Source organism: Hyperolius riggenbachi, chromosome 10 (assembly GCF_040937935.1).
Source record: "Hyperolius riggenbachi isolate aHypRig1 chromosome 10, aHypRig1.pri, whole genome shotgun sequence".
In the NCBI taxonomy this organism is placed as follows: Eukaryota; Metazoa; Chordata; class Amphibia; order Anura; family Hyperoliidae; genus Hyperolius; species Hyperolius riggenbachi.
The window spans coordinates 85,608,312-85,896,669 of NC_090655.1; the positions used below are offsets into that span (position 1 = coordinate 85,608,312).

Consider the following 288,358-nt stretch of genomic DNA (forward strand, 5'->3'; position numbering starts at 1 on the left):
TAGGTATACAGGGGTGTGGGGGTCAGGGTGGTGTGTTTAGCTAGGTATACAGGGATGAGGTGTTGTGGGGGTGAGGGTGGGGTGTTTAGGGATGGTGGGGGTTGGTGTATTTAGGCCTAGATACTTACAGGGGAATAGACATCCGAGTGTAGCTGTAGAACTTCTGTGGGTGTCGTCTGAGGTCCCGGTAGAGGGCCTGGAACTCTCCCTTCCTCTGCCTCCTGGCTAGTAGAGGGTGCACCCACCATCTCCTGCGAGGAGCACGCCTTCTCCCCACATAGTAGTAGGTAAACAACAGGAAGGAGAGAATTCCCAGGTAATAAGCGTAAAAAATGACTGGATCCATGGTCCCAACTGCTGTCTCTGTATCCAAGGATGGTCTCCACACGTCCAGCTGTCTCCAACAATGACCCCAGAGCTTCTGCTGACCTCCCAGAACCCCAGGTATTTATACAGGTTGTTATCTCTTTAAGAATCCGGAACCGGACCTCAACCGTGTTCATACCGCACGGAAACCGTATGCAACCGGACCGGATCCGGACCGGATCCGGACAGGAACCGTACGGTTCAGGTCCGATCCGGCTCCGGTGCGGTCCGGACATCCGGTGCGGTTTTTGCAAAACCGCAAGTGTGAACGGGGCCTAAGTATCTGGCCACAATAATATTTCTATAAAATTTATTTTAAAATACGTGTGTGAGTGGGGGGGGATTTATTGTGTGCGTGTGGGAGGGGGGGGGGGGGCATGAAAAAAAATTGCTATGGGTCCCAGAGATTTGTAGCTACGCCCCCAGACTGACCTCACACAGTCACACCCCCCCCCCCTCCCCCCACCACCACCACTATTGGTCAGTAAATCATGATGTCACAAAGTCATTGTATACATACAAAAAAACTGTATATGGCTGTGTGGCGTGAACAAGGACTATGGTGGTCTAAAACGGTGGACCTTAGCTACTGTACAGCTTTTTACATGTATGCTTTGTAAGATCCAATAAAGCAAGAGCTGTGCCGAATCGTTTTGGAAGAAATAATTAGTTCCACACTTATATTTAAAATTAACTCCTTCCCTCCCACACTCTCACATAGTATAATTTTAAAGCTATATTGGCTGAAAACTGAGAAATAATTGCCCAGAGCAACTGCAGCTCTGGGCTGCCTATCAGGCTAGATGCTATTTGATACAATACACAACAGACGTAGTCGGTAACAGGCTTGGGTCATACACGTTAATTCAGATGTCAGTCGTATTGGAAGGATTAGGCAGATTCGTAGTCGAGAGGCAAGCAAAGGTCGGTACACAATACAATATTACAATAATACAATACTGACTGACTAGAGTACACATATATCGTGCTGATGCGCAAAATATGAAATTTAGCTTTCAAACAACTCACTAGCTAAAGCACAAGCAGGGCCGGCCCGCTCATGAGGCGGGGTGAAACTTTTGCCTCAGGCGGCACATTTCTAGGGGCGGCATCCGCCCGTCGGTGGGTGCGGGGAACCAGCCGCCGAGCTGGAGGGGTAGCGGGCAGGACCCCCCCCCCCCTACCTTGCCTGGGTCCCCCGATCTGCGCTCCCCTCCGGGCAGGACGGGGGTATTGGGCCTAGCGGACGGGGGTATTGGGCCCTCCGATCTGCGCTCCCCTCCAGCCTTAAATAGATCAGAAGCAGCCGCTACTCGTAAGAGGCACGGGCGGGGAGGACTCACCTCTTCCTCGCTCGATCCAGCGTGCGCTCCACTGACGTCCTGCAACGCCGCCCACTGTATTGTAAGTGGACGGCCGCGGCGTTGCAGGAAGTGACGTCAGTGGAGTGCACGCTGGATTGAGCGAGGAAGAGGTGAGTCCTCCCCGCCTGTGCCTCTTACGAGTAGCGGCTGCTTTTGATCTATTTAAGGCTGGAGGGGAGCGCAGATCGGGGGACCCAGGCGAGGGAGGGCCCAATACCCCCGTCCGCTAGGCCCAATACCCCCGTCCTGCCCGCTACTCCTCCAGCTCGGCGGCGGCGGCCCCGCGGGAGGGGGGGATAGCGGCAGCAGCAATCATTTTTTCAAAATTTGTCTCAGGCGGCAAAAAGTCTAGGGCCGGCCCTGAGCACAAGTAATGACAATTAACAAGACAGACAACAGACAGACGGAATGTTCAGCCAATCTAGTCACTGTTTCAGCAACGGCAACATTTACACTGAGATAGACAAGACTAACAGGTAGGAGCGAAACTAATGGCAACCGCTGCTATAGTTTGTCCTCAAGAACAAGGCAAGAACAAGGCAAGAAGGAATACTACCAGTCACCAACGTGGTGCTGGCAGAATCCAAACTATCAGGATCAGAAGGACTTCACCGACCCCCGCAGGTCAGCAAACGTCCAGCAGACATGAAAATACAGAGCAAGGCATTATACATTTTTACAATAACAACTTTCACAGCATAGACCCAACAACAACTCAGAGAGCTGAGTGCTATGTCTATGAAATGGGAGGCAGACTTTTATGCTGGCATCAGCCAATGGATGCAGGTATGCAAATTCCCACACAGCTGGGAATGGTAATCCTTCAATCCTGAGCTGGCTTGATTACCATTTGCTAGCTGAAAGACTAACATAACAAATGCATGCAGTACTATGCAACAACATGCATGCAGGAAATCCAGAGCTGTCTGGCTGCAGTTAAAGGGGAACTGAAGAGAGAGGTATATGGAGGCTGTCATGTTTATTTCCTTTTAATCAATACCAGTTGCCTGGCAGCCCTGTTGGTCTATTTCTCTGCAGTAGTATCTGATTAAAACCAGAAACAAGCATGCAGCTAGTCTTGTCAGATCAGACTTATAAGTCTGAACCACTGAAACACCTGATCTGCTGCATGCTTGTTCAGGGGCTATGGCTAATAGTATTAGAGGCAGAGGATCAGCAGGGCTGCCAGGCAACTGGTATTGTCTAAAAGGAAATAAACATGTCAGCCTCCATATACCTCTCTCTTCAGTTCCCCTTTAAACTGCAGCAAACCATAGGAGTAATCCTGACATCATCCTGAACTGCTCTGAACTGCAGAGCAAATGCAAGCAGACAAGTCAGAACTGCCCAGTTGCAGCTCCACTGCAATCGACAGAACATGTTACAGGAGAGATCCTGACAGATTCTTTGGTCAATAGAAAAAGGAAAAATTATTGATCTGAAAGTAGGAATTTATGATCAAATGGGAATGTAAAACATCCTTAAAGAGACACTGAAGCGAGAATAAATCTCGCTTCAGTGCTTATATTCAGCAGGGGCACGTGCGGGAAATCACCGTCGATCGCCGCGGGCGGCGTACGGCCGACGCAGGTATACATTACCTGAAGCTGGCTCCCGGCATCTTCTCCGCATTACCTCCCGGGTCCCGGCGGGCATCTTCTCCGCATCTTCTCCGCATCAGCTTCCGCATCCCGGCATCTGGCATAACTTCCTATGTCACTGCAGTGACAGTGGAAGTACAAATAGAGGGTGCTCTATTTGAACTTCCGCTGTCACTGGAGTGACAGAAAGTTATGCCGGGTTGCGGAAGCTGATGCGGAGAAGATGCCCGCCGGGAGCCGATGCGGAGAAGATGCCCGGAACCAGGCTTCAGGTAATGTATGCGGGGGCCCGGAGGGCGACAGCGGCAGCTCAGCAGATTGTGATCGGTTTCAGGCTAAAATCGATTCACAATCTGTTTGCAGTAAAGGCAGCCATACGATCCCTCTCTGATCAGATTCGATCAGAGAGGGATCTATCTGTTGGTCGAATCTGATGGCAAATCGACCAGTGTATGGCTACCTTAAGGTTAGACGTTATCTTAGGAGGGATAGAGAAAGGCAATATTAGGGTTAGGAGTTTAGCGTTAGGTATTTTGGAAATACAGTAGGTTAAGTGGGAGATTAGGGTTAAGGTGCCCATTAACGGTACAATTTTTTCATCAAATACAATCTTTCGACGCAATTTGAATGATCATAACTAATCAGGAGGCAAATATCGATTGTTCACATTTACTAAACAATTTTTACTAAACAATGTTTAGCCTTATTTCTTCTATCCTATAAGTTCCTATATCTGTTCTAATGTGGTCTTGATTACTGCAGCCTTTTCTAGTTACACTGTCTCTGTAATATATCTAATCTTCTTCTCTTTATCAAGCTTTGTGGACCCAGGGAGGAATGGGCTGCCTCTGTTGTAATGAATACACATTATGCACGCCCCTGCAGGCTCTGTGTGCTTTGTTTACTCCTCACTATCTGCTCTCATTTTCAGCTTGTCTGTGGTGCAGTTTGTGAGGCTGAGGGGGGAGGGAGCTGACTGGAGTGCAGATAATTAACTAAGTAATAAAAACTTGTATACTGTAACATGAGATATATATATATATACACACACACACACACACACACACACACACACATATACATACACACATATTAGTGTGTGTGTGTGTGTGTGTGTGTGTATATTTATATATATATATATATATATATATATATATATATATATATATATATATATATATATATATATATATATATACACACAAACATCACTTCCTGGTTAACACCCATGTATTTTGTTTGTAAACACTGCCTAAAACTGGCGATTAAAAGCCAGGATCACGGTGGGGAGCGGCGGAAACGGCAAAGAGGGATACAGGAGATCACAGTGACTCGATTGGTATGTTTTTTATTGTACAAATCGGACAGTACAGATTCTCTTTAAATTTTATCATTTCTCGCTACAGTGGTCCTTTGAAGGAGATTAAAAGTAAGAAGAAAAAAAATCAGTTTAACTTACCTGGGGCTTCTTGCAGCCGCCCGCAGTCATCCTATGCCTGCGCCATCCTTTCGAGACCCCCGGCCAGCAGTGGCGACACCCTCAAAGCTGGCCAGCCATGCGCGGCCCCCTGCATGGCAGTGTTCTGAACATGTGCAGTACGGGAAAATCGCTACTGCACATGATCAGACCGCTCATGGCAACGGGAGCACAATCGGTAGCCTCTGATTGCCCATGACCGGCCAGCTTTAAGGGGGTCACCGCTGCTGACTGGAGGGCCGCGGAAGGATGGCGCAGACACAGGATCACTTTGAGGTAGGGCTGCAAGAAGCGCCAAGTAAGTTAATTTGCTTTTTTTCATTTATAGTGTACCTGAGCTGACCTAAAAATAAGATTTGATACTCACCTGCGGTTTTCTCCTGCAGCAAAACCCATCTGAGTCTCACGCCATCCTCCCACGGTCTGCCGTTCGGCCACGATCAGCCCCGGTAATAAGCTCAGTCAGGTCCAGTCTGGGTCATCTGCGAATGCGTGGACCTCTCGCGCATGCGCAGTAGACCCAGATTGACGCCACTGAGCCTATTACTGGGGCTGATTGCGGCTGAGGATGGCTTAGGACTCAGAGGGGTTTATTCTGCAGGAGGAAGCCGTGGATGAGTTTCAAATCTTTTTAGGTCAGCTCTGGTTTTCTTTAAGTAACCCTTCAACACTCATTGATTAAGGCACACCTAAAATTAGGCATTAGATCAGTGGTGTAGCTAAGGATCTGTGGGCCCCGATGCAAGTTTTACATGGGGCCCCCCCAAACACTCTATATGTAACAATTGATATGGTGCACCAAAACCTGCCAAGGACAACCACAGCGTCAGTGGTGCAAGAAGGGGATGGGGAACAGTTTGTTAATAATTACCACTATTCAAAGTATCGATAGAAGTCATTATTATGAGCACAGGACCAATAGAGTGCTAATACTGCAGTTGAGGGAGGGCCCTTCGGGGCCCCTCTGGCCCAAGGGCCCCGATGCGGTCAAAACCTCTGCCACCCCTATTGCTATGCCTCTGCATTAGATCTTCTCTAAGGCAGCCTGCATAATATGTGAATAAGCTCTGTTTGACAAGATCATGTATAGAGAAATATTTTGTTACACTTAAACACTATTATGGCAGAAGATGAATGGGGGAATTGAATGCAAATTTTCGCTAGGGTCGCCCAATTTATAGCATTGCCTGTGGACACAAGCAGAAGATAGCAGTCTAACAGAATAGTTGAAAATAGCAACAATCTGTGCAGACAGAGTGACATGTTTCTGAGATGTTGGCTCATTACAATAAATCTCCATATTTATATTTTTCTACATCATTCCCTAGGGAGAGGCAATTGTTGTCGAGTCTTTTCAGGTGCTACTTAAATATTTGATTTATTGATCTCTCCATGATTGTGTGTATCGTCAGGGCGCTGTGACTGAGTGGAATTACATGGCTTGTAGTTCTGTATTTAAGGGATTTATGTAACAACCATAAAGAAAATTCAGCTTTTATAAATATGGAAAGATCCTTATCTAGAATATAATGAAAACTGAGTTCTCCATCCCCCAATATCATCATCGATGGCAGCTGCAGGCCCACCTGCAGGTATCTGAAAGTGACACCCTTTTAAATGGAACCGGAGCTGAGAATGACATGGAGGCTGCCATATTTATTTCAAATTAAAGTGGACCTGAACTCAGAACTTCTTCTCTGCTCTTAAAGATAAGCAACAGCATAATAACCATTAAAGAGAACTCGAGGCGTATTTGTCAAATCATATTAGGACACAGAGGCATGTTTTGTGTAGAACAATTTGAAAAAAGGTCTGCACAGAACACACAGTGTAGCATGCTGTATTATTTTGGGAACTCAAGTTGTCTGACTATTGGAGAAACACGGTAAATAATTGTGTTACTTGGGGAACCCATGCTATTTGTGTTTTTGGGGGATACATATAGACATGCGAAAAACGGATGGTGTTCATTTAGGTGCCGCCATGGAGTCCAATGCTGCAAAGCAGCTAAATACTACTAGTTGCTGAAAGGTATTTAGTCGGAGCACCAAGGAAGAGAATAGAGCGGAGGCTACAGCCTGTCACTGAGTCTGTGTGCGTATGTGTATATGTGCGTGTGTGTGTGTATATGTGTGTGTGCGTATGTGTATGTGTGTGTGTGTGTATTTGTGTGTGTGTGTATTTGTGTGTATGTGTGTATGAGAGTGTGTGTGTGTATATGTGTGTGTGTGTGTGTGTGTGCGTGTGTGTATATGTGTGTGTGTTTGTGTATATGTGTGTGTGTGTCTGGGTGTGTGGTTGTGTGTATGAGAGTGTATATGTGCGTGTGTATGTATGAGTGAGTGAGTGAGTGAGTGAGTGAGTTAGTGAGTGAGTGAGTGAGTGTGTGTGTGTGTGTGTGTGTGTGAGTGCGAGTGTGTGTGTGTGTGTTAGAGATGGCCCGAACGGCTCGCCGGTGAACGGTTCCCGGCGAACTTCCGGGGTTCACGATCGCGGAGAACCGTGAATTTTTCCGGAAGTTCGGTTCGCCCCCATAATGCACCATTAGGGTCAACTTTGACCCTCTACATCACAGTCAACAGGCACATTGTAGCCAATTAGGCTACACTCCCTCCTGGAGCCACCCCCCCCCCCCCCTTATAAAAGGCAGACAGTGCCGGCCATTTTTCTTACTCGTGTGCCTGCAGTAAATAGAGAAGGGACAGCTGCTGCATACATGCTCTTGTAGGCTTGTTAGCTTGCTCCTTGCTTATTCTTATTGCTAAAATAGCACCCCACAACAGCTCTTTTGAGAGCTAATCTTGTTCTTGTGATCTAATTTTTTTTTTACTGTGTGTCTCACACTTGTGTTGCATAGACAGCCTTGATAATTCATACTGTGTGTGTGCCACTGCCAGCCAGGCCCAGCACATTCAGTGGCTACCTGTGTGTGTGACAGGCAGCTGCACTTTGTAATACCCAGTAATGCATATGCCTACCTACCTGTTGTTCACAGTGCACCCACCTACCTACGTGAGTTGAGCGAATGCAGTGTCACTGTGCCTGTCCGCTACCTGTCTGTGTGTGACAGGTGCACATTGTAATACCTATTACTGCATATACCTACCTACCTGTTGTTCACAGTGCACCCACCTACCTATGTGAGCGCACGCAGTGTCACTGTGCCTGTCCGCTACCTGTGTGTGTGTGTGTGTGTGTGTGTGTGTGAGACAGGTGCACATTGTAATACCCAGTACTGCATATACCTACCTACCTGTTGTTCACAGTGCACCCACCTACCTACGTGAGGGCACGCAGTGTCACTGTGCCTGTCTGCAACCTGTCTGTGTGTGTTTGACAGGTGCACATTGTAATACCCATTACTGCATATACCTTCCTACCTTCCTACCTGTTGTTCACAGTGCACCCTCCTACCTACGTGAGCGCACGCAGTGTCACTGTGCCTGTCCGCTACCTGTCTGTGTGTGTGTGTGTGAGACAGGTGCACATTTTAATACCCATTACTGCATATATCTACCTACCTGTTGTTCACAATGCACCCACCTACCTACGTGAGTTGAGCGCACGCAGTGTCATTGTGCCTGTCCGCTACCTGTCTTTGTGTGACAGATGCACATTGTAATACCCAGTACTGCATATACCTACCTACCTGTTGTTCACAGTGCACCCACCTACCTACGTGAGTTGAGCGCATGCAGTGTCATTGTGCCTGTCCACTACCTGTCTGTGTGTGACAGGTGCACATTGTAATACCCATTACTGCATATACCTACCTATTGTGTTCAGTGCACCCACCTCATCACTGCATATACCTACCTGTTGTGTTCAGTGCACCCACCTACCTACGTGAGTGCACACAGTGTGATATACCACTCCGTGTATACCTGTTAACTGCACCTGTGTGACTACACATTGTATTAGTCAAGTCAGTGCATACCTTTCACTTAATCCCCCCGATATGGACACAATGGACAAGACAGGCAGAGGTAGAGGCAGACCCAGAGGAAGGCCACCCGGCAGGTCTGTGCGAGGTCGTGTTGATGTGATTTTGTGCGGCCCTCGACCAAATTACAGTGCACAGAAGAAGGCACGTCCCATTCCATTGCATTTGACACTTCGCAGGAGTTAATTGGTGGGGAATTAACTGATTCACAGCCATTATTGTTACAACCAGATGAAGACGGTAAGCAAGTTACACCACCTCATATGTCTGAGTTAGGCGGCGACACTATGGACGTAACATGTTAAAACGATGAAGTACCTGCTGTTGGTGCAGTTTTGGAGGTGTCTGAGGCAAGCGAAGCTGGGCAGGATGATTATGATGATAATGATGATACGGGTCCCACGTATGTTCCCAATAGAGGAGATGAACAGGAGGACAGTTCAGAGGGGGAGTCAGAGAGGAGTAGGAAGAGACGAGTTGCTGAAAGAAGCAGGGGGAGCTCGTCGTCAGAAACAGCTGGTGGCAGTGTCCGGCGCCATGTATCGCCACCTATGTACAGCCAGCCAACATGCCCTTCAACGTCAGCTGTTGATGCCACCATAGTGCCATCACCCCAGGGGGGCTCAGCGGTTTGGACATTTTTTCATGTGTCTGCCTCAGATCTGAGCAATGCCATCTGATATCTCTGTTGTCTCTGCAAGGACAGGACGCTCCAGCGATCTCATGGTGATGTCGGACATGCGGACATTCTTTAGTCCAACTTAGCGCTTAACGACTTAGCGCTTCTGGATCCACCCTCCACCAACGCCTGGACCAGCAGGTAGCCGACTACCTGGCCTTAAGTGTGGATGTAGACACAGCAAGCAGCGATGAACCCTTGGACTACTGGGTGAGCAGGCTTGACCTGTGGCCAGAGCTGTCCCAATTTGCCATCCAAATTCTGTCTTGCCCTGCCTCATGCGTCCTGTCAGAAAGGCCCTTTAGCGCAGCTGGAGGCATTGTCACTGAGAAGAGAAGTCACCTGAGTCGCAAAAGTGTTCAGTACCTCACCTTTATCAAAATGAATGAGGCATGGATCCCGGAGGGCTACTGCCCGCCCGAAGACTAAGTCAGTCCCCACACACAGCATCTCTGACTGCACGCCGTGTGACTGGCTGCCTGCCCCAAGACTAAGTCACTCCCCACATAGCACCTCTGCCCGCAGGCCGCTTGACTGCCTTCTCCGCCACCACCAACAGGGTCCAGGACCCCAGGTGGATTCCTGAATTTTTAAGGCCGCTGCTAGTAGCGTCCGCTATAATAATTTTTCTGGTGCATGTACATGCCTGCCTAATTTTTCTGGCTGCACTGCAGCTGCAACAACAAAACAAAAGGCATGTACATGTGCCCATTCCCCTTCGTGATCATTACCTTGCCGCGGTGAAGGTGCTTGCGTATCACAATGAAGCAATGACCGCTGGCTATATGACTGTCTCGGGGGGTGGCACACCAAAGATAATAAGGTTGTTGCTTCATTGTGGACAGAGCAAATTTGATCAGCTGGACAGTCACTGTTGTTCTATCATTGAGCTACCACAGCCCGGCGACCATATGGGCTTGAAAACCGCCACGGCCTGCACTCTGGCTATGGTGAAAACATATTTTCCATCACTGTTGTGGCCAGCATACATTTTTCTAGTTTTCCAAGTTCGCCTCCCCATTGAAGTCTATTGCGGTTTGCGGAAGTTCGCGCAAACCAAACTTTTTGCGGAAGTTCGTGAAACCGAAAATCGGAGGTTCTGGCCTTCTCTAGTGTGTGTGTGTGTGTGTGTGTGTGTGTGTGTGTGTGTGTGTGTGTGTGTGTGTGTGTGTGTGTGTGTGTGTGTGTGTGTGTGTGTGTGTGTGTGTGTGTGTGTGTGTGTGTGTGTGTGTGTGTGTGTGTGTGTGTGTGTGTGTGTGTGTGTGTGTGTGTGTGTGTGTCTGTGTTTTGGAGTATGAATGCAAAATCACCATAAAGGCCAATGTTAATAGCACTCTGTTTGGCTGCCGAGAAACAATAAAGATCCATCAAAGGTCTAATATCTCTGCAAGGTTTAAAGAGAAATTGTAACCAAGGATTAAACTTTATCCCAGTCAGTAGCTGATACCCCCTTTCCCATGAGAAATCTTAACCTTTTCTCAAACGGATCATCAGGGGGGTCTGTATGGCAGATATTGTGGTGAAATCCCTCCCACAGTGTGATGTCAGGACCAGGCAAACACTGACTAAATCATTTAAAAATAATTACTGTAAAAATTAAGCCCTTTTTTTAATTTTTTTAATTACGTTACGAATAAAGTTTTTCTTTAAATTTTGGTCAGTAGCCTACTAAGTTACTAGTACAAGATTTGTAGGTAACTAGAACAAGCTGAGACAATCCACAGAAATATGAGAAGAGAACATACAATCTCCAAGCCCTTGGTTAGGGATACTCATTCAGATTCCATGTATATTACATTTCTGCATTTCCAGTCGCTATTCGGAAAAATGAAATCGGTTTTCTGTGGAAATACCACATTACTGCAACTTGATCATTTTAGCCCAATAACAGAACCCGGAAGCATTGAACCAATCGGAGAACGCAGAGTCAACTCGGAAGTACAGTGGTTTGCAAAAGTATTCGTCCCCCTTGAAGTTTTCCACATTTTGTCATATTACTGCCACAAACATAAATCAATTTTATTGGAATTCCACGTGATAGACCAATACAAAGTGATGTACACGTGAGAAGTGGAACGAAAATCATACATGATTCCAAACATTTTTTACAAATAAATAACTGCAAAGTGGGGTGTGCATAATTATTCAGCTCCCTTTGGTCTGAGTGCAGTCAGTTGCCCATAGACATTGCCTAATGAGTGCTAATGACTAAATAGAGTGCACAGGTGTGTAATCTAATGTCAGTACAAATACAGCTGCTCTGTGACGGCCTCAGAGGTTGTCTAAGAAAATATTGGGAGCAACAACACCATGAAGTCCAAAGAACACACCAGACAGGTCAGGGATAAAGTTATTGAGAAATTTAAAGCAGGCTTTGGCTACAAAAAGATTTCCAAAGCCTTGAACATCCCACGGAGCACTGTTCAAGCTATAATTCAGAAATGGAAGGCGTATGGCACAACTGTAAACCTACCAAGACAAGCTCGTCCACCTAAACTCACAGGCCAAACAAGGAGAGCGCTGATAAGAAATGTAGTCAAGAGGCCCATGGTGACTCTGGACGAGCTGCAGAGATCTACAGCTCAGGTGGGGGAATCTGTCCATAGGACAACTATTAGTCGTGCACTGCACAAAGTTGGCCTTTATGGAAGAGTGGCAAGAAGAAAGCCATTGTTAACAGAAAAGCATAAGAAGTCCTGTTTGCAGTTTGACACAAGCCATGTGGTTGACACAGCAAACATGTGGAAGAAGGTGCTCTGGTCAGATAAGACCAAAATTGAACTTTTTGGCCAAAATGCAAAACGCTATGTGTTGCGGAACACTGCACATCAAAAAAAAAACTGCAGATCACTCTGAACACACCATCCCCACTGTCAAATATGGTGGTGGCAGCATCATGCTCTGGGGGTGCTTCTCTTCAGCAGGGACAGGGAAGCTGGTCAGAGTTGATGGGAAGATAGATGGAGCCAAATACAGGGCAATCTTGGAAGAACACCTCTTGGAGTCTGCAAAAGACTTGAGACTGGGGCGGAGGTTCACCTTCCAGCAGGACAATGACCTTAAACATAAAGCCAGGGCAACAATGGCATGGTTTAAAACAAAACATATCCATGTGTTAGAATGGCCAAGTCAAAGTCCAGATCTAAATCTGTCACGGACGATTGCGGGGACGCAGGCGCGTCCTGGAACCGCCCGTGAAGAAAAGAACGATCGCACTCGATTCCTGCATCAAGTGCGCCTCAGATCAATAGAACCAAGATCTGATGTGCAGTATCCCTCTGCTTAGGAACAGCTGGGAAATCTGTCTTAGCTGAAATGACAGCCTGGGGGGAAGGTGTTAATTAGCTTGGACATATTCCCTGTGGAAGGCACAATTTCCCTTTTGGCTCTGGGAACCAGGTGACACTTAGCTGATCTCATGGAGATGTTAATTAACCAAAGGATGCCTAGGTGCAGCCAAGCAGGCTACGAATCCACGGGAGGTCTGGACACTCTGCTCTCTGCTAAAGATCAAAGGAAAGTCAGCTGTTAGCAGCTAGAACATCCTGGCATAATCCATAACTTCCCAGATCTGTAATATTTCTGGGGTTCCTGAGATGGCCGCTTCACCAAACATGGGGGAAGTGTAGCATAAATCCCGGTGCTGGTTCTGAGGAAGTTTCAGAACCTTCGGAGGTAAGGACTGCCAGCTAGGCAGTTTCAAAGTGCCCTGATGATACCACAGGGGTCCCACCCCTCATGTCTGGTATCAGGGCGCTGGGTAAATCGAGACCGACCTGAAAATGTTAATAAATCTGCCCTGACCTGTACGGTTCTGTGAGTTAGAGCCCATATATGGGTAGATATGATTTCTAGCCCCAGGATAAGGGGAGGGCTCATCTCATCTTTGAAGGGGGTGTATGGCTCCCCGCCCTCACTCCCTCCTACTGAAGCAGGGGCATAAGAATGGCTGAGGACCCAAACTCAGTGTCCTCCACACTGAACCATCTTGCACTCATCAGATGCCAGCTTGAGGATATGCTGGCATCCACCTGGTCTGAACTCTGAACTCTGAACTCTGGACTTTGAAACCAAGAACTTTATGATTCTTCCCACAATAAGGACATCTTTCCAGGAACTAAGTATTTTTCTCCCTTCTTTTATTTTTCATACTGGCTATTACTGTTTTAGTAATTGTTGATTTTCATAATTGTCTGTATATATTAATTATTTATATTGCGTGAATAAACGACTTTCCCCAAGTCATTCACTGTTTCACTACCCTGCTTATCAGCACACACAGAAATGATCCCGGGTCTCTGAAGATACGCTACTGTTTGTTTGTTGTTGGCTAGACAGAATATCGTGTGTTTAACCGTTTTATTCGCAGGATTAGTCAGTCAGTTAGTGGGCCCCACGGTCCCATGATAACCGCGGTGGTGGCAGTTTACTCTGAACCAGTGGGTGAAGTGGTAATCACCCGTGTCTCACAGGCTTCCTTCTGAGTTGTCTGCGGCTAATTCTTAACGGTTCCTGCGCATTGACTGCGACCAGAGTTCGCACGATCTGTGCGCTGGCACCGTTTAGAAGGCTAAGCGCGGTCAGCCACGAGGGCTCCTGTGACAGTGTTAGGCAGCGGTTGGGATCTGTGTTGTGCTGAAAGTATCTGCGATAGCGCTAGCGCTATCGAGAAACGAACTAATTCGTTGGTGTAGCTGGAAGGCAATATATTTTTTATATATACAGAGAGACTGTGTAGCCAGTACCCCTCCCCAAAAGTTTTATTTTATTTGGCATGGAAATGTCCGGGAACTACAAGCTCATGGCCGTATCCGACCTGGAAAATCTTTGTCAGCTGCGGGGCATTGACACCCTCCGCAGGAACAAACAGGACATGGTAAATGACTTGTTTCAATGGGATACCCAGCAACTGCGGGAGCTGGATGTGTCTGCTGAGGTAGACGCTGACCCATCTGACTCAAGGCAAGGGGAACCAGAGACTGAGACTCCTGACCGTACAGAGGTTGTGCATCCTGAGGGCCCTGCATCAACAGTTACGCCGGAGAATGTCAGTGTGGACCCCAATCCCAGAGTTTCTGACAGTACTCGCCCGGAACTGGCCAGTACTGGACTGTCCGTTTGTACTGATCCGCTAATGCAGCAGGCGTTACAAAAGCTGATGGACACTGACCTAGACAAGTACCTGCAGTACATGCGTGAGGAACGCCAAGCTGCAGAACGCCACGCGGAGAGGGATGCCGCTGAGCGAGAACGGGAGCGCCAACGACAGCATGAGCTAAACATGGCAAAAGTGCAACAGGCCAGCCGGAGTTCACCGCCCAGCCTCCCTGCTGAAGGAGCTGCAGCACCCGTAAGTGCAAAATTTAAATTTGCTAATATTGAAAAAGACACAGACATTGACTTGTTTTTGCGGTCTTTTGAAAAAGCATGCCGTCAGTATCGTCTGTCCCAAGACCAGTGGGCCAGACATCTGACACCTTTGCTGCGCTACAAAGCGCTTGATGCCTTCGCAGAATTGCCTGCGGAGAAGGATAATGATTATGCTGCTATAAAAGACGCTATCATTACTAAGTACCAGCTGACGCCAGAAGCCTATCGGAAAAAGTTTAGGGCCTGGCAGAAAAAGTCTTCTGATTCGTACCGAGATGTGGCCAGCAGCTTGCTCACCACACTCCGCCAGTGGACGCTAGGCCTCACCAAAGGGTCTTATGGCGTCCTGGAGGACTTGATAGTCCTCGAACAATTTCTGAACATTTGCCCTGCTGATGTACGACAGTTTGTGTTAGAACGCAGGCCGGCTTCAGCCACTGTCGCTGCAGACCTTGCTGAGACTTTTGCAACTACCCGGGTGGCTGATACCCGCAGAACTGTCCCATCCAGCTGGAGAGGAGGTCAGCCCAATACCTCGGCAGACCCTCCTGCCCCTGTGAGACGTCCGCCACAGAGGCCACCCAGCGCAGCTGCTGCACCCAGGCCTGCAGCGCCTGGAGAGGTCACCTGTCACTACTGCCGCCAGCCCGGACACATGAAATTCGACTGTCCAGAGCGGAGACAGACACCACCAGCACCTGGATCATCTGCATCACCTGCACCTCACCCACAGCAGAGGCAACCCGCCAGCGAACCACAGCCTGGATCATCAGATTTTGTCCTGTTTGCCCGCGGAAAGGAAATCCGCGACCGAACCGACCAGCAGCAACTTGTTAGAGTGAACGGCAAAGTTGTCACCGGATTCCGAGACACCGGAGCTGACATCACGTTAGTTCACTCACACCTTGTACCAAAGGAGAGCATCAGCTCCAGCCGATCCCTTGCCCTTACTGGAGTAGAGGGCACCCTTTTCCACATAGCCCACGCAAAAGTGAAGCTGGATTGGGGAGTGGGAGGAGTCCAAGAACGGGTTGTTGGGGTTATGAAGGATCTCCCAGTCCCTGTGTTGCTGGGGACTGATTTGGGCAAGCTTGTGTCCTACTATGAACCTGCCACGACCGCCTTGTCGCTCACGGAAGGAGACGGACTCTCCACCCACCACCAGGTACTTTATACACTTGGGGGAGCACCAGGGGGAGGTGGGTTGAATGTGCCCAGTTCAAGGGTACCAGGTTCAATAGTGCCTGCTTCAAAGGCACCTGAGTTTGATGTACAGACTGTCTGTTGTGATGATGCTGTAACTGTACCTGAGTTTACTGTACAACCTGTCTGTAATGAAAAAATGTCTATACCTGTCAATGTCATTACTGCATGCAATGATGATTTGAGTAATGCCCGTCTGTGCCATTCTGACAGTGTACCTGTGCTAGCAGTACCGCACAGCTGCACTGCTCAGAACCCGAGCTCAGAACAGGTGGAGGGGGTTCCGGCCTCCTCCCCCTCCTCTGACCGCAGGGATGAGACCTTTCAGCCGCTGGCCTCGTGTGACATGAGCCAGTTGGCTGAAACTGACAGCGCCATATTCTCAGCCGCACTACAAAGTGACCCAAGCCTGGAGGTGCTCAGGCAGCAAGCCGCTGAGCCCCTCGCAGACGGGGCCGCTTTCAAGGTGTACTGGGAAGGTGGGAGACTGTACAGTGAGTCTGTACAGCCCCCTACAGGTAGATCCCACGCGAATACCAAGTGGCTTGTGGTCCCGAGTGCGTTCAGGGGACATGTGCTGAAATCCGCACATGGTAATCCTCTGACAGGGCACTCGGGTGTCCGCAAGACACTCGCCGGTATTCGGAACCAGTTTTATTGGCCCCGGATGAACAGGGATGTAGCAAACTACTGCAGGGCATGTGCCGTCTGTCAGGAGCTGGGAAGGTCCAGGGATTCCCGCGGGGTTCCCTTAGGTCCACAGCCACTCAGCAGGGGAACCCTGCGTGGGCTGGCTGTTGACCTAACCAACCCACTGCCCGTTGTCAGCAGTCCCGGCAGACACCACGTCCGACTGCAGTGGCGCAAACGCCCTGTCCAGAACTGTCCATGTTGGGTCAACCCTGAGGGTAGCAGACCGCGACCGGTCCAGGGGAACCGAGCCACAGGCTCCAATAGGTTTTCCCGCCGTACCGGCAACTCGAGGCCCGTCAGCCAGGTTAGCGGCGCCGCCACACATCTTGCGGATGAGTGGCTAAGCCACGGACAAGGGGGAGGGCTGTCACGGACGATTGCGGGGACGCAGGCGCGTCCTGGAACCGCCCGTGAAGAAAAGAACGATCGCACTCGATTCCTGCATCAAGTGCGCCTCAGATCAATAGAACCAAGATCTGATGTGCAGTATCCCTCTGCTTAGGAACAGCTGGGAAATCTGTCTTAGCTGAAATGACAGCCTGGGGGGAAGGTGTTAATTAGCTTGGACATATTCCCTGTGGAAGGCACAATTTCCCTTTTGGCTCTGGGAACCAGGTGACACTTAGCTGATCTCATGGAGATGTTAATTAACCAAAGGATGCCTAGGTGCAGCCAAGCAGGCTACGAATCCACGGGAGGTCTGGACACTCTGCTCTCTGCTAAAGATCAAAGGAAAGTCAGCTGTTAGCAGCTAGAACATCCTGGCATAATCCATAACTTCCCAGATCTGTAATATTTCTGGGGTTCCTGAGATGGCCGCTTCACCAAACATGGGGGAAGTGTAGCATGAGCCCCGGTGCTGGTTCTGAGGAAGTTTCAGAACCTTCGGAGGTAAGGACTGCCAGCTAGGCAGTTTCAAAGTGCCCTGATGATACCACAGGGGTCCCACCCCTCATGTCTGGTATCAGGGCGCTGGGTAAATCGAGACCGACCTGAAAATGTTAATAAATCTGCCCTGACCTGTACGGTTCTGTGAGTTAGAGCCCATATATGGGTAGATATGATTTCTAGCCCCAGGATAAGGGGAGGGCTCATCTCATCTTTGAAGGGGGTGTATGGCTCCCCGCCCTCACTCCCTCCTACTGAAGCAGGGGCATAAGAATGGCTGAGGACCCAAACTCAGTGTCCTCCACACTGAACCATCTTGCACTCATCAGATGCCAGCTTGAGGATATGCTGGCATCCACCTGGTCTGAACTCTGAACTCTGAACTCTGGACTTTGAAACCAAGAACTTTATGATTCTTCCCACAATAAGGACATCTTTCCAGGAACTAAGTATTTTTCTCCCTTCTTTTATTTTTCATACTGGCTATTACTGTTTTAGTAATTGTTGATTTTCATAATTGTCTGTATATATTAATTATTTATATTGCGTGAATAAACGACTTTCCCCAAGTCATTCACTGTTTCGCTACCCTGCTTATCAGCACACACAGAAATGATCCCGGGTCTCTGAAGATACGCTACTGTTTGTTTGTTGTTGGCTAGACAGAATATCGTGTGTTTAACCGTTTTATTCGCAGGATTAGTCAGTCAGTTAGTGGGCCCCACGGTCCCATGATAACCGCGGTGGTGGCAGTTTACTCTGAACCAGTGGGTGAAGTGGTAATCACCCGTGTCTCACAGGCTTCCTTCTAAATTGTCTGCGGCTAATTTGACTGCGACCAGAGTTCGCACGATCTGTGCGCTGGCACCGTTTAGAAGGCTAAGCGCGGTCAGCCACGAGGGCTCCTGTGACAAATCCAATCGAGAATCTGTGGCAAGATCTGAAAACTGCTGTTCACAAACGCTGTCCATCTAATCTGACTGAGCTGGAGCTGTTTTGCAAAGAAGAATGGGCAAGGATTTCAGTCTTTACATGTGCAAAGCTGGTAGAGACATACCGTAAAAGACTGGCAGCTGTAATTGCAGCAAAAGGTGATTCTACAAAGTATTGACTCAGGGGGCTGAATAATTACGCACACCCCACTTTGCAGTTATTTTTTTTTTTTAAATGTTTGGAATCATGTATGATTTTCGTTCCACTTCTCACGTGTACACCACTTTGTATTGGTCTTTCACTGGAATTCCAATAAAATTGATTCATGTTTGTGGCAGTTATATGACAAAATGTGGAGAACTTCAAGGGGGCCGCATACTTTTGCAAACCACTGTATTTGGCCAATCAAAGAATGCAAGAAATGACCAAGAAAAAAAAAAGACTACTCGGAAATCAGAAATCTGCAGAATCAGTAATCGTCGGAAATCAGCATTTTCGACCCTCCCGACCCTTGGTGGTATTTGAGCCCAGGACCCTACAGCTAGGAAAGTGACGGCTACTTAGAGAGCAAAATTTGAACAGAGATCACTCTCCCCAACATAGGAGAGGAAAGGGAGGAATCAGTTTGCAAATTCAATACGTTGAATGACCTCATCGGAGACAAAGTTCACATTAGGCACTATTCCGATATATCCATCATAAATGACATGTTTGACTACTAAAACGGGCAAACATTGAAAGCTTCACAAGATCAGGGTAAATATGGCTATCTTTATAAACACAGCTTAGATTATTTTTTCAGTGTGGCAGTTCTGAAGAGTAACTAAACCTGCAGATACATTCTTGAGATCATTGTGTAAACGTTAAACATGTATTCAGTATTGAACACGAGAGGGTAATTGGGGTAAATGGGAAACTGAGAGCCTGCTATAGTGTAGTTTGTGCGTTTGTTATGGCACACAATAATTATAGCGGCTGCTTAAGTAATACTTACAAATATTGGTTACCACTCAGGCAACCACTGTAAATGTAAGTGGGGAAATTAGACCCGTCTCCCCTCGGATTAACAGATAAGTATAGCGCAACATAAAATTAAAAACGGGGTGCAGGCATATTTACTGGGCTCTCCTCATGACCACCACTCGCCCCATTATCCTCCGTCCCCCACCGGTACAGCCTGCCGCCCCCCGAACTTACTTCCTGGTCAGGGTGGTTGGGGCTGACTGTGCAGGCGCCGCCCGGCGATGCGCATTCTTTTTCACGCGCCCTACTTATTTGCGAACAAGGGCACGCCATGCCGGGAAGAGCCTGCGCAGTCAGCCCCGACCAGGAAGTACATTTGCAGGGTTGGTAGGCTGTACCAGAGGGGAGCAGAGGAGAATGGGGGGAGCGGTGGGCATGAGGAGAGCTCACTAAATATGCCTGCTCTCCCGTTTTTAATTTTATGTTGCGCTAAGGTATCCTTTTTTAAAACACTAGAAACACTTATGCTGGCCGCAACAGTGATGGAAAAGATGTTTCAAGGGGTTTAACACCTGGAGGGGTGCATGGATGAGTGGAATAGACATGAAAAGTCCCGGGGAAAAATCTGGATTTGACGCAAAGCAGCGTTTTAAGGGCAGAAATCACATTGAATGCTAAATTGCAGGACTAAAGTGCTTTCAAACATCTTGCATGTGTATACATCAATCAGGGAGTGTAATTAGAGTACTGCTTCACACTGACACACCAAACTCACTGTGTAACGCACCGCAAACAGCTGTTTGCGTAGTGACGGCCATGATGGACTGGTGCGCACCATGGTGAGAGTGCAGGCCGTGGCGGTGTTCAAGCCCATATGGTTGCTGGGCTGTGGTAGCTCAATGATAGAACAACAGTGACTGTCCAGTTGATCAAATTTGGTCTGTCCACAATGAAGCAACGACCTAATTATCTTCTTGTATGTAGGTAGGCATAGGTAGGTGCCCCAGTAGTTAGCTAGGCATAGGTAGGAGTCCCAGTATAGGTAGGTAGGCATAGGTAGGTGTCCCAGTATAGGTAGATAGGCATAGGTAGGAGTCCCAGTAGTCAGCTAGGCATAGGTAGGAGACCCAGTATAGGTAGGCAGGCATAGGTAGGTGCCCTAGTATAGGTAGGTAGGTAGGCATAGGTAGGTGTCCCCGTATAGGTAAGTAGGTGCCCCAGTAGTTAGGTAGGCATAGGTAGGTGTCCCAGTATAGATAGTTAGGCAGGGCCTGCCTGGCACAGTAATAACAATTACCAAGGTCCAGCTGCAACAGATAGGGCTGTATAATGTCAGTGTCAGTGGGCAACACACAAAAAAACACATCAGGAGAACATTAGTTCTCAAAAGAGCTGTTGAGGGGTGCTATTTTAGCAATAACAATCAGCCAGGAACAAGCTAACAAGCCTACAAGAGCCTAACTAATCTTTCACTATGAGAGTCTGCCAGCAGCTGTCCCTTCACTAAGTAATGCAGGCACACGAGTGAGTGTAAAGCCCGGGGCTGCCAGCCTTATATAAGGGGGGAGTGGCTCCAGGAGAGAGTGTAGCCTAATTGGCTACAATGTGCCTGCTGACTGTGATGTAGAGGGTCAAAGTTGACACTAATGGCGCACTATGGGGGCGAACCGAACTTCCGCAAAAGTTCCACCGAACCACCGAAAGTTCGCCTGGAACCGTTTGCATGCGAACCATTCGGGCCATCTCTACTTCTTTGTAGTAGTAAGAGATGTAGTATTAATTACGTATTTATTTATTACTAATTATTAATTATTAAGTACAGTCTAATTACTATTTGATACTCTTTCTGTTGTGGTCACTGTATAGAATATTGCCTCCTGTATCATACACCATGTAGATAATATTATGTATTTTAAACAGATATAATCCCCCGTTTTATGGTGTCCACAGTCCACTCACTGTATATTCCCTCCTGCATGGTGTCCTCTGAATAGTGCCTCCTGTATAGGATATATACAAGGGGAGAGGAGGCACCCCAATGTGGACACATTATATATGGGATAATAAAGAACAGTCTTACCTCAATATGGAGGTTTAAGAAAATGTTTATTGGACAACAAATTGGAGCACTTCCTCCCACCGCGTATAGCTAACCTCCCCTATTAGCTAAACCTGTGATTTGCATCCAGTGGTTCCAATTCTCTTATTTTTTTGGAATGAGACCCACCAAGTCCAAAAGAAGACCTTGGCCCGTATGCAATTCAGTTTTTTTTTCTGATTTATCGCCTAGGAAAAAAATTCACATCCTCTTTAAAATGACTGTTAAGCATTTTACAATTGAAAAAGTACCTAAACGATGGTGAAAAAGTATTTCCTTGCTTGCTGGTGGCTTTAAAAACATTTTATTGACAGGTTTGAAAATCTCTCCTCTGTGAAAACTGAGGAGAAAAAGTGAATTGCATATGGGCCCTTATATCTGAGTGTAAACGATATTCTCCACATGTCTGAAACTGTGGTTGCCTAATAGCAGCCCATGTTTGTAAAGTAATATTTGGTTGATTAATTATCTCCAAATCTAAAAAATACTACACAATATTGGTGCTCCTCTTGTTTTCTGTTTGTCCTTTTCTTCCCAGTTCCTGGAGTTCAGCATCTGAATTTCACCCTTTGGACACCCCCACATCCTGTATAGTGTCTCCTGAAAAAATAATAACAAATAATAACAAAGCCGAGATCTCTTTCCTGTCATATTATGTCATTGGTTTATCCACCGTTAGGCACCTCTTTCACACTTATTGTGCTTCGCACCCTCCTTTGGAGGGACAATGGTACCCATCCATATTTGTTGCCTTATTTTATACAAGAGAGCGACCAAATTCAGAAGAATCCAATTTCATCCAAGTGGAGAAGGGCCTAAAATCCCCACCTGCATTATTGGATGGTTGCTCCCATTAGCAACCCCTTATTATGGGTACACTTCCTTCTCTTCCTCCAATTTTCATTTTTTTTTACTGCACCATTTGGGCTCCTGTTGTCTCTGTTTTGTTTGTTTGTTTGTTTGTTTGTTTAAGATGACATGTCATTTTGTTTCTGCCCTGTACAATAGCTGACAATACTTTGTAAAATGTTATGTGACATTCCTGAATCTTACAAACTTTTGAATTTTTTTTTTTTTATTATCAACTACATGCGATTCCGATTTTTTGATCCGATCCGATTTTTTATTCAGATTAAAAAGAAATACTGCATACTGCTACATGTAGTATGCAAGAGGCCTGTGCCAGCTAGTCCAACTGGGTGTAGCATCTTCTGTGGATTCATCAAAACGGCATGGAAATGCCATCAGCCTAAAAACTGTGTTGATTGTTTTTTTAAATTTGTATATAAAGTCCACTTCAAATAAGAATCCAGTGTGAATCTCGTATAGTATGGAGCCCCCCAAAGCCACTTAAAGATCTGGCATAGCCTGCAGGCTAGCTACATGTCTGTACAGTCTCAGCGCTGACTTATCACCTGAAGGATTTAGTCCCAATCCCTGCCGATAAAATACTAAAACAGTGCAGTAGCAATAGAGAGTCAAAAGAACATGAGGCCTGGGACCCACTAACAGCACTTTTGTAAGCTATGGTGATTTGTAAAGCTCTTGCTAAAGTAATGCTATGGGTGACTTTTAGAAAATCACATCCCTCAAGTGGGACCACACACATAGTATTACATTAGCAAGAGATTTTCAAATTACAAGCACTCAGAAAAGCGCTGCTAGTGGGTCCCAGGCCTTAAAGTGTACCTGAGGCAGTGCAGGAGGGGCAGATGGGACACAGAGGTATGTTCTCTGCAGGATGACAAGCCTCTGTGTGTGTTTCCCCATGCCACACTCTGCCCCCCCCCCCCCCCCCAAATTGGCGTTATGCAGCTTGTTCCAAACTAGAGGGGAAGGGAGGAGTGTTATTCCCTGTTGAAACGCCCACTGGGGGCATTCCTGAAGCACTTTTTCAGCTGCCATTGGGCAGCTCTGCCACTCCCTGGCAGCTCCTCCTGCACTCCACTTTGTGAGAGACACAGAGAGCGGAGCTTCCAGCGTCGTGACCCCAGCGGTCACGCAAGCAAAAGTCAGCCATACTGTATTGAGGAATATACTGCGCTCAGGATTACAGTCGCAATATAATAGTGGAGCGCAATGTAAAAAAGTCACTTAAAACTTCAAAGGATAATAAAATTGCATAAATCGCGCTACAAGCTCACAGTCCCAATGGATATGGAGAGTTTCAGATAAGGATCACCGAAATATTCCGTCCACGACCACTGTGTCAAACACTTAAAAAAGAGAAAAAAATTCCATAGAGTAGTACTGTAAACACTCGATTACACCCTCCACCGTATCCACCAATGCAAATTCCGCAACCCTTCTCCAAGCACCAAGTGAGTGACAGGCACTACCCCTGATAGCCCGCACTCACCCAGTTACCCACTTAAACAAGAGGTATGTATAAGTGCTCAGGGGACCAGTGCATCAGTGGCATCAAACTATACGATCAGCCTTGTCTTTAGAGGGGGGGGGGGGGGGTCCGTTACAGACCTCAGCCAGATCCAAACACTAAAACTCAAACAGGGTGCATATAGTGAAGCACAGTTTTAATGTATTAAAAACAAGCGGTATTGCACTTACAAACAAACATCGGAATTAATGCGCGTGTAACAAGAGGTGTTCCCGGGACACCGCTCTCACTGCATCCACCTCCTCCAGTTCAAATTGAGCCAAACCGCGCTGCCCTAGACCAGTCCTTCTCCTTGCACCTCTCTCGGCTCTCTTACCCTGAAAGCTGGCATTGCATTTTATTCTTTTTCTATTATAACTTTTTTTTTATTATATATTAAAATCTTCTAATGAGCTATTCTGAACACTGTGTGTGCCTGAAGCAGAGACAGTTTCTCAGAGAGTGTTTGTTTACATTCCAGTGTTGACTCATTTGTGTTTAACAAATAAAAAAGATACTGTTATCTCCTGTTTGGATGCGGATTTGAAGCTGAATAGCAGTTATTTAACCATTTCAGTTATGTTCTGCTAGAATTTTTCCTGCTTTCAAGCTGTGAGGAATCTTTTAGAGCAAAGTAGAAATGCTGACTTTCAGAAGACTTTAAATAGGGCTTGGATGATTTCCTTGCCCTAAAGGACATCCACGATTACTAGGTACTTATGAGTTGTGTTAATCAAGAGAGTTTATCTGACAGCTGGACTTAGGAAGGAATTTATCCTTTTTAAGACAAATTTGGCCAAAGCTTTGTAAGACTGGGTTCACATTGGTCAGTTGCATAACATACGCGTTTTAATGTATGTGAACTGCTATGGACACTGGACATAGACTTTAATACAAAGTCTGCATACAGTGAGTTCGAGTAACATGATCAGTTACAGCGCCGTACTGTGAACAGGCCCATAGAATTGTATGGACAGTGAGTTGACATGCAGAATTATTATGCAACACAACTGTGCGGTGGGAATCGCCACGGAAAAAATTTGCAAGCGGGTACGAATTTCGCATGCGGTTGTATGCAAATTTTCATGCGAATTCACATACGATTTTGCATGAATGACTGTATGCGAATTTAACCGTGGCAGTGCCTGTGTGCTTTTCCATTGTTTCCATGCGAATTCGTATGCGAATTCGCATGAAAATTCGCATAACAAAATCGCATGCGAATTTCCTATTAAATACGTTGTATGCGAATCGCATAGCGGTATGCGGTATGTGAATTCTGATGGCTCTGCCGTGCAGATTTTTCTGCACAGAAAAACGCTCAGAAATCCTGACAAGTGGTAACAGTCCCATCCACTTGTATTGTCTATGCGAATCTGCATGCAGGAAACGCATGCAGATTCGCTCTAGTGGTAACGGGCCCTTAGGGTTTTCCTACCTTCCTCTGGATCAACTGGGAAATGTGCAGGTGCAGGACAGTATTTTACTAATTGTCCCGTCTTCCTGCATTTGCCTCCTTAGAAGCCTAGTTTAGACAACAAATATTTATGAGTGCCCTTCCAACTGTGTAGAAGTATCTTCCAATGCCTGCTGACAGCTTGCTAGCAATTGGGCACACTAGAAAACCACGCTCAACTGCTGTTTTGTACCACCCTAGGTGCAGGCACTTAGCTCCCGCCCATCTTCCCTGTCCATAAAGAAGAACACACTGATTGGTGGATCGCTGAATAATGTTTGCTCAAAGAAACCCCACAGAAAATGATCAAGAGGAAATATTTTTGACAACCAGCCTTGTAAGCGTGCAGTTCAGCCATCCGTGTGAATGAGACCTCAGATACGTTGGAGGCAGGACTGAAGATTAATGTAACACTTTCATTCACAGGAGAGTACTAAACATAAAACCTTTTTTCTGCATGACTTACTTTCATCTTTATTATTGTATTCTTGCTCTTGATAGCTTATTGTGAAAAGTATTTATGGCAAAACAGGCAGATCATGCAAACAGAAGTTGTTCTTTGCCCTTTTTGCATAATGCCTGAAATTGAATCTTCATTTTTCAGCCTAGTCACCGTCCATACGTAAGTATACATTTCGTTGACATTTTAAAGTCTAGCTCAGTATACCCTTATCACAGACAGTATCCGGAGTGATTTATTCTGCAAGCTAAGAGCTATAGTTTAGGCAGCCTTGTTATTTTTTTTTTATATTCCTGGAAACATGATTGCCATAGATTATAGTATGGAAGCCAGGGGTTAATGCACTCTCTTGTGCTGTAGATGAATACATCAAGAAGCATGTGACCTTTTAATAGTTTTTAATGTTTTTAAAACAATTTAGGAGATTATGTGATGTATAGTTTGCTAGGGATGAACACTGATATGCAAATTTATGTATTTTTTTATGCAAATATACGCAGCTTGAAATGGGACCAATCAATTTAAACCTGAGTTGTACTTGATTGGTCCATTTTCAAGCTGCATATATTTGCATAAATACTTACATACATTTGCATAAACTCGGAAGTATTTGCATATCATCGATCATCCCTATAGTTTGCTTGATAGAAAAGATCTTGTGCTAAACTGCAGAGCACAGTAAATTCACTGAACTACATCACACAGATATGTGGTATTTTTCTCTCCTAGCAATGACACTCTTTTTTACACAAGGGCGCACGTACAATTATAACCAAAGTTCAGTATTTTTCCCCACTCCTATCTCCACTTCCCACTTAAAACTAAGAATGGACCCCCCAAATCCTTAGCATACTCACCTACAAGTGTCCCAAGTTTCAGGGATGACATCACACTTTCCTTAGAACATACTGCACTGTTCCTCCCCATTCCAGTCATATTTTAGTTGTCCTGAAAAGGACTGCCTGTATATCAGGCTACACCTACATCGAAACACTAGATGAAGCTTGAGTGGCAGGCCAGCATTGCCCCCTCTGATTACCACCACTACTGCATGCCAGAATTCCAAGCAGCTCATCTCCCAATGCCATGCTTTTGCTCACTTCTGCCTCAAACCATAACTGTGTAACCTCCATAGGAGAGAATTGTAAAGAAGGACAGCCCAAACCAATAAAACAAAGAGGAGAGGGTGAGTGAATGTGCCACAGCCCCATCCCAAAGGTGCTGCAGGACCCTGCAAACAGTGGACGGAAATGGATAGAAGATTACAATCTGACAGCCACATTGTAGCATTGTTCTCTGGGAGATCGAATTTGATCAAATTTGCCAGAGAGCGATACCACAAATTGAGTAATATATGGTCACCTTAAAGGATACATGAGTGAAAAAATAATAAATGCTGGGGCTTCCTCCAGCCCCTTGAAGTCAGAGGGAATCCTAGAAGAGTGGCTGCCAGCGAAGATGTGACGAGAGACACAGAGACTTTAGGGGGCTGGAGTAAGCCCCAGGTAAGTAGATCAGCATTTATTATTTTTCAGTCATGTATCCTTTAAAGAGGAACTCCAGTGAAAATAGTGTAGTAAAAAAAAGTGCTTAATTTTTTACCATAATTATGTAAAAATGATTTAGTCAGTGTTTGCTCATTGTAAAATCTTTCCTCTCCCCGATTTACATTCTGACATTTATTACATTGTGACATTTTTACTGTGGGCAGGTTATGTAGCTGCTCCTAGCTGTTTTGGCTGTTAGAGACAGCTGTAAACAGCTAATTCCTGTCTGTGAACCTTGTTACATTGTGGCAGTTTGCCCAGAGTATCGCGGTCCCAGAGCTTCTTGTGGGAGGGGTTTCAGCACAAAATCAGTTATACAGCGCCCACTGATGGTCTGTTTGTGAAAAGCATTATATTTCTCATGTAAAAGGGGGTATCAGCTATTAATTGGTATAAAGTTCAATTCTTGGATGGAGTTTCTCTTTAAGCCTGATATTTTCCCTAATTTACCAGCATATTAGGTTTATCAACATCAAAAGTATTATTAGTAGAAGAACGGGGTGTGGAAGTGCCGATAAAGGCAACAGACAGAGCCAAGATTAACGGCTTCAGACGGATGTGAGCTGTGTACACAGTCATTTCAAATGTTAATGATTTAACTGACGAGGAAAACGGATCTCGCCAGCTCACCTCTCTGTGTCTTTGCAAAGTGTCTCATCTAAAAAAGCAGAAGAAAAATAGATATATCCCCCAATGATAACTATTTCAGTATAATGTCTATCAATAAATCAAAGGACATACAACATTTTGGCCTCGATTCACAAAGCGGTGATAACCCAGTTATCACGCCTAAAAGACTTTAGGCGTGATGACCTTTTCACCACTGAGTTATCACCGATTTTTCCTGCTCTTCGCGCGAAGTTACCGCGCGTAAGCGTGAGAGCGCGCGCAAAGTCCCATAGGGCTTAATGGGAGCTTCGCGCGAAGCGTCGGGTGTTGCGCGCGCACTTACGCGCGTACGCGCGCGCGGCAACTTCGCGCGAGTTTCTTCTTATCATGCCTAAAGTGACTTTAGGCGTGATAAGGGCCTTTTCACCATGGTGCTAATACTTTGCACCGCTTTGTGAATCGAGCCCTTTGTATATTCAAAAACATAAACAAACCTTTTTATCTAAAAAATCCAGTACAGTGGGATGCGAAAGTTTGAGCAACCTTGTTAATCGTCATGATTTTCCTGTATAAATCCTTGATTGTTACGATAAAAAATGTCAGTTAAATATATCATATAGGAGACACACACAGTGATATCTGAGAATAGAAATGAAGTTTATTGGATTTACAGAAAGTGTGAAATAATTGTTTAAACAAAATTAGGCAGGTGCATAAATTCGGGCACATCAAAAAAGAAATGAAATCAATATTTAGTAGATCCTCCTTTTGCAGAGATTACAGCCTCTAAACGCTTCATGTAGGTTCCAATGAGAGTCTGGATGCTGGTTGAAGGTATTTTGGATCATTCCTCTTTACAAAACATCTCTAGTTCATTCAGGTTTGATGGCTTCCGAGCATGGACAGCTCCCTTTAACTCAAACCACAGATTTTCAATTATATCCAGGTCTGGGGACTGAGATGGCCATTCCAGAACATTGTACTTGTTCCTCTGCATGATTGCCTTAGTGGATTTTGAGCAGTGTTTAGGGTTGTTGTCTTGTTGAAAGATCCAGCCCCGGCGCAGCTTCAGCTTTGTCACTGATTCCTAGACATTGGTCTCCAGAATCTGCTGATACTGAGTGGAATCCATGCGTCCCTCAACTTTGACAAGATTCCCAGTCCCTGCACTGGCCATACAGCCCCACAGCATGATGAAACCACCACCATATTTTACTGTATGTAGCAGGTGTTTTTCTTGGAATGATGTGTAGTTTTTCCTCCATGCATAACTCCCCTTGTTATGCCCAAATAACTCAATTTTAGTTTCAACAGTCCACAAAACAGTCCACAAAATGAAGCTGGCTTGTCCAAATGTGCTTTAGCATACCTCAAGCGGCTCTGTTTGTGCTGTGGGTGGAGAAAGGCTTCCTCTGCATCACTCTCGCATACAGCATCTCCTTGTGTAAAGTGTGCTGAATGGTTTAATGATGCACAGGGACTCCATCTGCAGCAAGATTATGTTGTAGGTCTTTGGTGCAGGACTTTGGGTTGACTATGACTGTTCTCACCATTCGTCGCTTCTGTTTATCCGAGATTTCTCTTGGTCGGCCACTTCGAGCCTTAACTTGAACTGAACCCGTGGTCTTCCATGTTCTCAATATGTTCCTAACTGTGGTAACAGACAGCTGAAATCTCTAAGACAGCTTTCTGTATCCTTACCCTAAACCATGATGGTGAACAATCTTTGTCTTCAGGTCATTTGAGAGTTGTTTTGAGACCCCCATGTTGCTACTGTTAGCGTGGATCGGGGAGGGAGGCCCTAGAGCTGCGCAGCCGCACTCGCATCGGTGCGGACTGCGCAGCTGCGGCCTCCTCCGGCGGCCATATTTGAGGAGGAAGGAGCGCCCGACCCGGGCTGTGGGGTCGGGGTCCGGCCGGGGGGAGCAAAAGCAGCGGGGACCCGGTGGAGCTGCACGGAGGGCGCGGATGGCGTCCTCCGTGCGTTACAAATTCATACAGGTAAAGACATTTTTTTCCTGTTTTGGGCTCGTAAGTCCTTTAAATGAAATTAAAAGGGGAGGGAAACTTACAAATGACCCCCTTAAATACTCTTTCTCATTAGGTTTCACCTGTGTATGTAGATCAGGGGTCACTGAGCTTACCAAGCCAAATTGAGTTCCAATAGTTAGTTCTAAAGGTTTTGAAATCAATAAAATGACAAATGCTTAATTTTATTTAAAAGGAAAATCATGATGATTAACAAGGTTGCTGTAACGATTGGTGTAGCAACACAGACGTCTGATTATGTGTGATCTGCAGAATCACTGATAATACAGACGCTATACCTGATTATGTGGTGATCTGCAGAATCACCAATAATACAAGTATAGCTAGCAGGATAGCAAGGTGTATAGTGCTTGGTGCAACAGTAACCGAATAGTTTAACTAGACCTCACCAGAGGAGCTGGTGAGCACTATAGGTACACGGTAATAGAATAGTTAGACTAGAGCTCACCAGGGGAGCTGATGAGTACTAGACAAGAACACCCCACCAGACAGGCTAGGATCAGTAACAGGCGGGCAGGTACAGTACAAAATCGACAGGCAAGAGAGTAGGTAGATGTCAGGCAGAGTTCAGCAACAGAGTCAGATGGGCAGAAGTACAGAATCGATTTGCAAGAGCAGAGTCAGAGGATAGCCAGAGTCATACACAGAATATCAAATATACAATAAACAATAATTCTAGTCTTGTGTGAAATCCCTGGTTCCCTCCCAGATCAAAACACACCGGATACTATCTAAGGTCTGAGCACTAACACGTGAGTATTCGCAACAGCAGACAGGTTGCGGGTGAAGACTGAAGGCTTTTGCAGCAGAGGAGACCCCACGGCTGCACCCACCACCAATCAGCCAATCCGGAGCACCGTGAGTCTCCTCTGACATCAGCCGACCGGCTGATCAGCTGACGCGCCTCCTCCCCGAATAAAGGTCCTGTCTCCACGCGCCCCCGCGCGATACAGCAACCCTATGAGCAATAGATAACCCCGTCCTCGGCGTACTAGACGCCAGAGGAACGGGAGAAGTCCCAGAGCAGGCAAGCAAGGAGGCTGCGGAGACACCCTGCGTGCCCGCAGCCGCTGCTTCCATGGGTGTCACAGTACCCCCCCCCCCCCTTGAGGCGTGAACTCCGGACACGGTCCACCTGGTCTGTCAGGATGCAACCTATGAAACTCTTCCCTAAGTTCCTCTGCATGCATGCGACAACCCGGCACCCAAGATCTCTACTCCGGCCCATACCCCCTCCGGTGAACTAGATACTGTATGGAGTTTTGCACCAGCCGCGAATCCAATATCTGCTCTGTCTCCTACTCGCGTTCCCCATCAATTACCACAGGGGGGGGGGGGGAGAGGAATCCACATGCACAGCAGGCTTCAGGAGGGACACATTGAAAGATTTAACACCTCTCATAGTGGTCGGAAGTGAAATGACATAAGTAACATCATTGATAATTTTGGATACCGAATATGGGCCTATGAATCTGGGACCCAGTTTTGCAGAGGGCTGCTTTAAAGCTAAATGCCGAGTAGACACCCACACCATATCACCTGGTGCAAAGGCCCACTCTACAGATCGTCTCTTATCTGCCTGCTTCTTTTGGGTCGCAAAGGCTTTCTTAAGATTTCTCTTGACCATACCCCAGATCTCTTTCAATGTTCCCTGCCACTCTTCCAGAGCCGGGAAAGGAGATGATACCACGGGCAGTGGGGAAAATTTAGGTGATCTCCCCGTTACAACCTGAAACGGGGAGAACCCCGAGGAAGCACTCTTCAGATTATTATGGGCAAATTCTGCAAAGGGTAGAAATTTGACCCAATCCACCTGAGCATCTGCCCCGTAGCACCTAAGAAACTGTTCCAAGGACTGGTTAATCCTTTCGGTCTGCCCATTAGTCTGTGGGTGGTAGCCGGAGGAAAACGATAGATTCATACCCAGATGATGACAAAAGGCCCTCCAGAACTTGGAAACAAACTGGACTCCCCTATCTGACACCACATTCTCAGGAATACCATGCAATCTGAAAATGTGGTGAATGAAGAGCTCCGCCAGTTCCTGTGCAGAGGGGAGTCCGTCCAAGGGAACGAAATGGGCCATTTTACTAAACCTATCGACTACTACTCATATGACTGTTTTCCCATCTGATCTGGGCAGTTCACCCACAAAGTCCATGGACAGGTGAGTCCATGGCTGCTCAGGCACCGGTAGTGACTGTAGTGTACCCACAGGAGCTCGCCTAGATGACTTACTCCTGGCACAGACAGAACAGGTTCCAACAAAATCTTTACAGTCGGAAACAATTGAGGGCCACCAGACACATCTGTCTAGCAACTCCTGGGTGCGGGCAACCCCTGGGTGACCTGCATTCTTATGGGCATGAAAAACATGTAGAATCTTGAGTCTGAATTGGAGTGGCACAAAGAGAACCCCGACTGGTTTCCCTTCGGGAACCTCCTACTGAAAGGGGCTCAGAACCGATGCCCAATCCCTCCAGGTCTCAATATCAGAGGTGTCAGAGGACTGAGAAGACACCCCCTCTACTTGAATCTCAGTAGCGCCTATAGTGACTTTCTCCAAACAATGATGACGACAGTAGGAGGACCAACTTAATAATTGTCTGGAACTCCAGTCGATCTGAGGGGAGTGTTTCTTTACAATACAATACAATAGAATAACATTTGTAAAGCGCTTTTCTCCCATAGGACTCAAAGCGCATCTTTAGCCACGGCATACCCAGAATTACAGTGGAGGTGGACATCGTGAGAACCAGGAACTGTATTTGTTCTTTATGCAACACTCCTAACTGACATACTAACACAGGAGTCTGAGTGAGTGGTTGTTTCCCCTGAAATGGTGAATCATCCATTGCGGTAACCACCACCTGGCGTCCCACAGAAAGGAGAGGAAAAACAAATTTAACGGCAAAATCATAGGCCATCACATTAACTGCGGAACCCGAGTCTATAAAGGCCTGGGTGGAATGAACTTGACCCTCCCAGGCAATAGAACACGGGAGAAGTAAACGATTGCTTTTTAGAGGTAAGAGTGGATCGCCTAGGGTAGTACCTCCAGCTACACCTAGGCGATAGAGTTTTCCGCCTTTCTGGGACAACTTGACACTATATGCCCTTTCTCTGCGCAATAAAGACAGAGTCTCTCAGTACGTCTCCTGTTTTTTCCACCTCAGTGAGTTTGGCCTGTCCAATCTGCATAGGTTCATCCAGAGGAGGAGGGGAAGGAACAGGAGGCGAGAAAGTACCAGGAGCAATTCTCCCTGGGACTTTACCCCGAGTCTGCTTTTGATAGCGAACTCGCCGATCAATCTTGATTGCCATGGATATAGCCTCATCCAAGGACTTAGGCTCAGGATGACCCAACATTAAATCGGCTACAACATCAGACAATCCCGTCAAAAAACAATCTAGAAGAGCATACTGCCCCATCTGGCTGACACCGCCCACCTTCTAAATTCAGCAGCGTAAGTTTCTACAGAGCTATGCCCCTGTCTGAGGGTCTTAAGTTTCCTCTCTGATATCGTAGCCAAATCGGGATCATCATATATAACTGCCATCGCTTTGAAAAAATCCTGATCAGAAGCCAAAGCCTCATTACCCTCGGGGAGACTATAGGCCCGTGACTGGGAATCCCCAGTTAATAAGGTCTTTATAAATGTAACTCTTTGACTCTCTGTACCTGAAGATACTGGCCGTAACTCAAAATATGATAAGCACCGGTGTTTGAAATTTCGAAAGTCAGATCGATGCCCCGAGAATCTTTCGCGAGGGGGCATCATGGGCTCAATAACTGGAGGGAAGGACACTTGTGCATTAGGACCTTTAAGATGGTTAATTGTCTCAGCCAGCTGGTCAATCTGAGTCTGCTGTATGTTAACCGTCTTGATGAGATCGTTAACGGTCTGTAACGATTGGTGTCAGCACGCAGAGAGAATCTGATTCTTGGCGATCTGCAGTACCACCAAGAATGCAGATATACGCCTGATTATCGATGATCTGCAGAATCAGCGATAATACAGATGTATTGCTAACCTCTGGACACCAGAATAGTGAGAGTGTTTGGTGCAACAGTAACAACTTTGAGTGGAGACCACCAGAGGAGCTGGCGGCCTAAGACTCCTGAGGAATTCACCCCTGACTGTGGGTGATATTCCTGTAGCCTGTGGACCCCTGAGCGAGGAACTGAGGCTGGGTTGCAGGAAGCCCTGCAGCTAATATGAAAGGTATTGCCCTGGACTGGGCTAATGTAATACAGTAATAGCACAATCCTAGTCTGGGTGTGAGGTCCGTAGTCACAACACCCTGGAACTAGTCTGGAACATAACATAAATAATAACACAATTCCCTAGTCTTGGGTGTGAGGTCCGTGATCGTCAACACCCTGGAACTAGTCTGGTATATAACATAAATGATAATACAATTCCCTAGTCTTGGGTGTGAGGTCCGTGATCACTGTGAGAAAACGCGGAAAAGCCGCCGTGTCTGCTGACCACGGTCGTGGTCAAAATTTCAACCCGATTGCACAGTGTCTCCATAATATTTTGGTCTGCTGTTCTGTAACGATTGGTGTAGCAACACAGACGTCTGATTATGTGTGATCTGCAGAATCACCGATAATACAGACGCTATACCTGATTATGTGGTGATCTGCAGAATCACCAATAATACAAGTATAGCTAGCAGGATAGCAAGGTGCTTGGTGCAACAGTAACTGAATAGTTTAACTAGACCTCACCAGAGTAGCTGGTGAGCACTATAGGTACACAGTAATAGAATAGTTAGACTAGACCTCACCAGGGGAGCTGATGAGTACTAGACAAGAGCACCTCACCAGTGACAAGGGCTCACTGGTGAGTAGAGTGGTCAGACAGGCTAGGATCAGTAACAGACGGGCAGGTACAGTACAAAATCGACAGGCAAGAGAGTAGTTAGATGTCAGGCAGAGTTCAGCAACAGAGTCAGATGGGCAGAAGTACAGAATCGATTTGCAAGAGCAGAGTCAGAGGATAGCCAGAGTCGTACACAGAATATCAAATATACAATAAACAATAATCCTAGTCTTGTGTGAAATCCCTGGTTTCCTCCCAGATCAAAACACACCGGATACTATCTAAGGTCTGAGCGCTAACACGTGAGTATTCGCAACAGCAGACAGGTTGCGAGTGAAGACTGAAGGCTTTTGAAGCAGAGGAGACCCCACGGCCGCGCCCACCACCAATCAGCCAATCCGGAGCGCCGTGAGTCTCCTCTGACCCCGCATAAAGGTTCCGTCTCCGCGCGCGCCCGCGCGATACAGCAACCCTATGAGCAATAGACAACCTCGTCCTCGGCGTACTAGATGCCAGAGGAACGGGAGAAGTCCCAGAGCAGGCAAGCGAGGCGGCTGCGGAGACACCCTGCGTGCCCGCAGCCGCTGCTTCCATGGGTGTCACAGTTGCCCAAACTTTCGCATCCCACTGTATATACAGTATTGTTTCATGCAGAACAAGGCCCAATTTCTACACTGAAGATATGCTGACACATCTGATATAAACTCCAGAGATTGACATATCGTAGCAGGTTGTTTCATTTTTTTGGCCACAGGTGCCAAGCACCTGAGCAATTATAGCACTAATCAGGCCTGGATTTACACCACAGGAGCCTATAGGCACAGAGGTCCTGGCTCTCTAGACTTCACCCTCCATGAACCTACAAACACCTGCCGAACTGCACCACAGGTGTGCTGGCTGGCCCAGCTTTCACTCCTCCCTTACTTCCCTTCTCTGTCATAGGTAGCTACAGGTGCCCATTAGTATTAGGTAGTCAGAGCTATCCTCAGTGTTTGATAGCTAGAGGTGCCCCCAAGTATTAGGACGCTAGAGGTGCCCCGACTGAAGGGAGATAAGGTCTGTGAAGAACACGATCCGGATGTGTAACCTCTCAATTACACTCCGCTCAGGACCCTGCATAGGGAAGGAAGAAGGAAGGCACCTGGGGAGGGGAGTGAGCCACCTTTCCATCATCAGGCGCCTGTAGGCATGTGCCTACAGTGCCTTATGGTAAATCCAGCCCTGGCACTAATGCTATAGAACGCTATAGAAGAGGGTAATTCTGTGTTTCCGGTTCAGGGTAAGCTGTCATTCTGCTCATCCTGCGCCCAACTCACCAGCGGCGTACCAATATGTATGCTGTGTGATATTCTGGGGGATGTTCTGGTGTTTAGCTCAACTTGGTAGAGGAGATCATAGCATCAAGGGTCACCATACACCAGTCAGTGAGTATTTTTAGGGTTAAAATAAAACAATAGAGCTTTATTGCCAGTCAAAATGTCCAAAACAGAAACAATCCACCACACTGGGTATTCAGCAATCACACCGCAGGCACAGCACTGGGTATTCAGCAATCACACCGCAGGCACAGCACTGGGTATTCAGCAATTACACTGCAGGCACAATCACACTGCAGGCACCACACTCTGTTTCTGTGCCAACCCTGACTTTGGGTTATCTGCGGGGTTACTGCATACCACCCCTGTGTACTCTCAACAGCCACACTGGCTCTTCAGTGACACCCTGCCACGGGCCTAATGGCAGTCCTGGGCCACTCACCTTTTCCAGGCTTCTCCTGGATTAAAAGTACTGGAGTCCAACTCCCTCCAGCACTTTACAGCAGCTTCCCTGCTTCAACGGGCCTGGCAGGCATCTCGGCTGCAAAGCCTTTCAGGAGCGCCTTGCTCCACACACAGCTCACTGCATTCTGAGGGATGCAGGCTTTTATGCAAATCATTCAATTCATGCAGGTGAGACAATTAACCCCCTCTCTGCCAGACTCAGGCCCACCCTTCTCCCAATACATGCCAGTCTTGGATCCAAAACAAATCTGCATGATATTGTAGTTGCTAACGGGCAACAACTGACACTATCCAGGACCTTTTCATCCAAATTCAAACCAGAAACAGGCAGACATTTGCTCTGCACCTCACAGCTGATATATAACAGTCCTAATTATGTAATCTACTGTGTCTACCCATTTATGTAACACACTAATGTCCACGCAAGCCCATCTCCTGATGACCATTTTTACTACATATTGCTACATCTTTATATGTGCCAGGATTATGAGTAGACTGCTAGTATGACTTTGACAATTATTTATAACAGAAACGTGACACCACACACTATTGTGTTACATGAATTGGAACAGCAGAGTTACTGTAAGATATTATTTGGGCAGTTATATATGATATGAAGAACTCCATGAAGAAATAGTACTGTACAATTTAAAAGTTATCTACTGCATATATGTTAAACACTTACAATAGCCAGATGTCCAGTTCACCTATTTGAATGAGTCAGGAGATAACTAGAGAGACAGATTATTAGTATTACAGCTGCAAGAACAAGAGTGAAGGCATGCAGGAACCAGGTGAGTGGAATTGACAAGGCCCTCAGACAGCCATTGATGGGCTGAATTAAAAGTTGTAAAACAAAATTATACACACACAACCCTTTACAGTTCCCTGGTGCCTATTGCTTCCCCCTCCCTCCCCCATATAGCTCCCTGGTGCCTAGTCCTTACTCCTTCCCTCTTAAATATTGCTTTCCTGGTGGTGTTAAGTGGCCCCTTCCTTCCCCAATACAGCTTCCCTGGTGGTGTTAGTGGCTCCCTCCCTACTATAACTTCCCTGGTGGTGTTAGATTCCCCCTCCCAAATAAAGCTTCCCTATTGGTATTTAGTTGCCCCACTCCCTTTTGCTCCAATATAGCTTCACTGGTAGTATTAGTGACCCCCCACTCTCAGTATCACTTCCCTGATGGTGTTACTGGCCCCTCCCTCCCCAAAAAGCTTCCCTGATGGTGTTAGTGCCTCCCTCCCCTGTGGCTGCCACCATACTTCCCAACCTAGGACAGCCGTGGGCAGGTCAAGACGGTTGGTAGGTATTTGTTGGTTTAAATAACCCAATCTTGATTGGACAAAATAAGTTTACCTCTAGATTTCACTTCACCAAAGTCAGTTCATAAAATACGTTGCGACGCGTTCCCTGAGGTTGCTGTGCTGTACAGCAGATGGAGGCATTAACCACTTGAGGACCCACCCTTTACCCCCCCTTAAGGACCAGCGCTGGTTTGATTGATCTGTGCTGGGTGGGCTTTGCAGCCCCCAGCACAGATCAGGGTGCAGGCAGGGAGATCAGATTGCCCCCCTTTTTTCCCCCCTATGGGGATGATGTGCTGGGGGGGGTCTGATCTCTCCTGCCTGCTGTGGGTGGCGGGGGGGGCACCTCAAAGCCCCCCTCCGCGGCGAAATTCCCCCCTCCCTCTCCTACCTGCTGCCTCCCCCGGTGATCGGGGCTGCACAGGACGGCTATCCGTCCTGTGCAGCCAGTGACAGGACGTCCCCTGTCACATGGCAGCGATCCCCGGCCGCTGATTGGCCGGGGATCGCCGATCTGCCTTACGGCGCTGCTGCGCAGCAGCGCCGTACAAATGTAAACAAAGCGGATTATTTCCGCTTGTGTTTACATCTAGCCTGCGAGCCGCCATCGGCGGCCCGCAGGCTATTCACGGAGCCCCCCGCCGTGATTTGACAGGAAGCAGCCGCTCGTACGAGCGGCTGCTTCCTGATTAATTAGGCTGCAGCTGGCGACGCAGTACTGCGTCGCTGGTCCTGCAGCTGCCACTTTGCCGACGCACGTTATGAGTGTGCGGTCGGCAAGTGGTTAAAGAGATTACTTTACTTCATACGTCTTGAATTCAAGCAAGAATTGCTCAGCATTTGAAAGTCAGCTTTCTTTACATCAAATTACTGTTTCCTTTTCTGCTAAAAACTCTAAAAATCTGTTTTTCTTCAGTATTCATGAAGCTCATTACTTGCACCACAGGCCAAGGAAAACATGTTTTCCGAGTCTGTGATTTCTCTCACACACAGGCTCTAGGAATGCTTGTAGTGCTTTCTGTGATACTCAATGACAGGCTTTTCAATGAGTCAAATGCAAATGAATGCTGAGTCATGTTGAGCTCCTTTCAAATTCATATATTGCTGATCTACAGAGTTAGATTGTTTCTTTTTTCCTCGTTGAAGCTCATAGTTGGATACCCCCACCCCTAGAAAGCACTTAACCTCCCTGGCGGTTTAATTATTTTGCCAGGGAGGCTGCAGGAGGGTTTTTTTTAAATTAAAAAAAAAATATTTCATGCAGCCAACTGAAAGTTGGCTGCATGAAAGCCCACTAGAGGGCGCTCCGGAAGCGTACTTTCGATCGCCTCCGGCAATCGAAAGTAACAAGATAGGCCGCAATGAGCGGCCTATCTTGTTTCGCTTTCCTCGTCGCCATGGCGACGAGCGGAGTGACGTCATGGACGTCAGTCGACGTCCTGACGTCAGAGCCGCCCGATCCAGCCCCTAGCGCCGGCCGGAACTGTTTGTTCCGGCTGCGCTGGGCTCGGGCGGCTGGGGGGACCCTCTTTCGCCGCTGCACGCGGCGGATCGCCGCTGGCGATCGGGCAGCACACGCGGCTGGCAAAGTGCCGGCTGCGTGTGCTGCTTTTTTCAGAACTCAAATCGGCCCAGCAGGGCCTGAGCGGCATCCTCCAGGCGGCATACCCCGAGCTCAGCTCGGGATTACCGCCAAGGAGGTTAAAGACAATTTGTCAAGGTTTGAAATTTTTGGAACTTAAAGGATCACTGAAGCGAGAGGAACATGGATGCTGCCACATTTATTTCCTTTTAAGCAATACCAGTTTCCTGGCTATCCTGCTGGTCCTCTGCCTCTAATACGTTTTGTCCATAGACCCTACAAAACAAGCATGTAGCAGATCAGGTGTATCTGACATTATTATGAGATCTGACAAGATTAGCTGCATGCTTGTTTCTGGTGCGATTCAGGCACTACTGCAGCCAAATAGATCAGCAGGTCTGCCAGGAAACTAGTATTGTTTAAAAGGGAATAAATATGGCAGCCTCCATATCCCTCTCACTTCAATTGTCCTTTAAAGGGACTCCGAACATTGCAGAAACTATGGAAAGATGCATATCATTTTAACCACTTGCCGACTGCCTTAAGCTGATGGGCGGCGGCAAGGGCTGGGCCCAAACGACCGCAATACGCCCATCGGCGGAGGCGGCGGCGGACATGGTTATGCGGCGATCGCGTCATTCGTGACGCGATCAGCCGCCGGCGACTGGCTCCGCCCCCCTCGCGCTGTAACCCGCCGGCCGTTCGGAAGCACCGGTGGGTTACTAGCACCCGGATCGCCGCATGTAAAGTGTATAATAGGCTTTGTAATGTATACAAAGCCTATTATACAGGCTGCCTCCTGCCCTGGTGGTCCCAGTGTCCGAGGGACCACCAGGGCAGGCTGCAGCCACCCTAGTCTGCACCCAAGCACACTGATTTCCCCCCCCCCTGCCCCCTGATCGCCCACAGCAACACTCAGACCCCCCTGCCCACCCCCCAGACCACTGTTTGCACCCAGTCACCCCCCTAATCACCCATCAATCACTCCCTGTCACTATCTGCCAACGCTATTTTTTTAACCCTAAACTGCCCCCCTGCTCCCTCCTGATCACCCCCCCATCCCTCAGATTCTCCCCAGACCCCCCCCCCTGTGTACTGTATGCCTCTATCCCCCCCTGTAATAACCCACTGATCACCTGTCAATCACCCGTCAATCACCCATCAATCACCCCCTGTCACTGCCACCCATCAATCAGCCCCTAACCTGCCCCTTGTGGGCAATCTGATCACCCACCCACATCAATAGATCGCCCCCAGATCCGACATCAGATCACCTCCCAAGTGCAGTGTTTACATCTGTTCTCTCCTCTAAACACCCACTAATTACCCATCAATCACCCCCTATCACCACCTGTCACTGTTACCCATCAGATTAGACCCTAATCTGCCCCTTGTGGGCACCCAATCACCCACCCACATGCTCAGATTGCCCTCAGACCCCGCCTTATCAATTCGCCAGTGCATTATTTACATCTGTTCTTCCCGGTAATAACCCACTGATCACCTGTCAATCACCCATCAATCACCCCCTGTCACTGCCACCCATCAATCAGCCCCTAACCTGCCCCTTGCGGGCAATCTGATCACCCACCCACACCAATAGATCGCCCGCAGATCCGACGTCAGATCACCTCCCAAGTGCAGTGTTTACATTTGTTCTCTCCTCTAAACACCCACTAATTACCCATCAATCACCCATCAATCACCCCCTGTCACTGCTACCCATCAGATTAGACCCCTATCTGCCCCTAGGGCACCCAATCACCCACCCACACCCTCAGAACGACCTCAGACCCCCCCAGACCTCCCCCCCCCCGTGTACTGTATACATCTATTCTCCCCTGTAATCACCTGTCATTCACCCGTCAATCACCCGTCAATCACCCGTCAATCACCCATCAATCACCACCTGTCACTGCCACTTATCAGATCAGACCCTAACCTGCCTCTTACGGGCATCTGATCACCCTCCCACACCATCAGATTGCCCCAGACCTACCCTCAGATCACCTCCAAAGTGCATTGTTTACATCTGTTCTGCCATCCTATCACCCACTGATCACCCATCAATCAGCCCCTGTCACTGATACCCATCAGATTAGTCCCCTATCTGCCCCTAGGGCACCCAATCACCCGCCCACACCCTCAGAACGCCCTCAGACCCCAGCCCTGATCACCTCGCCAGTGCATTGCTTGCATCTATTTCCCCCTCTAATCACACCTTGAGACACCCATCAATCACCTCATGTCACCACCTGTCACCCCCTAGCACACCTACCCATCAGATCAGGCCCTAATTTGCCCCGTGTGGGCTCCTGATCACTCGGCCAAACCCTCAGATCCCCCTCAGACCTTCTTCCGATCACCTCCCCAGTGCATTGATTGCATCTATTTTCCCCTCTAACCACCCCCTGAGACACCCATCAATCACCTCCTGTCACCCCCCTAGCACTCCTATCCATCAGATCAGGCCCAATACAACCTGTCATCTAAGAGGCCACCCTGCTTATGACCGGTTCCACAAAATTTGCCCCCCCCTCATAGACCACCTGTCATCAAAATTTGCAGATGCTTATACCCCTGAACAGTCATTTAGAGAAATTTGGTTTCCAGACTACTCACGGTTTAGGGCCCGTAAAATGCCAGGGCAGTATAGGAACCCCACAAGTGACCCCATTTTAGAAAAAAGACACCCCAAGGTATTCTGTTAGGTGTATGACGAGTTCATAGAAGATTTTATTTTTTGTCAAAAGTTGGCGGAAATTGATTTTTATTGTTTTTTTCACAAAGTGTCATTTTTCACTAACTTGTGACAAAAAATAAAATCTTCTATGAACTCACCATACACCTAACGGAATACCTTGGGGTGTCTTCTTTCTAAAATGGGGTCATTTGTGGGGTTCCTATACTGCCCTGCCATTTTAGGGGCCCTAAACCGTGAGGAGTAGTCTTGAAACCAAATGTCGCAAAATGACCTGTGAAATCCTAAAGGTACTCATTGGACTTTGTGCCCCTTAGCGCAGTTAGGGTGCAAAAAAGTGTCACACATGTGGTATCGCCGTACTCAGGAGAAGTAGTATAATGTGTTTTGGGGTGTATTTTTACACATACCCATGCTGAGTGGGAGAAATATCTCTGTAAATAGACAACTGTGTGTAAAAAAAATAAAAAAATTGTCATTTATGGAGATATTTCTCCCACCCAGCATGGGTATGTGTAAAAATACACCCCAAAACACATTATACTACTTCTCCTGAGTACGGCAATACCACATGTGTGGCACTTTTTTGCAGCCTAACTGCGCTAAGGGGCCCAAAGTTCAATGAGCATCTTTAGGCTTTACAGGGGTGCTTACAATTAGGCACCCCTCAAAATGCCAGGACAGTGAACACACCCCACAAATGACCCCATTTTGGAAAGTAGACACTTCAAGGTATTCAGAGAGGAGCATAGTGAGTCCGTGGCAGATTTCATTTTTTTTTTTGTCGCAAGTTAGAAGAAATGGAAACTTTTTTTTTTTGTCACAAAGTGTCATTTTCCGCTAACTTGTGACAAAAAATAAAATCTTCTATGAACTCACCATGCCTCTCAGTGAATACTTTGGGGTGTCTTCTTTCCAAAATGGGGTCATTTGGGGGGTATTTATACTATCCTGGAATTTTAGCACCTCATGAAACATGACAGGTGGTCAGAAAAGTCAGAGATGCTTTAAAATGGGAAAATTCACTTTTGGCACCATAGTTTGTAAACGCTATAACTTTTACCCAATCCAATAAATATACACTGAATGGGTTTTTTTTTATCAAAGACATGTAGCAGAATAACTTTCGCGCTCAAATGTATAGGAAATTTTACTTTATTTGAAAAATGTCAGCACAGAAAGTTAAAAAAAGTCATTTTTTTGACAAAATTCATGTCTTTTTTGATGAATATAATAAAAACTAAAACTCGCAGCAGCAATCAAATAGCACCAAAAGAAAGCTGTATTAGTGACAAGAAAAGGAGGTAAAATTCATTTAGGTGGTAGGTTGTATGAGCAATAAACCGTGAAAGCTGCAGTGGTATGAATGGAAAAAAAGGCTCTGGTTCTTAAGGGGCGAAAAGACTGTGGTCCTCAAGTGGTTAAAGCTCTCTTTCTCCTCTTTCCAATGATATATAAACCGCCACCCTCCACCTTTTAGTTTTCGCTATTTTCGCGATCGAAATAGCTGCGGCCGCCATTTCGATCGCAAAAATAGAGAAAACTAAAAGGCGTAGGGCCGTGGTTTATGTGTCGTCAAAAAGAGGAGAAAGAGAGCTTTAAAATGATATCCATCTTTCCATAGTTACATTGTATTGCACAGGGCGACTTTTTCTCAAAAAGTCAGTAGCTCCATTCAGCAGAATGGAGCTGCTGACTTTAGGAAAAAGTCGCCCTGTGTAATACAATGTAACTATGGAAAGATGAATATCATTTTAAAGCTCTCTTTCTGACGACACATAAATCGCCGCCCTACGCCTTTTAGTTTTCTCTATTATTGCGATCGAAATTGCGGCCGCGGCAAATTCGATCGCGAAAATAGAGAAAACTAAAAGGCGTAGGGCAGCGGTTTATATATCATTGGAAAGAGGAGAAAGAGAGCTTTAAAATTATATGCATCTTTCCATAGTTTCTGCACTGCTCGGAGTCCCTTTAACCACTTCAGCCTTCAGTCATTTTCACTTTATGAATCCGAGCAATGTTCACCTCCCATTCATTAGCCTATAACTTTATCTTTACTTATCACAATGAACTGATCTATATCTTGTTTTTTTCCGCCACCAATTAGGCTTTCTTTGGGTGGTACATTTTGCTTAGAGCCACTTTACTGTAAATGCATTTTAACAGGAAGAATAAGAAAAAAATTGAAAAAATTCATTAGTTCTCAGGTTTCAGCCATTATAGTTTTAAAATAATACATGTCTCCATAAATAAAACTAACGTATTGTATTTGCCCATTTGTCCCGGTTATTACACTGTTTAAATTATGTCCCTATCACAATGTATGGCGACAATATTTTATTTGGAAATAAAGGTGCATTTTTTCCGTTTTGCATGCATCACTATTTACAAGCTTATAATTAAAAAAAAAATAGAAATATTTCATCTTTAAATTGATATTTAAAAGGTTTAGACCCTTAGGTAAATATTTACGCGTTTTCTTTTTTTTATTATTGAAATGGTTTTTTTTTTTATTAAACATTTTATTTGGGTATTTTTGGGAGGGTGGGATGTAAATAATATTTTTTTTAGATAAATATGTGGTTTTTTGTTTTTTTTATATGTGGATGTAGTTTTACTTTTTGGCCACAAGATGGCAGCCATGAGTTTGTTTACATGATGTCACTCTAAGCGTAACATGTACGCTTAGAGGGACGTAGGGAGGCGTAGGAAGCAGAAAAAGCGAAACTTCCGAGAGAAGCTATCGCTTTTTCTGCGGGGTACAGACTAACCAGCAAGCTCATGGTGACCCAGAACTCATTGGAGTGTGTAAGGGACTACAATGGTCCTAAAAGCCCCCTTACTAAGATGTTAAGAAAAACAAAAATTTGCTTTCCTAAAACAGAAAGAATTTGCGATTATTCAGGTTGGAGTGATCTCGAGATGTCTCCCAGAGCACCACTGCTGAATATATGCAAATTGCAAATTAACCATTGTACCCTTAGAAGCTAAACACACCTCCAGAACCGCTGGAATGCAATGATGTGTCAGCTTGTTAAATTGTACAGAGCCATAATAATCCAACATGCATACAGACTGTTTCGGATTGTTTTGTCGCTTTTTCTGCGGGGGAGAGGAATCAGTGATCGGGGCACCATAGCCCGTTTCACTGATTGCCTATCTAACAAACCGCGGGCCGGGAGCACGCGTGCACGCCCGCGATCCGCCGCGGGAGTGCACATGGCCTCCTGGACGTAGCTGCTACGTCCAGGAGGCATAAATGGTTAAAGTGAACCCGAGGTGAAAATGAACTGATGAGATAATCAATTGTAATTATCATCCTGCTTCCCCAAAAAAACTCAGACTTTTTTAGATATCACATTGTTTTAGTTTATATTTAAATATTTACAAAGTAGATTTAATGTTTTATTGCCTCTGCTCAGTAGTAGCCTAACAAGTGTCCCAGAGTTAGAAAAAGGTCACTAGTTCTGTATTTTGTCTCCCACTGCCCTCAGAAGTTTATGGTTGTAATTAGCTTATCATATCAGTTAAATTTACTATGTTCCCGACAAGCAAGTAAAACAGCCTGGTTATTAATATGTTTTGCACTGTACATACACATGTTTATATCATTATGTCACACATCGTTTTGGGTACACTTTAAGGTCAATTTTGGGGGGAATCGATTTACTTATAATCAGTATATATATATATATATATATATATATATATATATATATATACACATACTGTATATATATATATATATATATATATATATATATATACTATACTATATATATATATATATATATATATATATATATATATATATATATATATATATATAATCAGTATGTTTTTGAAAAAAAAGGAGGATACTGGAATACCTGAAGGAAACCCACAGAAAATATATAAAAATTAAATGCAGATTGTCCTGGCCCAGATCGGAACCTGGAATCCTAAAACTCCAAGGCAAGAATGCTGTCACTATGTCATCTGTCAACTGTCATCAAAGTGTCTGAAATGCAAAAACTATCAGGGCTGGATTTAAGACAAGGCCACATAGGCCATGGGCTAGGGCACCACAAGATGAAGGCCGGGTGGACAGCAGGCTGTACTGGGGGGGGAAGGGTCACCTGGCTACCTATGCTGGAGGGAGGGGAGAGGGTCATCTAGATTCTTATACGAAAGGCAAGGAGGGTCATCAAGCTGCTTATACTTAAGGAAAGGGCTATCTAAACTGGAGGGGGAGGGAGGGTTATGTGGCTACCTATACTGGAGGTGGTGGGGGATGAAGGGTTATCTGGCTGCCTATACTGAAGGGTGGTTGCTGCTGACAGTGGCCTTGAGCGGTAAAGAGTACAAATCTGGCCCTGAAAACTATTGTGTTGATACTAGGGATGATCAATGAGATGCAAATCATTTTGAGTTGATACAGCATTATGCAAATTTTGTATGCACATTTATGCAGCTTGAAAATTAACCAATCAAATCCTGCTTAGGTAAAATTTGATTGGTGCATTTTCAAGCCACATACATTTGCATACAAAATTTGCATAATCCTGCAGCAACGCAACATTATTTGCATCTCATTGGCCATCCCTAGTTGACACTGCTAATCCTCTTTGCTAATAAAACAATGACCTTGGACCTTCCATCCATAGAAAACGCAGCAGAATACCAAGCGGATTAGCTCTGCATTCTAGTGAATGAAAGCCTCAGTTTCCATCTCTGCACTGCGCCCCCTAGAGGCTGTAAGCCTGGAAACCATTATCTATCAACAAGGAAGCCAGCCCAGGGCTGCAACTGCAGGCCTGGCAGACAAAACATATGACTTGCTGCATGAAAAGTAAATATTATCATGTACCTCTTTTCCAGGAGCTCAGGGTAATTTGAGAAGAGTAAGTGCATTCATCATTTAATCTCCCTTCTGATGAGAGGATACCTGCTGACAAGAGAATGGTTAAAGGTTACAAATGGAGAGAAGCCTTTATCTTTTCTTCCCGTTTTCCCAGAAAAGCAAGAGTCATCACTCTCAAATAATGAGTCATGCTGCTGCCTACGTCGCTAAACTGTGTTGTTCCTCAAATATTTGTATAGCAAGGTTCACGTTTTGCAGAGGTGGACAGATTTCATGGCAAAGCAGCATAGAGCGCATGGGGCAGTGAGGTCAACGATGTCCACTTTGCAGCTGAAGCCTGGGAACTAATGTTATAGTAACCAAACACAACCAAAAGTGAGCAAATGATGCAAGCATTGTGAGCCTCGCATGTAATTACAGGGCCTGTGTTGTATGAAGTTGTACGGAAGTAGTAACTTGATGAAAGTGCAGAATTTTGCTCAGAATTCCAAACAAATGCTGAAGTTTGTGGATTCCAAGTTTGCATTGAAAAATAGCAAATTTGAAGACTTGTAAAGATCCCCGCTCTCAAAGTTTACTTTCTTTGCAGTAATCGGCCTCAGGGGCATAACTAGAAATCACTGACCCCCCCACCCCCCTTGCGGATGCAAGGGCTGCAGCCCCTATTGTTACGCCACTGATCGGCCTCTTATACTGTATGCTTCTGGCATGCAGCACTGGCCACGTATAATGGCAAAATTGTAATTAATTTAAAAAAAAAATTGCACTAACCATAGGGATGGTCGGAAATGCCAATTTCCAAATCCTACGAATTTACTCTTTCTGATAAGTGTCTTCCAATTTCCCCGGAATTCTGCAGGAAATCTGAATTTCTGCTTTCAACTTTACGCAGAATGTTATTTTTTTGTCAATCAAGTTAGTTAATTGTAAAAATTAAAATTAAACATTTGCGGAATCCACTACTTTTTGCAGAATGTACACGATGATGTGCAAACCACATTTCCAATCGGCACCCGCAGTAAACTTCTGCATTCTCTGATTTGCTTATTACTTCAGAAGTCTTCTGATTGACTTAATACAGTATTTCCATGGTAATCCGATTTCCACTGAAAAATTCTGCATTCTCTGATTGGTCCAATGCTTCCAAGTCTCCTGATTGTCTTAAAATTTCCAAGTCGTGGAAGTGTGGTATTCCACGGATTTCCAATGTCCGTATACTGATTTCTATTACGGAAAATGATTTCTATGGGATTTGGAAGCTCATCCTTAACCATAATTAAGATTAATTATCCCTGGCTACAACAGGATGTTCTCTAGGTACCTGCAGGGGGGTTCTCTGGCTATCTACAGGGGGCTCTCTGGCTACAACAGGGTGGGCTCTCTGGCTACCTAACGGGAGGCTCTCTGGCTACCTAAATAGGGGGCTCTCTGGCTACCTAAATAGGGGGCTCTCTGGCTACCTACAGGGGGTTATCTGGCTACCTACAGGGGGCTCTCTGGCTACAACAGGGGGGGCTCTCTGACTACCTAAATAGGGGGCTCTCTGGCTACCTAAATAGGGGGCTCTCTGGCTACCTAAATAGGGGGCTCTCTAGCTACCTAAATAGGGGGCTCTCTGGCTACCTAAATAGGGGGCTCTCTGGCTACCTAAATAGGGGGCTCTCTAGCTACCTAAATAGGGTGCTCTCTAGCTACCTACAGGGGGCTCTCTAGCTACCTACAGGGGGCTCTCTAGCTACCTACAGGGGGGCTCTCTGGCTACCTACATGGAGGCTCTCTGGGGGCTCTCTGGATACCTAAACAGGGGTCTCTCTAGCTACCTAAACAAGGGTCTCTCTGGCTATAACAGGGGGCTCTCTAGCTACCTACATGGGGGCTCTCTGGCTACCTGCAGGGGGGCTCTCTGGCTACCTGCAGGGGGGTTCTCTGGCTACCTGCAGGGGGGCACTCTAGCTACCTACATTGGGGCTCTCTGGCTACCTACAAGGGGGCTCTCTGGCTACAACTGGGGGCTCTCTAGCTACCTACATGGGGACTCTCTGGCTACCTACAGGGGGGGCTCTCTGGCTACCTAAACAGTGGACTCTCTAGCTACCTACATGGGGTCTTTCTGGCTACCTACAGAGGGCTTTCTGGCTACCTACAGGGGGCTCTCTGGATATACATATACTGGAAGGCTGCTGCATCTGGCTATCTAATACGGAGGGCTCTTGTGGCTACCTATACTGGGGAAGGGGGGCCACTCGTCTACCTAGTATTCGAGGCTCCCCTGGCTAACTGATACTGGGGGCACCTCTGGCTAGCTACATTGGGGGCTACCTAATAATGGGGGAGCACATCTGGCTATCACATAGCAATAGTGTGGACGAGTCTATTGGGGGGGGAGGCAATTTATACATAATCACCCTGGGAGCTCTATAGCCTAGAAACTGCATTTCCCCTCCTTTGTGTTTACATCTCTGTTTTTAAGCAATACCCTAGTGTGGACCTAGCCTTTTATATGTAAATGTACACAGCTCTGCCATGCACGCATATGTTTTAATCTGAAAAACTATGCCAGAATGGTGGTTCGTGTCAGAGATCATGTTGGAGAACAAGTTCAACCACTAAGCAGTGTCTCTGGCCAGTACATTAGCTTTGGGATGCAGGCTATAAACTGAGCGCTCTATACTAATTCTGCCTGAGGGTATCACCAGTTATGCTGTGGTCACTTGCTGCAACCTACATAGCTACATAACTGCATGATGAAGCCCTAGTGTCCCACTTACACGTGTGTATAGAGGATAAGTCAGTTAGGAAAGGTCCAAACACGACTGACTAGCCAGCCTCTTTTGTGAAAAAAAGAAGAATGACCCATAGCAACCAATTCTGTTTTACTTTGTTTTTCGTGCAGCAGAGGTAAACACTGATTGGTTGCTCTGGGGCCGTCTCTCAGATAATTTGTCCCTGATCACTTCATGATTCACACCCCTTGTTGCCCTTTCTGGAAAATTACTTATCATTAGGATAAACCTACGACAATCTATTTTTATCAGTACAAAAGTCATGCTTCAGAAATGTATAAATCAGACAATGCAATTCATAAAAAACATTGACACAAAAAATGTAAATCTTTTAGACACTAAAATCAGGAAAAAATCATAACGCCAGGGGGGGTTAAAAATTACAATCCCAGTCAATCAATTTTGGGCAAATTATCAGTCGTAAGTTGATCAGGAAAGGTGGTAATTTTAGTAAATTTTAGTCAATTATACACAGGGGGGGGGGGGGGGGGAACAATAATACTAGCAGCGCATCCCAATGCAGAAACCAGCCTTCATATGACAGTGCGCCACCGTGCAGTGACAGAGGCATATAGTGGGCAGGAAGTACTTCACTGGGATTCCTGTCGGTCCACGCATGTGCTCCAAGCTGCACCACACTTCTGTCAATTACACTACTGCATCGCCCATTGACTTGCACTGCTACGTAACACGCGCGGTAGGCATGGATCATGCGGAAACGCACGGCAGCCTTTGCATCGGCATTGCAGCAGTTTGGATACTTCCGACACACCACGTTGCATTGCCTCTCCATAGATTTGCATGGCTCTAGCTGCGGGGATGTGGTGGGGAAACATAATGTGCTGCTCCGCAGCGCGCTAGTGTAAAAGGGGCGGGAGGATCCAACAGACGCATAGCCTTGTAATACACTTGTGTTTCTGGCACTTACATTTAATAAAGGCTTCCTGGTAAAAAGGGCACAAGGTAAAGCCAATAGGAGAATATCAGTAATTATACCAATATTGTGCTATACACTTCCGTAAACTAATTCTCACATTAACCCTTCCATATGTATGCGTAACTTCCCTACACATACCCCTACCACCAACATCCCTCCTATATATGCTTAGCACTAACCCCCTTACTAATGCTTAAAGGACAACCGAGGTGACATGTGACACGATGAGATAGACGTGTATGTACAGTGCCAAGCACACAAATAACTAGGCTGTGTTTCTTTCTTTCTTTCTCTGCCTTTAAGAATTAAACATCAGCTATACAAGTGACAGTTTCTATCTGGGTCGGGACCGGGTCGGACTGGGTCAGACTATAGCATAACCCTCACTGATAAGTAATTGCAGCCATAAAACAGTTTATTTTCAGTAAATGGCTTCCTGGAGCAAGAAAGAGATAAAAAGGGTCAATAATTCATATATTTGAGCTCTACCATACGTCAATGAAGGTGTCATTGAGCAGAGACAATGAAACAGTAAAACCTTAAAAACTAGAGTTAAATATAAAATAAAACTGTGGGATATCTAAAAAAGGGTCATTTTTAGGAGAAGGAGGATAGATACAATTGTTTTTCTCAACAGTTTATTTTCACCTCTGATATCCTTTAACTCCCCTTGTTTATACCTAAGGGCTCATTTCCACAAGGGGTGTTTAGCTGCATTTCCTCAAATGTGAATTCAAACAGGGAAACGTAGCCTATTGTAAACAATAGGCTGCCATCTGATTTGCATGAAAAAAAATGGATGGCATGCAGCATTTCAATGCAATGCACAACTGAATCCCTATAGCCGCGCATGGCTCAGACAGTCTCTGCTCTGGCTGGAATTGGTACACAATCTCTTGGACGACAGATCCCCAGAAGATTCCTCCCGTGTGTACAGTGCTTGACATGCAGCCTCAGGGTCACTTCACAAAAACAAAGGCAAAGGTGGAATGTTGAACACGTGCAAGAAGTCAGAGTTCAGCCATAAAAGGAAACAAGAATGGTGACTTGTTGCTGTTACACATTGACTCCACTTTTATTTGGATTCAATTCAACACTTAATTAGATGAGGGTTACAAGTAGTAAATAAATATTATTAACTGTCCTTAATTTAACAGCAACAATTAGCTTAACTAACTTTATCAACAGACTATCTTGAAGATAGTCAAGGAGAATTGCAGGTTTACCAAACAGGCTTATCTATATTGTTTTTGATTGTTTTGGCAATTAGCTTCAATCTGTTTGACAACAGAGAAAAACCTTGCTAAAAGCCGGTACACATGCTCAATCAATCCACCTGATTGCTGTCTGCATGAAGGCCCATACACACGCTCAACCAAACTGCCTGATTATCATCTGACTTTAGACTGTTGGACAACAATCAGGCATGTGTACGCGTGCAAATGACTTGACAAGCGACTGATAACAGGCGTTGCGAACGATCCAACTGTCGGATCTATTCACACGACTGTTGGTCTGATATCGTGCAGTTGATGCCTGTGTACAAGACGTTTGAATGACTTGTAAATGACCTGTACTTGTTTTCAATGTGCAGTCCGTCATTCCGCTTGTGTGCGCATTATGTAAATGAGTTGGACGTTTATCTGTCTGGGCGTGTGGACATTCAGGTCTTGCGGTATGTGAGGTCGTGCAGGTGATCGTGTGCACGTTGTGCGCTTGTTGAACCTGTGTATGTAGCTTTAGATCTGTTGGACAACAATCAGGCATGTGTACACGTGGCAAAGACTAGACTGATAACAGGTGGTTTGACTGATTCATCTGGCGTATCAACTTAAAGTGGCCATACATCAGGCGACTTGGTGGCCGATCGACCATCTGATTAGATTATTATAATTGGATGAAAAGCAGTGCCGCCAAGTGCATACCCAATCAACAATGTGATTTCGAGTCGAAATTGGTCGCATTAATCGATTGGACATACTGTAAGATGTAGGGACGACTTGCTTGATCGTGTGCATGGCGGTAATGGCGAGCGATATTGGGTCGAGTGACGAATGCGACAAGACCCTCGACGCTGTCCCACCTCTCATGTTTAATCTGCCCTTCCATGCCCAGTGCACTATACATTACCTGTCCCTGTCCGTCGCTTGTTCTCCGCTGGCTTCGGGGCACTCCTTGCTCCATACACACGGCCCACGTGGTAACGGGGGCACGTGTGTGACATCACACACACACCCACGTGTATGCGGGAGCCACGTGGGGTGTGTATTGAGCAAGGAGTGCGCCCGGAGCCAGAGGAGGACAAGTAGTGGACAGGTAATGTATATAGCACTGGGAACGAGGGGGGTTCATTACACATTAGAGGGGACGGCAAGCGAGGCGGCAGATACGCACAAGGTCGATTCTTGAACAAATTGATTGGGAATTGGCCTGCGATGTATGGGCAGCCAACAGATCTCTCTAATCAGATTCGATTAGAGAGAGATTTGTCTCCCGGTCGAATCTGCCAATCATTGCTAGATGTATGGATACCTTTGCACTTACACTGTTGGGCTGATATCATGCAGCTGGCCATGTGTGTACAATGTCGTTTGAACAACGTACTTGTTTTTAATGCGCCCATGTCGTGCAGTCCATCGTTTTGCTTTGCTGGATGTGTGTACGTATCTTAACAAAAGTTCTGAGAAAATGCTCGGTTTGCCTGGCACTTGAAAGCCTTGTACATATGTATGAGGCATGTTACCCAGTGGAGATTAGTACTCGATCCCTTGGACAACTTTGTAGGGCCGAGACTGTACAGAATTGTTGTTACTGTGCAGAGGGAGAAGGGCAAAAGGAGCGGCATGGGAATGAGGTCACACGGCGTGTGGGGTGAATGAGAACAATGCTCTCCGCCAATGATTGGCCAGCCAAATCAATCCACCAAGCTGATCGCTGGCCAAGTCACTGGGTGGCTTTGGGGGCTGCTGTACACACGGTAGATTCTCAGCAAAGGCGGTCGCTGTAGGCTTCATCTGCGAGTGGACCGGGCTAAAGGCAGAACATACACTTGTTCCTGCAACTTTTGGGTTTTTTTTCCAGCGCCCATAAAAAATATAAAATATATTAAAAATACACACATAAAAAAAATGCTAAAACATAACACGGACAAAGCAAAACATTTGTCTGGGTCATATCAGGAATTGCGGAATAGTGAGTGGAACGGCAGGCCTATGATGAATGCTGTGGTGTACATGCATCTGTACTGCAGTGAGAATTATTTGTAATGCAACCGGGACAAACTGTATTTATCCTGGAAATACATCACTGCAGGCATAACTGCACAACGGCCGACGCCATTATTTTGCCTCTGAAGAAGCAGTTATGCTGGGAATACACGGGTCGATTCTGGTGCTTGATTCTGTGCCTGATTGTTTTGCCCGCTCCATTCTCTTATCTTCCGCTACTTTTTCTTAGCTTTTTTCAATTCACTTCAATGACAAATTGAGCGGCAAAACGATCGAACGGTGATCGGACATGTCGGAAATGATCTATCTAACCATCTTATCAGCTCAGAATAGAGCCATGTATTCCCAGCATTATACCTTGAAACGGCTGTTAAGGTGGGCATACACGGTTCGTTTTTTTAACTCGACCCTCCGCTCGATCGATTTTGCCGCTCGATTCTCCGCTTGATTCTCTTATCTTCCACTCCTTTTTCTTATCTTTTTCCATTCACTTCTATCAGGAATTGAGGGCAAAACAATCGAATGGGAGATTGGACATGTCGGAAATTATCTATCTAACCATCTAATCAGCTACAAAATGAACCGTGTATTCCCAACATTATGCTGGGAATACACCATACAATATACCATACAATACACCATACAATATTCTGTTAAGGTAGCCATACACTGGTCGATTTGCCTTCAGATTCGACCAACAGATATATCCCTCTCTGATCGAATCTGATCAGAGAGGGATCGTATGACTGCCTTTACTGCAAACAGATTGTGGAACGATTTCAGCATGAAACTGATCACAATCTGTGAAGCTGCCGCCCCCTCCCCCCCTCCCCTGCATACATTACCTGCTCCGCCGGCGCGACTCCCCCGGTCTCCGCTGTCTTCCTCTCCGCGCTGGTCTCCGGTCCGGCTGCAGTTTCACTGAACTTCCTGTCCAGGTGAAGTTTAAACAGTAGAGGGCACTCTACTGTTTAAACTTCCTGCCGGGACAGGAAGTTCAACGAGGCTGCAGCCCTGGAGCCCAGCGGAGAAGAAGACATCGGAGACCGGGGAAGTCGCGCCAGCCGGAACAGGTAATGTATCTCTGCTGTATTGCGTCGGTCATCGGGCATTCCAATGCCGCTATCGACGCACTCCCGACCCGCTGGCGATCGAGAAAAATCTTCCGTACGGACGGATTGACGGGAATCGAAAGGAACGATTGATTTCGGACGGAAATCGATCGTTCTGTCAGCGTTTGCGCGACGATTTCACAGCAGATTCGATCACAGTGATCGAATCTGCTGTATATCGGCGGGAAAATCGTTAGGTGTATGGGCCCCTTTATATTTACCTGCCAGATAGATAATTTCCAACATGTTGGAAATGTATCTATCTTACCATCTATCTGCCGAGCAACTAGGCATTGTTCTACTCAGCAGGAGATAACCAGAAGACAATGCACCAGAGATAATGACTAGTGTCTAAAAAAAAAGAATCTAATGCTGGGCATAAACGGCTCGATTTTTCAGCTCGATTCTCCCGCTTGATCGATTACCCGCTCATTTCCATAGGCGATTATCTTATCTTCCACTCGTTTTCCTTATCTTTTTCCATTGTACTCAATGTGGAATCGAGCGGAAAAACGATCGGGCTGGAGATCGGACGTGTCGGAAATTATCTATCGAGCCATCTAAATGGCTCAGAATCAAGCCGTGTATTCCCAGCATAACAGAAAAGCTAACAGAAAAATCTAACAGAAAAATCTAATAGAAAATTGTATGGTGTATTCCCAGCATTATGCTGGGAACACACGTTTTGTTTTCGTGGGAGAATCATTCTGATAGATGCCTTCGATTGATAAAATTCCGATTCTCCGCTCGATTGTTTTCCGCTCAATCTCTCATAGAAGTGAATGGAAAAAAGATAAGAAAAATGAGCGAAAGATAAGAGAATCGAGCCGAGAATCGAATAGTAAATCGTTCGCGTGGAGAATCGACCGCAAAAAGCGTATCGTGTGTTCCCAGCATTGGACTTTCACCTCCACTATCCCCCTCTGAATTTTGTATTATGTTACTCCCCATGGAATACATTTTGAACTGCAATTGCTAACCTATGTGCCTAGCTACTTTCTAGACTATTGGATTGATGATTGTGTGAGCATGTTAGTGAAAAGGTCATCAACCTCCTTGGCGGTTATCACGAGTCAGGCTTTGGGTGCAAAACACAAGCCAGGAGCGGTAACCCCGACTCGTGGTAGCCGCCAGGAGCCTTGTACAGAGCATTGCACGCAGCGGGCATTTTAACCCACCTCCCCTGGGATCCAGACGCCAGCAGCCATTCTCCTTCCTGTCCTCAGAGTAATTCTCCTTCCTGTCCTCAGAGATCTGTCTTTGTCGTAGTGACAACAGACGGCAATCTCACTACATGGTTACAGCGCCATGCGGAGGAAGGAGGGAGAACTGCAGTGCGGGATCCCAGGGAAGTGAGTGCGTGCTGGGGCCACTGCAGATCTCTCTGTGGTATGATTTTTTCCCCCCAGTTTTAGGGTCTAAAAGCCTGCAAAAAAATGTGCCACTTTTAGACCCTAAAATCTGGAAAGAATCATACCGCCAGGGGGGGTTAAAGGACAACTTATTTCCTGTCAAACAATACCAGTTGCCTGGCTGTCCTACTGATCCTCTGCCTCTAGTGCTAACTTCTTCTATCTTTCTTGGTATTTAGTATCTGACAATGTGTCTGTGGACTGTGGAAAGCACTTGAGAACTTCATGTGCCTACTCAAGAGGGAACCTCATTTACATCAATACAAACCTTTTCTCTATCGGCACTAACTGTGTATAAAGAGCGCCGCATAAAAAACAATATTCCTTTTAATATGGGCACTGCGTTAATATAAACAAACAATATCTATCGCTTTTTATCATTAACATTTTCAAACAGGCTATATGGTTTTCAATAACCAGTTATCAATAATACATGTGCGTTATGACCCTTATGTTACAAACTGTCGTTTCTAAAAGGTTGACCTAAACTTACTCTCAAAAAAAGTTGTTTATATTATATGTTGTGACTCCACAGCGGTCACCTCTTTCAATTGTGAACTAAGTTAATGCGCAAATGTTAATATGCTCATCTATAGAACACAAACAAATAATCGTTTTTTTAAATAGTTTTTTTCCATTTTTTTTATTGATTTTCATAGAACTGAATCGATTAAAAAAAGATCAAAAAAACGATTTCATAAATACCTGGAAAATCGAAAAATCTAAATCGAATCGAAATCGAACATGATGGAAATAATCGATCTGGCACGTAAATCTGACAGAAAGTTGTATGGTGTGTACCTAGCATTAGTGTCTGCCAGATATGGTTTATTTCATACAACCTTTGTTTTCATCATGTTTAACCACTTCGGGACCGACCGCCTAAGCCCCCTAAAGGACCAGGGCATTTTGCAGTGGAGGGGGGTGCGTTCATTTGGGGGGGGGGGGGGGGGGGCGGCAGCCGGATCCTGTCTGTGGCTGGCTGGGAAGTGTCTCTGCCCATGGTGGTAAGTGTCCCCCCTTACGCCAGCAGCAATCACTCACCTTCCAGGCTCCATCGATGAGCTGCAGTAGCCCCCTTCTTCTCCAGCCGGCATCTCCTCTCCAAATGACACTCAGGTCGGTTCAGCGGCTTGATGACGTCATTAAACCAGGACCCGGCGCTGACGTCAGATGGAGCAAAGATGCCGGCCAGAGCAGAGGGGGGCGCCGATCGTCGCTGGAACAGCAGGGAGGTGAGTGGATCCTCTTGTTTTGCCCCCTGCCGCCGCCACTGTCAAAGTGATCACTACGATCCGACGGCGATCGTAGTGATCACGTGATGAGAAGCCATATGCGATGGCTGCTGATCACTGAGGGGAGATGCCAGCTGTCATATGACAGCTTAATCTCCCCTCTCGTGTGCGCACGATCGCGTCGGGACGGCTCGTTAGCGCGGACGTTGAATCAACGTCCGGTCAGGACTGTACCACCACCTGCTGGACGTTGATTCAACCTACGTCGGTCCCCAACAGGTTGAACGATGTTAGGATAAAGGGTGAAATCTCATGCTCACACAGGCGCAGTGCAGCCGCGCTCATGCTTGAAGAAGAGCATGGTTTTCACTTAAGCGGAGATGCACGTGCATCCGCACTTGTGATCCCCGCTAATCTCCGGGGATCACAAGGCGGTCGGTAAAGAGGTTATATCGATCCTGGACTCAAAACTTCCTTTCGCTCTATAAGATGTTCAACAGGATAATAAAAAAAACATTTCTTTGTTACAGCTGATGCAAATCCAGCAATACATCTGTAGTGTTTCTGCTTCCTGTTTTCATGGAAGAAGACACGGTTAGCATCCTGTGTTTACCACTTAGCTCTCTGCTGTGGCAGCTAGCTGACACAGCTGAGGGAACAAATTACAACTTGTGCTAGGTCACAGATGAGGGGGAATTAGACAGGCTAAACTCTCTAAATGCATTTCTATGATTCCCTTCTGTCCTGTGCAAGAGTTCAGGTCCATTTCAAGCAATTACATCCTATCAAGGCTATAACTGGGAAACAGACTGAAAACGCTTATTTTAAAATTGTTACTATTATTATCTAAGTTTCTACTCTACAAACACAAGCTATACTGTCTACATGAGAATGATGGCAGGCCAGGAGGTGATATCATGAAAATGTACAGTAAATAATTCATAGAAATATGGGACGTAGCACCATAAAGTAATAAATGGGTGACTTATTTGACCAGCCTGGGAGGCATGCAGGATGTTGGAGAAATACAAATTATTATGGTGAAAATGTCAGCAAAGCGTGGTCAAGGTCAAGAGCCAAAGAAATACAGCTCATCTTCTTTTTAAACAGCTACATTTGGGTTTGGTTTTACTAGACAAATAAAATACATATTTATAATGGCTTCACTGAACTTCTTCCTCCTCTTGGCCTCAATGCATTAATGTCAATGCTCCCTATTGGGAAACAATGACATTGGTTGTTCTCCCTACTGATAAATATACTCACCTCTTGCAGTGTCCTCAGCAGCACACACATACCTCATGTTTAGCTGCTCTGATGTATTAAATAGTTGCCAGCCACTGCTCCAGTCCTTACATGGACTAGTAGTCACGTACCTTCATGGATCTCCACCTTGCAAAGTCAGGGATGGCTTCAACTCTTGATATTGTTTCAAGCGAGAGTGTCTGTATTATCCAGCTATATTGTCTATAATGTCTTTTAAATGTGGCATTAATATTAAAGTCAATGGGAATCTATAAAAAAAAATCAGCTGGATACTTACCTAAGGAGAGGGAAGGCTCTGGGTCCTATAGAGCTTCTCCCAGTGCCCTCGTTGTAGCGGCAACTCCCCAGTTTGAATCCCCCACCGTGGACTTTGGAAGTCTTCGGGAGCCAAGTCCTCCTGATAGACAGGCGGCTCCATACTGCACACACACGAGTACACAAGAGAGTGCGAGTGCACTCGGGCTCCCAAAAACTTTCAAAGCCTCCATTCATCGGTGGAGATAGCAGTATTTGACCAAATTGGTAAAATACTGCTACCGGGGATCCTGCGCTGGAACGGGGACCGAGAGAGGAGCGGGAAGGCTTTGTAGGACCCATGTAGTATCTGGCTGATTTTTTTTTTTTTTTTAAGATTCCCAATGACTTTAAATGAGTGTGTAGAAGATAATACAGAACATTTTTAAAATCACTTTTATTAAAGGAAACAGCAGGTGTCATAATCCAGGTGCACATACAGTATGTCACAGTATTGTAGCAGAGGGAGTAGTACAAAACATTGTTAGAATAACACTAATTAACACAAACAACATGTTATTTTATAATCATGGTTTAAACATGAACAGATGTTTGTCAGTCAGTTCTGCGGTTACAGTTAGTTGAATCGTGGAATCGGCTTACAAAACAAACCTCCCCAAAGGGAAATTTTTTGATGAACATTTAACCAAAATAAAAAAAAGAAAATCAGCTAGTATTGAATATACAAATAGGGCTGGGAAAACAGTACTAATAATTAGTCTGGTACCTACAGTATATAAAAAAGACCACTATAAATTACATAACATTAACTACATAACGTTCACATTTTTGAACTGTCACCTACCTGCTGGTTTTGCCACTAGGTTTACAATTGTTTATCCAACTCTTACAATTGTTCACAGTGGCCGATGTATTTCCTGTGATCGAACTGCGGTGCACACATTATCCTTGCATTGCATCAGGTACAGTAAAGCACACAGTCAATGAAAGTATGCTTCACCATGACTGTAAACGTGCGGGTTTTCCGGTAACATTCTGCATGCATACCATACTGCTACCCGTTTGTAACATATGCGGCTGCGGGCACGCAGGGTGTCTCTGCCGCCGCTTCGGTTCCCTATTCAGAGTCTTTTTCCGTTCCCTCGGCGTCTAGTACGCCGAGGACGGAATTGTCATTTGCACATAAGGTTTCTGTATCGCGTGGCCGCGCGCGTAGACAGGACGTTTATGCGTGGAGGAGGCGCGTCAGCTGACCCGCTGGTCGGCTGAAGTCAGAGCGGACGTTCGCCGCTCAGGATTGGCTGATTGGAGTGGGCACGGCTAGGAGGTGTCCTCTGCTTCTTAAGCCGTCGCTGCTCACTTGCAACTTGTCTGCGGTTGCGATTACTTATGTGCTAGCGCTCAGACCTTAAACTAGTATCCGGTGTGCTTTGATCTGGGAGGAAACCAGGGATTTCACACAAGACTAGGCGATTGTTTACTGTATATTATTGATATTCTGTGTATGATTCTGGCTAACCTCTGACTCTGCTATTGGTACTCGTCTTTGTACTTCTGCCTATCTGCCTCTTAGTTGCCGAACCTAGCCTGTCTGACGCTCCGACTCACCAGTGGGCTCTCGCCACTGGTGAGGCATTCTCAATAGAGCCTACCAGCTCCTCTGGTGTGGCTCAGCTAAACTAAACAGTAAGGCCTGGTGCACACCAAAACCCGCTAGCAGATCCGCAAAATGCTAGCAGATTTTGAAACGCTTTTTCTTATTCTTCTATGGCGTTTTGCTAGCGTTTTGCGGATTGATGCAGCGGATTTCAGTATAGTACATTTCATATATTGTTACAGTAAAGCTGTTACTGAACAGCTTCTGTAACAAAAACGCCGGCAAAACCGCTCTGAACAGGCGTTTTTCAGAGCGGTTTGCGTTTTTCCTATACTTAACATTGAGGCAGAAACGCATCCGAAATCCAAAAAATGCCTCAGCCCAGCATTTTTCGTTTCTGCAAAACGCCTCCCGCTCTGGTGTGCACCACCCCATTGAGATACATTGACCAAGCGGATCCGCAGCCGCAAGCGGCTGCAGAAACGCTGAAAAAGCCGCTCGGTGTGCACCAGCCCTCACTGTACTCTAATAGTGCCCACCAGCTCCTCTGGTGAGGCTCAGCTAAACTATCAGTTACTGTATTCTATAAGTACCCACCAGCTCCTCTGGTGAGGTCTTGCTAAACTTATTGTTACTGTGTTCTATAAGTACCCACCAGCTCCTCTGGTGAGGTTTTGCTAAACTTATTCTTACTGTACAGTTCTAATAAGTCACCACCAGCTCCTCTGGTGAGGTCTTGCTAACCTTATTGTTGCTGATTTCTTATAGTGCTTACCAGCTCCTCTGGTAAGGCCCAGTCTATTGTTGCACTAAGCACTACACTACCTTGTATCTTGCCGGCTATATTATTGGTGATACTGCAGATCCCCACATAATCAGGTATAGCGTCTGTATTATTGGTGTTTCTGCAGATCACACATAATCAGACGTCTGTGTTGCTACACGAATCGTTACACCGTTATACCACACAGCATCTGCCACACTATGGACATCAGCTAGGCGTTGAATTGTAATGCAGTAAGCTGTATCATAAAACAGCTGTTAGACCACACCACATTGACTCCCTGTCCTAAACTTGGCTGTTTGGGGCCATCTTGGGCTAGGATTGGGCGCAGGTAAAGGTGTAAGCGAGCTGGTTTAAAGATCTGACGGGTTGGATCTTTAAACGATACTGGTTCCAAAGCACATTGTTCCCCTCCTTAGCTCTCTATCTGGAAGCTGCTTCATTGTCGTCCCTACTCATAGCAACAGTATATGTTTTTCGGTAACTTACCTATATACTGGAAACTTAAGAGGAGGAGCCAAAAATACATAAAATAGTTAGAATAGTTAAAAAAAAGTTTAAAAATAAGATAAGTCTTGGCTTACCTTCACAGATGACAACTGCTCAATATTCACAGTTTTTATTAAATAGCACAACGGACAATGCGTTTCGTGGTGTATACACTGTTTTTTCAGCTCAGTGGGTGTGCCTTTTACACAGGCGCTCTGAACTCTCTAAAGATGTGTAAATGGCACACCCACTGACCCGAAGAAGCATTGTATATACCGTGAAATGCATTGTCTGTTGTTGCTATTTAATAAAAACTGTGAAAATTGATCAGTTGTCATCTGTGATGGTAAGACTTACCTTCTTTTTAAACAGTTATTAAAGAGAAACTCCGACCAAGAATTGAACTTTATCCCAATCAGTAGCTGATACCCCCTTTTACACGAGAAATCTATTCCTTTTCACAGTGACAAGCAGACCATCAAGGGGCGCTGTATGACTGATATTGTGGTGAAACCCCTCCCACAAGAAGCTCTGAGTACCATGGTACTTCTGGCAATTTCCTGTCTGTAAACCTTGTTGCATTGTGGGAAATAGCTGTTTACAGCTGTTTCCAACTGCCAAAAAAAGCATGCAGTAGCTACATCACCTGCCAACAGTAAAAATGTCATAATGTGAATCAGGGATTTAAAAGATTTTACAATGGGCAAACACTGACTAAATCATGTATACATAATTATTGTAAAAATGAAGCACTTTTTTTATTACATTATTTTCACTGGAGTTCCTCTTTAAATATTTTATATAGTTTTAGGTACCTCCTCTTAACAGTTTCCAGTATACAGATACGTTACACAACAACGGATACTGTTGCTATGAGGAGGGACAACAATGAGGCACACAATGAAGCAGCTTCCAGTAGGAGCGGGGGCCAGTTCTTCAAACAAGCTTGGTTACACCTTTACTAGCGCCCAATCCTAGGCCAAGATGGCCCTGAACAGCTGTCTTGGTTGAGTTTAGTACAGGGACACACGTCTGTGTAGTTTTATTCTTAAGTGTTGGCAGTTGGCACACCTTATCAACACTTCAGTAGAAGGATGATTATGGGTGTAAAGAGTCATTTGATAACTGTAGAAGCAGTAGGGCACTCACACAAACTTTGCCATTAGTACAAGCAAGCATGGTGTGGAAGCTTATACTCTACATGCCTTAAAAGAGGGTAAATTAAAGTGTACCTGAGAGGAACACAAAAGCAGCATTTATACTTACCTGGGGCCTTCTTTAGCCTTGTGTGCTCCCTGGAACCCCCTCACTTTCATCCCGGGTGGCTCCTTTGTCCTGCAAACCTCGCCAGTAACAGAGGGGGGCGTGTATGCATGGCAGGGCCATCACATGCACAGTGCAGCCCAGCTGACACGACTGGTACTCAGTTACCGGCGAAGATTGCAGGACAATGGAGTCACCCAGGAGGGTGGCAAGGGAGCCCACAGAGCACATGGGGCTAGAGGAAGACCCAGGTAAGTATACATGCTGCTTATATGTGTCTCTTAGATTTCCTTTAGATAGTGCCAGTATGTTGCAGCAGGGTCTATTTGAAAACATCTGAAGCACACAATTATAAGTACACTAACACTTTAAGCTCGGTGAATCAAATTATTTGTCTTCCTTTCTTTTGTCCATGTAAATGCCAAATGGAAAAAAGCATAGAAAATACAAATATTCAATCACACATCTTGGTATTCCTCTGGAGAGGAATCGCTCCCCGCAGCAGATGTTGTAAAATGACATGGCATGAGCCCAATAAAACACAGCGGAAATCAACTTCCGCTGCAGCCAAAATGTAATATTCTTCATGCTGAATCCTGTATTTGGCCTAGATAACCCTTGTCAGGGTCTTAACATGTATATTGAGGCTACTTGTTTCCTGCCATCTGGACGGCTAACGTGCGCAAATGGATTTTCAGAATTTCTTTTCAGAATAACTTTGTTCCTGTTATGGTTCACGTTTATTTGTACTACTATAAGAAAAATGTGTGTGTGTGTGTGTGTGTGTGTGTGTGCGCACAGCCCCAGGCCGCCCATGAGCTGGGGAGAGGCAGGTTCCTCAGGCGGCACTCGTGGGGTGGGGGGGGCGGCGCCTGCCTTGCCATGGGTGGGGGGCTGGACAGTTGAGCTGGAGGGAGTAGCAGCCAGGAAGGGAGGCAGTGGGCCCCCGTCTGTTCTACCCCTCCAGCTATTAGCTCTGTGTAAAAGCATTAGGCAGCGTCGGGGAAGCGATGACTCACTTACCTCCTTACGTTCGTTCCAGCGTTGCGTTCCACCGCTTGTCACTTCCTGCAAAGCCGTCCACTGCAGAAAGTGACAAGTGGTGGAACGCACGCTGGAACGTAAGGCTTCCCCGCCGCTGCCTAATGCTTTTAAACAGAGCTAATAGCTGGAGGGGGAGAACGGACGGGGGGACCCAGGTGAGGGGTCACTGTGCCTGCTGCCCCCCTTTCTGGCTGCTACCCCCTCCAGCTACCTATACTGGGAGAAATCATACTACGGGGAAGGGGGGAGGGCAACGGCATCCTCACCGTCTGCCTCAGGCGGCAAAAAGTCTAGAACCGTCCATGCATGGGCGTGACATCACAACTAAGTTGTACGCAAAGAGATAAAAGGGTCAATAGTTCATAGATTTTAGCTCTAGCATACTTCAATGAATGTGTCATTGAGAAGAGACAATGATGCAGTAAGAAATTAAAAAGTAGATTTAAAAATAAAATAAAACTGTGAGAGATCTAAAAAAAAGTCATTTTTTTTAGGAGAAGGAGGATAGTGAATCTCATTAGTTTATTTTCACCTCGTGCTCCCTTTAAGTTGCAATGGTTTGTGTGTCAAGCATGATTCAGAGGGAGGAATGTATTGGCCGGACAAGTGAGAACGCTCCCCTGTGTGCACTCTGCAACCAGAGGGGACCACCATTAGCTTGAGCAGTGTTGCCAACCGTCAGTAAATTTACTGACAGTCAGTAAAAAAAGTCAACAAATCTGGGCTGTCAGTAAAGTCCATGAAAAAAATTTGTGGTGTCAGTAAAAAACCCTCTCTCTTTCCCTGAAGATCACAGCACTTACTGCTTATCAGTTCACATATCACTCTGGAATGTACACTGCTCTAGCTAAAGGTGGCCATACATCTGTAGACTTGTCCAATCAACCCCCATATAAAACAATTATTATTGATATTCTAAAAATCGGTGCCACCAAGAGCATGCCTAGTTGACAATCAAACCAATTTCGGGCCGAAATTGGTTGCATGTATCGATAGCATGTATCAACCCAAATGTAAATGTATCAAAGTCCACCGCTCCCCCTCCCCCACCCCCCCTACCCCTACCCCCCCCCCCCCCCTTCCCCCGATGCCGTGCATTAATACTTCACCTTTCCGGTGTCCGCCACTGCACTTTTCTTCCTCATTCGTGCTCCACGTGGTTGCCGGTGTATTGCACGCAGGGCGCATGTGTGATCTCTTTCATTTCATTTCAATAAATGTCAGTAAAAAAGGTGTTCTGTCAGTAAATTTTTTGTGTTTTGTCAGTAAAAATGTATTTCCGAGGTTAATAACACTGAGCTTGAGCTGCACACCTATAGTGATTCCCTTAAAGTGGACCTGAACTCTTGCACAGGACTGAAGCAAAACAGAGAGAAATACCTTGTATGTACTTAGAGAGTTTATCCCATCTAATTCCCCCTCATCTGTGACTAATCACAAGTTGTAATTTTATCTCTTCAGCCCTGTCAGCTCCTGCCACAGCAGAAAGGTAATTGGTAAACGCAGGATGTTAAAAATCTGTCTGCTTCCCTGAATGCAGGAAGTAGTTACACTGCAGATTTATTGCAGGATTTGTATCAGCTGTAACAAAGAAATGTTGTTCTTTATAAGGTTATTATGCTGTTGCATATGTTTTAGAGCAAAAAGGAAGTTCTGAGTTCAGATCCGCTTTAATCGGTAGACTAAGGCTGCTTTCACAGTGGGACGTTACAGGCGCACGTCAGAGCAGCCTGTAACGCAGCCCAACTCACAGTAATGAAAGCTCAATGGGCTGTTCACAGTGCCCACGTTGCATTACATTGTAACGCTGCACGTTATTTGAAGGTGCAGCATGCTGTGCGTTCTACGTTAGACTGTTTGCACATGCTCAGTATTGTGTTTTTTTTTTTATTTTGAGGAGGAGGGGAGAGTCCGCTATTGTTAGCCACATGGCTAATTAATATTCACTGCACTGCAGTGTAGTGATGGGAAGTTCTGCTCGATTCATTGAATCGATTCATTGAAAAGAGACAGACTTCCTATCTCTACTGTTCAGAATCGTTTCATTGAAAAGACCCGGACTTCCCATCACTAGGTTCAGTCCTGCTGCTCTGCCTCTGAATAGATTCTGAACAGTAGAGATAGGAAGTCCGGCTCTTTTCAATGAATCGAGCCGAACTTCCCATCACTACTGCAGTGTTTACTTCCTGCAGCGGCCGCTGATTGGCTGGCGGGACCACGTGATGCGGAGTGTTCCGATCACGTGGTCCCCGCAGAGTATCAGACAAAAAAGGTGCACCAACAGTCGCTCAACGCGGCTCACTCTGGCGTCCTCCTCTAACACCACCAGGCGTTGCGTTAGCGGCACGTTATGCGACCTATAACGTCCCCTAAAACAAAACTTCCTGGTGGGAAAGAACCTGGTGGGTCAGCCCTGGTGCCCTGGGTAACCAGCTCTGATTGAAACCAACTTGTATAGGCACATGATAACCAACCCGCTTGCCTGCTTCATTTTAAGGTGCATTCTGTGAGCAATAGCTCCAGCTTCGCTAGACTTATCCTAAGCAATAAAACAGTTGTTTTTTTCCATTTCTAAAACAAATACTTATCAATATATAGTAATAATGTATTTTGTTAGCATTTATTTCAGGAATAAGAAAAACATTGTCTGAAGGCAAGCATGCAATAAATATATGATGTAATACCAATAACATAAAGGTTTTATCTGTGTTGCATAACAATGCTATTCATTACTATTGCAGAGAAATATGGATTTATAGTCACAGGCACAGGGTGTAACATAATGTCCCTTAGAAAAAGGACATCCTGCCCCGGGCCATTGGAGATGGAATAGCTTCCTGGATGTCTAAACAAAGAAAAATGGGTTTTTATTAATAACGAAGAGGTTTTATTATGTTATTTTGGTCAGATGACTCTGGGCTATTTCTGTCTGATATTGGAGGCTGCAAAGTGTGTATACATCCACATGTGAACCAGTTCCTCTGAGTATTCAGCTCTGTAGGTATAAGAAAGATCAAGCTATATTTTAACTTTACAAGGGCTATCAAGGTAAATAAGAGGAAATTACTGTAATACTGTTACATACCTTTCAAGTTTATGTCGCTGCCAGCAGTCTGACATCATCTATTTAGCTGTGGTAGTGGCCAGAAACAAGCAGGCAGCTAATCTTATCAGATCTGACAAAATTGTCAGAAACACCTGAACTGCATATGCTTGTTTAGGGTCTATGGCTGAAAGTATTAGAGGCAGAGGATCAGCAGGATAGCCAGGCAACTGGTATTTTAAAGCTGACCTGAACTCAGAACTTCCTCTCTGCTCTATAAAGCCCCATCTACACGATACGATTCTTTGTGCGATTCGATTACGATTCTATTTACGATCCAATTAAATTTGACATGTTCGATCGGGATTCGATTCGATTCAATTAGATTTGCCATTGTTTTGCAATGGCAAATCGAATTGAATCGAATCTAATCCTGATCGGACATGTCAGATTTAATCGGATCGTAAATAGAATTGTAATCGAATTGCACAAAGAATCGTATCGTGTAGATTGGGCTTAAGATACGCAATAGCATGATAACATTTACAGAGAAAAAATCTTTTGTTACAGCTGATACAATTTCTGCAATATATCTGCAGTGTTTATACTTCCTGCTTTCATGGAAGCAGACATATTGTTAACATCCTGTGTTTACTAATTAGCTCTCTGCTGTAGCAGCCAGCTGACACAACTGAGGGTTCAAATTACAACTTGTGATTTGTCACAGATGAGGGGGAATTAGACAGGCTAAACTCTCTAAATACATACAGGGTGCATTTCTATATGTTTTCCTACTGTCCTGTGCAGGAGTTCAGGTCCACTTTAAAAGGAAATAAATATGGCAGCTTCCATATCAATCTCACCTTGGGTTCACTTTAAGTCTTTTGTGTGCTGGGACAGTGCAATTAGAGGAAATCTATTGTATGGTACCCATACATGGTACAATTTTTTTCATCCAATCTTACCATTTCGTTGTAGTATAAGGGTAAATTACGGTAAGTAAATATACTGAAAGGATAATTTAGGCAGTTCCCTTATATTACATAGAAATGGTAAGATTGGATGAAAAAAAGTGTACCATGTATGGGCACCATTAGATTGATGAAACCAGTAGGCAGCCTTACGCCTGATACACACCATGCAACTTCCCATCAGATCGACAGGTCATATCAATAATTTCTGACAGGTCCAATCAGGTTTCTGATCAGTTTTCCAATCGTTTTTGTACAGAAGTGATAGAAAAATTGATTAAGAAAAAATATAGGAAACCTAATCGGATCTGTTGGAAATTATTGGTTTGACCCATCGATCTGATGGGAAATTGCGTAGTGTACACTGGGCATAGTGGCAGGTCAAGACATCCTTGGAGGTTGATCCAGCTCAATAGGATGGTGGAGTACATTTGTGAATATGTGTAGAGTCGGCACAGTAGGTTTGGGCATTGGCTTCTGATAAGCAGAGTTTTATCAAAGTAATTGCAGATTAGCCATGGTGTTTCAGTCTTCCTTGTTACTTGCCTAACCCTAAACTTTTCTGATGCCCAATAGAGGCTGAAGTGAAAGAAAGCTCTTGGTCCCATGAAAAGTATTGAGCCTGGAAAAGTTACAGGATTGTATGGATTATTATTCTCCCTTGTTATTGTAGTTAATCGTAAATCTATGGAGTGGCACAGAAGCTCCTACAGTGAGCCCCTGCTAGTCTCAGCTGTCAAAGTCATGTTAGGTTGTTCAGACAGACTTCCTCCACAGTGAATGAGATTGAGAACTGTTATACTGACATTCCCAAGGTGCCTTGCTGCACTGCACCTGATGGCAATAGGACAGGATTCCTCCACTCCAAAGCTAAGGGTGAGTGCTTAGAGTATAAAGTTATAATTATTTCCGATAGTTACATAATATCAACACACTACAAAGTACTTTACAGAATACAATTATCTTCACACTGCCTCCTCCCTCACAGTCTAATGCTGGATACACACGCTGAGCTTTCCCGTTCGATTCCCGGGATCGAACGGATCGAATCGATTATTTCCAACATGCTCGATTCGGATTTCGATTGTTTCTGCCGCCGATTTGGCATACTTAACATGCAAATCGACGGCAGAAACTATCGAAATCCACTAAGGTGCTTTCAGTAGTATGGGAGTGAGACCAAAGCAGTGATGCCAAATTTGCCAAAGCAGAACAGAAGTTGACCCGAAACTCACCTCTCTTCTACTTCTCTCTCGACTTTCCCACCAGTGCCACAAGCCCACCACAGATACTGAATGGCACATTGTACATTTATATAGCAGAGAGAGACACCTTATGCCTGCCCTGACGTCTCTCTCTGCTATATCATGTGTCACATGTCCAGGTCTGGCTGCACATGGCTATACTGAGCGAGGAGGAGGAAAGAGGGGAGGGAGCAAAGAGCACTCGTAGCCATGCGAATGACACTGACACAAGTGTAAACTGCTGCTGGATTGTGGCGGGATGCTATTAAAACTTTTGGTGGTGCTGCAGCACCGGAAAGTTTCCCCATCCCCCCTCCCTGCCGCCATCCCTGGTGATTGCTAAAATGAATTGGAAAGGGTTAAGGTTGAACATCTTGAAAAGGTTACTTTATTTCACAATAGCCAACAACAAGATGCATAGAAAAAAATATAATCCTGCTTATTTGGGGACATCATTAAATATCCATATTATGCACTATAACAGGGGTCAGGAACCTTTTTGGCTGAGAGAGCCATAAACGCCACATATTTTAAAATGTAATTCCGTGAGAGCCATACAATATGTTTCAAACTGGGACAGTAGGGCTCATGTCCCTGTTGCCATAGTGATGTGTATACATTTGATCTGCCAGGAAACGGAAGTGTCAGACATGTCTTCAGCTTCTCTTGGGTTTCTGTAACATCAGCAATTTCCCCGAGAGCCAGACAGGAGAAATACAGACTAACAGCTTGTACAATTAGCTAGTTGACTTGGGGGGTTGATTCACTTTGTAGGATGAGATACCCTCACTTTGATTGGCCCAACAGGCTGCCTGTCACTTGGCAGGCAGCCTATTGGGCCAATCAAAGTACAGGGATCTTGTCCTACAAAGTCACTGGACCTGATAAGGTCCAGGGTGAGACAATTGGAACAGCTGTTTGTTTTGGGGTAGCGTGAGTAAGTTAGTAGTGCATGCTACAGCAGTAGCGTGCCTACTTTGAACATTTTATTTGCGCTGTCACACTAAGCAGTGTAGCTTAGTGAATCAACCCCTACTGATTTCTATGTGAGCCAGATGTAGCCATCCAAAGAGCCACATCTGGCTCCTGGGCCATAGGTTCCCTACCCCTGCACTATAATATGTCTCCCAGAAACTGTCAGAAACTGGAGACTATGTTGAAACTTCTATATAGGCAATATATTATAGTGTAAACAAAATGTTGTAGAGGAATTTCTAATTTTTACCACATTTTTTTCTAAATAACCTACTTAATTTATCACAATCATTTAGTGTCTGTGACCAAAATAAAATTGTCTTCTATGTCTCCAAAACAGTGCGACTTTTGCATTAATACAGAAAGTACTTAAAAATGTATTACTAGTTCAATGCAAACACTGCAAAATAACAAAATTTGTTGTCGTGAGGTTGAAGATATTAACTGCTCTCAATCACGAGGGGGTTAAAGAGAATTTCTTTCTGCTGTAAGCTTCTACTGTCACGTAACTAGAGTCTGTCTTTATTTTCTGCTAAAAAATGGGTCAGTATTTTTCACCAAATCAATGTCATACTCAAAACAGTCTTTTTTTTTCGTCCCTTAAAGCTTCACAGAAATGTGTTTTTCCAAAAGCATTATTACTTGTGGACCTGTCAGTGCACAGAAAGCCCTCAGGGTGGTTGAATTGCCTGAATATATGACTGGCCTTGCATGTTTGTAGTCTGCTTAAGTTTTATCCCTGTGTTAGGATCATTCTGTACAAGTGTCTACGTTATTAGGAGTGTGTGCATATACAAACATACCTTTGCTCTGCAGTCCTTGGGACAGCAAGGTCTTCTCGGGCATGGCCTGATGATGTCATCTTAAGTGGGATTTCAGTCAGTTTATCTCTTTAAGTCATTTTCTGGAAACCCCTGGCACTCTCACCTTATTTGTTTAAGTATAGACTAAACATGCTAACACACACACACACACACATTTTATGTATGTAACATATAAACAACATTCCCTTCTTGCCCCTACGAGTGGTATGTATCTTCCTCTACAAGAGTCCTGGAAGTTTGAGGGTATCTTATTTGCAGAGGTGAAATTAGACGGGAGCAGCCACTGTGATCACAGGGGTGACCAGAGCTGGGGGGGGGGGGGCAACTACTAACCTTCCCTTCCTCCGATACAGGGACTATACTTCAGATGTGTTCAGGTGTTCTTGTGGCTACTCTTGATATGGGTGTGAAGATCATGATGGCCACTCTTGCTTTATGACACTTGTGAGATGGACCCCAAAGCCGTGAAGGGCACCAATGGGAGGAAAGGGAAGAGGTGTGAACACTGGGGGATGGGGAGCATGAACGTTTCGTTGGGCCCCATGAATTGTAGTTATGCCCCTGCTTATTTGTTCCTAGCCCTGGACTTTTCTAGATTTTCAACACAGGAGTCCACCCATCCTCCACATTAGGTGTTGTTGTGGCTCCCCTTGTTCTAAGTGGGGGGGATCATGATATCCACAATTCATACATAATGCCTGGCAAATAAGTCTGTAGGCTGTGGGAATTTTCCAAAGAAGGTTCAAAGACAGTAAGCCACGAACCATCAATTTATTGTTCCTTCACCATACAGTGGCATAGCAAAGGAGCTGTGGGCCGCGATGCAAATTTTACAATGGGGCCCCCCAAGCACTCTATACATAGCAATTGATACGGTGCACCAAAAACCTGCCGATGGCAACTACAGTTTCAAAGGAATGGGGAAGAGCTTGTTAATGATTACCACTATTCAAAGTATCTATAGAAGTGATTATTATGAGCACAGGACCAATAGAGAGCATATTCTGCAGTTGAGGGAGGGCCCCTCTGGCCCAAGCACCCCAATGCGGTCGCAACCTCTGCAACCCCTATTGCTACTCCCCTGTCACCACATACAGTATACCGTGATCTGGACAATCAGCCAAAAAGAAAAAACAGTGCCCTGATAAAGGTAAGCTCTTCTCCAAGTCAGGTAACCACTCTGTGCTGTGTTGACCTGGCTTTGGTAAAATAAGTTGCAGGTTTACTGTAAACCCTTAAACAAGTAATAACCAAAAATAATACCTTGCATCATTATGCCATCTCCAAAATTGATAGAACACCAACTCGTTGTACAGTACACATTCACAGTTCATCCCGTATCTGTGCCTTTTCCATGATATTGCTAATGGCACGATATTACGTGATGTGACTAGAGAAAACATGTACACGTGACAGTATGTAAACATTTCACCTCTCTAGTAAGAAAAGCAAAATATTTTCTTTGGAACCAGTTCATGATTGATGAAATACTACATCTTGGCACGAAGTCTCCCTTCTGGAGACTGGAAACCACAAGGAAATCTGCAAGTTGCCAAGATTTGGGGGAGGGAGGGAGGAAGACAGATCATAACAGCAGCATCCATTTCCTTTCGCCCTATCTATGCGCACACACTCAGTGGCCACTTTATTAGGTACATCTATTTCAATTCCTTGTTAACGCAAATAGCTAATCAGCCAATCACATGACAGCGAGTGCATTTAGGCATCTACTAATTGTGAAGACAAGTTGCTGAAATTCAAACAGAGCATCAGAATTATGAAATAAGGAGATTTAAAGGACAACTGTACTGAAAGGGATATGGAGCCTGACATATTTATTTCCTTTTAAACAATACAATACCCGTTGCCTGGCTATCTTGCTGATCCTCTGCCTCTAATACTTTTAGTCATACACCCTGAACAAGCATGCAGCAGATCAGGTGTTTCTGACATTACTGCAAGCTTGTTTCTGGTGTTATTCAGGCACTACTGCAGCCAAATAGACCAGCACGGCTGCCAGGCAACTGGTATAGTCTAAAAGAAAATAAATATGGCAGCCACCATATTCTTCTCACTACAGTTGTGACTTGGAATGTGACATGGTTTTTGGTGCCAGAGGTCTGGCCTGAGTATTTTAGAAACTGCTGATCTACTGAGATATTCCCATACAATCATCATTAGGATTCACAAAGAATGGTCCAAAAAAAAGAAAATGGCACTTGCCACGTGTCACTTGCCACATGCCATGTGTCACTTGGCACGTGTCACCTGGCACGTGTCACATGGCACTTGCCACATGTCACATGTCACTTGCCACATGTTACATAGTTACATAGTTATTTTGGTTGAAAAAAGACATACGTCCATCGAGTTCAACCAGTATAAAGTACAACACCAGCCTGCTCCCTCACATATCCCTGTTGATCCAGAGGAAGGCGAAAAAACCCTTACAAGGCATGGTCCAATTAGCCCCTAAAGGGAAAAATTCCTTCCCGACTCCAGATGGCAATCAGATAAAATCCCTGGATCAACATCATTAGGCATTACCTAGTAATTGTAGCCATGGATGTCTTTCAACGCAAGGAAAGCATCTAAGCCCCCTTTAAATGCAGGTATAGAGTTTGCCATAACGACTTCCTGTGGCAATGCATTCCACATCTTAATCACTCTAACTGTAAAGAACCCTTTCCTAAATAAATGGCTAAAACGTTTTTCCTCCATGCGCAGATCATGTCCTCTAGTCCTTTGAGAAGTCCTAGGGACAAAAAGCTCATCCGCCAAGGTATTATATTGCCCTCTGATGTATTTATACATGTTAATTAGATCCCCTCTAAGGCGTCTTTTCTCTAGACTAAATAAACCCAGTTTATCTAACCTTTCTCGATAAGTGAGACCTTCCATCCCACGGATCAATTTTGTTGCTCGTCTCTGCACCTGCTCTAAAACTGCAATATCTTTTTTGTAATGTGGTGCCCAGAACTGAATTCCATATTCCAGATGTGGCCTTACTAGAGAGTTAAACAGGGGCCTAGAGAGCACGTGTCACTTGGCACGTGTCACATGGCACTTGGCACATGTCACATGTCACTTGCCACATGTCACTTGCCACATGGCAAGTGCCACGTGACATGTGCCAAGTGCCACATGACATGTGGCAAGTGCCACGTGACACGTGCCAATTCCACGTCCGGCATGCTCCTGGCACACGTTACACCTGTTGCTTCTGCCTTGCCCTGCTCCTGCTGCCTGTGCCTGTAATTTTTTGGAGGTGTCTTGGCTGAAAACTGTCATGTCCCAGTTGTGCGGTTGGACTTTAGACACAATGTGGGCTGCATGACCGCTGTCTGGAACCTAGGCCTAATGTTAATTGACAGCCATTTTTTTCTTTGGGGGGGGGGGGGGGATTTTAAGTCCCCATATCAGCAATTAGTGTTCCCCTTTAAAGAATAATGATGCTACATGCCTCATTTACCCCCAAAAAAAGTTTTTAAAGCAATTTAAAGGGCACTTCCGTTTTTTTCTATTCGGATATCCGAATCCACACGAATAGCCCGGATAATGCGTTCGGATATCCGCATGAACGCGGATATCTGAAAGTTCGGATTCGGATATCCGATCCGGATATCTGGGTATCCGGATCAATTCGGATTTTGAAAAGGGGTATCCGAGCACCCCTGGTTACTTTATTGTGGACAGACCAAATTCAATCAGCTGGACACTCAGTCACTGTTGTTCTGTCATTCAGCTACCTCAGCTCAACCATATGGGCTTGAAAACCGCCATTGCCTGTACTCTGGCCATGGTGCGCACCAGTCCAGCACGGCCGACCCAACACAAACAGCTGTTAGCGGTGTGTTACACAGTGAGTTTGGTGTGTCAGTGTGAAGCAGTACTCTAATTACACTCCCTGATTGATGTATACACATGCAAGATGTTTAAAAGCACTTTAGGCCTCCAATTTAGCAATAAAATATGATTTCTGCCCTTAAAACGCTGCTGTGCGTCAAATCCTGATTTTTTCCAGGGAGTTTTGGCATGTATCCCACTCCGCCATGCAGAGCCGGGACAAGGTCCTCCAGCACCCAAGGCTGAGACACCAAAGTGCGCCCCTCCACCCCTCCCACACCAGCCATCACACACTGATTGCTATTAGACTAAGAGGCGCCACAGGGCCCACAACCTCCCCAACACCTTAATATCTAGGTATATGGCTTGCAGTCACTGACATGTATCCCCTTTTCTTATTTCTTTCTGCTTCAAACACAATTAGGAATGACAGCTGAATGAATTCTGCGCCCCCTCCTACACTGCGCCCTGAGGCTGGAGCCTCTCCAGCCTATGCCTCGGCCCGGCCCTGCCGCCATGCCCCCCTCCAGGTGTTAGACTCCTTGAAACATCTTTTCCATCACTTTTGTGGCCAGCATAAATGTTTCTAGTTTTCAAAGTTCGCCTCCCCATTGAAGTCTATTGCGGTTCGCTGAAGTTTGCGCAAACCGAACTTTTGCGGAAGTTCGCGTTTGCGGTTCGCGAACCGAAAATCGGAGGTTTGAGCCATCTTTAATAACCACTCATTTAAACCAAGAATACCATCTCTGAACACACAACAAACACATTATACCTGAAGCAGTTGGGCTACAGCAGCAATAGACCTAAGGCCAGTTCTACACTTTCTGCTGCCTGAAGCAAACATTGGAGGAAATAATGGCACTTTATAAACAGGCCTCAAAGCTGAAATAGGAAACAGGACTGTCCTCTGGCTGTTTGTGTAATATATTATGCCCTAATATAATACAAAGAGAAAAAGCAGCCACTCTGGGCTGGTATAGTATCCGATAAGTTCACTTAGAACGTGACAGATTTCTGAGCATTTGCTATGAAGTGCAAGTTGATGGAGATGAGCGCTCAGGATTCAATAATTCTACTTTCAATTAACAGTTCTAGTATCTGGCACTGCATATACATCTATTTATTAAATTACAGTCACTGGTTAATGTCAGAATAAAGTGTTCAGCTTATAATAATGTAAAAAATAAAAAATTAAGTACCATGTTGCCTAGGATGCACATCCTGCCAACCAATGACAACTTGCATGCACATTTTGGCCTTGGAAGGAAGAAGGTTTGTAAATCAGTCATCAGACTGTGCATCCTATGCACCTACCTGCTGCTGAATGTGGGCTGCTGCTAGGGCTTACATTTGGGGGATGTCTTATATTTCAAGCATGCTAAGAATTCCTGCTATGGCTTTTTCTTAGGGGATGTCTTACTCTAGGGGAAACACAGTATTAGTTTGGAGAGAGTTCTTGCAGATATGGTTTGTGTTTTATCACTTTATTATATACTGAGCACTTTTTTTCTTACATTATTCAGTGGTTGTAATTTAATAAAGAAATGATATATGCAGTGCAGGTTGATAGAACTGTTAAATGATAATACTCTATATGAATGCTGTGTAAACTAAAGACTGTGTAAAGTCTATTTGCACAAAGTTTAGCCTGGTATACACCTTCAATTTTGTTTGGCCAACCACTGACCAATTTTACCACTTCTATGTAGTATGAAAGTTTACTTACACAATTCTTATATTATGCAAAATCTGTTCACCCTGATACCACATTGGACGTGGCAATTATTGGCCAATCAAAACTGAATGTGTGCAGCTGGTGTATGAATCTGTTTTAAGGAGAACCAAACACAAACATAAACTTGTCATTTAAATTTACACAAAGTGATCTAATAAGGACATTTATCAGTCTGGATATAGTTTCTGTTCTATTATTTCAATCTTTTTTTTCCTGAAAAAATTCAGCTTCTGGGAGTCTAGAATGGCCCTAGTCGGTCTTTTGCAGAGCTCCCTCCTTCTTAAAGAGTAACTGTCGGGCATAAAATCAAAAATCAATTCTTTATTTGTATCTGGTAAACAAGTAATAAGGATGCTAACCAGGCATTCCAAAAGTTAAAATCCCTATTACTTTTCTTGTTGATATCATTCCCCAGTTTACATGACTTATTTGGTACACAGAAAATTTGGTACACAAAAGAGAAGTTGCAGGGCATGCTGGGTTGTCTTTTTTTGCTTCCCTACTTCCCCTCAGACTTAACCAATGCAGCCCGATTGGCTGAAGCCTCTTTCCCTCCTGTTTTCCTCTCCCACACCTCTGTTCCTCTCTGATTGGTCATAATTTCTCAGGCTGAAACAATGCACTTTCTTTAGTGAAGGGCGGGCAAATCAGGCAGAGGAGACTAAGGGCGGATATTACATCACGACTGGCTTCAAAATAGCCACAGCAAATATGGAAACTGTTTAGAATAGGATTCTCTACTTTTCCTTTATAAAATTCAAAGGAATCATAACGTGGACAGTGCAAAACATTTGTCATGTAAGTAAAGCAAGTATTTATCTACTTATATATTTGGGTTTTTTTTTCCTGAGATAGTATGGCTGACAGCTCCTCTTTAAAGAAGAACTATCACCAAGGATTTAACTTTATTCAAATCAATAGCTCCCCAGAGGGGTCTGTAAGGCTGATATTGTGGTGAAACCCCTCCCACAGTGTGATGTCATGACCAAAGTCCTGACAGTCTGCTGTCTGTGAACCTCATTGCATTGTGGGAAATAATGACCGTTTCCAACTGCCACGCTAGCAGTATCTCCCTCTGAGCATAGAACTCTCAGTAACTCTCAGTAACTGACATTCTGCACAGATCACCTGACAGAACTAAAGATGCTACTACCAGTGATCAAATTTTATGTAAATCAGGGATAGGAAAGTGTTTACAGTGGGTAAACACTGACTTAATAATCTTTAAACTAATATTGTAAACAATAAGCAATTTTATTCATGGCTATTTTCACTACAGTTCCTCTTTACGTTGCGTGTGTACATACAACAGTTCTTGGCTGAGAATCTAGCTTGTGCCTGGTGCCCCCTGAACCCCCATGATTAGTGACAGATATTATAAATGATTGCCGATAAGCAATCACCTGCATTATAACAACCCACCCCATAGTTGTGCTTCAATTATGAAATGCCACTTTGATTCAGATTTTCAGGATGGCTGCACTTGACCTGCTCCCAACACATCTATGATAATGAATAACTCTCCAGTGAGGCAGCCCATCACAGTGATGGGCCCATTGCAAGGCTAAGAAAGGAATTGGAATCTGTCACATGCAGCAGTCAAGGCTACAGCTGTCGATCACGTGATGCAGTGCTTGTTTGGAACACGGCACATTTCTGCAGCATTACACTAGGTACTATATCAGCCAAAACAAGCATGCAGAAGTCAGGCAATGGTACCCTGCAGTCTTCCTCTAAGATGGGAAAAGGAACATGTTTTAGGATGAAAAAAATGTTTGCGACCGTTGCGGTGATTGCAGCAATAGACATACCAGTCAGCACTGCGTAATATATTGGCACTTTATTAATACATAAATAAATACAATAGTAGAGGCTATGGAGAAAAAAGACTGCTGCTATGTTTTGTAATCACAACAGCAACACTGGTATCCAGGGCCGGCGCTTCCATTAAGGCAAGAGGGGCATTTGCCCTAGGGCCCCGAGCACTGCTAGGGCCCCAGCCTCCCCCTGCCTCAACATTGTGGTCGCGCTGCCGCCCCCTTTCCCCACGTGGGCAGAACCCCGACCTCCCTCCTAATTAATCCGCGCTAACAAATGTATCCTCTAGCGGGGCCCCAGCACGAGAGCAGCATTTGTACTTTACCTGTCTTGGCTGCTGTGCTGGAGCCGCTTGCCTGTCTTCAATCTACTTCCTGTACCCGGAGCATCATATCATTTGTAACATGCGCCGGGTACAGGAAGTAGAATGAAGACAGGCAAGCGGCTCCAGCACAGCAGCCGAGACAGATAAAGTACAAGCGCTGCTCTCGTGCTGGGGCCCCGCTAGAGGATACATTTGTTAGCGCGGATTAATTAGGAGGGAGATCGGGGTTCTGCCCGCAAAAGGGGGACGGGGGTCTCGGCATCTGGCCAGTGCCTGTCATTTTTCTGCGGGATGGGAGCCCCAGCATTAGCTTTGCCCTGGGGCCCCAACGGAGGTTAAACCGGCCCTGCTGTTGTTAAAATGGGAATGATCAGGACAATAAAGTATACACATCAGTGGCGTAGCTAGAGATTATGGGGCCCCATAGCAAAACTTTCATGGGGCCCTCTAATGTAGGCACTCTTTAGCTATGCCACCTGCCCCTACCCTATGGATGTGTGTTAATTGCCTATTTACTTTCTCGTGCAATCTACACTGCATATAGTCCATGGGCAGTGAGAGGGTGGAGGAACATCAGAAAGTTAATAGTGAAAACCACCTGGGCCCCCTCTGCTTGGGGTCCCCATAGTGGCTGCTATGGCTATTGCTCCGCCCCCTGATACACATCCCCTGCATACTCACAGACATGCATTATCTCTTCCTGTGTGTGTAGTCAATGAGTCCCAATAATCAGTTCCATTAAATCTTAATAAACTAGTTCAGTGATCTGCAAACTTGGCTCTCCAGCTGTTAAGGAATTACAAGTCCTGCAATGCATTGCAGGAGTCTGACAGCCACAGTCATGATTCATAAAGGCAAATGCATTTTGGAACTTGTAGTTCTTTAACAGCTGGAGAGCCAAGTTTGCAGATCACTGGACTAGGTGGATGAGTGCATGACATTTTACGTCCTGGTTTGTGCGGATTTTTTAACCAATCGCACTAATACAGTGATGTGAACATTAGGTAATGCTTCACGCCCTATTTTATACTGTTGCTATGGTTTCTAGCAAGGTTTAGTAGAAAATTATAGTGGCTGCAGTCTGAAACCGAAAACAATTTTTTAAAAAACATTCAGTTGCAAAATTGCTTGCAACTAGCTGAAGCTCAGGGCAAAAAGGAAATACTTACCTAAGAAGAGAGAAGGCTCTAGGTCCTACAGTGGCTTCCTGGGTCCTCCTTCTGCCGCCGGCCGAGACCTTCCAGAAGATCTGGGTTTGCTCCTCTTCAAGATTGAGCATGGTGGTACCCAAGCAGTGCCACGTAGCCACTTGTGCACCCGCCCTATTGTGCACGGCCATACTCGGGCATGCACAGTACGGCCTCCCTCGTGCTTGAAGCGGAGTGTGGCCCTGATCAGATTTCCAGCATGACAAGCCCTTGTTTTCGAGCAACCGGAGGACCCTTCGGAAAGCCTCTACAGGACCCAGAGACTTCCCTCTTCGTAGGGGTTTTCTTTTTGACCCCAGCTGAGGCTCAGGTGCACTTTAAGAGAAAGGGTGCATTGCTATTGCTGTAGTTGCACTAGGGCTGTGGTAAATTAGCGAGGTGGCTGGTTCATTAATGACAGTCTGCCACTTATGTAGGATTTTACAGATAACATCACTTTAAAATTGAATTCCCTGCAAAGAAACTGAATATTTGGATGAAATACTTCCGTAGTATATTTTAAATATGTTGCCTCCCCAAAGAGTTGTAATTCTGTTCATCCAGCCCTGTGATTCAGAAAATTGAACAACACATGACATGCAGAAAGCCAGCACTTGTTTTTTCAGGCCAGAGTGATAGCAATTGAGCGTAAGCCTCTTGGGACTTCGGTGGATATGTTACGGCCAGAACCCGAAGTTTGGCCACTTCTAGTTCTGGCTGGCCACTTCGGGTTCTGGCCGGCCAATGCGCGAAGTGGCCGCTGCGCTGCGGCCAATGTTGAAAATGGAATGATTCCTCTGACATTAATGTATCTTCTGGCCGCAGCGCAGCGGGCAAACGTAGAACAACTTAGTTCATTTAATGCAATTCAGCCGGCGACAATGTAACAATTCAAGCCGCCGGCTTTTTCTCTGCCTCTCTCTCCTCCTCTTATGGGCAGCAGGCGGGGACACGCGTCTCCCCCGGAGTCGTTCGTCGCACCAGGAAAGCAGAGCGGGGAGGCTGCAGACATCGCTTCTGCCAGCACCCGCTCTGCAAGAACGCCAGGATTCCCCTGCCGCGACGAACGACTCCGGGGGACACTCGTGTCCCCGCCCGGCTGTGCCCATAGGAGAGAGCGAGAGAGGCGGGAGGGGGGGGAGAAGGAGAGAGAGAGATGCAGAGAAAAAGCCGGCGGCTTGAATTGTTACATTGCGGCCGGCTGAATTGCATTAAATGAACTAAGTTGTTCTACGTTTGGCCGCTGCGCTGCGGCCAGAAGATACATTAATGTCAGAGGAATCATTCCATTTCTAACATTGGGCGCAGCGGCCACTTCGCGCATTGGCCGGCCAGAACCCGAAGTGGCCGGCCAGAACTAGAAGTGGCCAAACTTCGGGTTCTGGCCGTAACATATATACAAACTCGGTTGTCTATGGTTAACTGGTAGGTATTCCTCAGTTCAGTTTCTGTGTGTGTGTTGTGAGGCCCAGTGGCGTAGCTAAGGAGCTGTGGGCCCCGATGCAAGTTTTACATGGGGCCCCCCAAGCACTCTATACATAACAATTGATACGGCATGCCAAAACCTGCCAATGGCAACTACAGTGTCAGAGGTACAAGAAGAGGCTGGGAAACAGTTTGTTAGTGAATACTACTATTCACAGCATCTATAGAAATGATTATTATGAGCACAGGACCAATAGAGAGGTAATAATGTAGATGAGGGAGAGCCCTTCGGGGCCCCTCTGGCCCAAGGGCCCTGATGCGGTCGCTACCTCTGCACCCCCTATTGCTACGCCCCTGGTGAGGCCTGTGGTACTGCTTTTTCCTCCCTCTCTTTCAGGTGGCCGTCTCTGGGAAGGCTAATGAGGTTGCCGTTACTATGCAGAGGTGAAGGAACCCTTACCTGTGATTGGCAGCTGTCAGAGGGAGCGGGGTTATCTGGTGATGTCAGGTGATGCTGTGGGTTTTCTCCCACTTTCTGTCAGGACAAGCTGCTATCCCCCTCCCTTTGATTTTTGGACTGGCATTTAATTTTGGACTGTCGTAGACTATTGTCTTTATTGGTGGTAAAAGTTGCCCACGAGGGCAGGCTAAGTAAGTTTAATATTATAGATTTGAATAATAAAATTGATTTATGGTTTGATGAATAAAGTTTATATTTGACGATATTTATAGAATAAAGTTATCATTCAACTTATTTAAAAAATATGATTTTCTTAAAATTGCAATAACTATTGCCTACGGCCTATTTTATCCAACACTGGTGTTTGTCGTTTTTTTTTATAAGTATATGCATACATTTTGTATTTATACCACATAAAGTCCCATGTGCAAGTCCCATCAGTACCTAACAAATGCCGGCTGCTCATTGGTAGAGCCCATCTCTTACTAAGCTCACACCATTGTCTGCACAGTTCACCATTGCTTGCTTATGTCAGTCTGAATGCAGCAGTGATGGAGAATTCAGGAAGCGGATGTCAGGTCAGGTTTTGGGAGGGTTTTTTTTACAATGGCAGGTACATTGTACTGTTGCAGTTTGGGAGGATCAGGCAAACCAAATGACTCAACATTCTAAGGTTGTTAAAAATAAGCATTGGAAGCCACCAGCTCTGTTAATGTTGGTATAAATATTTTAAATAGTGCTGTGCCCTGCTAAGGGCTCTTTCACATTAGGGCAGATTTTCTGCGTTTCAACGCAAAGGGTAAAGTTTGCGTTACCCAAGGTGAAATGAAAGTCCATAGACTTTCATTTTAGCTTTCACTTAGGGCTCTTTCACATCAGAGCTTGCGTTGGAGAACGCTCAAAGCATACGTTTTGTTGTATGCGTTTTAATGCGTTTTGATATGCGTTGCACTGCAGTGAGTGTGCGTTTTTAATCCGTTTTCAATCCGTTACTGCACATAGAAAAACGCAGGTAATTTTTTTTTCTTTTAGTTTTCAACTTTCTACATTGTTCCTCTGTTGCATTCTGGGACTGATTGCCTGCGTTAACGGATTAAAAACGCGCATAGTGTGCGTTTTACATTGACTAACATTGTAACGCATAAAGCTAGCGTCGGCCGAAAAACTGCGCCTGGGTGCAGTGTAACGCAACGCACAAAAAGGCTGCGTTATATGTGAAAGCTAAAATGAAAGTCTATGGACTTTCATTTCACCTTGGGTAACGCAAACTTTACCCTTTGCGTTGAAACGCAGAAAATCTGCCCTAATGTGAAAGAGCCCATATAACGCAGCCTTTTTGTGCGTTGCGTTACACTGCACCCAGGCGCAGTTTTTCGGCCGACGCTAGCTTTATGCGTTACAATGTTAGTCAATGTAAAACGCACACTATGCGCGTTTTTAATCCGTTAACGCAGGCAATCAGTCCCAGAATGCAACAGAGGAACAATGTAGAAAGTTGAAAACTAAAAGAAAAAAAAATTACCTGCGTTTTTCTATGTGCAGTAACGGATTGAAAACGGATTAAAAACGCACACTCACTGCAGTGCAACGCATATCAAAACGCATTAAAACGCATACAACAAAACGTATGCTTTGAGCGTTCTCCAACGCAAGCTCTGATGTGAAAGAGCCCTAATTAAGTCTGCCTCAGCGCTGCTTTGTCTAAACTGTAGAGAAAATTGTAGTAAATGTAACTTAATTATTTGAAGCCCTGTAATAGAGAGGGTTTTTTTCCCCTCTTTGATAAGCTCCTCCAGTTATCTGCTGAGTAATTATATTACAGCTGCAAGCAGAACGAACGGAGCCTCTTCAATAGCTTTAGGCCACAAGAAAGATTTACATAACATTTTTATAACTCCGTATTAAAAATCCTCATGTAGCAAAACTGATATTTAAAATGTAACAACACAACAAATTTCACATTTTGCAATAAGAAGACTAATCTAATATCTGTAGACTATGGAATTTGCCATATTATGTTGTGACAATTCAGCCCGTAACATGGAGACACAGATAATACGAAGTTGTGGTCAGAATAATCAGTCAGCAAGCTGCAAAATCTCTGTAATCTTAGAGGACAACTGACCTGAGAGGGATATGGAGACTACTATATTTATTTCCTTTTGACCACTTGAGCACTCCAGGTTGTGTTCCCCTTATGGACCAGAGCAATTTTCACCTGTCAGCTCTCCTTCCATTCATTTGCCAATAACATAATCACTCCTTATCACACAGAAATGATCTATATCTTGTTTTTTTCGCCACCAACTAGGTTTTCTTTGGGTGGTACTTTTTGCTTAGAATTATTTTATTCTAAATACATTTTAATGAGAATAATAAGAAAAAAAATGGAAAAAAATCATTATTTCTCTGTTTTCAGCCATAATAATTATAAAATAAAATGTGCTACTGTGGATAAAACCCACACATTTTATCTGCCCATTTGTCCTTCTCATTACAAAGTTTAAACTATGTCCCTTGTACAATGTATGGCGACAATATTTGTGTTCGTTTATACTATACCATTATTTATAAGTCTTTATTTGCAAAAATAATAGTAATATACCCTCAGGACATACAAAAGTTGAGTCTCTAAGGCCTCGTTCACATTACAAGTGTTTCTGTCTGTATTTTGGCAATGCGTGCAGGATGCAGACATCAGAAGTGCATATTGCGCAAAAGGTGGATCAGCGCAACACCAGGCCGCCTCCGAATGGCCTCCATCAGAGATGCGCTGAGCCCCCCCAGGAACTACAAACGCACCTTGAACTCAAACAGAAGCTCTGCATATACACCAAAAGCATGGCTGTTAAGTGGGAGCAGCTGAGCAAAAACGAATTACATTAGTACATAGCAAGGAAATGAGCAGCGCTACTTAAAAACAGACTAGTGCCTACCTGCAAAAGAGTGCAAGCCCCACTTGTGGGGTCGAATACACACCGAGCATACACATGACCTGTCTACCACTAGAGGAGGATGTTGGTTTCCATTAACAGTTTGCATGCAACCTATTAAGTACTCGTCCCTCCCACTGCGAAGAAGTCAATCCTCATCAAATAGCAGAAAAATGTCTTAACAGTACTCCACAGACCTCTCCAAAATGAAGGTTGCTCTCATACAGCTTCCGATAGAATAACTTCCCCCACACCCTCTGTACAGGACTCACCGTTCACTTAGACCCACTAGTGGGTCAAATGCAGCCTTGAGACAGTTATCTGGTCGTCCCCCACCTCTCTGACCTACTCTTTACTGCTTCAATGAAGGTCAGCCACTTTCTCGCAGACAGCATAAACTACCTCAATAAAAAGGCCTTACATAGTGTAAAACTGTTTCACATTTATTGGTTATAAACACATATTGCACTAACGTTCTGCAGACTTGGTCATTAGGCATAGAGTTTTGCTTGGAAAGGGCTCTACCCTGTCTTGTTGGCCATAGGCAGGCTTGGCCTTGTAGCCCCACAGTGGATTCCACCGTTGCCGCTTACTGACCACCGTGTACTAGTCTTGCTTCCGTGTTCAGGATCCACCCAACATGTTTCGTCATTCCATGACTCATCGGGGGCATGGCTCCCAGGGACCCAGGAGAAGATCATTGGTGAGGGACACAAATGACTTCTGGAAGAAGCTAAGGGAAAGTAAAGCTACATTTAATATTTCACTTCAAAAAATGCTTTAAAGGAATTCCGAGCTGAAGTAATGCTATAAAAGTTGGGCTATACCACTGCAAGTACTGCCGGAAATTTGTGCTGGATGGTTGAGACTGTCATTTAGTTGCGTTCAAAATAGCTGGGACTCTACTGTACTTTGCGTTATTGATAGCGCCTCATTTCAAATTATTTTAAGTACACTAATACTGTGTGGGTATACACTAACACTTAGAACACAGGTTCTAAGCTGTGTTCAGGCTACTAAGGCGGTTGAGCAAAAATAATATCTCTGGCGCAGCACCAAAATAAGCTCCAGCAGGCAGCATCTTGTAAAACATGTGGCAGTTCTGGTGCTGGCTCTGCTGAAGCTGCAAAAAAAAAAAAAAAAAACACAGACAATAGTAAATGCAAGGCCAAAGAGCATACAGTATATATGTGATGCAGAACAGACAATGGCAACCAGCATGCTAGGACGAACAAAAGTGCTGTTGGCTTGGTCAACCAACACTGGAAAACGTCATGAAGCAGCTGAAGGCACATACAGACTTTAAACGTGGCCATTTCACACTATGGTGTTGCAGTAAGCAATTTTACCGCAAGAGGCCGCTAAGTCACTGAAAGTCTATGGAGACTTCCATACTTACGGAAGTCGTTAAATTGACGCATACCCACCGTCAACCGTGCGTTATCACATGATCCCTGCCTGCTGCACAGATTGTGCAGTAATGCAAGTCTACAGCAACGCAGTAAGTGTAACTGACAGGGCATGGTGCGATGCACCGCGCATGCACAGACCAACTGGAATCTTGGTGGCGTAAATCCTGTTGAGCAGGGAGTATGTCACTGAGCAAGGGTGAGACTATGCATATTACCCTGGGGGCACTGCCTGCCATAGGGCAATATGAAAGGGGCTGTGGTGCGGTGCATTTCTCCTGCAGGTCACTTTTCTGTCAACAGCTTGTTGGCCATATTCAGTTCATTGTAGAGATGAGAAAGTTATTATTTTTGATCTCCAGAATGGGAATTAGCAGACAGAACTGGAATTTACCCTGGTACTTATTAGATATGGGGCGGTCATTAGTTATTAGCTTTCTAGATTTGATTAACCCTGTGCCAAGTTTTGGTTCAGTTTCCACTTATTCCAGTAACTAGAATAAAGGTGGCCATACATAGGTGGCACCAAAAATCGGTGGTCAAAATTGTTGCTGCCTAAAGCATGCCCGATCAACAATTCGAATAATTTCGGGCCGAATTTGGTTGCATGTATAGATCGGACATGCTGGAAAATCTCTGTCCGACAAGCTCAATTGGGTGTGTGGTAGCAACAGGGTGTGTGGCAGTAACATGGTGCGATAATCGAGGACAAACGCAAGGGAAACCTCCGCCCAGTGTGCTCCCTAATGTTTTATGTCCCCCACCCATCACCTGTGTAGTTTTACTTTACCTGTTCGCCAAGCACGCGGAGTGTTCATGTCCTAACTTTCGCATTCGGGCCCCACATGACTACCGGCATATAGCACGTGAGGCGCATGTGTGACACGTGCTATAACGCCGTCAACCACGTGGGGCTGCAAATGCAGAAGTACATTGAGAACACAGATGGATGGCGTACAGGTAAAGAATAACTGCACGGGCACCGGGTAGGGGGGGGGGTGGGGGTTGGTATTGGAGGGTAACGGCATAAAATATAAAATATAGTGGGGCCACGGCCAGAGGAGGCATGGCCAATGCCTGTAAGATTTCATGCTGAAATAGATCGGCCTGCGGTTTATGGTGGCCAACAGATCTCTCTCTGATCAGATTCGATTAGAGAGAGATCGTTCTCTTGGTCGATCAGCCGCCAGAGTCGCTAGATGTATGGTCACCATGGGCGTAACAATAGGGGCTGCAGCCCATGAGCCCACGCAGGGGGCCCGGGCCGTTTTGGGGGGCTGGAGGGATCGCAGCATGAGGGGAAAGCTATGGCCACACTCAGCGGGGAGGGGGGACGGTCCTGTGCGCTGCCATTATCCTTCCCCAAAGTTCTGTGCGGGGAAGAATGATAATGCAGCGGCGGCGGGCGGCAGAAGGGCAGAAGGTGGGGCGCAGACATCACACTGGAGGAGGGGGGCAGAGGACAGTGAGAGGAGATAGCCTCTGGCCCCCCTCCGTGCACTCTTACAGCGGCTACACTGCCGCAGACAAGGGGAGAGCAGGCGGCCAATCGCAGAGCAGAGCGGTGATTGACAGAGGCTTTAGCCAATCAGCCTGCCTGTCATTTCTGTTCTGCGGCCTTGCGTCCTGCATGAGGAGAGAAAAACCTCTTAGGCAAAAAAGTAAGAAGGATTTTAACTTTTTGCATTGCCTTATTACAATCCTTTTTGTGTATATAATAGGCTAAAATAGAAAATAGAGTTAACATATTATGCCTAACAGTTACTCTTTAAAGGACCATTCCAGCCAAAAAAGTAAGCAGTTAAAATCTGATAGAACTGACTCATGGGTGGTTCTCAGGGTTTCCTTTGTTTTCAAAAGCATTTCCTCAACGCCAGTTGCTAAGTCTAAGGACTCGTTGCCACTATGCAGCGCAGGAGCTCTGCGTTGCATTTGATGCCCCCGGGAGCGGCGATTGTGATCCCATTCATTACAATGAATGGGATTGCAGATGCAATCTACCCAAAATGCGTGCAACTGTGCGCTATAATTCAGGGGTGAATCGCAGCGCATGTATGGAAACATCATCAGTCTATGCACTCTCTGATGTCCCTGCGATCGCGTTTCCATAAGTGTGGCTAAAAGCGCACATATGGAAACGAGCCCTAAGTGACAAGATAGTGTGCAAGTGAGTAAGGAGGCTGGCTGGAATCTTACTATTACACTGCTATTGAGGAAATGCTGTTGATAACAAAGAAAACCCTGAGAACTCCCATGAGGAGATGAACTAGTCCAAAACCTGTTGGTTCTGTCAGATTTTGACTGCTTACTTTTTTTGCTGGAGTGGTCCTTTAATAAATGTCCCTTACTCTGTCCTTGTTTCGCAAATATCAAGCGGCGCATTTCCCTCCAAAAAAAAAAACTGCATATTGCGTTTTCTGCCCAGCATCAGCTGATGTCTGACAGCTGTGCCCATCTCTGTGCTTTAATCATCAGGGGGGAAAAGCCACACAGGTTAGCAGAAGACATCAGGCGCCTGGATAAAATTGCAGTCAGGCAGTGAACTAATTACACACCTTGGAATAAAGTCTACTGTGTCAGCTCTTCAGATAAGGCACACTGAGGCGCTTGTGTTTACACATTGTGTTGCAATAGAGATGGTAGGTGTGTTTCTGGGAGGTGAGCTGTGCAGAGGGGTGGCCTGTGCACAGTAAAACTATGTCCAGGTGAGACGCAGTAAACACATGAGACAAGTGACTGAGCGTTACATCAGGCTGCTCTCTGACTTCCTACACCAGGTATGGATTATTGCTGAGCTTTCCTCTGCAGGCGTTCTGTATGTGTACACAGGACAGATTTCCTAATAAATCAGATCTGGGGAAAGCTGCTGTACCTCTCCAAGATCAAGAAATCTACCATCCCCTGCTAGCCTGGAACTACTGATTCTGCAGCAGCTGGAGGGACACCTCTCATCTGGCAGAGATGATCAATAAGATGATATAATCATTTGAGCTTGCATGCAAATATAATGCAAACAGTATTTAAGAAGTGCATTTGAATGGCGCAATTACAAGCTGGGTACAATTTGCATTGAGTTTGCATGCAAGCTGGAATTTTTTGCATGTTATTGACCATCTGTAATTGTCTTTTGCAGTAAAACATTGGATTTATTACTGGCCATTGTAACCAAGGATTGAACCTCTTCCCAATCAGTAGCTGATACCCCCTTTCCCATGAGAAATATTTACCTTTTCTCGAATAGATAATCAGTGGGGGGGTGGGGGGTATTGCTGATATAGTGGTGAAACCCCTCCTACAGTGTGATGTCAAGACCAAGGTCCTGACAGGTTGCTGTCTGTGACACTCGTTGCATTGTGGGAAATAACGGCTTTTTCCAACTGCAAAGCAAGCAGTATCTCCCTCTGTGCATAGAACTCTCAGTAATACACATTCCGTACAGATCACCTGGCAAACCTAAAGATGTCACCACATGTGATACATTTCAGAATGTAAATCAGGGAGAGGAAAGATTTTACAATGGGCAAACACTGACTAAATAATGTATTAAAAAAAATAATAAGTAATTGTATTCATTTTCACTACAGTTCCTTTTTAGAGTGGAACTCCAGTGATGTTAGATAAATAATTGAAGCATGCAGTACTGCAGTGCAAAATGTTCATAAATATGTATTTGTTTAATAGAGGCAGAACTGTTATTTTATTGTTTTAGCTGTCATTGACATGACTAAACCATGGACAGTACTGATGTCTGGTGATGGGCAGAAATTTGGTTGCGGTGAGCCATTGTGAAAGTCCATAGAGAGGAGTTCTCCAATCACAGCACCATCCACAACTTGAAGCATTCTAATTGGCCGAATAGTGTGTGTGTGTATTATTACTACAACCTATCTGAAACCTAGCAGGGTGCTGTCCACCCAATCAGGTTAGCTCAATTTCTCTGTGGAGTTTCACGCTGGCTTGCCTCAACCATTCTAGTGCCAAAATTTCAATTGTAATGCGCTCAAGAGCAGAAATTAAGCAGGAGTTGAACCAAAACTTTGACAGAGCTCATCAGATCAGGGACCGTTAAACCCTTCCAAAGTCCTGTCCTGGTTTAGAACTTTAAAAATGGTTCAATCCTAGCACTTTTTAAAGCAAACAGGAAGCTGAAAATATAGTTATGAAATAGCTAATTGTATGAGTAGTAGTAATGGTAAATAGACCTTTGCCTTCTATTTACTTTTCAGGAGAGGCATGGCTAAATTGGACTGCCTCATTTGCATAGATAAAAAAAACTGGTATATTAGCTCTTGCAATGCAAAAAAATAAGTAAATAAGTCAATAAATAAGCAGAAAGTGAACACAAGCAAGCGCTTAGTAAGATTGGTAATACATGTACCCATGTTAATCTCCTCATGTCACATGTCAGTACAGGTACGAGTCAGCCTGATTGGCCACTGGATTGTGAAACCTGTGTGGTGTGGTCTGGGAACTGCTGGAGCTTGTAGTTTGAGTGGTTACATAATTTGCAGTGACCAGAATATGTGTGCCCATTGGTCATGGCACAGGTTGTATTAAGCCAGTAAGTGGCAAAGAGGGCTGTAAGAATGTGAGTGATGGTTATGGAGGTGGCCGGGGAGAGTGTGGAATAGTGCAATGAAAATTAGTATATGTGCTAAATTTACTTTGGAACATCGAACATCTATGAGGATGACCTGTCTCAGCGCGGGAACCAGATAATATATAGGCTCCGCTTCCGCTGCTCTGCTGCATTTAACACTTATCCTCTGGGCCCCTGAAGAAGGAGGGCTGAAAGACGGGCATTGGGGGGCCTTTTCATGGGACCGGTCACATGAATACATACTTGTAATATAAGCGATAGGTCTGCTTTAAGACCTCAATAATGTTTTCACATTTATGGTTTCTAAGAAAACAATGAGCTGAGTTGTAAGCAGTTATACATATGTATTAACAAGATGCAAACCATATAGGAAGCAGGAAGGACAGCAATGGTAACTATCAGCTCTGGTTGGACTTTCAAGATCCTACTTTAATGTAAACCGGGTCTTAGCAACTGATCTGTTTTTTGTTTTTTTTATATAAGTAGTATTTATTGACATAGAAGCTCAAAGATCAAACAAATACATTCAAAAATATTATATATCAGTACAAATAAATCTTTAACAAAACAAATTAAAACTAAACAAAACACCCCCAATAATACCCCATACCTTCAAGGAACATGCCCACCAGAGAAAACGATCTCATTCTATTCATCCGAGTTCATAAACTCGATCCATCCCAATCATTTTGTTCATAAACTTTCCCACCTATCCAACTGCAAAGCAATCTGTTCTTCCCCATCTTTTAACATAAGTACCCTTTTAAACCAATCAGAGTGATGGACGATCCGGGCGCTTCCAGTAAACTGATATTAAACTTTTAGATGCAATAAGCAACTGGGGCAAAATTGACTTTTTATATCTAGAGATAGACATAGAGGAACAATGCAAAAGCACCTCTAAGGCTCCCTGCACACTGCAAATCCGTTTTCCGATTCCGATTCCGTTTCCGATTCCGTTTCCGATTTTCCTTGAATACATTCAACAGAAAAACGGATCAAAAAACGCAGCATGCAGTTAAGATTAAAAATCGGAATCGGAATCGGATGTAAAAACAGATTAAAAATCTGAATCTGAATCTGATTTGCTTGCAGTGTGCAAGAGGCCTAAAGGTGGCCATACATCAGGCGACTTGGCAGCCAATCGACCATCCAATTAGATTATTATAATCAAACTGGATGAAAATCTTTGCTGCCAAGTGCATGCCCGACCAACAAAGCGACCAATTTCAGGTCGGAAATTGGTCGCATTGTCGATCGCGCATGCTGCAAGATGTCGGGCCGAAGTTGGTCGGTCGGGTGTGCGGCAGTATGGTGGCCGATTTTGGAGCGATCAACCCCAGCCGCTGCTGCCACAATGTATAAATGTAAACCCCCCCGTGTATTTATACATGGCCTGTCCTGTAGCAGCCTCCACACAGTGTCTGTCTATCTGACGTCAGACTCTATGCGCCGATAGCGTGTACACATGTATGCGGCTGTTAGAACCCGTCAAGATGAACAGTCACCGCGCAGAGGCTGCTACAGGACAGGTAATGTATAAATGCACACACTGGGGCGGCACATTTACAGTATACATTGGGGCTCAGCTGATTCCTTGAAGATTTCATGCTGAAGTCGGACAGAAATCGGACGGTAGTATATGGGCAACTTCGACAATAGAAAAATGTATCTCTAATCAGATTCGATTTGAGAATACGTTTATCTCTTTGTCGAATCTGCCTATAATCATCAGGTCTATGGCTACCTTTAGGGATCATTTTTAATCTGATGGATAACAATCTTATTAATCTTTAAAAGCACTCCATCCCAAAAAGACCTCAGCCAAGGACAGCCCCCAAAAATATGCAATAACGTACTCTTAAAGCCACAACCCCTCCAACACCTATTGTCAACTCAAGGGTGCATTAGGGCCAGCCTAGCAGGAGTCCTATACCATCTAGTCAAAACCTTAAAATTACTTTCCTTTGCTCTGGAGCTAACAGAAGTCACATAGGATAGAATACACATTTTTTCTCTTTGTTGAGCACTAATTGAAACCCATAAATCCTTTTCCCACCTCTGAAAATACACAGGATAACCATTACTCATATCGTTCAACAATACTTTATAAAATAAGGAAATTCTATGGTTGGGAATCTCATTCATCAGTCATCACAAAAGTTTTAGCAACTGATCTGTTAGTATGGTGGAGAGGTAGCTGACAGCAGTCAATTACCTATGATTGATTCACGCTAATGAATGTTTATCTCTGCACCTTAATGATGGTGATTTTGTATATCTGGGACAATGTCAACAGTGGCCCTAAAAATTCTTGCAGAAAGAACAATGGAGGAAATTAAAGTGACGTTCCTCCTTTGTAAAAACAGAAAAAATAATAATTTTTTAATTTACTGTAATTAAAAATATATTTCGGTTTCAGCTATGAAATATTAACCACTTCAGCCTACAGCTTCAAACATCTTATGCATCCGAGCAATGTTCACCTCCCATTCATTCGCTAATAACTTTATCGCTACTTATCAAAATTAATTGATCTATATCTCGTTTTTTCCGCCACTAATTAGGCTTTCTTTAGGTAGTACATTTTGCTAAGAGCCACTTTACTGTAAATACATTTTAACATCAAGATTAAGATAGAAATGGAAAAAAATCATTATTTCTCAGTTTTTGGCCATTATAGTTTAAAATTAATACATGCTACAGTAATTAAAACCCATGCATTTTATGTGCCCATTTGTCCCGCTTATTACACCATTTAAATTACGTCCCTATCACAATTTATGGCGCCGATATTTTATTTAGAAATAAAGGTGCATTTTTTCAATTTGCGTCCATCACTATTTACAAGCTTATAATTTTAAAAAATTTAATAAGATACTCTCTTGACATGTATATTTAAAAAGTTCAGACCCTTAGGTAACTATTTATGTAGTTTTTTTTTTTTTAATTGTAATTTTTTTTATTTTTTTTTAATACAAAAATGTATTTGGGTAATTTTAGTTTGGGAGGTAAATAGCCAATTTTAGATGTAATATAATGTATTTTTTTATTTAATACAGGTATGTGGGTGCAGTTTACTATTTGGCCACAAGATGGCCACATTCAAAAAATTCCTGGATGCGAACGATGTCGCATCTAGGAACTAAAATGAAGAGAAGAAGTTTCCTGGGGGCAGAAATACCACGCTCTCTGATGAGAAAGCGTCGGTATTTCTGCCGGGGACTTAGATCGGTGAATGGGAATTCTATTCCCATTCACTGATCGGGGGGGCAGCGGGAGGCAGCGGGAGCGCGCGCGGGCGCGCGCCCGATCGCGCGCACCACACGGCTGCAGCACCACTGCCTATCTGGACGGATATATGCGTCCAGATATGGCGAAGTGGTTAAAAGTACATCTAAACTTAAAGTGAACCTCCAGACTAAAAATCTACTGAAAAGGCTTGGGGTTTCTTTAACAGTTTCACAGCATCAGAACTTTGTTTTTCTTACCAACGCCTAATTTTTAGCTGCACAGAAGGTAAGCTCCGCCCCATGAAAGAAAACTGCCCGGGCATTTTTCCCCTGATGCTGTGCAAAGCATGATGGGATTTCTGATGTTGTTGTTCTCATTGCCTATCAACTGGGAGGGGTAATCAGGACACTGGACAGTTGGAACTGTGTCTCATGCTCCCTGTCACCTCCTTTGAACCAAAAAGGATGGCTGCCTTCATGAAATCACAAACATTTTCCTGTTCTTTTAAAACAGGGTGGGTATTGTAAGAGATTACCTATCTATTCTAATTAACATAACTAATGTAACTTAATGACAGAGGGCTTGATTTACTAAGACAAATAGCATGCCTTATCAGAAATGATAAGAAAAAAGGATGGCTGCCCTCATGAAATCACAAACATTTTCCTGTTCTTTTAAAACAGGGTGGGTATTGTAAGAGATTACCTATCTATTCTAATTAACATAACTAATGTAACTTAATGACAGAGGGCTTGATTTACTAAGACAAATAGCATGCCTTATCAGAAATAACACGTCTTATCAAAGTTAACACGCCTTATTAGAGTAGCATAGCGAGCGCTACGAACCCGCAGGGGCTCAGGGCAGGACGAGTGTAGCGCTCAGTATGCTACTCTGATAAGGCATGTTAACTTTGATAAGGCGTGTTAACTTTGATAAGGCATGCTATTTGTCTTAGTGAATCAAGCCCAGTGTGTTTGTTTAGGCTGAAGTTCCCCTTTAAACTCACTCATGCATAAACCATGCTGGTCCCACGCTGCTGTCACTCTCCCTCCCTCTGCCACAGCATATGCTGTTGCCACGCCCCCCCCAGCAATTTATAGACTGGGGAAGGCCAGATTCTGTGACAGCCATTCCCCTTTCCAAATGGCATTGAAGGAGGTGGGTGAATGGTGAAATTGCCACAACAAGACCCCCTCTTTTAAAAGTGGCATTGGTAGGTTAAGCCACTGGTGTGATCTTATGGCCTACCTCTGATACAGAACTGTATAGAGGTTCCAGTATGACATCTCTGAAACTTCGGGGATCCAAGTTCATATAACAGGGTTGTTTTGTGGGAGGGGTCCCTTGTTAGTGTTTGGGAGGTGGAAGGGAGTGAAGACAGGCTTCAAAGCATACCCTAAATAAATGTAACTGTATTTGCATCTTGAAGTACCAGAGACATTTACATGCATATGCTTCTACTAATGCTGCTATCCTATAGCTGATGTCTGCTGTTCGCTTTTCTGCCTGCATGGAAACTACAATTTTGCTGGTGATATTAAAGTGGGATGACACTCTATATTAACTGAAAAAAAAATCATCCAAAATTACTTATTTAGCTTACCTATGCTGTGTTTTTTGGTGTTCACTGTCAGATTTAGTAGAATGTGATATGAAAAAAGAAACAAATATTTCTGCTGGTTTCCATTTTTCTCTGTGATGCCGGTGACATCACTTCTGCCCTTTTCTTTTTTTCTGTTTTTTTTTTCAACCCAGCTCAGTGTTAGGCCTCTTGCCCACTACATGCGATTCCGATTTTTAATAGCTTTTCACATGCAATTCCGATTTCTGATTTTTAATCGGTACTGCATGCTTCATAAAGGCCTGGTGCACACCAAAAACCGCTAGCAGATCCGCAAAATGCTAGCAGATTTTGAAACGCTTTTTCTTATTTTTCTGTAGCGTTTCAGCTAGCATTTTGCGGTTTTGGGAAGCGTTTTTGGTGTAGTAGATTTCATATATTGTTACAGTAAAGCTGTTACTGAACAGCTTCTGTAACAAAAACGCCTGCAAAACCGCTCTGAACTGCTGTTTTTCAGAACGGTTTGCGTTTTTCCTATACTTTACATCGGAGGCAAAAACGCATCCGCAATCCAAAATCTGCAGCAGCCCGGGAGTATGCGTTTCTGCAAAATGCCTCCCGCTCTGGTGTGCACCAGCCCATTGAAATACATTACCCTAGCGGATCCGCACCCGCAAGCTGATCGAAACACGCTGCCGAACCGCTCTGGTGTGCACTAGGCCTTATTCTGCATTTTACTTTTGATAGCATCTAGGGAGAATTGGAATCGCAAATCTGAATTGCAAATCGGATTTGTAGTGTGCAGGGAGCCTCAAATTAATTTTCCCTTCCTGCTGCCACATCTTACCTCCCACAGCAAGCATCACATAGACAACAGGCTTACATCTTTATCTCATCCAAAGTAGGAAGCTCTCTGTTATTTGCATACTGAAATAAGTTTGTTACTGTAGCTATGGAAAACTGCAGTTCCTGCAGTTAGGCAAAGGCACCCAGACCAGGTGAAAGGAAAAAAATTGGGTGACATATAGGGACCTAGTTTAGAAAAAAAGGAGATGTTATATATATTTTTGGGGTACTATTTTTGGCAATGTTTTGGTTTTGGATGTTACAACCCCCTTTAATATAGTGTCTTTGGAAACCACACTGTATTCTGATTTGACCAAGGCAGGGCTCAATAACTTTTTTGTTTTGCTAAGAGCAGGAAATTTTAGCAGGCCTTATGTTAAGCAGGGTTCTCCAACCTTAGCAAGTCAATTTCACTGTGGTATGTGTTTTTGGAGATTCTTTTTTATTGGCAAGATGAAAAATATTTAGTTCTTAAGTCTTTAATAAGAGTATTTGATGGTAAGACCATTATCTCTGTGTGCCTTGTCAGCAGTGGTGTAGCAATAGGGTGTACAGAGGCTGCAACAGCACCAGAGCCCAAGGACCTATGGGGCCACGCCCACATGAGGTCCTCCTCCAATCACTACGCTAGCTATTTATTGGTGCGGTAGTAGTAATGATCACCAATATATGTGCTATGAATATTATTAACAAACCATTCATTTTTATCAGCTTTCTCCTCTCCCACACAGTGGCTGCCCGCAGAAAGTCAGTATTGGTGGTCAGTATCAAGTGATTATTATAAAGTGCACTGAGCAGGGTGTGGGGCTGCCAAGTGTGTATAATTTGGTCTGGGGCCTATGGCTCATAGCTACACCACTGCTTGTCAGCTCTTTTGTACTTAGTTCTTAAGTCCATTTTTGGGCACATAATGTGATGAGAGAATGTACCATGGTGAAAGCACTGTAATCACAAGTGCAATGAAGTACAGCAATCTTGCTCTGTAGTCATCACTGTAGTTACACTGTGTAATGATAGCTTTGCGTTCTCAAGAGCAAATATCTGCTTGGTACTGAGAGTTGTTTTAAGACTTGCCAGTGTGCGTCATGTTGAAAGTGAAACACGAAAGAGCTCTTTTTAATAACACCTTTCATCATATGTGTCTTAAACCAATATATTTCAAGTAGACAAAGAACATTTATATTGGGCTTCTCTCCTGGTGGACTCAAAGCGTTTAGTAGGCAGTAGCAGTGTTAGAAAGTCTTGCCCAAGGTCTCCCCACTGAATAGACCACTACTCAAGTACACAGGTATCTGGTGTGTGACACAAATATGTCTGAATATGTCCAAATTACTATAACTGTTTTTTCCTCAATATTTAGAAGCAGGGCCCAGGGTTTAGAAAGTAAGGGGCCAGGTAAAATGATTTAGAAAGAAAATCTTTGATACATTAGTCCACAGTGTCATGGACCTCCTTGTTTCTTTCCTGGTCACTGGTGTTCCTCCTGGGAACAGAAAGTGAGAGACAGAAAGGAAAATGGGAAAAGGGGATTTAATTGTTTCCCACTCGCAGGGGAGTGCGAGGACAATGGTCTCGGCCGTTGCTGGGGGTAAGTTGATCCACCAGTGGCTTGTAGGTTGGGGATCACATGCCTGTGTAGAAAAGGCCGGCGCTAGATGCGGCTGCTGGAATGTACGCTAGATAATCCTTTATCAGCCCTTCAGATGCATGTACTCAACAGAAGACAGACATTCAATACAGCATATTAGAAGAAGCATGCGCTTCCTCAGAGGCTAGTGCAGTACACTTCACTAGCCTCTGAGGAAACGCGTGCTTGCGCGAAACAGCTGTCAGGCTCTATCACTCCCACTGCTGACCACTATGTCTGTATCGTGCTGTGATTAAAAGGTACCCTAATTGCAAAAAAGACACAGAACCTCGCTTGCTTTTTCTAATAAGCTGGAAAAAAATACAGGTTTGCTGTTGGCTTTTAATAGAAGCAGTTTGTAATTTGATTGTATAGGCCCCTAGGTCAAACTTTTCTGTTGCCCCCTATCCATGTGCAGCCCCATCTTCTGTGTGTAACTTCAAGCAGTACCTCTCATTCATGTACAACTACCCTAAGCAGCATATAGTATGTCCTCTACCATACGTTGCTCCCATTACCATTTTCAGACTCTTTTATGCGTAGCAATCCATATCTATCCACCCCCTTTTGGGCAGCAATCGCCGAAGCCCGGGCAATTGTGGCCTTTCCAGAATAGTGGCCCCGCTGAGGGCTTAAATGTTTTTTAGTAACAGGTTGTGAAAACCTCTCCCGTAAGAAAACTCAGGAGTAATTCTAATTGAATATGGGGCATTGTGTCAGGACTGAAAATTAACTTTTTCCAGATGTGGTGATAGTTAGTAATAAAGGGCTACCTGGAGCTGAGATTAAAAGTAAAAAAACATCACAGAGGGACACATAGCAAAGACATGAAAAATATGAGCAGCAAAAAATGAGCAAAAATGTGAACAAACCTATTGAATAATGGGCAGTGCACTCTGATGTGATAACATGCGTGGTGTGAATGGAGGTTGCTCCATTAACACATGTACATATATGACTAGTTCTGACACGTATGTATTCTTGGTCACCTAGGAACTGTCCTTCAAATGTGAGCATCCACATGGGCTCCTAGGGGTGCTGCTTATTGTCAGTGATTCGATTATTGTAGCGCCGCTGTATCAGTTGGAAATCAGATGGTGCTGCTAATTTAAATTACCAATATTTCACTAGGCATCTATTCTAACCTTAACACTAAGCTCTTGCGCTGTGCCTACCTTTAGCCACCCCACCTCATGCCTAACCTCCCCTCCCCCATAGGTGCTTAAACCTAACCCCCACTTAATGTCTAACCCTAACCTTGTAAGTGCCTAAAGAATAGACCTCTGCCCCACCTAATCCCTTAGCTCACCACCTCACTTAATGCCTTACCTTAACTCCCCCGTAAGTGTCTAACACTAACCTAAAACCGGGAGAGCAAATGACCAATAGTTGTAGCCGATTATCTACAACCATTCAATTTTATGAATTAGCCGATCCCTAGCTGCATCAGGTGCCCAAATGACTGTTCGTGCCACTCCCCCAATTATCACACATTTGCCGCTTGCCGCCCCAACCCCCCCTCCCCCCGCTGCCCCTGCATAGCAACACAGTGCATCGTCAGCTACACAGCTGGTGTGTGTGAAGCCTGGCCCAACGACGTCGTCCAAGGAGATCAACTGCTTAACTACCTGCAGACCGAGCGAGTATGAATCTACGGTGGGCAAGGGGGGCTGCGGTCCTGACCGGACGTAAACTCTACGTCCCATTGACCGCGCGCCCTTGCCCGTCCCTGTCGTTCGGTCCGCTCTGCCCCTGCCGCAATGTGCTGCCCTGCCGCCTCTATGACAGCAGAGCACTGTGAGCTGGGCAGGAGCCGGTTTCATTGGCTCCTGGCCCTGTCATTCATGTAAGCCGCTCTCATTGGCTTACATGTAGTGACAGGGTCAGGAGCCAATGAAAGCGGCTCCTGACCGGCGCACAGCGCTCTGCCGTCATAGCGACGGCAGAGAGAGCAGCCTGCGGCGGGGACAGAGCGGCGTGTCCGGTGGGAGCGACAGTAACTTGCGGCGATTCGTCGGGAAGCGGCGGTTTGCTGGACCAGCACCCTCTGGTCCTTAGGGGGGCAGACGGTGCTGGTCCAGAAAGGGTTAAAAAAGGAACTTCAGCCTAAACAAACATACTGTCATTAAGTTACATTAGTTATGTTCATTAAAATAGATAGGTAATATTGTCCTCAATTCACTAAGCTTTATCAAACACGTAACAAACGTTTGATAATTTACCTCATGAGTAAAATCTAACTTTGAATTCACTAGGTTTTTATAGAGTTATTGAACATTTTATCGATAAAACATTCAATAAATCTATAACACCTTAATGAATTCAAAATTAGATTTTACGCATGAGGTAAATTATCAAACGTTAGATAAAGTGTTCAATAAAGCTTAGTGAACTGAGGCCATAATCTCTTACCGACCCTGTTTTAAAAGAACAGGCAAATGTTTGTGATTTCATGAGGGCAGACATCTTTTTGGTTGAAAGGAGGTGACAGGGAGCATGAGACACAGTTCCAACTGTCCTGTGTCCTGATCACTCCCTCCAAGTTGCTAGGCAACGAAAACAACATCAGAAATCCTATCATACTTTGCACAGCATCAGGGGCAAATGCCTGGGCAGTTTTCTTTGATGAGGCGGAGCTTAGCTTCTGTGTAGCTAAAAATTAGGCTTTGGTAAGAAAAACAAAGTTCTGATGCTGTGAAACAGTTAAAGAAACCCCAAGCCTTTTCAGCGCAGCTGGGTAGATTTGTAGTCTGGAGGTTCATTTTAAGTAACTGCCATACTAACTCCAGCCACCCGGGATCCTCACACACCTGGGAGCAGCTGAGAGGTGGTGAATCAAACGCAGTCAGCCCTTCATGTGAACTGCCAAAGAAAACACAGAAACAATGGTTTAAGGTATTAACACCCATTGATAAGTTCAGTTATATTAAGATGATCTATTTCACATGCATATCAAGTAATAAAAGAATTAGTTCTGCTTCAGCGCCTCTGAAAACATAATAGAATTGGTTCTGCTTCAACATAAGTATTTTGCACCTTACTATTGTTAGACATTCTGTCTTTAGCTCTTAATAAATAATGAACAAAACTTCTAGGAAAATGACTGCAGCTGCAGAGAGTCAGTCTGGCATATAAGGCATAATGCAGTCTTCAGTAATACATTGGTGTTACTAATACAATGCATTGCAGAGGAGAGAGAAAAGCTGAGTGCTGATAAGGAAATCAGAAGTCAGCAAATCCGATGCACAACATGTTTTCTTAGCTGTATTATCTACTGTGTACTGCAGGATACTACAGCACATTAGCATTGTATCTTGTGTGGGCTCTCCAAGGACTATGCAGAGTAGAGATGGCCAGAACCTCCGATTTTCGGTTCGAGAACCGCGTTCGCGAACCTACGCAAACGTTCGCGAACTTTCACAAACCGCAATAGACTTCAAGGGGGAGGCGAACTTTGAAAACTAGAAACATTTATGCTGGCCAGTGTGGCCACAAAAGTGATGGAAAAGATGTTTCAAGGGGTCTAACATCTGAGTTTTTGCTTTTTTTGGATTTGACGCAAAGCAGCGTTTTAAGGGCAGAAATCACATTGCATGCTAAATTGGAGGCCTAAAGTGCTTTAAAACATCTTGCATGTGTATACATCAATCAGGGAGTGTAATTAGAGTACTGCTTCACACTGACAGACCAAACTCACGGCCGTGCTTGACTGGTGCGCACCATGGCGAGAGTGCAGGCGATAGCAGTTTTCAAGCCCATATGGTCGCCAGGCTGAGGTAGCTCAATGACAGAACAACAGTGACTGTCCAGCTGATCGAATTTGGTCTGTCCACAATAAAGCAACGACCTTATTATCTTTGGTGTGCCCCCCCCCCCCCCAAGACACTCATATAGCCGTCGGTCATTGCTTCATTGTGATACGCAAGCCCCGAAGGGGAATTGACACATGTACATGCCTTTGGTTTTGTTGTTGCAGCCACAGTGCAGCCAGAAAAATGAGGCAGGCATGTACATGCACCAGAAAAATCATTATAGCGGTCTTAAAAATTCAGGAATCCATCTGGAGTCCTGGACCCTGTTGGTGGTGGCAGAGAAGGCAGTCAAGCGGCCTGCAGGCAGAGATGCTGTGTGGGGAGCGACTTAGTCATGGGGCAGGCAGTCACACGGCGTGCAGGCAGAGATGCTGTGTGCGGGGACTGACTTAGTCTTTGGGCGGGCAGTAGCCCTCCGGGATCCATGCCTCATTCATTTTGATAAAGGTGAGGTACTGAACCCTTTTTTACTTAGGTGACTTCTTTTCTCGGTGACAATGCCTCCAGCTGCGCTGCAGGTCCAGGCGTTGGTGGAGGGTGGATCCGGAAGCGCTAAGGCGAGGCGTTGGACTAAAGAATGACTCCTCTTCCCCACACGACTCTTCCTCCTCCTCCTCCTCCCCCCTCTGTGCTGCAGGTGTTGAGGAATTATCTGCTTCTGCTGAGAATTGATCCCACAACTCTTCCTCCCGTTCCTGTTCACGCTCCTCCACAGCTTGATCCACCACTCTATGCATGGCACACTCCAGGAAGAAGGCATATAGGATCAAGTCGCTGATGGCGCCTTCACTGCGACTCACCAGGATTGTCACCTCCTCAAACGGCCGCATGAGCCTGCAGGTATTTCGCAATGCAGGTATGTCCAGTACTTCGGTCAGAACATCCCCATCTCCCCAGACTGTGTCCTTTGACTGTAATTGTAGAGATACTGTTTGACACCTTTCTCCTGTTGTAGCGGGTGGTCAAACATCAGGAGGGTCGAATTCCAGCGAGTCGGGCTATCGCAAATCAACCGTCTCCCCGGCAAGTTGTTTCTCCGCTGAATATCGGCAAAGCGTGCCATGGCCCTGTATGACCGCCTGAAATGCCCACACACCTTCCTGGGCTGCTTTAGGACGTCCTGTAAGCCTGGGTACTTAGACACAAATCTCTGAATTACGAGATTGAGCACATGTGCCATGCAGTGTACATGTGTCAACTTTCCCAAATTCAAAGCCGAAATGAGATTGCTGCTGTTGTCACACACCACGTTGCCGATCTCCAGTTGGTGCAGGGTCAGCCACTGATCCACCTGTTTGTTAAGAGCAGCCAGGAGAGCTGCTCCAGTGTGACACTCCGCTTTGAGGCAAGACATGTCTAAGATGGCGTGACACCATCGTACTTGGCATGCAGCATAGGCCCAGGAGAGCTGGGGCTGTGTAGCTGGAGAGGAGATCGCAGCACCAGTAGAGTTGAACTGCCACTCAGCCAAGGAGGAGGACGACAGCGAAGAGGATGTAGCAGGAGAGGAGGAGGTGGCAGGAGGCATGCCTGCAAGCCGTGGAGGTGTCACTAGGTCCGCTGCACAGCAACGTACTCCCTGCTTGCCAGCGGTCACCAGGTTGACCCAATGGGCCGTGTAAGTAATGTACCTACCCTGACCATGCTTGGCAGACCAGGCATCCGTGGTCAGATGGACCCTTGACCCAACGCTGTGTGCCAGAGATGACACCACTTGCCTCTCAACTTCATGTTACAGTTTGGATATCGCCTTTTTGGATAAATAATTGTGGTCTGGTATCTTCCACTGCAGAGTCCCAATGGCCACAAATTTTCAGAAGGCCTCATAGCCCACCAGCTGGTATGGTAACAGCTGGGTAACAGTTCCGCAAAGCCAGCTGTGAGACGCTGGGCAAAGGGGTGACTGGACACCTGGCTGCTGCTGTGGGCAGAGAAGCAGGAACCACTCAAGGTGATAGGCAGAGTGGAGGAGGTTGGCTGTGATTGTGAAGGTGCAAGGGAGAAAGTGGCTGAAGAAGATGATGCACCTGAAGGAGGAAGAGAAGAAGGAGGGTGGCTTTGATTTTGTGTGCTGCTTTTGCTCAGGTGGTCTTCCCATTGCAGTTTGTGCCTTTTCAGCATGTGCCTTCGTAAGGCAGTTGTCCCTACATGGGTGTTGGCCTTTCCATGGCTCAATTTTTGGTGGCAGAGAGTACAGATGGCATTGCTCTGATCTTTGGCATACACACTAAAAAATGTCCACATCGCTGAGCCACCCTGGGGGGTGGGCACTATGGTGGCGTCAGCAGCTGACGTTGAATGGCATGTTGGCTGGCTGTCCATAGGTGGCGATACATGGCGCCGGACACTGCCACCAGCTGTTTCTGATGATGAGCTCCCCCTGCTTCTTTCAGCAACTCATCTCCTCCTACTCCTCTCTGACTCCCCCTCTGAACTTTCCCCTTGGTCATCGTGTCTCTTAGGATCCCACGTGGCATCCATGGCAGTATCATCATCATAATCATCCTCCAAAGCTTCGCTTGTATCAGACACCTCCAAAACTGCACCAACAGCAGGTACTTCATCATCATCCTCCTCACACCTTACATCCGTAGTGTCACCTAACTCAGACATATGAGGTGGTGTAACTTGCTTAGCGCCTTCATTTTGTTGTAACAATAATGGCTGTGAATCAGTGATTTCCCCACAAAATAACTCCTGCGAAGTGTCAAATGTAGCGGATGTGGTATTTAGAGTAGCGCTGGTGGATGCGGAAGATGAGGTGTTCTGTGTTAAATAGTCAACCACATCCTGACAATCTTGGGAGTTGATGGGACGTGCCTTCTTCTGAGCACTGTACTTTGGGCTAGGGCCGCACAAAATCACGTCAAGCACGACCTCCAACATACCTGCCGGGTGGCCTGCCTCTGGGTCTGCCTCTGCCTCTTCCTGTTGTTTTGTCCATAGCGGCGGGGATGAAGTGAAAAGTATGCACTGACTTGACTAATACAATGTGCAGTCACACAGGTGCAGTGAACAGGTAGCAGTGACTGGTATTACAATACAATGTGCAGCTGTCACACAGGTGCAGTTAACAGGTATGCACGGACTGGTATACTAAACAGCGTGGGTTCACACAGGATTGGTATTACAAATGTGCAGCTGTCACACACAGGTATCGTGAACAGGTGCAATGACTGGTGGTATATTACACTGCTTGTGCTCACGTAGATGCACTGAAGAGGTTACAGGTATGCACTGCAGTGATTGGAATTACAAATGTGCACCTGTCACACACACACACACGTACCCTGAACAGGTGCAATGACTGGTGGTATTAACAATGTGTGCGCTCACGTAGGTATAGGTAGGTAGGTGCATTGAACAGTGAACAGGTGCAGTGATTGGGATTACAAATGTGCAGCTGCCTGTCACACACACAGGTAGTCACTGAATGTACTGGGCCTGGCAGTGGCACAGTAGGAATTACCAAGGCTGTCTATGCAACACAAGTGTCTGTGGGACACACACACAAAAAAATAGATCACAAGATTAGCTCTCAAAAGAGCTGTTGAGGGGTGCTTTTTTAGCAATAAGAATCAGCAAGGAGCAAGCTAACAAGCCTACAAGTGCCTAACTAAGCTTTCCCTATAGCTCTCTCTGCAGCAGTAGCAGCAGCTCTCCCTTCTCTAATTACTGCAGGCACATGAGTGAGTCCAATGCCTGACGCTGCCTGCTTTTTATAAGGGGGGGGGGGGCTCCAGGAGGGAGTGTAGCCTGATTGGCTACAATGTGCCTGCTGACTGTGATGTAGAGGGTCACAGTTGACCCTAATGATGCACTATGGGGGCAAATCGAACTTCCGGAAAAGTTCGTGGTTCTCCGCGATCGTGAACCCCAGAAGTTCGCCGGTTCCCGTTCGCCTGTGAACAGTTCGGGCCATCTCTAATGCAGAGCTCTATATCTCTGTGCAGTGCTTGGCCTGGAATTTAAAGTAAACCTCTCACCTAGGAAGCTAGAAATTTGTGGGCACCTCAGATCAAAGGTGTCCATACAGTATGCACATTGTTAGAAGGCAGTGTGTATTGAGGAAGCGGGCTATTACCTGTGAAACGCGTTTGAACTATTTTTTGGGTTTTTTTTTTTATCTTCCAGAGGGGTAAGAGAAACCTTCTTTTTTATCCATTTTATTATGCCAATAGAAAACTATAATTTTAATACTCTGGGTGCCTCCATCTCCACAAATTTCTAGTCAGACCTCCTTTAGAGGTAATAATTTTACCCAAAACGACATCTAGGGGAGCAACCATCCAGTACTATCCGGCAGTACCTGGAAAACCGAGCTGGGACGTTTCATTCCCCGCAGGCTTATACGGTGGTTGCAGGGATCTGCAACCCACCATTGTGAGTAAAAAACATGAATACTTATACAATAATGCTGGGAATACACAGTTCGTTTTGTAGCTGATTAGATGGTTCGATAGATCATTTCCGACATGTCCAATTTCCCTTTTGATTATTTTGCCACTCGATTTCTTATAGAAGTGAATGGAAAAAGATAAGAAAAACAAGAGGAAGATAAGAATCTAGAGCTGAATCGAGAGCTGAAATCGAGCGGCAAAAATGATTGAGAGCAGAAACACACGGCAGAAACGAACCGTGTATTCCCAGCATAACATTTCTAAAGCGCTTTTCTCCTATAGGACTCAAAGCACTTTTATATACTTACCCCCTAAACTAATGGTACTACACCACTGGGCTTCTAGCCACTCTCTGTGTACCACCTAGGTGTTCCAAGAGTACAAGGTTTAGTACGTGAAACACTAAAATCTTCCTATGCTATAGGAAATGACCATGGAAAACAAAAACGTCAGTGTCTAACATGCATCTATATCAATTCTACATTATAATTGGGGAGACCACTATAATGAAAGGCACTATAAAGTAGTAGGCACTAAAATGAGGGGCACTACACTGAAAAAAAGCACAATAAGAGGAGATGAGCCGTATATTGGCACAAATATTGTCACTAAGGAGCAGGGAACAAATTGCAGAAGCAGGAATATTGTGGATAGACTAATTTCTGTATCTGTGGTTGCACAGTCTATGAGAGTCACTCCTCCACCATAACATTACTGGTCCATTGCTTGAAAAAGGATCCTGTTGCATCTGAAACAAAATTAGGTGCCAAAATTAGGTGCCCAAATGTCCTTGTTCCCCTTTTTCATGCACACCTAGTACGCCCTCCACAGTATCCCTTCTTCTGCAAATTGTTACATCAGTGACTGTTAGTACTCCAGGGTTTACCAAATTATTTGGTCAAAAAGTAGGTGTAGTAATGTGTATAGCAGCTTTCAGGAGCGCTCACAGTATATCCACTGTATATCCAATCACAGTTTGTCCAATCATCGTACTGCGCCCTCTCCCCGCCAGTATCCCTGCTTCTGCAACTTGTTACCTGATGATTTCAGTTGATGCTCTAAGCTGCACCAGATCATTTAATTGGTCAACATGTTGTGGGATCACCTTGGTTTAAACCCCTGTTGTTGTCCTCCACCACTTTCATTGAAATACATCCACCTTTTGGACAGAGGTGCCTCGAAAGAAAAGGTTTCTGCGAACTGGAAGAGTTTGGAAAGCGATACTTTATGCTTTGATTTAATCCTTGAAGGCTTCTTGTATGTTCTCTGCAGAGTTTCTTTGAAAAGCTATTATTCAACTAAATCTTTCTCTGTCAGGATCAAATTTTTGCTCATATTGAATTGTGCTGTAATTTTATATGAAAGGATATATATGTTACGGCCAGAACCCGAAGTTTGGCCAGAACTAGAAGTGGCCGGCCACTTCGGGTTCTGGCCGGCCAATGCGCGAACTGGCCGCTGCGCTGCGGCCAATGTGAGAAATGAAACAATTCCTGTAAGGTTTAATGTGATGTTGTGGCCGCAGCGCAGCGGGGCAAAATGTATCACGCATCTTTACTTTATTCAATGGCATTAAGCCGCCCGGCTTTTTCCTCTGCCTCTCTCTCCTCCCCCCCGCCTCTCTCTCTCCTTCTCTTTATGGGCACAGCCGGGCGGGGACACGCGTGTCCCTCCGGAGTCGTTCGTCGCGGCAGGGGAATCCTGCCGTTCTTGCAGAGCGGGTGCTGGCAGAAGCGATGTCTGCAGCCTCCCCGCTCTGCTCTCCTGCCGCGAGGAACGACTCTCCTGGACACGCGTGTCCCCGCCCGGCTGTGCCCATAAAGAGAAGGAGAGAGAGAGGCGGGGGGGAGGAGAGAGAGGCAGAGGAAAAAGCCGGGCGGCTTAATGCCATTGAACAAAGTAAAGATGTGATACATTTGCCCTGCTGCGCTGCGGTCACAACATCACATTAAACCTTACAGGAATTGTTTCATTTCTCACATTGGCCGCAGCGCAGCGGCCAGTTCGCGCATTGGCCGGCCAGAACCCGAAGTGGCCGGCCACTTCTAGTTCTGGCCAAACTTCGGGTTCTGGCCGTAACATATATACGAAACCTAAGATTTCATTGATTTCCAGGAACATCTGCAGATTACATAAGGTTTACCGATTCCTCTTTGCTTTCTTACATTCTTTGTTGACTTGCTTTTGTCTCATGTGAATGTTTGCTTTGCGTAATATTTTTTTTCCTCTTCACGTTCTGCTTGTGCTTCTGTTCTAGCCAGTAACCACTACAAGGAAGAAGACTGCATGAGAAAGATTCCTTCAGTCAACCCTGCGGAAATTCTTCAAGATGGCTTTTGTTTCATTCTCTTTTGTGGTAAGAGAACATCGTTCAAAGCATTCCTTTTACCTTCCCATTAACACTTTGTTTGCAAACCTAAGCTGTAAAATAAAAGTTTTAACCTGTGTAGCTAATCCAATGGAATGCCTTGCAGGCTTGCTGGGGGCAACCATGGAACAATTGCCCACAGCAACCAAACATGATTTTCTGTAACTCTTCAACAGCTGAAACTTTGTTGGAGCAATTGCCCAGAACAACCAAACATCATTTTCTGTAGCTATTCAACAGAAAAAAACCTGATTGGCTGCTCTGATCCTCCACATTTACTCTGATTGTCTTTGAGTGTATGATAAATTGGCCTTACAGTATTTACACTGCTGTGTTTTGGGATATAACATGATGGGTTTTCTCTGTGAACATGACTCATCCGTGTGTGCTTAGCATGTACCGTAGCGTTCAGTTCTTTTGTTGTAGCAAAATGTAATGATACCACATGCTCTTGTAAATACTTTTAAATATTTTTAAAATGTTCTAATCACTTCAACACCTGAGCAATTTTATCCGCCCATTCATTTCTCATTAACTTGCATAGACGAATATTTACGCCCCTTGGAGGTGAAGTGGTTTAAAGTCAAATAAAGTAGACCAGCCAAACTTCAAAATCTTATATTTTAAAATAACACCTTTTTCATAGATATTGTCTGTTGAATTCTGGAACATTTATGGACCACACAGTCTCCAGAAGCACAGTATGGGGTGTACAATGTAAATGCAAGCACACTGCAAGACACATGGCCTGATTTACTACAGTATCCCTAGAGATCTGCTTGTGTGATTTCAGTTGCATACAGCCTATTTAGCACAATTGTTCTCTCTGTGGGTGCCTGCATAAGGCTGCAATCATACAGCATACAATGTTTCAGCAATTCCAATATCTTTCAATATGATCCAGATGAGGGCAGGGGTCTAGTCCTGGAAAAAGAAGTGAGTGGACTCACCCGGAAAACCTCTCGCGGCGCGCTGAAAAGTGGGCGTGGTCAAGCATAATATGGGCGTGGTCATGGGTGGGGCCAAATATACATGACCTTAGCAGTGATGTAAAAGGTCTGCCAGGGAAGTTTGAGCTCTGCCGTAGTGTATCCCCCCAAAATAGATGTAATCTGACAGCATTTCACCAAAAAGACACATAATCTGGTAGAAGTTCCTCCAAAATACAGATAATATGGAAGTGGTTCCCCCAAAATAGACAGTGTGGCAGCAGCAGTTCCCCCAACATACACATAATTTGGAAGCAGTTCCCCAAAATACGCGAAACCTGGCAGCGGATCACCCAAAATACACGTAACACCCAAAATACATATAATCTGGCAGCAGTGGTCCCCCAAACATACACAATCTGGCAGCAGTTCCCCAAAATACGCATAATCTGGCAGCAGTCGTTTCCCTAACATACACATAATCTGGCAGCTGTTCCCCAAAATACACGTAATCTGGCAGCAGCTGTTCCTCTAACATACACATAATCTGGCAGCTGTTCCCCAAAATACATAACAGCAGATAATCTGACAGCAGTTCCCCCAAAATAGGTACCCCCAGCATAGGTAGCCAGGTCTATAGGTGTCCCCAGTATAAGTAGCCATGAGTATAGTAGTCCCCAGTATATGTAGCCAGAGGTATATGTGCCTAGTATATGTAGCCAGGGGTATATATCCCTAGTATATGTAGCCAGGGGTATACGTGCCCAGTATATGTATCCAGGGGTATACGTACCCAGTATATGTAGCCAGGGGTATACGTGCCCAGTATATGTAGCCAGGGGTATACGTGCCCACTATATGTAGTCAGGGGGGTATATGTGCCCAGTATATGTAGCCAGGGGTATATATGCCCAGTATTCGTAGTCAGGGGGTATATATGCCCAGTATATGTAGCCAGGGGTATATATCAGGGGTATATATGCCCAGTATATGTAGCCAGGTGTATATATGCCCAGTATATGTAGCCAGGGGTATATATGCCCAGTATATGTAGCCAGGGGTATATATGCCCAGTATATGCAGCCAGGGGGTATATGTGCCCAGTATATGTAGCCAGGGGTATATATGCCCAGTATATGTAGGCAGGGGTATATGTGCCCATATGTAGCCAGGGGTATATGTGCCCATATGTAGCCAGGGGTATATGTGCCCATATGTAGCCAGGGGTATATGTGCCCAGTATATGTAGGCAGGGGTATATGTGCCTAGTATATGTAGGCAGGGGTATATGTGCCTAGTATATGTAGGCAGGGGTATATGTGCCCATATGTAGCCAGGGGTATATGTGCCCATATGTAGAAAGGGGTATATGTGCCCAGAATAGGTGTCCCCCAGCAGGAGGGGAGCAGCGCTGTGGAAGGAGAGCTGTGAGCAGCACCTTAGGGTGCTCTCCTTTCCTCGCTCTCCCCTCCTGAAGTAATGTGCGCGCAGCCGGCAGCGGGCGGGACTTACCTCTCCTTGTCGTCGGATCTCCAGATCTGCGTGCCGCAAGTCTGGTCTGATACAGACCAGAGCAGCTGCACGCAGATCCGACGCCGGAACGAGGAGAGGTAAGTCCCGCCTGCTGCCGGCTGCCTGCACTTTACTTCAGGAGGGGAGAGCGAGGAAAGGAGAGCACCCTAAGGTGAGGGGAGGGGGGGGGGGGGAAATGGCCCCCCTTCTCCACCGCTGCTCACAGCTCTCTTTCCACTGCGCTGCTCCCCTCCGAACATGGCAGGGTGAACGGCGTCCACCCCAGGGAAATAGTAAGTGGACGCCGTTCACCCGCGTCCACGCACCACTCGACCCCTGGATGAGGGCTGCAATCTTTAACCATCTAAGAGTGTAACATTTGTTAAATAGTCCTGTCCTGGTCTGTGTGATCAATTACAATCTTGTCACTAGAGATGTTTACAGATATCTGGAGATGCATAAGTAAATCAGGCCTAGTAGGTCTTATATGATTGACCAATAGGAAGTACCAGATTCTCTGGAAATTACACTTCTAGAGTTCCAAGACACTTGTGATGATCTCTCACGAACAGTGCAAAAAAGAAAAAAAAAAATAGAGCAAAAGTCATGCATTTACCCAGGTCAGGGTCTGTCTGTGAAAGGAAACAAGGATTCAGGCTGGATGTTTCATGCAGCTGCATGACTTTTCCTCTAGTTTTCTCTGCACTTGTTGTGACACCTTACCTACTATGACCCTTATTCAATTCACTTTTTCTCCTATGTTTTCTCCTAGCTGATAGTTTCACAGTATCAATAAAATGCTATTTAAGCCACCAGCAAGCAAGAAAATTCTCCGAATAATTTTGACAGTACTTTCTCACCTACTTTTTGATACCTTTTGCGGAGAGGTAAAACTTAATTTAAACAGAAGATGATCAACACAATTCACGTAGGTGGATTGGTGCTTGTTTTTCCTTGGGGTTTTCCTATTGAGTACCACCTACAGCTGGTAAATTAGCACCATTCTACTCTATGGGACCAATGGGCAGAGCACAAATACGTGATGTTAACAGGCTTTCTTGATGTCAGTTATCAAGCAATTGACAGCAGTTAGGACAATACATTGGGAGGTTATTGCTACTATCAGGGAAGTCCACTGAGATGTTAATTTTCTGAAAAAAATCAGAGCCATTACATAAACTATTAGTTGTAAGGTGCGCATGCTTATTCAAACCAGATTTGAGTAAAACTATTTTTGCCATTTGAAGCAATCCTAAACCAGACACAAGCGTCCTTGTGGTCCTTAGAATTATCCAATACCTTTCCTAGACTATATCTTTCTTTACCATATTCTGGTGGAAAGTGGCAACTATACAGAGGATATCACCGGAGGATCGACTAATGGTACAGTTGTGCTTATAGGTTACACACCCTAGCAGAATTTATGATTTCTTTACAATTTTTCATAGAAATATGAAAGATAACACAAAAACTTTTCTTTCACTCATGGTTAGTGGTTGGCTGAAGCCATTTATTATCAAATAACTTTGTTTACTCTTTTTAAATCAGAATCACTACATAAACTACCCAAATGATTCTGATCAAAAGTTTACATACCCTAGTGATTTGGCCTGATAACATGCACACAACTTGACACAAATGTGTTTTATGGCCATCTAAGGAAACCATCTTCACCTGTGATGTTTGCTTGTTGGGTGTTATAAAAGGTCAGTGAGTTTCTGGACTCCTGACAGAGCCTTGCATCTTTCATCCAGGTGTGCTCCCCACCTGTACACACAATTGCAGTCTGGGCAGATTTTCCGATTTGTCCAGTTGTTCTTGGTGAAGGAGGCCAGCTGCCAATTGCACGCTGTGTTCTTACTCATGAAGTATTTAACCTTTGGGGACTCCTCAAAAAGTTCACATAGACAAAGTGTTCTACACAGAATGCCAGTCAACAATGAGCACAGCTGCCAAGTGCCAACAGAATCCAACAAAGTAACCTGGAAAGGTAATAACACCGTTCTATAGCTACAAACTCAAATGTCGTAATTATGCAGATTACTACTCAATTATGAATTTGTTACATGCATTTTAACTAGCCAATTAGCATAATTCTATTTGAACACACTTCCTCTCTAAACACACACTTGTCATTCCACATAGAGCTGATTAACAGCGACTGTTCCCAGCGTAAAATCACATGACTCTTGAATCTGTGCTGAGTGCATTTTCGACACTTATATGGGAACCATAATTAGTTCATTTCCAAGGCTGCAGGGCTGCTCTGGCTTCTTGCCAGGTAAGATGAATGTTCAGGGGCAGATTTATCAAGACAGGTGCACAGACCACATTCATGGTGGACACAGCGCTCCCTCCGGACACGCCATAGTGTAGGGGGGCTTCTTTTGTTTGATGTATAAGGGCTACCTATACTCTCTGTGGGAGACTCCTAGTTACCAATACTATCTGAGGACCAGTGCACACCAAAACCACTAGCAGATCCTCAAAACGCTAGAGGTTTTTGGAGCAGATTTCAGGGCGATTCTAGGCATGTTTAGAGACATTTTCTAAACATGCCTAGCGTTTTTTGGAGCATTTTGTGTAGCAGATTACAAATATTGTTATAGTAATGCTGTTACTGAACAGCTTCTGTAACAAAAACGCCTGGAAAACCGCTCTGATGAAGCGTTTTCCACAGCGGTTTGAGCTTTTGCTATACTTTACATTGAGGCAGAAACGCTTCTGCAAACCGCAAAAGTGCTGCAGGAGCCACATTTGCGGTTTGCTAAAAACCTCAAACCACTGGTGTGCACCATCCCATTGAAATACGATAGCCAAGCGGTTTCACAGGCGGAAGCGGTTTGGAAAACGCTTCAAAACCGCTCGGTGTGCACCAGGCCTGAGGCTTAGCTCACATCAAAAAATAAATAGCTAAGCGTAATTGCAAATGCTTAGCGCATTTTGTAGCGATTTGCAGTAGCGATTTCGGGCATGTGCCTATCGATTTTCTATTTATGCCTAGCGATTTCTGAGCATTTGGTTGTAGTGGTTTTGTAGTTCTTGTAAACGTTGGGGTTGATTCACAAAGGTTATTTATTTTTCACCTTAACTGTAAGGAGTGCTAAGGCAGGAGATAAACAAATAAGGAGAGATAATTCATGAGATATTTAGATAATGAGAGCTAAACCATGATTTAAGGAGAGTTATATAACAAATTAAGTCAGTTAAAGATTTATACAACAAATGAAGTCAGTTAAAGAGAGCTAAACCATGATTTAAAGGACTTACGAGCTCAAATGATAAAAAAAAGTTAAATACCTTTTTAAATTCTGTATGTATGGAGGACGCCATTGATGCCCTCCCATTCATTCTGCCTTGCCCCGCTTCAATGCCCTCCCCCCCCCACCCCCCGTCGGGTCCCAACCCCACCAAACGGGTCGGGTTAAAATTCCCCACTCAATATGGCCACCACAGATGGCCGCAGCTGTGCAGTCCGCATAGATGTGATTGCGGCTGCGCAGCTCTAGGGCCTCCTCCCGCCGCATCATCGATCAGTCATGGATAGAGATTTGTAAGCCTCTAATTTTCTGGTCATGATCATGTGTTAAACTAGGAAGTCATCTCAGCAAATCAGAGGCTTACAAATCTATCAGCTTATCAAACTGATCATGTGCTTCTCCATGAGTTCTCCAAGGCTGGGCCATCTCTAGTCATGGATTGATGACGCGTCTATGCAGACTGCACAGCCGCGGCCATACTGAGTGGGGAATTTTAACCCGACCTGGGGAGGGGCTATTGAAGCGGGGGCAAGGCGGAATGAATGGGAGGGCGTCGATGGCGTCATCCATACATAAAGAATTTAAAAAGGTATTTAACTTTTTTTTTCATCATTTGAGCTCCTACGTCCTTTAAGTCAGTTATAGTCTCCATCCAAAAATCAAAAACCCTTCAGCGCTGCTGTAAAGAAAAGAAAAGTTATATTTACCTGCGGAGTCTCGTCCCACAAAGCCGTCCCGAAGTCCCTGCATCACTCCACTTCTGGTGCCTGGCCCCGCCTACCCTCTCTCCTCGGGGGAAAAAACGCCAAGCTATTTACTGCAGTAAAGAGAATGCCAGTCGACAATGAGCACAGCTGCCAACAGAATGCAACAAAGTAACCAGGAAAGGTAATAACACAGTTCTATGTAGTAAATAGCTTGGCGTTTTTTCTCCGAGGAGAGAGGGTAGGCGGGGCCAGGCGCCGGAAGTGGAGTGATGCAGGGCTGGGGCTTCGGGACGGCTTCGTGGGACAAGACTCTGCAGGTAAATATCACTTTTCTATACAGCAGCACTGAAGGGTTTTTAAGTTTTGGCTGCAGATGCACTTTAAAGGGAAGGTCCAAGGAAAAAAAAATCAAGATCTACTTACCCGGGGCTTCCTCCAGCCCCTGACAGCCAATATGTCCCTCACCGCAGACCTGGTGTCCCGGGGTCCCCTCCAGTGCAGATTCTGACCTCGCCACAAAAAATGCTGATGCTGACCTCGCCTTGACACAAAAAAAGGATTATGTATAAGTAAAACCTACCTCTGCATTTTATTACCACTTCATCAAGTTGGTTCCTGAAACAACATCTCCATGTGACTAAAGGAACCTCAGTATTTTTTATGTTTGTTTTTTTGTAGCCTTCATTCCCTTCTAGGTCATGTGACCTACACCATTAAAAAGGAAAGTCTAGCTTTTTAGAATCATGTTTAACATTTTATTCATATCTTATATCACCAGTGGCAGAGGAAGGGAGGCTACAGTGTAAAAATTCTAGAGGGGTTTATATTGTTCTTCATATACAAAAATGACATCCCAGCAAAATGAAAAAAAAAAAAGCAACCGGCAGACTGCTTTATGTTTATATACATTACAACAGAAATACAACAAGACAACAGGCGGCTGACTGAGCCATCTGTGTGAATAACCCTGTAATAGAGAACTGGCTAGGAAGAGTTTGGAGAAAGGCTGTATGCCCCGCCCTCCTCCCAGCACTGCCAGGGAACGGTGCTCCTACCTCCCCAGGCCACTAGTAAAAGATGGTATTGATGAGTATCACAGTAATTTATGGCCAGTTTCTGGCTGTGCTGCTAAATAGTAAAACAAATAACGAGTTCTACGAAGTGCATGGGTACAAAGCAGGATTCTAGGAAAGCTGGGAAGTCCCGCAAATCAGAGGTAAAATTTTGATTGTAATTTTGTAGGGTGGATTCACACTGTATCAGTTGCATTGTAGAATGATTCTGCATGTCAACTCACTGCCCACACAATTCTATGGGCCTGATCACAGTACTGCATTGTAATGGATCACGTTATTCTAACTCGAAGCACAAAGGCTTTGTATTAAAGTCTATGCCCAGTGCCCATTGCAGTTCACACACATAAGTCTACGTTCACAGTGACAGTTGCGTCACGTTCCCTGTAATAGCGGAAATGCAATGCAACGAAATGGGAAAGCAGTGCCGCACGTTATCCAAGTGCTGCGTCGCTTCCTACAGTGAAGCATACACTCAATGAAACGTATGCTTTACTGTACTGTTAGCGCCAGAGTTACAGCACTCCGCCAAAACGCACCACCACAATGGCTGTACTGTGAACGTCACATTGCTTCTGCATTGCAATAGCCCACTGTGAACCTAGCCTAAGGCATAAGTGATGCAATGTGAATTCAGCCTAGGTAAACCTATATATAAGTGTGTATAAAATATTTAAAATGAGGCTCTGAACAATAATACAGTGTACATATTAGCCACACTTCAGACTGACATCACCACATTTTAAAACGGAAAGCAACTGATATAGCGTAAATGGGCCCTCAGTTGCTCTCAGTTATAACTGAAAGGACAACTGATTTTTAAAGTAATGTCCATGTTTCCCAATGGCTCAGTTCACACTATACGGGTTTTAACTGAAAGCTTTTCCCCAATGCACTTCTATGGAAAAAACTCAAAATGCATATGTGTTAGTACGCGTTGGTAGTGACAAGCAGAAATTACGCCCATGCGTAATTACCCATCGTAATACGCATTTACACATCGTAATCATAATGCGAAATTTTGGGGGAATAGCGTAATTAAGTTCGTAGTTTATTGTTTCCATTCGTAATTACGCATGAATTTACGCGTAATTTAGTGCCAACGTTGGCGGTAAATAGAAAAACCCTCGTACATGCTATTGCTACCAAAATTGCTACATATGTTAAGAAGAATAGTGGGTACAAGTTACAAAAAGAATTGTTCAAAAAGTCTTTTTGAAAAATGATGTAGCATATATGTGTATGTAGCAATTTTGGCAGCTATAGCATGTATGGGTGCTTTGCAATTCACCGCCAAGTTGGCACGAAATTCCCCGCAAATTACTCGTAAATTCATGTGTAATTACGAATGATTATAGAAAGTCAACTGGATTACGAATTTGTAATTACGTATAGGCGTAACTGTGAAAATGTACGCATAATTTTGCGTAATTAGCAGATTACGACTATCACTACACATTGGTATGCATTTTTTCCATAGCAGTGCATTGTGAAAAAGCTTTTTCAGTTAAAACGCGTATAGTGGGAACTAAGCCATAGGAATACATGGACATTACTTTGCAAATCAGTTTTCTTTCAGTTATAACTGAGAGCAACTGATTTTGTAATCTTGGTGCAGATCAGCCAATAAGGGTCAAGTTCAAGTGTGATAATCCTTTAGGGCCTGTTTCCACTTGTGTGGTGGGAATCGCCTCGGTAAAAATTTGCATGCGGATGTGAATTTCGCATGCGGTTGTATGCGAATTTTCATGCGAATTCGCATGGATGACAATGTATGCGAATTTAACCATGGCAGTGCCTAAGTGCTTTTCCAGCGATTTGCATACCAAAACCGCATGCGAATTTCCTATTAAATACATCGTATGCGAATCGCATAGCGGTATGTGGTATGCGAATTCTGATGGCTCTGCCGTGCAGATTTTTTCGGCACAGAAAAACGCTCAGAAATCCTGACAAGTGGAAACAGTCCCATCCACTTGTATTGTCTATGTGAATCTGCATGCAGGAAACGCATGCATATTCACTTTAGTGGAAACGGGCCCTGAGGCTCATTTTTGTCTGCTGATGTGTTACACAACTTTGGAAGCGATCTGAATGCTGATAAGGATCATTACTACATCTGGGGAATGGGATTATTTGGCAGTGTTACAGCATTGCACTGAGCTCACAAATTGCTAACATTTCTGCAGATCCACAACATATAGGCAGAAGACCTTTCATAGCAATAAAAAAAAAAACACAAATTGGACATTTTTTGATAACTTGCAATGTTAGATTTTATTAACTGCTGAGTGTTAGGTCAGGTGTTGTTTTAGGCTACTTACACACCAGGACATTGCGTTTAGGGGACGTTATAGGGCACATAACGTGCCCCTAACGCAACGCCTGGTGCTCTCTGATGTGGACGTCAGAGTGAGCCGCGTTGTGCAGCTCACTCTGGCGTCCGTGATGCCGTGATGCGTACTCTTGGACGCATGCGGCATCACGTGGTCCCGCCCGGCCAATCGCCGCACAGAGCGGCCACTCCAGGAAGTAAACACTGCACGTCACACCGTGCAGTGAATATTAATTAGCCATGTGCCTGGCCGCTCCCCACTCCTCCCCAACACTACTGACCATGTGTGCACAGTCTAACGCGGCTTAGCCGCGCATAACGCACAGCATGCAGCACTCTCAACGGATGTGCTGCGTTACAATGTAACGCAACGTGGGCACTGTGAATGGGCTGATTGATTTTTCATTACTGTGCGGTGGGGCTGTGTTACAGGCTGCACTAACGTGCGCCTGTAACGTCTTACTGTGAAAGCAGCCTTAAAGGTAACCTGAACCGAGTAAAGTTATTTAAAATAAACACATGATGTACCTGCAAATGAATATTACATACTTACCTTGCTGTCAGGTCCACTCAGAAGCTCACCATTATCGTCTAACAATGATCCCTTCCAGCTCTGACAAGATTTTGTCAGACCTGAAATATATCAGTTGCTGCCAGTTATATATCAGTTGCTGTCAGTTATAGCTGAAAGGACAACTGATGTACAAGGTAATGTCCATGTTTCCTTATGGCTCGAGTGGGCAATCTTACAGTTTGAGGGCTGGAACCCACAGGAGCGCTTTTGGCAGCGTTTGCCAAAACGCTGGGCTAATGTTAATGGATGGGGCAACTTCCACAGGAGCGTTTGCGTTTCTCAGAAACGCAAACGCAGGACGTGCAGCATTTTGGGAGCGTTAGCGCTTCAATGTAAAGTATTGAACCGCTAGCGGAAACGCTCAGCAAAACCTAAACTGAGCGGTTTTGCTAGCGTTTTGCGGTTCAGCACACTGTAACAAAATGAAAAATAATTCACAGGACCAATCAGGATAAAAACGCAAAACGCAAAACGCTAGGCACCCGCTGGGGAAAAAAATACAATGTTGCAAAACACGACCAAAAACGCGCATGAATCCGCTTGCAAACCGCTCAGACAAAACGCTAGCGGTTGCGTTTTGCGTTTGCGGTTTTCAGTGGGTTCCAGGCCTAACAGTGTGCTGACCCCAAACCTGTTATGTGGTCATCACCATTTTTAAAATGGAGGATGAAGAATTCCATCAATCACAGTGGATAAACAGGACATGGGAGAGGAGAAACAGATTGATGAGTAGACTACACAGAGTTAAGTATGACCTGTGTATGTCTATTTTGACTTGTAATTTTCAGTTCAGGTTTGCGTTAAAGGGATCCTTAAGAAAAAAAGTTTCACTTAGGGCCCTTTCAGATCACAAATGCGGATGGCCATGCGTGCGGAACGCGTGCGGACCACAACGCGTACGAACGCACGCCATCCGCGTTTGTGTGTGTTGCGTGGCTGATCCGATCACTGAAAAGTGAATGGGTCAGCCGCGCGTTTTGTCAAAATCTGCGTGCAGCCATCCTGTGCCCACGCAGCTACTCGCCGATGCTCTGGTCTCCCACCACAGGTTAGTTTCATTTTCGCCGACTCACTGCACCTGCGCAGCTCTGGCCACGCGTTTCCTTATTTGCGTTGACGTCCGCAATGGCGTCCTGCACCTTACCGTTGCATTTCCCGTGTCAAAGTATGCCGTGGTCATTGACCAAACTAAATTGAGTGACACATGCATTATGCTGCATACACACTTGAGATAAAAGTCTCTGGAAAAGGCAAGATCACAGACCAATTATACCCCATTCCATGTAGTATGAGAGCCATACCTTCACAGTCTATTCTATGGAGCTGCACTCCCCATCAGATAAAATCTTTGCAAGATGCTGCACACAAAGATGCCCGTACACATTCAAAAGATCATTATCTGCAAAAGATCTCTTCCTGCAATAGATCCATTCCTTCAAAATGCATTCATAGTCTATGAGATCTGCAGATCATCATACACACCTTGTTAAGCAGGCAATCATCTGCAGATCAGATCCACCAGGATGGATTTTCAGATCTGCAGATGATTGCCAGATATGCAGATGATGTCTGTTAAACAAGGTGTGTATGAGGATCTGCAGATCTCATAGACTATGAATGCATTTTCCAGGAATGGATCTATTGCAGGAAGAGATCTTTTGCAGATAATGATCTTTTGAATGTGTAAGGGCATCTTTGTGTGCAGCATCTTGCAAAGATTTCTGTCTGATGGGGAGTTCAGCTCCATAGAATAGACTGTGTAGAGTATGGCTCTCATACTACATGGAATGGGGTAAAATTGGTCTGTGATCTTGCCTTTTCCAGAGACTTTTATCTCAAGTGTGTATGCAGCATTACTTCCTGTTAGCGTACAAACAGTACGCACAGGAAAATAATGTGTGGGGACATCTTGTGGCCAAATAGTAAAATTACTTCTACATACATTATTTTTTTTCAAATAAATACATAGCCCATTAAAATTAACCCCTTACCTCCCCCACTCTTCCATAGTGACCAAAATAAATCATATGCATATAAAAAAATTATAATAAAAAAAAAAACATAAATAGTTACCTTAGGGACTTAGCTATTTTTTTTTAATATGTGTAATGATCTGCTCAGCTGTCTGCACAGGCAGACAGCTTTTTGACCATTCTTTAGGTCTGAGTGTTGCAGGTCTCTGGAAAAGAGACCTGTCTTCACTCTGCAAATTTCAGAGTTGCTCTGCTGGTGAGGAATTTGCATCCACTTGTCATGCAAACTGCTTAGCTGCTTCCTTTGATGGCTTGCAGTATAAATGCCATTTCTTCCCAGAATTTCCTGCTGGTCATGATGATTTGTTCCTGCTAACTTGCCTGGAGTCTCAGCCCTCCGCTCATTGTTGTCTATTATTGCTAGCTTAGACTAGATACCCTTTGGGAATGCTCCTTGCATTCCTGTTTAGTGCAGTCAGGATTGTGTATATTTGTACTGCCTATTCTGTTGTGTCTTGTTCTTGCGATTGCACTGTCGCAAGCGGTTGGCGGTAACGAATCGTTCTGTCTTTCCATTGCGATTGTTCTGTCGCCGGCGGCGGCGATAGAACACCGCTCTGTCTGTTTGGATCGCACTCGCTCTTGCGGAATAGCAGTGGACCCTTTCAGTTCTGTTCCCGTGTACGGATCGCACTCGCTCTTGCGGAAGATTAGTGGATCCTATCTGTCCTATTCCTGTGTACGGATCACACTCGTTCTTGCGGAAGAGCAGAGGATCCAATCTGACTTGTTCCCGATTAGCAAGCGTTTCTGTTGTTTGTTTGTTTGTGTTTCTAGGTTCATTTGATAGTTAGGGTTGGCGTGTTTTGTCTCTGTTACGCTTCTCGTGCGGAGACCGCGCCATTAACGTGTTTTGTCACTGTTGCACTTTTTGTGCGGCGACCACGTTTAGATAGCACGTTTGTTATTTTCTTTGGCGTTCTGATCATTATTGTTTACTGTGTCTTTCTTCCTACGTCTATGCTCTGTCTTTACTCAGTCTTGTGTCGCTGTTAGCAATCGCCATTCGTGCGATTGCTTTCCCACTTGGTTTTCGCTGTTGTGTGTTCGCCGTCGCCGGGTGGCGACTAGATTGGTGGACATACATACATTCTATCTCTGTGCTTATTCAGTCTTGTGTCGCTGTTGGCAATCGCCATTTCTTGCAATTGTTTTCCCACTTGATCTTGTGTGTTCACCGTCGCCGGGTGGCGACTGGATTGGTGGACATACATACATCTGTGCTCACTCTCTTTCACTAGGGGCTATCCTGCCCTGCATTGCTTCCTCTCGTACAATTCCTGTCTGGCGTCTGTGGCAGTGCAGAGGATTTATTCCTCTGCACTCCACAGCTCCATCTGCCAGTGGGAATTCTCCCTCTACAGGTGCATTGCACCACAGCTGGGTTCTGTTATTCAGGCGTTTGTGGAGGATTTCCGCAGTGTCAGCGCACATCTTGTGCGCTGACCACGGAGATAATTCCACATTCGTTACAATATGTATGTCATGGGGGTAAATTACTATAATTTTTTCTAGTAAGAGCTTGCAATTAGTGATGTACGCAAAACTGAAAAAATACACCTTTATTTCCAAATAAAGTATTGTTACAATACATTGCACTAGGGGCATAATTTAAATAAATGTTGTAATAACTGGGACAAATGGGCACGTAAATGTGCAGCATTTACCCACAGTAGCATGTATTAATTTAAAACTATAATGGTCGAAAACTGAAAAAGATTTTTTTTTTTATTATTATTATTCCCATTAAAATGCATCCTATCACTGTGTTTGTGTGTCCATGCATTTGAGCTAGTGCGCATGTGCAGCACGGACAGCCGTTGGGACAGGAGGACTGGGCCAGGGAGCCGGGCAGGCGTATGCATGGTGGACAGGTGCACATGCGGCGGACAGGTGCGCGCTGCGGACGAGGTGGCACAGGCATGCGCACCAACATGCGGCGCTGGCAGCGATGTCACAGAGGCCTACAGCCCGTTTTTAACCGGGCTTAGGTCAATTAGTTTAAAATAAAATGGATCTTAGCAAAATTACCACCCAAAGAAAGCCTGATTGGTGGCAAAAAAACAAAACAAAATATAGATCATTTTGTTGTGATAAGTTGTGATAAACTGTCATTGTCGGTCGGGCATGCACTTGGCAGAGATTTTCATCCGATTCTGATTATAATAATCAAATTGATCACCGCCAAGTTGCCTTATGTATGGCCAGTTGGCCACCATTAGAGGCAGAGGATCAGCAGAATAGCCAGGCAACTGGTGTTGTTTAAAAGGAAATAAATATGGCAGCCTCCATATCCCAGGGAAAATAAAGTGAGAGGAAAACAGAGGCTGCCATTATTGTTCCCTTATAAACCATGTCAGTTGCCTGGCTGTCTTGCTGAGCTTAAAGAGACACTTAAGTCAGAAAAAAAAGAGTTTTACTCACCTGGGGCTTCTACCAGCCCCCTGCAGCAGTCCTGTGCCCACGCAGCCACTCACTGATGCTCTGGTCCCCCACTGACAGCTAGTTTCGTTTTTGCCGACAGGCTCGTCAGGACTGGCCACGCGTAGCTTTTTCCGCATTCCCGACTGTAATTAGCGCTATTGCGGGCCGCAATACATACAAAAATACGCGTTGCCGCATTACGAACGCATAGATATGCGGCAACGCTAAGCAATTTGCATGACATTTTTGTACGTGTTGCGGCCCGCAATAGCACTAATTACAGCCGGGAATGCAGAAAAAGTTAGCGTGGCCAGTCGGGCCTGTCGGCAAAAACGAAACTAGCTGGCAACGGGGGACCAGAGCATCAGTGAGTGGCTGCGTGGGCACAGGACTGCTGCAGGGGGATGGTAGAAGCCCCAGGTGAGTAAAACTCATTTTTTTTTCTGACTTAAGGTTTACTTTTAAAAGGATATCAGAGATAAAAACAAAACAGAATAAAAAAAACAGACAAACGAAAAACAGTTAGGCCCCTCTTACCCTTACTGTGTTGCATTCCATCTCAAACAAAACCAATTGTCTGGCAGTCCTGCTGGTCCTGTGTCTCTTATACTCAGAACATAGCTCCCAACTGTCCCTCTTTTGGAGGGACAGTCCCTCTTTGGGAGCCCCGTCCCTCTGTCCTCATCATTTGTCCCTCTTTCAGGACTTTGTCTCTCTTTCTATGTAAATATATATATATATGTATCTACTAAAATATGTGTTGGATTGAAGTTTATTCCCATCCTTTACATTGATATATTACTAATTTTAAAATGTTACTATAAAGGTAAATGAACCAGGATAGAAAGGACCAGTGTGGCTTGAATTATAAAACAATAGATTTTTCTTATGAAATGTTTATGGTATGTGTGGCTAGCGTGTGATGGGGCGTAATCAGGGGTGTGGCAAGGGCGTGGCTTAACTGTCCCTCTTTCTCATCTCAAAAAGCTGGGAGGTATGTCAGAACCACTATGCAGGTCAAATGCTATGACTAAACTGTGACAGTACTAACTTCGTGCATGTTTCAGGTGTGTGATTCAGACATTACTGAAGCCAGGAAGATCAAACAGACATAGTCCATAGATCTCTAATTACAGTCACTTTACAGAAAAAAACATGATCTTAAGCATTCTAGGACTGAACGTCTAGAAAGGAGTAGGACTACCCTCTAGAGGGAGCTAATGCACAACTGTTCTCCCAATTAGTACAATTATACAACTATTCAGATGTGCATGTATGATAATATGAACTGTTCAATCTCAAATGCATAGCTTAACTAATGTATCATGTAAATCCATGCCACTGGAATATATAAGTTATTTACAGAATTATATACGCGTATGTTAGCTATTTACTATATTGGATCATGTGCAGACATGTCTGGCTGAAAGGGATACTTTGTCAACCTCGCATTCTGATTAGCACAGTGCACTGGTATTTTTATAAACAGGTATCATAATACATGAAGAGTAGTCTACTATTATTTTATTCTAAACTATGCAGCCTCCCTCTTATGAACCACTGGATGCTATCAGGGCTGCTGAGTGTTATTATGAGTCAGTGTCCAGTAAACCTGGAGTGAGAAAAGTATGGAGGCTGCTCAGGGCCGGTTCTAGACTTTTTGCTGCCTGAGGCAAACTTGTGAGGATGCTTGTTCTCACATGACATGCTGCAGCTCAACACAGTAGCACCCTGGCTGGCTGTGAGTCTGTGACAAACTGCTCACCCTTAGCCACTCCATTCCTCCTCAGTCAGGACAGCAAATCCACCTCCTCTATTCTGCTGTGCAATGCTAATGAAACATTGTTGCTCTCCTGCCTCCCCTCTCCTCACTCACTGTCAGACTCCTCACACAGCACAACAAGCTGCTTTTCCCCAATGATGACCTCTTCACCTTGCTGGCTCTCCTGTCGCTTCTCCTCCTACTCTGACTGCATGCTGTTAGTGTAAACACAGTACAAACATGCTGCCCATGCAATCTCTGCGCCTGATGCAAATGTTTCACCTAGCTTCATGGGAGAAACGGCCTTGAGGCTACCAATGTTATTTCCATTCAAAACATGACAGTTACTAGTCCACTTGTTCTGAGTCACGTATCAGTATTGTTATTATTATGCATTTATATTTTATTATATTATTATCTTTATTATTTTAATAGTGCTGATATTTTCCACAGCAGTGTATACAGTTAGGCAGGGTTCACACCCATGCAATTCTGAACGCAATTTGCAGCAGTTTAAAGATGCAATTTTCAATGCATTGCGCCATGAATGTCAGTGCTATAAGGTTTTATGCGCTGTGATTGCATTTTTGCAAGATATGGGAGAGGAGCTTGAAGCCGCATTGAGAAATCACACAAAAATTGTACTTCAGCAAGCAAATTGTGTGCGCTCTTATTGACTATACCTTAAGGTGCCCATACACTCGTCAGATTGGCAGCAGACAGATAAGAAATGCATCTGATGATCTATCTGATGCGTTTGTAGAACATTTTTTACCAGGATAGAATTCCAATAGATTTCAGTTTGAAATCTGTTGAAATTCGATCTGATGGCATTTTTTTGCCATCAGATTTCCATTAAGGCCAATGCAAACTGATAAGCAATCTCATCAGATCGACCTAAATTTTCCACCCTGCTAGTTCGATGGAAATCCATCGAAATCGATCGAAATCGGCCGTCGATCGGTCGATTGGCCAACCGATTTGCGATCGATCGATCGATCGATCGATCGCGATCGATCGGTCGGCCAGAAAATCGGCTGAGTGTATGGGCTGCTTAAGAGCAATTGTACAAAAAGTGCTGCAGGCACTAGCGTTTGCTCTGCACCTTACAAAATAAATAAACCACGAATATCCAATCAGCCACTGCTGCCCACAAAACAATATAGCAGAAGAGTCGGCAAAAACAATGGATAAATACAGAGTTCAACAGATTTGTCATAATCTCCAACCAGCCCTGTAATTATGAAAGACCTGCCAGCTCCATGACCTTACTTCTGTGGGTTCTGTGCAATGATTAAATAAAAACCTGGCACTTACCTGGGGCTTCTATTGGCCCCCTGAAGCTGACATGTCCCGCCGCGCCGTCCTTCTCCGATCATCCATTCCCCGCGGCTGGTCCCGATCTAATTACTGTTCTAACGTGACTGCAGTTGCGTGCTCGCTCCCGCGCACGTCTCCGGGGGCTTACTGCGCAGGTGCAGTATGAGAAAACCTTGTACTGCACCTGCGCAGCAAGCTCCCGATAACGCGAGCGGGAGCGCGCATAATTCGTCTTGTAAGACGAATAATTGACTGGTGCCGGCGGCGGGGAACCGCAGGGGGCGGGCAGAAGCCCCAGGTAAGTGTCTGTTTTTATTTTAAACCCCCCTCCACCCCACCCAGAAAACCCCTTTTAAGGCCCGTACCCACTATGCGATTTCTACAATGATTTTTCTGCCGACCAGCGATATTTTTTTTTTGAGCGGCAAGTGATTGTTTCCATAATCTCATGCTGTGAGTACAGGTGCAAGATTATGCAAATGACGTTTGGTGACACACAGACATAACGACCGTCATGGCAGATCGGATCTTTAAGATCCCCGAAGGCTCGTGCAAAGTACCATGATCACTTGACTTTACATTCGCACCTGTCAAATGACGTCATGTGTACCCACCGGCAGGTAGATGGATTGGGCATCGCTTGTCGCTTGTTGTCAGAGGCGTGGATGGGATCTACCTGCGTCTTCAGGTGAGTATCCACCTCAGCAGAGCAGCCAGTAAAGGATACATTGCTTGGTCCTAGACACCATCTGCTGATTAAAAAAGAACAGCATCAGCACAATAATGGGTTCAACAGTGTGGGCTCTCTACCCAGTAGAAAAAAAAAGCTTTGAAATGATTGCAAATGCATGAGAGCGTGACACATATATCTCTGCATCTCCTCCCTCTGAGTGCTGCTGTGCCAGGGAATACAGGCATCTAATATAAAATAAACTCTGGTATAATGCAAGTTATACCTAAGGCCTCTTTCACAGTGGGACGTTAAAGTCGCACGTTAAAACAAGATTTAACGCAGAATAACTCACTGCAATGAAAAATCAATGCCCCATTCACAGTGCACATGTTGTGTTGGTGTCTAACGCTGCACGTTAAGTGAAAGTGCTGCATGCAGTGCATTATACACGTTATTAGCTGCGTTGGACTCTTTGCACATGCTCACTAATGACTTGGAAGCATACTTTTCATTGCGTGTATGCTGTACAGTATGCGACGATAACGGGGCATTAAGTTGCGGTACGACTTTTTGGGGGTGTTACGTTCTAACTTGCGTTGTGACTTTAACGTCGCATCAAAAGGCAATGTTCTACTGTAAAAGAGGCCTTAATGAATGATTGTTTAATAAGCACGATTTGTAGATTTGAAGGACAACTGATGTAAAAGGTATATGGAGGCTGCCATATTTATTTCCAGTTGCCTGGCAGCAGTATCTGAATCACACCAGAAACAAGCAAGCAACTAATCTTGTCAGAAACACCTGATCTGCTGCATGCTTGCTCAGGGTCTAAAAGGCCTCCTTTCCATGGACTGTTGAGCTGTGTGCATTGTACTGCCTATCAACAGTCTGTGGAAAGGAGACCTTAAAGTAATAGAGGCAGAGGATCAGCAGAGCTGCCAGGCAACTGGTATTGTTTAAAAGGAAATAAATATGGCAGCCTCCATATCCCTCTCACTTCAGTTGTCTTTTGATGATGATTTCTTATAATTAGTTCATAATGCTATTAATACAGTAAGAACACCTTTAAAATGGGCCTCTGTCAGTAAAGGAAGAACAACTCTAATTCTGATGTTTTTATGCTTAACTCATCTGACAATATTAACTGATACCATCTTTGATCTTTTCATACAGTTCTGCCATGCTTGCTCAAGACAGACTAATCTCTTTATCCTGCTAATGACAGGAGTGGCTTTCTGTCTTGAAACTAGAGTATGCCTAATTAGTTTTTGAAAAGAAAGGCTGAGTACTGTATGTGATACACTCCTAATTTCAAACAGTAGTTTCTTAAAGGATTAGCTTTTGGCAGAACTTCTGTGTGTCAGATCTCTGCACAGACTGACCCAGCTTCCAAAATTTCTACAGTATCAATAACACAGTTTTCATCTTGATATAAAGCTACATACACACATGTGATAATTGTCAGCCTGGAGCGACTGACGTCAACCGTTTCAGCTGACGATAGTAATGTGTGTACAGCAGCCGCAGATCAATCTTGCTCGGGCATTGTCAAGGATTCGTCCTGTCGGATTCCAGATGCCCAACCATGACCAGTTGCATCCCGTCCATAGCAACAGAACACATCGCTAGCCTAATAGAACAAAATAACTAAAACATGCTACCTGATCAGGGGAGCTAGCTGGATCAGGTACAATCAATAACCGCCACTCTCCTGTGGCCAGATATCCTGTACTTTTGGTTTCAGTGACCCCAGGGGTCACGACACTGCAGCTCTGTGTGTCTCAACATAGAGCACAGAGCAGGGAGTGCCACTCCTGCAAGACATGCCCCTTCCTCTCGAGATAGCCGACAAGCTGCATGTCGGCAATTTCAGGGGGTGACAGTGCTGCGCAGGGGGTCAGAGTGACCTGTCATGAACCAGGAAACATGCCTCTGTGTCTCATCTGCGCCTCCTGCGCCGCCTCGGGTACACTTTAAAGGGGAACTGAAGAGAGAGGTAAATGGAGGCTGTCATGTTTATTTCCTTTTAAGCAATACCAGTTGCCTGGCAGCCCTGCTGATCCTCTGCCTCTAATACTATTAGCCATAGCCATTGAACAAGCATGCAGCAGATCAGGTGTTTCAGTGGCTCAGACTTTAAAGTCAGATCTGACAAGACTAGCTGCCTGCTTGTTTCTGGTTTTATTCAGATACTACTGCAGAGAAATAGACCAGCAGGGCTGCCAGGCAACTAGTATTGCTTAAAAGGAAATAAACATGGCAGCCTCCATATACCTCTCTCTTCAGTTCCCCTTTAAGGCAAGGGATGTGTCTGTACAGCATTGTTCCCTGAGGGATCATTTCCCGATCCCCGATGGTCAAAAATTCACGCATGTATGTACTTAGTTTAAGGCATTTGCTAGAAAAGGTTTTTTAAAGAGAAGTAGCTGTGTCCTGAGTTCCATTCTTGCATGGTTTAGGATTAAAGGATACCACAGCTCAAAAAGTTTGTATAAACGGGAGAAGTAGGCATATACTACCACCTGTGCCCACTATGCCCACCACTCCCCCTGTTCTCCTGTCTGCCCCCACCCCGTGTAGCACATCCTACAGCGAGCGTCCGTGGCCGGGAGCGCACTGCGCATGTGTATGACATCATGCGCATGATGCAGTGCATCAAACACATGCGCTGTGCGCTCCTATCCACGGTCGCTCGCTGTAGGACGCACTCAGCCCGGCTGGCTCCTGTGTAGTAAGTCCTGACCCTGCTGACCAGAAGAGGATCCCGGGGGGCTTTTAGGTGAGCTACGGGAGGCAGACAGGAGAAGGCGGGGGGGGGGGCAGTGTACATAAGGACAGGTGGCAGCATATGCCTGTTTTCCAAACTTTTTGAGCTCTGGTATCCTTGAGGGCCCATTTCCACTATCGCGAATTCGCATGCGTTTTTCGCATGCAAATTCGCATAGCAATACAAGTGAATGGGACTGTTTCCACCATTTGTCAGGATTTCTTTGCGTTTTTCTGTGCAGAAAAAATTCGCATGGCAGAGCCATCAGAATTCGCATACCGCATACCGCTATGCGAATCGCATACAATGTATTTAATAGGAAATTTGCATGAGGTTTGGGTATGCGAATTTTCATGCGAAATCGCATAGAAACAATGGAAAAGCACACCAGCACTGCCAAGGTTAAATTCGCATACATCGTCATCCATGCGAATTCGCATAGACCCGCATGCGAAATTCGCATCCGCATGCGAATTTTTACCGCGGCGATTCGCACCGCACAAGTGGAAATGCAGCCTGAGGCCTCTTTTCCAGGAACTGTTGAGCTGTGTGTTCAGTAAGCAGTTATCAGGCAGCAGTGAGCAGTTACCAGGCAGCAACAAGCAGTTACCAGGCAGCAGTGAGCAGTTGTGAGAGTTTGAGAGGCATTTCACTGCCTATCAACAGTTCGTGGAAAAGAGGCCTTAACGAATCATACCAAGGGACTGGAAGCTAAATCAGGAAAATGGTAGATAAAGTCATTAAGCAATTATCCAAAGCCACACATGTCACATTGCCACATTACAAGGCCATACTTCTGCTCTCCCAGCAATGTACCTTACACAAATTAGCAAATGTGAAAAGAGATGTTAAGGATGCCATACACTGGTCAATTTTTTTTCCCATCGATATCTGGCCAATTCAATCATTTGATTGAATCCGCTAGATATCGATGCAGCATTTGATTCCTGATTGATCTATTTACAGCAGAAAATGTATCAATTTAATTGATTCCACCATGGCAGAGCAGCTAATTGGTAAACACAGGATGTTAACAATATGTCTGCTTCCATGAAAGCAGGAAGTAGACACACTGTAGATTAATTGCAGGATTTGCATCAGCTGTAACAAATAAATGCTATTATGCTGTTGCTTATCTTTTAGAGCAGAGAGGAAGTTCTGAGGTTAGGTTTGCTTAAGGTTAAATTGTATTTTATTATCGGTGTTATTGCATCTTCAGCGCCCCTTTTCCACAAGCAGTTGAGAGGCAGTGAAAAGCCTCTCAGACTCTCACAACTGCTTGCTGCTGCCTGGTAACTGCTCACTGCTGCCTGGCAACTGCTTGCTGAGCACACAGTTCAACTGTCCGTGGAAAAGAGGCCTCATAATGCACGACTTTCTCTGCAATGTATTTACACCATTTCAATAAATCTACTGCCATGCTGCAATATTTGTGTAACTCGGAGACTTAAGGCTCTTAAAATGACATATGCAAATTGTAATCAGCCAAATTATGAAATAGAATTCTCTTTTGCTGAGCAAGCCTAAAAATGTAGATAGCATCTGACTTTCTGCTGAATGGAGCATAGGATAAACCATTTCACATTGAAGAAAACAGACCACTGCACTATAAATAGAGGGGGTGACAGTTTTTGTTTGAGCTAGATCTTCTTCTGGGCCGTGCCACAGCTAAGCACTCCATAGTCGACACCAGACAATCCGAATCACATCAGATAAGATATTGGTTGATCAGTTCATAGCAATAAAAGCAAAGGTTGTCCCCTCCCCTGTATTACTGTCCAGATTGTTGTGGAATAGCACTGCATCGTTGCTTACAGTTTCTAGGTAACAACACTTCACAGTATTATTTTACAATCTAATCGGATATCTAATCTCATTTTTTATGAGAACTAAGGGCTCGTTTCCACTATAGCGAATCCGCATGAGGGCACTGCATGCAGATTCGCATACTTAATGTTAGTGGATGGGGCTGTTTCCACGTGTGCGGCGGAGGCGGCGTTTTTCGGTGCGGGGAAAATCTGCACGACAGGGTCGTGCAGATTCGCGTGCGGCAGGAATGCGGGCGAATCGCCGCTAATGTATTCAATAGGGAAATCGCATGCGGCTTTGTCATGCGGATTTCCCCGCGATTTCGCATGCGATTTTGCATGAAAGCCAATGGAACTTAACACAGGCAGTGACATGGTTAAATTCGCATGGCTCCTTGCCATGCGAAATCGCATGCGAAATCGCGGGTAAATCTGCATGCGGAAACGCAGCCGCATGCGATTTCTTCAGCGGTGGAATCCAGGCGATTCCGCACCGGTACAGTGGAACTCCAGCCTGAGAAGCTTTGTACTGTATGTATCTTGAAAATTCTCACTACCCTCATGCAGTGGCATAACCACACTTCATGGGACTCCAGAGCAAAACTTTCATGTGAGGAGACCCATAATGTTTGCACCCCTCCCCTTGCTTCCCATTGGTGCCCTTCATGGCCTGGGGGATCCATCTCACAAGAGTCATAAAACAAGTGTGGCCATCATGATCTTCACACCCATAACAAGAATGGCCACAAAAACACATGACCTGAAGCATAGTCTCCTGTATAGGAGGAAGGCAAGGTTAGTAGATACCCCCCCCCCCCCCAGCTCTGGGCCCCCCTACAGTTGCAGGGACTGCTTCCATCTAGTTACATCCCTGCCCTTACACCTAGTCCACAGTGCTCAGTTGCGTTGCAAAATAATTCTGCATGTCAACTCATTGCCCACTCAATTCTATGAGCCTGTTCACAGTAACGGATCGCGTTATTCTAACTCGCTGCATGCAGGCTTTGGGTGGCCACACATCATACAATTAAGGCTGCTTTCACAGTGGGTCGTTACAGGCGCACGTTAGAGCAGTCTGTAACGCAGCCCACCGCACAGCAATGAAAAATCAATGCACTGTTCACAGTGCCCACGTTGCGTTACATTATAACACTGCACGTTCTATGAAAGTGCAGCATGCTGTGCGTTATACGTGGTTTTAGCCGCGTTAGACTGCTTGCACATGCTCAGTAATGTTGGAGGAGGACGTCTCCCCTCCTCCTCCGCAGCCAGGCACATGGCTAATTAATATTCACTGCACGGTGTGACGTGCAGTGTTTACTTCCTGGAGCACCGCTCTATGCGGCGATTGGCTGGCAGGACCAGGTGATGCCGCATGCGTCCAAGAGTACGCATCACGGCATCACGGACGCGTGAAGAGCCGCTTAACGCAGCTCGATCTGACGTCCAGCTTCTACCCCACTATGCGTTGCGTTAGGTGCACGTTATGCGACCTTAACGTAGCATCTAACGCAACATCTTAGTGGGAAAGAAGCCTAAAAGATCCAATTTCACACCAATTCGTTAATAACGTTCAGTTGTTGTTGTTTTTTTTTTCATGTGTTAGCGAAATCTGATCGAATTTCCCGTTTTTATTCGATAAAAGAAGACAGGAGTGTTCGATTTTTCTAAACAATTTTTATCAAAATTGTATAGTGTGTGGTGGATTATCAATTACTTGATGCACAGATCCAACCATTTTATTCTGAATTTTCAATCATTTTTTTTATAATTGGGGTAAAATTGAACATAGGTGTGTGGTTCATTGGACAGATTTTTGAAATGTTACAATCAGTCAGAAAAAATGATTAAAATTCTTGAATTGAAAAGATATTTAAAAAATTGTATGGTGTTTGGCCACCTTTTGTATTAAAGAGACACTGAAGCGGAAAAAAAATATGATTTGTATGTGTAGTACAGCTAAAAAATAAACCATTAGGAGCAGAGACATAAGTCTAATATTTGTTTCCAGTACAGGAAGGGTTAAGAAACTCCAGTTATTAAGGTAGCCATACACTGGTCGATTTGCCATCAGATTCGACCAACAGATAGATCCCTCTCTGATCGAATCTGATCAGAGAGGGATCGTATGGCTGCCTTTACTGCAAACAGATTGTGAATCGATTTCAGCATGAAACCGATCACAATCTGTGGTGGTGGTGGTGCTGCCGCTGCCCCCGCCCGCATACATTACCTGCTCTGGCCGGCGCGACTCCCCCTCTGTCCTCGCAGCTTCTTCTCCGTGCTGGGTTCCGGACCGGCTGCTGCTTCATTGAACTTCCTGCCGGGTAATTTAAACAGTCCGGAACCCAGCACAGAGAAGAAGCTGCGGGGACAGAGGGGGAGACGGGCAGGCCGGAGCAGGTAATGTATTGCCTTTAGCGTCGGTCGTCGGGCATTCGAACGCCGCTATCGACGCACTCCCGACCCGCCGACGATCGAGGGAAATCTTCCGCACGGACGGATCGACTGGAATCGACGGGAACGATTGATTTCGGACGGAAATCGATCGTTCTGTCAGCGTTTGCGCAACGATTTCACAGCAGATTCGATCACAGTGATCGAATCTGCTGTATATCGGCGGCAAAATCGTTAGGTGTATGGGCAGCTTTACCTATGCAAATTGCCATTGAGTTCTGCAGAGAGCTCTGTACTGAAGGCTGTTATCTTAAAGGTGGCCATACACTCGTTAGATTAGCAGAAGAGAGATCATCAGATAGATTTCTTATCTATCTGATGTGTTTAGGAAAGTTTTTTACTAGGATCGATCGGTCAACCGATTTGCAATCGAAACTCTCACAACTGCTCACTGCTGCCTGGTAACTGCTTGCCGAACACACAGCTCAACAGTTCGTGGAAAAGAGGCCTAACTGTATTGTTTTTCAGAACAGGTCAAAAGTTCACTGCCTGTTCTGTAAAAAAACATTAAATGCTGAGTAGTGTGTAAACTGCAAATATTAGAGAATGATGCAATTTTATTAAAAAAACGTATAACTGAAAATAAAAATATTTTTTTTGCTACTAATGTCCCAGTAACTATCCGTACTACACAAACAATTCATTAGATCATAATTTTTTTTTTGCTTCAGTGTCTCTTTAAAGTCTATATCCAGTCTCCATTGCGGTTCACACTCATAACGTGTGCGTTATGCAACTGACCACTGTAAACCTAGAATTAGCGGGTCACACTTGACTGCACCAAAATGTATCACTTAGCGCAAAGCACAGTGCATGGGTGATGCCAGCTTTGCTATGGTAATGTGTGGTACTTGCTTAACGTGCATTACTATAGCAACGCTGGCGTTACCCATTGTGCTAACTGTGCAAAGCGTGGTACTCTGCTGGCATTAGCGCAGTAATATTGCTTCTCGCTGCCTGCGCAAAGCAATTAGTAGTTTTGCCACATTACTTTAGGTGCCATTTCTAAAGCAAACCTGATGCAAAAAAAAACCATAGCGTATAATGAATTGTATCTGTAGTAAAGTTAAGGAATAGAACATTATCAGCAATAAAAAAAAAAGTGTCATATTTTTAGTTATATAGCTTTTTTATAATAACATTACATCATTCTGTCACAGTTGCAGTTTTAAAAGCACGCTCTGTGTTTTAAACTATAAAACAAAGCAGAAATAATGACCCTTTGAACTTTCCTGCATTAAAGTCTTATCTCCAGCTGTCTCTCATTGTTCCTTTGCTGTTTAAGTGCTTCTGAAAACAGGACTGTATTCGATCCAGTGCGTCAATGAGACGCTCTTTTGCATAGATAACTGGGTTTTTTTTAACTCTTCCTGTACTGGAAAACAATACAAGACTCTTTTCCTTACTACTAATATTTTATTTCTACGCATACAAACCACACATACAATTCGTGATATCATTTTTTTCACGTTTGCTTTAATAAAATGGTGACTGTCACTCCCCATAGAAGTGCATTTCCAGCAGCAAATCACTGGTAATAAGCCATTTGTAGCATCTCTGCTATGTCATCTCTCATGACATTCACCTGCCTGTGAAATTCTTTGACAAAAAACAATGGTACTGTTACCACTGTGTAAATAAGGCTAAAATACACTGAGGCCTCTAAAGACAATGAAACACTGTGCATAGTCCCAGTGACCCACCTATTGCTGTATTTACCATGAGAATGAAGAGACTTGCAGTATCACACATCACCTGACCTTACAGAGTGACTGGAATGTGAAGACTCTCATGTTACCTTCAGTTGAAGGGAACTCAATGGGCTCTCATATTTTGTTGTCACGGGCATCTAAGATGTGCCAGTTTGAGACAGGATAAATGAGCCATTAGTGTAAGTGAATAGTGGTGATCTGAGACCACGTTCTCTAAAACCCCATATAGCAAAGTGCTCACTCCTCATGGAGTTAAAACGTGCCTGTACTCAGAACTTCCTCTGTGCTCTAAAACAAGCATAATAACCTTTACAGAAAAAAACATTTGTTTCTTACAGCTTATATAAATCCTGCAATAAATCTACAGTGTGTCTACTTCCTGCTTTCATGGAATCAGACATAGAGTTAACATCCTGTGTTTACAAATTAGCTACTCTGCTGAAGCAGTCAGCTGACACAGCTGAGAGCTCAAATTACAGTTGTGATTAGTCAGAGCTAGGACAAGGTCCTCCAGCACCCAAGGTTGAGACACCAAAGTGCGGCCCTTCATCCCTCTCACCGTAGCCATCACATACTGACTGCTATTAGAATAAGAGGCGCCCCAGGGCCCCCAACACCTCTAGTTAACTGGCTTATAGTCACTGCCATGTATTCCCTTTTCTTATTTCTCCCTGCTTGAAACACAATAGGGGAATGATAGCTGAGTGAGTTGTGTGCCCCCTACTATATGGTGCCCTGAGGCTGGAGCCTCTCTTGCCTCTCCCCCTGGCCCAGGCCTGTGATTAGTCACAGATGAGGGGGAAATAGACAGGCTATACTCTCTAAATACATACAGGGTGCATTTCTTTCTGTTTTCCTTCTGCCCTATGCAAGAGTTCAGGTCCAATTTAAAATAAGCTGATAAAGCAGAGGCGCTAAAGTGGTATGACCGAATCATTACAGGCCAATTTTAACCCTTTGCATGATCAAAACCATGCACACAATGATTTCTGGCCAGCACGGTGGTGTAGTGGGTAGCACTCTTGCCATGCAGCACTAGGTTTAGTTCTGGGCCAGGACACCGTCTGCATGGAGTTTATATGTTCTCCTTGTATTTGCGCAGGTCTCCTCTGGGCAGTCTGATTTTCCTCCACCTACCAAAAAACATAATGATGATGTTATCTATTCAGTCGTATCCGACTTTTGGCGATTCTATGGGTTAGCCCTCTCCATGCTGTCTGATCTTGTACCATTTTTGCCAGTTGCCTTGAAGTGGATCCGTGAAACTTTTACTCATTGCATAATTGTGTTCCTTTCATAAAGTTTATAGGGTATACCTAAAATCAAATACTTTTTTTGTTTTGTTTTAATACTCTAATTCCCTATAAACTAAACAAGCCTCGCCCACAGCTTTCCACAGTGCCTTGGCACTGTAGCAAGAGCTTATGGGAGCTCAGTCTGGGCAGGAGGAGGAGGAGGTTACTAGCCAGAGATTTCAGAGGCAGAGGGGAGGAGGGAGGAGGAGAGGGGACTGAATTTACACACAGGCAAGCTGATAGAATCTCCAGCCCTCAGCCTGTGACAATGTAACAAACAGAACATGGCTGCCCTCATTGTATCACAGGAATAATCATAAAACGTTGAAGCTGTTTGCAGCTAGATATGCTGTGTAAACTATCTCAACTTTAGATAAGATATATAGACAAGTTACTTGGGTACTTATCCGTTAGCCGGGCGCATCCGGCAGCTGGCGCTAATTACTATTCCCTCTCCAGGCCGACATGGATAGTAGGGAAACAGTGGCGGCTCCAGGAAATTTTTTTAGGGGGTGCTATGCAGGTGCTGGACCAATTTCTGGGGGAGCTGACGACCTGCGGCGCGCGAAGCGCACCGCAGCAAAAAATGGGTGTGGCTACAACCTGGCGGAAAAAAATGGGCGTGGTCATGACCGGATGAGGGCGGGGCTAACTGTAATTTAAAGTGAGCCCAGGGTGAGAGTGATATGGTGGTTGCCATATTTATTTCCTTTTAAACAATTCTAGTTGCCTGGCAGCCCTGCTGATCTATTTGGCTGTAGTAGTAAACTGAATTACACCAGAAACTAGCATGCAGCTAATCTTGTCAGTTCCTACAATATTGTCAGAAACCCCTGACCTGCTGCATGCTTGTTCAGGGTCTATGGTTGAAAGAATTAGAGGCAGAGGACCAACACGGCAGCCAGGCAGCTGGTATTACTTAAAAGGAGATAAATATGGCAGCCTCAATATTATTCTCACCTCGGGTTCCCTTTCAAAGTGCAACGTAAAGACAGAGGGCCCAAGTTTTGGTGACCCTTTCCCCAGAAAATTCACATAATTGTGCAGGTTTTCTCAAGAAAATACACGTAATGTGAGCAGATTTTAACAAAAAACACATCCAATGACCCCAATATGCACAATCGGTAGCAGATATGGCCCCAATATGCACAATCGGTAGCAGATATGGCCCCAATATGCACAATCGGTAGCAGATATGGCCCCAATATGCACAATCGGTAGCAGATATGGCCCCAATATGCACAATCGGTAGCAGATATGGCCCCAATATGCACAATCGGTAGCAGATATGGCCCCAATATGCACAATCGGTAGCAGATATGGCCCCAATATGCACAATCGGTAGCAGATATGGCCCCAATATGCACAATCGGTAGCAGATATGACCCCAATATGCACAATCGGTAGCAGAAATGACCCCAATATGCACAATCGGTAGCAGAAATGACCCCAATATGCACAATCGGTAGCAGAAATGACCCCAATATGCACAATCGGTAGCAGAAATGACCCCAATATGCACAATCGGTAGCAGAAATGACCCCAATATGCACAATCGGTAGCAGAAATGACCCCAATATGCACAATCCGTAGCAGATATGACCCCAATATGCACAATCCGTAGCAGATATGACCCCAATATACACAATCCGTAGCAGAAATGACCCCAATATGCACAATCCGTAGCAGATATGACCCCAATATGCGCAATCCGTAGCAGATATGACCCCAATATGCACAATCTGTAGCAGATATGACCCCAATATGCACAATCCGTAGCAGATATGACACCAATATGCACAATCCGTAGCAGATATGACCCCAATAAGCACCACCTGAAAAAGAAAAGAAAAACCCATTTACTCACCTACAGCCGAAGACCTTCTTTCCCGACCTCCTGTCCCGACCTCCTTGTGGCGCGCAGCGCCCGCGCGTCCACGATCCTCTTCCTTCCCGACGTCACGACGAGACTTCCTGCCTGCATGCAGAGAGCAGGGCTACGGGAAAATGGCCGCCCGAAGTCTGCAGAGCAGGGCTCCGGGCGGCCATCTTACCGTAGCCCTGCCTGCTGCTCCGTGCTGCCGCTGTGTGAACTGACTTGGCGTCTTTTAGACGCCTGAAGTCAGTTCACTCCAGGGGGTGCTTTGGGGGTGCTTGGACAATTCTAGGGGGTGCTCGAGCACCCCCTTGCACCCCCCTGGCGCCGCCCCTGTAGGGAAAGATGTAACTCTGGTGGATGCGCCCGGCTTACGGATAAGTACCGTTACTTGTTATAATTAGTATTTCAGCTCAAACCCGCTTTAAGCTCAATCCTGTGTCAGCTTTGATGGTGTCACGTTTTGATGGTGCCATCAAAGCTTTACACCAAAAAACATACAGATAAGGTAATTGGTTCTTCCTCAAAAATTGGCCTGGGGCCGCAGTCACACTTGGGGGAAGTGCAGTTGATTTCATGCAATGCAGATACTGTGTATTGTACCTCATTATGAGCATACATGTGGGGTTCTGATGCTCTGTTCATACTGCAAAAGATACAGCAGGAACAGTACCATATCTATAATGTATGTAGTGCGGGGCTACCATGAAGCTACTTGAATAATTTGATTCAGGCAGCTAAATCTAGGGGGCGGAACTAATGTGGACACAGCGCAGCACAATTTTTCCTTTTACTTGGTCCATCGCTGGCCAGAGTTAAGGTGGCCACATGCGGTAACATTTTTTAATTTTGATTTGATTCTACCAATCCAATTTTTTTGGTTAAACTGCCAAAAGTACTGCGGTCCCAGAGCTTCTTGTGGGAGGGGTTTCAGCACAAAATCAGTCATAGAGCGCCCCCCTGATGGTCTGTTTGTGAAAAGCAATATATTTCTCATGTAAAAGGGGGGTATCAGCTACTGATTGGGATAAAGTTCAATTCTTGGTTGGAGTTTCTCTTTAAATGCCTCCAAATGCCCTCAGTTCAAACAAATCGTATTTTTCTATTGGTATTATATTTTTTCCTACTTCCATTCCTCCCCTCCCCCCTGAGACAGCTAACTTTCCATAATGTGTTTACTCTATTGAGCAGGTGTTCAAAGCCTGACAGGAATTTTCCTCACAGATCGACCTGAATAAATATTGGCTTTTAAGGGAGTTATCAAAAGGCAGAAGGTACATGGAGATTGGAACCTATAAAAGAATGAAAGAGTCTGCTGACTTGTTGTGCAGTGTGCAGTGCCAAATACCAATCGGCTGTAATATCACCTCAGTGTGACCTGTGTATGTCCCAATAATAACGCCACACATGAATGTAAGCTGAGAACGAAAACGTGTCCCTACCAACATTGCCTGGAGTTTAGCCTGTGGAAGAGCATGTTAGTTCATTGTCCTTTTACTGCAATTATTTTGACTCTAGGACACTGAAAATAACCATGGATTTTCATGCGACCACAAAGAGACCATTAGTAGTTCCAAACTACAGTCAGGCTTAGAACCCACTAGAGCGTTTTTTTAGCGTTTATGGAGCGCTTTCAATCACTAACAATTTTCCTAAACGCTCTGCCAATGTAAATGGATGGGAATTATTCCACTAGAGCGATTGCGATTAAGCAAATCGCAATCACAGGACGTGCAGCATTTTGGGAGCGTTTGCATTCTAATGAATTGTATAGGAGCAGGGAAATCGCTCCCAAAATCGCTTGCTAAACGCTGTCACAAATCACTAGTGATTGCGATAGCACTTTGCGCTTTCTAGCAGGTTCCAGGCCTCAGGCTTATCATACAGTACTGTGCAAATGTTTTAGGCAGGTGTGAAAAAATGCTGTACACAAAAAATGCCTTCAGAAATATAAGTAATGATTGTTTATTGTTATCAATTTACAAAATGCAAAGTGAGTGAATAAAAGTAAAATCTAAATGAAATCAATATTAGACGTTACTGACTTTTGCCTTCAAACCAGCATCAACTCTTAGGGCCCGTTTCCACTAGAGCCAATCTGCATGCGTTTCCTGCATGCAGATTCGCATAGACAATACAAGTGAATGGGACTGTTTCCACTTGTCAGGATTTCTGAGCGTTTTTCTGTGCAGAAAAAATCTGCACGGCAGAGCCATCAGAATTCGCATACCGCTATGCGATTCGCATACAATGCATTTAATAGAAAATTTGCGTGCGGTTTTGGTATGTTAATTTTCATGCAAATTCGCATACGATTTTGCATAGAAACAATGGAAAAGCACACAGGCACTGCCATGGTTAAATTCACATACATAGTCATCCATGCGAAATCGTATGTGAATTTGCATGAAAATTCGCATACAACCGCATGCGAAATTCGCATCCGCATGCAAATTTTTTCCGCATCGATTCCCATCACACAAGTGGAAACGGGCCCTTATAGGTACACTTGCACAGTCATGGATTTTGTAGGATTATAGTCAGGTGTATGACAAACCAATTATACCAAGCAGGTGCTAATGATCATCAATGTCACAAGTAGGTTGAAACACAGTCATTAACTGAAACAGAAACTGGGTGGGTGAGGAAACTGGGTGAGGAACAGCCAAACTCTGCTACCAAGGTTGTGGATGACAGTTTCATGTCATGGCAAGATTGAGCACAGCAACTAGACACAAGGTAGTTGTACTGCATTAGCAAGGTCTCTCCCAGACAAAGATTTCAAACCAGACTGAGGTTTCTAGATGTGCTTTTCAAGCTCATTTTAAGAAGCACAAGGAAACAAGCAATATGGAGTATCGTAGAAGAAGTGGTCAGCCAAGGAAACTTAGTGCAGCAGATGAAAGACACATCACGGCCAAACAGATTACACTATACAGCAAGGGAAACGTTACTGATTGTAAGTGCATACTGATTTTAATGACAATATTACATCTCGGATGTCCTTTAACAACATGCACTGGGTCACTGAGAAGGGGCACCCCTGCAAAAGTGAAGATGGGAGTCCATGGAGTAATGGAGCAGCCCACAGTGACAGGTGAGTTGTTGTTCTGTCAAAAACTTTGCAGGGGCCCTGGGAAGCCCAATAAAGTTGGGGCAGACCTGATGGAAGGTCCAGCAGATGGCCTAGGGGCCCTGGGGGTGAATTTGCTTCTGGGAAGTGTTGGGGGGGGAGTCAAGGTCACTTTTTGCACTTACAGAGCAAATTACCCAATTCATTAACATCCAAGCAGGTAGCAACTGCCCACCGAATGTTACATGTAGTCGTTTTGAACCATATGGTTCAACTGCCCATCTGTATGTCCCCTATGTAAGAGGCCTCAGACAATTACCAATGCCCATGGCAATGACATGACAATATGTATATAAGGCACTAAAGTTTCCTGTGTCACAGCATCTAGTGAGTAGAGCTGATATGGGCTGCTGGAAATATACAGTATACAGTATTAGGGGAAGAGGGGCATTGGTGGTGCACAAAAATGAAGAACATAGGCATAAGTCATAATACGCACTGAGGTAAAATCACTTGGACGCAGTGTGTTGAAAACACAGATAACTCCTCTTCAGCACGTTACAATTCTGAGAACTCCTTCCTGTCTGCACTGAATATATTTTCTACTGACGTTGTGCAGCTAAGGGTACACAGTATTTGATGTTCCTGTGCGGTTATAGACAGGATGTCTCTGTATCAGTTCATAACATATACTTCATTCTTAGAAAGAAACTATCACTTCGGTCAGTTCTAGAGAACCCGGATGTTCGTGTCCTTTGAGAATTTCTGTTAAATGAACATTAAAAGTCGTACAGAATTTATCTTTTTGTATCACTTCAAAACCGTTATGAGCTTGTAAACGTTGATTTAAAAGATAGTTAAATGTTGACGCTAGCAATCAGTGACAGGAATATAGCGCCTTTAAAAGATAATTGAACTTTTTTATAAATAAGCTTTTTCAACTCTAGAACTGTCTTGTGATCAATAATGTAACAATAATGTAGTTATGTATATTTAAAGAGGTCTGAGAACCCTGGCTATTTGTTATGTATGAGACGTATCCTTTTACGGGCAGTCTGTATAATACACCTTTAAGGCCAGTTCTTTAAATGGGGAAAACTAGGCAATTGCCCAGAGCCCCAAGTGCCTGCAGGGTCCCTCAAGTCTCCCCCCACTAAGTTGTGGTGACTCATAGGTGCGGCGGGTGTGACGTGCTTTAGAAAGGAGACACCCACCTGGAACACCAAGGTACTGTAAATGCAGACCAGAGTGCACAGTGGAGCTTCATATATATCCCGTCCATCTGGCGCACTCCCACTTCCTTCTTCTTCCTGTTACGTCAGTGTGTATGGTGGTGGAGATAAAGGCCACCTGATACTTTTATCAAGGGCATGGAGGAGGTGGACACAAAGGGCATCTAATACCACTATAAGGGGGTGAGGGCCCATGTTATTTACACCTAGTGCCCCATTTCACGATTATGGTGCATTTGCAATTTCCGAGGGGAGAAAAAGATACAGTCAGGAAAACATTTTTAATCGACAAAAAATCACATAGAGGCGCGATTGCCATGCAATTTTTCTGTGGTTCATATCACAAATGCAGCGCACTGATTGAAACATCCCCATGAGATTTACACTGGCTTAAATAGAATCTGTAAGGAAAAAAAGTGCCCCTATGGGATACTTACCTCGGGAGAGGGAAGCCTCGGGATCCAAATGAGGCCTTCCCCCATCCTCATTAGCTGAGCCCGACTAGATCAGCTGTGCAGGCGCAGACACCGCGCACCTGTGCAGTAGACACCGTGCACCTATGCAGTAGAGAGGATCCAATGGGGATCAGCTATTTCCACCTGAGCCCAAACAAAAGCCGATACTGCGCCTGCTTATCAGCGGCTGACAACGCTGGAACGGAGGGACGGAGGAGGACAAGGGAAGCCTCATTTGTATCCAGAGGCTTCCCCTCCTGAGGTAAGTACCCGATAGGGGTACTTTTTTCCTTACAGATTCTCGTGATTCACTACATTGCAAAATGTATGTAGTGGAAAACAGCCCTAAGTTCTGTACGTAGAGGGTTAAGCAGACACTGATCTGTTGTTTTGCAGGAACCTGACCATTGCTATTGCACTTCTCTGCTGCCTGGGGCAGGGGAAGGCTTTAGTGCCTGCAACATCTCCACATGTTGTCCTTCCAAGCTGTCATTACGCTGACGTCATGTCACTCTGTGTAAGTGACAAGCAGTGCCTGAGGCCGGTCCCACTGTGCTCTTATTATTGTGCCCAGGGGGCTTATCAAGTACTGGGTTAGCCACACGTACTGCTTGTTACTAACACATTTTGTAGACTTTGTATGTGAGCCTCCTATTACCAATAAAATGAAAAGGCGTTTGTGCTACACTCCGATACAAGCAGCTACAGAAATTAATACCATTATGTATATGGAATGTTTACAGTTGAGTGAAACTATTACTACTGTTCATGCATTTTTTTTTCCTACCAGTGGAATGTGATTTGTTTTTTTCTCCCTTGATAAAATAATTTGAAAAATGAAACCAATATACCATATGCTGATCTGATTTTGATTCTTCCAACCACCTTCATCCCAAAAACATACTGATGTTAACTGGAGCCACCAAAATGTGGCCTAAGACTATGGTAGGGACATTAAACTATAGTTACTGCAAGGATTAGATTGTAAGTTCCTCTGTGGTATAGTTAACGACATGACTATGATCCATAGAGTTCTGCGGAAGGCACTATATATAGTGTATATGCATACAATTAGTAGTTATGGACATTAATTATTTATTTAGAAGTTATGGGCATTATTTATTTGTCTGCCAAACTTGCTTAGTAAGTAGTTTTGCCTGTTACACACAGTAAACTAAACAGGATTTTGAAGTCTGTACCATGCAACAAGTGCAAACAAAGTAATGCAATTGCTGGTAGAACTTGTTAAAGAGAACTCGAGGTGGGTTCTAAGAATCCAATCAGCAAACAGAGGCTGGGTCTGCATATAATACCCAGCCTCTGTTGCTATACTGTTTCCCTCCAGCCCCCCTCTGTGCTCTGCTGTCCCCCATAAATCAATTGTCGTGCTGGCGACACGCAGCGTGTCGCCAGCCAGCTGTTTACATGTGAAGTGTCAGTCTGCAGCTCCCCCGCCTCCTCCATAGCGCCGGTCCCCACCCGCGTCCCTTCCCTCCAATCAGCGGGGAGGGAATGGACGTAGGCGGGGACCGGCACTATGGAGGAGGCGGGGGAGCAGCAGACTGACATTTCACATGTGAACAGCCGTCGCCAGCACGGCAATCGATTCATGGAGCATAGCAAAACGCAGGGGGGAGACTGGGGCAAACAGTATAGTAACAGATGCTGGGTATTATATGCAGACCCAGCCTCTGTATACTAATTGGATTCTTAGAACCCACCTCGGGTTCTCTTTAAAGGTGAAGAGTTGGGTGTTATGGAGGGGTCATAGTGGCTGCACTTGTTATTGAGGGATCATAGTGGCTGCACTTGTTATGGAGGAGTCATGGTGGCTGCACTTGTCATGGAGGAGTCATGGTGGCTGCACTTGTTCTGGAAGAGTTGTGGTGGCTGCACTTGTAATGGAGGAGTTATGGTGGCTGCACTTGTTATGGAGGAGTCATGGTGGCTGCACTTGTTATGGAGGGGTCATAGTGGCAGCACTTGTAATGGAGGGGTCATGGTGGCTACACTTGTCATGGAGGAGTCATGGTGGCTGCACTTGTTATGGAGGAGTCATGGTGGCTGCACTTGTTATGGAGGGATCATAGTGGCAGCACTTGTAATGGAGGGGTCATGGTGGCTACACTTGTCATGGAGGAGTCATGGTGGCTGCACTTGTTATTGAGGGATCATAGTGGCTGTACTTGTTATGGAAGAGTCATGGTGGCTGCACTTGTTCTGGAAGAGTCATGGTGGCTGCACTTGTTATGGAGGGGTCATAGTGGCAGCACTTGTAATGGAGGGGTCATGGTGGCTACACTTGTCATGGAGGAGTCATGGTGGCTGCACTTGTTCTGGAAGAGTCGTGGTGGCTGTACTTGTTATGGAGGAGTTATGGTGGCTGCACTTGTCATGGAGGAGTCATGGTGGCTGCACTTGTCATGGAGGAGTCATGGTGGCTGCACTTGTTCTGGAAGAGTCGTGGTGGCTGCACTTGTTATGGAGGAGTTATGGTGGCTGCACTTGTTATGGAGGAGTCATGGTGGCTGCACTTGTTCTGGAAGAGTCATGGTGGCTGCACTTGTTCTGGAAGAGTCATGGTGGCTGCACTTGTTCTGGAAGAGTCATGGTGGCTGCACTTGTTATGGAGGATTCATGGTGGCTGCACTTGTTATGGAGAGGTCATGGTGGCTGCACTTGTTATGGAGGGGTCATAGTGGCAGCACTTGTAATGGAGGGGTCATGGTGGCTACACTTGTCATGGAGGAGTCATGGTGGCTACACTTGTCATGGAGGAGTCATGGTGGCTGCACTTGTTATTGAGGGATCATAGTGGCTGTACTTGTTATGGAAGAGTCATGGTGGCTGCACTTGTTCTGGAAGAGTCATGGTGGCTGCACTTGTTATGGAGGGGTCATAGTGGCAGCACTTGTAATGGAGGGGTCATGGTGGCTACACTTGTCATGGAGGAGTCATGGTGGCTGCACTTGTTCTGGAAGAGTCGTGGTGGCTGTACTTGTTATGGAGGAGTTATGGTGGCTGCACTTGTCATGGAGGAGTCATGGTGGCTGCACTTGTCATGGAGGAGTCATGGTGGCTGCACTTGTTCTGGAAGAGTCGTGGTGGCTGCACTTGTTATGGAGGAGTTATGGTGGCTGCACTTGTTATGGAGGAGTCATGGTGGCTGCACTTGTTCTGGAAGAGTCATGGTGGCTGCACTTGTTCTGGAAGAGTCATGGTGGCTGCACTTGTTCTGGAAGAGTCATGGTGGCTGCACTTGTTATGGAGGATTCATGGTGGCTGCACTTGTTATGGAGAGGTCATGGTGGCTGCACTTGTTATGGAGGGGTCATAGTGGCAGCACTTGTAATGGAGGGGTCATAGTGGCTACACTTGTCATGGAGGAGTCATGGTGGCTACACTTGTCATGGAGGAGTCATGGTGGCTGCACTTGTCATGGAGGAGTCATGGTGGCTGCACTTGTTGTTGAGGGATCATAGTGGCTGCACTTGTTATGGGGGGGTCATAGTGGCAGCACTTGTAATGGAGGAGTCATGGTGGCTGCACTTGTTATGGAGGAGTCGTGGTGGCTGCATGTGTTAGAGATGTCATGGTGGTTGCACTTGTCATGAAGGCAACCCCGTTCATGAAGATTGCAACTGTAGTATGTCCTTGGCAGATGGGCTGACATAGAGGGTAGCCAGTTAGAAACAGTTGAGCTGATCGTAGACTTCAGGAAGGCTGCTTCCACCCTTCCTCCCATCTTTATCGACAGCATAGAAGTGACAAGAGTACCGTGCGCCCATCTTCTGGGTACTACCATCTCCAGTGACCTCAGCTGGAAGGCTAACATCTCCACCATCCAGCGGAAAGCCCAGCAGAGACTTTACTTCCTTCACCAACTGAGGAGGTTCGGCATGGCCCAAGAGATTCTAACAAACTTCTACTCCGCCACCGTTGAATCGTTCCTCTGCTCTTCCATTTTGGTGTGGCAGGCTGGCGCCACCGCCAGTGACAAGCACAACCTACAGAGGATAATCAGGATGGCAGAGAGGATCATTGGTAGACCCTTCCCCTCACCTGCACACCTATACAAGACAAGGCTGCTTTCTAGGGCACTGAAGATAGCAAACGACTCTTCCCACCCAGGCAACCGCTACTTCAGTTTGCTCCCATTGGGCCGGAGGCTTAGGGCCATCCCCATGAGGACCGCCAGACACATGAACTCATTTTTTCCCTCGGCTGTCAGCCTCCTAAACTCCCTCCACATTCTCCCATCAGTCCCATCACCTGCCTCCCTCCCTAAGGGTGCCACGTGACATGGGGATTCATTCGATCACACCAAATGACTAACTCTACCCCTATGTCAGCCTGGAACTGCATACGGGATGATCTGTTTATGTATAATGAGCAATGTAAATGTAATTGATGTTCCTCTACTTGATTGTTGTTCCTCTGCTTGATGAGTCTTGCATACTTGTTCACCTATCTATCCATGTCCTTCTCTGGAGCTATGTATTGTGCCAATCCCAATGCCGGGCGTGACCCTGTCATGCTTGGCAAAATAAACGTTTCTGATTCTGACGCTGAAAGGGAGACAAGGGCATACGTTTTCCTGGGGTCAACATGTATGCCCCTGGTACTGGGATTGTAGTAGCATATTTTGCAACCTATCAGAACTTGTATCCTATAGGAGAAGGTAGTGTTAGGCAGCAGGGATGAGAGATTAGTGTTAGGCAGAGGATAGGGGAGATTAGTGTTAGGCAGAGGATGGGGAGAGAGTAGTTTAGTGTTTGGCATGGGATGGGTGAAGGGTAGTTTTAGGCACAGGATAGGGTATGTTAGGCATGGGATGGGGGGAGGGTAGTCTTAGGCAGAGGATAGGGTGGGTTAGTGTTAGGCAGAAAGGTTGGAAGGTTCATGTGAGGTAGAGGAATGGTAGCGGTTGCAAAACCTGATGAAGTTGCAAATATTTTTACTACAAATAGTAATTGTTTGCAACCTGTCAGAATTTGCACCCTATAGTAGAAAAATAGTAGAGGTTGCAAATTTTGACAAAGGGCTTAAGCAAAAAAAAGCTGTGATACTGTCCATATAATTCATCCAAATACCTGTTCTTAATCCACCACCCCTTAGAAATGACGGCACTGCTTGTCACTTACAGGATAGTTGACAGCATGCTATTTACACTAGGACTGTGAGTACTACCGGTAGCTGATAGCAGGAGAAAGCTAAAACCCAGGAGCTTGCACCTGCAAAACAAGTCAGCAATGACAGACTGCCCAGCTTCCTCCCTACTCGTGTCTCGCTTGTGCTGCTGTCTCTGCTGAAGCTGCCGATGCCCCATTGTGGAGGAAAGGCGGCCTCAGGCGGCATCGCAGAGCGACCCATAGCTGGGAGCGTGCCTGGCAGCCCGGGGCACGCGCCGCTCTCGTTGTTTTTCATGAATGAAATCCAATCGGGCGGCTATAAATAGAATGGGAGGGCGCTGACGTCACGAGGCGAGCTGCTGCTGCTGCAGCTGGAGATCGGGTTGCGTTATTATAGAGCCCTCGCTCGTCTCAATTCACATTTCTGGTCCGTGGTGGGAGGGGCGGGGACTAAACACCAAGAGGGTGGAGATGGAGAGCAGTGAGGTGGGGGGGACAGATCGCCCCTTAAGATGGATAGGGGGTAGGAACTGTCATTGCTAAAAGGGAGAGAAGACAATGAGCTCGCGCTATGGTGCCCTGCAAACTTCTTCTGCCTAGCCCCAGCCTTGCCCCCCCTCCATCCCTGCTGCAAGCCTGCGCTGGAGAACAATAGCAGGCTGGAGGCTGAAACCTAACAAGTGATCCAGGGAGAAGGAGAAGCCACCAGGTCTGTACTGTATTCCTATGCATAGAGTGTCTGCTGCTCCTCTCCCTATAGTGCCTATGGATTGCATGCAGTGTGTGTTGTGCCAGCCTTGCAAGCATGTAGTGTGGGCATCAGTCAGGCATTCCTCTGCACTGGCAATCCTGGGCATTTGATGTGCTGCAAGTTGAAATATAACGGTAATAGGAGAGGGGAGGCGTCAGCAGTCCAGCCAGGAAATAAAGCAGATCAAGGCGGATGTAATGAGGCTTTGTTGTCCCTGTGCAATGTGTCTGCCTGCTCTCTCTCCATGCTGAACAAAAGCTTCCAGTGTTTGGGTGACTTGGGGGGGGCACATGGATTGCCATTGTGCAGCCAATGAGCAGTGGCTGCAGCAGGTCTGGATTTCTGCACAGGGCTGTGTTGTGACTATGGAGTCTGTTGTGTGTTGCTGTGACAACAGTTCTGTAGGCAGCAGGCATGAGGGGGCTTGAAGCACAGCAACCTGCCATATGATTATTTAAAAATAGAGGCACCATATCTCTCAGGGGATATGTCTATACATAAACAGGGCTTTATTGAGGGCCGTGGTGCAAGCAGCCACCGTGTACAGTTAGTTACTACTAGCCAATCACATCGCGGGTCGATGCAGTCTGATGGCTTTGGTTGTTAAGAATGGCAAATAAATGCATTTTGAGTTAGAATTTAAAGGAAAGGTCTGAGCAAAAAAGATCTACTTACCTGGGGTTTCCTCCAGCCCCTGACAGCCGTCCTGTGCCCTTGCCACAGCTCTGCTCCCAGCTGGTGGCCCGGGGTCCCCTCCGTTGCAGATGCCGACCTCGCCAGGTCAGCACCTTCTGCGCCTGTGCAAGCGCCGCTCACATGGTGTGGAGTTTTCTACGCAGGTGCAGGAGTTCTGTGCCTGCGCAGAATGCTCCAGGCTACGTAAGCGCAGTCACGATCGGCGCGGCCCTGCACTTGAGCATGCGCAGTAGATGTGGTCGGCGTCTATAACGGAGTGGACCCTGTGCCACTGGCTGTGAGTGGAGCTGCGGCGAGGGCACAGGATGGCTGCCAGGGGCTGGAGGAAGCTTTTTTTTTATTATTCATCTTTTTTTTTTATTCACCCTAGATCTTCCCTTTTAAAATTGTGTGTGTTGGACATGAAAAGAATTATAACACACTGGCAACTCCAATTAATAAAATATCTTCTGCATATGCCAGTTTCCTGTGAGAAACGAGCCTAGATAATATAGAAACACATTTATATCTACATAACAATCTTCAGGATAGCTGTGTCACACTGTCCTGGTCATTATTGGACGCCACCCGCTGCAAAGCTGTGCTAAGCAGTGCATATTATAGTGCATATTATATATAAAGGGATACTGTAGGGGGGTCGAGGGAAAATGAGTTAAAGTTACCCGGGGCTTCTAATGGTCCCCCACAGACATCCTGTGCCTGCGCAGCCACTCCCCAATGCTCCGGCCCCGCCTCTGGTTCACTTCTGGAATTTCAGACTTTAAAGTCTGAAAACCACTGCGCCTGCGTTGCCGTGTCCTAACTGCCGCTGATGTCACCAGGAGGGTACTGCGCATGCCCAGTATGGTCAGTGCCTGTGCCGTACGTTCCTGGTGACATCAGGGGGAGCAAGGACACGGCAACGCAGGCGCAGTGGTTTTCTGACTTTAAAGTCTGAAATTCCAGAAGTGAACCAGAGGCGGGGCCGAAGCATCGGTGAGTGGCTGCGCGGGCACAGGATGTCTGCGGGGGACCATTAGAAGCCGCAGGTAAGTTCAACTCATTTTCCCCCGACCCCCCTACAGTATCCCTTTAAATAAGGCTCCCCCACAAAAAAAAGACATAGCGTTCCATTGTGAGTCATAACAGAGCTACGTGCGGGTCTCATCCACAAACATCCTGCCATTCCACCATAGTGTGTCCACTAAAAAAAGGGGGGTACACAGAAGGGTACCGAATCAAGTGCCCCAGAGCGCTTGAATTCAGGGGAGCGCCACAATCATGCCCATAATCTCAGGTGCATCATATATATAAGGGTATGTATCCAGATAGAGGCTGCAGTATGTTGCACAACATATATAAGTATGTATCCAAAGGCTGCAGTCTATTGTGGGTCATAAATGGACCAAGCACGGGCTTCTGTGATCACCTGGACAGGATAGCTGCAGTCTGTTGCACAAGGCTGCAGTCTAATGTGGGTCAGGTCTCGTCTTGCAGATACCTGAACCAAATTCATATATGACCCATAGTACTACCTAGTAAATATATAAATGAACTATCCTGTCCAGGTGATCACAGAAGCCCGTGCTTGGTCCATTTATGACCCGCAATAGACTGCAGCCTTTGGATACATACTAATATACTGTATGTTGTGCAACATACTGCAGCCCCTATCTGGATACATACCCTTATATATATGATGCACCTGAGATTATGGGCATGATTGTGGCAGTCACCTGAATTCAAGCGCTCTGGGGCACTTGATTCGGTACCCTTGTGTGTATCAGACCCGCACGTAGCTCTGTTATGACCCACAATGGAACGCCATGTCTTTTTTTTGTGGGGTAGCCTTATTTAATTTGCCCTCCTTAGCACAGCTTTGCATCGGGTGGCATCTAATAATGACCAGGACAGTGTGACACAGCTATCCTGAAGATTGTTATGCAGATATAAATGTGTTTCTATATTATTTAGGCCCCTCAGCGTACAGCAGGCGATCCAGCATATGTTATTATGGCTCATGTGGCATCGCTGACTTTGCTGCAATTGAGGAATCATAGAAGGCCAGTAGCATTTAGGAGTGCAGCATTGGTTTATGCACTAGCTGGATGTGTGATCCACCTTGTCCGGGACACAAACGGTTAACTACCTGGACACAGAAGGCCAATTGCTCAGTGGGTGGCAGGGGCTGTGCACACACCCTGAAGGGCAGGGCTGATCAACTCAATAGACTCTGGTAGTATATAAGCCTGGCACTCTGAGCAGCACACAGCTCTGACAGGGGCTATTATGCTGTCAGCTTTTTAGTGTGTGTGTGCGTGAGTGCGTGCGTGCGTGCATGTGTGTGTGTGTGTTTAACACTTTATCACTGTATATATTTGCCACTCCTGACGAAGCCCGTAAGGGTGAAACATGTGGAATTATGTTTAGATAGTGTATGTGTGTTATCACCACACTGTACTGTTGTAAGCTTCTGAGTGAGGATTTGAGGGTCCAGCTTAGCTATAGAGGCTGTATTTGCAAATATGCAGGGATTGATTGTATTCAGATAGTGAGCCTCTGCAGTATCCTCCCCACTCAGCGGATCTGTGTCTTTATTAACAAACACAGAGTGTACAGCGCTATTTCATTTATATGTATATGCTGCTGCTCCTATATATTTTAGTATGGCAAATAAAGGTTATGTTTTAATGGATCAGGGGGTTTGTCCCGTTAGGGGAGACGTGATTGGTAATTATTCTAGTAGTCTATTTTGTAATTCTATAATACGCTAGCATTGTATAATACTCTAGCTGATCCTGAACTATGCTCACCAAATACCCTCCCCCCACCTTCCTACTTCTCAGCTCCCTCTAGCATTCTCAACACCGACTGCCTATTACGGAACTTCCTTCTACCCGGACTTCTTCAGGATGTGATCCCTTAATACATTCCTGAACTAATAACCAGATACCATACAAACACAATGTAATTTCCACATTGGGAATTAACTTTTCTCATGCACTCTATTCACCTCCCCCCACACTGACGTTCAAGACTTCTTGCGTGCTTCTCCTCTCCTCTGGAATACCCTTCCACAATTTATCCTACATTCACTATCCTATAAAGTGGACCTGAACTCTTTCATAGGACAGAAGGAAAACTTAGAGAACTGTACCCTGTATGTATTTAGAGAGTTTAGCCTTTCTAATTCCCCCCTCATATGTGACTAATCACAAGTGTAATTTGATCCCTCAACCTTGTCCGCTCAGGAATCTCGGCAGTCCTCGTCAGAGCAGCTAGTTTGTAAACACTGCATGTTAGCCTAATGTCGGCTTTCCATGAAAACAGGAAGTAGACACCCTGCAGATTTATTGTAGGATTTGTATCAGCTGTAACAAAGACATTTTTCTTTAAAGGTTAATATGCTGATGCTTATCTTTTAGAGCAGAGAGGAAGTTCTGAGTTCAGGTCCTTAGGCCCGGTTCACATTAGCGTTCGCTGTCCGGATTCGCCTGATCGGATCCGGACCGTATACTGTACAAATGGAACGTACGTTCCGCATAGCAATGCAAAGTTTATGCGGACGTTCACACGTGTCCGTTCCGTACAGTACGGAGCCGGATCGGATCCGGACTCCGGACAGTTTTCCAACATGCGCTATTTTTCGGGTCCGGTCATCCGGCCCACGCACCCGGGCCGGATCCTGACCCGAACATGCGGCCATGCTGTGCAATGAGAAACGGATGTTTCTCATCACACTGGCAATAGGACCGGATGCTTCCAGCACCGGTCCTATGCCACTTGGGGGGCCCGGACTACACGCCGGTATCCCCCATGCTTGCGGTGCCTTTCTGGCACTGCAATGTATCTAGTTCCGGCTACTTTGGTGTAGCCGGAACTGATACATTCCGGATCCGCAACTGGTGGCAACTTGTGGCCACCGCAGAGACCCGTAGGTCTCTTTGCGACCCCCGGACACTTGCGGACTCGAACCGCAAGTGTGAATGGGGCCTTAAGGTTTTCAATCAACCTCCACTCACCTGTTCAGGATAGCATTCAGCATACAATCTACAAACCTAGGGCATGTTATGCAGTTACTGATCTTGGTCTCATCCTCTATCACCTAGCTCACTGACACACCCCTCTGTCCCTTCACCCCTTTAATCCTTAGCTTCTATGTGCAGGACCATTCCGGCTTTGTGTCACAGTATTTTACATTGCCTTGTATTTTCTGCTATGTCCCTCCTGTTGGCTATTCTGCTTGACTGTTTATATATGCATTACCATTGTTTGTAGCATGTCTGTGTACTTATGCTGGCATAACATATGTCCTGGCTGCTGGATCCTAGGCAGGATCGGCTAGTCCCAGAATTTTACAGTCTGTGTGTGTATATGTACATATGTGTATATGTCAATATCAAGCATACACAGGGCTGTATTTAATGCCATGCTGCAAAAGGCAGTTATGTACAGTTAACTATTAGAATTCACCTTTTGCTCGCGTAATTCTACCAGGCTGATAAAGATGCAGTGTGATTGATTTCTTATAAATTGTCAGCAACAATGAAATAATTTGGGTAAGATTGCTCTTATGAATTGTGCAGGATGGCCTCTGGGGGGGGGGGGGGGGGGGGGGCGCTTGTTTCTGAGCTTGTTTCTCAGTAGGAATTTTTCTGGGAAAAGTGAGCGTTTGATTAAAGGACCACTATGGGGAAAAATTGTAAAATTGAAAATACATGTAAAGACCTACAAATAAGAAGCATATTTATTCCAGAGTTAAATGATCTATAAGTTACTTTTCTCCTGTGTTGCTGTCACTGCTGTAGATAGTAGAAATCTAACGAAACCTACAGGTTTCTGACTAGTCCATCTCTTCATGGGGGATTCTCAGTATTGCATTTATTCTTTACAAAAGAGTAACCAAGCAGCTCAGGGTGACCCAAACTACTAGGAATGTATAGGGGGATAAAAGGAACCAAAAAGCCTTCCTACTGAAAAAAGCAAAGCTTGGTGTAATTTGCCTTCTTAAAACAGAAGGAAATTTGCAATAATTCAGTTATAAGTGGACATTTGTGGTTACCCACAATGCACTACCACTGAATATGCAAATTATCCCTTTCTTTACAAAAGCACTCCCTGGATAGGATTTATAGAAAGATGCAGGCCACCATCCCCTACCTGTTTGCACAATATACTGGCAGTTGGACTGAGCAACTGCTATTCACTAAGTGCTTTTGAAAATAAAGACAAAACTGAGAATCCCCTATGAGGAGATGGGATAGTCCAAAACATGTCAGATTTCGTCCAAAACATGTCAGATTTCTTCAACCTACTGTAAGTGACAGCAACATAGGGGGAAAGTAATTAATAACACATTTTATTCAGGGAGAAATGCCCTTTTTTATTTATGTGTTTCTGTGTGCTTCAGTTTTTCATAATTTTTAGTGATAGTGGTCCTTTAAGCAATATCACATCCCATACATTAATTGAGACCCAATTCTCATGAGTGTCCAAAGAACAGACAGAGCCCAGCCACAATACAATGGCTCTTTGGACGACTGGCACCTGGGGTGCACCAGTGCTGCGGAAGATGTCAGTGCTATATAAACGCTGAATAATAATAATAATAATTATTATTATTGCTTGCTATATGTGTATATATTTAGGCTATATGTGTATGTATTTAGAAATGTGGCAGGTTTGTTATCAGACTTAACCAATCATGATTTATTACTCATTTAAATTATCCTAGCAGCACGTATGAATTTAACACCAGTGATTGATATGTATTATTCACATAGTTTTATTGGAGTGGTTTCCCTAATTATTGTTCCGCCCCTACATAATTATGGTTTCAATAAAGTTTTAACATCGTGCGGACTTTAAGATTCCTCCCTTGGCTGTCCTTCTGTTGTTTTGTCTTTTAAGACAACACTATTGTGCTTTAAGCTACAATTCACATAATCAGTTTGTCTGGTTACCTTCTAACTGAAAAAAAAGTGAGCTGGTCAACTTGCTAGAGAGAGAGAAAGTATTTAACATTTTTGAGACTGATAATTTTTGAACATGTTTTTAATGGGTATAAACTACAAATGCTGTTAAAGGCAATGAACGTTTATGGAGTTGTTATTATTATTTTAGTATTTATATAGCGCCGACATCTTCCACAGCGCTGTACAGAGTATATTGTCTTGTCACTTAAAGGGGCACTATGGCGACAAATTGTAAAATGTAAAATATGTGCAAACATATACAAATAAGAAGTACGTTTTTCCAGAGTAAAATGAGCCATAAATTACTTTTCTCCTATGTTGCTGTCACTTACAGTAGAAATCTGACAAAAGCGACAGGTTTTAGACTAGTCCATCTCTTCATAGGGGATTCTCAGGGATTTATTTATTTTCAAAAGCACTTATACAATGGCAGTTGCTCTGTCCAACTGCCAAAAAACTGTGTAGTGAGCAGGGACGCTGGCTAGTAGAGATGTGGCGAACTGTTCGCCCGGCGAACATCTCTGGTGGTTGGACTACTTCCGGGTCGCTCTGACCCGGAGTAGTACGCCTGCACTGCCCGGCGGAGCGCGTCCTAGATCGCGCTCCTGTTGCCAGGCACTCTCTGCGCATGAGCGTGACGTCGTTCATGACGTCACGCACATGCGCAGAAAGTGCCCGGCAACAGGAGCGCCATCTAGGACGCGCTCCGCCGGGCAGCGCAGGCGTACTACTCCGGGTCAGAGCAACCCAGAAGTAGTCAAACCCCCAGGGATTCAGAGATGTTCGCCACATCTCTACTGGCCAGCATCATTTTATAAATCCTTTTCAGGAAGTGTCTTTATAAAGAATAAAAGTCTTGCTGAGAATCCCCTATGGAGAGATGGACTAGTTCAAAACCTGTCGGTTCTGTCAGATTTCTACTAACTACTGTAAGTGACAACAACATAGGAGAAAAGTAATTTATGGCTCATTTTACTCTGGAAAAAAAATATACTTCTTATGTCTATGTTTGCACATATTTTAAATTGTACAATTTTTCGCCATAGTGCCCCTTTAACTGTCCGTCAGAGGGGCTTACAATCTAATCCCTACCATAGTAATATGTGTATGTATGTATGTATGTATGTAAAGATCATGTAGTGTATCTATCATAGTTTAGGGACAATTTAAAGGGAAGCCAATTCATTTATCTGTATGTTTTTGGGAGGTGGGAGGAGACTGGAGTTGCCTGGAGGAAACCTACTTAGACGCAGGGAGAACATACAATTTCCATGCAGATAGTTCCCTGGCTGTAATTTGAATCAGGGCACCCAGGGCTGCAAAGTGACAGCGCTAACCACTACACCACCCTGCCCATAACAATGAATGGAGTTCTACAATATAAGCAGGGCTGTAGAGTCGGTACAAAAATCATCGGATTCTGACTCCTCCAATTATGAAACCACAGACTCCGACTCCAGGTAGCCAAAATTGCTTTGATTCCTCAACTCCTTAGTCTAATACTTACCAGGGCTGTGGAGACTCTGACTCCAGGTACCCAAAATTGCTCCGACTCCTCGACTCCGACTCCTGAATATAAGGGACATGGGGTCGGTAATAGTACTTGTTCCCTGCCCACTGCCTTCTGAACAAGAGCAGCTAGTTCCTGAATTTACAATGTGTTTGTGTATATGTAAATAATACATGTGTTTGTGTGTTTATATAGCTTGACAGGTACATGTTGGCCTAAAGCAACCAAACGTTTAGGCATGCATTGTTAATGTGGTTGAGTAATACAAGGCAGCATTTCTCAACATTATTTTGGTATGTAGCTGCTCATTGAAACCTGCACTTATAAAGTACTCCCTGGTGGACATGTTTTATTCCCGTACATCGCTGCTTACTTTGATCGACTGTTCTGGCCAATAGTTAAAGTATCAGTATGTCATGCTTACCAATATTGTGCTATCAGTTTTGTACTGGTCCTTTTTCTCTGTGTTTGCAGTGCTTCTCCCCATTTGCTTTGCTTTCCCTAATCAATCCTTTTCCATTACCTTCTGCCTAATCCTAACCTTTCCAACATAAACCGTTTATACCTAGTTCTTGCGCTTAACCATTACCTACTCTTCTGGTGTAATTTTCTTCCTTACCCCCTAACATCTCCGACACAGCGTAAGCCTCTTTTTTATGCTTAACCTCCTAACCACAGCCTGTAAATCTCCCCTCCCCTTACCATATCCCTTAATGCTTACCCTCCTAACATGACTCCTAACCCTAACCAATACTTACTTTCCATTGCCTTTAATCCTTATGCTGAATCTATGCAGTAAGAGGCCTATTGCCAAATGCTGATTATCACCAACAGGTGTATGATTTGTGCAGTGGAGTTCAACGGTTGACTGCAATATATAAACTCAATGCAGGGACTTGACTTTTTAGACCAATTTCTTTAGTTTAGCTGATAGTTGGCGTTTGACTATATTATAGCCAAGTGACAGCACTCATATCATACATCTAGCGCCGCTGAGCCAATAACTTGCATTTGCTCCATGGCTCTACTTCTGGGATGGTGGGCAGAGCTTGCCTTATGCTTTTTGCCTGGAGTCTAGCTGAAGGGCCAAATGTCCTGACCAGGTCAAAGGGGCATTCAGGGAGTGCTTGTGCCACTTGCTAAGAAACCCTCAGCCACTATATGCAGAATAATGGTTCAGTCCACATTTCAGAGTGAATTGGTTGGGGGACTGCGGTTGCCCAAACATCTCTAGATAACTTTGGCTGCGTATGCCATAGACTCTTATGGAAATCTATGACGGTTTTATAGAACAGTGTGCATTAAAATACATATGATTTTTTTTTTTGCGGGGGGGGGGGGGCAGTATAAAAAGAAAATTAAGATTGCAGCAGATCACAGATGGGCGGCTCCTCAGTGCCATAGCAGGAAAGTTGCTAGATTTCCCCCGGAGACCCAGCATTTGCCAGGTCTGTGGATGGCTTCCTCCAATCTCCAGTTTCCTTGTTCTCTGACTCCTGTGATTGACACAGGGATGAGAAAGAGGATTGGAGCCAGCTGGAGTCTGGAGGAGGAGGGCAAATTGGAGGTAAGCACCCCAGGAAGGGGGATGAGCTGTACGCTGTGCTGTGGCCAGGGCACCTATTACAGCCAGGCTGCTTACCTTCAAACTTCCTTCCCAGAACACAGAAGAGGGATGAGAGGTCGAGAACTGACAAAGCAAGGGCACAGGTATATTATGGAATTCGTGCTCATCTGCCTTGCAAAGCCTGCTGCTTAGTTAGGTTATTGGGGAGCACAGTGCTTAGTTATATTTTTGAAAGGAGATGTTGCTTATTTATGTAAAATTAGCATAGTTATGTTATTTGGGAATATGGTGCCTGTCTGTGTTACAGAACATGGTGCATGTCTGTGTTATTGGAGGGGGCATGCTGCCTATTTATGTTATTTGAGGGCATACTGCCTGGTTGTGTTATTTGGGAGCATGGTGGCTGTCTATATTTTTGAGGGATATCATTCCTGTCTGTCATTTGGGGACAGGCTGCATATTTGTTACTTGGGGACATGTCACCCATTTATGCTATTTGGGGACATGCCGTGTGGTTATACTTTTTGGGAAATTGGTACTTCTTTACTTTATTTCAAGGCCTTACTTCCTTTTAGGACATAATGCCAAGTTATGTCGTTTGAAGACATGGTTTCTAATTATGCTGTTTGAGCCTTTTGAGGACATGGTGCCTGTTATGCTAATTTGGAACATGCTGCCATGATATAGGCGTAAAGGGTGCTTAGTTATGCTGTTTGGGGGGGCTGGGGGGGCATGCCTATTTTGCCTGCAGGAAATGATGCCTAATAGTATTTATTTGGGGACATGCTTCCTAATTATCTTACTTTGGAAATGTGCATATGCTAGCCGGTTCATAGTCACAGTGTTACTGGCCACATCCCACTTCTACTTGCCTGTGTCCCATTTTGACTTACTCATGCCCCATAGTTTTGTTTGGCTGCTCAAAACTTAAAAATTGCTGGCTGTGATAAAAGCAAAATAATTTAGATCGCCTTTTAAATAAGCATTGCCGAGTTCATTAATCTAAATAAACCAAGTAATTTCCAGTTCGTTGTAGCTGTGACAGTAAAAACTAATATAATTACCCCTTGTTTATACAATGCCAGCATTTTACAATAAACACCCATGCAATTTACACATTGCAAAGCATAACAGTGTGCAGTACGATACAGGAGGAGAGTAAAACCTTGACCAAAGCAGTTTACAATCATGTTTGTTATCGAGTGCTATATAATATCTTGTGGCTATTTTAATAATAATATGAGATAAATATTTGTTGGATTTATATAGCACCAACATATTATGCAGTGCTGGGCAATAAATAATGTTACGATGATAACAAGGGTGACAGCCAACACAAAACAAGTAATAAGTAGTAAAACATTTGGGCGCAGCTGGCGCCACCAAAGGCCGTAATAGGAATTACTGCTATAGCGGTGCTCAGTGAGTAATCTGGGTTACATCAAAAGGTGGAGCACAAGTTACTAAAAAAAACACTGTAATTCGGCCTCCAGCAATAGCTGGCAGCCAAATTACACCTTCCCCACTATCCCTGGCGGCCTGGAGGGGGAATAGTAATTAAAGGAGTCATTACGGGATATTAGGACAATAAGTGCTACTTATCCGGGGCTTCGTCCAGCCCCAAGCTCCCAGCATGTCCCTCGCTGCAGCTCCGCGGTGAGCCGTTTGACTGTGAAGCTTTGCGGTCCCCGGCGATGACGTGTACTGCGCGAGCAGCGCTGTCAATCACCGCCACGTGGACCGGAGCGTACTGTGCAGGCGCAGAACTACTACACCTGGGCAGTACACTACGAACCACCTGGCGGCGATTGACAGCGCAGGCGCAGTACAGGCTGACCTGGGACCGGGAAGCTCCACAGGCGAACGGCTCACCGCGGAGCTACAGTGAGGGACATGCTGGGAGCTTGGGGCTGGATGAAGCCCCGGGTAAGTAGCACTTATTGTCCTCATATCCCCTGATGACTCCTTCAACGCCGCCGGGAATTGTGCAGGAGCAGGTAAGCCGTTTATTGGCTTTACCCTGCACCACAATCTCCCGGTGGTTGAATAATAGGTACACGTAAACACATCATGCCAGAACTTGCACTGGAGTAGCAGTCCCAGTTCACGTTGTTGTGTGGGCTGGATGCATAGCTAAGTATGATACGCAAGGAGAGTGGGCCCTGCCAAAGACTTACAATTTAAAGGAGGGAGAGGGGTTTAGACAGTTTTTAGGCTGCTTTGAGAGGTTCTTGGCAGAGACAGGTGGGGTAGGCCTTCTTGAAGAGGTGTGAACAAGCCTGATGGGCAGTGGGAGAGAGTTCCAAAGGATGGGGGCAGCTCTAGTGAAGTCCTATAGTAGTGCATGGGAGTGCAAGATGCGTGGAGGGGGTTTAGAGGAGGTCATTGGTGGATCGGAGTGGGCGGCCGGGTGTGTATCTGCTGACCAGGTCAGAGATTTAGGTTGGGCAGGACTTGTCTATAGATTTGTAAGCCACACATAGGATCTTGAAGAGCTGATTTTTAGTTGGCTGGTATGGGTTTTTGCTATTTGCACATACCTGTCATGACAGAAAAAGGTGTTTTGACATTATACTGTGTATAATCATATGTGTGCATATATATAAAAAATCACCACTCTGCCAATTCTACATAGGCTTATCTATTCGAAGAATCATGGCATGAGTATGCACATGTTGTCCTAAAGCTCATAATACAGGAGAAAGGAATTCTCCTGCTATGAGATTTACAATCGCATGCCTGTGGAATGTATCACAGTTTGTTATGGAACGACAACAACAGTCTGGGAGTTGTACCGTACTCAGGTGATTTCAGGGGATGAGTAGATACCGGGCACACCTGTAGGCTGGCTGTGTTTGTCATATGGAGACGTGAGTCACAGACAGGATGTCCGTCCCTGTGACTGGATTGGAGCCTACAAATTTGTCAAGTAAAGTTCCACATTAAACAGATTCCTACTGCGTGCTGTTGAGAGAACAGCCTCTGTCCTGGGAGAGTCAGCATCCAGCTATTGCAGATACAAGGTTCAGAGGTCCATCTCGTCACTGGCAATTCAAATAAGGCACTCTGAAGAGTCTTTTGTGCTCTGGCAGCACAGTCTGATATCCCTGCACACTGGAGATCAGACGAGAAGCCTCATTTCAGGTGATTATATTGACAAAAAGTCACAGGAATTACTTTTATACTATAAAGTATTTTATGGGGCCCTTAAGCATTTTTTGGGTGGTAGTGGTGGGAGGGGGGCATGTTTTATGGAGGTGTTTTACAAAAGATGATGTTTTGGGTTGTCCTGTCCAATAAGCACAGGAGAATTTAAAGAACAAGTACCCAGTACATTTAAGTGGACTTTATGCTAGGCACGCACGCTGCATGTGTACACGTCCAAACTGCTCCTGATAGATAATGAGATCGATTTTCAGGTCGGAAATAATCGTCTGGAAATCGCACCGTGTGTTTCCAGCTGGGCTGTGGTGTCTGAGAACTTTTTGGGTACCTGGAATCAGAGGTTTCATAAACTGAGGAGTCGGATAATTTTTGAACCAATTCCACAGCCCTGGCTAAGGAGTTGGAGCAGTTTTGGGTACCTGGAGTTGGTAGAGTCAGAGTTGATGGTTTCACGAGGAGTCAGAGGATTTTCGTACTGACTCCACAGCCCTGGTACCTAACATAACACAGTAAATCTTCAACGCATCTTTCCGCTAGTAGCTTGCAGTCACTGTCACTATGATGTTTGGAAATTAACTGTTGCAGGTTTACCAGGTCTACTTGGCTCAGACACTTAGTTCCAGTAGCTATACCGTTTTCTACCGTTTTCTTTATTTCGTTATAAGGAAGGGGTTTTAACAGCTGCTGTCAGCAGATACACACAGTGGCGTAGCAATAGGTGGTGCAGAGGTTGCCTGGTTAATTGCTCCAGAGACAAAATGGCCTCAGTTCACTAAGCTCCTGTCTTTAATAAAGTTTCTGAGATGTTTGTAGTTTTATCACCATGGTTAGTGTTCTCCCCAGAATTTTCTTCCAGTGTGGTAGCCAGGTGGGGCACAACCGGGGGAATACAGGCCCCCTGCAGCTGTCATGTCCTGCGCCATACTCCTACGATCTTCTGTTCCCCGCCGCCAGCACCGTTCTAAGTATTCGTATAACTAGACGAATAGAACTGCGTCATCGGAAGCTTACTGCGCAGGTGCAGTACAAGAAAACTTCGTACTGTGCAGCCGCAGTTTTATACATCTACTTAGACAAATAATTAGACTGGTGCCGGTGGCGGGGAACTGAAGATTGTAGGAGGATGGGGCGGGACATGACAGCTACAGGGGGCAGATAGTGTTTTTTTTTTTTATATACATGCCAGAAAACCCCTTTAAGTCATGGTGAGGTCTCTAAAGTTAACGTTTTAATCCTTAAAATAATTACAGAATTCTAAAGTTAAGGAAAGGCTGTTAATCCACAGAGATGAATGCAAGTGTAATGTGTGTGAGAAGTTATCACCTAGCCTAAGCTGTCGTGAAGTGTTACTACAGACTGCAATGTAAAGTGAAGCATCCTGAGCTGACTGCTTTATTTTTTACTGGTTTATGCAGACAGGGACTCTGTATAGAGAGAAATATACACAGCAGGCAAACGGGGGGGGGGGGGGGGGGGGGGTAGAGAGATAGAGACACTAAGCATACTATATACATAGTAAGCTCAGTGTCTCTATCTCTCTACCCCCCCGTTTGCCTGCTGTGTATATTTCTCTCTATACAGAGTCCCTGTCTCTATACAGAGAGTATACACACACGGCGCGCACACTCAATTTTTCCCAGTTACAAGGAAGAATAAAAAAGATTGAAAACTCTGTAAATATCTCAATTTAATTGTCCTGGCAGCAGGAGGGGTGGAGCTACATTCTGCCTGCAACTACTCCTCCCCTCCCTATAGACTGCATGTAAAAATAACTTCAGAGATGATAACTTAAGGACTGAAGTGATAAGACAACACTTTCACTGTGAAAACTTATCATTACACCTTAATAAGGCAAGCTTCTTTAGTGAATGAACAGTGAAAATACTGATCGATGTTTGTGATAAGTTTCCACTTGCTTTAAGGCCCATACACAGAGAACGTCACAGAGAACGTCCCGTCCGCCGGGCGGATCGCTCAATAGCAGTCTTATCACCCGAACGACAGTCTGTACACTTGCCCGATTTGGCGTGCGGACGACTGAACGACGGGACGTTCAAACGACCCGTCGTTTGCAAAAATCCGCCGTGTGTATGGGCCTTAATTATCCCCAGCATGATCTTAGTGAATTGAGGCCATTGATGTTATCAGACCATATAATGGCTGGTTAGTTCGTGGAAGACACCATTTTTCCTGATTCACAGAGGAGGAGGTGCAAACGCCTTCCGAAAGTTTTTTTTAAATGCAAACTGGAATGCAGGAGCTGAAAAGCAGTTTAAGGCTACTTGCACACCAAGACGTTGCGTTAGGTGCTACGTTAAGGTCGCGTAACGTGCCCCTAACGCAACGCCTGGTGGTGCTGGATGTGGACGTCAGACTGAGCCGCGTTGTGCAGCTCACTCTGGCGTCCGTGATGCCGTGATGCGCACTCTTGGACGCATACGGCATCACGTGGTCCCGCCGGCCAATCACCGCACAGAACGGCCGCTCCAGGAAGTAAACACTGCACGTCACAACGTGCAGTGAATATTAATTAGCCATGTGCCTGGTCTCTCTCCGCTCCTCCCGAACATGACTGCGCATGTGCAGACAGTCTAACGCGGCTTAAGCCGTTTTAACGCCGTAGCATGCTGCACTTTCTTAAGAACGTGCAGCGTTACATGTAACGCAACGTAGGCTGTGTGAACAGCCCACTTGTGTTAAATTGCTGTGCGTTGTGGGAGCGTTACAGGCTGCACTAACGTGCGCCTGTAACGTCTTAGTGTGTAAGCAGCCTAAAAGCAGATTTTGATAGATATTCAAAGATTGCTTGCAATAACTTGCATAACCAGGGTGTACATTTATTTAACACATGCAGCAATTTGCCTTGATGTCTGGTATTGTTGATGTTATTACATGCTTGAGTTGCGTGACCTATATTCTTTTGTCGGGAAAGTCTTGCTGGGAGATCTGAGCACCTGACTTTCCGGGGCTGCCCACCTGCTGCCATTGTGATAAGGAAACACACTCTCTCTCTTTCTCTCTGGACCTTTTTATTAATTTAAATTATAACAGAATGCAAGAGTCTGTCTACAGACATGAGATTTTCATAATCTAAACTGCATCATCTAAATCCGCTGAGCAGATCGTTCAGAAACAGCCTTAGTCTGCCGACAGCACATACACGCGCGCTACTGTCGGCAGAACGTCCGCACAGCAGGAGGGTCTGGCGGACCCGTCATTTGCGGAAATATGGTGTGTGTATGCGCCTTTAGGGCCTGTACACACTGCTGAGCTTTTAAATCTAATGTGTTTTTTTAATTGCAAGGTCTTTTGAAAAATCATTAAAATCGTGAAGACCTGTACACACTGGTGCAATGCGATTTTTCGATTTTCATGAAGGCTTTGCAATTTAAAAATCACATGCCGTTTTAAAAATGCAGCGCAAGCGCAACAGTGTGTATAGGCCCTTGGATGATCGTTGTTTGCTTATCTGTGTTCATGACCTTATTGTTTGCCTGACACTCGTGAGCACTATGTGTTACTGATGCTTTTTGAAGAATCAAATCGTATACTTTACCCCCTTTCCATCCTTTTCTACTTCCTATGTGGTTGTTTAACAATCTACTGCGCTAGATCAGTACGACCCATACAAAACTGCCATAAGGCCCTGCCCACTCATCTACCCTCCCAATCTCTTAAAGTGAACCTGAACTCTCGCACAGGACTGAATAAATACATAGAGGAATGCACCCTGTATGTATTTAGAGAGTTTAGCCTGTTTAATTCCCCCTCATTTGTGTCTATTCACTACTTGTAATCTGATCTCTCCCCTTTGTCACATGACATCACTAAATTTGGATGCTCACCTGAGCAGTATGTGTCTACAGAGAGGCGCTTAATGCCAGGCTATTTTTGAATACTGGTTTTGAAATTTGGCCTGATGAAGTTAGTTGTATATGCTCACGAAATGTGTTGCCATAGTGCAAATAGTTTTACCTTATAACTGTGTCACCTTTGAAGTAAGCCTCCTCATATTTCAATATTTTATTTTAAAGATTTTAATGTATTTTATCCTTTCTGGGTATCGTCCATTGTGTCTACAGAGATCACTCCTGAAACTGTCACCTGAAACCATCACCAACCTTGTTTTCAGGGCAACAAGTAAATATAATTCAATAATCTGTACAATCCTGTAGTTAGTGTTACAACAGAAGAAGATCCCCGCATTTCACAATTGCAGCAATATTTAATGTGTGGTTACAGACAGCACACAGCTATACAGAAGGGGGAGACCTACAGAAAACCCATAGTGATGCTGATTTACATGTACAGACTGCCGTTTGTGAGGGAGTTGTTGTCAGCAATAAGCTAACCGATCTTTTAGATTTCTTTAAGGATCACTGTCCATGTAGCACATTTGTATTATGTATCAGAGGGCAATCTAGGTTTGATTTGGCATGCTGAGCAGCACATACTCTATGCAGCACTGTAAGTATTCATCAGACAGCACAGTCAGGGTTTAGCAAAGGAAGCTTGTGAACTTTATAACCTCTATTTCCTTTTTAGTAATAATGAGTCATGTCTAGGTAAAACACCTAGAGTTACCTAACTGGCATATACCTGGTGCATTCTCGCTGACACAGTAACCTGTGGGTGTCAAAAACCAACAGATGCGGCGTTGCCTTATCTTTCAAGTAGTGTAAAGAGACAGTAGATGAAGGAAGTCTTTTCATACAGCTATAACTGCCAATGTTTGCTGTTGGCAACACATTACAAAACCTGACTGGGCTTGGCAACACATTATAAAACCTGAATTAGATTGGCCTGAGAGTTCGGCATCCCTCTTTCAGTAGATATTGTAGGAAAAGAAGAACCACACTCCTGGGGTGTGGATACTGGTGCAGGACTCCTGGGCTGCTCAAATCATCAATTCAAAAGGAGGAGTCCGCACACAGACTTGCTGGAACACCGTGAAAAAGTTTTATTGTCTAATCACATACATGTGCAATTTACGTCTGACCAATGAGGCCGATGATCGTTTTGATGCCACCAGGGTCCCCTTTATCAGGGCATATGGCAGAAGAAAAATAGACCCTGGTGGCCCCGAAACGATCGTCGGCCTCATTGGTCAGATGTAAATTGCACATGTATGTGATGGGACAATAAAACTTTAGCACAGTCTTTCAGTAGATAGGCTAGATTCTCACTTGAGCCAAACTCAGACGGCCAATGGGAGTGGATAATGTAGAATCCACTCCGCTCATCAGTTTGTGGTCCGGTTGGAGCCCAGGGCAGATGCGTTTCCACCATAGGCTATGGGCTTGATTCACAAAGCAGTGCTAAGTGTTTGCACGCTTGTGAAAAGCCCTGTATCATGCCTAAATTTAGGCATGTAACGTCGCATGTAAAGTTAGGCCTATAAGGTCGCATGTAACGTCGCATGGTGCAACATTAAGGTCGCAGACAACAGACAATATTTAGGGGTGACATACAGCAATATGACAATACAGGAATACAAGAAAGACCAGATCACGCAGCACAGTATGAGTACAAGGTAATGCTTAGTCAGTCACTGGATGGAGTATGGAGATTAGGCAAGTTATGTTCACTCAGATGTATAGCATGGGTGCACAGTAATGGAGGTGCAAGATCAGGTAGGACACAAAAGGAGGAGGGCCCTGCCCAAAGGCTTGCAATCTAGAGGGAGAGGTAGGGACACGAAAGGTAGGGGACCAGCTGTGGGTTTAGAGCACAATTTGCATTTTACAATCTTGTTGATTCCTGTGTTTAATCCCTCGATCCCGCTGGCGGGACCGGGAAAGAAGCCAGGAGGATGCCAGGGGACCTTGTGGCCTACGATGGGCTGGAGGAAGCCCCAGGTAAGTACAAATTCTGGTTTTTGGAACCTGCTCAGTATACCTTTTTTTTTTTTTTTTTTTTTTTGTTCTTTTAAAGCAAACGTGTTTCTTTGTTTCAATTAGCAGCTTGCTAAGAATTTCCAAACTACACAGAACTCCCCACCTCTCTACTGGAGTAAACAGCGGCTCAGAGCAGGAGCCAAAGTTACTTTTTTTCAGTACTGGACTAATCCGCTGATCACTTATAATTCCATGTTTTGTAAAGAAGCTAGTACTGTATTTTTGTTGTAAAAAGACAACACTGCAATTGGTAACTGGTTGAGGACCTTTGAGTTACAGTAAAACCCTGGATTCCAAGCATGTTTCCGGAACAAATTATGCCCGTAAGCCAAGGTTCCACTGTATATTATTCCAGTGTTGCTGGTGGGTCGCCATACCTAAACTTAGTACTCCTATATAATCATACAGTAACTGGCAGCAAACTTTTTTCCCTCCCCCTTTTTTCTTAGCAGAAGTAGTTTTCCTTTAAAAGTTTGATTTACCAAGTTCATGTTTTATAATAACTGCTATCTTCATGGGGGACAGTTTTTCTTTTGTTTTTCTTTGCTTTTTTTTTTTTTTTTAAAGTACTTGAAACTGTTTAGCCAGTGCAAAAGTTAACGTCTTTGGACTTTGGAAGTAAACAAATGTTTACTGATTAAATGAGAATGACTTTGGAAAAATTCTAGAACTTAATCTGTCCCCTGGGAAAGCTTCCAATTGTCCTACGAGAGAAAAATGGGCCACTACAGTAGAAAATCTCCTTCCTTGGATGACCAACTTAAAGGGATAGTTCACTTTCCCTATAAAAGTTGCACAAATATAGGTCAGTGCTGCACATGTATCTTTATAATACACTGTTATTAAATAAAATAGCCCTGTGATTGAAGGTTATGATGGCCTTTTCCAATAGCCTAGTGACAGGTGCGTAATAATTTCCCTTTCTGTACTGCAGTGTTTAATAAAGTAGAGTACTTTGTCATGGTATGCACTGGTAGATCTGCATGTATCACCTCATTCCTATGTTCCTTAAGGTGCATACACACATCAGACTATAGTCTTTGGAAACTGAAAGATCACAGACCAATCTTACCACCCTTCATGTAGTATGAGAGCCATACCTTCACAGTCTTTTCTATGGAGCTGAACTCCCCATCAGAAAAAAATCTTTGCAAGATGCTGCACACACAGATGCTGTACAGACACAAAAGATCAGCATCTGCAAAAGATCTGTTCCTGCCAAACATCCGTTTCTGCAAATTGCATTCATAGTCTATGAGATCTGCAGATCCTCATACACACATGATTTAACTGACATTCATCTGCAGATCAGATCCACCAGGATGGATTTTCAGATCTGCAGATGATTGTCTGATCTGCAAAGGAATGTCTGTTAAACAAGGTGTGTATGATGATCTGCAGATATCATAGACTATGAATGCATTTTGCAGGAATGGATCTTTTGCAGGAACAGATCTTTTGCAGATACTGATCTGTTGCATGTGTACAGCATCTGTGTGTGCAGCAACTTGCAAAGATTTCTGTCTGATGGGGAGTTCAGCACCATAGAAAATACTGTGAAGGTATGGCTCTCATACTAAACAAAAACAAACACACAAACAAACACAGAACATTTATATCGCGCTTTTCTCCTGGCGGACTCAAAGCGCCAGAGCTGCAGCCACTAGGACGCGCTCTATAGGCAGTAGCAGTGTTAGGGAGTCTTGCCCAAGGTCTCCTACTGAATAGGTGCTGGCTTACTGAACAGGCAGAGCCGAGATTCGAACCCAGGTCTCCTGCGTCAGAGGCAGAGCCCTTAACCATTACACTATCCAGCCTTACACTACTACATGGAGGGTGGTAAGATTGGTCTGTGATCTTTCAGTTTCCAAAGACTATAGTCTGATGTGTGTATGAGCCTTAAGACTGGTAACCAGGGAGAATAGTCACATGTTCAGCATGTCACACCGGGCCTAGCCCAAACACCAATATGGCTGCCCTATTATAGAGGAGTCACAAGAGAAGGCAGTTATTTTGAGGTTTGCAGAACGTATTTGTTTTGTTGTTTTTTTTTACTTTAGTATTTTATTGTATAATTATGGCATATAAACGGTACAAACATAAAATATTTCGGAATTGACAATTGCAGGGAAGTGTATACAAGAGCTTTAGGCAGGGTATATTACATATTGCGAATTCACTGTTGCTTGCTGAACAACAAAAGATCATGGCAATATAGGAAACGATGATACCAAGATACAATACACCACACACATCAAGGGTGGGACGTGGGCGACCTAAGGGGAGTCTGATAAACCATTCTGACCATATGAGGAGGAATCTAGCAAGATTAGACTTTAGGGAATATGAAATCTGTTCCATATGATAGATCCACCACATCCTGTCCAGAATTGCGCGATGTGGAGGGATTGGGCCTTTCCAGAATCTAGCAGTAATACTGTGAGTGTGACTAGCAATCTGTGTAGAACAATGCAGAGAGGATATGGTTTCTAGTGAGCTGGGGAACCCTCTGACCAAACAGGGCAGCATACAGGTCCACTTAAATGTCAAAGGTCAGGGAACTCTATTAAAAGCAATTGAACCACAGGTCGGAATAGACATTGGCAAATGTTAGGAGGTGGCCTTATCTGTGGATTTGCCTATCTGCAAGCATGGCTTTAACTCCTTTGGAACATGTGTATGTGGTCCATCAAGCCTCTTCTGCTGATCTTGCTGGTTGGGTCATTCCCCCGTTCCTCCCACCTTACTTGTGGAGCTTCAAGTAGTCTTTAAATGATTGCAGCCATGAATAAGCATGCTCCTAATTCCTCCAGCCTCAGAAGATCCAGGATCCACGCCTGCAATGTGGCACTCAACAGTCCACAGTTCCCATGTTTACATAACAAGGTGGGCAGGTGTTTGTGGTTTCCAGGACTCATGTTTTGTACACTGATTACATAACTTGACTACCAGTATTTGCAGGTGTCAGTATGCTGTAAATTATAGAATTGTGACAACTTTTCTATGCTTTTTTTTGTTTTTGTTTTTACTTCAGAGATTTATTATAGGCTTGCATTCTCCCTGTAATTTTAGCTGACTGTTGTGACTTTTGTGGAGCCTTCAGCATTCCAAGGACATTTTTTGTATTGTCAACATGAATTCTTATCAACAAAACTGATTTGACCATAGTAATCTGAAGTCTGGTTGCTGTGAGTTCTCATTGCATTTGCATTGCCTCAGTGATACCATAAAGGACAGAATATGAAGATAAAAATAGTTTGTGGTAAGCTTAATTTGAGGTAACTGCTCCTCTGCGCCTTCAACATTCGAGGAAGTTTTGTAGAGTCCGATAGGAACCAGAACTCTCATAGGCTTTAAATATTGTATGTTGCTTCACATCCATAGAACGCTTTCGGCTTGCCATGTTGAGACTTTTGTAATTACTCCAGCTAATGCGCTGGCCCTAGCAAGATTCAGCGTGCTTTCTGGTTGGAGAACACCTATAGATTTACTGGCCTATCGCTTTGGGTCAACTGCCTTAGGCTTGGAAAATTGGAGTGACAGGTCTCAACTTTTTTTCTTGCTTTCGCCCCAAGGCGTTGTCAAGTATAACAACTCGTTAAACAAGCAAGTGGACACACTACAGCCATGATGTTTAAGAGAAGCTCAGGTGTCCATGTAGTATTACCACCTTGCTGTATTTTTCCATCTTTCACTAGAACTTGAAGCCTTCATTAGAAGATGTCTACCTGTGGATGGAAAGTTTGGAAAACCTGTCCAACAATAGATATAGATATAAAGTATGATGTATACCTATAGCATCACATGTCAAAGTTGATCTAATCTTTTAAAGGTGCCCATTAACGGTCCAATTTTTTCATCAGATGCAATCTTCCACCGCACTTTTTATGCAGTGTGTTGCGAAAATCGATGTAAAACTATTCTTTGGTCAATTGGAGCAAAAGCTGTCATCGATCCAAAAGTTGTATTTTACGATCGTATCTGAAGAGAGAATATGCCCTAATTGATCCATTTATGGGAGAAATTGATAATTACCTTACGATTACTTACGATCGTAAAAAGTGAGTCGAAAGATTGCATCTGATAAAAAATTGTATTGATGGGCACCTTTAGGGATATTCTACTTTTGTAAAAAATGTGCTATAAATATAGATGTATTTTATATGCACAGAAAAAAATGAATCATGTTAATTAATTTTGTCTTATATAATTGCACAAATAATGAAAAACATGACTTCAGTATGCTTACTTTGTTTCTATGTGCATAGAAAACACAGTCATTCCACCATGCGTCTGAATGATATCAGGAGATACGAGAGTGCTTGCTGTCCATCAGTAGATTAGTGCAAGTGTTGTAAATGTGTCACAAAAGCTCCTGCCCTGTGTGGTCAATTACTTCTACAACAAGGTGGGAGGTTCTGGACAGTTTCTTGGCAACAGTGCTCCAAACAGAGTATAAAGACTACTGTTGCCAAGGCTACAAAGAAATGTACTCTAAGGTGTTTTTTTTTTTGTATGGGTGATCATGCTAAATGATCCTTGACCAAAGCGGCTGTTTGGACGCTGCCTCTTACAAGAATCTAGCATATATATGGCGATTCTGATGCATTGGCAATAGATCCAGACTACCACCATCCACCAAGCTAAGCAGATAAAGAAAATTGTAGTTTACTAAACTTCTCATTCTGAAAATGTGAAGAGGATGTTAAAGGACTACCGTAAGGGGTAGGTGGAAGAACAGTTGAACTTATCTGGGGCTTCTAATGGTCCCCCGCAGATGTCCTGTGCCCGCGCAGCCACTCACCGATGCTCCGGTCTCTGCCTCCAGTTTACTTCTGGAATTTCCGACTTTAAAGTCAGAAAACCTCTACACCTGCGCGGCCTCGCCCTCGCTCCTGCTGACATCACCAATAGCGTACTGAGCAAGCGCAGACCGTACTGGGCCTGCACAATACACTTCTGGAGATGCCAGCACAGGCGTAGGGGTTTTCCGACTTTAAAGTCACAAATTCCAGAAGTGAACCGGAGGCGGGGCCGGAGCATCGGTAAGTGGCTGCGTGGGCACAGGACGTCTGCGGGGGACCATTAGAAGCTCCGGGTAAGTTCAACTCTTTTTTTTTTTTTCCTTCTTTAAGGAGAAATGCATTCATCACCTTTCCAGAACAGAAACTCTGTTTACACAGTAGACCACCTGGAATGGGATTGGTTTTTAAAGTTTCTCTTTAAAGAACAAGCGACACCCATGCTAACCTAGGAATAAAAAACACATATATAAGTAGATAAATACTTGTTCTACTTACATAACAGATGGATTGTGCTATCCACATAATGATTCCAGTGAATTTTATAAACGAAAAGCAGAAAATCCTATTCTAGGCAGTGACCATCTTGCTAAGCTAACAGACATCATATCCTCCCTGACTCTTGTTTTCCCCCCTCCCTTCTCTTGCTCATTGTGTATTCATTAGCTGCCCTCCTCCCAGATTCTTCAGACACTCCCACTGAGGTGTATACTAGGAACTGCACTGTCTTTTTTCTCTTTTCTCCTCTGATCGCTGAATCACCTCAGCCTTGCTTGTAAAAACAGGTGAGCAGGGGATCGTGTTTCAGATAAGCAGCTAGGCAGGGAAATAAATGGAAGAGGAGGAATATATTCTAGATAAAGAACCCCTAGCATTCAACTGTTTGGCACTGACTACTAAAGGGCCAATGCTCCTAAAGTATGTGATAACTCCAAACCATAACAGCAGAAAAAGTTTTGCAAGTTTTGAATGCAGGATTAGCGTCTTTTTATGGTGACAATGCCGCTTAAAGGTCATCGTGCAGAGTACACAGCTTCTGGAAAATTAAATATAGATCATCATTTCTAGAAAGCCTGCTTAGATCACCTCTCATAAGGCATTGTAATGCTTAGCATAATTTCTCCTGGTGCTTGTTAACAAGCTCTGAGAATAGATGCGTGGTCTAGAAAGCAGCGACGCTGAAGTGGTGTAATAACCCATTTCCTTTGGGAGTACGAGTAGAACATGAACAGGTATAATTACTGCACTGCAGTAAAACCTCAGGTACGGCGTCTACGTGTGAAAAGAAATGTACTTCTATTTAGAGAGTGTGAATGCAGCCGTGCTAAAATAAATGCTTAATTTGATTATTAGCAATGTAAATTTAAACAGCGGGCTATTTTCTACATGCTTATTAATTTGTTGTTTTTAGAGCTGCCGGTGTTATTCTGGGCTGCGATTAAACTAGCATTGTAAGGTGAAATAATTAAAAATCATAAATTAACATAATTTCCTTCTTCAAAATTGACTTTCTATTCAGAAACTGGATCAGAAGATGGAAACTTTTTTTTTATATTATCTTTTTACACGGAGGCTTTTAAGGATGCGAAAGAAAACCTCTATTTAAACCTGCCTAAATGTGCCCATCAGTAGTACAATCTCCCGAACGACTGACCATACGATTGATCGTATCAGGTTGTGTAACAATCGACAATGAACAATCATTCTATTAATCGTTCCTTTGATCCATATTTCAGAACGGTTCTTTCTGATCGATCGGACTGTCGATCGTTTGGGAAATGGGATTGTTAACGGGTACCTTTCTTTCTATCAAGGTGCCCATTGACGATCCAGATTCCCAAACGATCGTCTGTCCGATCCTTGCAATCAATCAGAATTTATTGTTCTGCACTACCAACAAATGATAAGCAATCTGATCAGACTGGAAGAATCGTTCCGGAATTGGATCTATGAAACGATTGATAGAATGATTGTCACCATCAACGGTAACCGATTGATCTACTGGCCAATCGCTCTGGACTCGGGAAATTGTACCTTGAATTGGGCACCTTTAGGTGTGCTAGACTCAACCTGAGCCCAATCTTGGGCAGTTTCTTTATCCAATCAATTCAGATCTGATCAATTTAAAGTTGCCCATTAACGGCACAATTTTTGTCATCATATGCGATCTTTCGATGTGATTTGATTGATCCTAACTTTTGGAAGGCAATTATCGTTTGTTCCCATTAACAGAACGATTTCAGAAGGTTTTTCATTCCGATTCGATCATAAAATACAACTTTTGGATCAATCATTTTTCCTTTTCTAATGAACCAAGGAATCGTATCACATCAACTTGCGCCACAAACGGCACAGTTTTCTATACAATTTGGGCATAAAAAAGTGCATTGCAGGAAAAATTCTACCGTTAATGGTCACCTATAGGAGTCAGTGGTAACTTTTTGTCAACAGGTGCAGTGAGACTCACAACAGCTGTGTACTTTTGTACATCATCAAGCACTACAAAGGTGTTTGATCAGATTTCAGCAGAACTCTGATCAGAATTGAACCCTGCTATGTGGGGCTTTTTGGCCCATTGAGCAGCAGGCATCCCGGCATCCCATGCACGTCTGAAATGATATCCGAGGGCTGCATGAACTAATCCGTGCCGGGGCTGGGTTGTGTACTGTCTGTGTAAAATTCTGCTGAATTGTACAAGATGAGCAGCATTCCAAGTGTACCTGCCGTCAGTCATGTAGATTCATTTTGTGTTGAGAAAAAACAAAAGATGTCACATTGTTTACTCCAGGGTGGCTCAGCAGCTCTGGGCTATTCAGAGAGTATAAAAGGTAGCACATGCTGCTCGTCTCAGTAGTAACTGTTCACCTGTCTAGCAGTAGACCTCGGTTGTAATCCGTTTGTCTTCTCCTCGTCAGGTCTGTATAAATGGACACTGATATGGACTACGAACGGCCCAATGTGGAAACCATAAAGTGTGTGGTCGTGGGAGACAATGCGGTGGGCAAGACGCGACTCATCTGTGCGAGGGCGTGCAACACCACCTTAACTCAGTACCAGCTCCTGGCCACCCATGTACCCACAGTATGGGCTATCGATCAGTACAGAGTCTGCCAAGAGGTAAGTCTGGGTATTATAGTAACTGTTGCCTAATGACTTCTTTGCTTGTTCTAGGTTTTAAGATACCTAAATTGTCAGCGTTTACAAAAAAAAACTCCAAATGGCGAAATCTGTCATTGTTTGTCCTGTGATGGTTAGCGGACATCATAGTTATTCAGTGGCTTCATTCTTTGTCACTGATCCAGAATTAGCATGTAAGAAGGAAGGAGGACTGTACTCACCAGCATGCTGGTTCCCAGTTATTAGCCCATTAAGCCTAGATAGATTTGATTCAGAAAATGCATCCCATGAAACACCTCTCTTTGGGGCTGATTCACAGAGTTTTTCTGTTGAGTTATCTCAACTTACTTATGAACTCACAATTTATCTCTCCTTAAAGAGACTCGGTAATAGAAAAAATGGGCCCCTGGGTGGTATTTACCTTGGGAGGGGGAAGTCTCTGGATCCTATCGAGGCTTCCCCCATCCTCCTTCGCCCCACGGTAGTCTCAATGGGCCCCTCCGAAGCCACAGCCGACAATTTGTCAGTTTGTATTTACCTTCCCTGACTCCAGCGCAGGCGCAGTAGCGGCTCTCGGCTCGGGATCAGGTGGAAATAGCCAATCTTAGTCGGGTCCTCTCTACTGCACAGGCGCAAGTCTCCTGTGCAGTAGAGCGGACCTGACTGGGAACGTATATTTCCGCCTGCTCCCGAGCCGAGAGCCACTACTGCGCCTGCACTGGAGTCGGGGAAGGTAAATATTTACATGGCCGCCATACAGAGGGACCCAGCGAGACCGCCGTGGGACACAGGAGGATGGGGGAAGCCTCTATAGGATCCAGAGGCTTCCCCCTCCCAAGGTAAATTGAGGTTAAACCCAGGGTTAAAAAAAATCAAGGTTAAACCCAGTCAGAAACACCTGGGGCTTGATTCACAAAGCGGTGCTAACTGTTAGCACGCCTGTGAAAACCCCCTTAGCACGTCTAAACAAGCTTTTCGCGCATAAAACTTTACGCGCGCAAAACTTTACGCGCGTACTGCACAGAGCGCAGGGCGCACCGCGCGAAGTGCCCATTAAAGCCTATGGGACTTAGCGCGCGTAAAACTTTGCGCGCGATCTGATTGAGAAATCCGGTGCTAACCTACTTAGCACCCTGGTTAGCGCGTCTAAAGACTTTAGACGTGCTAAGTAGGTTAGCACCGCTTTGTGAATCAAGCCCCTGATCTGCATGCTTGTTCATGGTCTATGGCTAAAAGTATTAGAGGCAAAGGCTCAGCAGTACAGCCAGGCAACCTGCAATGTTTAAAAGTAAATAAATGTCAGCCTCCCTATCTCTCTCAGGCCAGGTGTATGTTAACTCAAGATGAGGGGAGGAGGAAAAGAAAAAGGAATAAAGAAGTGTTTTTACTATGGCTGCATTATGCTTCTTTTTAAAGTGGCATTGTGTTAAAAACAGTTTGTACTTCATTGTAGCTTATAGCGCTCGCCACTACGAAAGTGAAAAATGTCATTTGGCAATCTGTAAAGCAGCAGTCAGGCTGATCAGCACTTTATAAATATAACGATCAGCACTAAAGTACCATTAAATGACAGTAAAGTGGCAGTCAGACCAAAAAAATTGGCAATTTTTTCCAACTGATTGCCGCTTTTATTAATACGAAAATGAAAAGTGCAATCATTTCTGTAGAAATAACACGCTTCTGGTGATCGGATAGCCGACACCTTCATAGAAAAAAACAAACGTATTTTTCATGGGATGTTAAGCAGTGAATGCTTGATGATGCTGAAAATATATTGGCCTCATTTCCTGTTCGTTTTGAATAGATTTACTGGTACACCTGTTCTGTATCAATACCAAAACGATCTCCTCATATTCTGTTCACACTTTACGATGTTTGATATACCGTAAAATATTATTACTTTACCAGGTAATGGCTTTAAAAAGGAAATAGGATCATCCCCTCACAGGCATATTTCTCACCTTATAGTGTTGTTTGCCTGCCTCGCTTAGCTATTTTTCCCCTTCTAAATACTTTTATTACAGTACCAGTGACTTTATAAGCACAGGTGGTATCCATTTAGGATAAGTTATCCCCTATTACTCTGATAGAGTCTTTAAAATGAGCCCTTTCTTTGGGAAAGAGTAGTCACCTCTTTAGGAGTTTGTAGTGCAGTTTTACCTCTGCAGGGTGTTCCAGACGTGTGAATTGTGTTGAAGTCAGTCTTTCTGAACACATGTAACACCTGGTATTGTAACAAAACACCTCTCAGGCTAGTTTCACACTGGGGAGTTGCCCTGCACATCCTATGAAAACTGGATCGTAACGGAGGGTAAAACTCTCATTGGGGTTGAGTCATCAATCCTCAGTAATATTACCTGGGAACACACAGCGCTCGGCAATATTACCTGTAGTTACGCACGGAAGTACTGCGAGATAATCTAGTATCGTGACACGGTTCACCAGTAGCGCGACCGCTACTATTGTGGCAATCTGAAAATGTGACCATCAAATGAAAAATAGATTAGTAACAATAATATGCTTTTGGATTTTAGCTAAATAATCTAAACAGTGGCATAGCAAAAGGGGATGCAGAGGTTGAAATCGCAGCAGGGCCCTTCTTTAACCCCAATAGAAGTATTAGCTCTCTATTGGTCTTGTGCTGGTAATGATCACTTCTATAGATGCTTTGAATAGAAATCATTAACAAACTGCTCCCTATCCCTTTTGCACCTCTGACACTGTAGTTGAGAGTTTGGTGTGCCGTATCAATTGTTATGTATAGAGTGCTGGGGGGCCCCAATGTAAAACTTGCACTGGGGCCCATAGCTCCATAGCTACACCACTGAATCTAAATCAAGAACAACCAGGCAAATTGCATTTTTCAAAAATGATGCCATTATGGCAGCCTCCAGATTCCCCAACCTCCCGTTACATTTTAGAATTCCTTTTGAAATTAGAGTCTTCGGTTCTTTGTCTGCTGATGACATTAGTGTATATAGGTTACTTTTACTGAATATGACAAAAGGACAAAAAGTGATGTAATTTAAACGGGCTGATCAGACATCTCGTTTGACTGTACCGCATTCTGAGCTGTGGTTAGTGTGAATTGCTGCATGTTAATTAACTTTGCATCATTCCATGGATGCCCCACCGGTGGCATCTGACATTTGTTGCCCTTCACAGTATCCATATAGAGCCAACTTACTATTGCAGGCAGGAAGGGATCAGTATCTAACAGTGTAGTGTGACACACACAAGACATGCTCACCACGGTGTATACCACTGAACTATACCTGCTGGGCCGGACTGAATTGCATTAACAAGTGTTCCAAGATTCCTTGCAGCCTTCTTATATTTTAGATTAAGGGGCCTTTTAATCTCATCCTGCTAATGTATAGCAGAAAGTGCACAGGAGTGAAGAGTTGCATGAAAACATCCCCTTACACACATTCCGTATACTCGAAAATAAAAGAAATAAGGAGACAAAACACAGAAAGGCGTTTAAAGGCCGTGGCCCTTTCTTTCCGGGGGGTTTTAACGGTTTAAAACATATAAAACATAGTTAACACAACTTAAAGAGACACTGAAGCGAAAAAAAAAAATGATGATATTATGATTTGTATGTGTAGTACAGCTAAGAAATAAAACATTAAGATCAGATACATCAGTCTAATTGTTTCCAGTACAGGAAGAGTTGAGAAACTCCAGTTGTTATCTCTATGCAAAAAAGCTATTAAGCTCTCCGACTAAGTTAGTCGTGGAGAGGGCTGTTATCTGACTTTTATTATCTCAACTGTAAGTGAACTGTTTACTTTTCCTCTGCCAGAGGAGAGTTCATTACTTCACAGACTGCTCCGAAAGACTCATTTTGAATGCTGAATGTTGTGTAATCTGCACATAATATAGAATGATGCAATGTTAGAAAAAACACTATATACCTGAAAGTAAAAGTATGAGAATATTTTCTTTGCTGCTAATCTTTTAGTAATTATTCATAGTACACAACCAATTCATTATATCATATTTTTTTTTTCGCTTCAGTGTCTCTTTAACACATTTTTTTCCTTTCCATCAGAAATATTGCATTGTCTGTAGACCCTAGCAATGCACCAGTTGCCCATAGCAACATACCATTTGCCCGCCCCTATCAGTGGGAAGCACTATCCCCGCCCCAGTAAGTAGGTACCATGACAAAACCAATGACTTGCAGAAATTTTTTTTGGGTGGGTAGTAGACAGGCCCGGTCCGCAGATGATGCCAAGTGAGGCAACTTCCTCAAGCAGCAGAAGTCTGGGGACAGCACCAGGCAGAAACAGGAAGTGAAGAGAGTGCCTGGCCAACCTATACTGGGGGCAACTGTACCTGGCTATCCTATACTGGAGGCAACTGTACCTAGCTACCAATACTGGGGGCACCTAAACCTGGCTACCTACCTATACTGAGGGTGTTTTTTGGGGGGCTTACCGCAGCTATGCTGTGCGGTGCAAGTTGTTGAGTGCTGTGCGATCATTCCAATTCGGAGAGGGGGTGCATCCTCACAAGCTTGCCTCAGGCAGAACCGGCCCTGGTAATAGAAGCTCGCCTGCTCCTTGCCAACTGACCAAGAGCTCCAGGTTACCTCAGCTAATTTACTGCCTGTTATTCAATCACTCATTGGGTCACCTGGGGAACCAACAACTAGTCCTGAGCCTTTAGCCACACCCTGCCCTCAGTCTATCTTTTAATTGGTTGAGCATCTAGATGGCATCCACAGCAACAGCGCCTTCCAGAAGTTGAGATGTTACTCCTCACAGATAGTACCTGAAACAGAAATAAAAAAAACACACATACATGTATACTCTTACACCAATTATAGCTATAGGGAGTTTCCAGCCATGAGGGCATCAACCTATTAGTGTTCCTCCTTTTCCATTATAGCTTCATGTATATTGCAATTCAGCACATTATGTTCTGTGTTGTCACCTTAAATAGTGCACAGGCTGCAGGATTCTTAGGGAAATGGCAATTGCTGCAGTATTAAAGGTGTGTTTCTTATATTTATGGCTTTCATTTAGGTCCTTGAACGCTCCCGGGATGTAGTGGATGAAGTGAGTGTATCTCTCAGGCTGTGGGACACCTTTGGCGACCATCACAAGGACAGACGCTTTGCCTATGGACGGTAAAGAAATACTGCTTACTCTTTACGTTGCTGGCACGAGTGAATAATGTTTATTGTGACAATATCCAGAGGGCAGTGGCTTTTGGAACTAGCAACAGGGCAGGGGGTTTATTTTACAGCCTCTGAGTGTTGTTCTGTGTACACTTTACACTGCCATTTACTGCACTCAGACATGACAGGAACATAAAACTCCCATAATGCCTTTGTACAGTCTCAAAGTAGTATTGAACTTGTATTCTTTGCCATGCACTTTGGCGTGGCCACTGCTGGAGGATATCAAAAAATGCATTAATGCTTAGTTTACACAGATCTTGTTTTCTGCTCAACTCTATGGCCTCAATTCACTAAGCTTTATCAAAAACTTTATTGAATGTTTGATAATTTACCTCATGGGTAAAATCTAATTTTGAATTCACTAAGGTGTTATAGAGTTATTGAATGTTTTATCGATAAAACATTCGATAAATCTATAACTCCTTAGTGAATTTAAAATTAGATTTTACCCATGAGGTAAATTATCAAACGTTTGATAAAGTGTTTGATAAAGCTTAGTGAATTGAGGCCTATGTCGTCATGGTTGCCGCTGCAGAAGTGCCCAGTCGTAGAGCACTGCTTGGCGTCAGCCTCCCCCTACAGTGTGGCGCCACTCTTGGCTTACACCCTTCCTCTTGTGACCACATGCTTGTTGGAAAAAAAAAATCATAATTCTGCTCCATGCATGTGATTGCAATCATTGGGTTGCCAATTCACAAAGCTTTCTGCCACACTAGCTATGGTCCAATATGACCCAAATGAGGGTTGCCAGCTTTTGTCATATAATAGCAGATGATTTTTACCAATCCCAGACCAGGTTTTCAGGATTGCCTATGGTCTTCAGGGTTCTTTCGAATTTTACTAAATAAGGCACAGTAGTTTGCTTTGGTCTTGGCCTCAATGGTCACTGCCTTGTGGTTTGTAGTGACCATAAAAATGGTAATTTACAGGTGGCGCCAGTTGAGGGGGGGGAAGGTATTATTTATCCGTGAGACGTTCCTCTCCCATCCAATCTGCATTAACACCGCAGCAGTATCCACTCCAGTAATCTGTGCTAGCCTCCTCCCCCTGAGTGACATAAGTCACACCCACCTTATCCTCACTGGCTGGGAAGATGACGAGGAGAGGTGGGTGGGATTTATGTCACTGTTAAGTGAATCGGCTCCTTTCGGCCCTCCAGATGATTAGATAGGAGCGCAGATTACTAAAGGGGATGCCACTGCAATACTAAATAGGGTGGGAGATCATAGCATCTTCCCCCTCTTCCTGGGGCCACCATTGTTGTAGACACTGATTCCTCCAGTTATACAGGGGTTAATGTAGTCTACCTCTAAGCATAAAGGCGGAGGTATGAAACGTTGCAATGTACACAGCAGAATATGTTATGAAAACAGGAAGGGAAAAGAGTCGAGAATCATTGGTCTTCTTGTGTGTTACGGAAACTTTTTTTTACAGTACAGTAAATTCCTGAGCCACAGCCTAAGGCAGACATCGCCTTTTTTCTTCAAGAACTTTTGATAAATTTCCAACATATTACTGTAAAAGGAAAATAAGATGACATCAGTTGTGTTTTCTTCCTCACTCATCGATTTGACGTATCGGATCTGCACCCAATATTTATGCTAGTGCTTTGGGATATTTTTTATTTTTCTGATGGGTTATTTCCTGGTGTTTAGGATTCTATCTAATATTAGACCTGAAAATACGATCATACTACAGTCATTGCAAAAATAAAGTAAATAGCATTTTACCACATTAAAGTTCCCATCAAAACTAAAAATTCCCATAAACTGTACAATATCCTGTTCAGTCAATCCAAATTTATGAACAATTGTTTTAATCTGATTGGATTGCTTATCATAGTATTATCCATTGGTGGGTCCGAACCGTCTTATTCCGATCGATCGGACACTCAATCGCTCAGGAAAATTGGATCATTATCGGGTACTTAACTTGAATTTTACAATGCACACAATTATTTTTGGCATAATTCAGTCTGAAAAAACTATTGCAACAAAAAATTGCCCATGTACTGTTCCTTTTTTTTTTTTTTTTTTTTCCCCCAACCATCCAATTTTAATGTGAGTGGGCACGTTTTGATTCACTGCTATCTCCCTGAAAGCAATACCAGTTGCCTGGTCTTGCTGATCCTCTGCCTGTAATACTTTTAGCCATAGGCCCTGAACAAGCATGCAGCAGATCAGGTATTTCTGACATTGTCAGATCTGACAAGATTAGCTGTATGCTTGTTTCTGGTGTTATTCAGGCACTACTGCAGTCAGATTGATCAGCAGGGTTGCCAGGCAGCTGGTATTCTTTAAAAGGAAATACAAATGGCAGCCTCCATATCCTTCTCACGTCAGTTGTCCTTTATCTTTAAATGTTTTACTGCCCAAATCTGTAAACTCCAGCAAGGGCAAATGTCTCTTTCACCATCCAAAAAATAAGTGTTGCAGCCTATCAGGAGGATGCTGTTGTCATGGGATTGGCTGAAATCACTACTGTGCTCGGCCAATTGGAGACTTCGGTAGCCATTACTATTCAACAGCTGAAAACTGTTGTTTTAGGCAGGAGCTACAGATTTCTCTGCATCTATCTTGATAACTTATCCCAGTGTAATTGTAATGAATTCCCCAGACACCAGTGACATCACTGGTGTAACACAGCAACGTTCTCCGTTCCTGGGGAGTTGACGAGTGGCTTTCGGAAAATCCTTATTCTAACAGGTTGGCATTAAACGAGTCAGTGTGAAAGGTATGCTTTGAGGTTAATTCCCCCGGCTTCAAATCCAAGCCACCTGTCCTAAGATCCTAGCCTTCTTCAGTGGCTGGAATAAAAGCCACAAGTAATCTGTTAAAAGACGCCTGTCCCCGAGAGGGGTCGCCTTCCTCGAATACACACGGAGATTTAATTACTTACAGTGTATACTTAGGATTAAATATAGTCTGGAATGTACGTGCAGAAATGCAGGGCAGCTCACACCAGCAGGTGTTTCACATCCTCTGCCTTTGTACATATTAGGATGTAAATAAATAGGTATAGCATGACAAACCATCAGCTGCCTTGTACAGCATAGCCTTCCCTTATAGATTGGTATAACTCTCGTATATATTCTCTGTAGGCATTGCAGTGCCATATACTACTGTATATTAGCTGTACATTTTGAAACAGTGTTTAAAGAGGAGCTGCAGTGAAAATAACATGATACTGTTAATAAAATGTCTTATTTTTAGCAATATTATTATTTTACAGTGTTTGCCCATTTTAAAATCATTCCTCTCTCTGTTTCACATTCTGAAATTTATCACTGATGACATCTTTAGTTCTGTCAGGTGATCTGTGCGGAATGTTTGTTACAGAGAGCTCTATGCACACAGAGAGTTATTGCTTGCTTAGCAGTTAGAAAAAGCCATTACTACCCACAATGCAATGAGGTTCACGGACAGCAAACTATCTCCTCTCTACTACATAAAGAAACCTTCAGGTTCACATAGTAATGTGTCAGCGTGGGCAGCCAGGCTCCAGGCTCCCGTCTGCCACTAATATGCAAGCTGCATTACCTCACAGAGGTGAGCAATACAAGGTACAGAACATTTATGTCACGCTTTTCTCCTGGCGGACTTAAAGCGCCAGAGCTGCAGCAACTAGGGGTGCGCTGTATAGGCAGTAGCAGTGTTAGGGAGTCTTGCCCAAGGTCTCCTCACTGGATAGGTGCTGGCTTGCTAAACAAGAAGAGCCAAGATTCAAACTCTAATCTCCTGTGTCAGGGGCAGTGCCCTTAACCCGTACACTATCCAGGTGGGTCCTGAGTGCTGCCACCATGTGGGACCACCAACCGCCTGCCACACCACAGAAGGCAGCCCTCCTCAGTGCCCTCACCACCAGTTTTGCAACTTATAAATACCCCAAACAAAGGATAGCCACATTCTAAGCAACATCTGTAGAAAAAAATGAGAAGAGAGCTAATCAAAGTAAACCTAGCATCTTTTATTTATCTTTTTCATATTTATTGGTTCAGAACCTCTTTTACATGTTATTCGGAGTGCCTCTTTAATGAGCATTGCTCGGTACTGTTTGGGCCCTGCTTTGTGCCTCTGACAACAGAAGTGCAAACCAGATTTTTTTGGCATCAGTCAATGCTTTTTGACATCAGGTTGACCATTTTGCCATAGTTTGAGATCAAATTCCTATTCAGTAGCTTACCTGGGACATCAGCCTGGTTGTCATACGATGTCACCAATTCTTTATCAGGCAAATCCATTCTCAGTGGTAACTGTATTGCCTTTTTAACCATATGAACAGCTGACTATATAGTTTTTGCATGCTCCTCCATATTCATCCACAAATATTATATATATATATATATATATATATATATATATATATATATTATATATATATATATATATATATATATATATATATATATATATATATATGGCTCGTAGACAGGTTTTTTTTTTTTAGCAGACCTTAGTCTTACTGAACCCTGTCAATGTCTCTCTTTATTAGCAATTTATTATGTTTGTCTGTTCAGTTGAAATTGGCATCTACTGTCCAAGGCCAGCAGTGATTTTGCAGAAGTTGTCAGTTGACACCATGTAAACAGGTAACAGATACATAAGTTCAGTTTGTGTTATGCCTCCCCGCGGTAACCATGCAGTACCATAAATTACAGCAAGCACACAGTTTTACTGTGCTGGTTGCTATTATTGGCTCTAAACTGTTTTATTGAATTAATTCCAATTTGATTTAAATGTCCCGTGTGAACATAAAGTACACCAGTATTGGAAAAACCAGCACAACTTAAAGCTGTTCTCAGTCTAGAATTTTTCAGGACAACCTGTGGAGTAACACATATGCAGACGTTACTCTTCAGCTAACACTCAGTTCCTCATTTCACCCAATCACATTTCTCCTTTTAGCACGAATAGTAGAAGTTCTATTTCCATCTGTTGCTGTTTGTGACATTAGGTCCTCCAGTTTCTCTATTAAAGGATGGCTCTATTTTAGGTAATTGGAATCTGATTGGTTGTTGTGGGTATATGTAGAATAGCAATTTTTTTTAAGACAGCAGGTGGGCCAAACAGAGATTGAATGCTTGACAACCTGTGCCAAGCCCATAACTCTGGGGAAGATAATGTGGCAACATTGCTATTTTCACTTGGCTCCCTGTAGAAACGAGTTTCAATCTTCGCATGTGGAAAAATATCCCACAGCAACATATTTGATACCACGTAAGTGTCTGTTAACTGAACCAAATATGCTGGGGCTGAGAAAGGTGCAAATGTGGACAAATAGCCCAGAACCACCAATCAGTATCCTTGACAGCTACAATATGATTGGTTTATTTGGGCAGCTGCTGTACTTTTCCCCATTTTTACAGTATGTACAGCTACTGTATATTCTTTTTTTCCCATTTTTGCTGTTTCTGGAATTCCTGAAATATTGATGTATATAAGTACATTATTGTTCACTATCTGCTAACTAACGAGGCCTTGCTTGGCTACAGTTAATGGTCTGAAGGTTACTTTAATTTACATTTTTTGGTTGATTAAATACTCCAAAATCTCATGCAGTGCATATTGGCCAACTTTATTACAACTGAAATGTGTCGTTCCCCCCCACTTGTAGATACCGGTCATGTGACCTATGCCAAGCAGTATATAGCTGATGTAGGTGGATCTAGCAGACTGGAGAATGCTATGCACTTCAAACTTGTGTTGTGTGTATAATAATAATACTTGTATAACCCCCCCCCCCCTTTTCAACCAGCTGCTGTCAGTTTTCCTGGGTGTGGAACAGGGGTGGTAAAGTTATTCTCAGCTCTCTTCCCAGGGTGTTGTGTAGTCAAAAGCAGATAGGAGAAGGGCATCATTTATTCTCCTGACCTGCTAACTCCTGAGAAGGAGAAGTTGGGTCAGAGAGTATGAGACCATAACAGGACTTATGATCGCCAGGTTTCAGAGTATAAAAGTAGAATCAGATAGCAAATACATATTATAATACGAAGCCATTTGATTTTCAGCATGGCCAGACTAAAAAAAAGTATGGATCTTTTTTTTTTCCTTAGATACATTGTGTACATTCAGTAAGTCACCATCTTTGCTTACCGTCTGATGCCATGATTGAGTGATAGGTATATATGGTCTGTTGACAAGTCAAATGTCGTTGGCGGTAGTGAAATCCCCTAAGCCACGCATGGAAAACAAGTGCACCCAGCAGCTTGGCGAAAGCTAATGCTAATACCCTTGGTGTCCAGAACGCTCTACTTGAGTTTGTTTGAAGTGTTAATAAAAATCTCTGCACCCACTTGGCCTATGTGGTTTGGCACAGGCCCTGAGAGCGGTCTTTTTCTTTGCCTTGAATGAAAGAATTTCATTAGATGTGGCTGGCACCTTCTGTTATATTACGTTAGTAACCTGTTAATGTTCTTGTCTGTTACTCCACAAGTTAGCAAAACATTACCAGCTCATATTGCATTGAGGATTAATCAGAATCAGGTGACGAAGACTTAGAAGAATAGATTCTAAAGTGAGGCACTGGCCTTTACTCAAGTCACTTTTTCTCCCACGTTATCTCCTAGGTAAATTTTTTTCAAACAATTAAATATCCTAGGCAATTTTTAATCTACTGTGTAAAATAACTTTAGGTTTTAAAATGATCCTTAGTAGTAAAAAAGCTCCGCCTGTTTACTAACGGTCGCTAGGCAAGTGGCCGCGTATCATGACCCCCCAATGTGCGCACGGTCGTGAACTGCACTCGTGCATTGCCGCAACCCACATGTCCCCTGCCCCGTCCACAACCGCTGCCCCAAGCATGCCTGCGTGTGGCCCATGTGCGGTAGGCAGCTGGCGGGGACACAGAAGGATGCAGGGACTGTATAATTATTATTATATAGGATTTTCTTGCTTGCTGGTGGCTTCAAGGGCATTTTATTCATAAGGTGGGTAAATATCAACCGGGAGAAAACTTAGGCGAGAAATGAATAGAATAAGAGTCCATATGAAAAAATGCAGGCCAGACAGCAGCAGCAGTCTGTGCATCAGAGTTTCTGGATGTAATTAAAACAATTTTTACATAGTCAGCTATTGGGTTTCAGTCTAGCTTGTATAAAGAAAAAAGCAATAATGTTCCATCTCTGTGACCAGAGTCACACTTTGTGGGCCAGATTTATCAAAGCATTATCAACAGTTTTTTCTTCTTAAACTGTTCTAACCAACAGGGGAACTGTCCTGCGTGATAATAAGAAACTTCTTAAATCCTACTTAATAGTGGCAGTTTAGCGTGGATTTCTAGAGCTGCACTACAGTTAAGAAAAGTGCAAATCCGTCCTTAAACTGATGCAGATTAAGAAGTGCTTATTAGCAGTTCTGCAGATAATGCAGCAGTGCAGGCTAGGCATGATTTATGAAGGGCTCCTCCCCCTGCTGCCAGGTGTCTTGCGAAGCTGCTCTGTGCTTAACCCTTCCACTGCTGGGCATTGATGCAACACAGCAGATGCATTGGTTACTGCAGTAACAGCAATTTCCCTCACACACTGCACTGTCTGGGAGACCTTTCTAACTCCTCATATTCCTAACAGTTTAAGAAGGAATCTGCACTATTTAGTGATTTCTTAGGATGTCTGAGACAGTTTTGCACGGATTTCTAAAAACCCACCAATATTTTGTTTCAGACACTCTTTATAAATGTCCCCCTCGTATTCCTAGCCATGTGTGGCGAAGTGAGCAGGAAAAACTGTTCGCCATTACCTGCCCTGCATAGAGTTCACGCCAGCCATCTAACATGTGAATTCCCTTCCTTGCCTATTGTGGGGTCCGAGGCTACTCTGCTAATCCGCAAATTGCCACAATGAGTTCCATTTCCACCCTTACAGACGCTGGCGGCTCCCCTCAGATGCTGCACTCCCATGCTTTGTATCACATGCTCAGTAGAGCATTGACTCATGATACTGGGTGTTTAATAGAATGTCGGAATTAGTTTATTAAATCCCTTTTACGTGTGCTTAGCCGTGGCGTCCTTATAAATGACAGCAGGCATAGGTGACTGATTTTGCATTACGAGGAACAAAGTCTTCTTATGGGAAAGCATAGGCTGTAGTGCTGGTGATGCTTGTGGATTAGGCAGATGAGAAGGGCTGCAGAAGGCGCACAGTCTCCTATTGTTGTAGTAAAAGAACAGCATTGGAACGTAGAGACTCTGTGCTGACGGTTGAGGATAATCTGAACCAGCAAAGAATACACTTAAGCAATAGACGGGTTTGAATTATTTTACTGTGCTTGTCTTGTAAGCACTTTGCTGTGCATTTTCTGGCTTAATCACTACTTAGCCCCTAGGCAAAGCCTCAGATTGAATTTTTTTTTTCTCCATGAAAAAAGTTATTGGATATTTCCTAGATACTTGGAGCACTGCCTGGATTTGATATTTATAGCTTTAGAAGTCATTTTAAGTTGAGGTTAGAAATATGTGGAGCAGTTATATCGAGCACTCTATTTTGGCCCCCTTTAATGTGGCTTATATACAGTTTTGTCACAAAGGAGGAATGCTTTAAAGCCTAACGTCCTTAGTGGTGACAGGGGTTTCAGCCTTGAGGTTTTCTTACAGCGGGTCACGGGGGAATCTAAGACTGATACGGAGATGAATCTATTCTATAGGAATCTGTATCGTTTTATGTTGGGTATTCTCACCTTGGCCTCCGTGGTGAACAGATCAGTTCATGGCGAAGCTGAAGATAAATACACTCCTGGTCATAGATGTCACATCATAGAATTTTATTTTTACAGTTTAATAATAGTGACCTCCTAAGTAAAAATTGGAGAGGGAGGTAAAACATTTTCCAAACGTTTACCTCCACTTTTCGATTAGCCCATGAAAAAAGTGGAGAGCTGCCAATCAGTTGCAAAGAATACTGCAGCAGAAATGGAGCAGTTACCAAGAGAAGCCAATCAGGTGCCAAGAATACTGCAGCAGAAGTGGAGCAGTTACCTAGAGCAGCCAATCAGATGCAAAAAAATACTAGAGCAGAACAGAAGTTACCTAGAGAAGCCAATCGGATTTAAAGAATACTAGAGCAGAAGTCTAGCAGTTACATAGAGAAGCCAATCAGGTGCCAAAAATGCTGCAGCAGAAGTGGATCAGTTACCTAGAGCAGCCAATCAAAACCTTTGCTTCATTCAGCAGCTGAGGCCAATTGGTTACTATATGCAAATACCGCACTATTACTCCACTCTTCTATGTACCCGCTTCAAGATCAGCTCCATAAGGTTGTGCTGTAAAGCAGGTGTTAAAAGTGGAATACCGGGAACAGTTTTGGAGAACGGGCTAGAACTTGGGTCAGGTTTGATTGTGATTTGTTTCCCCAAAACAGAAATTCTCCTTTCTTCCCTGTCCCAGCTCTGTGTTTGCTTGCGGTTTCCAAGACGATTGTCTGTGTTTTAGCTCCTATCGTTTGTAGGAGTCTTCACATTCAGCTTCCCAATTAAATGACATGACGTTTGGTAGATTTGTCCATTCTCAGCTGGATCAATGAACCTATCAGTCGTTTTGGAGGAAAAGGATGTAGAATTAAAGGGAACCCAAGGTGAGAGGGATATGGAGGCTGCCATATTTATTTCCTCGTAAACAATGCCAGTTGCCTGGCACCCCTGTTGATCTTCTGGCAGAAGTAGTGTCCGAGTCAAAACCATGGAACAAGCATATGGCTAATCCACTCAAACCTGTCAGCTGAGTCAGTGTACCTGATTTGATGCATGCTTGTTCAGAGCCTATGGCTTAAAGTATTAGAGACACGGGATCAGGAGGACTGCCAGGTAACTGGTATTGTTTAAAAGGAAATAAATATGGCAGCCTCCATATCCCACTCACCTCAAGTTCCCTTTAATCACAAATATTTCCTGATTACTGTTGTCTCTGCCACTTCCCTTGAGATAAAGGGCACCGCCAGAACTTACTCTGGCTTGCCAAACCCCTCACTCAGTGCATTGGGCATGCCTTATACCCCTGGCCCTTCTCTGAGTAGTGCTAGTCACTTGGTTGGTATCATTAGTTCTTAAAGGGACTCTGAGCAGTGCAGAAACTATGGAAAGATGCATATCATTTTAAAGCTCTCTTTCTCCTCTTTCCAATGATATATAAACCACTGCCCTACTCCTTTTAGTTTTCGCTATTTTCGCGATTGAAATTGCCGCGGCCGCGATTTCAATCGCGAAAATAAAGAAAACTAAAAGGCGTAGAGCGATGATTTAGGTGTCGCCAGAAAGAGGAGAAAGAGAGCTTTAAAATGATATCCATCTTTCCATAGTTACATTGTATTACACAGGGCGACACTTTCCCCAGTGTCAGCAGCTCCATTCAGCACAAAAAGTCGCCCTGTGTAATACAATGTAACTATGGAAAGATGGATATCATTTTAAAGCTCCCTTTCTCCTCTTTCTGGCGACACCTAAATCGTTGCCCTACGCCTTTTAGTTTTCTTTATTTTCGCGATTGAAATCGCGGCCGCTGCAATTTCAATCACGAAAATAGCGAAAACTAAAAGGCGTAGGGCGTCGGTTTATATATCATCGCAAAGAGGAGAAAGAGAGCTTTAAAATGATATGCATCTTTCCATAGTTTCTGCACTGCTCGGAGTCCCTTTAAGTATTTATAGGCTAAGCTTGAAGTATAAGCTACAAAGTAATAGATGTGTAAGTGTAACTGCGGTTCCCAGTGAATAATATTCTTATTCTATTCATCATCCCATCGCTTTTCTTGTAACTCCCTATAATTGCTCTTGTAAAGCCGGAATTGACTTCAGTGAGAGATTATTAGAGCAGGGCTGTACAGATCAGCAGTTGTGCTGCAATGCTGGTCACGTAGTGAACGTCTTTACTCCACAAAGCTGACGTCATCGTCACAAGGACTAGATCGTTCCGAAAACAGTTTATAACCTGTCAAATGGTATGGGGCGTTCCGGTGCTGTAGAGCGATCATGTGTGTAGCAGCGGGAGCTCAGTAACAATAACCATCCGAACCAGGCGCATCACTTTGTCATTGTACAATTCCTGAATAGAAATATTACTGCCATTTGCAGGCTGCAGGCCCATCCTTTAATAAGACAAAGAGCAATATGCCCAATGCTGTAACACAAACCAGCCAATCAGCAATTACAATTCGTTACCCTGACTACTGTAGATTAGGGATGATCAATGATATGCAAATACTTCTTAGTTTATGCAAATTTATGTAATTTTTTTATGCAAATATATGCAGCTTGAAAGAAATTGGACCAATCCATTTAAACCTGGGTGGGACTTGATTGGTCCATTTTCAAGCTGCATATATTTGCATACAAATGTGCATAAATTTGCATAAACTCGGAAGTATCTGCATATCATTGATCATCCCTACTGCAGATAAATGTAAGGTGGGGTGTGTTTTCTGTGGGTCACTGGACATCGCTGAGGCCTCTGTTAAATAAGCCTGATAATTACGGCAAGCGATCAGGCTCATTTCACTCTATGGCTATGAAAACAGATCATCTTCTGATGATTTTATAATAGGCATTGATGTATATATGTAATTTTTAACAAGGAAAGATGCCTGCAGTGTTGGTGCATTAGCATATTATTTTTAGAAACTGTGTCTAGCGTGATCTTCCTGCCATTCTGTTGAGATCTAGAAAAAGAACAGGAGGTGTATGATCACGCGGCAATCCACATCTCAGCGCGAGAGGTTTCATATTAACTCCTACAGCGTTGTGTGGCACATCACAGCATAGAAGGCTACCAGCTTATTTCAGACATGTCGGCAGTGAAGGGTGATGACTGTATTCTGCTTTCTATAAAAGAACTGAAAGTGTGAAGAATTCTCATCTCTTCCTGTTTGATATGTTGTGTAGCAGAATTGCACGCTTGCTACTAATTTGCTACATACCCTTGCCTACTGGGAAGGGGGATTGAAATAAAGCCTTTCTCTATAAGAGCTGCAAACGCTAAAAGGACACCTGAAGTGAGAGGGATATGGAGGCTGCCATATTTATTTTCTTTTGAACAATATCAGCTGTCTGGTGGTCCTACTAGTCCTTCGGCATCAGTAGGCATCACACACCTGAAACAAGCATGCAGCTAATCCAGTCAGACTTCAGTCAGAGACCTCTGATCTGCATGCGTGTTCAGGGTCCACCATGGCTAAAACTATTAGAGGTACATGATCAGTAGGACATCAAGGCAACTGATATTGTTTAAAAGGAGATAAATATGGCAACCTCCAGATCCCTTTTAGTTCAGGTGTCCTATAAGCTGCACAGTAGATCTCCTTACCCAACCCAGATGTGTCATTCTCATGTAGGTCAGTGTCTGACCATACACACCTTGGGTGATAATTTGCTTATTAGGTGTTTATGTCAAAGAGGAACTGTGGTAATTCTGGGCGGCAACAGACACTTTTAAGTTTTTGCTGGACAAATTTGTCTACAATGTGGTGTCAGCTAAACCCTGGAACACATAGAAACTGTCTGAGTGGTATACAGTGAATGCAGTAGTAGCAGCAGCAGTGATATGGCAGTATTTGCCATCCACCATCCAATTTTAGAGATGAGATATTAATCACCCCTCAGTCTGCTGTCACCATATGCACTGATTATCTGCTAGATCAGTTCTAATAATTTAATAATAATGTGTAAGTTGTATTTTCTCCTACTGGCAGTAGCAGTATCTCAGTAAAAATGATGTATTATTTTCTAGGTATCGGTTGTTATTGTGCATCTATGATTACTGTATGTATAAGCTATTTATTGACTTATTTTTTTTTCCCTCAGATCTGATGTGGTTGTTCTTTGTTTCTCGATCGCAAATCCCAACTCCTTAAACCATGTAAAAACAATGTGGGCTCAAGAGATCAAGCATTTCTGTCCCCGGACCCCCGTCATACTGGTTGGCTGCCAGCTGGACCTGCGTTACGCTGATCTGGAAGCAGTTAATAGGGCAAGACGACCACTGGCGAGGTAAGTGCTTTGCATAGAAATACTCTCTAAATACACACAGGGTGCATCTCTCTATGCTTTCCTTCTGTCCTGTGCAAGAGTTCAGGTCCAATTTAAAGGACACCTGGAACTTAAAAAAAAATAAAAAAGTCAATAGATGGTCCACAGGCTTCCCAGGTCTTCCTTCACCCCTTGGTTCCTCTAGTGGGAACCTCTAAGCAATATTTGACTTTAATGTTGAAGATTTCTCGCGACTCCCCACAATGTACAAGCATTTACACAAGTTATGTGTGTACTTTGAAGCCTCATACACATGTGCCAGGACTGTCACTCGGCAAGCATTGGTACTCAATCCCTCAGGTGAAAGTTTGAGCCCAAGGCTATACAGATGCATCGCTAGCCTGCAGCGTAGCAATGAGTTCATGTTTCTATGAAGGGGGAAGAGGGCCAACAGCGTGGTGTATAAGAGAGCGGAAGAGAGCAGGCAGGGTGATAAGGTAAGTAATGCACTTGGCCAAGAAAATCCATCAGGCAGATCACATGGCCTACTGTACACATGTTACATTCACCTCAACTGATAACCATCCAGCGTGTGTACAAGGCTTAAGTTCCAGGGAATGGAGAGCCTGAACATTATAAATTATTTTTGTGTGCACATGGCAAATTGCCATGTGTCCTATGCTGATCAGTTGTGGCTTCCTCTCCCTCTTAATAAGCCCCTTGATTTACATTACCCCAGATTCTCAGTGCATGGCGCTATGGTGTGAAGGTCGTCCCCAATAATTAAACACCACTGGAGTGCTGAGAGCCAGCAGAAGTCTTTAAGCAGAAAATGGCTCTGCCTCTCTGTACAGACAAACTACTTATGACTATCTAATTGATCTGTGGTGAGATGCATAAAACACTCCTTTTATAATCTGTGCTTGTGCAACCAGTATCAGTTCGTGTCATGGGAGTGCCGTATAATGTTAAAATTTTACACTCTTCCAAATAGCTGCTGGATGGAGTCCATAATTCAACCGAAATTAAATCTGTGGTCGAAACAAGGTTAAATAAGGGTTATGAAAGTTGTCTTCATGTAAACCACAGGGTAGGGTGTCTCCTTTTTGTGGGTTGAACCTGCATAGGTCCACAGTGTTGGAATCTCTTTGCCATGTGATGATAGTAAGTTGTTTTGAAGTTTTGTTCTCACAAGAGCTGGTTTTATATTTCCATGTTCTCCCCACAACAATGTAATGTTCATTGATCCTGGAGAATTGATGAGAGTAGAGCATATACTGTTTACTTCCACTTAATTCCATTTCAGGTTTTTACTCTATATCTAACATTATATTATTTTACTCTATATCTAACATTACATCTTCAATTGGTGGGAGGAGGCTCCCTAAACATGTGATAAAGATTCTAAATCCATTTAAAAATAAAAGTTGGCCTAACTTGAAAGACAGCACAAGCCCTAAATAGGCGCACCATGCTACTTCGCTTTTTGCAATAAAATATCTGTACTGACCTGAGGAAGCGGGATTTAACCTGTGAGACGTGTCATCCTAGTGTTTTAATACTGTAGCCATTATCAGCTTGTGCTGTCTACTGGATGTTAAAATATCATCTAGCCCAGAATGGCATCCTATAAAAACAGATATCAAAAAAGGAAGAAGTTCAAATTAACAATTATTTCCTGGGTGTTTCAATAAAAAAAAATGTAGGATTTTTTTAAGAAAGCTATTTTTTTCCTTCTTTTTATTACCAGTATTTAGGAATTGATTACTAAATTAAAGGCATTAACTTTATGTTTTGTATCATCTGCAGACCCATAAAAAGGGGAGACATCTTACCACCAGAGAGAGGAAGAGAAGTTGCCAAGGAGCTTGGAATTCCGTATTATGAAACTAGTGTTTTTGATCAGTTTGGCATAAAGGATGTTTTCGACAATGCAATCAGGGCAGCTTTGATCTCCAGGAGGCATCTTCAGTTTTGGAAATCTCATCTTAAGAGAGTTCAAAAACCTTTGCTTCAGGCTCCCTTTCTCCCCCCCAAATCTCCACCTCCTGTTATTAAAATCCCTGAATCCAGCGAATCCAACATGAGCGATGCTGGAGAGTTGCTGGACAATTCGTTGTGTGCAGATATTATGTTTGTCCTTCAGGACCAAAAACAGATCTTTGCTCATAAGATTTACCTTGCTACCTCCTCCTCAAAATTTTATGATCTTTTTTTAATGGAGCACGAAGAGTTTCAAACGCCAGTTAAACGGCACTGTATGAAGGAGAAGCCTACCAGGGACTTGCTAATGAGGACATTAAGTCTAGACACAGAAGAGGACACAGATGGAGCTTCTTTAAAACCTACAAATGCCTGTCTTCGGATATCGAGAAGTGATGATACCTTATTAACTTCAGACTGTGAAGGAGAAGGTTGCCTTGCTTTATCATCTTGGAGCAAAGGCTTCCTCAGCATGCACCAAGAAGAGATGCTTAATCCAATCTCAAACAGGACTTGTTCAATGACTGTGGTCCACATGGACTCTTCCATACAGTACGGGCCTTTTAAGACTGTGTTACGTTTTTTGTACACAGGACAGTTAGATGAAAATGAGAAGGGCTTGATGCGAGTGGCACAAATTGCAGAGATCTTGGAAGTGTTTGACTTGAGGATGATGGTGGAGAACATTACAAACAAGGAAGCCTTCATGAACCAGGAGATCACTAAAGCATTCCACGTCAGGAAAGCAAATCGAATCAAGGAATGTCTCTCCAAGGCAACCTTTTCTGGTGAGAGAATTGTCTAAATTGTCTTTTGATTACAGGTCCTCTTATATTTGCCCAACCATCTACGGAACACCTCCGTCACAAATTGAATTGCAGATTTAGCACTTTCGCAGAGCCTAATTTATAAAACTTTGTGACAGCGTCATTGACCCCCTTCCACCTTTGTAATCTTCTTGGCCTCCTGCGTTGCTCCTGGCCATGTTTTCTTTATCTTGAAGCTGCAGTCCCCCTTTTTTTAAGTCTGTTTTCATTATCTTTTCAAAGGTCATATAGTATCTTCCCCCATGCAACTCATTAACTTTTGAAATAGGTGAATGTCATTCCGAAACAATCTACACATACTGATTGAGGAACTACTGTAAAGTGTAGATGGGTTATAATTGCTGCTGAAAGATTTATATCTGTTTGTTTAACTTCACCAGAAAGGGAAGTGTATAAAAATGATAAATCAGGCTTGATCATAAACATAAAAGTACTTCCATAGCGGTTAATATGTAAGCTAAAGTCCTCTTTTTACCCAAAAATTTACTTAATACATACGTTAAATAAATGTGATATTATTTACATTATGAAGTAACAGACATGTTTATCACAGTATGGTTTCCCCCGTTACTTATTTTCTATAACAGGTCATAGCTGCTTATTCGAAAAAAAAAAATTGTTGTTTTTTTTTTCAATCAAAATTGCCATTTATCTGATAATGTCAGCACTATGCACAGAGCGGGGTAATTGACACTACTTTTTTGTAGCCTACCCTACTATGACAACTGAAACATGTCAAGGAAGTCGACCAACAGCAAACTAGTTGAAGAAAATGTTTATTAGGAACACTACAGATGAGGCATTTCACAGTCTAAATCCCGCTTCACCTTGAGGTCAAATATGAGTGTCTTTATGCAGCAAGCTGAGAGCCCAGTGTGTTTGCTTCAACTTCTGTGCAAGACTCTTGACACAATTTAATTTAGACATCTGTGTTTTCAACCTGGTGTCTTGTTTGAAAGCTGGAGCTGGAGCAAAGAGTACATTTGGGTAAAATGATCTATTCTCTTTATCGTCTAACAGATGTGCAGCTCCCAGAAGGCAGGAAGTAGTGCTGTGCACTTTTTCTGTCCTCTCCAGTTTTTAAGCTTACCAATATTTTTTTACTGGGATCAAAACTTTTTGGTCATCTTAGGACCCCAAAACTTATTTTTGCTGAGGCTTCTTTGACCAATATAAATCTCAACGTTTGAATCTGCAGCCATAGTGTCTTTGGACAGCTTGATCTTTTGTCGCCCCCAAAAAATAATGTGAAGCACACAGTAGCACCTTGTAGATCATAAAACAATAACTCTCTTGTTCTGGATCTTAAGTACTAGAATAGATGAGAATCGCATTTGTCTGCTGCCCAGTGTCCTCCTTTCAGAAGATGTCCACAGGGTGGAAACTACGGAATGCCTCCTGTGTCCACATGATAGAATAATCCCTGAAACTGGAAGCCTCGGTCTATAATTACCATTTTGTATAGTTTCGGAAAGCATAATGACATCTGGAGGCAATTATGATTTATCTCGGTTTTCTAATCTACACCCTTTGCATCTACACCCTTTGCAGTTTAGCATAGCTTGTGGGGTGTTTATTAGTAAAATGTAGTATTAATAAATTATAAAATACAGGTCACTGATCACACAATTTTATAATTATCATGCCCATGCGATAATCTTAATAATAATTTATTTTTAATATGCAAAGCACCAATATATTGTGCAGCTCTGTATAATCAGGCAGCTTTGTGATGGGCATCTGTAGGCGATGTACCCACAACCTGCCAGCTGTGCCTGTGCACTTGTTTGCTAACATGATACAGGCAGCCAGGAGGCATACATACCACCGAGGCAGATCCAAGCAGGGTGGCAAGACGCAGGCTTTTTTTGCTGGCTAGTAACCTAGCCACACTGGGTGTTATGCACTGACACACATATGTTATGAATGCCACCATTCAGCTTCTTAAACTTGAGGATGGAAGACAATTGGTGGCCAACAGTTCAGAGGCAAATGAGCAGCTGAGTCATTCGTGTCAATTTGAAACAGGACTAAGGCTCCCTGCACACTGCAAATCCGTTTTCTGTTTCCGATCCCGATTTTCAGTTCCGATTTTCCCTGAATACATTCAACAGAAAATCGGATCAAAAAATGCAGCATGCAGTAAAGATTAAAAATCGGAATCGGAGGTAAAAACCGATTAAAAAGCGGAATCGGAAATGCATGCAGTGTGCAAGAGGCCTAAAAAGGGGATATAGATGACACACCTGCTTACAGGCTGTGACCCCTAAGGAGAAGAGTACCCTGCCCAATGGGACATAATCTGTAGGAGGCGGTAGAAGATAGTCCACAGAAGTTAAGGTATGGCTCTTGCCACTTTAAGACCAGAGCTGTCCATGCCCTTTTAAATGCTGTGATTGGCTCACAGCAGTTATGAGGTCAGGAGCCAATGGCAGGGATAAAAGCTCCCAAACAGGGTGTAGATTTCAATCCTCAAGGTCCGGAAGCAAGTTAAACATGTTGCATGACCACTATTGAAAATCATTGTTACATTTAAAATGCATGTTTAGACATACTTGCAAGAAGTACATATCTCCCAGAGTAAAAATGCTCTATAAATGACTTTCCTCTGATGTTGCTGTCTCTTACTGTAGGCAATAAAAATCTGACAGATCTGATAGGTTTTGGACTAGTCCATCTCCTTATGGGCAATTCGCAGTGCTTTCTTTATTCTTGCTAAAAGCACTCCCTGGAAAGGACCTATTTAAAGCTGTCAGCCAACCTGCCTACCCATTTGCACATTATTTTGGCAGTTGGGACTGAGCAACTGCCATTAAGTAAATGCCTTTGTAATTAAAAGAAAATCATGAAAATCCCCCATGGAGAGATGGACTAGTCCAAAACTTTTCATATTTTACTACCTACTGTAAGTGACAGCAACATAGGAGAAAAATAATTAATAGTGCATTTTAATCTATAAGAACTGTACTCCTTATTAGTATGTAAGCATGTATTTTACAATATTTCATGAAAGTAGTCCTTTAAAAGTAAAAGCAAACATAATGGGATGCTTTTTTTATGGCACCAGTGTCCTTACAATAGTCTTAATATTGATGTGGTTGTTTGGAGTGCAATACAGACATGCTCCATATCCTGTTATCCAACGATACAAAAACAGCGATACAATTTTATGTGCGTAATAGTTCCACGGAGAGCTGTCGTAAAACGGTAACAGTGGGGGTCATAATAGCATGATGTGAGGCCTATAAAGCCGTGTAAGTAAAGGCTTAAAGAACATGCTTTCGTATTTTATTGCAGATGTGACATTTAAATTGGATGACGGGAATATCAGTGCCCATAAGCCACTTTTAATCTGCAGCTGTGAATGGATGTCTGCAATGTTTGGAGGGTCATTTGTAGAAAGTGCAAATAATGAGGTATGTCCGTATACAGCTATACATCGTTAACCCTTGTGCAGTTATTGTGATTTTGCTGCTTTTTTTATGACTGGTGTTATTTATGGTTTTGTTTATACCCAGTCGTAGAGAGAGAAACAGTTTGATTGTGTAGGCATTATATGGATAAGTCATTACTGCACTCAGTCATCAGGTTCTGAAGCGTTTTCATACGTTGACCACATTTTTAACACTTTGTGATGTGGTCACAGTGCTAAATAACCATTCCAGTTGACAGCAATAGAAGAAAGATAAACAGTTTAAAAAGCAGAGGCAAAGGCAGCATAAGGGCGCTTTCACACTAGGAGCTCACGGCATTTTCCCGTCGGGTGAATTTATAACTTCTGCCGCTTATCAGCGTCACACCTCCCGATGTCACTCAACGCGTGCACAAAATTGGGTTCGTGCACACGTTGGCTAATGTGAAAGAGCCCTAAGGACTGAGTTACACCGTCCAGCATTTTGCACAGAATTTGCGCTGCATTTGCATTTTGAAAAACACTTTCTCATTCATTTGAACAAGAATCTCATAAAAATTGGCGTAATTGATTTTGCCACAATTCTGTTTTAAGTGAACGAGAAAGCGTTTTTCAAAAGGCGTACACTGTGCAAAATGCTGGCCAGGGTGCTTCAGCAGTTAAAGTCTTAGTGTAAAATAAGATTGTAATCAGTAATGCAATATGCTGACTTTTTTACTTCTCTTTTAAGATAGTGGCATGTCACTTCTAGTATTTACAGTAAAATCTGGTTAATGATTAATCCACCCTCCCAATTCAGAGTTTGTTGAAGTGCTGATGATGTGGAGTGCAGTGAGGCAATGTACAAACAAGGGGAGAAGGGGACATTTTGCAAGCTTTTTATAGGAATGAGCACACACTCCAGCTTGGTTACACTGAGTGGAGGCACACAGTAACAGCTTATACTATAACTATAACTACTATGACTTAACATTCCAGGATCTTGAAATTGCACTAAAATCAATAAGGGCGTTCCAACACTTGTGCACTTCTGTGCACTTTTCAGCAACACATCGAAGTTACAGTCTGATACATATTGATGAAGTGTGCTCAGGCCCTAAGTCAAGTATATTGTATTATTTCAATTATAAGCACACTTAAATAAAAGCATGCTAACACATTCATTGCAAGTTAATGCTTCCTTGCATCCGGTTCAAACAATATACTCAGTAGCCTGCTCCAGAAACAAAGCACAGGTATGCATTTATACAAGCCCTAACACTGGCAGCTGTCACTTATTAGTGATAATCTTTGTTTAAAGGAATACTGTAGGGGAGTCGGGGGAAAATGAGTTAAACTTACCTGGGGCTTCTAATGGTCCCCCGCAGACATCCTGTGCCCGCGCAGCCACTCACCGATGCTTCGGCCCAGTTTCCGGTTCACTTCCTGGAATTTTAGACTTTAAAGTCTGAAAACCATGGTGCCTGCGTTGCCGTGTCCTCGCTCCCGCAGATGTCACCGGGGCCCGGAGCATCGGTGCTTGGCTGCGCGGGCACAGGATGTCTGCGGGGGACCATTAGAAGCCCTGGGTAAGTTTAACTCATTTTCCCCCGACCCCCTACAGTATTCCTTTAAAGTCTAATGTAGCTCTGTCTACCCTGAAGCTATAGTCATAATTAAGAATGGTCCATGAGATGCAAGTAAGTCTGACTTGGTGCAGTTTTATGTAAATTTCTGCAGGCTGCATATATTTGTATAAAATTAACATCAACATTAAGATTTTTTTGCATCTCACTGACCATCCCTAGTCATAATCACTCTGATGATCAGATTATTTGCTCATTTCACTGGAGTAATCATATGGCTGCCTACTTCTTGCCACCTATGCCCAGAACGTGGGCTGCTACATCATCCATATCACATGTAGCAGCCCACTTCCTACATGGATATGGGCAGAGGCTGAGCAGGCTCGTGGAATCATTCCTCTGCAAGGCCAATGGTCATGTGACTGCTTAATGTATTCAGAAAAGAAGCCAGCTGTTATGGTAGTCGTGACTACTGCTTTGGGTGTGGGGTGTTTTATCTACATTTGTTAGTCCAAGTGGTCCCCTTAGGACCTTATCCTGCTTGTTAGAGGAAGAAAAGGCAGGATTCCATAGATGTAAATATGTTTATGTACCTAGGCAGCATGGTGGTGCAGTAGTTCTGGTGTAGTAGTAAGCACTCTCAGCTCCCAGTGCTAAACTCCTAATTTCAAATCTGGGTCAGAATTTGATGTCCATGATGTTTGTGTGTTCTCCACATGTCTGTGAGGATCTCCTCCTACCTACCAAAAAAACATACCCATAATGTAATATATCCCCCACCCCAAACATTGAGATAATAGACAATGTCTATGGTAGGGATTAGATTATGAGCTCCTTTGAGGGACAGTGAATGACACGACTATGTACTCAGTAAAGTGCTGCAGAAGAGGTCAGCGCTGTATAAATACATGATAAAGCATGTGTTTTTGCTTTTTTGCTGCTCAGTGCTTAGTAGAGAAAAGCTTCTCAGATTGTGTTGTTTTCTATTTGATATAAGCATAATGTTTACACAGTGCAAAGACTCTTGTGTGTGCAGAACATGAGAAAAGACAGGCATCAAAAGAATAATTTATTTGTTTTTTAGGTCATGCTTCCTAACGTAAGCAAATATTCAATGCAAGCGGTCTTGGACTATCTATACACCAAGCAGCTGATCTTCACACCAGACATGGATCCACTGGAGCTGATTGCTTTGGCCAACAGAATCTGCCTTCCACATTTAGTTGCTCTTACAGGTAAGATCTCCCATGTCATTCTCAATATAGCGGTATTTTATGAACACCCAGAACTTTTTAACTAGCTAATTAACTTCCCAGAGACTAAGCAGACCTCACGCAGATAGTGTTCATAATAGGTATTGAACCCAAGACCCCATTGCTATAACTAACCACTGAAGGTGGCCATAGTCATTAAACCTAAGTCTAGAAACTGGTAGGCCTGCAAAGATCCTCAGAAATGTTAGCATTGTTGTAATTTACAGATGGGAGTGAATGAGATAAACAGAGATGGTCATCGGGATGCAAGTCATTTTGATAAAGCAGATGAACCAGCAGTGAACCATTTAAAATAACTACTTATTGATTTTGATCGGTCCAATTTCAAGTTGCATGCAGGTTATCTAAAAATTGAATGCTAGTCAAAATTATTTGCATCTCATTTACCATTTAAAGTTTGGTTAATGAAATGAAATGGCTCTGTCCATCCCCAAAAATGCCCTCGCATATGGCCCGCAACGCAATCCTGCCCTAGACGATTCAAAGCTTTGTCTTCTTAAAGTGTACCCAAGGTGACATTTGACATGATGAGATAGACATGTGTATGTACAGTGGCAAACAGAAAAAGAACACAGCCTAGTTATTTGTATATCTGAAAGAGTTACCATTCAGGCATGCAAGTGACAGTTTTTCTGCAGTTGGGATCCTGTCAGACTGTGTAACCTTCATTGTTAAGGCATTACATGCATAAAACACTTGCCTAGCAGAGAACAGCTTCTGAGTGCAAGGGGTAGATAAAAATAAGTCAGTAACTCATATATTTTAGCTGAGAGGCACCTGAAGAAATGTGTCATTGAGCTGAGACCATTTTTGGGAGTTGGAGGATAGATCAAATTGTTTATCTCATCAATTTATTTTCGATTTTGGTTTGTGATGGTTGCTATGGTTATGTGATGCTCTCCCAATGTTGAGCTGAATACAATCCGACCTAGAATCTGTTTTGTGCAGTGAATATTGACCGTTCCTAGCAAATGGCAGGTCTGTGGGACAATTAGCCACTGTAATGCTAGCGGCTAGCCATATTTTTTCCATCTGTCTGTAGATATTAATATAATTACATTTTGTTGGGTGATATTAATAAACCTTATTGGGATGTTTCTGGAGCTTGTACAAGGATAAGAGGACAGAATAAGCAGTAAATTCTGCCGACGGTAAGGTAGATTCACACTATAACACATTCTTCCATTCTGTTAAATGATGAGGTCAGTTTTACATGTAGACTATTAATAGATTCCGCATCCTGTGTATATTTTAATGGGAGAGATATTGCTGTATTATTTATAATGGTCGTCACAGAGTGTAAAATGTGCTTTGTCCTGCAGAACAACATGCTGTGCAAGAGCTGACCAAGGCTGCAATGAACGCGGTGGATATTGATCATGAAGTGCTGACTTACCTGGAATTGGCTCAGGTCAGTATTACGGCCGCGCTCCATCCAGCTCAGTACAAGCGCCAGGGGCGGCCTGTGGCCGGGAGGAGAGCAGATGGGATTGTCTGTGTCTTCCAGCAGAGATGATTTCAGTCAGAAATCAGACAGTCATGAAATTGTTCATCAGAAGACACATGCAGATATTCAGCAGAGCACACTTTACTGCCTGTCTTCGCTCAAGGGCCGTGTATTTTTAAAGGACCACTGTCCCATAAAAAATCTTACAATTTAAAATGCACATTTATAAGAAGTATATTCCCCAAGAGTAAAAGAAGGTAAAACTTACGTTTCTCCCATGTTTCTGTCTTCTACAGTAGGCAGTAAAAATCTAACAGGTTTTGGACTAGAACATCTCCTTTTGGGGGGGAGGGCGTTCTCAGTATTTCTTCTATTTTTTAAAAAGGCACTCCCTGGAAAGGATCTGTATAAACATACCAGCCAACTTCCCTACTCGTTGCACACTATTTTGGCAGTTGGGCTTTGCATCTACCATTCATGAAATGCTTTTAACAATTAAGAAAACCCTGAGAATTCCCCATGTGGAGATGAACTAGTCCAAAACCTGTCAGACTTTTACAACCTATTGTAAGTGACAGCAATGTCAGAAAAAATAAATGTAATAGTGCATTTTACTCCAGGCAGAATGTACTTTCTATACATACACGTGAATTTTAAATTTTACAATTTTTTGTAACAGTGGTCCTTTATACAATGTGCACTTTAATCAGCCTTTCTAATGTTACAAAAATGCTGGTTTGAATTTCATAATTATTTTAATTTTGCGTAAGAATTTTAGAAATCGGCTTTGGGTATAACTAAACATGAACTCTGCATGCTATTTAAAGAGACTCTGAAGCGAAGATAAATTCTATTTTTTAACTTGTATTCCTGTCCATCACCATAGCAGCTGCTAAACCGCCGCTATCCCGCGGCAAAACGAAGGGTCTATATCCCCCAAATCCCCTCCGTGGTGCCCGGGGAGCGCTTCCTGAATGAGGCAGAGCTAATGGCTGTAGCTCTGCCTCTCAGCGCGTCAATCTCGGCTGATCGCCGCCTCTCCTTGGCCCTCTCAATCTTCCTTCACAGAGAGGGGCGGGGAGAGGCGGAGATCCACGCGTCGATTGACGCACATGGAGGCGGAGCTACAGCTGAAAGCTCTGCCTCCAGGAGCAGCAAAATCCACGACCAAGAAAGTTGTGGATTTTGCAGGGGGATTTGGGGGGTATTAACCCCACGTTTTGCCGCGGGATAGCGGCGGTTTAGCAGCTGTTATACTCAGTGACAGGAATACAACTGTAGTGGCATATAGTAAACTGCAGGAAATTATTCAGGATACCCACTTTTATGGTAATTTTCCTGGTTTCAGCATCAGAAACACTTCCTACATCTATATATTGCTGTATATTGGTATGTAGCCCCACCCTCCAAAGGATGTTTAGCCTAGGCTGTTTAACTATAAAGAATTCTCCTCCCAGAGCATTCTGGGAGACCAGGCATTATTTTTACTGGGTTTGGAATTCTGAGGAACACACATTCCTCAGAGCTGCATCTGACAGGACTAAAGATGTCGCCATCAGTGATACATTTCACACCGTAAATCGGGGTGAGGAAAAATCTTACAGTGGGCAAACACTGACTAAATGAATATCCAAAAAATAATAAGCAATTTTGTTCATTACGCTATTTTCACCACAGTTTCTCTTTAAAGTGACTCTGGCACTTCCAATCCTCACATGAGTAGTGATGAGGAAAAAAAAATATGCTACATCATTAACCTCCTTGGCGGTTAATTATTTCAGCAAAAATTGCAGAATTCCAATTTTTTTTTATTTTTTTTTTAATGTTTCATGTAAAGCTACCAGAGTGGTAGCTACATGCAACACCACTAAAGGGCGCATGTGGCCCTCTAGTCCGATCGTCGCCGGCATCTATAGCAAACAGGGGAACGCGTATATAACGCGTTCCCCTGTTTGGCTTCTCCTGTCGTCATGGCGACGATCGGGATGACGTCATGGACGTCAGCCGACGTCCTGACGTCAGGCACACCCGATCCAGCCCATAGCGCTGCCCGGAACTCATTGATCCGGGCAGCGCAGGGCTCTGGCGGGGGGGGGGCCTCTTCAGCCGCTGCGTGCGGCCGATCGCCGCAGAGCGGCGGCGATCAAGCTGTGCGCGCGGCTAGCAAAGTGCTGGCTGCGCGCACAGCAATTTACAGAATGAAAATCGCCCCACCAGGGGCTGAGATCTCCCCCTGCGCGGCATAGCCCGAGCTCAGCTCGGGCTTACCGCCAGGGAGGTTAAAGAAACTGATCGTATCAAGGCCTGCAGCTCCTGATCAGTTAGCTGGCAGATAGTTAATTAAGCAGCTGCTAGAGCCTTTTTTTTAGGCTAAATTGAATTTTGCACATTAGAGAAAATGTTTTACTCAGCACAAATAATGCAGTCAGTTCAGATTTTGAAACGCACAGTTCTGCATATGGAGGCTGCCATGTTAATCTTCTTTTAACCACTTAACAAGTAGACTTATAAAAAACGTCCTGCTAGAGCCTCTTAACGGCTCCAGGACGTTTTTATAAGTCAACCAGTGCTGCTGCCGCTGTGCGCGTGCACGCTCCTGCGCGTACACGTGCGTTCCCGCGCGCGTGCACGTGGGATTAGTGGAAAAAAGAAACACTATAGAAAAAATACACCTTTATTTCCAGATACTATATTGTCACCATACTTTGTACTAGGGACACAATTAAAATATTTTGATAACCAGGATAAATAGGCAAATACAATGTGTGGGTTTTATGTACAGTAGCAGTGTATATATTAAAACTATAGGGGATGAAATTGGAGAAATTGTGTATTTTTTTTCATTTTTTCCTTGTTTTTCCCTTTAAAATGCATAGAAAATAAAGTAATTACTGAAAACAAATATCAACCCCAAAAAGCCTAATTGGTGGTGAATCATTTCATTGTGATTAGTAGTAATTAAGCTATTGGCAAACGAAAGGGATGAGCACTGAAAGGTGAAAATCGCTCTTGTCTGTGTAAAAACCGCTTTGGGATGAAGTGGTTAAAGAACACTACATGCTGGGCCAGTCTCCCGCCTCTGATGCTTTTTGACCTAGAGCAAGTATACAGATCAGATAATCTGACTAAGGTCTGAGTACATGCCTGTGACTCAGAAACTACTAAAACTTCATGATTTGCAAGGCAACTGTAAAAGGGAATAAAGATGGCTGCCTCCATGTTTTTCCTTCACTTCCTACTTCCTTTAATCTGATCCCATCATGTCTGGTTCAGTGACTCATGCAAAATGTGATTGAATTTACCTGTGGATTTAGTAGTAACAGAATTGCATATTTCTCTTCCAGTTCCACAATGCACATCAGTTGGCTGCCTGGTGCCTACATCACATCTGCACCAATTATAACAGTGTCTGCTCCAAGTTCCGCAAAGACATCAAAGGAAAATCTGCTGGTAGGTAGTTTTTCATAGCTTCCATACAAACCCATTACTACATGCTTTGTACATCACCTTGCATACCCAGAAGTCAGAATGCGTTCTGTTGCCAAACTAGATGCAAGGATCTCTGGAAACTGGTTGCCCTGGTGATAGTGTCTGCTGTTGTATGGATGCTTGCTATTGGTTTTAGTCTCACTAGAGGCCCCCTGTAATATTGTCCTGTAATTTTTTCCTGTTATAACAATGCTTTGTTCTATTATACATGACATTAAAAATGTCTCTATGCTCATCCGCCTCAAAGTAAGTGATTTGGACGCACAGCTTAGTAGGCATTTAATTGACGCCAGTGCTAAATATCACTAATCGGGCACCCAGGCGGTGAGTTGGGCGCCTGCAGGCATAGTAACTGATCATCTTTCATGTGATTAGGTTTGATTAGGTGGGGGGGGGGGGTTGTTTTAGCCACTTAGAGGGGGCTTTAGGATTAGGCTTAAGCTTTAGGTGGGTGGTTTGTTTTAGGCACTAGGAGGGAAGATTAGGTTTTAGGTGGGTGTAATTTTAGGCACTAGGGGGAAGGTTCAAGTGAGCATGAGTACCGGGTTTGCCAATAGTTAAATCATTTAAATGAATTATATTTTTACTTTCGGCAACCCTCGTGCGCCCAACTTATGCAGCGGCAGCCTTGCCCCCCTCACCCCCAACTTTTCTGGTTCTTCCCCCATTGGTTTTCTCTGAAAATTGGTTTCCACAGATCCAACCATCCTCATAAGCATGTTACCACGCACATCATCATTTCCTGACACCTGTCATTCTGGGACATGTCTAATTTTGTTATTTGTCTTCCTAAAAGGAAAACTAAAAATAAGATATATTCAAAGACGCTTTGTATTTTTCTAACAGAAAATCAGGAATACTTTGAAAGACATAGATGGCCACCAGTTTGGTACCTGAAAGAAGAAGACCACTACCAACGAGTGAAGAAAGAAAGGGAAAAGGAAGACAGTGTCCTTAATAAACACAGGTCCAAACGCAAGTGGTGCTTCTGGAGCTCATCGTCCGCGGCCTTTGCCTAAGCAATGCCTTCATTGCCGACTTGAAAAACAACACGTGTATGAATATTGTCTTAATGTTCAAACAAGCTGTACAGTAGTAACCTTTTTGAAGCACTGATTTCAATCCACGTGTGTGCATTTATTGTTTTTTATAAGATCAAAGCACAATTCACTTCAGGCAGGTCAAAAAGCTTGTTACTTTCAACCGGAAGGGGGGTCCGCTTAGACCCCGTGCGTCACTGTAAAAGTTTAAAGCTGTAAAAATTGTACGGTCAGCTGTGTGTTGACCTACGTAAGACGGATAGATGAGTGTAAATGACACTAAATACAGGGATCTCTAATTCTGGAGCAAATAAGCCAATACAAGGACATGCGCTTACGCAGAATAACGTTATGTTGCCCAGCGCAAGCTCCATCTGTTTTGCTCGTACTGTGTTCTTAAAAAGTTGGGATCAAGGTTGTGTAGCATACAGGATAGCGTTGTTTTTTTTACGCTAGCCTTTGTCTAGGACAATCATGTTTTAAAGCTGTATGTGCTTGTGTTACTGCTTAAAACCAAGCTTTTGGAAATCGAAAAAAGTCAAATTCAGGTATTTAATTTTATTTTTTTTGTAAAAAAAAATTGGTCTGCACTTTCTTTGCGATCAGCAGTTCAAGCAATGTGCCCGCCTAAAAAGTCTGATCTTGGGAGTCCCGAAGAGTAGGATTCTTTGGGACTGGCTAAATAAAAATGGAAAGCCTAATGTCGGTATTGACTCTTTATAGCTTACAGACCTAAAAATCGGATTGTAGGAGTTTGTAAGATATAGAAATGGGCTTTGTCTTGTTTGCAGCTAAGAAGATTTGCCTTAGCGGCTTAGTCCTAGAACCAGACTAGAGTAGCCTTTTGCCCATTCTACCGGTATGGCCAATCCATTTGCTACGGCTCAGCCTTACCTTTCTAACAAGCATTGCTTTAAAGTGATCAAGGATTTGGCAAAAAGGCACAGCTTGGCAACAAACAGTATGATTTTTGTTGATTTTTTAATCTTTTTTTGTTCTGCTCTTTAACGAAAATATAAATAATCAGAGCTCCAATATGTCTATTGTTCGAAAATAAATTGAAATAGCGTATTTATAGGAATAGCAACAAAACAAAATCCCAACATAAATATCTGTGGGGTTTTTTCTGTCTCTCCCAGATAGAATTATTAACCTGTAGGTGAACACTACAACCCAGCAAACATCTGGTTTCCCTCTGCATTGGAAACTGCTTTTTTTATACTGTCTTACTTTGAATAGTTCAATATTCATGTTATGTGAAATGCCTACGCTAGACTGGAAGGGCTCTCTTCACAGGGATATTCAGGGCAACTTTTAAACCCTGTCTGCAGACAAAAACGTGTTACTATCTTTATGACCTAAGCTAAGTACTAACCTTCTTTCCATTGTTGTATCACATTTACTAGTTGTGCTCTTCCACCTTCAGTGTGGTGAAGTGATAATGTGAAATGGTTTAAAGAGAACCCGGGCAGTCTGTGAAAGCCTATGTGATCTGTAACAAGAGCAAGGATGTTAGCCATTGCCTGTGCTGTTTTTCAATATATACGCTGCTGTTCCACAGATCTTACTGTTTCATGTAATCGGGTTACATGTGTAAATGCTATGCTTCCAACTCTTACTTGGAATATGAAGCCTTGGATGTAATACTTAAAGGTCAACTAAATCCAAAACTGAACCAGGCAAATTCCCAAAGTAATGAAATGTAAATGATGAGAAGTATCTTTGGAGCTGAACTTTTAATATAGGAAAACTTTTTGAGCAGCTTTGCTTGCCCATACCTACCCATATGGCTTAAAACTAGTGATGGTTGTGTCTCGGAGAACTCCTGGAGAAACATGTGATTTGTTTGATCAGCTGATAGATTCGTTAAGCTCTCATTTGCTGTGATCACATCCTGCTTTAGCACATGATCATGACTAGCAAATCAGAGATCTGATCACTTGTTTCTTCATGAGTTCTCTTAGACATGACCATCACTACTTAAAACCTCTCCTGCCTCTTAGCTTCCTATTAGCAACTGTATACCTCCTTCTTTCTGTTGACTACAAGTCTGGCCTCCTTATGGAGATGCATGGTTTCTACTATACTGTAGGATTACTGAGAAAAGTAGTTTTCATCTGTTGTACTTAGTGAGTCACATGATTGACCCACCCTCAAGTTAATTGCAAAACGGAGAGGAAGCAAACTGTACTGCACTGGCAACAGCATTTGGCCCATGAAAACCTTACTCCGTCCGCTACTTTGCTTTTATGCGCTCCATATATCCTGAATACTATTAGAAATTGCCTTGTTTACTTTTGGGTTGTGCTGGACTTTAAGATAGATCTCCCTGATTCAGCTAGCGGGCAATGAACATGCTGCTTATCAGATCACTTCACTAAGTGGCTCTTCTTCTGAGTACTGAGTGATTCAGAATCTAAAGGTAATCTATAGTTTTTTTGATGTTTTACCTATACATGTGAACGTGTTTCACTCAGTGTAAATAGTGTAATCAGTGCGTTTTAATGTTCTAAAAGCAATTTCTGTATGTATAGTTTGTAATTCTCTATGTGCAAGGGGCAGCCATATTTCCTCATTACATATGCAGGCTCTGCTTTGTAGTGTTAAGACGGTGGTTGTGCCTTATTGTTTATATCTCTTTCAATGCAAATCGGTGGGTCAGGCGTGACTCACCGAAAAGAATGCATATGAAGTGGCTGAGGTCTTATCTCAGCAGTTGTTGATTAGCGAGGCAGAACGATCACAATGAAATACAGATCTTCCTCCCCTCACTGAATATACTATAGCTTCCCTTCAAGTAAGCCATGACACAGAGGCTACAACACTCCATGGGGGTCTGCCAAGTTTTTCGCTTTTGTAGGCATATTGCTTAGTAACACTAATGCCCCCTGCCTACAAAGGGAGCTGAAAAACGTGGCCTATTGGCAGTACCCTATGGCTGTGTCAGTTCATGTCACTCTAACCTGATCACATCTTTGGGTTCACTTTAAACCATATGCATATATTTGAATTTCTGGACTGCCACATAAGCTATATCTGAGTACATTTCATTCAGACACTATTTTCAGGATGTGAATAAGGAACCTCCCCTTTGTTACGTAGTGAATTTCTATACTTCTGTGTATCAGTATTTCTTTACAAATACCTTCTCTTTCTTATTTAAATTTGGTTGTTGTGTACGTTTTCAGTGTTAATTATGAAAAAAAAGATGATGTGTATATTACAGGAGGAGATTAGCGCTGTTTTTTGGGCAGTTTATCATTATCACCACTTTAGCAGTTGTGTTGGGGGGCTGTTGCTGTCATGACTGTGTGCAATATATAATGCAGCTGTTGATCTTACCTACTACCTTTTTATTATGTAGCAACATGGAACTTAATGGCCCATAAAGCTTTACATAAGCAAGACTGTGACTGACAATGGATTATAGCAAACCTTAATACAAGTTCTCTGTTTTGTCACCTTTACAACTATTTTTATTGATTTGATTATGCTATTTTTGTTGGTGTTTGATCTCTTTGTGTGCATGGGAAAACTGCTTCCCAGTTATGCATATTTATATATTTTTTTTACACCTTTGTGAATGTTACTAATGTTTTTTTTTTTGTATTTTGGGTTTTAGTGTCCCTTTTTCTGTCTCTTATTATGGTTATGAATTAGTTGCCGGTTTTGACTGATCCTAGGCAAGTTTTGCCTAATTCTTACGCTTCTCCCAGATTAATGATGTTTGATTCCAGACCTGCTGTAGGCAGCTGTAGAAAATCTTACACAATGGCAGATACGATCAATTGTGATCGTGTTTCTGCTGATAGCCTGCAGTTTTGTACATTGATCTTTGACCCGTAATAAGTATTTTAACGAGATGTGCCAATCAATAGCCTGATTAGCCCACTACATGGATAAGCAAGGCCAGTTTTAGCATTCTCGTACTAGCAAGAGTTAAAGGATAAGTGGATTTTTTTGCTCACCCCAGTCATGACTCACCTGCTGCACTTACTTCCGTGCTGCTGATCAAATGCTACCAACGTCCGAAGCCCCGGCTCTAGGCCCCATCACTTACATCTGTTAGTATTTGGAGGCAGACAGACTCTTTTTATTAATATTGAGAGTGCCTAGTAGGAGTTTTAGGCCACTGCCTGCAAAGGAGTGTCATACGTTTTCTTGTGGGGCAAGCATATAAAAACGATCCCTATTCGACTCACTTGAAGCCAGTGGATACACAACACCTCCAATATAAACGGAGATTGTTGATTTCAATTGTCTGTAGACACAAAGGGAAGGGCCCATAGCCAACATTAATGCCAATCTCAGTCTGGGTTACCTACGCTAAAGCTACATACACATGCTAGATTAAACTCCCGATAAAGGTTACCTCTGGCAAGAATCTGTATTGTGTATGAGAGCCCTCTGTAGTCTACCATGCATGAACGCAATGTTCTCTCGCTCACTCACCCCGCCCGCCAGAAGCTGCTGCGTCATGTGCCTCTTCCTTCTATAGAGTGCTGCTCTGTTGTATGCCCCCTTCCTCCATAGTAACATGCACAGCGCTAGCCTCTAGGCTGGCGACATGTCTGTGTAGCCTCGCCCCTGTCACCTAGGGAATTGGGTCCCAATCCCTGCCCGGGGACAATCCTTCTATGTGTGTACAATAAGTGCATCTGCACGGGGACACAAATATCCCCTCATAGCCATGAATCTATGTTTTTATAGGAGGCACTGTGTATATTCTCTTGGCTTGTGTTTTATTTTTGCTGTGGGTTTGACAGGCCAGCCTTGTTAATTTACCACATGCAAGTTATCAGCTGAATTAAGAGAAGCATCATCTCCCTTTACTTTATACATAAGAGTTCAGAGACGCAGATGTGTCTCAAAACAATGCTTCCACCAGTAACATAGATGTGTTATAGCCCACAATGAAAGAGAAGCCATTTAACATTGCAGGGCAAGATTGTTCAGCCCCCTGTTATAACCTACAAGTTGTTTCGCTAAAAATGCTCCTGTTATCAGTTTTATGTAGAAAATGCCTTCACTTATTACCGCGTAAATGGCCACTAAACCTAAAACACAAGCTGCCTCTTCAGTCACCATTCACAACATTCACAAACATATCTGAAGCAATCCCTAAACGTTGCCAGAACGTGAGGCCTTGTTTACTATATATTGTGCTGCTCAATGAATCCATTTCAGGCTCATAGAAGGTTGGCTGCAGTATTTTTTTTTTTTTTCAATGAGGATATTGAACAGGAAGTCAGCTGGCAAAGTGTCGCAACCCACAGACACGAATTTAAGCTCCTTACATGTAATCTCTGTGTTATCCAAATGGATTTTATGTGGGTCAGCTTGTATTCTTGGTTCACTGGTATTCATTAATGGGCATGCACTCTGAGACTACACGGGCATTTATTCCAGAGAGGTTAAATTGCTTAAAGAGATGCACCATTTTCACTAAAAGAAACTGATAAACCTTTCAGTGGAGGCATCCTGTCCAAGTGGTTCAAAATCCCTCTTTGTTGACCCCTTCGACTGCAGTTATTTTGAGACGCATTGAAATTGTTTATGTAGTTTGAGAACCGTTTTTTGTTTTCTGGTCTGAAGTTGAAAACCATGAATTGTCAAGAAAGACTTTAATGCTCACATCTCCATTGTAGGTTATTTTAAGTTTATGCAGCAGACCTGGACTCAGAATAGACAATCTTTTTCTGTAGCCTATGGAGCTTCAGCTTGGGCAGCAGGGAGCTCTCTTTCTCTGTTTTTTTTATCAGTTCCTACCCTATGGTGTTTAGTTTTTTGATGGTCAGGATAACTGTCATAAGTCGTTTTGAGTCAGCATTTTCGATGTGTAGCATTAGACAGAGAAAGGGACTTGCACCTAGGAAGAGAATCTGGGGACAAAACCGTTTGTGTAATATACACTTGGGTTTCCAGGGCAACAAGTGTTTCGAGAATTTGTGGAATTCATTATGGCGCCCTCCATGCTCTCATGATAGAAACGTAAAGCCATGTGTAAAAAAAAAAAACAGAACAGGAGAAAATTGGCAGAAATTATTTTACTATTGATAACAGATGTTGGAAAAATATAGAATTCAGGTCCACTATAATGAAAATAGATTGTCCCTTTAAGTGATCACTTCATTCATGGGTAAAACTTCCAGTCTTGACTAAAAAAAAAAGTATTTCAGTAGGTAAAATCGTTTGTAAACCTCTTCTAACAGGAAATAATTCCCATAACCCTAGAGCTGTAGAAAGCCATATAAATATATACTGTACCATATACTGAAATTCAGGTTTTTAAAGGGGTTATTGTTGGCAATGCCGTTAGAAGTTTAATGTTGGAGATTCAGGTGCTAATAAACCAGAACAGCTCATTTGCAATATACCAGCAAAATAACAGAATAACTTCCCTTCGGTATAAGCTAGGCATTGGCATTGCTTACCTGGGGGAAATTAAGTCAATGTAAATGCCGTATGTATTGACTCAATAGGTGGGACTGACAGCCTGCTGCAATCACCCTTTTCTGCTGTGACCCTTTTAGGAATAACGTTTAGCCGTTGGTTTTTCACAACCAAAGCTTAGTTTGTAAACTTGCCAAATGTTACAACTCTATGAACGCACCTGGGGTATATGCAATAATATCCTGTTGTAATCTTTAATGTCAATTGCTTTAACCAAGTGGCTGGCTCATTTGGTTAATACAGCCTATGGCCTTTATCTTTGTGGTTATTTTATGTTTTTTATTTTGCAAAAAAAATAAAATGAAAGAAAATGTCAATAAACTTGTTTAAATACAGTGACTTTTTTCACGTGTGCTTTTTGTCTCCTTCGTTGTCTATCACAGTTGATTTTTAACAGAATACATGTGCTGAATGACTGGGTTGTAATTCTCTCTTCTACCTATGGAGGTCCCTCTAGAGGTAGACTTACATGTTCTGAAACTTTTTCTATCTAGCCACGAGCTGGCTATAGCATAGTGGTAAAGGAACTGCCTTTGATACAGGAGGCAGCGAGTTCCCATCCCCCTGCGCCTTGCCTTCTCTAGTGTCCAAAGTCCGTCCGCGTGCCGCATATGTGCGCCAGGCACGACACAGGAGGGCGCAGCGACAGGAGGTTTATTCTATAGGATAAAGATGGCAGTCTTCATAGTCCTCTCAATGCAGGTTCCCTTTAAGTACACGGTGGAAGGACTGTGTTTGCACAAAAGGCAAAAATATGTAAACACACTGAAATCGTTTTTTCCATTAATCCCTGCAGTGTTTGCACCTACATTAGAGGAACTTCTAATTCTTTATCAAAGCTGGAGTTTCAGTTTAAGAGGTGTGGTTGGAGCTTGGTAATTCCCTATTCAGCAAGAAAACCTCCAATCATTTGCGTGCTTTTACATAAAGGCCGGTGGTCTCATGAGCAGTAGAAGTGATGCTGTAGCACTATCCATGGCATCTTTCTGCTGAGTTATGAATCGCCCGTTTGCCATAGCCATAAAGCATACGCCCACCTGATATTCCAGTGTCTGGTTGAATCTGGTGTTTTATTGCACTAGAACCCACTCGAACTAACACCAACAGCCCAAATAATGAAGCCACTGTTACGTGAAATGAATAACATTGAATGTCTCATTACAATGGTAACTCTCAAGGGGTAACATATATTGGGCAGGAAGGGGACAGTGTGTAATACTGGGAACACACGATGCAATTTCCTGTCCGATCGACAGGTGATCGGACAGGAAGTTGTACCGTGTGTACATGTTGAAACTGATCCCAATCGATAAAAGGATCGATTTTCCGATAGTAACTTTACAAAATCAATTCCTTTCTTGATTAGAAACAAATCGAATGGGAAATCGCACCGTGTGTTCCCAGCATAAGGGCCGGGGCCCACTAGCGGCTGCATTTGCAATTTGAAAATAATTCACAATTTCTGGGTGGTAAAGTAGCATGATTTTCAGTGCAATTCAAGTTTACCCTTAATTGCCTTAAATGTGATCACAGCAAAAATGTTCCAGGCAGCTCTTTAGTGATTGCTCCGCGATCACAACGCTGCAGTGGAACCACTCCCACAGGGTCCCACCGCTGCAGTGCTTTTCCCATCACCGGCAATCTGAAAGTGCCGCTAGTGGGCCCACGCCCTAACACAGTCTTTACAGGGGCTAAAATCCTGCTTTCAGAAATATTTTAAATGACATAGTAGATGAAGATAGCTTTATTCCATGAAAAATATATGGTACAGTATATAAAACACCCCAAATTACAGTTATTACAATACAAGGTATTGATGCGTTGGTATTTGGACCCCTCATGTGAAAAATGATAAATGGGGCTGCTTTGCTTCTTCAGATTGTTGGACACGCAAGTCAAAGATTGACCATTATGCACATATTTGGTGGTATTGTCCAGTGAGCCAGAGGCTTTGGCTGGATATTGTAGATTTTTTCCAAAACAAGGTCGGTCAAGGCTTCTATATTAATGGACAAAAGGCAATTCATTGCCGAAAACTGGAAGACAGCGGAGATTCCGAGTCTGTTGCTACGGATACAAAGGTTTTCCACCTTATTAGAGATGGAGATTCCACACCTAGATTCTGACTGTTTCAAAAATTAAGTGAAGATGGCAAAGGCTTCAGGATTTCTGGATCAAGAATTTTTAGCAGTAAATTGGCCGGCAGAGTTCTTTTTTTCTTTCTTTTTTTTTTTTTTTTCTTTTCTTGTTCTCTCTTTTTGCTTTGCTTGTTCTTCTTTTTTGCAGACCATGATGTAAAATTGACCCCGACCCTAAGAGCGTGGTGATGAATCCTATCCTTAACTGGTCAGGCTGTATGCATTGGTGGGTTCTAATTGCTGAATGTCTGCAAAAAAAATAAAAAATGATATAGTAGATGGTCACCACATCCTGGACTCCTTAATGAGATATTCTGCAACATTCCATCCAGCTCTGTATCGGAACTACATCCCTCAACACAAATGAAACAGAATGCATAAATTCACATTTGGATCTATTGCCTCTGATCAAACTCTAATGCCCGTACAGTATATAAATGCCAGTAACTCCAGAAAAGTCATGTAGTGTTTGATGTATAGTATGTGAGGTTTGAACCTACAATAAATATATAATTAAAAAAAAAAGTATGGTGTTTCTGCTGTGATCACCACTCCATAATATCATTATTCTAATATGAGGAGCTCCTTTGGGTAAATACAAGCATCATTTTTTTAAGTAGCTGCAACTGATTTCAATGATACAGATGTATACCTATACTCAAATATAAGGGGTCCTCATGTATAAGTCGAAAATATTATTTGACCCTCTTAAGCTGGGATTTTTTTTTATTGACTCCAGTATAATTCTACCCAACAAAGTTAATGGCTGCACTTGGGGACCAGAAGGCATTAACAGCTGCATCTGGGGACCAGGAGGGGTTAATGATTGCACTGCGTAAAGTATTGCAGCCATTAACCCCCTCCTGTCCCTTAACCCTCCTGGCGGTCTATTAAAAACTGCCAGCGCAGCCTTTTTTTGATATTTTTTTTTTAAATCATCATGTAGCGAGCCTAGGGCTCGCTACATGATAGCCACTGTGCAGCGGCATCCCCCTACCCTCTTCGATCAGGAAATCCCGTTCAAAGAACGGTATTTCCTGGAGGGCTTCCCCCGTCACCATTGCGACGAGGCGGGATGACGTCACCGACGTCATGAACGTCATAACGTCTAAGGGAGTCCCGATCCCCCCCACAGCGCTGCCTGGCGCTGAAAGGCCAGGCAGCGCAGGGGTCTAGGGGGGGGGGGGGCTCTGCAGCGACGCGGATAGCGGTGAATCGGCGCGGGGTGGCGGCGATCGGTGTGCTTACGCAGCTAGCAAAGTTACCGCCAGGAAGGTTAAGTGCAGCCAATAACTCCTATAGGCCCATTAGTGCAGCAATTATTCACTCCCCTTCCTTCAGCCCAGTATCTTCCTGCCCTTGTTAATTGTGGCCAGGACTTTCAGACATGCTTTCTTGGCATTTCCTTTATCAAGAAAGTTTCACTTACGACTGGGTACATTTCTGCAAATGGGAATGCCACTAATAGTACACACATTACTCAGTGTGTCCAGTGTTACATGTATAAGTCGACCCCTATACTTTTATTTAGTGAGTCAGACCTACATTTCTAGACTTATACTTGAGTTTATACAGTATGTTACTCAGAATTGATTGATGTAAAATCATATGCCAGAAGAAGTGTGATGGCACCAAACCTTTTCTGATCAACTGATCCTTTTTCAAGCTCATCGGCTGATCACAGCACAGAATATATGAAAAGGGGGCTGTGAACAAAACAAAAATACAACATATACTGTACTAGTAAAAACAGATGAGAAAAATAAAAGCTTCAAAGAGGCATTGGGCCTGATTGCAGTAAATTTGCCATGCCTTGATATAGAAATACATGGGAATTGCCCAGATGCCCAGAATTTCATATAAGTACATATTATTGTTTATAGTAAATAGGGATGGTCAATGAATGCAAATCATTCTGAGTTGATGCAGAATTATGTAAATGTATGCAGCTTAAAAATGCACCAATTAGATGAGGGAAAGGTGGGATTTGATTTCTCCATTTCATTGACCATCCCTAATAGTAAACATGGGAAGATTTTTATTAATGTGGTTTATAAATGTGATTCAAGTTACTATTATTACTAATAATAATTATTATTATGAATCAAAGTAAAGACCTGACTGTTTCTCTGATTATGTACAATGAACATAGTGGGAGCTGTAAGAATTGTTTCATATGTTTCAATTGATTTCATAGGTTTCCTTGTGTACGTGGGTTTAAGTATCATAGGTATTAGAAATATATGAAATAAAGTGCTGTCAGGCTTGTCTGGTCACCTGCTGTGAGTTAGACTGTATGCCCATATGACTGACATATAACCCAGCCCTAACACCTGCTAAAGCTCCTGCCTAATACAAATTACAATACCCTGCAGGCAGATGTAGCATACAGACTGGCATACAGCAATCACCAAACACAGCAATGCAATGCAACACAGTATACTGAATAGTCACCCGAGGCCTGTAGGCTAAAGCAATCCAGATGAAGACAAGGTAACAGGAAAAGGCTGAAGTAATCACTAGACAGATGCAATCAGGCCAGGGTCAATGCAGGCAGCGTTCATGCGAATCATTTTAACAAGGTATCCAATATAGAAGCATGGTCTGGTTTAAGTGGGGTTGGTAACAGGTAACCAATCAAGAAGAAGCTTAGTTAAGAGACAGGCACAAGTCCTCAGCAAGACAAGCACTGGTGTGAGCGCAATCTCAGCAACAAGCCCAGCATAGGCTATCACGGGCGATAACTGAGGGCGCTCACCTTACTTTTATACTAGCACTTAACCAATCAGATCTAAAGAAATCAAAAGTGACCAATCCACAGAGAGTGTGTCAGCAGAGTTGCTGACATGCTATGCGCACACGATAAAATTGATCTTACAGAACCCTCCCACTACCGATGCCTAAACCTAAGACCTCTCTCTACCGATGCCTAACCCTAAGACCTCCCTCTAGTGATGCCTAAGTGGATCTTACAAGTTAGACTAGGGTTAGATTAAGACATAGTAAATTATCGGTAAAGATTACCGATAATTTACTATTGGAATTAAGTAGTAGAATATCGGTAATTTTTCCAGTGAACCTACCGGCGCCTGCACAGTGCGGCTACACTTCTACATGGAGGGGAGCGCAGCCACGAAGAGGATCCCAGCTGGCAGAGGAGGGGCCACAGAGGATTGGGGAAGCCTTTGGAGCATCCAGAGGCTTCCCACTATTTAAGTTATATTGTATGTGTGAGATGATCTTTTGTCCGACTTTAAATGCAGCTTGAAAAAAAAAAGATAGCAACCACATTTGACTGGTTCACTTTAAAACTGCATGCAAATTGAATCCAAATTGGCATCTAAGTCGGAAAATCTTGTAATTCATTGATCATCTCTTGTCAACGGCAATTTGATCTTTATGAGGTTTCGTCAGCCTCTGTTCGGTTACACAAAACATACTGGGTTGTTTTAAGTAAAGCAGTGTATCTAATAGTACAGAGTTAGCATTCAGGATGCATTGAGTGCAACTCAAATGACCTCTTGTTTTTCTAAGATATTACACAATCAGTCCATTACCCGATTTGGCTTTGCCTGAGCAATGCATAAAGTTCAGTAGTTATACAATACCAGTGTTTATCGTACTTATTATGATAGTTATACCTGAACAACAAGTATTCAGTTACCACTTGCACTTCTTCCCCTTAACGCTTTTATGTGGACTGATGGTGTTTTCCAAGTCATCCGTTATGCTTTTACAAAGCTCAATAAAGAAAAGTACAGACTATAGATGCTGTCAGCTGTGCAAAGCATAATCCAATAAACCATGTAAGACGTACAGTATGTTAGGTTCAGAGAGAGGCACACAGACGCGCATGTGCAGTAGCAGGTGACCACAGCTAGGGTCGGGGATCTTTAGAAGGAAACAATGGTGCCCTGGAGGGCAGCAGACCTACATTAAGGGACCAAATAAAGAAGGGGGTCGCCTGGGAGGGCTGCCGTAGTAAACTTTCAATAACATTTACAGATATTTTACAATCAGAATTTGCCTTTCTCAATAGTAGAATAGCTGTAAATTTACCAATATTTTACTAGCTTCCATTTCCAATGCCCACATTTCCCAGTGGTGTGTGTGTGTGGGGGGGCAGACATTTTTGATGGTGGCATCTGTGAGGTGTGGTAAACGATCAATAGCTACACTGAATGGTAGATTGGTTTCCAGCAGAGATGTGATCTAATGTCCCTCTCGCCACCCCAGCCTCATGAATAACTGCAGAAAAAACTATGAAGCCTCACTCATATGCCACTCCTGTGCATGACCCTCCAGGTCTCCCCCTCCACTGCCCCCTCCTCTGCCTCGCTTCAGCCCATGAAAATTGGTTTTCCCAATCAAGTACAGTGGAGGAAATAATTATTTGACCCCTCACTGATTTTGTAAGTTTGTCCAATGACAAAGAAATGAAAAGTCTCAGAACACTATCATTTCAATGGTAGGTTTATTTTAACAGTGGCAGATAGCACATCAAAAGGAAAATCGAAACAATAACCTTAAATAAAAGATAGCAACTGATTTGTATTTCATTGAGTGAAATAAGTTTTTGAACCCCTACCAACCATTAAGAGTTCTGGCTCCCACAGAGTGGTTAGACACTTCTACTCAATTAGTCACCCTCATTAAGGACACCTGTCTTAACTAGTCAACTGTATAAAAGACACCTGTCCACAGAATCAATCAATCAAGCAGACTCCAAACTCTCCAACATGGGAAAGACCAAAGAGCTGTCCAAGGATGTCAGAGACAAAATTGTAGACCTGCACAAGGCTGGAATGGGCTACAAAACCATTAGCAAGAAGCTGGGAGAGAAGGTGACAACTGTTGGTGCGATTGTTTGAAAATGGAAGGAGCACAAAATGACCATCAATCGACCTCGCTCTGGGGCTCCACGCAAGATCTCACCTCGTGGGGTGTCAATGGTTCTGAGAAAGGTGAAAAAGCATCCTAGAACTACACGGGAGGAGTTAGTGAATGACCTAAAATTAGCAGGGACCAGTCACCAAGAAAACCATTGGAAACACATTACACCGCAATGGATTAAAATGCTGCAGGGCTCGCAAGGTCCCCCTGCTCAAGAAGGCACATGTGCAGGCCCGTCTGAAGTTTGCCAATGAACACCTGAATGATTCTGTGAGTGACTGGGAGAAGGTGCAGTGGTCTGATGAGACCAAAATAGAGCTCTTTGGCATTAACTCAACTCGCTGTGTTTGGAGGAAGAAAAATGCTGCCTATGACCCCCAAAACACCGTCCCCACCGTCAAGCATGGGGGTGGAAACATTTTGCTTTGGGGGTGTTTTTCTGCTAAGGGCACAGGACAACTGAATCGCATTAATGGAAAAATGGGCGGAGCCATGTATCGTGAAATCCTGAATGACAACCTCCTTCCCTCTGCCAGGAAACTGAAAATGGGTCGTGGATGGGTGTTCCAGCACGACAATGACCCAAAACATACAGCAAAGGCAACAAAGGAGTGGCTCAAGAAGAAGCACATTAAGGTCATGGAGTGGCCTAGTCAGTCTCCGGACCTTAATCCAATAGAAAACCTATGGAGGGAGCTCAAGCTCAGAGTTGCACAGAGACAGCCTCGAAACCTTAGGGATTTAGAGATGATCTGCAAAGAGGAGTGGACCAACATTCCTCCTAAAATGTGTGCAAACTTGGTCATCAATTACAAGAAACGTTTGACCTCTGTGCTTGCAAACAAGGGTTTTTCCACTAAGTATTAAAGAGTAACTGTTAGCCCCCAAATTGAATTTTAAAACACTATTGCAATGTTTTATTTATTATATAAGTGATCCAAAAAGTCAATGCACAAGTTAAAAATCAATCTAATTTTGTTACTAACCTTTTCCCCCAGCTCCGGACGCAAGCCGCATATCAGATGCTATAGCATGCAGAGCATGTCTATGTCTGGCCGACCCCCCTCTCCCCCCCAGGACCAGGTGCCAATATATTCTCCCCACCGCAGCTGACCACTCTGACACGGAGACAAAGCGGCAGCACTTCCAGAGCAGCACCGCAGAGCAGCCGCCGCCGAGTCACATGTGAGAGAATCACATGTGAGAGAGATGCACGGCGCTGGCTGCTCTGCGGTGCTGCTCTGGAAGTGCTGCCGCTCTGTCTCCGTGTCAGAGCGGTCAGCTGCGGTGGGGAGAATATATTGGCACCTGGTCCTGGGGGGGAGAGGGGGGTCGGCCAGACATAGGCATGCTCTGCATGCTATAGTATCTGATATGCGGCTTGCATCCGGAGCTGGGGGAAAAGGTTAGATAGTAACAAAATTAGATTGATTTTTAACTTGTGCATTGACTTTTTGGATCACTTATATAATAAATAAAACATTGCAATAGTGTTTTAAAATTCAATTTGGGGGCTAACAGTTACTCTTTAAGTCTTTTATTGTTAGAGGGTTCAAAGACTTATTTCACTCAATGAAATGCAAATCAGTTGCTATCTTTTATTTAAGGTTATTTTTGCGATTTTCCTTTTGATGTGCTATCTGCCACTGTTAAAATAAACCTACCACTGAAATGATACTGTTCTGAGACTTTTCATTTCTTTGTCATTGGACAAACTTACAAAATCAGTGAGGGGTCAAATAATTATTTCCTCCACTGTATATAGAATGTTCATTATTGACTCAAAAGGTGGACCATACATCTGTGGACTTGGCGACCAATTAAACATCAAAATTATTATCGAATCTGATGAAAATCGGTGCCATCAAGAACATGCCCAATCAACATTTCGACCATTTTAAGTGCGCCCCATGTGCTATAATGCCAGAAACCACAAGGGAGCACAAATGCCGAAATACAATGAGGACACACAGCGAGGACAGCGGACAGGTAAAGTATAACTGCACGGGCACCAGGATGTGGGGGTGGGGGACAGGGGGTGGCAAAGGACTATTCCCAAAAGATTTCATGCTAAAATTTATTGGAAATCAGCCTACGGTTCATGGCAGCCAACAGATCTCTCTCCAATCAGATTCAGAGATCTGTCTCTTGGCAGATCAGTCTCCACAATCGCTAGATGAACTGCCACCTTTACATTTAACCTGTTAAGATAGAAATTGTACAATGTCATCTTGGTTTTACAGTTTGATAAACCTGGTGGTTAGATGGCACAGTATTATTGGAAAACAATGCGGAAAAATGTGGTATGATAATGACAAGGCAGGCCACAGATGATATTACACAAAAACAAGTAACTGTATGAGAATAAAGAGTAGGAAAATAAGTTTTTACTAAAATATGCTAGATTGTAATTCCATCCTAATAAAAAAATGCAGTTGAATGAGCCGACATCCATCCTCTTATGCTGGGAATACACGGGTCGATCCGGCGGCTAATCGACCCCAGCAGCGTCCCCACTCGTCCGCGCGTGCGCGCAGATCGATTGCCGCTCGTCCCCGCCAGCGCTTCCTTATCAGCGCTCGATTCCCTGCCATTGTCCGCCGGCGGGGATCGAGCGGGCGGGAGTGGAGCGGCTTGATCGGGCCAGCTGAATATTATCAGTTGGCCGGATCAGCTGGTCGATACACGGTACAGAAACGTACAGTGTATCCCCAGCATTATTGTATCGTATATATCTTTGTTTCTCTGTCTGCAGTAATAACGTTTCTAATCACAGAGAAATGTGACCCGCTGCATAAAACATAGGAAAATGGAGTTTTAAACGGTAGATGTGATCTGTTTTATTTCATATTAGCTGATGACCCAGCGATGTCCCGGTATGTATTTGGTTATCTATGTCCACGTGCTCTAACCTTGACACATACAATCGCTAAATGTCCAAGTTTGTGAGCTTTAGGGCTCTTGGCATCAATAGTGTGAAAATGGAAGCAGTTTAAATTTTTTTCATTAAAATCAATAAAACAAATTTGATTGTCTGTTTCTGTCTCCACCTTCTTTTCTGAATTTGAACCCAGTCACCCAATGACCAACTGTAGCAGGTTTGGAGCCTCTAACATTAGCAGTGTAAGAATGGCAGCAATTTAAATATTTCCCTTGAAAATCAATAGGTGAATTTTGATTGGCTGTTGTAGGCTCCACCCACTTTCTTGAAAATTAATCCCAGTCACCCAGTGACCATCTGTGCAAAGTTTGAGAACCCTGCCATGCACAGTTAGAGATGGCTCAATCAAACCTCTGATTTTAGGTTCGCGAACCTCGAACGCGAGGGGCCAAGGACCAGCTGCGACTGACTGACACGGCTGTATATGCAAGTGTCAGTGGGACACACAAAAAAACAAAATAGATCACAAGAACAACATTAGCTCTCAAAAGAGCTGTTGAGGGGTGCTTTTTAGCAATAAGTATCAGCAAGAAGCAAGCTAACAAGCCTAACAAGAGCCTAACTAAGCTTTCCCTATGTCTACAGCAGGTTCCTCTCCCCTCTCTAATTACTGCAGCCACACGAGTGAGGGAAATGGCCGATGCTGCCTGCCTTTTATAAGGGGGGGGGGGGCTCCAGGAGGGAGTGTAGCCTGATTGGCTACCATGTGTCTGCTGACTGTGATGTAGACGGTCAAAGTTGAGCCTAATGATGTAGTATAGGGCGGGGGCAGGTCGAACTCACATATAGTTCGCGGTTCACCGTGAACGCAAACCACCGAAGTTTACGTGAATCGGTTCGCGGTTGAACCATTTGCGCCATCTCTATTTACAGTCTAAGAATGGCTGCAGTTTGCATTTTTCCATTTAAAATGAATGGCTGAAATGTGATTGGCTGTTTTATGCTTCGCCCACTTTCCCTGAATTTTTAACCTCGGTCACCAAGTGACCAACTTTTCCAAGTTTATATAGATTTTAAGTCCAGAAGTGACCCTCTGTATATGCTGTACATGCCTTTTATTCTCAATATCCCATAATAAAATCGCTAATCAGTGATAAGTGATAGATTTATTACAATCAGACAATATGATCAAATAATGGACATGAAATAAAACAATCTGGCTTGTCAGGATGTCTTCCTCATGGTGATCAGCTGCGTTTCTTAATTTACTTTATTGGCAAATATTTTACTGAAGGAATGTTGGCTTTGGTCATGAGTGAAAGCTTGGCAGGTCTGGCTTATCTGTTGAAATTACTAGAAGTACAGAAAGTGCATGTACTTTACAGTTTGTTAAGCGATTAAAAGTTTCCATTTGGGCAGCAGGTTTAGGGACTTTTGTAAGAAATACCCTTATGATATTTTTTGTAGGTTCCAGGAAAAGATGAGACTAATGAAATGATGACAATGCTTTATAATAGTATTACTATAAATCCAACAGACTACATGTGCACAAATAATAATCACAGTGGTGATAATGGTGGGAATTAAAAGAAAATTGGGACAGCAGAAGAGAATATTTAAAAGACAACTGAAGTGAGAGGGATATGGAGGCTGCCATATTTATTTCCTTTCAAGCAATACCAGCTGCCTGTGCCTGGCATTCTGCTGATCTTCTGCCTCTAATACTTTTAGCCACAGACCCTTAACAAGCATGCAGCAGATCAGGGGTTTCTGAGTCAGACATAGTCAGATCTGAGAAGATTAGCTGCATGCTTGTTTCTAGTGCTATTCAGACACAACTGTAGCCAAATAGATCAGCAAGGCTGCCAGGCAACTGGTATTGTTTAAAAGGAAATAAATATGGCAGCCTTCATATTGTTCTCACTTCAGTTGTCGTTTTAAAGAGGAACTTTACTGAATATAACTTAACCTATTTTGGTTCCTGGACGTAGAAACTACGTCCAGGAACCATGCGCGTTACCGCGGCCAATCGCGCGCGTGCACGCGCACTCCCGGCCGCGGATTCGGTATCCACGGAATCAATGTATCGGGCTATGGTGCCCGATCACTGATTCCTCTCCCCCGCTGAAAAAGCGACAACTTCTCTCGGAAGCTGTGCTTTTTCTGGCCGTTGCCTCCCCCCTGCGTCACTCTAAGCGTGTGTTACGCTTAGAGTGACGTCATGTAAACAAACTCATGGCCGCCATCTTGGGGCCCAAAAGTAAAACTGCAACTAAAAGTAAAACAAAATAAAAACAACACACAATTACATTATAAAACTATAGTTTACATCCCACCCTCCCAAAAATACCCAAATAAAATGTTTAATATAAAAAATAAAAAAAACAATAAAAAAAAACATGTAAATATTTACCTAAGGGTCTAAACTTTTTAAATATCAATGTAAAGATGAAATATTTCTATATTTTTTTTATTTTAAACTTGTAAATAGTGATAGATGCAAAACGGAAAAAATGCACCTTTATTTCCAAATAAAATATTGTCGCCATACATTGTGATAGCGACATAATTTTAACGGTGTAATAACCGGGACATATGGGCAAATACAATACGTGAGTTTTAATTATGGAGGCATGTATTATTTTAAAACTATAATGGCTGAAAACTGAGAAATAATGATTTTTTTCTGTTTTTTTCTTATTCTTCCTGTTAAAATGCATTTACAGTAAAGTGGCTCTTAGCAAAATGTACCCCCCAAAGAAAGCCTAATTGGTGGCGGAAAAAACAAGATATAGATCAGTTCATTGTGATAAGTAGTGATAAAGTTATAGGCTAATGAATGGGAGGTGAACATTTCTCAAGTGAAAACGACGGAACTCGAATGGGTTAATGAATGTAAAAACCTTATTTTTATAGTACAACTTTATGAATTATTTAGTTTTGTGTGTCCATTGTAAAACCTTTCTTTACTCTGATTTACATTCTTAACTTTATCACAGATGATGACATCTTTTCCGCTGCCAAGGTGCATCACTGTGCAACGTTTGCTGTTAACTGAGCAGAAACAACACCTGGCCTCCCAGAGTCCTCTGGGGCACGAAGCTGTGACATCATAGCCTAGGCTGAGCATCACTGGGAGGGTGGGGCCACATACCAATATAAAGGAATATATTTATATAGGAAGGATTTCTGATGCTGAAACCAGGGTGATTAACATAAAATGGGGTATTCTGTATAATGCATTATATTCTACTATACGGTATGTCATTGCAGTGTCTCCTGAACATTAACCGAATAGCCCTACAGAGGGTACCAGATATTATTGCTTTTTCCCACACCTGCACTGACCACACATCATACCTTTTACCTACACAGTCACACAGCAATTCCACAGAAAAGCCTATAAACACTTCATATGCATTTCAATTCCCAGCCTTGACTCTAATTGCTTTCAATGACTTGCATTTCTTTCAGGACAGGCCCCTTTGGTATGTCTCAAGCCAAACATCCATTGTTCCTTCTCACAGGATAAAGCCCTCTTGCTACCTGAGACTCAGCACATACCATGATATACAGTTTTTGTGTGGAATTTTCACACCCCCAGCTACTGAGCATACTGAGCATACCCAAAAGGTATGCTCCAAGGACACCAGCTGTTGGGAGGCTAATTTGATAGGGTGAATAATCATTCAGGGACCAGACTGTGAAGTCCCAAAGGCAGGGGGATAACTAAAAGACAAACACTTATATTGCGCTTTTCTCCTGGCGGACTCAAAGCGCCAGAGCTGCAGCCACTAGGACGTGCTCTATAGGCAGTAGCAGTGTTAGGGAGACTTGCCTAAGGTCTCCTACTGAATAGGTGCTGGCTTACTGAACCAAGATTCGAACCTTGGTCTCCTGTGTCAGAGGCAGATCCCTTAACCATTACACTATCCAGCCACCATTCTACAGGGAAGCAGGGGGGCCCAGAGCTGCACGCGAACACCAATGGCAAATCCCGCGCACGTGCACAGGAGACCCAACACTGCACCGCACCGTCCACGTGCGCTCACACCCCCGCCTGTGCACATAAGAGTGTGACAAGTTGCACACAGGCTCTCTATACCATGTGGCCATTCAAGCAGGAGCGAGGCAAGGTGAGACTGAAATAGACTTTCCAGACACAGAAGTTGCTTACTCTGATATAGATTTAATATGAAACACTTGATAAGGGGTCAATGCCCGAAACGTTGTGCTGGTTTTATGCTGTGTGTATGTCCGCAATTGTGAAATAAAGACAAGTTGTATATAACATCCGTTGAGGGTTGAGTCCTATACGGGAATCTCTACATATTGTAGATTTAATATGGCCATACATCAATAGATGGCCATCCAAAGTGCCCAAAAGATAGATGCCTCTCTGATCGGAATCTGATTGGGGAGCTATTCCTGCCTCACACAACAAATAGATTTTTTAACAGATTTCAGGTTGAAATCTATTAGAAATCTATCGTACTGTAATGTTGGACTGCTCGATGCAGTGCAATAATAAAGTCTGCTACAAGCTGTCGATCTACCACTGCTACGCCCCACCCCCATACAAACAAGATCTTAAGTCTGGATTGATTGAAATTATGATTGGGTGGGCATGTTGGGGCATCAATCTAGCAAATGGGCATCTTTAAAGGTTACAGAGAAGTTGTGTGCGTAGTTTGCTGGAATTGGAGTGTTGCAGTCAGACATCTGGACTTGTAGTCAGACACAGGCTTGTACCTGCATAGGGATGGCGTTCACTTGAACACAGTGGGCCGTGATTCCTGAGTCTTGGGCCTAGAGGATAGCATTCAGAGGGCTATGTAACATTGGGATGTCTTGTGAGCATAAGGTGCTATAGTCATTCATGATGATGGGGTAATGTCTCCCATTGAGTGGTTAGATTTTTTGTGATGTTGAGCATTCACGTTGGTAGGGTTAACTCCAAGTGTCACTCTAGGATAGGTGAGATCCTTAGTTAGCGACACTCAGCAGTCCCTGAGTTGGTGTTAGCATCTGGAGGCTGTTTTGGGTTCTGTGTTAGTTATGGTAGTTTGACCCTCCAAACACTTCCGTGGGTACAAAATTCTATAACTTGTTTGGTTTACAGTTTTGTTAATCCATCGTAATTCCTGTTAATACAAAGGCTGCTTCGGGCCTGTCTATAATCACACTAAACAATCCATGTGTTATTTGGGTGGTGGATGTGGGCGGGTTGTTTTCCCCAAGTTGTAGGCATTACCCTTATCATGCTCTCTGCTCTAACTGTGAAACTTGTGTTTATCAAACACGGGATAGTTCATGTTTTGGCATCAGGCGGGATTGTTAGCGCTTGTTTTTGATGAAGTTAATGTTTTATCTAGCCAGCTCTGTTAAAGGTTTTTATTTAATACTCGTGATATGCCAACTTAGAGTAAAGAATGATGACCTTGTCCCCTGCAAAAAAAACAAAACAACACTATTAAAGCTTCACAGTTGGTGAAGGCATGATGAAATGAAGGATCTAATGAAATATGAAAATTTAGCATTTTAAAAGGAATGCATTGCTGTTTTATAAACAAGTTTTAACTGTAAAAGTAATGCTGGGAATACAAATATCAACACTGTCTGAAGGTGTCCATTCATCTAGCGATGTATAGGTAGAGATGGCCCGAACCTCCGATTTTCCGTTCGCGAACTTCCGTGAAAGTTCGGTTTGCGCAAACTTTCGCGAACCGCAATAGACTTCACTGGGGAGGCGTACTTTGAAAACTAGAAACATTTCTGCTGGCACAGAAGTGAGGGAAAAGATATTTCAATATTTCAAGGGGTCTAACACCTGGAGGGGGGCATGGCGGAGTGGAATAGACGGCAAAAGTCCCAGGGGAAATGGATTTGACGCAAAGCAGCGTTTTAAGGGCAGAAATCACATTGAATGCTAAATTGCAGGCCTAAAGTGCTTTAAAACATCTTGCATGTGTATACATCAATCAGGGAGTGTAATTAGAGTACTGCTTCACACTGACACACCAAACTCACTGTGTAACGCACCGAAAACAGCTGTTTGTGTTGTGACAGCCATGCTGGACTGGTGCGCACCATGGCGAGAGTGCAGGCAGTGGCGGTTTCCAAGCCCATATGGTCGCCGGGCTGTGGTAGCTCAATGATAGAACAACAGTGACTGTCCAGCTGATCAAATGTGGTCTGTCCACAATGAAGCAACAACCTTCTTATCGTGGGTGTGCCCTCCCTCCCCCCCCCCCCAAAAAACACTCATATAGCCGTCGGCCATTGCTTCATTGTGATATGCAAGCCCCTTCACCGCGGCAAGGTAATGATAACGAAGGGGAATTGGCACATGTACATGCCTTTTGTTTTGTTGTTGCAGCCAGAAAAATTAGGCAGGCATGTACACGCACCAGAAAAATTAGTATAGCGGCCGCTGCTAGCAGTGGCCTTAAAAATTCAGGAATCCACCTGGAGTCCTGGACCCTGTTGGTAGTGGCGGAGAAGGCAGTCAAGCGGCCTGCGGGCAGAGGTGCTGTGTAGGGAGCGACTTAGTCTTGGGGCAGGCAGTCACACGGCGTGCAGGCAGAGATGCTGTGTGTGGGGACTGACTTAGTCTTCGGGCAGGCCTGACCGTGCTTTGCAGACCACGTGGTCAGATGGACCCTTGACCCAACGATGTGTGCCAGAGATGACACCACTTGCCTTTCAACATCATGGTACAGTTTGGGTATCGCCTTTTTTGAGAAATAATTGCATATCTTCCACTGCGGTGTGTGGATTTACTTTTGTGTGCTGCTTTCCCGTAATTAGTTGTCTCTACGCGGGTCTTGGTCTTTCCACGGCTCAATTTTCGGTGGCAGAGAGTACAGATGGCATTGCTCTCATCTGCGGCAGACACACACAAACATTTCCACACCGCTGAGCCCTGGGGTGATGGCACTTTGTTGGTGGTGGCCGACTAAGTGTGAAGTGGGGTGCCAGAATCAGAGCAGGAGGAGGAAGATATGTTACGCTTTAGTGCGGAAGCTGAGAAAGAGGAGGTGTTCTGTGTTAAATAGTCAACTACGTCCTGACAATATTGGGGGTTGATGGCACGCGCCTTCTGAACACTGTACTTTGGTCGAGGGCCGAACGAAAACACGACAGCGCGAGCTCGAACAGACCTGCCGGGTGGCCTGCCTCTGCGTTTTGTTTTGTCCATATTGGGGGGGATGAAGTGAAAGGTATGCACTGACTTGACTAATACAATGTGCAAAAGCAGTACAATAACACTTAAAATCAAAAGACCAGCACTCATCGACGATATCGTGGATGCTGCAGCGCATCCATGAATGGCAAGAGACCATTGCCATTCATGGATGCGCTGCAGCATCCACGATATCGTCGATGAGTGCTGGTCTTTTGATTTTACAGATTGCGAGGTGATACTATTTATGAACCGACATTTGATATGTGTGTGTACTGTATGCCTCTGAGGAAGCGGTCTTTGGCTGTGAAACACGTGTCAGGCAGTCCTTTTGTATGATGTGGAATCCTGAATTGGTCTTTTGCATACTTGTCCGCAATCTTTAAGAAATTTGAAAAATTGAAGAATGAAAGACTTGTTGTTCATTTAAAACCCCATATTTTTGTGTGGAATATATATAATACAATGTGCAGTCAGTCACTCAGGTGCAGTTAACAGGTATGCACGGATTGGTATATCAAACTGCGTGCGCTCACGTAGGTAGGTGGGTGCACTGAAGTGAACAACAGGTAGTAGGTATATGCAGTGATGGGTATTACAGTGTGCACCTGTCACACACAGACAGGTACCGGTCAGGCACAGTGACACTGCGTGCGCTTACATAGGTAGGTGGGTGCACTGAAGTGAACAACAGGTAGTAGGTATATGCAGTGATGGGTATTACATGTGCACCTGTCACACACAGACAGGTACCGGAGAGGCACAGTGACACTGACTGACAGGGCTGTATATAATGCAAGTGGGCCACACACAAAAAAAAATAGATCACAAGAACAAGATCAGCTATCAAAAGAGCTGTTGAGGGGTGCTCTTTTAGCAATAACAATCAGCCAGGAGCAAGCTAACAAGCCTGCAAGAGCCTAACTAAGCTTTCCCTATGAGAGTCTGCAGCAGCTATCCCTTTTCTAATTACTGCAGGTACACGAGTCCAATACCTGACGCTGCCTGCCTTTTATAAAGGGGGGGGCTCCAGGAGGGAGTGTAGCCTAATTGGCTACAATGTGCCTGCTGACTGTGATGTAGAGGGTCAAAGTTGACCCTCATGATGCACTATGGGGGCGAACCGAACTTCCGGAAAAGTTCCCGGTTCGCCACGATCGTGAACCACGGAAGTTCGCCGGCAATCCGTTCGGGCCATCTCTATGTATAGACAGATCGACCATGAGACAGATATCTCTCTGATTAAATCCGATCAGAGAGAGATCTGTTGGCTGCCCATATACCGCAGGCTGATTGCAGATCGATTTCAGCATGACATTTCTCGGTAATCAGCTTTGTGATGCTATCTTACATTATTTTTTCAAGATTTTAACTTGATAATGGAAGTCACATAGGACCACTCTGCATCCTTTTTTACTATAAGTTTAGGGGGAAAAAAGGTTTGGTCAATCGATTCTTTCAGGCTAATATAAGTACTGAAATATATAATGAATACTCTGCATATGACTTTTCGGTAACTGGAATTGAAAGTGAAATAAATGTATTCTCACCCTGAAGTCTGAAATAATTAAGGGCATGGACTCTCATATATAGGGGCATTGGTTATTATATCCCTGTGAATTTAGGACACTGCCTGATTAAACATTTGTAACATTAGTTTTATATGTCAGTGTTATATGTGTGTTATGAAGGTTGAATAGAAATTGTAATGTTTTTATAAAAGGAATAACCTATCTCTTGACTATTAACATTTATTTTCATTTGGTTTCAAAAAATTCCCACTGACCAAAGTTTTTTTTTTTTCAATGTATATTTCATCCTTTTATGGGCTGCAATTATCTCTAGCCACCACTAGTAGAAATGACAGACACACTATCGCGCACTTACTTGCACGATAGCTAAATACTCACCACCCGACGGAGGAAGATGAATCCAGCAATGTACCCCTGACAACAAGCGTTCCCACGATTCATCTTCTGCCGATGTAGGAAGTCACGTGACCTTACACAACGGGCATGAATGGGAAGTGAAGCAATCGCGCTACTTTTTTGCACAGAGTTGTCGGGGATCTTAAAGATCCAATCCACCGTGATGGTCGTTATCGCCGCACATCGCTAAATGTCATACGTATGACCGCACGCCTGTACCAACATCATGAGATCGTTGGAAATGCTTGCTCATCACTTAAAAAATTGCCGGTCATCAGAAAAATCATCTGGAAAAATCCCATAGTGGGTATGGGCCTTTATTGCCATTTTATCACCATTAAAGGCTTTATTGAATTGAATTAGAGGTATTCAGAGGGACAGGCTCTAAACCCGTCCTCACTTGTCTCTGCTCTTTTTATATCTATATACATCCAGTGCTGGCGCAACCACAGGGGCAACTTGATCAAAATTGAAAGGGGATGTGTGAGGATTAGTGATGGTCCTGTCTCGGAGAACTCATGGAGAAACATGATCCATTTGGTCAGGTGATGGATATGTAAGTCTCTGATTTGCTAGTCATGATCGTTTGCTAAAGCAGGATGTGATCACAGCAAATCAGACATTTGAAAATCTTCCAGCTGATCAAACAAATCACATGCTTCTCCATGAGTTCTCCTAGACATGACCATCACTAGTGAGGTTTGCAAATATCCAAATGTAAACTCCAAAAAGAAAGGTTTACCTCAACAGCTCTATGTTGATACATGGTATGTGCTTTCATTTGAATGGATTCAGATATCATATGTATAGTTGGTATCTCCTGATTTGTCCCTGTCCACAACTGTATCCCTGAGATATATTGACAGAGCCTAGATAGTTGATTGTTTATTTCAGTTGCACTCCCAAGCACTGGAATGGTCTAGGATTAGCTGTTTTATGCTGAATTAATTAAATTGATTACAGTTTGTCACCAATTAACTGGGCAAGCAATAGAGAAGGTAACTAGTTATACGTTATTGCCTTTATAAGTAAGGGGGTGGTGATATTTTGTCTATCTCAGGTGTTTGTATGTGTTTTTCTTCATTTTAGACTGCAAAGAACGAAACAACAAAATGTTAATATGCTGAAGAGGGTAATGCTTTTCTATAACCAATGTAAACTTTTAGATCCTGGCCAGTACTCTATGAAATACCCACCATAGAATGAACTGCCACAATATTCTTCAATGCTTGAAATCGTTTGTGTGGTTTCCTAAAAGTCTTGCTATTGCATTAATCTCCATCCCCAGGGTAACAGCCTGCCTGCTCCCTAAATCCGGCTTTTCAGACCACTGAACGCCAGTGAAGATATCACCTTTGCTGAGCAATTTGTCATTTGTCTCTTAACAGAATGTATTTTTAGACCAACTGTAAATCTCAAGTGCTTTTTTTTTCTCCATTTTAAATTTCTCCATGACTGACACATGAGCTCTTTGTTAAAACACCTGCCAACAGGCTGGCTGAGCAATGGATGCTGGGGGCTGCGGGGACGGATCCTGAGCACATCAGGCTGATGTGCTGCATCCTCTGTACAGCATGCAAGATTATTTTATGATATTGGAGAAAGATAATGAAACCCGGAGTGTCTGAGACTGTTCCTCCTGACCTTGAGGCACTACATGTAATATTCATGAGCGTATTTTTCCTTTTCTTGAGAACTGGAATCATCAGTGATGCTCCTAACGGTGCGATTTTCACAGGTCCTATAATCTAACTATAATCATGTGTGATTGCTGTGACCACCTCCGACCTAATGGAAGAGAAAAATGAATGAGCAGCAGCACAGGAGTAGCTAAGCTCGTCTGGCCTTAGTGTAAAAGGAGGCATGCCCAGAGCAGGATCATCCACCAGGCAACTTAGGCAGGTGATTGGGGCTTGGTGGGCATCAAGGGCCCCACCTGCCACCTTCTACGACCTCCCTTCACTTCATCTTACGAAAAGGACCACAAGGTGACCCCTAATCTACTACCTTGCCTAGGGCTCCATCCCATCTTAGTCAATTTCTGGGACTGCCACTGAAAGAGGAGCTACCCAGACAGTCTGTGGATGCCATCAGGTGACAACTCACTGTCTATAGGCATAGGGGTGTAATGTATATTTGTATGTAGCCCCGCTCTCCTACTAAGGTTTAGGATAGGCTGTTTATTATGCAGAATTCTCTCCCCCTTAACCCCCCCCCCCTTCCCAAGCATTCTGAAAGACCAGAAATCTTTTCTACCTGCTTTAGAACTCTAAGTAAATGAACATTCCGCAGAGATCACCTGCCAGGACTAAATATGTCATCACCTGTAATATATTCCAGAAAGTGAATCAGGGAGAGGAAAGATTTTACAGTGAGCATTAAAGAGAGGTGGGTTCTAAGAATGCTAATTGCACACAGAGGCTAGGTCTGCATATACTGCCCAGCCTCTGTAGCTATACTGATCCCCCCCACAGGCCCCCCTGCACTCTGCTGTCCCGTGGAACCTTTCCTTGCCTGCTGATTGGAGGGAAGGGACGCGGGCGGGGACCGGTGCTATGGAGGAGGCGGGGAGCGCCGGGAGTGACAGATGAAAAGGTAAACTGCGTGTCGACAGCTCGGCGTATGATTTATGGGGGTCAAGCAGAGCGTAGGGGGGGGCCTGTGGGGGGATCGGTATAGCAACAGTGGCTGGGCAGTATAAGCAGGCCCAGCCTCTGTGTGCAATTAGCGTTCTTAGAACCCACCACGGGTTCTCTTTAACAAATTAATTTATAAATGAATATTGTAAAAACACTGTATAATATTGTAAAAAATAACCAATTTTAGTCATTAAGCCTTGTACGCAAGTTAGAAGGAGCTCTGCCTTGGCGGCCCTTTTGGGGCCATCTTGGCACAGAATTCAGCATCTGTGCAGGTGTCCCATGAGTTCACTAGCATGTTGGATCTTTTGGCAACAGCAATGGTGAAGCGCATTGTTTTGTCTTGACAATTCTGATTGTGATCTGGGCTGGGCTGGGGTTAATGAGACAAAAGAAAAGAGGAGGCAGGAGACAAAGGGGATAACAAGAAGTAAAAAGAGGTGTAATTAGTAGAGAAGGAAGAAAGGAAATAGCATAGAATGTAGAAGGGCATGATAGGGGAAGAAAAAGGAGTGGAAACAAGAAAAGGAAGGGAACAAAAGGAAAGGAGGAGACCAAATAGGAAAAAAAAGAAAGGGGGGGGGGGGGAGTATCAGATTTAAGGGGCCCATACACTCAGCCGATTTTCTGGCCGACCGATCGATCCCGATCGATCGATCGATTGATCGATTGAAAATCGGTTGGCCAATCGACCGATCGATGGCCGATTTCGATCGATTTCGATGGATTTCCATCGAACTGGCAGGATGGAAAATTTAGGTCGATCTGATGAGATTGCTTATCAGTTTGCATTGGCCTTAATGGAAATCTGATGGCAAAAAAATGCCATCAGATCGAATTTCAATAGATTTCAAACTGAAATCTATTGGAATTCTATCCTGGTAAAAAATGTTCTAAAAACGCATCAGATAGATCATCAGATGCATTTCTTATCTATCTGCTGCCAATCTGACGAGTGTATGGGCACCTTAAGGAAAGATAGCTTATGACACAGGTAGAGGTAGCCACAATGGGGGTGTCAGGCACATTCCTTATGCCACAGGTAGAGGTAGCCACAATAGGAATAGAAATATCAGGCACCCTTCTTATGGCACAGGTAGAGGTAGCCATAATGGGGGTGTCAGGCACATTCCTTATGCCACAGGTAGAGGTAGCCACAATAGGAATATCAGGCACCTTCCTTATGGCACAGGTAGAGGTAGCCAAAATGGGGGTGTCAGGCACCTTCCTTATGGCACAGGTAGAGGTAGCCACAATGGGGGTGTCAGGCACCTTCCTTATGCCACAGGTAGAGGTAGCCACAATGGGGGTGTCAGGCACCTTCCTTATGCCACAGGTAAAGGTAGCCACAATGGGGGTGTCAGGCACCTTCCTTATGCCACAGGTAGAGGTAGCCACAATGGGGATATCAGGCACCTTCCTTATGCCACAGGTAGAGGTAGCCACAATGGGGGTGTCAGGCTCCTTCCTTATGGCACAGGTAGAGGTAGCCACAATGGGGGTGTCAGGCACATTCCTTATGCCACAGGTAGAGGTAGCCACAATAGGAATAGAAATATCAGGCACCCTTCTTATGGCACAGGTAGAGGTAGCCATAATGGGGGTTGCAGGCACATTCCTTATGCCACAGGTAGAGGTAGCCACAATAGGAATATCAGGCACCTTCCTTATGGCACAGGTAGAGGTAGCCAAAATGGGGGTGTCAGGCACCTTCCTTATGGCACAGGTAGAGGTAGCCACAATGGGGGTGTCAGGCACCTTCCTTATGCCACAGGTAGAGGTAGCCACAATGGGGGTGTCAGGCACCTTCCTTATGCCACAGGTAAAGGTAGCCACAATGGGGGTGTCAGGCACCTTCCTTATGCCACAGGTAGAGGTAGCCACAATGGGGATATCAGGCACCTTCCTTATGCCACAGGTAGAGGTAGCCACAATGGGGGTGTCAGGCTCCTTCCTTATGGCACAGGTAGAGGTAGCCACAATGGGGGTGTCAGGCACCTTCCTTATGGCACAGGTAGAGGTAGCCACAATGGGGGTGTCAGGCACCTTCCTTATGGCACAGGTAGAGGTAGCCACAATGGGGGTGTCAGGCACCTTCCTTATGCCACAGGTAAAGGTAGCCACAATAAGGGTGTCAGGCACCTTCCTTATGCCACAGGTAGAGGTAGCCACAATGGGGATATCAGGCACCTTCCTTATGGCAAGGTAGAGGTAGCCACAATGGGGGCGTCAGGCTCCTTCCTTATGGCACAGGTAGAGGTAGCCACAATGGGGGTGTCAGGATCCTTCCTTATGCCACAGGTAAAGGTAGCCACAATGGGGGTGTCAGGCACCTTCCTTATGCCACAGGTAGAGGTAGCCACAATGGGGGTGTCAAGCACCTTCCTTATGCCACAGGTAGAGGTAGCCACAATGGGGGTGTCAGGCACCTTCCTTATGGCACAGGTAGAAGTAGCCACAATGGGGATATCAGGCACCTTCCTTTTGGCACAGGTAGAGGTAGCCACAATGGGGGTGTCAGGCACCTTCCTTATGGCACAGGTAGAGGTAGACACAATGGGGATATCAGGCACCTTCCTTTTGGCACAGGTAGAGGTAGCCACAATGGGGATGTCAGGCACCTTCCTTATGGCACAGGTAGAAGTAGCCAAAATGGGGATGTCAGGCACCTTCCTTACTGCACAGGTAGAGGTAGCCACAATGGGGATGTCAGGCACCTTCCTTATGGCACAGGTAGAGGTAGCCACAATGGGGGTGTCAGGCGCCTTCCTTATGGCACAGGTAGAGGTAGCCACAATGGGGGTGTCAGGTGCCTTCCTTATGCCACAGGTAGAGGTAGCCACAATGGGGGTGTCAGGCGCCTTCCTTATGCCACAGGTAGAGGTAGCCACAATGGGGATATCAGGCACCTTCCTTATGGCACAGGTAGAGGTAGCCACAATGGGGGTGTCAGGCGCCTTCCTTATGCCACAGGTAGAGGTAGCCACAATGGGGGTGTCAGGCACCTTCCTTATGCCACAGGTAGAGGTAGCCACAATGGGGGTGTCAGGCACCTTCCTTATAGAACAGGTAGAGGTAGCCACAATGGGGATGTCAGGCACCTTCCTTATGGCACAGGTAGAGGTAGCCACAATGGGAGTGTCAGGCACCTTCCTTACTGCACAGGTAGAGGTAGCCACAATGAGGATGTCAGGCACCTTCCTTATGGCACAGTCAGAGGTAGCCACAATGGGGGTGTCAGGCGCCTTTCTTATGGCACAGGTAAAGGTAGTCACAATGGGGGTGTCAGACACTTTCCTTATAGCACAGGTAGAGGTAGCCACAATGGGGGTGTCAGGCACCTTCCTTATGCCACAGGTAGAGGTAGCCACAATCGGTATATCAGGCACCTTCCTTATGGCACAGGTAGAGGTAGCCACAATGGGGGTGTCAGGCACCTTCCTTACTGCACTGGTAGAGGTAGCCACAATGGGGATGTCAGGCACCTTCCTTATGGCACAGGTAGAGGTAGCCACAATGGGGGTGTCAGGCACCTTCCTTATGCCACAGGTAGAGGTAGCCACAATGGGGGTGTCAGTCACCTTCCCTATAGAACAGGTAGAGGTAGCCACAATGGGGATGTCAGGCACCTTCCTTATGGCACAGGTAGAGGTAGCCACAATGGGAGTGTCAGGCACCTTCCTTACTGCACAGGTAGAGGTAGCCACAATGGGGATGTCAGGCACCTTCCTTATGGCACAGTCAGAGGTAGCCACAATGGGGGTGTCAGGCGCCTTCCTTATGGCACAGGTAGAGGTAGCCACAATGGGGGTGTCAGGTGCCTTCCTTATGCCACAGGTAGAGGTAGCCACAATGGGGGTGTCAGGCGCCTTCCTTATGCCACAGGTAAAGGTAGCCACAATAGGGGTGTCAGACACTTTCCTTATTGCACAGGTAGAGGTAGCCACAATGGGGGTGTCAGGCACTTTCCTTATGCCACAGGTAGAGGTAGCCACAATATGGATATCAGGCACCTTCCTTATGTCAAAGGTAGAGGTAGCCACAATGGGGGTGTCAGGCACCTTCCTTACTGCACAGGTAGAGGTAGCCACAATGGGGATGTCAGGCACCTTCCTTATGGCACAGGTAGAGGTAGCCACAATGGGGGTGTCAGGCACCTTCCTTATGCCACAGGTAGAGGTAGCCACAATTGGGGTGTCAGGCACCTTCCCTATAGAACAGGTAGAGGTAGCCACAATGGGGATGTCAGGCACCTTCCTTATGGCACAGGTAGAGGTAGCCACAATGGGGGTGTCAGGCACCTTCCTTATGGCACAGGTAGAGGTAGCCACAATGGGAGTGTCAGCCACCTTCCTTACTGCACAGGTAGAGGTAGCCACAATGGGGATGTCAGGCACCTTCCTTATGGCACAGTCAGAGGTAGCCACAATGGGGGTGTCAGGCGCCTTCCTTATGGCACAGGTAGAGGTAGCCACAATGGGGGTGTCAGGTGCCTTCCTTATGCCACAGGTAGAGGTAGCCACAATGGGGGTGTCAGGCGCCTTCCTTAGACCACAGGTAGAGGTAGCCACAATGGGGGTGTCAGGCACCTTTCTTATGGCACAGGTAAAGGTAGCCACAATAGGGGTGTCAGACACTTTACTTATAGCACAGGTAGAGGTAGCCACAATGGGGGTGTCAGGCACCTTCCTTATGCCACAGGTAGAGGTAGCCACAATGGGGATATCAGGCACCTTCCTTATGTCACAGGTAGAGGTAGCCACAATGGGGGTGTCAGGCACCTTCCTTATGCCACAGGTAGAGGTAGCCACAATGGGGGTGTCAGGCACCTTCCCTATAGAACAGGTAGAGGTAGCCACAATGGGGATGTCAGGCACCTTCCTTATGGCACAGGTAGAGGTAGCCACAATGGGGTTGTCAGGCACCTTCCTTATGGCACAGGTAGAGGTAGCCACAATGGGGGTGTCAGGCACCTTCCTTATGGCAAAGGTAGAGGTAGCCACAATGGGGATGTCAGGCACCTTCCTTATGGACACATTACACAAATCTGATTTATTAAATTTCACACACTTCGCAGACCTTAAACAAGACCACCTAAAATATAACTTTTAATTTATTACATTAAAAACTTTGTTTCAATCTAATGTTCATGATCAAATTCACATACACCTAGTTGGATAGTTTAAAGACAAAAGAGTGTAGGTTAAGGAAGACTAATTCAATATATAGTCAAACCTTATCTATCCCAATACTAGGCACTAAAGTATTGTATGCTGAGTAACTTCTACATAAAAAAAAACCCTCCACCTAACCGACATGTTTCGGCTCCTTAAAAGAGAGCCATCGTCAGGGCTATAATAATAAAGTGCTTAGGGTGCAAAGTGCATAATCAAAAGTATACACAGCTATTTACAAGTGCATAATCATGAAAACAAAAAATGGGAGCTGTGCTCCCTAGCAAGGTCAGCAATCAAATGAGGCTGTCTCACAGCCTCCTTTATATACCTTAAGGAGTGGGCGGAGTCCAGTAGGTCATACCTCCCATCGTAGTAATACCCTCCTATTGGCTATATTGATTGTCAATCAAAAAATCTCTACAGGTATTGGTTAATTCATCTATCGGCATCTCTCGCCATGTATTCTCAAAATAGGCCTTTTTTTGGTCCTTATTTGTTCAAAAATAGCTGAATGTATGTGTTATCTCCTGTATAAACAGCCCATAGTGAAGTAGATCCCCTCACAGAATTCAGCATCTGTGCAGGTGTCCCATGAGTTCACTAGCATGTTGGATCTTTTGGCAACAGCAATGGTGAAGCGCATTGTTTTGTCTTGACAATTCTGATTGTGATCTGGGCTGGGCTGGGGTTAATGAGACAAAAGAAAAGAGGGGGCAGGAGACAAAGGGGATAACAAGAAGTAAAAAGAGGTATAATTAGTAGAGAAGGAAGAAAGGAAATAGCAAAGAATGTAGAAGGGCATGATAGGGGAAGAAAAAGGAGTGGAAACAAGAAAAGGAAGGGAACAAAAGACAAGAGAAAGAAAGAAAGAAAGAAAGAAAGAAAGAAAGAAAGAGGTGAAGAGCAATGAAATAAGATGAGAAGGGTGGGGGTGGGCAGGGGGTTCAGAAAGGAGGAGACCAAATAGGAATTGAAAATTGAAAAAAAGAAAGGGGGGGGGGGGAGTATCAGATTAAGGAAAGCTAGCTTATGACACAGGTATAGGTAGCCACAATGCGGGTGTCAGGCACATTCCTTATGCCACAGGTAGAGGTAGCCACAATAGGAATATCAGGCACCTTCCTTATGGCACAGGTAGAGGTAGCCACAATGGGGGTGTCAGGCACCTTCCTTATGGCACAGGTAGAGGTAGCCACAATGGGGGTGTCAGGCACATTCCTTATGCCACAGGTAGAGGTAGCCACAATAGGAATATCAGGCACCTTCCTTATGGCACAGGTAGAGGTAACCATAATGGGGGTGTCAGGCACATTCCTTATGCCACAGGTAGAGGTAGCCACAATAGGAATATCAGGCACCTTCCTTATGGCACAGGTAGAGGTAGCCATAATGGGGGTGTCAGGCACATTCCTTATGCCACAGGTAGAGGTAGCCACAATAGGAATATCAGGCACCTTCCTTATGGCACAGGTAGAGGTAGCCACAATGGGGGTGTCAGGCACCTTCCTTATGGCACAGGTAGAGGTAGCCACAATGGGGGTGTCAGGCACCTTCCTTATGGCACAGGTAGAGGTAGCCACAATGGGGGTGTCAGGCACATTCCTTATGCCACAGGTAGAGGTAGCCACAATAGGAATATCAGGCACCTTCCTTATGGCACAGGTAGAGGTAACCATAATGGGGGTGTCAGGCACATTCCTTATGCCACAGGTAGAGGTAGCCACAATAGGAATATCAGGCACCTTCCTTATGGCACAGGTAGAGGTAGCCATAATGGGGGTGTCAGGCACATTCCTTATGCCACAGGTAGAGGTAGCCACAATAGGAATATCAGGCACCTTCCTTATGGCACAGGTAGAGGTAGCCACAATGGGGGTGTCAGGCACCTTCCTTATGCCACAGGTAGAGGTAGCCACAATGGGGGTGTCAGGCACCTTCCTTATGGCACAGGTAGAGGTAGCCACAATGGGGGTGTCAGGCACATTCCTTATGCCACAGGTAGAGGTAGCCACAATAGGAATATCAGGCACCTTCCTTATGGCACAGGTAGAGGTAGCCATAATGGGGGTGTCAGGCACATTCCTTATGCCACAGGTAGAGGTAGCCACAATAGGAATATCAGGCACCTTCCTTATGGCACAGGTAGAGGTAGCCACAATGGGGGTGTCAGGCACCTTCCTTATGGCACAGGTAGAGGTAGCCACAATGGGGGTGTCAGGCACCTTCCTTATGCCACAGGTAGAGGTAGCCACAATGGGGGTGTCAGGCACCTTCCTTATGCCACAGGTAAAGGTAGCCACAATGGGGGTGTCAGGCACCTTCCTTATGCCACAGGTAGAGGTAGCCACAATGGGGATTTCAGACACCTTCCTTTTGGCACAGGTATAGAGGTAGCCACATAGGGGATGTCAGGCACCTTCCTTATGGCACAGGTAGAAGTAGCCACAATGGGGATATCAGGCACCTTCCTTTTGGCACAGGTAGAGGTAGCCACAATGGGGGAATTAACCAATACCTGTAGAGATTTTTTGATTGACAATCAATATAGCCAATAGGAGGGTATTACTATGATGGGAGGTATGACCTACTGGACTCCGCCCACTCCTTAAGGTATATAAAGGAGGCTGTGAGACAGCCTCATTTGATTGCTGACCTTGCTAGGGAGCACAGCTCCCATTTTTTGTTTTCATGATTATGCACTTGTAAATAGCTGTGTATAATTTTGATTATGCACTTTGCACCCTAAGCACTTTATTATTATAGCCCTGACGATGGCTCTCTTTAAAGGAGCCGAAACATGTCGGTTAGGTGGAGGGTTTTTTTATGTAGAAGTTACTCAGCATACAATACTTCAGTGCCTAGTATTGGGATAGATAAGGTTTGACTATATATTGAATTAGTCTTCCTTAACCTACACTCTTTTGTCTTTAAACTATCCAACTAGGTGTATGTGAATTTGATCATGAACATTAGATTGAAACAAAGTTTTTAATGTAATAAATTAAAAGTTATATTTTAGGTGGTCTTGTTTAAGGTCTGCGAAGTGTGTGGACCTTCCTTATGGCACAGGTAGAGGTAGCCACAATGGGGATGTCAGGCACCTTCCTTATGGCACAGGTAGAGGTAGCCACAATGGGGGTGTCAGGCACCTTCCTTATGCCACAGGTAGAGCTAGCCACAATGGGGGTGTCAGGCACCTTCCTCATGCCACAGGTAGAGGTAGCCACAATGGGGATATCAGGCACCTTCCTTACTGAACTGGCAGAGGTAGCCCCAATGGGGATGTCAGGCACCTTCCTTATGGCACAGGTAGAGGTAGCCACAATGGGGGTGTCAGGCACCTTCCTCATGGCACAGGTAGAGGTAGCCACAATGGGGGTGTCAGGCACCCTTCTTATGGCAAAGGTAGAGGTAGCCACAATGGGGATGTCAGGCACCTTCCTTATGGCACAGGTAGAGGTAGCCACAATGGGGATGTCAGGCACCTTCCTTATGGCACAGGTAGAGGTAGCCACAATGGGGCTGTCAGGTGCCTTTCTTATGGCACAGGTAGAGGTAGCCACAATGGGGGTGCCAGGCACCTTCCTCATGCCACAGGTAGAGGTAGCCACAATGGGGGTGTCAGGCACCTTCCTTATGGCATAGGTAGAGGTAGCCAAAATTGGGATGTCAGGCACCTTCCTTATGGCACAGGTAGAGGTAGCCACAATGGGAGTGTCAGGCACCTTCCCTATGGCACAGGTAGAGGTAGCCACAATGGGGATGTCAGGCACATTCCTTACTGCACAAGTAGAGATAGCCACAATGGGGATGTCAGGCACCTTCCTTATGGACCAGGTAGAGGTAGCCACAATGGGGGTGTCAGTCACCTTCCTTATGGCACAAGTAGAGGTGGGGGTTTTAAGTATGAAACCTGCGCTCAGAGGCTGGGTCTGCCTATACAGCCCAGCCTCTGTTGCTATTTCAATCCCCCTAAAGTTGCCCCTGTGACCCGCTCTCCCCCATAAATTACAGCCGCGCTGCCGACATGGACCGTGTCACAGCGGGCTGTGTTTACCTCGCTCCTGTCACTCTCGCTGCCCCCCCCCCCCAGCCTCCTCCATAGCGCCGGTCGCCGCCCGCGTCCCTTCCCTCCAATCAGCGAGGAGGGGCTGTCAGGCACCTTCCTTATGGCATAGGTAGAGGTAGCCAAAATGGGGATGTCAGGCACCTTCCTTATGGCACAGGTAGAGGTAGCCACAATGTGGGTGTCAGGCACCTTCCTTATGCCACAGGTAGAGGTAGCCACAATGGGTGTGTCAGGCACTTTCCCTATGGCACAGGTAGAGGTAGCCACAATGGGGATGTCAGGCACATTCCTTACTGCACAAGTAGAGATAGCCACAATGGGGATGTCAGGCACCTTCATTATGGACCAGGTAGAGGTAGCCACAATGGAGGTGTCAGGCACATTCCTTACTGCACAGGTAGAGGTAGCCACAATGGGGGTGTCAGTCATCTTCCTTACGGCACAAGTAGAGATAGCCACATTTGGGTGTTAGGCACCTTCCTTACTGCACAGGTAGAGGTAGCCACAATGGGGGTGTCAGGTGCCTTTCTTATGCCACAGGTAGAGGTAGCCACAATGGGGGTGTCAGGCGCCTTCCTTATGCCACAGGTAGAGGTAGCCACAATGGGGTTGTCAGGCACCTTTCTTATGGCATCGGTAAAGGTAGCCACAATGGGGGTGTCAGACACTTTCCTTATAGCACAGGTAGAGGTAGCCACAATGGGGGTGTCAGGCACCTTCCTCATGCCACAGGTAGAGGTAGCCACAATGGGGATATCAGGCACCTTCCTTACTGAACTGGCAGAGGTAGCCCCAATGGGGATGTCAGGCACCTTCCTTATGGCACAGGTAGAGGTAGCCACAATGGGGGTGTCAGGCACCTTCCTCATGGCACAGGTAGAGGTAGCCACAATGGGGGTGTCAGGCACCCTTCTTATGGCAAAGGTAGAGGTAGCCACAATGGGGATGTCAGGCACCTTCCTTATGGCACAGGTAGAGGTAGCCACAATGGGGATGTCAGGCACCTTCCTTATGGCACAGGTAGAGGTAGCCACAATGGGGCTGTCAGGTGCCTTTCTTATGGCACAGGTAGAGGTAGCCACAATGGGGGTGCCAGGCACCTTCCTCATGCCACAGGTAGAGGTAGCCACAATGGGGGTGTCAGGCACCTTCCTTATGGCATAGGTAGAGGTAGCCAAAATTGGGATGTCAGGCACCTTCCTTATGGCACAGGTAGAGGTAGCCACAATGGGAGTGTCAGGCACCTTCCCTATGGCACAGGTAGAGGTAGCCACAATGGGGATGTCAGGCACATTCCTTACTGCACAAGTAGAGATAGCCACAATGGGGATGTCAGGCACCTTCCTTATGGACCAGGTAGAGGTAGCCACAATGGGGGTGTCAGTCACCTTCCTTATGGCACAAGTAGAGGTGGGGGTTTTAAGTATGAAACCTGCGCTCAGAGGCTGGGTCTGCCTATACAGCCCAGCCTCTGTTGCTATTTCAATCCCCCTAAAGTTGCCCCTGTGACCCGCTCTCCCCCATAAATTACAGCCGCGCTGCCGACATGGACCGTGTCACAGCGGGCTGTGTTTACCTCGCTCCTGTCACTCTCGCTGCCCCCCCCCCCCCCAGCCTCCTCCATAGCGCCGGTCGCCGCCCGCGTCCCTTCCCTCCAATCAGCGAGGAGGGAAGGGACGAGGGCGGGGACGGAGCTCTGCAGGAGGCGGAGGGAGCGCCGAGAGTGACAGGAGCGAGGTAAACAGACCGCACAGCGCGGCTGTAATTTATGGGGGAGAGCGGGTCGCAGGGGGAACTTTGGGGGGTTTGAAATAGCAACAGAGGCTGGGCTGTATAAACAGACCCAGCCTCTGAGCGCAGGTTTCATACTTAAAACCCCGCCTCGGGTTCTCTTTAAGGTGGCCCATACATTAGAACGAGTATGGGCAGATTCGAACAAGAGACAAATTTATCTCTAATCGAATCTGATTAGAGATAAATTTGTCTCCAATGGAATCTGCCCATACACTACAGGCCGATTCCCGTCCGATTTCAGCATGAAATTGTCAGGGAATCGGCTGAGCCGCCGCTGTCTTCCCCGTCGTTGCCCCCAAAATGTATTAATGTATGCAATGTAGTGCATTTATACATTACCTGTCCTGTAGCAGTTCGTCTGGTCCATCCATCCACATCGCCGGGTCCCATACACGCTAGCGACGCATAGCGTCTGATGTCAGCCACTATGCGCCTTTGTGACGTCAGATCGCCGCCGCCGTGTATGCAGAACCCGGAGATGGACAGAAACCGCGTGGAGGCTGACACCGGACAGGTAATGTATAAATGTACTACACACTGCATACATTTATACATTGCGGCGGCAACAGCAGGGGTTTCGTCGTCTCGTCACTCATTCGCAATTCGGCTGCTGTACCGCTGCGCACCCGACCAACCGACCTCGGCCCAACATTTTCCAACATGCACGATCGACTGTGCGGCCAATTTCTGTCCTGAAATTGGTCGCTTTGTCGGTCGGGCATGCACTTGGCATTTTCATCCAATTCGATCATAATAATCAAATTGGATGGTCGATTGGTTGGTTGGTCGCCTAGTGTATGGACCCCTTTAGAGTTACAAATTACACAGCAAGCTCATGGTGAACCAGAACTCCTATGTAATTGGCAGTGATTACTAGATAACATCTAGCCTATAGGTGCGCACACACGCACTACAAAAGGCAACGACTTAGTGCGTGTGTACGCACCTTATCTGTTAACAGATCAGAAGTAAGCCTTTGGCACAAAATGCATCAAGACCCCTCAGTTGAACATCTCCGTGTTACAGCTGACTGCTCAGTTTACTACTCTTCTTCTTGAGTGTTTCTGAAGAGAACACGTTTGGCCTTGAATATATTGAAGCACTATCTTCATTATAATGCTTTATGCAGGCCGTAATTGTGTATCCAGTCTCCCCTCTGAGAAATGAGCAGTTTGAATGTTTTATGACTATTATGTACCTAGTGGAGGTCAGTTTTAAGGTTTGTTAAATAAATAATGATTATATTGTCATTGGTTCTGACTTTTTGCCAAGTCCTTATTTGTACTGTTATATTTTAGCCTTGTTCACTACTGTCATTTAGCCCTGTAGCATGTTGGAGCACTCCAGGTTTGAACAATTTGAATTTCTGTTTTCTATCTAGTCACTGATAAAGGGAATCGGAAGTGAAAATAAACTTATGGTACAATGAATTGTATGTGTAAATACAGCTAAGAAATAGAACATCAGCAGCAAAGAAAAGAGTCTCATATTGTTTCCAGTACAGGAAGAGTTAACAAACTTCAGTTGTTATCTATGCAAAAGAGCTTCTCTGAGTAGTCAAAGCTATTTTCTGAAGCACTTATCTCAACCTGTATCTCACTGTTTCTTGTTTGATTTAGGTTTTTCTGCCAGGAAGTTCAAAGAGTTAGTAGCTCTGAAGTGTTTCATTGTTTAAAATACAGAGTGTAATTTGTAAACTGCAAATATTAGAGAATTATGTAATGTTATATTTTTATTTTCAGTTATACATCTGTTTTTTTAGACCCTTTTCTTTGCTATTAATATTCTCTTAATTATCCATACTACACATACAGTTCGTTTTATCATAAGTTGTTTTTTTAACACTTCAGTGTCACTTTAAGGAGGAATTGTAACAACATGTTTGTTGTCTCTGCTCAGTGGAAGCCTATTAAGTGTCCCTAAATGAAAATACATGAACTTGACCTTTTTCTATCTCCCTCTGCTCTCAGAAGTTAGTATTTGCTTATAAGGGATGTTTACTAAATTCCAGACAAGGTACCGACAAGACAGAGGCTGTCTTACATGCCTAGAAATTAACTCTTAGGCTACTTTCACACCAAGACGTTGCGTTTTAGGGGACGATATGGTCGCATAACGTGCCCCTAACGCAACGCCTGGTGGTGTTGAAGCAGGACGCCAGAGTGAGCCGCGTTATGCAGCTCTTTGTGCTCTCCGTGTGTCTCTGTGTGTCTCCGTGGCGAACGCGAACGCACAGTATGCTGCACTTTCTCAGAACGTGCAGCGTTACAGTGTAACGCAACGTGGGCACTGTGAACAGCCCAATTCGTTTTCATTGCTGTGAGTTAGACTGTGTTACAGGCTGCACTAACGTGCGCCTGTAACGTCTTACTGTGAAAGCAGCCTTACGCTGGGGATACATGGTACGTTTCTGTACCGTGTATCGAGCAGCTGATCCGGCCAGCTGATAATATTCAGCTGGTCCGATCACGCTGCTCGACCCCCGCTTGCTCGATCCCCGCCGGCAGACAATGGCAGGGAATCGAGGAGCTGATAAGGAGCGCCGGACGAGTGGGGACGCGGGGGGGGGGGGGCGATCTGGTGGCTAATCGGCCGCCGGATCGACCCGTGTTTTCTCAGCATTAGGCAGCAAAATAAAACAAGGAAAACAGCCTGGTTATTAATATGTTTTGCACAGTACATACACATGTTTATCTCATCAATTATTATCTTCATCATCATCTCATCACCTCGGGTACACTTTAAATATCCTGGTTTCAGCTTCACAAACACTTCCTATATCTATATATTGCTGTATATTGGTATGTATCTGTGAGGAAACGCGGAAAAGCCGCCGTCTCTCAAGGTGAGGCGGCTGTTTCCGCGTCCAGCATGGCGTCACAACGCGGAAAAAACGCCGCATGCCGCATGGGCAGTGCGGCGGAATCCGCATTGGTAACGGCGGAATCCGCATCAGAGGCGGCCCCCGCACTAGATACATTGCATGACAGTACTGGTGTGGCTGGGACTGATAGTCCACCAGGATTCAGACTTACACGCGCGCGAGCACAGAGGCAGAGTTTAAATAGCAGTTAGAAGGGTGTCGGCTGACCAGCTGGGTCAGCTGACAAATTCCACTGCTCTCATTGGACCAGCAATTAGGGAGGTCCTGGAAAGGTCCTAGAGTATATATATTGCTGGTTGTTCACTTGCTCTTTGTCTGGCGTGCGATCACATATGTGGGAGCACTCAGACCTGTAGTCAGATCCTTAAGTGTGCCGGGACCAGCTGGAGCTGTAATCCTACACTTAGCTAGATTCTGTTGATAGCTAAAGTACTAGTTTGATTGTGATTATATGTTATGACTTTTGCCTGCTTTGACTATCCTCCTGAACTCTGATCTTGTACCTCGATATTTCTGATACTCTGTTGCCGAACCCCGGCTCGTTCCTTGACTCTGTTTCTGCCTCCTGATTTTGTACCCCGATATATCTGATACCTCGTTGCTGAACCCTGCCTGTACTTTGACTCCGCCTTTGCCTCCTGATCTTGTACTTTATCTGTCCGTGTGTGTACGACCTGGCTTGTCCGACCTCGAGAACCGACCTTACCGTTAGAGGCGGTTCCTCGCTCTGTTAGCGATCCTTCCTCCTGAGGGTCACTTTCAGATATACCTTCCTACTGTCAGTCTGACTCCTCCCGTCTTGGAGAGCTCAGGTCTGCGGAAGGAATCTGTGCAGTACTCCTTGCTGCATTGAGGCCTTGTCCTCTAAGTGTTACTGTTACACCAAACACTACACTCTACTCAGGTGAACAGAGGTTAGTTTGTATATCGGATTATCGGTGAGACTGCAGATCACTTATAATCTGGTATATATCTGTATTTCCGGTGATACTGCAGATCACCGGTAATCAGATACTCTCTGCGCCCACCGATCGTTACAGAACGCCAGACCAAAATACAAAATGGACGCAAACACTGATTGTCTGGGTGTACTTGCCGCTTCGGTGGACAACATCAATCAAGTACTGGGCACTCACATAACTCTTATTGATGCCCTATCAGGGTCTGTACAAACCCTCCAGACATCAGTGGATCATGTGCGATCCTCTCCTAGCTCTGACATACGTATGCCTGTACCTGAAAGCTTTTCCGGCCACAGATCTGACTTCCGGAATTTTAGGAGTAGGGTGTTGTCCTATTTTGAGTTGAGACCCCAATCTTCGGGTACTGAGACCCAGAGGGTCACGTTTATTAAAACTTTGTTGTCCGGCGACTCCCAGTCTTGGGCGTATAGCCTGCCCGCCGGAGACAAAGCTCTTACCTCTGTAGAGGAATTTTTTAAAGCTATGGCGGTAATTTACGACGATCCGGACCTTGCCTCGACTTCTGAGCGGAAGCTCAAGCTTTTGCGTCAAGGCGAAGGTCCGGTCGAAGATTACGCGGCCGAGTTTAGGAGGTGGTCAGTTACGGCCAGGTGGGACACCTATGCCCTATTAGATCATTTCTTGTCAGGGCTGTCCGATGAGGTCTCTGATTTGATGTTAAGCCAGCCCGAGCCCAGAACAGTCGATGAGGCCATCTCAGCGGCCATCCGAATCGACCGCAGGCTGCGCTACCAAAAACAGACCAGGGGTAGTTCCCGTCTCAGAGGGGTATCTTACACCACGGTCCCAGTGACTCCACCTACTACTATTTCACCTTCTCCTGTCGTGCCTCCTTCCGAGCCGATGCAGATTGCTCGGTCAAAATTAACCCAGGTAGAGCGAAGACGGAGAATGACCGAACAGCTGTGTTTGTACTGCGGTGAAGGGGGGCATATAGTACAGAACTGCCCCAATAAGCCGGGAAAACGCTGCCGCTTAGGAGTGGTGGGGGGTAACACCCTGGGCGTCCGACTTTTACCCCTAGAAGAAAAACGATTGCTTCTTCCCTGTACCGTTACATGGGAAGATAAGACTGAGGTCACGGAAGCCTTTATCGATTCAGGCTCCGCGGCAAATTTTATGGATTCGGAGTTTGCTAAGAGATTGTGTATTCCGCTCACACCAGTACAACCACCCATCCAGGTTACGGCAGTGGATGACTCTCCTCTGCAAGGGAATCACCCACTGTCTCAGACACCAGAGGTGGGGGTCACCATAGGGGTACTGCACTGGGAAAAGTTACAGTTCTTTGTGTTGCATATGACAACCTCCACCATTATACTCGGCATGCCATGGTTGCACCTTCATTCTCCACACATTGATTGGGCCACCGGCCAACTAATTTATTGGTCAGCACACTGCTTTCAGCGATGTTTAGGGAAGGTGACATTGGGCCAAACCAGGGTTCATGTTCAGGGGGTACCTGAGCAATATGTGGAATATTCTGATGTATTCTGTCCCAAGGCTGCAGACAAGTTACCCCCACATCGCTCTTTCGATTGCCCCATTGATATACGTTCAGGTTGTATGCCCCCTCGGGGTCATTTGTACAATTTATCTGGGCCAGAGAAATTGGCTATGAAGGAATATATCCGTGACAATTTAGCCAAAGGCTTCATCCGGCCGTCCCGATCGCCTGCTGGAGCAGGTTTCTTTTTCGTTAAAAAGAAAGACGGGGGCCTGCGGCCCTGTATTGATTACCGGGGACTAAATAAGATCACGGTAAAGAATCGCTATCCGTTACCCCTGATAGACGATTTATTTACGCAGGTCACCGATGCTAAGATCTTCTCAAAGCTGGATTTACGGGGCGCGTACAACCTGGTGCGCATTAGAAAGGGCGATGAGTGGAAAACGGCCTTTAACACGCCAGACGGGCATTACGAGTATCTGGTGATGCCCTTTGGGTTATGTAATGCCCCGGCCGTTTTCCAGGAACTCATCAACGAGGTCTTCAGAGAGGTGTTGGGGAGATGTGTGCTGGTCTATCTAGACGATATACTTGTTTTCTCCAACAACCTCTCTGAGCACAGAATACATGTGAAATTTGTACTCAACAAATTAAGACAAAACTCACTTTATGCTAAGATTGAGAAGTGTATTTTTGAAGTCACATCTGTCGCCTTTCTGGGGTACATAATTTCCACCATGGGCCTGTCTATGGACCCCGCCAAAGTCTCCGCTGTTTTGGAATGGCCTCAGCCGGTTGGGTTGAAGTCTTTACAGCGGTTTTTAGGCTTTGCGAATTATTATAGAAGGTTCATAAAGGGGTATTCCACGGTTATCGCACCCCTCACCTGTCTTACGAAAAAAGGGGCAGATACCACCCACTGGTCTCCTGATGCATTAAGTGCTTTCTCCACTTTAAAAGATTTGTTTTGTTCCGCACCCATCCTGAGACATGTAGACACCTCTTATCCTTTTATTGTTGAGGTAGACGCCTCGGAGGTTGGGGTAGGGGCTGTGCTGTCTCAGCGGTCAGGCTTGCAGGGAAGGCTACACCCTTGTGCGTATTTCTCTCGTAGGTTCTCTCCGGCAGAGAGAAACTACGATATAGGCAACAGAGAGCTCTTAGCCATTAAACTTGCCTTTGAGGAGTGGCGTCACTGGCTGGAAGGAGCAGAACATACAATTACTGTATACACGGATCACAAGAATCTAGAATACATCGAGGGGGCTAAGAGATTAAGTCCCCGTCAGGCTCGATGGTCTTTGTTTTTTTCGAGGTTCAGGTTCATAATTACGTATACCCCGGGTAGCAAGAACATTAAGGCAGATGCCCTGTCCAGATGCTTTGAGTTGGAGACAGCACAGCCTTCTGCCCCAGAGACCATTGTCCCACAAAATTTGGTGCTGGCCGTAACAGAGACTTGGGAAGACTGGACAGAGACCTTGAGTCCTTTTCAGCAGGATGTCCCTGAGGGGAAGCCTGAGGGGGTTTTATTTGTGCCTCTGCCATTCCGTCTCCGGGTGCTACAGATATTCCATTCACACAAGAATGCGGGACATCCTGGGGCATCTAGAACGCAGGATCTTGTGGCCAGGTGCGCTTGGTGGCCGTCTCTGGCAGCCGACTGCAAAGAATTTGTTAAGGATTGTGCGGTATGTGCTAAAAGCAAACCCTCCCGGCTGGCACCTGTAGGGAGGTTGCAGCCTTTACCCACCCCGAATGAACCATGGACCCACTTGTCCATGGATTTTGTGGGTGAGCTTCCCAGATCAGAGGGCATGTCGGTCATTTGGGTGGTAGTCGACCGCTTCAGCAAGATGGCCCATTTTGTGCCCTTGAAAGGACTCCCCTCGGCCCAGGAATTGGCCGACTTGTTTATCAAACACGTGTTCCGGTTACACGGCATTCCGGAAAACATAGTGTCCGATCGGGGAGTCCAATTCGTATCTAAATTCTGGAGGGCATTCTGTCATCAAATGGGCATGAAGCTGTCGTTTTCATCGGGCTACCACCCACAGACCAACGGTCAGACGGAGAGGGTCAACCAGTCGTTAGAGCAGTTTTTGAGATGCTACGTTGCAGAGGCGCAGAATGACTGGGTCAAATTTCTGCCCTTTGCAGAATTTGCACAAAACAATTTGAAAAGTTCTTCCACTGGATTTTCTCCGTTCCAGGTTGTGTCTGGAAGATTGCCCAAATTTTCACCGTTACCAGTGGCCTCCACTCCGTTTCCAGCTCTGGAGGCTTGGCAAAGGTCTTTTAAAGACATTTGGCGGACGGTGAGAGACAGTTTGGAAAAGGCGTTTCTGAGTCAGAAGGGTCAAGCTGACAAGAAACGGTCTTTGGAGTGAAGATTCCAACCAGGAGACTTGGTTTGGGTATCCACACGTCACTTGGCCCTGAAACAGCCCTCAGACAAGTTGGGTCCCAGGTTTGTCGGGCCTTTCCCGATAGCCAGAAGGATCAACAACGTCACTTACGCTGTTGATCTTCCCGCTAGCATGCGTGGGGTAAGGTCCTTCCACGTATCCCTGCTTAAGCCAGCAGTCCATGTGGGTCCCACTCCTCCTCCTCCTGTGTTGGTGGATGGCCAACCTGAGTACGAGGTAGAAAAGATTTTAGATTCACGCGTTGTACAAAACTCGGTACAATATCTCGTACATTGGAAAGGGTACGGCATTGAGGAGAGACAATGGGTACCGGGGAGTCGCATGCATGCGGACGAATTAAGGAGGGAATTTCACGCCTTACATCCCGAGAAACCTGGTAGGAGTTGTCCGGAGTCCACTCCTCGGGAGGGGGGTACTGTGAGGAAACGCGGAAAAGCCGCCGTCTCTCGAGGTGAGGCGGCTGTTTCCGCGTCCAGCATGGCGTCACAACGCGGAAAAAACGCTGCATGCCGCATGGGCAGTGCGGCGGAATCCGCATTGGTAACGGCGGAATCCGCATCAGAGGCGGCCCCCGCACTAGATACATTGCATGACAGTACTGGTGTGGCTGGGACTGATAGTCCACCAGGATTCAGACTTACACGCGCGCGAGCACAGAGGCAGAGTTTAAATAGCAGTTAGAAGGGTGTCGGCTGACCAGCTGGGTCAGCTGACAAATTCCACTGCTCTCATTGGACCAGCAATTAGGGAGGTCCTGGAAAGGTCCTAGAGTATATATATTGCTGGTTGTTCACTTGCTCTTTGTCTGGCGTGCGATCACATATGTGGGAGCACTCAGACCTGTAGTCAGATCCTTAAGTGTGCCGGGACCAGCTGGAGCTGTAATCCTACACTTAGCTAGATTCTGTTGATAGCTAAAGTACTAGTTTGATTGTGATTATATGTTATGACTTTTGCCTGCTTTGACTATCCTCCTGAACTCTGATCTTGTACCTCGATATTTCTGATACTCTGTTGCCGAACCCCGGCTCGTTCCTTGACTCTGTTTCTGCCTCCTGATTTTGTACCCCGATATATCTGATACCTCGTTGCTGAACCCTGCCTGTACTTTGACTCCGCCTTTGCCTCCTGATCTTGTACTTTATCTGTCCGTGTGTGTACGACCTGGCTTGTCCGACCTCGAGAACCGACCTTACCGTTAGAGGCGGTTCCTCGCTCTGTTAGCGATCCTTCCTCCTGAGGGTCACTTTCAGATATACCTTCCTACTGTCAGTCTGACTCCTCCCGTCTTGGAGAGCTCAGGTCTGCGGAAGGAATCTGTGCAGTACTCCTTGCTGCATTGAGGCCTTGTCCTCTAAGTGTTACTGTTACACCAAACACTACACTCTACTCAGGTGAACAGAGGTTAGTTTGTATATCGGATTATCGGTGAGACTGCAGATCACTTATAATCTGGTATATATCTGTATTTCCGGTGATACTGCAGATCACCGGTAATCAGATACTCTCTGCGCCCACCGATCGTTACAGTATCCCTGCCCTCCCCCTGAGGCTTATCCTAGGCTGTTTATTAAGTGAAGTGAGGAGTTCCCCCTGACCCCCTCCCCCTTTTTGAGCATTCTCAGAGACCAGAGATCTTTTCTACTTGCTTTTGAACTCTCCATAAGTGAACATTCCACAGAGATCACCTGGCAGGACTAAAGATGTTGCTACATACATGTGATACATACCAAACACAAAAGGAATGCTCACTCCCAGCCAGCACTCTGCCACTCATATACAGTATAGTCTGCAAACTGCCAGTCAGCCAATAAGAAGTGCAAATAAAATACACCTAGTCTGCAGTCTCGCTTCAGACTTCATAGATAGCAGGGGCATGTGTGCCCCTGCTAAAACGCCGCTATCCCGCGGCTTAACGGGGGTCCCTTTACCCCCAAATCCCCTCGGTGCAGCGGGGGAGCGCTTCCTGGTTGGGGCAGGGCTAACCGCCGCAGCCCTGCCCCACGCGCGTCTGTCAGCGTCTTCTCTCAGTCCCTCTCAGTCTTCCTTCACTGATAGACGCGACTGGAGGCAGGGCTGCAGCCGTTAGCTCTGCCTCCAGGAGCGACCAAATCTACGGCCGAGTCTTGCGGGGGGGATTTGGGGGTGAAGGGACCCCCGTTTAGCGGCGCGATAGAGATTTATTCTCGCTTCAGAGTCTCTTTAATTAAGCAGAGGCTGAGCAATTCAGCCAAAGGTTGGAGAGGGCTTCAGTTGCATATAGACAAACGCTATATGGCCAGCAGGGGGCACCAGCGTGCAGGAAACTCCCTCTCATCCGCCCCTTCCTAACTAAACTGCATAAGGAGTTGCAAATGACGTTTAAAATATGCAAACACTAGTGCACATGACAGGCGGGGACCCCGAGCACTGCCACTACTCTGGACCCCCAGACCAGCATGTAACACAATAGGGGAGCCCAGGCAAGCCCTGGAGCTGCCACCACCAGGAACTCGCCCCCACCACTCCTGTACCACATACAAGTGATACATTTCAGAAAGTAGATCAGGGGGAAGGATTACAACAAACTCCAACAGACATTGAAAACCGATGGATGGTCACAGTGGATCATACTACTGTGGTGCTGTGACTATCCCCCTGTTATATTTGGCAGACACACAAATAATAATACAAATTATATATTTAAACTATATACAGTGGCTTGCAAAAGTATTTAGCCCCCTTGAAGTTTTCCACATTTTGTCACTTTACTGCCACAAACATGCATCAATTTTATTGGAATTTCACATGAAAGACCAATACAAAGTGGTGTACACGTGAGAAGTGGAATGAAAATCATACATGATTCCAAACATTTTTTACATATAAATAACTGCAAAGTGGGGTGTGCGTAATTATTCAGCCCCCTGAGTCAATACTTTGTAGAACCACCTTTTGCTGCAATTACAGCTGCCAGTCTTTTGGGGTATGTCTCTACCAGCTTTGCACATCTAGAGACTGAATTCCTTGCCCATTCTTCTTTGCAAAACAGCTCCAGCTTGGTCAGATTCGATGGACAGCGTTTGTGAACAGCAGTTTTCAGATCTTGCCACAGATTCTCAGTTGGATTTAGATCTGGACTTTGACTGGGCCATTCTAACACATGAATATGTTTTGTTTTAAACCATTCCATTGTTGCCCTGGCTTTATGTTTAGGGTCGTTGTCCTGTTGGAAGGTGAACCTCCACCCCAGTCTCAAGTCTTTTGCAGACTACAAGAGGTTTTCTTCCAAGATTGCCCTGTATTTGGCTCCATCCATCTTCCCATCAACTCTGACCAGCTTCCCTGTCCCTACTGAAGAGAAGCACCCCCAGAGAATGATGCTGCCACCACCATATTTGACAGTGGGGATGGTGTGTTCAGAGTGATGTGCAGTGTTAGTTTTCCGCCACACATAGCATTTTGCATTTTGGCCAAAAAGTTCAATTTTGGTCTCTTCTGACCAGAGCACCTTCTTCCACATGTTGGCGGTGCCCCCCACATGGCTTGTGGCAAACTGCAAACGGGACTTCTTATGCTTTTCTGTTAACAATGGCTTTCTTCTTGCTACTATTCCATAAAGGTCAACTTTGTGCAGTGCACGACTAATAGTTGTCCTATGGACAGATTCCCCCACCTGAGCTGTAGATCTCTGCAGCTCATCCAGAGTCACCATAGGCTTCTTGACTGCGTTTCTGATCAGCGCTCTCCTTGTTCGGCCTGTGAGTTTAGGTGGACGGCCTTGTCTTGGTAGGTTTACAGTTTTGCCATACTCCTTCCATTTCTGAATGATCGCTTGAACACTGCTCCGTGGGATGTTTAAGGCTTTGGAATTTTTTTGTAGCCTAAGCCTGCTTTAAATTTCTCAATAACTTTATCCCTGACCTGTCTGGTGTGTTCTTTGGACTTCATGGTGTTGTTGCTCCCATTATTCTCTTAAACAACCTCTGAGACCATCACAGAGCAGCTGTATTTGTACTGACATTATATTACACACAGGTGCACTCTATTTAGTCATTAGCACTCATCAGGCAATGTCTATGGGCAACTGACTGCACTCAGACCAAAGGGGGCCGAATAATTATGCACACCCCACTTTGCAGTTATTTATATGTAAAAAAAAAATTGGAATCATGTATGATTTTCGTTCCACTTCTCACGTGTACACCACTTTGTATTGGTCTATCACGTGGAATTCCAATAAAATTGATTCATGTTTGTGGCAGTAATATGACAAAATGTGGAAAACTTCAAGGGGGCCGAATACTTTTGCAAGCCACTGTAGAATCTATACTTGAATTTGCATATCAGTTCCTGTCGTATCACTCTGATTGTAAAGGTCAGTTCCAGAAAATCGTTGTAAAGCATTTTTACTTTAACCTTCCTGGCGGTAAGCCCGAACTGAGTTCGGGCTATGCCGCCGGAAGGCACCGCTCAGGCCCCGCTGGGCCGATTTGCATAATTTTTTTTTTGCTGCACGCAGCTAGCACTTTGCTAGCTGCGTGCAGTGCCCGATCGCCGCCGCTACCCGCCGATCCGCCGCAATTCCTCTCGCCGCGGCCGCCCCCCCCCCCAGACCCCGTGCGCTGCCTGGCCAATCAGTGCCAGGCAGCGCTATGGGGCAGATCGGAGTCCCCTCTGACGTCACGACGTCGATGACGTCGGTGACGTCATCCCGCCCGTCGCCATGGCGACGGGGGAAGCCCTCCAGGAGATCCCGTTCTTTCAACGGGATCTCCGGATCTCCGATCGCCGGCGGCGATCGGAGGGGCTGGGGGGATGCCGCTGAGCAGCGGCTATCATGTAGCGAGACTTTGTCTCGCTACATGAAAAAAAAAAAAAAAAATTTAAAAAAAAGATTTGCTGCCCCCTGGCGATTTTTTTGCAAACCGCCAGGAGGGTTAAAGCAATGATGATCCAAAGCAGATATTCAGTTCATCCAAGGTAGGGCTTAGAAAAAGAGGATCAGTGCTCTGGAATGGCCTGGTCAGACCCTGGACATAGCCTGGATTACAGGGGGCGTTGAAAAGGCAGATCCCATGCTTTACAAAGACAAGAGGTTGTGATGCACTGAAAGTCTTCACTGTCTTATCTCATGTTTTATGTCATATTTTTAGTGGCTGCTGGATGTGGCTGCAACAGAACAATTAAATCAGTGAATGATCACTACCTGAATTATCACGTGACGTGTAAGGAGAAGGGTCAAAGGAATGGAGGGAATAAGTTCACTTAAATGATTTTGTAACTAGCTTGGCTGCTGGTGCTCGCATTTCCAGTGATCTTCTAATGTCTGTGATGGAAGCAAGTAAAGGGGTGGCTTTTCTACTATAAACAATAACGCAAATGAGTGGCTACATACCACAAGCTGCCGCCACGTGTTAAGTGTGGGGGCAGATGCTCAGGTATTGCATAGCTAAACGTCACCTATCAGGTACAGCACAGCACTTAGGCACCAGCACTCAACTTTATAGTACCTGAACGCTGGTGCCCAATACTGTGTTGCAGCTGATATCCGGTGCTTGGCTATACAATAGGCAGGTGCCAGCCCCCACATTAAACACCCAACAACGGAAATTGAGTATCAGCCACAGTTAGCATTAGCAGTTAGGCAATGGATAAGAAGTGTAAGTGTAATAGGGTAGCGCAGGTTTGATTGAAAGAAATGGGTTTCGGAGATTAGGTTTAGATGTCTGGAAGAACTGATTTAGGCATAGATGGATTAAGATGAAATGGGACCCTAGCTTTGAATTTTCTTTTTTGGGGGGGATCAGAGAAGGTGGTAGGTGGGCCCTTGATACCCACTAGACCTCAGGCACCTGCCTAGGTTTGCCTTGTGTATGATCCTGATCTGGATTAGAATTAGGCATCTTGCACACTATATGCGCTCAGTTGCAATGCAAAATATCATTGCATCACAATGCGATGCAAAGATATTTCTATGGCGCTGGCACATAGAGTGTGGTGTTGCATGGTGCAGTGGTTTCTGTAGGGATAACGCTCTGCATGCAGTGGATTTACAGGGTAATGCGAGTGTTTACAGTGGCAGTAAAGCATACTTTCAAAGGTACTGTATGCGTCATAAATTGTTGCATCTCAGTGCTAACATGCGCTGCAACTTTTTGGCAGCATTGCAGCTCTATCACAGCGCATCGTGCATAGGGTGCAAGGAGCCTTTAACATTATGGGTGGGGCTTGCTTTGGAGGATGGAGTAAGGTTTCCGTGTAAAGAAGGAGAAAGACCCAGTGTAATGACAGAGCAGCAGGTTTAGAACAAGGAAAAAGAGATTGAATCAAAGATGCTCATATAATAATGGTAATAGCACCAATATTCGATACCATACCAATCATAATAAGTTACCTGGCACCCTGAATAAACAGGGATAGTAAACATACCAAGATTTCTGTTCTTTAAAGAGAACCCGAGGTGGCTTTGAAGAATATTGTCTGCATACAGAGGCTGGATCTGCCTATACAGCCCAGCCTCTGTTGCTATCCCAAACCCCCTAAGCTCCCCCTGCACTCTGCAATCCCTCATAAATCACAGCCACGCTGCTGACAAACAGCTTGTCAGAGCTGGCTGTGTTTATCTCTATAGTGTCAGTCTGCTGCTCTCCCCGCCTCCTGCAGAACTCCAGTCCCTGCCTGCATCCCTTCCCTCCCTGCTGATTGGAGGGAAGGGACAGGGGCAGGGACCGGAGCTATGCAGGAGGCGGGGGAGCAGCTGAGACTGACACTACAGATGTAAACATAGCCTCACAGCACGGCTGTGATTTATGAGGGATTGCAGAGTGCAGGGGGACCTTAGTGGGGTTTGGGATAGCAACAGAGGCTGGGCTGTATAGGCAGATCCAGCCTCTGTATGCAGATAACATTTTTTAAACACACCTCGGGTTCTCTTTAAGCAAATCTGAAGCGAAAATAAACTTATGAGATGATTTGTATGTGTAGTACAGCTATAAGAAATAGAACATAAGTTGCAAACAAAATAGTCATGTTGTATTCAGAACAGGAAGAGCCCATTCACACCTGAGCGGGAATCGCACGATTCCCGCTCATGGCGAACCGCTAGCGGTTTTGTAAAAACCGTTACACATTGTTGCAAATGGCAGTGTTCTCATTGGCATGTTTGCGGTTAGCGATAACCGCAAACGCGTTGCATGCAGCGGTTTGCCGGCGATTTGCGTTTCGCGTTTAGCGATTGTGATTAGCGTGCAAAGCACGCTAATCGCAATCGCTCCAAAACCGCCGCAGTGTCCAGTGATTTTTCCGCGTTAATGGGGGGAAAATCACTCCCGCAAAACGCCGGTGGTGATCGCTGGCGTTTTGCGATTATAGGTGTGAATGGGCCCCAAGAGTTAAAGAAAACTTCAGTTGTATGCAAAAAGCTTCTCTGAGCTCTTCGACCAAAACATGGGTCAAATGCAGTCTTGTTTTCTAAAGCACTTAAACAGGCATAAAACAGTGAGAGACAGCTTGAGATAAGGTTTTACTGCAGGAAAATCCACAAGGTCATTATTTCTGCCTTGTTTTGTAGCGTAAAAGACAGAGGGCTTGATTCAGTAAACAGTGCTAACCCAGTTAGCACGCCTAAACACTTTGGGTGTGTTAACTAGGGTGCTAACTAGGTTAGCACCGTTTTCCAAATCAGTCCGCGCGCAAAGTCCTGCGCGCAAAACTTTGTGTGCGCAAAGTCCGATGCGCGTGAAATGTCACATCGCGATGGCCCTATAACGTCGCATTGGATGCAACGTTAACGTTGCATGCATGCGACTTTAACGTTGCATGGGTGCGACGTTAAGGTAGCATCCAATGCGACGTTATAGGGCCATTAAGTGCAACATTTTCGTCGCACCGCGATGCGATGTTTCGCGTGCACCGGACTTTGCGCGCGATGCGTTTCGCACGCGTTTTCATGCATGAACAGCTGGTTTAGGCGTGAAGAGGCGTGCTAAGTAGGCGTGCTAACACTTAGCACCGTTTACTGAATCGAGCCCAGAGTGTTATTTGTAAACTGCAAATACAACAGAGTGATGCAATGTTATAAAACAAAAACTAACTGAAAATAAAAATATGAGACTTTTCTTTGCTACTAATGTTCTATTCATTATCCGTACTAGTACTACACATACATTCTCATAATTTTTTTTCCCCTACAGGTCTGCTTTAAACAAACAGCTGTTGTCTGAGTGAGGGAGAGAATACAAGTGCTAAGATTATTAATACTATTACCATATAAAGTGCCAGCATCATCCATACAAATGATTATTTTACAGACAAGAAGCATGGATAACAAATGGTCAGTATACCATAAGACAAAACACAGCTCTATAGCACACCTTGCACTATATATATACTGAACGTGCGTATACACATTCCCATGAAGATCACCAAACATGGCTACCTACACTTTGACAGGTGCCCTTTTGATTGTTGTGACTGCTCCAATTTGATGGCCTCTACGGATCTGTTTTCTCAAACACTGATCTAGATGGAATAAAATGTAATTAAATACAGCGGCCTTGCTGGAAACCTACACTTCACACCTCCAGCTTTGAGCATATTCGTGTGGCTTGGAAGAAGCAGGGAGCTATATATATAGCATCATATGTCCCATATGCTGATCTTATTTAGGAAATAGGATATAAAAACATCAGATTCCAGAAGGAGTCACATGCATACACAGATTGCTACAAATATAGCCAAAGATATTTTTATCCACCGTTGCTTGCCTTAAACCCCCTGTCTCTGATTGGCCAACTTATGCAGTATAAATGTTGGACATGCAGTATGGGGTCATCTTACAGCCTTTCATGAGAGTAAACCGCGTGTATAACTGTCCTCATATGACCTGTTCATGTATATAAACGTGTTTATCAATCTCACATAACCTAGTAGTCATGCACATAGCTATATTTATCTGCTTACATAACATATTTTTATCTTCATCTGTCTCTCATGCACCCTACTCGTGTATCTATTTATCTGCCCAGCTATCCATCACTCTATCTATCTATGTTCTCTGGCTCTGCAATGCATACTGGCAGTGCCAACCAGAGCAGGATCATCCACAAAGCAACTTAAAGGACACCCGAGGCGAAAATAAACAAATGAAATAAACAATTGTATCTATCTTCCTTCTCCTAAAAAATACTTTTTAAGATATTCCTCAGTTTTATTTTATGTTTAAATCCACTTTTTAAGTTTTAACTGTTTTATTGTTTTTGCTCCATGACACATTCATTGAAGTATGCCAGAGCTAAAATCTATGAACTATTGACTCTTTTTATCTCTTTCCTGCTCTCAGAAGCTATTTTCTGCAAGGAAAGTGTTTTATTGTTGGAATTTCTTAGCAGTGAGGGTCACACTGTAGTCACTTCCTGTCTGAGTCAGGACTGAGTCAGCCATTTACTTACCTGATCTTTAACTCTTTCCAGCAGAGAAAGGAAAAAAGGAACACAGCATAGTTATTTGTGTGCTAGGCACTGTACATACCCATGTCTATCTCATTAAGTCACATGTCACCTCAGGTATCCTCTAAGCAAGTGCCTGGGGCCCAGTGGGTGTCAAGGGGGCAAACCTGCCACTTTATCTGACCTCTCTCCACTTTATATTACCAAAAGAACCATAAGGGAGAGCCACTGCTACTACCTTGCCTCAGGCCCCATTTCATCTTAATCCATCTCTGGTGCCAACCATCCTGGTCCACCAAGCCAAACAGACCAACATTCACACACATGCATACCTTGACAAATAGGTTTCATGTCGCTATGCTAAGCGCATGCGCAGGTAAGGTCCACACATGCCCAGTAGAAGGAGGAAGAAATCCACAAACAATTTCATTCTACTGGGCATGCGCAAACCACATGCCCAGTCTGGATGCGCTCAACCATGGTGGGAAGCTTGGCAGGAGATGAAGAGTAACCCTGTGGTGGAACAGTGTGCTCAACAAGGATCTAGGAAACCTCTGGACCATCCAGAGGCTGCCAACTACTGAGGCAAGTATCTAACTTTTACCCATCCTCCTCATTACAAATTTGATTAAACCCTTTCCAATCCTATGTTGGACTATGTCAAAAACTGGTACTTTCCAGTTCAGCACCAATGTTGGACAACGTTCAACATAGGAAAACATGGCCACCACTAGGGCAGCCGTTGCTGGATATAGTCCGACACTGCCCCAATCTCTTTGGTTGCCGACTGCCCCTACTCCACCACATCATTTACATATTACGTGAGTGCATTTGGGCTCACCGCTAGGGGTGCTATTGCTGGATCTAGTCCTGCATTGCATCAGCCTATATGGATCAAAGTGTCAGACATAACAGCCGTTGCTGGATCTAGACCGGCACTGCGCCAGCCAGTGCTGGTCGTAATGGAAAAAGCTACGGTTACGGATCATTACGCGTAATTTTACGCTATTACGCATTACGAAATTACGCTTACGGCATAGACATTCAATTTCGGTACATGTCTGTAATTACGCATTGCCCTTACGCAATTACGCGTAAGAATACCGTAATTCAGGTTGTTACGTTATAGGCTTACGCGTAAAATCCTACTGGCAATTAATGCGTAAGGTCATGCTGCCAAGCGGAAAAGTTGACGCATGGATCAATGTTAGGTAGCCGCCGACTTTAAGGGTTAATAGCAAAGCCCCCTTAAGTGCTAAGAGCCTCAAATTTGGAGAATATATTAAGGAGATCAGAAGGAATAAGAGGAAAAAAATTTTTTTTTCAAAAAGACCTTATAGTTTTTGAGAAAATCGATGTTAAAGTTTCAAAGGAAAAATATATACATTTAAAAACCCGCCGACTTTAACGGTTAATAGCAAAGCCTGCTTAAAATTTAGGAACACCAAATTCACAGGGTATATTAAGGGGATCAGTGGGAATAAGAGGAAAACATTTTTTTTCAAAAAGACCTTATAGTTTTTGAGAAAATCGATTTTTAAGTTTCAAGGGCAAAAATGTCTTTTAAATGCGGAAAATGTCAGTTTTTTTTGCACAGGTAACAATAGTGTTTTATTTTCATAGATTCCCCCAAGTAGGAAGAGTTTTACTTACTTCGTTCTGAGTGTGGGAAATATTAAAAAAAAACGACGTGGGGTCCCCCCTCCCAGACCTCTTTAACCCCTTGTCCCCCATGCAGACTGGGATAGCCAGAATGCGGAGCACCGGCCGCGTGGGGCTCCGCACCCTGACTATACCAGCCCGCATGGTCCATGGATTGGGGGGTCTCGGAAGGGGAGGGGCAGCCAAGCTTTCCCCTCCCCCTCCGAGCCCTTGTCCAATCCAAGGACAAGGGGCTCTTCTCCACCTCCGATAGGCGGTGGAGGTGGAGGCCGCGATTTCCTGGGGGGGGGGGGTTCATGGTGGCATCTGGGAGTCCCCTTTAAAAAGGGGTCCCCCAGATGCCCACCCCCCCCCTCCCAGGAGAAATGAGTATAGAGGTACTTGTAAATAAACACACAAACACATAGAAAAAGTATTTTAATTGAACAAAAAACATAACCATGAAAAAAGTCCTTTAATATTCTTAATTAACCATTAATACTTACCTGTCCCTTTAAAAGCCAGTTCCCACGCAATATCCTCGGAAATATACTAATCAGTTACAATGTAACAAAGTTATTACAATGTAACAACTTTGTTACTTTGTAACACCACCGCACCCGACGTCACTCGCCGCTCACCCGCCGGCCGCCGCATACACACTAAGTCCCCGCCGGCTCCCGCCGTCCACTCCGCCCACACCTGTCACCCATATACATGCTGGCACCCATGGGTGCCAGCATGTATATGGGTGACATGTGGGAGAGGCGGGGAGGGCAGCGGAGCCGGCGGGGACTTAGCGTCCCTTCACCCGACAGAGCTCTGAGCTATATAGCTCAGAGCTCTCGAAAGCATCTTTGTATTTGGGCTCCAAGGAGCCCCATTGGTCCTTAGCAGACCAATGGGGTTCCTTCTGATTTGAAGGAACCCCATTGGTCTGCTAAGGACCAATGGGGCTCCTTGGAGCCCAAATACAAAGATGCTTTCGAGAGCTCTGAGCTATATAGCTCAGAGCTCTGTCGGGTGAAGGGACGCTAAGTCCCCGCCGGCTCCGCTGCCCTCCTCGCCTCTCCCACATGTCACCTATATACATGCTGGCATCCATGGGTGCCAGCATGTATATGGGTGACAGGTGTGGGCGGAGTGGACGGCGGGAGACGGCGGGGACTTAGCGTGTATGCGGCGGCCGACGGGTGAGCGGCGAGTGACGTCGGGTGCGGTGGTGTTACAAAGTAACAAAGTTGTTACATTGTAATAACTTTGTTACATTGTAACTGATTAGTATATTTCCGAGGATATTGCGTGGGAACTGGCTTTTAAAGGGACAGGTAAGTATTAATGGTTAATTAAGAATATTAAAGGACTTTTTTCGTGGTTATGTTTTTTGTTCAATTAAAATACTTTTTCTATGTGTTTGTGTGTTTATTTACTTTTAACTCTTAAAGGAAATGGGTAAGGGGTACAAGTACCTCTATACTCATTTCTCCTGGGAGGGGGGGTGGGCATCTGGGGGACCCCTTTTTAAAGGGGACTCCCAGATGCCACCATGACCCCCCCCCCCCAGGAAATCGCGGCCTCCACCTCCACCGCCCATCGGAGGTGGAGAAGAGCCCCTTGTCCTTGGATTGGACAAGGGCTCGGAGGGGGAGGGGAAAGCTTGGCTCCCTCTCCCCTTCCGAGACCCCCCAATCCATGGACCATGCGGGCTGGTATAGTCAGGGTGCGGAGCCCCACGCGGCCGGTGCTCCGCATTCTGGCTATCCCAGTCTGCATGGGGGACAAGGGGTTAAAGAGGTCTGGGAGGGGGGACCCCACATCGTTTTTTTTTAATATTTCCCACACTCAGAACGAAGTAAGTAAAACTCTTCCCACTTGGGGGAATCTATGAAAATAAAACACTATTGTTACCTGTGCAAAAAAAACTGACATTTTCCGCATTTAAAAGACATTTTTGCCCTTGAAACTTAAAAATCGATTTTCTCAAAAACTATAAGGTCTTTTTTTAAAAAAAAATTTTCCTCTTATTCCCACTGATCCCCTTAATATACCCTGTGAATTTGGTGTTCCTAAATTTTAAGCAGGCTTTGCTATTAACCGTTAAAGTCGGCGGGTTTTTAAATGTATATATTTTTCCTTTGAAACTTTAACATCGATTTTCTCAAAAACTATAAGGTCTTTTTGAAAAAAAATTTTTTCCTCTTATTCCTTCTGATCTCCTTAATATATTCTCTAAATTTGAGGCTCTTAGCACTTAAGGGGGCTTTGCTATTAACCCTTAAAGTCGGCGGCTTTTTTATATTATACAGGAGCGTAATATTACGCGATTACGGCAGACTGTGTAATTTCAATGGGAGTTTACTGTCTTACGCGTAATTTGTTACGCGTAAAAACGTAACCCGCGGTCTACGCGTAATAAATTACGCGTAATACCGTAACCTTACACGTAACGCTTACGGTGCATTTGTAGTGAATTACGATGCGTAATTACGCTAATGCGTAATTTCGGCCCAGCACTGGCGCCAGCCCCTTTAGACCAAAGTGTCAAACTACGTCCGACACTTTGGTCGCTGACTGCCCCCCATTCCACTACATAATTTAAATATTACATGGGCGCATTTGGGCTCGCTGCTAAAGGTGCTGTTGCTGTATCCAGTCCGGCACTGCATCAGCCTATGTGGATCAAAGTGTTGGACATGGCTGCCACCAGGGGAGCTGTTACCGGATCTAGTCCGGCATTGTGCCAGCCTCTTTAGATCAAAGTGTCTGACTAAGTCCGAAACTTGGATCGCCAATGGCCCTCCACTCCACCACTGCACCACGTAATTTAAATATTATGTGGGCGCATTTGGGCTTGCCTCTAGGGGCACCGTTGCTGAATCCAGTCCAGGACAGCATCAGACTATGTGGATCAAAGTGTAGGCCAAAGTCCATTATGGCACCACGCTACAGCACATGAGCAGACGAGCCCTTCCCCACTGATGCCGGGTCGCCTCCTTGCTCTAGTGCTATTTCCTCACCCCATTGCTATATCTGACCGCTGTCTGCCATAAAGATATGTAAAATAAGTGACTTAACTTAATGTACTAGTGTCAATTGGAAACTGCACTATATTTGTTTTGGATTGAGCTGCCCTTTAAATTTCTTTTAGCCACCACAATAACATGAATGCAGATCTGAGAAATAAGCCTGTACTTCACAGTACTGTGTTGACGGCATAGAAAAATCAAGTGACCAGATGGGTTACACAGGGACGTATTCATGTTCCTCTCCACACTTAAACAGCTCCAGAGAGGATTGTGTTTTCCGGCGGATGATGGGATCAGCATGCAAGGCCAGATTATTTTTAGCAATTATTTTCACTCATTGAAGTGTCTCTTATCATTTTATACAACTCAGTGCATGTTGTTCTAATCCCAGTTTATTTCTAGTGATTAATTTACATTGCGTGCGTAAGAAGCGGCATCAGCCTGAATGCTGAATAAGAAACACAAGTAGAATAAATGAAGTTTTGGAGTTTTTAAAGGGGAACTGAAGAGAGAGGTATATGGAGGCTGTCATGTTTATTTCCTTTTAATCAATACCAGTTGCCTGGCAGCCCTGCTGGTCTATTTATCTGCAGTAGTATCTGATTAAAACCAGAAACAAGCATGGAGCTAGTCTTGTCAGATCAGACTTATAAGTCTGAACCACTGAAACACCTGATCTGCTGCATGCTTGTTCAGGGGCTATGGCTAATAGTATTAGAGGCAGAGGATCAGCAGGGCTGCCAGGCAACTGGTTTTGTCTAAAAGGAAATAAACATGACAGCCTCCATATACCTCTCTCTTCAGTTCCCCTTTAAGATATTTGTACCATGAGCCTGATCTACAACGTTCCAGAAAGGGAAAGGGCATTCTTTCACTGCGCATTGCCAAACATTTCTCTGCTTGGCCGAATTTTTGGAAGGCAACAAAGGCCCAGGACTTGGGCAGTAGGTGGGCTGGGGCGGTGTTGCAGTCAGAGCTGGTAGGGGAACAGCTTTTATGTTCAGTGCTGCAGTCTTCCTCCTCCTCATGTCTCCCATGTTTGCTTTGCTCTACGCCCCTCACTTCAGTGATTTTTTTTATATTTTGTAAGCTCTAAAATCTCTTTTTTTTTTACCTCTCTCCCTCTCTCACTACACCCAAAACCACCCGTTTACTCTTGCAAATCTCTGAACATCCAGGGATGATGTCACGCCGTAGCTTCCTTCTGGCCAGGTCTATGTTGCCTTCCCGAGGGCTACTAGCAGTGGCATAGCAATAGGGATAACAGGTTGTGACTACATCATGGCCCTGCAACTGAGGGGCCTACATGGACTGCATTAGCCCTTTTTGGTGCTGTAGTACTAGAGTTCACCTCTCTATGTGAATTTAATACAGATGATCATTGACAAGCCATTTCTTTTCCTCTGCTTACACCTCACCCACATAGTGGCTGTCCTTGGAAAGTCTGTTTTGGTGGTCTGCTGGGGAAGCCCACTCCATACTCGCAAAAGACCATACTCGCATACCCACTGCTTAACTGCAGCAAGAAATGTTTAATTACCAATAGTTCAAGAATAAAAATAGAGCTTTCCCTCTGTACGTAGGCTCCAAGTCACATGAAGGATCAAACTTAGCATGTAGCACAGTACAAACTCGGGAAACCTGCTGCACCAATCAAACATGCCATATAGCATTCAGAAATAAGAAAGGAATGGCTCAACAGCACCGCCTGCTGTATAAATGTATAACAATATTTATTAGGGCAACAAAATGAAACATACGGTGTATAAAACCACTTAAAATGATGATAAACCATATCCTCACCTAATATAAAATTTGTGTAACTTACCGTATATTTCGGCATTTAAGACGCACATAGGTTTAGAGGACAAAAACCAAGGGAAAAAAATTATACTAAACCTGGTGCATCCATGGTCCAGAAACAGCTTGTAGATGTTCTCCCCCAATTATTGTGTCCTCCAGTGTCCCCTTCTGTCCCCCTGCATTCTCTTTTGTTCTCCCTGTGTCCCCCCTCCTCCGTGTCCCCTTCTGTCCCCGTGTTTTCTTTTGCTCCCCCATGTGTCCCCTTCTGTCCTCCTTCAGTCCCCCTGTCTGTCCCCTCCTGTCCTCCTTTGCTCCCGATGTGTCCCCTTCTGCCCCTCCCCCCTATTTGTCCTCTTCTATCCCTGTATCCTCCTTTGCTCCCCCTGTGTGTCCCCTTGTATCCTTTTTTGCTCCCAGTGTGTGTCCCATTCTGTTCCCCGTGTCCCATTCTGTCCTTCTATGTCTTCTTTTGCTCTCTGTGTTTCCTGTTCTGTCCCCATGTCCTCCTCTGCTCCCCCATGTGTCCCATTCTGTCCCTCTGTGTCCTCCTTTGCTTCCCGTGTGTCCCTTCTGTCGCCATGTCCTCCTTTGCACCCCATGTGTGTTCCCTTCTGTCCCCCTGTTTCCTCCTCTGCTTCCCCTACCCCATGTCACTTCCATCTCCCCCATGTCTCTTATGCTCCCTGTGCAAAAATGTAAGTAGCGTCAGAGTAGCTTACCTCATCCATCAGCTCCAGTGGCGCGACCTCTCCTCTCCGTCATGGTTCCCCTAGTGCCGGCTTTTGCTGATTGCATTAACATGGCACGAAAAATGTAAAGCCTTTTTGACACAGTACATATGTACTGTTTTTACATGCACCTTCTCTGGATGTGAATTCCCACCTTTTTATAATTTCGGTTATTTTACTTATTTTGAGTGCCTTCCATTCCTTTCCAAAGAACTACCTGAAATCCCCCCAAAAAATGCTGCTTCAAGATCTCTGAGCCAACTGTCATGTGATCACAGATCAAGGGTACAATCAGAGTTTTAAGAATAACATGAGCTGTTACAGGATGTGAAAACTGCACCACAGGAATTGGAGTTTAGTGCATGCTGGGAAACCAGATTTTGGAAACTGTCCTGTTCCTCCTAAGACAGGTTGATGGTGATGCACACTTTTCTGGTGACCCCCAAAGCTCTCTGCAGTTGTTAATTCCATGCGGCCTGTAGGCTGTCACTGTGGTGCCACATGCAGGGGCCACCTGTCTCCAGCTTTGTTTGCCCGTAGGGTATCAGCCACCACTGTAGCAGTTGCAGCCACTGATTAGCACTATGCCAACAGCAGTACCATCCACTGATTAGCAGCCGCCACTATGCCAGCAGCAGTAACTACCACTGATTAGCAGCCACCATTATGCCAGCAGCAGTAACAGCCACTGATTAGCAGCTGCCACTATGCCAGCAGCAGTAACAGCCACTGATTAGCAGCCACCACTATGCCAACAGCAGTAACATCCACTGATTAGCAGCCGCCACTATGCCAGCAGCAGTAACAACCACTGATTAGCAGCCACCATTATGCCAGCAGCAGTAACAGCCACTGATTAGCAGCCGCCACTATGCCAGCAGCAGTAACAACCACTGATTAGCAGCCACCATTATGCCAGCAGCAGTAACAGCCACTGATTAGCAGCCACCATTATGCCAGCAGCAGTAACAGACACTGATTAGCAGCTGCCACTATGCCAACAGCAGTAACATCCACTGATTAGCAGCCACCATTATGCCAGCAGCAGTAGCAGCCACTGATTAGCAGCTGCCACTATGCCAACAGCAGTAACATCCACTGATTAGCAGCCGCCACTATGCCAGCAGCAGTAACAACCACTGATTAGCAGCCGCCACTATGCCAGCAGCAGTAACAACCACTGATCAGCAGCCACCATTATGCCAGCAGCAGTAACAGCCACTGATTAGCAGCTGCCACTAAGCCAACAGCAGTAACATCCACTGATTAGCAGCCGCCACTATGCCAGCAGCAGTAACAACCACTGATCAGCAGCCACCATTATGCCAGCAGCAGTAACAGCCACTGATTAGCAGCTGCCACTAAGCCAGCAGCAGTAACATCCACTGATTAGCAGCCGCCACTATGCCAACAGCAGTAACATCCACTGATTAGCAGCCGCCACTATGCCAGCAGCAGTAACAACCACTGATCAGCAGCCACCATTATGCCAGCAGCAGTAACAGCCACTGATTAGCAGCTGCCACTAAGCCAGCAGCAGTAACAGACACTGATTAGCAGCCACCACTATGCCAACAGCAGTAACATCCACTGATTAGCAGCCGCCACTATGCCAGCAGCAGTAACAGCCACTGATTAGCAGCCACCACTATGCCAGCAGCAGTAACATGCACTGATTAGCAGAGGCCACTATGCCAGCAGCAGTAACAAACACTGATTAGCAGCCGCCACTATGCCAGCAACAGTAACAACCACTGATTAGCAGCCACCACTATGCCAGCAGCAGTAACATCCACTGATTAGCAGCCACCACTATGCCAGCAGCAGTAACATCCACTGATTAGCAGCTGCCACTGTGCCAGCAGCAGTAACATCCACTGTTTAGCAGCTGCCACTGTGCTAATTGCAGAAGGTATATGCGTTATTTCCCATGGAAATGTTTTATTTAACAAAATATCACAGTGTACCGGCAATCAGCAAAAATTGTTTAATTTCAGTAGTTTGGTCCCCTAGCACTCTCAAGAACGGTGATATGGCCCTTGGCCTAAAAAGTTTGGACACCCCTGGTATATAGCAATAAGAGGGATACGGGGAGCGCTAGGCTAGTTACAAAGTAGTACAAAATGTATTGAAAAAACTGCATATAGTATCACACATACAAAACCCCCTTTAAAAACAAGCAAAAGACCCTGGCCATGAGCCTCCTATGAAAAAAGCCCAACAGTCCCCTCAGGAGTGCACTCCTATAAGTAAAAAAGGACTGACATGTCAGATATTGAAATGTTCGGGCCCATATGCTGCATAACCAGTTTGTAGGCAATTCCCAGAAGTAGCACAAATGTCCTGCACCATGTATAATGTAACCACCCGTGTGCTATAAGCAAGTATGCACGCCTCTGTGTAAAAACACACATGCTCTCATTACAGACACATAAAGCTCTTGTCTAACCTCTAACTCCTATTGCACACAACCCCTTAAAGACGGGGTACCAGAGACTCACGTGACCCAGCAGTCCGGCAGGCGCCCGCACGGAGGAAACTGACACCTGTATTCTTACGGCGCACCCATATTGACGGAGCCGGTCGACCTGTGCATGTTGGACGGTCCCATCTGGTATGCGGCAAAGGAGGAGGAAGAGAAGTTAAGGCACGGGGGACTTTAGCGCGGCGTGCGCTTCCGGGTAGAGCCTTCTCACGTGACGCGTTTCGTCACTCACACGTGACTTCCTAAGACGTGACGTCAGCGGTGTGGTTGCATCCTTATATAGTTATAGCAACCACGTCAGCTGCTTGATTCAATGCCAGGAATGTTAATAATTAAAAGAACTGATCACCAATGCACTTCTTTTGTTGAAAGATTGTTCATAATTAACAACAAACCAGAGAGGCATAGCGGATTAAAGACGGTAGGTCACAGGAACACTTTTAAATTCAGGTCCCTGTTCAGGCCTTGCGGGGATAGACTGCCACACTCATATATAAACTTTGACTCCTTCTGTAGGAGTTGTTTGTCAAAGTCGCCCCGCCGGGGGCTGATATTTAGTTTGTATATCCCCATAAAGCGGAGTCCCGATATATTTCCATTATGTACCGTTCTAAAGTGCTGGGCCAATGAATTAAGTCCTTTTTTATCAATGGTGGTACTTCTAATGTTGGCTAAGTGTTCGCCAATTCGCGTATTCAATAGTCTATACGTTTTTCCAATATAGATTAGGTCACAAGGGCACCTAATCTGATGAATTACTCTAGTGGATGTTCAGGATATATAGTCATTTATAGAAAAAAATCTGGAACGGTCATGATTATAAAATCGATTACCAGTCTGCACATATCTGCACACATCACAGTCTAGGCATTTATGCATCCCACTATTTGATTTAGTTTAAGGGGACTTGTTCCAACCAAACTCACTGGAAACTAGTCACCCAGGTTGGTACACCTCTTGGCTGCCATGTGTGGGTAATCACCCACAATTTCTGCCATGATTGGATCTCTTTGTAGGAGATGCCAATATTTCTGTAAAATCTGTCGGATTTCAACAAAATGGGCGCCATAGGTTGTAACAACTCGGAAAACCGCCTGTGATTTGGTATTTTCATTTGTGGGGATTTTCCGTCCTTCCCCAGCTCTCTTTGCCAACAATTTGCTCCTGTCACGGGCCAAAGCCCTGTGATATGCAGTAATTACCACACGATTGGGGTACCCCCTTGCCAACAGCCTGCCCCTCAAATCACCAGTTTCCTTTTTAAAATCATTTAAAGTGTTGCAATTCCTCCGTAGTCGGAGATATTGTCCAGTGGGAACAGCCCACTTTTGTGCAGGGAGATGGGAGCTGGCCGCTGACAAGAGGGTATTCCCAGCAATGGGCTTCCTATAAGTGCTGGTCACAAGGGAATTTCCCTCCTTTCTGATTGCAAGATCCAAAAAGGAAATTTCATTGGGGTCACAGACGTATGTTAGAAAGATGTTTCTATTATTTGCATTTAGATCAGCAACAAAGCAATCCAATTCCTGCCTAGTGCCCCTCCACCACACAAAGACATCGTCCACATATCTTAACCAAAGGGCCACGTGTTCCCGATACCCATGTCTGCCCCTCACAACCTCCTGCTCCCAATATCCTAAGTGGAGGCAGGCGTAGGCAGGGGAACACGCAGCCCCCATGGTGACCCCCCTCTTTTGTCTATAAATAGAGCACCCAAACTCGAAAAAATTATTCTCAAGAATTAGTTTCATGGCGTCCAAAACAAAGTCCGCGTGACTCTCAAAACCCTTATAGTACTTAAATAGATAATATTCCAACGCCTCAAGGCCAATTGGATTGGGGATTGAGGTAAAAAGAGTCTCAACGTTGAGGCAGACAAGCAGCCAGTCCTCACCAACGAACACATCCTCGATGCCTGCCAGCACATCACTGGTATCCATAACAAAAGAGGGTAACCCCTTAACTATTTCCTTTATTTTTAAATCTACATATTTCGATAACTTCTCTAGGGGCCCATTATTGCCCGATATAATGGGGCGTCCCGGGGGATCATGTACATTTTTATGCGTTTTAGGTAAAAAATAGAACGTTGGGATAGTGTACTCCGTTACATTTAGGTACTTCATTTCCCTTTCCATTAAAACCCCTTCCAAAAACCCCCACTGGATCTTTAGGTTGATTTTTTCAACCAATTACTTGAATGGGCTAGAGCCCACTCTTTCATAAGTTGCTCTGTCACTGAGTAATCTTCTGGCCTCCTTCTCATAAAACGTTTTTGTCATTACCACAACATTGCCCCCCTTATCACTATTTTTAATAATTAAGTTTGGATTTGATTGAAGGGTTTTAAGAGCTTCCCTCTCACTTTTTGATAAATTATCCCTACCCTTTTGATTCCATTGAATTTTCCTCAGGTCCTCAGCCACAAGATCCATAAACATGGCCGTGTGCCTATTGGAAGTGAGGGGGGGGCATGTAACTAGATTTTGGAAACAATTTTGGGTGCAAGGTGGCAGGATCCGTTGAGACATTGACCTGTTCAAAAAGATGCTTCAGGTCAAAATCATCAACATCAATGGGTGAATTTGGAAGGTCGTGCACCGGTGATGTGCTAGGGGCATCAGAAGAATGCATCCGTCGCAGGAGCACCCGGCGCAAAAAAAGTCGAAAATCTTTATAGGTCTCGAACTCGCTTCCACTCTGTTTTGGACAGAAACTAAGTACTCGTCTCAGTAAACTAATCTGCTCAGTCGTCAAAATCTCTTGTGTTAAATTAATAACATCTAGGTCTTCATTAGATTGGACGATGTCGCCGTCTGTCGCAAGGAATTCCTCATCACATTCTGTCTCGTCTGGACCCCTATTCTTTCCTCCACGTCTACCCCTCCTCCTCCTCCTTCTTGGCCGCTTCCTAAAAAATCAGAGTCCCCCTGTTTTCCATTAAATCTATCATTACGTTTTCTCCTATTCTGTCGTGGCTTGCGTTTCTTATTCTTCAAAATACCTGAATTCCGTTTTGTTTCACCATCAGTCCCAGAGGCATCAGTTCCAGTCTCATCTGAGCCACTACCCCAACCAACCCTTCTACCTGGGCCTCGTCTGCCCCCATAACTACGGCCACTTAGATTGTAAGTATCACCCCTTTTAAAGTCAACCACATCGCGTGCAAATTTTCTATCCTTATTCTCTGATTCTTTCATGTTCCTTCTCCACATCAAATTTTAATCTGTTATTTAATTCATCAAAAGAATCATTATCTTTGTATTCATTAAGTTTTTGAGTGCTGACTTCCAGCTCCTTTTCTATATCTTTAAATTTTATTTTTTTTACTAATTCACAAATATCCTCATAACTCTCAATCCATGTGCTTTACACTCTTTTTCCCATCCTGGTAGCATCCGTAAGGTCTGGAGGTGCTCAGCAGGAGCAACCCTTTTCCTGATGCCTCTAGTAATAATGTTCTTCTCTATAGATCTTTCCATGCTTATAATTTCCAGCTTCTTTTTGACAAATTTAATTGAGATTCGTTTATGCTGGCGAAACAATCTAACCAATAACAACTTATCCTCCCCTGCAATTTCATCTTCAATACCATCAAACCCATCTATCCTCTCATGGTCAGCCTCAAAAATTGGTACATATGCCATCTTAAATGATAATTGTATATATAAATGTAACCAGGGATATCAACAACCGTAACATTAAATTACTAGACAAAAAAGTAGGGTACGGGATATCATGAATCTCTTTTTTGGCCTGTCTCACCCATAAAGAATATGACAATAGCAATAAGAGGGATACGGGGAGCGCTAGGCTAGTTACAAAGTAGTACAAAATGTATTGAAAAAACTGCATATAGTATCACACATACAAAACCCCCTTTAAAAACAAGCAAAAGACCCTGGCCATGAGCCTCCTATGAAAAAAGCCCAACAGTCCCCTCAGGAGTGCACTCCTATAAGTAAAAAAGGACTGACATGTCAGATATTGAAATCTTCGGGCCCATATGCTGCATAACCAGGTTGTAGGCAATTCCCAGAAGTAGCACAAATGTCCTGCACCATGTATAATGTAACCACCCGTGTGCTATAAGCAAGTATGCACGCCTCTGTGTAAAAACACACACGCTCTCATTACAGACACATAAAGCTCTTGTCTAACCTCTAACTCCTATTGCACACAACCCCTTAAAGACGGGGTACCAGAGACTCACGTGACCCAGCAGTCCGGCAGGCGCCCGGGCGGAGAAAACTGACACCTCTATTCTTAAGGCGCACCCATATTGACGGAGCCGGTCGACCTGGGCATGTTGGACGGTCCCATCTGGTATGCGGCAAAGGAGGAAGAAGAGAAGCGGAGGCACGCGCGTGGCGTGGCGTGCGCTTCCGGGTAGAGCCTTCTCACGTGACGCGTTTCGTCACTCACACGTGACTTCCTCAGACGTGACGTCAGCGGCGTGGTTGCATCCTTATATAGCTATAGCAATCACGTCAGCTGCTTGATTCAATGCCAGGAATGTTAATAATTAAAAGAACTGATCACCAATGCACTTCTTTTGTTGAAAGATTGTTCATATTTAACAACAAACCAGAGAGGCATAGCGGATTAAAGACGGTAGGTCACAGAAACGCTTTTAAATTCAGGTCCCTGTTCAAGCCATGCGGGGATAGACTGCCACACTCATATATAAACTTTGACTCCTTCTGTAGGAGTTGTTTGTCAAAGTCGCCCCGCCGGGGGCTGATATTTAGTTTGTATATCCCCATAAAGCGGGGTCCCGATATATTTCCATTATGTACCGTTCTAAAGTGCTGGGCTAATGGATTAAGTCTTTTTTTATCAATGGTGGTACTTCTAATGTTGGCTAAGTGTTCGCCAATTCGCGTATTCAATGGTCTATAAGTTTTTCCAATATAGATTAGGTCACAAGTATATGGTATATGTCATACTGATATTCTCAGGGCCGCCATCAGGATTTTGTGGTCCCCATACTGGGCAGGTGTGGGGAGTGGAGCCTCTTGGTGTAGCTGGCCTCCTCCATCTGCCATTTTAGACTCCCAAGGGGGTGGAGCCACATGCAGGGGCGGGGCCATAGGATGACAGTGCAGAGCCACAATGCATTGTAGTCCTTCCCCCCTATATTGTCACGTGTCCTCCAGTCACACAGCAGGGGAAGAGGGGACATACAACAATTGGCATCAATAGCGCTTCACCACACAGCTCATGTGGTTTAAAGGGGCCATGACACGGGAGTGACTGACAGCTGAGGCCCATGTGGAACTGCCACTGTTTGGGCCCCAGACAGTGTTGTGGCCCCATACGACAGTATCACCTGTACTGCCCTGAAGGCGGCCCTGGATATTCTGCATCTAATAATGATTCATTGGACCAGAGTGAATTGGTGATGTTCTGACTCCATGGTTGCATGTAACTGTGTGACAAACATCTGAAGCTAAAAATTAAGACACTTTTTTAATAGGAAAGAATAAAGATGGCAGCTTCCACAGTCCGCTGATTGCAGAACTCTCCTTGGGCCCGTTCAGACTATGTGCGTTCCTAGCCGGTTTTACATAACGCATACCGAAAGATTTTACGCATAGGAACGGCTACTAATGTTTTCTAATGGCCTCGTTCACATGTATGCGTATGAGACGCATATGTTTCTCATCCGCATTGCTGCACGCAGTTCTGTGCGTCACGCACAGAAACTGACACAATGAAAGTCTATGGACGCGTATCAAAAACGCGTACTATTGTGTTTTTAGCGTATGTTTCCCTCTGCGGATCCCATAATTCTTTTCTGTTTCCCGGGTCACGTGTGTGTGCAAAACACAATAGAAGACATTGCGTTTTTCAAATTGCGTTTCTTTGAATTTATACGCGTTCTACAAACGCTGACAGTCTGAACAGGGCCTAAGGGTTTGAATTTCAATAGGGAGACTTTTTAAGACTTCCTAACACTGCTACTGCCTACACAGCGCACCCTGCAGCTCTGGCACTTTGAGTCTGCCAGAAGAAGGATGCAATAAATGTTATGTGTCTTGTCATTTTCTGATATGGTCACGCTACCTGATTGGCATGCAGGAGAAGTGTAATAAAGTAAATTTATCAGAATTTCCTCATTGCTGATTTCATGCTTCAAGTGTCTTCTTATGTTATAAATTATGTTATAAATTTGGGCACAGGTGTAACCAGTTTAGATGCCAACCGAGAGAGATCCAGCAACCACTGACACAGAAATAAAGAAGTAAAATATTTATTATAAAAAAAACAAAATGTTTACAAAAAAAAATCGCTACTTTTCTCAACCAAGGACATTTTTTATAATATCAATTCTATAACACTACAATCTTCTTGAAATCTTTGTTCTTCTTTCTAGATAATCTTCTTGAAGCTGGAAAGAAATAGAAGGTCAAATAAACACTAACTAAACCATTCTCAACTCTTGGTAAGTATATAAATCGAAATTTCACTCTCTGCCTGTTCTAAGTACATATGAAAAACATTCATTTTTTTTTTTTTCATGTAAAAAAAAATCTATCATAAACAGTTTGTTAAAATCAAACAGTTCGTTGGTGTTACCAACAATTTACCAGGTTGCAAATAATAAAAGAAAACTCTAGTTTTGCTGATCAGCAAAAAAAATACGGCCCAAAACCCAATTTCATGAGAACCACCCCCAAACTTCCAAGACTGTACTTATAGGTAACGGAGGATTTGTGGATAGTAAATGAATTAATAAATAAAATAAATAAATAGATAAGTTAAATAAATAAATTAAGAAGGTTAATACGGTTAGTAAGTTGAGAAGATTGATAAATAGTCTTGTGTTCTCTGGGTGTAAGTTCTTTTTTTTTTTTTTTTTGTTGTAAATGACAGTTCTCTTTTCTCTGTGCAGGACAATCCAGACACCTTCAGCGGAGTCCTTTAACAGGTAATTAGGCCATAACATCCAGTTATACTGATAAATGTATCCCGGATGGAAGACCCCCTTTAACTGGTGAGTATTTCTTTTATTTCTACTTATCACTGCATCATATTATTCATGAAACCAATAAAGACAACAAATCCAACCAATTCACTTTCTTGGAAATATCAGGATGTGGCACCCGAGAGAATACAAAATATATTCAGCAAACAGAACACAGCATTAGTTTCTTATACTAGTACAGGGACATATTACAGCCACTTTTCTTATGGCCTACTATATATGATCCACTTATGTACAGTAATTAGGGTATATATGCAGTTCAATAGGGGATAAGTAAATTCAGCTCTCAGCCAGGTTACCATCATTTTCTGGATAGGATAATAGCCCTTTTAGTGAGATCCAGAGAAACAAACAAAAAAAAATATTCTTAAACTCTTCACACAGTCCCAAAAGCCAAAACTGCCGCAACAGATATATATATATATATATACTGTATATATATGCAAACGTATAAATAAAAAAATAAGTAAAAAAAAAAATAGGAATAATCTTTCAACAACAGACAAGCAATTCTTAGTTCACTGACCACCAAAAATATATGTTCTGTTTGGAAACGCTGCCCTAATCACTTCCAGGGGTCTTATGCGCCAAGTACTTTCTCTCTTGCTGTCACTGGCTGACTGTATATAAAAAAATATAATATATACTCATCAAATAGGTCATCTCTCTATATTTCAAGCAGCTGTATGTCAGTTTCCATATTAATATGGAAATAACAGTGGGAGAGTTCATAGGTATTTGCAAAAATAGAAAAATAGCTTTATTGTGACACCAACTCCATCAATGGGTAAACAAATTAAAATCAGTTAAAATTGGCCTGTAATGAGCGCATCTCCTTCCACACCTACATCACGCACCCCTCACTCACACACCCCTAAAGGTACCGGTACCAATTTGTCCACGTCTTCAGAGAGGGGGAGAGAGCAATATGTGCATATACATGAAGGGCAAAGGGAGTCCTCTTCAGCTTGCAAGCTAGATCCAGGATGTTCTGTCAAAACACTGGCCAGTATTGCAGACCGATCCCGAGTTGAAGGGAATAGTTGGCGAACGCCCACTACCTGTAGCGAAACGTGCACCGAATTTGAGGGATGCATTGGTAACTTCACATTGGTAACTTGACAATATGTTCCAACTGCAACAACCAACTGGTTAGGTCGTAGTAAAATTGCAGGAATGTATAGATGTGGTAGGTGTGTTGCATGCGAAGTAATGGTGCAAGCCAAATTCTTTCACGATGCATCAGGTAGAAAGCAATGGAAGATCAGGAGCTTTATTAATTGCGACAGTGAATGGGTTATTTATCGCCTGGAGTGCCCATGTCATAAGATATATGTGGGACTAACTACTCGCAAGCTAAAAACACGAGTCATGGAACATATATCTAATATAAACAGTGGCCTTCAGGAAAATGGACAATATAAGAGTTCTGTTGCGGAACATTTTTGCCAGGAACATGCTGGCGATCCGAGTGGCCTGCAAGCAATGGGAATTGCCCTAATCCAAGTGAATAGGAGAGGGGGAGACAGACTAAGACTATTGAAACAGCAGGAAAGCCGGTGGATCTACCTGCTGGGGGCCATGGGCCCAGCAGGGCTCAATAGTGAACTAAGCTATGCCCCATTTCTACCCACATAAATGGTGGCCTTCTTAGGGTGCTCAGGGGAGTCACTGCTGACTGGAAAGGGAAAGGGGGATGAGACATACCACCCGGAGATTCTCTACTAAGTAGTGCAATATACTAAAATCAAAGAACTGTCTGAGATCCCTCTATGATAAACAAGAGACACATATCTTTTGATAAACTCGTTCTGTACATACCCTTGTTGTTTGGATGCACGGGAGAACACTCGAGAGGCAAGTGTTGTGTAAGCAGGAACGCGGAAAAAATGCCGCCTAAACGCGGACATGACGTCACATCAGTATATCAGAGTTGCCATGGAGATTATCCGCAACGCGAGAAGATGTAAGGTGGTGCGCATAGACTTCCGCATGCTACGCGGGGCTATGACGCACTAAAGGACTTCCCGCCCCGCAGCTGCTGGATTTAAAAGAACGGGTTGGGTAACCAATGGCAAGCCACGTACACCCTGACGAAGCTCGCAAGTGGGCGGGCGCAACGCGTCGGTGGGCGGGTCTGAATCACGTGACCTGGAGCGCTCCTCTTGGCTGCAAAACTACGCTAGACAGATATGGCATCAGTGCGCGTTCCCCGCTGCAATGCAGCCTTGCAGAGCGGGTAGAGACGTTGCCTGAGGGCCAATACCGTCCTATGGTCGTGACCCAGGTGGTTAACTGTTCTGGAGACATCGCGGTTGCGGTAACCAAACGAGTGGACTATTACCAGTGGTGAGATTATTCTGGACCTATATATATCTAGCTTGCAAGCTGAAGAGGACTCCCTTTGCCCTTCATGTATATGCACATATTGCTCTCTCCCCCTCTCTGAAGACGTGGACAAATTGGTACCGGTACCTTTAGGGGTGTGTGAGTGAGGGGTGCGTGATGTAGGTGCGGAAGGAGATGCGCTCATTACAGGCCAAATTTAACTGATTTTAATTTGTTTACCCATTGATGGAGTTGGTGTCACAATAAAGCTATTTTTCTATTTTTGCAAATACCTATGAACTCTCCCACTGTTATTTCCGTATTAATATGTACCAATTTTTGGTGGGACTGCTCCCTCAGACTGAGGTGTGGGTATACTAATTTTAGGTTGCAGTAGAGATTAGGCAAAGTGTGGCTTTATTTTTCTGTATGTCAGTTTCCCCCTTTCTGTTATTTTGCTGGCTCACCGCTTCACAGCAAACTTCTCACATTCCTTCTACTGTCTGACCAACAGAGGCGTATCTAGAGGGGTGCAGGCATGGCTTGTGCCATGGGCGCCAGAGGACCAAGGGCACCATGGCTGCCTCCTCTTCCCTCATGCTCCACCACCAAACTGAGGGATGCCTCTCAGGCATTTGTACCTGCTCTTATACTGGAGGACATCTCTCAGTACCTATACTGGGGGGGGGGGGGCTACTTCTGTGGGTAACCTCTCATTACCTATACTAGAGGACTACTTATACTGGTAAGTGGTCTGTAGATATTATGCTAAAGAAGGTTACCTACACTGGGGAGACATCTCTAACTACATATACTGGCAGGGCAACATAAACTGCTGTCTACTTATACTGGGTGAGCTACCTCTGGCTATCTATACCAGGTTGCTACCTCTGGTTACTTTTACTTGGGGGCTAACTCTAGCAACCTATACTGGGTAATGTGTATCATTGCAAGAAAAGAAGCTGTTATTATGGGACATGATGGTCTGCTGGGGGGCGCAATTTCAGTCTTTGCCATAGGAGCTATATTACCCAGATACGCCCCTGCTGACCAAGCTCTGTATTACTTGCTGGCTGGAGGTAATGGAGGCTAAATGAAAACTCCCCTGCTTTCTGGAGTCCCTCAGGCCTTGTTCCGCTGCATAGCTGTACCCGTCTGCTCCCTCTCACCGCCGCATCCAGACTGCGCCACATCTGAGAGGAATCTGGTTAAAACCAGTTCCCCTAACGGCTGCTCGCACGCCCTCCGCCGTCCCCTTTGCGCGTATCATTTCCTACCAACCAGGAGAGTGCGCACGTCATAGGTTACGGGCGCACTCCCTGCTCACGTTTTCCCTCTCCTCTCGCGCTCTTTCCAGCGCACCGGCCCTCTCAGCCGCCTGCATAGTGGTTGCCGAGCAACCAGGAGGAGTGCACGCGGCAACAGATACGCGTGCACTTTCTCCCTCTCCTTTCTGCAGCCAGCAAGCCTGCCCGTCCCCACACAGGCTACAGTGGGTGAAGCTAAAAAATGCCTCACCCTTCTCCTGCAAAAGTCCCGGCAGTGTTAATTACTATTCCCCCTCCTGGCCGCCGTGGACTGTGGGGTAAGACATAGTTCGTCCGCCAGCAATAGCTGGTTTTATTGTAATTTAGGCTCCGTCTCATTACAGCGCCCAAATCACTGCCTGAGCGCCGCTATATCTGTATTTCCTTTACGGCCGATAGCAGCGCAGGACTTGTCTAGATCGCCATGAGCTATCTGGGTACTTTGTATCATAGAGGAAGATCTAATCTAAGGATCAAATCTAAGAGGTAATTATTTGCTATCATATTATTTAAATACCATAACTATCAGCAGCTATTTATTAAAACTGACACAAACGTGGTAAATATATATATATATATATATATATATATATATATATATATATATATATATATATATATATAAATAATGAAGTTTAATTATTCAGAGAACGTATCATTATCACTACTAAATCTCGTCATTAAATATGTTCATTATGTTATGTCTCTCGTTTAAAGGCTCTACTTAGAATTGCACTCAACGTTCAGGCAATTTTTGTTTCCATACACTTTATCACCATCTAGTGGTAAAAGTTACACATATAACATCAGAAGGTTTTAAATGAGGGTTTATGCTTATTTGAGTATTTATTAGCTAACTCAATAGATTAAAATAGCAGGATTTTAATATGATATAAATCTTCAGACTCTCGCTTTGTGTTCTAGAACTACAAAATTAACGGTCGTAAAAATAATTTACAGGTAATTAATAAAAGTGCTTTTTTTCACAGTATTCGTATATATGGTAGATTATTTAGTCATATAAAGAAGAAGAACCGAGAGCCCAATATGGTGTAGTAAGTCGAGGCAATTGGTATAATGAAAAGGAGTAAGAAATATACTCACAAACCAGGGTTACCTCCAGGCAACCACTGTATAAGCAGGTGAGGAGATTAGCCTGTCCCCACTCAGGATTAAGAAGTCGCTCTCTGTAGGCGTGAGAAAAAGGGGTATCCCCCTCCACCAAGGGTGGATATATACTATATTATACACTGAACAGAGGCGCCAAAAGAATAAAAACAATATTTAAAATATTTAAAATTTCTTAGGAGGCAGTGGTGGACTTACCTCCCTCAAGCAGACACAAAAAAACTGTGTAGTTAAACAACAGTAAATTTATTGGTACACTCCAGGATTTTTATACAACGCGTTTCGCAGTTCTATACCCGCTTCATCAGGCAATGGAGGTAGGAGTACACAGCAGAATGTCAGCATCACACCTGGCACCATCACACATTTACATTCTAA

General features: G+C 44.6%; 1 protein-coding gene across 4 annotated transcripts; it reads left to right on the plus strand.

Annotated features, from left to right (window-relative positions):
• The first annotated feature begins 89,426 nt into the window (after positions 1 to 89,426).
• Positions 89,427 to 216,999, plus strand: RHOBTB1 (Rho related BTB domain containing 1). 4 transcript variants are annotated; one of them, XM_068257860.1, is made up of 11 exons: positions 89,427 to 89,495; positions 109,059 to 109,157; positions 176,836 to 177,037; positions 182,074 to 182,177; positions 195,010 to 195,195; positions 196,984 to 197,945; positions 201,282 to 201,400; positions 204,046 to 204,196; positions 205,558 to 205,646; positions 209,027 to 209,132; positions 210,018 to 216,999. In XM_068257860.1, exons 3-11 carry the CDS (start codon positions 176,846 to 176,848, stop codon positions 210,188 to 210,190), a joined length of 2,082 nt encoding a protein of 693 aa, XP_068113961.1. In that variant the 5' UTR covers positions 89,427 to 89,495; positions 109,059 to 109,157; positions 176,836 to 176,845; the 3' UTR covers positions 210,191 to 216,999. The 4 variants fall into 4 exon arrangements, with proteins under 4 accessions (XP_068113961.1, XP_068113963.1, XP_068113962.1 ...); XM_068257862.1 differs by lacking the exon at positions 89,427 to 89,495 and adding an exon at positions 101,469 to 101,484; XM_068257861.1 differs by lacking the exons at positions 89,427 to 89,495; positions 109,059 to 109,157 and adding an exon at positions 150,063 to 150,287.
• The last annotated feature ends 71,359 nt before the right edge of the window (positions 217,000 to 288,358 follow it).

Excerpts from the sequence above, each read along its gene's own strand:
- RHOBTB1 (XM_068257860.1), top strand. The coding sequence starts at position 176,846 with ATGGACACTGATATGGACTACGAACGGCCCAATGTGGAAACCATAAAG. Across the intron at positions 182,178-195,009 it reads AGACGCTTTGCCTATGGACG|ATCTGATGTGGTTGTTCTTT; the intron begins GTAAAGAAATAC and ends TTTTTCCCTCAG. Across the intron at positions 197,946-201,281 it reads CTCCAAGGCAACCTTTTCTG|ATGTGACATTTAAATTGGAT; the intron begins GTGAGAGAATTG and ends ATTTTATTGCAG.